The following is a 243,716-nucleotide window of genomic DNA, read 5'->3' on the forward strand; positions in this document are numbered from 1 at the left end:
CGATCTTGGATACTCGTGAAATGTTTCATCCATCACCTGACACTGCTATCACCACCCTGTGATCAATTTCAGCTGCAGGAAGTTTCTCTCTAACAATGGTATTGTGTTGCCGTAAAGAGACATCAGTCAGCCATTCAGTAAAAACTGCCTGTGCTCAAATGATGTGCAGTGATACATTTGGTCATACTTTTCACTATCCATTGCCGACCCCGTGGTGTAGGGGTAGTGTGCCTGCCTCTTACCCGGAGGCCCCGGGTTCGATTCCTGGCCAAGTCAGGTCCACTCAGCCTACGTGATTAGAAATGAGGAGCTATCTGGTGGTGAGATAGCGGCCCCAGTCTAGAAAGCCAAGAATAACGGCCGAGAGGATTCGTCGTGCTGACCACACTGCACCTCGTAATCTGCAGGCCTTCAGCTGAGCAGCGGTCGCTTGGTAGGCCAAGGTTCTTCAAGGGCTGTAGTGCCATGGAGTTTGGTTTTTTGATTTTTCACTATCCATTCTCTCACCTCTAACGCCTTGGAGCACAAGACTTCGGGTCAGGGAGGAGGACCAGTACCTTCGCCAGGCTTCCTCACCTACTATGCTGAACAGGGACCTTGTGAGGAATGGGAAGATTGGAAGGGATAGACAAGGAAGAGGAAAGGAAGCGGCCGTGGCCGTAAGTCAGGTACCATCCTGGCATTTGTCTGGAGAAGCAGTGTGAAACTACGGAAAACTACTTTTGAGGATGGCTGAGGTGGGAATCGAACCCCCCTCTACTCAGTTGATCTCCAGAGGCTGAGGCTGAGTGTACCCTGTTCCAGCCCTGGTACAACTTTTCAAATTTCATGGCAGAGTTGGGAATCAAACCTGGGCCTCCGGGGGTGGCAGCTAATCACTCTAACCACTACACCATAGAGGCAGGGCATTGATAACTTCTGATTTTTTATTTTTTTTGGTGGGTGTGATATTTCCAGATGAGTGGAATTAAATTCTTGGAGAGAGAGATATGGAAGATGGTACGTGCTTGCCAAATGAATGAAGGACTCAAGGAGGCCACGAGATGGAAGAGGCCAAGAGGTAGTGGGCTGAAAAATCGGTGTTGAAAAAGCCGTACAGGGAGCTGGTAGAATGATAGGAAACACCGGAGAAGGTCTGCCAGTGACTGGAAATGATGTGAAATAATTCAAATTTAAAATTTTACAAAAATATTGCTCATTATGATCTTTGTAACATACCAACCTACAGACCAAGGCAGTGGAGAAGGGGAAAATAAAAGGTAATACCAATATTTTAGTAATTATATTTTACATCTATCTTACTAACACTATTTCACTATCATCAATTTTATAAAAATCAATGTGACAGTTCAGGTGGAATTTTCTGCAATAATACTTAAAATATAGCAGAAAAAATTCACGAGAGCTTCTGTTGTAAGGAGGGTACCTAACGGTTCCTCAACATCTTCTGGAGGTCTAGCAACAGAGACAGAGTTAGTGGTACCATCTCGGTTAGACGTGACACTAATTTGTCCAACTTTGTCCAGTCCAGTAGAGTGCAGCCATTTCCTACAGGAAGGAAAACAAAGAATATGTGATGTAAATTTGGTAGAATTCAACCAGAGGGATGAGTTATAGAAACAGAAATATCATCACAGCAGGCAGCTACAAACTAACGCAGGTTCCACAAGTCCTGAGCACACTATCTCTCCCCCATAAGGGTAATTTGTGTATAACAGACATCCAAGAATTGCTGATTTTGTAACGCTTCTCTAAATTCTGTGGCCTCTCAGACTTTTATCTCAAGATTCCAGCACACAGCTAGTAAAATCCTAATTTTATCAAAAGAATTTGTTTGTTTCAAAGGCAAGGTTTTTTTTATTTTCTTTTTTTTTTTTTTTTTTTTTTGCTAGTGGCTTAACGTCACACTAACATAGACAAGTCTTATGGCGACGATGGGATACGAAAGGCCTAAGAGTTCGAAGGGAGCAGCTGTGGCCTTAATTAAGATACAGCCCCAGCATTTGCCTGGTGTGAAAATGGGAAACCACAGAAAACCATCTTCAGGGCTGCCGACAGTGGAATTCGAACCCACTATCTCCGAGATGCAAGCTTGCAGCCGCGCACCCCTAACCGCACGGCCAACTCGCCCGGTTTTAAAGGAAAGCTTGGTGTGTCAGATATATGTAGCAGCTACTGTAATGTACAGATAAAGAATGAAACAGTAGTTAGAAATACATAAACACAAGAAATTGCTGGATAGAAAACAGATGTAAGTTCATTTTGGGAATATCTGGACATTTGTTGGTTGCTTAACCCTAGAATATAGTTCATCTTCAAATGCCTCATTTCACAAACATTTGTAATTTTTTGTGACATTTTTAACACCTCTTCTTCTTCTCTTCCTTCTTCTCACTTAGGTTGACTGTGGAGCACCCTAATATTCTAATGGTGAGGGTTTTTTTTTTTTCCCCCACCAACAGGACTTGAACTGGCTAATAATCATGGTTTTTGACACTAAGGATTTGACACCTTAACAATCACGATCAACTGTCGGGCTACAGAGTCAGAAAGAGCTGGGTCAATGGTCACACACAGAAGCAGCTAAGGAAATCAGAATCAAGTGACCAACAGAGCTACTCTTAGCTTTCCTATGAAATTCAACGGGCCTGTAGAGCAAAGTGATGGTACACTAAAGTGTGGTCTGGTTAAAATGTACATCATAGCAGGAAAGAGTATTGTGAGGATATAAATAAGGATTAAGCAGCATAATCACTGGCAAAATATCTTTTTAAAAAAATAATAAAAAAAAAAAGCCAACATCTTGCCCCAAGAAACATCTTGCCCCAAGAAATTTTTTTTTTTTTTTTTTTGCTAGGGGCTTTACGTCGCACCGACACAGATAGGTCTTATGGCGACGATGGGATAGGAAAGGACTAGGAGTTGGAAGGAAGCGGCCATGGCCTTAAGTAAGGTACAGCCCCAGCATTTGCCTGGTGTGAAAATGGGAAACCACGGAAAACCATTTTCAGGGCTGCCGATAGTGGGATTCGAACCTACTATCTCCCGGATGCAAGCTCACAGCCGCGCGCCTCTACGCGCACGGCGTGCCCCAAGAAACAAAATGAGTGATGACAACATTGGATCACATATATCTTCGTCCCTTTATATTAAAAAAAAAATGGCTCTACGACTAAGTGTGGCTACTGTAGGAGTCTAGCCCTTATCTTGCACGCTACAGTTGGGATGGGTAACTGCTTCTCAGCCGGCAGCAAAGAAAACTGGATACGTTTGATCTCCTGGCCCCTCGCTTGCTCAGCAAGGGGTGATTTGTGACTCACCTAACAGGCAATGACTAGGACGATGAATAGAGGTAAGGTAAATACTGCATTTTATTTTTTAAAAAAGCTAAGTGTGTTGGCTACTTTATGTCTGAACTGCATGTTCTGAGGTTTATCATCATCATCATCATCATCATCATCATCATCATCATCATCATCATCATCATCATCATCATCATCATCATCATCATCATCATCCATTATTATTATTATTATTATTATTATTATTATTATTATTATTATTATTATTATTATTATTATTATTATTATTATTATTATTATTATTATTATTATCCCAGTACATATTTCATGACTTTCCTTTTAGTTTCTTTACTGAAAGTGAGCCAGTGATAGAAGTAATATTTTTAAAAAGCCTACTTTGATACCAATTTAAGTTTAGTATTTTGGGACACCTGCTACTTTTATGTATAAATAGCTGATGGTGATCATTTACAGCTATTTGAAAGTGTCAAGTTTATTTGCCAATTCTTTCTTTCTTTCCTTCTTCCTTCTAACATCTGCGACCACCACACGGGTTATACACGAAACAAAATATTCTGCAATATTGGTTTGTGCTGTGGTTCATGATCAGGTTTTAATACTTATATTTTTTTTTAAAGAATAAATTAAACGCTAACACGTTTAAATAATCAACGCAAAATATGACAACCATGCTCATGACAGCGCTCATTTGTTTTTTAACGACACACGCCCATTGTGTCCAGAGGAAAGAAACTGACTGACAACCCTCATTATCACTAGGGCGGGCCGAGTGTCAACCCTCATTATCACTATGGCATGCGAGTGACAACCCTCATTATCACTAGGACAGACGAGTGACAACCCTCATTATCACTAGGACAGGCGAGTGACAACCCTCATTATCACTAGGACAGGCGAGTGACAACCCTCATTATCACTAGGACAGGCAAGTGACAACCCTCATTATCACTATGACAGGTGAGTGACAACCCTCATTATCACTATGACAGGTGAGTGACAACCCTTATTATCACTAGGACAGGTGAGTGACAACCCTCATTATCACTAGGACAGGTGAGTGACAACCCTCATTACCACTATGGCAGGAGAGTGACAACCCTCATTATCACTATGGCAGGCGAATGACAACCCTCATTATCACTAGGACAGGCAAGTGACAACCCTCATTATCACTAGAAGGGGTCAAGTGACTACCCTCATTATCACTAGGACAGGCGAGTGACAACCCTCATTATCACTAGAAGGGGTCAAGTGACTACCCTCATTATCACTAGGACAGGCGAGTGACAACCCTCATTATCACTAGAAGGGGTCAAGTGACTATCCTCATTATCACTAGGGTGGGCCAAGACTGCCCTCATTATCACTAGGCAGGCAGACTGACAAGCCTTGTTATCACTAGGGCAGGCTGAGTTATAACCCTCATTATCACTAGGAGGGGTGGGGTGACAACCCTCATTATCACTAGGGCAGGTGAGTGACAACCCTCATTATCACTAGAAGGGGTCAAGTGACTACCCTCATTATCACTAGGGCGGGTCGAGTGACTGCCCTCATTATCACTAGGCGGGCTGACTGACAAGCCTCGTTATCACTACTATCGCAGAAAAAAGTATAGACACCCGAGTTCATACGTTAATAAAACTTTATCCTTTGTCCCATGCAGGAACAAGCTACACCAAAATTTAGGTTATTTTATTCTACGTTTAATTATGTGGACCAGAAATATTTATCGACTCAGTTAAAATTTGAACGCAGGTTGAGAAAAAGATGTGCCTGTATTTTTTCCATTTCCAACAGAGCGCTCACTTTGAAAATTCATAACTTTAAAAGTATTGATCTGATTGTTACCATACTTGAATATGTCTTAAAGCAACTCATTGTTGATCCATGTACCAAGTTTTTATTTAATCTGATATTTGTGAAAAACATTGTTGTAAATTTTGTGAAGCAACATTTTCTCATTACTGGGTGATAATTGGGCTTGTTGTGAAGCTCATGAGAATGTCAGGCTAAAATTAAAACTGCTTTTTGCATGCATGCAATTGTTGATTTTATATTGATTTATATTTAACTGAGTGGTCTTGAGAGAAGAAAGGAGCATATTGGCCGAGGCGGTGTTGTCCCGTTGGCCTATTTGCCGCGCCAACTGAACTCTGTCACTGCTCTGTATCAGCTTTGTGTCATGTAGAACTACTTCACAATGAATGTTTTGTGTTGTTGGGGTGAGAAAGTGGAATAAGTGCTAGGTGAAGAAAAGTGGTATTTCCTCCCATCACCCAGAACTTTAAATACAAGACATTTCGAAAGTTAAATGCATCCCACCATTACTACTGATACCTTGAAGCGAGAATATACTTTGAATAAGCCCTATCACCTAGCCCTGGGTGAAGATAACTTTCAATGACCTGGTCAGTAATTGAACCCAGGACCCTTGTATCTGAAAACCGAAAAATGAGAGAAAACACAGTTTTCGACCTTTACCATATTGAATTACAGGCACACAGTGAGATATCGTTGTGGAGCGAATGCTCTGCACGCTCAGCTGACCGGAGTTGTTAACGACAGCGTAATCTGTACCCTCTTACTAAAGTTCACGTAGAAATAAGACATTTTGGAGAAACAATGACTTCTTCCCTCCTTCTAAGGAAACTAAGTTTCCAAATAATTCTGTGAAGTATACTGATGCATTAATCACTACCGAAATGAAGAGGTCCCTCTCATAAGCCGGAACTTACAGCGAAATACAAGATATATTACGTAATCCTATCATTGATATATTGAGCGCTAGTCCAATAAAGGTTTTAAACGACTGACAAAACAACAAACCTCCACTTATCATACAGCAGGGAATGCCCAGTATGTTCAACCCAGCAATGTTCCTCGGGTTTCCACGGCCAAGTTCTCGCTGGCCGGCAGGCTGCTTTCATCTCACACAACCACCCAATTAAATATAAATCAATATAAAATCAACAATTGCATGCATGCAAAGAGCAGTTTTAATTTTAGCCTGACATTCTCATGAGCTTCACAACAAGCCCAGTAATGAGAAAATGTTGTTTCACGAAAATTAGAACAACTTTTATAAATATCAGATGAAATAAAAACTTGGTATACAGATCAACAATAAGTTGCTTTAAGATGTGTTAACCAGTCGAGAAAGCCAAGAAAAATGGCTGAGAGGATTCATCATGCTGACCCCACGACACCTCGTAATCTGCAGGCCTTCGGACTGAGCAGCGGTCGCTTGGTAGTACAAGGCCCTTTAAGGTCTGTAGTGCCGTAACTTCTAAAGTTATGAATTTAAGATGTATTAAAGTTTGGTAATGATCAGATCAATACTTCTAAAGTTTTGAATTTTCAAAGTGAGCGCTCTGTTGAAAATGGAAAAAATACAGCATATGTTTTGTTCAACCTGCATTAAAATTTTAACTGGATATGATAAGAATTTCTACAACACATAATTAAATGTAGAACAAACTAAGCTAAAGTTTGGTGTGGCTTGTTTCTATGTGGGACAAAGGATAAACGTTTTATTAACATATAAACTTGGGTGTCTATACTTTTTTCCATGAAAGTACGGCGGGCAGAGTGACTACCCTCATTATCACTAGGGCGGTCCGAGTGACAACCTTCATTATCACTAGAGTGGGTTGAGTTACAACTGTCATTATCACCAGGGCGGGCTGAGTGATAACCCTCAGTATCACTAGCGGGGCTGAGTGACAACTCTCAGTATTACTAGGGTGGGCCGAGTGACAATCCTCTTTATCACTAGGGCAGGTCGAGTGACAACCTTCCTTATCAGTAGGGTCAGCTGAGTGACAACCCTCATCACTAGGGTGGGCTGACCAACAACCCTCAGTATCACTATAGTGGGCTGAGTGACAACCCTCATTATCACTAGGGTGGGCTGAGTGACAACCCTCATTATCACTAGGGCAGGCCAAGTGACAACCTTCCTTTTCACTAGGATGGGCCGAGTGACAACCCTCGTTATCACTAGGGTGGGCCAAGTGACAACCCTCATTATCACTAGGGCAGGTCGAGTGACAACCTTCCTTATCACTAGGGCAGGCCAAGTGGCAACCTTCCTTTTCACTAGGATGGCCCGAGTGACAACCCTTGTTATCATTAGGGTGGGCCGAATGACAACCCTCGTTATCACTAGGGCAGGCCGAGTGACAACCTTCCTTATCACTAGGGTGGGCCGAGTGACAACCCTCGTTATCACTAGGGCAGGCCGAGTGACAACCTTCCTTATCACTAGGGTGGGCCGAGTGACAACCCTTGTTATCATTAGGGTGGGCCGAGTGACAACCCTCGTTATCACTAGGGCAGGCCGAGTGACAACCTTCCTTATCACTAGGGTGGGCCGACTGACAATCCTTGTTATCACAAGGGCGGGCCACGTTTTGGGATCAGAAGCTGCCGCCTGGAGATATGTTAGCCATCCCAACTATACTAAGATCATGCTGTGTATTTTGAAAGAAAAGCCACAGCACCAGAGAGCAACTTTCGAACATTTAACAACTGAGAAAAGTAGTGAGAGTCATTTTCTGTTAATAAACTGTCCCCAATGCTCTTTTATATGTATAGTGAGCAAACAATGAGAGCTGCTCGCGACGGATGCAATGATGGACTTCCTATCAGTGGTAGAAAGATGTTGCACTCTTCACCCTGCATGGAAAGGAGATGGAAGACCTCACTCAAGTCAAAATCACTATATAAAAAACCAAGATGATGATAACTAATGACAGGGCAAAATCAGTTAACCAAAATGCACGTGTTCCAGGAACTGTTATAGAAATGTTAAACCTTGATTCAGGGTAACTGTAACACAAAAATCAGGAGAAGAACTCGTACAGCTAAGAATGCAATTCTCCCATTTTTGGAAGGATTGCTCCATCAGTATAAAACAAAGAAAATTTAGATGTATAGTATTCCCGGTATTCATGTAAGGGGTAGAAATGTGTAATTCTCATGCTGCATATTTGAACAGAATTGTTTTGTTTGAAATGTGGTGTTGGAGGAGAATTCTTTTATACTTTGGATAGCATTCTGTACAAATAAGTCTATTCTGGAGGAGCTTAACATCAAAATCAGGCTGTCGATAACATGAAAACGATGGATTCTTAGGCTGTTTGGCCATGTAGTCCGACAGGGAGAGGACAGCTTGGATTAGATCATCATATCAGAAAATTTCCCTGGCAAAAGAGAGCATGGAATGCTTCAGTTATCTCTAACAAAAGGAGCTGCTGGGGAATCTTCCACCTGGGTGACAGCCCTATATGCAGATCAGTTGTAAAATAAAAACACAAAGGAGAAATATACAAAACAAAGTCCATGAAAAGTGAAAATCCACAGCTTGATTCCACTCATTCGACAGAGTCAGGAATGGAATGGATAAAACCCCCATCTAGCGGCGAGTTTACGAATTGTGCTGGCTGCCAAAGCCTGTCGCACTCCTCTAGGCCAATGATTAATGACTGACAGATGAAATGAAATAATATTGGACAGTGTTGCTGGAATGAAAAATGACATGGAAAACCAGAGTACCCGGAGAAAAGTCAGTCCCACCTCTGCTTTAAACTGTTCAGTTGACAATACAGGCTAAACGTGTCATATATTACTTGTAATTTGTTTTATGTTGCTCAGGCACAGATAGGTCTAATGGCGACGTAGGGAGTAGGAGAGGGTTAGGGGTGGGAAGGAAGAGACCATGGCCTTAATTAATGTGCAGCCCCAGCATCTGCCTGGTGTGAAAATGGGAAACCATAGAAAACCATCTTCAGGGCTGTCGACAGTGGGGTTTGAACCCACTGTCCCCTAAATGCAAGCTCACAGCTGCATGATACAAGTCATGTGGCCCCTTGCTTGGTTCACATGGAGTGACTGGTATTTGAACCATGGAAGCCAGCAGTGAGAGACCGGCATGATGCTGTCTGAGCTGCAGAGGCTTCAGCAAAGTCCATGGAGTTTGCAGTCCTTGGAAATGAGGAAATGATTAGAGGGAGACCTAGAAAGAAGAAATGGTTGAAAGACTCTGTACAAAAATCAGTCTGTAGTGATAAGAATTAGGAACTATGAAAACAAAGCAGCTATCCAGCAAGGAGTAAGGAAGGGCTTCAGTTTGTCTCCATTCCTTTTCAAAGCTTATATAGAACGAGCAGTAAAAGAAACCAAAGAGGAATTTGGGAAACAAAGCAACAGTTCAAGGAGAGGAAATAAAAAATCTGAGATTTGACAATCTGAGTGTGCAGAAGATCTCTAGAAAACATGGACTGGTTTTCAAAAGTGAGTGCAAGATGAAAATAAACCAGTATAAAAGAATATTACTTCAAGAAGGAATTAAGGTCATGACCTGGGTACACAGGATAAGGAATCTTCTGGAAAGAAAGAAAAGTACTGCTGCAAAATTGTCTGTAGAGCAAATCAAGATGAAGGAAATGAAGGAAATGTTAATTGTGCCAAGTAGCTGAAATAATGGGTAAAATAATATATTATTGTATTCTATAAAAAGTTTACAGGACTTAGAATCTCCTTTCAAAATACAAAGTACTTGACTAAGATCCCTACAGCTTCCCAACAACTAAAGACAAGGTATGGTAGGAATGAAAGAGTTAACAGCTTCAAATATCTCGGTGAGATTGTGCAGATGGGATCCATTGATAGGGAAGCTAACAACAGTAGACAAGATAAGATGGCCACAGCGTTTCACAAAACACACGACCTGCACAAGGAAAAGGCAATTTCAATGCAAGCTAAACATAGTGATTAAACCGGAATTTCTCTATGGAAGTGAATGCCTCTGAGTTACTGGAATGGCTGGTCTGAGAGAAGCTGAGAAGATTGAGAGAAAGATCCTTCGAATGATAATGGGCCCAAAGATCATGGCTGGACAATGCAGGTTGCAAGGATGAGAGGAGCTATGTCAGAAAACCAAACGACTGGTGGAATCCATCAAGAAGCGACGACTCGAGTTATGGCCACTTATTTACAATGGATGACAAGTGGCTGACTACGAAAATTTTTACCAAACTTGAAAGTAGATCTAACACATGTGATAAGTGGTTCAGGAAAATCAGGAAGGGTCTGAAAAAATTGGACTAAATCATGAAGACATTGTTAACAGAACCAAGTACTGACACCACATCAATAACTTCAAGGACTTTAGTGAAGAAGAACAGCAGAACAGTGGAATGGAGACAGGCTGCCAAAGAGATAATGGAACGATATTGGGCCGCAAATAATGCAAATCAGACTTCTAATAATGTAACAGTTGCTTATTGCGGTCTCTAAGGGCCATAAATGACTAAAAAAAAACAACAGTTTACAGTTTACTCACCCAGCAGATGGTACAGCATTCTTCTTAAGCTCCTCTGGACTTATCGTGTATTCGAGCAAGCCGCACGCAGTATGACTGTGGGGACATGGTTATTCCCGCAAGTGGCTGTATGCTGGGCAGGGCTTTATCATCGTCAGGGAGCACTTCAAAATGCTGCAGTACCCCCGTGAAGAACAGAAAGATGCAACTCCTGGCAAGTGCGTCCCCAAGACAGCGCCGTCGACCTGCCCATGTAAACAGAGAAGAAAGTATCTGTAGTAAATATCTGAGACTGCTGAAACACCTAGTGTCACTTCATCTTTTCTTCAGAATAAGTGTACAATGGGATGTTCATGTTCTTATAAGGTCATGTTTTTTTTTTTTTTTAGTGAGAACATTTTAACATTCATAAAATCATCCTCACTTCAGTTTTAAATGTTTTTAACTACAATATGTAATGTCAATTTTAGCAATCTACTGAAGACGATCCAATTAGAATCGAAACATGTATAGATGTGACAAATGAGAAATTTAAATTTTTAAAATCCACATTAGCCATAAGGTATTGAATAAGGAGGGTACTGTTCAACAATGAATCATTGTTATAATGATTTAAAGAATATTACTTTAGCTGGCAATACGGAAACATGAGATTTATATTTTGTGGTATTTTTCAGATTTCAGGTAAAATAAGCTCAGGAAAGAAATATGGCTTTTCCTTGACTTCCAAACCTTTCACTCAAACTGGAAATGTCTGAGTCACTCAGCACATGCCTGTCAGCATTATTAGTCATGCAAGATCTAACTTATATCACTGTCTTGACAGTCCAACTCGTTGGCTGAATGGTCAGTGTACTTGCCTTCGGTTCAGAGGGTCCTGGGTTCAATTCTCAGTCGGGTTGGGGATTTTAATCTTCATTGGTTAATTCCAATGGACCGGGGGCTGGGTGTTTGTGCTGTCCCCAACATTCCTGCAACTCACACACCACACATAACACTGTCCTCCACCACTATAACACACAGTTACCTACACATGGCAGATGCTGCCCACCCTCATCAGAGGGTCTGCCTCACAAGGGCTGCACTTGGCTAGATATAACCACATGAAATTATTATTATTATTATTATTATTACTGTCTTGATACTTATTGTATTGTAATCCAGCTGTTGAAGGTTGATTTGGATTAAAACATGGGTCTAGATCACTGTCATCATCAGAGAAATCCAATAAATCTTCTAACGAATCATTGTCAGAGTTCTTGTTGAGTTCTGCCTCCAATTCGTTACTTGTCTCATGTTTACGAGAAACACTCATTATCCACAAAGCCGATGGCTATATTACTCGAAAGAAATCAGCACTCAAAATAATTATCCACTAAAGAAGGAGATACCATAAACTGACAAGAGCGCACTAGGATACTTCCCGTCACATGTGGTTTATGTTGAAACAGCAACAACAGACTGCACAACTCAGCGATAAGGATAGCGCAGACTGGCGCTCTACATTAAATGTGTTGCACCTTAGTTGTTAGTGTTTACTTGGTGCTTTGACTCTCATACCTTAATCTGATAGTCCCAAAACATCTTAAAGACACTAAACATAGAGTCATATTAGTCATGTGTTAAAATATTTGACCTACACCTTTCATTTTATTCCATTGATGAAATATCGCCAGCTGGTCTTTTTAGCCAGTGCGACCATTGATGATATATCGTCAGTTGGTCTTTCTCGCAAGGATTGTCACTGATGATATATCATTAACTGGTCCTGGTTTTCACAAAAATGATAGTAAATTTACCTACTATCAAAATATAAAATAAACTAAAAATGACCGGGCAACTTGGCCATGCGTTTAGGGGCGCGCAGCTGTGAGCTTGCATCCGGGAGATAGTGGGTTCGAACCCCCCTGTTGGCAGCCCTGAAGATGGTTTTCCGTGGTTTTCCATTTTCACACCAGGCAAATGCTGGGGTTGTATCTTAATTAAGTCCACGGCCGCTTCTTACCCACTCCTCACCCTTCCCTATCCCATCGTCGCCATAAGATCTATCTGTGTCAGCGCGATGTAAAGCAAAAAAACAGAAAAAATTAAAAACTTATATTTTCTGACTTAAGGTATGATCTGCTGGAGAGTGTCGCAAATTTTAAATTTCAACTGAGAAAATGACCGCATGGAAGAGAGAGTCATATGTACACAAATTGACTACATTCTCTGCAATTGTGATCTGCTGAGACAGTTTGTTGAATACAAGGTCATCCCACGAGAGTCTCTGACATCTATAGGCTTTTGATCGGAGAGCTCTTGCTATGGTGTCCGTTAAACAACAGAATCAGACCAACTACAAAGAAAAAGTGGATTATCCTGCGAGATAAAGAGACAGCAGAGCCACTCATTGATGATATTGGGGAATATATCACACAAGACTTGCAGGAGAACGACAACAACACCCCAGATCAAATGTCGATGAGATTCCAGAAGTACTGTACCAGCAGGGCAAGGCATCACCTTGGAGTTTCTAATGGTAGACTGAAAATAGACAAGGAAACCTGGTGGTGGAAATATGTCCCGGAGGCACTGAAGAAGAAAAATACTACATTTAAACCATGGTGGAAAGAGAAAGACAACCAGAATGGACAAGACCTAAAGGAAGAATATAAGACCATAAAAAATCAGGCCAAGAGAGTCATAGCAATAGCTAAAGGTGAAGCGCAGCAAGGCCTCTATGACAACTTGGAGACACCAGAGGGCGTGCAGCAGATCTACAAGGTCGCTGCTCAGCGTGAAAAACAATCCAGGGATATTGTCGCCACCAAATAAATCCATGATGATCAGGAACATTACTGACTAATGATAAAGCCATTAACAACCGCTGGAAGAAGTATTTTGAAGGGTTATTAAATGAGAAGTTTCCACGAGACAGAGCAGTTTCACAGTGTCCAGGTGAGGAGCCTGTGCCTGAAGTCACCCCATCTAATATTGCAGAAGCTGTATCAAAGATGAAGAACAGAAAAGCAGTTGGCACTGATGATATTCCAGCTGAACTATGGAAAGTCCTAGGAGCCGAAGGAATGGTTGATGAAATTGTTCAACAAAATCCTCGCTGGATTTCCAGTGCCAGAACAGTTCCCTCAAAGCTTCCTTGTGCTCATCTACAAGCAAATGGGTGATGTCCGAGAATGTGAGAATTAAGAACTAGTGCGATTGGGTGGACCATTAAACCTAACACTAGTCCTTAATTTAAACTGTATCAATACGGATCTGTATGATGAAGTTTGTAAATTGTAACAATGTGAGAATTACTGAGGCATCAAACTCACTTCATACACACTCAAAATCTGGAAGTGCATCACAGGAGACTGCATCAGGGGTTTGATTAACATCCACCGGACCGGTGTGGTTTCACACCAGGTATATCAACAAGTGAGGCAATTCAGACTCTGTGTATCTTGATTGAGAAACACCATGAGCTACGTAAGACCTCCATATGGTATTCATCGATCTGGAGAAAGCCTTCGATCGCGTTTCAAGAGATATTATCTTGGCAGCACTACAACATCAAAAAGTTCCCGAGGTGTAGGTGAAGATGATCCAAGATATGTACCTACGTAGGTCCATCTACTATGGTGAAAACCATTGCAGGTGCTTCAGATAGTTTCCTTGTTGATGTTGGTGTACATCAGGGGTCACCACTGAGCCCAGTACTGTTTAATATTGTCATCGACTACCTGACGGAGCAGCTGATGACAGACATGCCGTGGACCATTCTTTACGCAGACGATATTGCTTTGGTTGGTGAGTCATGTCAGGAGGTGGAGGCAGTCTTGGAACGATAGCGAGTAACACTTGAGGCAAATGGGAAGAATAAGTCGCAAGAAGACAGAGTACATGTTCTTCAACTTTGCGCAGCCAGGGCAAATGGGCCCACACAACACTGTCCTCTTTGCTGGAGAATCACTAATGATGGATCAGTCATCACAACTGATGGTAATGTCAAGTACCACATCAGTGTTGGTAGGATGAAATGGCAGTCTCTTACTGGTGTTCTGTGTGATAAGCGGATCCAGTCAAATAAAAGGGCAAAGTGTACAAAACCACTGTCTGGCCTGCCCTCATGTACAGCTCCGAATGTTGGGCAAGGTAGAAAAAGCATGACCAGTGAATGCATGTCACAGAGATACATCATCTGGTGGCCAGGCAGACATCAATTTTTTGAAAATGAAACAAAGTCACTCATAGAGCATTCGCACTGCAGGTGGCTCCAAGTAGCCTACGCCGTGGCCTCCACGGTATGCAATAGCCATGCGTCTTGGTGGGTGTGCTATTTACCAACTGATGAGCCCAACTTAGCACACTGGGCAAAACGCTGGCAACCAGGAATGAGTTAGCTGGAAAATTTATAATGTCCAATAACGGACCAAATATATTGGTATCGGCATGATATAGGCGTTTGGGTTTATGCCGTGCCAAAAAAATATGAAATTCTTGACGTTTCACAGAAAACTATGCTCATCAGAAGAAAATCTCGAATGTCCTCGGGAAAGGCTTCTAAACAATGAGCTTCAAATTTAGACATTACCCAATAGAAGTGGAAAATGGTGCATTCATTTGTCACCAGATATCATGTCTATAAGTACGGGTCGTGAAAGCATCAATGGCAACATATATTGGTATTATAAATTTACTCATTCAGGATAAATATTTCTGGTTCCCTATGGGAATCAACATCTATATCATCTGATGGCCAGGCAGGCATAAATTTTTGGTAATGAGATAAGCACTCATAGTGCATTGGCATTGCTGGTGGCTCCAAGTAGCCTACGCAGTGGCCTTCACGGTATGCCTAGCCATGCGTCTTGGTAGATGTGCTATTTACCAACTGATAAGCCCAACTTAGCATACTGGGGCAAAACACTGGCAACCAGGAATGAGTTAGCTGGAAAATTTACATACAACTTATGAGAAAGTACCCCAGCTTGAACAGCTAAAACCGACTGGAAGTGTGCTTTAACATAAAGATATGTCTGTTCTACTACCCATCAAGGGCATTTATCTGTAAAACCCCGCATTGGTGTACAATCAATGTTTGGAAGTTATGGCATACAAAGATTGCAGAAACACAATTCGCAGCAGAAACTACCATGCAACAGGCACTTTGGACCATTATAGTAACAAGAAACAGATGTGGTGCAGTATCATCTGGCAAAAGGTTGAACATGTGCTTGCAAGAAGAACTCTTAACACATGCAGTACCGTGTTGACAAAGTCATCTTTCCCATAGTAGAAGATACTGTGTTGTCCTTTATTCAACGTCGAAGTGCTTTTTTTGCTACTGGCTTTACATCGCACTGACACAGTTAGGTCTTATGGCGATGATGGGGTAGGAAAGGCCTAGGAGTTCGAAGGAAGCGGCCGTGGCCTTATTTAAGGTACAGCCCCAGCATTTGCCTGGTGTGAAAATGGGAAACCACGAAAAAACCATCTTCAGGGCTGCCGACAGTGGGATTCGAACCCACTATCTCTCGAATGCAAGCTCACAGCCGTGCGCCTCTAACCGCACAGCCAACTCGCCCGGTGACTTCGAAGTGTAATGTGGAGTTTCAATGAAGTGATTAAAACACAGCGGAATGGAACAGTATGCACACTTAATGAGGGCAACATGTAGAAATACTACATTATTTACAATGTTCTCGCATTGCAATAGTCCAAACTCAAATGCCACAGTGATCACATTATCAAACGAAGCAGATAGTTGGTTGTAGATGACGGAGTGAAGACGGATGATGAAGTATAGATCATGTAACGTGGCCTGTGTGGTATCTATTTGCAAATGTACAAAATTAACAAGACGTCTGACATAGAGATTGTATTACCTAAAAAAAAAAATATATATATACATCCAGAGGTTGACAGTATTTGGCTGTCTTTGGTGGCAATATCTTTAATGTAATATCTTTATTTGGAAAACATTCTTCAATGACACTGTAGTCTTTGTGTCCTGACTAGGAATCGCAAAGTAATAGACCTCTCTCACCAACATGTTCAGCGAGGACCGAATTAAAGAAGCTCTTCATATGTGCTTTAGTCATTTTTCCACTTTTACTCGCTTCAACATGGATGTTCCGTGGACACATTGCTGTAAGTTTCTTTGCAACCTGCGAACCAAACATTCCATCCTTTTCCTGCAGACAAATGTAAAGCCTGTTCGCTAATTTGCCATTTCAATGAAGTGATTAAAACACAGCGGAATGGAACAGTATGCACACTTAATGAGGGCAACATGTAGACATACTACATTATTTACCTAATACATTTATTGTGTAACTATGCATAGAACTATGCACAGGCTGTACCAGACCAACTGTTGATTTTTCCCTTCTGTTTGAAAGTGTTGCAGAAAACGTTAGTTCATAAAAATTTGGCTCTGATCACTATTCCACACGCATTCCATCATTATATTCCCATCTTGAATAAACATGTTCACGTCTGCTACAAATTTTTCTGCTGTTTGTATAATAACATGCTCTTCTTCAATCTCTTTGTGAGCCATGAACATAGTGATATGTCTGTACGAAATATTATATTCGTCTTTGAAGGGCCTGACAATATGCAATGAAGCTTTAAAATTCTCTAGAGAAACTGCTCTAGCAGCCTCCAGAGCCCACACTTGAATGTGCCAGTAGTGGACCACTGATTCATTATCTCTAGCTCTGTCAAATTATGCTTTTACAGACTCTTTTAAAGCCTTCAATTTTAATGTTTTGTTTCCCTTGAACAGATCTGGGTCTTGTCTTTTGCATGTCACATAATCTAAAATTACCTTGCAGTTTGATTTCGACCTAATGCAGCTATAATGCTTCATTTCTTTCTGATAAGAATTGTAACTGCGATTATAATAATCCTCATAAATGTTGTCCAATGTTCGGTCATCAATACTCCGTATCACACTTGTTTGTACATGTTTTAGGGGTGAAGGAGTGAAATCACTGTCACGTGTAGTTCCTTCCATTGCTGGATTGTCGGTACGGTTGGAACCCTCATACTCATATGCTGTTTCTTCTACACCGTCCGCCTCACAGTCACCATTAGTCTCCAATGTGTCGGTGTGTAGTTCTGTTACAGATCTATTGTATTTCTGCATTATGATATCATATAACATGCATGCAAATTGCCCATCCTCCACTACACTTACATCTTCACTATCCAGTGTGTAGTGTCGGTGTAACTTTTTGTGCAGCAACTTCACAACATTCACAGGGTTGATTGGCTTCCACCTACTCATGTCGGACGTTTGTGTGTGCACTATACTACGACACACTGCAAGTGACTAACAGGCATTGCGTGTACAGCTCCAATGCAGCGCAGCCTGTGCACTGACTGTCAGATGGCACTGGCAACCGAACACCTACTTTTACAGATGAATGGCCTTGATAGCTAGTGATAGAGGTACAACTGTATACTTTAAGCCCACTTTCTGATGGTTTTTAGCCGTTCGAGCCAGCATACTTACCTCGTTAGTCGAGCAGGTCGTCTTCTTTCTCCCAGGTCTTCCTAGCCCAAATTTTGTAACATTTCTGTCATGCTACTCTCTTATCGGAAGTCACCCACAACAAATTGAGCTGCTTTTCTTTGGATTTTTTTCCAGTTCTTGAATCAAGTAATCCTGGTGAGGGTCCCATACACTGGAACCATACTCTAGTTGGGGTCTTACCAGAGACTTATATGCCCTCTCCTTTACATCCTTACCCTAACCCCTAAATACCTTCATAACCATGTGCAGGGATCTGTACCCTTTCTTTACAATCCCATTTGTGATTACCCCAATGAAGATCTTCCCTTATATTAACATCTAGGTACTTACAGTGATCCCCAAAAGGAACTTTCACCTCATCAATGCAGTAATTAAAACTGAGAGGACTTTTCCTATTTGTGAAACTCACAACCTGACTTTTTACAATAGCAAACACACCCTTTCTTGATCGCTACAAATCGACATCAGTGAATATATATAGATTGACATACGAAAGTATATTCATGTTTACAATATTGCAGACCTTCATTTACAGATTAACTGCTGCTAAATGTACGTCATATCAACAAAGGATTGTACCATAAGACGCCGGATTTAGTGGCCTAAATGGCTGGTCATATGATATCTCATCTATTCTTAGGTTAGATTGAGTTAGAAACATTGAACAGGGTAAAGTTTTTGTAAGATTATCTCACATTGCATTACTTTTCGCATAATTATGTGACAGCTACATACATAGCATTTGGCTCACATATGGCTACTGGATGGGCCAATTTTCGTGAAACCGAGTTCGATAGCTGCAGTCCCTTAAGTGCGGCCACTATCCAGTAATCGGGAGATAGTGGGTTCGCACTCCACTGTCGGCAGTCCTGAAGATGGTTTTCCGTGGTTTCCCATTTTCACACCAGGCAAATGCTGGGGCTGTACCTTAATTAGGGCCATGGCCGCTTCCTTCCCATTCCTAGGCCTTTCTTGTCCCATCGTCACCATAAGACTATCTGTGTCGGTGCGACGTAAAGCAAATAGAAAAAAACAAAAATTCGTGAAGAGTTTGATGATTCTATATTTCCTATAAGTGATTGAAAGTATGAATTATGTATGTGAGAATTCCAAATTTACTTCACACTGATTAATAGAGAAAAATCAAACGTAAAAAGGATACAGATGTGACAAAAAGTCATAATACCGAGGTTGTAGATCATTCCAAACTGAACGGAGATTCTGCAATCTGTTATGCGATAGGACTTCCCGAAGGTCTGCACCATCATTAAAATTGCCTCCATATTTTGATATTCTTCGGGATAAAAAGTGAAAAATTTAAAGATCTTGGTAGTTTTCTGTCCGTTACAGGCTAAAAACGTATAATTTTGTGAAATTTCCATTTTCATTTTCGTGTGGCAGATTATGCTGCAATCTGGATTTTGGTCGAGGAGGGTAAAAATTAGAACTTTCAGGACACTAAACCAAAAAAATTATGCAGATGGTCATTATTACCCCTTAAATGGATAGCTGTGTGAAAATTTTGCCAAAATAGACAACGTAGAGGCACTTAGTCATTACGATTTTATTTATATCGATAGATAAGGAATCTGCTCCACGTACAACACCGTTTGGGCTATGTCCACTGGACTTAATCTGCAAAACTGACCATTCATGATATCTCCCTTATTAATCCTCCGGGCAAAAAAAATGCACATGAAAAAAGTTTTAGAGATGGAATTCCATCATGTTTGGTTGATTTCCAGTCAGGTTGGTCTCGTACTGTATATATTGTGGAAGAGTAAAATCACCATTTCGGTCCCCTATAAACCACCAGTCCATTCCGGGAACATGAAATGTTATTGACATTTAAAACCTACCTTTGGACAGGTGGATGCTACATATAAAGTTTGGTTCGAATATCTTCAATAGTTCAATACGCTTTACACACACCCGCTCTTGAGGTAAGTCCGATGGGACTTGTACCGAAAAACGGTTCGTTAATGATATCTCCCTTATTAATCCTCGTATTGAAAGGATGCACATGAGAAAAAAGGTTTAGAAATTAATTTCCATCAAGGCAGGTATATTTCCATTAAGTTTGGTTGTGTACATTTTGTGGGAGTGCAAAATCACAGTTTTGGTTTCACATAAACCCCCAGTCAGTTCAGGTATTTAGAAACAATATTTGCCCTAAAGCCTACCCAAGGACTGGTGGATTCTAAATATGAAGTTTGGTGGAAACATATCCAGTAGATTCCAGCACTCGCGTGGAGTAATTAAGGAAGAAAATAATACAGTTAAGAAAGTTGAAATTAATAGAAAATGGATTATAACTGAGGACAGCTGGATAACGATAAATATGTAAATGCCAAGTGAATGTATTGGAAAATCAAATGCCCCTCAATAAATTATGCTGGTGTGAGTTATGGATATAAGAAAGCGGTAACATAGGAGAAATTAGGCGCAGTGATTCTTAGGTAAACAGATAAGAAGATGACTAATGGTGTTATTACTTAATCTATTCGAGGGCGGTTATAATCTCCAACGATATTCCGCCAATATCCCGCAGATAGGCCGATTTCACCTCTCTTGCCTTCTACCCAAGGAACAACCACGAATTTAAAAGCATGATGAGGAAAATGGCAATACGTTACTTCCCTGCTGGCATGTAGTCAGAGACGTTGCCATGGTAACCTATAGGTTCGTTGTCGGTCTGTCGGTCACTCAATGCAGAGCATGATACCAGCAGAAACTTGTAAATTTCTTCGTAATGTGAAGAGTAAGGTAAATTATGAACATAACTGCAACCTTACCAAAAAGTACACAAAACAACAAATGAAAACAAAACACAATACTTACCGTAAGGGCAGTAGCACAAAAATACGAAGCGTGGAGGGCAAAAACATGAAGGAAAAAAGGGCAGGATCTTATCATTAACTGTTGACAGGTTGCCAGGTCAATATTACTACGGTAACTACTAAATAACACACGAGATAAAATTTAAAATAAATAATATTTACTTAGTAAATAAAATTTGTAAATTAGAATAATGTAAGAACAGCTAAATATATATATATATATTCCATTTTCTAAAAAAAAAAAATTAAAACGCAATTAAAATAAAAGCGAGAAACAGTATTTTAGACTGAAATTTAAATTAAGATGAAATGAAGCTGACATTAACATAGGCTTCCACAAAATTAAGTTGGAAACTCATAACAAATAACATTAAACATTACCTTAATTATTTCATGGAAATTCATTTAAAATATAAAATAGAGTATTACAGTATGCGGGCCCGCGATATAAATACTGTTTAAAATTGAAATTTGCTACACTACTAACAAATAAGAGGACACACACAATAACACACGTACAATAGGCTAATAAATCAGTGGCTCCAACCGCGAATGAAATCTACATAAATTAACAAAACCAGAATAAATTATAATAAACAAAGGAGGAAAACAATCCCAACAAAATAAAAATATCAATGGAAAAGATACAATATACGTTCCCACTTAATAACAGAACACGGAAGCACACAACAGGAGTGACATTTACCGACGCCAAGCCACCATCCCATTATAATCATCAAAGCCACCAAAAGTTTAATCATCGAGTCCATCAGATAAGATAAGAAAGGGATGACCATTACGTAATAATCCACAAAGGCAAGGAACTCAAACAATGGGTAGTATGTGACAAGAAAACGTTAAGAGAATGGCATACATTAAATTAAATGTCGACCAGCAAATTTCAATTTTTCACAGAATCGACCTTACAAAAATCATAATAATAATTTTAATTATTACTCCCGTGGGTTATAGTACGAAAATACATTTACCTATTTTTAAACAGTACGCCAACAGCTTAGATAATTTATAATGGAGGGGGCTTTGGATAACGCTAAGATGCATACATGAGGTGTCATTTAATTAATGTCCCGACAATGCAAATAACGATCTCATACAAGTGGTCAGCCAGCAAACGCAAAAGCAACACAGTTGGAAGGCAAATCCAAACAATGAAGAAAATTAGAGAGGAAAATACACATAGAAAAATAATAATAATAATAATAATAATAATAATAATAATAATAATAATAATAATAATAATAATAATGATAATAAACACCACCAAGAATGAGTAGGCAAACAAGATACGAACCAGAACACAGTAAGTTTAAACAACACCCACGAACTACAGCCTCATACACGCATACCTAGCGATTCCAAGTTCCCGTAAAACTTTGTTACATACTTTTACAAATTTAAATCCTATCCGTTACAGTAAATTTTGTTACCGGACGTTTACAGTTTTTTTAATTAATAAACAGACGTTTCGAAGATGTGCTCCTTGGCTGTATGAGGTCACTTCATCAATCAATCAATACTGATCTGCATTTAGGGCAGTCGCCCAGGTGGCAGATTCCCTATCTGTTGCTTTCCTAGCCTTTTCCGAAATGATTTCAAAGAAATTGGAAATTTATTGAACATCTCCCTTGGTAAGTTATTCCAATCCCTAACTCCCCTTCCTATAAATGAATATTTGCCCCAGTTTGTCCTCTTGAATTCCAACTTTATCTTCATATTGTGATCTTTCCTACTTTTATAGACGCCATTCAAACCTATTCGTCTACTAATGTCATTCCACGCCATCTCTCCGCTGACAGCTCGGAACATACCACTTAGTCGAGCAGCTCTTCTTCTTTCTCTCAATTCTTCCCAACCCAAACATTGCAACATTTTTGTAACGCTACTCTTTTGTCGGAAATCACCCAGAACAAATCGAGCTGCTTTTCTTTGGATTTTTTCCAATTCTTGAATCAGGTAATCCTGGTTAGGGTCCCATACACTGGAACCATACTCTATTTGGGGTCTTACCAGAGACTTATATGCACTCTCCTTTACATCCTTACTACAATCCCTAAACACCCTCATAACCATGTGCGGAGATCGGTACCCTTTATTTACAATCCCATTTATGTGATTACCCCAGTGAAGATCTTTCCTTATATTAACACCTAGATACTTACAATGATCCCCAAAAGGAACTTTCACCCCATCAACGCAGTAATTAAAACTGAGAGGACTTTTCCTATTTGTGAAACTCACAACCTGACTTTTAGCCCCGTTTATCAACATACCATTACCTGCTGTCCATCTCACAATATTTTCGAGGTCACGTTGCAGTTGCTGACAATCTTGTAACTTATTTATCACTCTATAGAGAATAACATCATCCGCAAAAAGCCTTACCTCCGATTCCACTCCTTTACTCATATCATTTATATATATAAGAAAACATAAAGGTCCGATAACACTGCCCTGAGGAACTCCCCTCTCAACTATTACAGGGTCAGACAAAGCTTCACCTACTCTAACACTCTGAGATCTATTTTCTAGAAATATAGCAACCCATTTAGTCACTCTTTTGTCTAGTCCAATTGCACTCATTTTTGCCAGTAGTCTCCCATGATCCACCCTATCAAATGCTTTAGACATGTCAATCGCTATACAGTCCATTTGACCTCCAGAATCCAAGATATCTGCTATATCTTGCTGGAATCCTACAAGTTGAGCTTCAGTGGAATAACCTTTCCTAAAACCGAATTGCCTTCTATCGAACCAGTTATTAATTTCACAAACATGTCTAATATAATCAGAAAGAATGCCTTCCCAAAGCTTACATACAATGCATGTCAAACTTACTGGCCTGTAATTTTCAGCTTTATGTCTATCACCCTTTCCTTTATACACAGGAGCTACTATAGCAACTCTCCATTCATCTGGTAGAGCTCCTTCGGTCAAACAATAATCAAATAAGTACTTCAGATATGGTACTATATCCCAACCCATTGTCTTTAGTATATCCCCAGAAATCTGATCAATTCCAGCCGCTTTTCTAGTTTTCAACTTTTGTATCTTATTGTAAATGTCATTGTTATCATATGTAAATTTTATTACTTCTTTGGCCTTAGTCTCTTCCTCTATCTTGACATTATCCTTGTAACCAACAATCTTTACATACTGCTGACTGAATACTTCTGCCTTTTGAAGATCCTCACATACACACTCCCCTTGTTCATTAATTATTCCTGGAATGTCTTTCTTGGAACCTGTTTCTGCCTTAAAATACCTATACATACCCTTCCATTTTTCACTAAAATTTGTATGACTGCCAATTATGCTTGCCATCATGTTATCCTTAGCTGCCTTCTTTGCTACATTCAATTTTCTAGTAAGTTCCTTCAATTTCTCCTTACTTCCACAGCCATTTCTAACTCTATTTCTTTCCAGTCTGCACCTCCTCCTTAGTCTCTTTATTTCTCTATTATAATAAGGTGGGTCTTTACCATTCCTTACCACCCTTAAAGGTACAAACCTGTTTTCGCATTCCTCAACAATTTCTTTAAACCCATCCCAGAGTCTGTTTACATTTTTATTTACCGTTTTCCACCGGTCATAGTTACTTTTTAGAAACTGCCTCATACCTGCTTTATCAGCCATATGGTACTGCCTAACAGTCCTACTTTTAAGACCTTCCTTTCTATCACATTTATTTTTAACTACCACAAAAACAGCTTCATGATCACTAATACCATCTATTACTTCAGTTTCCCTATAGAGCTCATCTGGTTTTATCAGCACCACATCCAAAATATTTTTCCCTCTGGTTGGTTCCATCACTTTCTGAATCAGCTGTCCTTCCCATATTAACTTATTTGCCATTTGTTGGTCATGCTTCCTGTTGTTCGCATTTCCTTCCCAATTGACATCTGGCAAATTCAGATCTCCCGCTACAATCACATTTCTTTCCATGTCATTTCCCACATAGCTGACTATCCTATCAAATAATTCCGAATCCGCATCAGTGCTACCCTTTCCCGATCTATACACTCCAAATATATCAAGTTGCCTATTATCTTTAGAAATGAGCCTTACACCTAGAATTTCATGTGTCTCATCTTTAACTTTTTCGTAGCTTACAAATTCTTCTTTCACCAGAATGAAAACTCCCCCTCCCACCTTTCCTATCCTATCCCTACGATACACACTCCAGTGCCGTGAGAAAATTTCTGCATCCATTATATCATTTCTCAGCCATGATTCAACTCCTATTACAATATCTGGTAAATATATATCTATTAAATTACTTAATTCTATTCCTTTCTTTACAATACTTCTACAGTTCAACACTAACAATTTTATGTCATCTCTACTTGATTTCCAGTTCCCTGTTCCCTTATCACCGCTCCCTAGGCCATCCTGTTTCCCTGAATGTACCTCCCTATTACCCTTCCAAACAAATTTCCTAACTTATACGTACCACTGCGGTTTAAATGAAGGCCATCCGAGCGCAGATCCCTATCTCCTACCCACCCATTAGGATCTAGAAATTTCACTCCCAGTTTCCCACATACCCACTCCATAGTCTCATTTAAATCCCCAATCACCCTCCAGTCAGTATCCCTCCTACACAGTATTCCACTAATAACAATCTCCGCTTTCTTAAACTTCACCCGTGCTGCATTTACCAGATCCCACACATCTCCAACTATGTTGGTACTTATATCAGCTTGCCTTACGTTGTTGGTACCAACGTGAAACACTACCACCTTCTCCTTCCCCTCCTCCCTCTCTTCTACTTTCCTCAACATTTGCCTCAATCTAATTCCTGGATAACATTCTACCCTGGTTCCCTTTCCTCCACACACTTTCCCCACGTGTCTAACGATGGAATCCCCCATGACCAGAGCCTCAACTCTACCCACCTCATTTGATCCCCTCCCGTCCTGCTCAGCCCTATCTTTCCTGATAGCTGCAGAAGCTACTTCCTCCTCCCTTTTCTCCTTCCCATGATCCTGTTCCACCTGTCTTTTCCTATCCTCTACTCTACATTTCCCTTTCCTACCTTTTCCCTTCCTCCTACTTCCACGCATCTCAGCAACAGTTCCCTGTCCCTCATCTTCCCTCTGTTGTTCTACCTGGAGTGACTCGTACCGATTTCGCACAGACACCTGTCCTGAATTCTGATCCTGAATAGAGCCCTTGGCCTGCAATCTCCTTCCCCTTAGAACATTAGACCACCTGTCTTCTACAACTCCTCCCTTTCCTTCCCCTCCCTCTTGTACACCTACTGTAACCTGTACATTGTTTGAGGGAGTCCTATCTTCCTTCCTGTCTTCTGTGAGAATCCTAATTATCTCCCTCAAACTTTCCAACTCCTCCCTCATACGCCTCAATGCCTCACCACACCCACAATAAGTACACTCGCGCTCCTTAGCCATTCTTTACGGGGGAAAAATTTTAAATTAAAAAATAAAATAACTTATTTGCAAAAAAAAAAAAAAAATGAACAGAGGGATATATTGTCTGGGATAGTACACAACAATAAGGTAATTAATATACGACTACACTACAATACTACTTAGTCATGCTCTATTTTTTTATCCTACAACCCCTAACAGGATAAAAGCTGCTGTTAATTACTGAATATCGAAAGTAATAGCCTACACAAGAACTACACAATTCCAAACTGCAATTAAGCCTATCCTAATTTCAACAATATTTTATTAAGAGTTTCTACGGATACCTCTACTACACCAGTACTACACAAATATTTTACAATAATAAAATAAGCACACTAAATTCTAATAGGATATTACTCGTATACTACTGCACAGTACAGTACACTTTAATAATATATGCTTTACAGTACTTACTTGAGTAGAGTTAAGATATCCAACTTCCAACACATTTTGCACATCCCATCTGGTTAACGGTAAACACTCACATGAAGTTTTCTTCTTACACCAATAAAAAGAAATTAAGGCTGGAGCACACTGAGAAATATTTAAAAAGTAAAGGGCATAGCCCTAATGTTCAGTAGATTATCCCCCGGAGTCAGGCTCCATTACAAAGCCGCTCCTGTTACGCAAAGATGTCTCTTTAAAGGTTCTCCTCAACATAGCCATGCTGAAAGCTTCAACGCAACAGGCCGACTGCCTCGCTCTCCGCAGAGAAACCGGAAGCTTACAGTACCCAGCATTCAAAGTTGCACACTGCGTCTGCCTGCACGGCAGTCGATTAAACTCGAACGAATCAGATTAATCCAGCAAATACGTAATAATAGGAGAAATAGTTTGAATTGAGTGTGCATGGCAAGTTCCACAACTAGATGACAGTTTCCAACAATGAACGATAGATAACGTCTCGCTTCACAAGTACACATGCCAGAGACATATATAAATATTCATAGGCGTTTTCAAGTAGTAATTCCATTATGCCAAATAAATGTTAGTTCCCATTTTCACATCACAATAACAAAAGTTGTTTATAATGAAGAGACGTTTCACGTACAGTAAACGGAGTTTACAGAAAATCAATAGTATAAGAGAAATTGGAGGAAAACCATTTTAGAATATTTTAAAATGATATGCATATTGAAACCTTCCCCGGGATGAATATACTCGAAATATGAAGTTTGGTTGAGATCTATCCAGCCATTTTGACGTGATGGTGGAACAGACAGACAAACAGACAAACAGACAAGAAAAGTAAAAACCACCGATTTGGTCTTGAGTTGACCTAAAACGGATAAATATCTGAAAAATTGGCAAAACAAAAGAAATTACAGACAGTGGACCCCCTACAACTTTATTTATATAGATTTATTTTTGGTTGACTGTTAATTTAATTACGTATGTGATTTTGGATAAATTGTAACTACTTTTCGGAAAGTAATCTCTGATAATTCTTTAAGAAAATTCTTATATTCATTGAAAAATTATATCACTATTGCACTGATCCATTATCAGAACTTATCATTTGAACATAAGGTAATCTGGGTATTTTACTTCTTCATCAATATCTTGCGAAAGTTTTGCATATTATGTTGAACTTGGATTTTGTCAACTAACCATGTTCTTATTTGAATTTTCTTAATTAAATAATGGTACTTTAAATCGGCATATTTATCGTTTTTGTTTAACACACTTTACTTAATTTCTCTTGAAGAATTCTAAATATTATTTTAATAAAAGCAGTGTGGAAAACCACATAATCCTGGACCATTTTCATTTATTTCTCCATGGATCTATTTATGCACGCAATTCATTACTTTATGGCAAGTTATGTACTGCACCAAGGTAAGTGACTTTTATTTTTGGTAAATATTCTTGAAATTTTAATGATGTCTTCTTTTTTTCTGTTTTTTCTCTTGCCATCATCATTTCTCTTTATCCACCTGTAGCCGGGTAGGGGCAAATATGGTTCCTCTCCACAGCAGGGGACGCCCTAACCTTTTCTGAGGCACCATATCTGCTTTATCCGTACAGACTATTGTTACGATGGGCTTGCCACACCCAAAAGCATTTTATACCTACTGCCAGGTTCAAAATTAGGCCACCCCTAACATGGAGACAGAAGCCTTTCGTAGTCTCTCCTCTGGAGTACAGACACTATGGGTTTGCCCCTTCTGCCATCTCCACCATACTGAAGTCCACCTTCTCCGCCGTAGATGCCGTTGAGGTTTTCACTCATAACCCTGAGCTGGGACCCATACCAGATGTTCACCGGGTCAGTGTGCTCTGGGACTCACATAGGCAGGGGGGCCACTCCCTGGGTAGGGAGCTACCTGCTCTGTTTTTTCTCTTGTCATTTAACTTAATTTACAGTACTTTGATTATTATCCTCTACCTGTTTTAATCTTGGCATTCAACTTTTCTTTCCTTGAGTGCAGTTTTTAGAACTGTTCCTGTTGTGAATTACTTCTGTGGAATTTATTCGTATAATTTGCTGCTTTTTAGGATTATTGCTCTCTAGTTTTGATATTTATTGAGAGGGGTGGTATATTGTCCATGCACTATGAACATCATGCTTTCCAGGATATATGACCATTGTACAAATGTGATGAAAAATAGTTACGATGACTTATGCTCCAACCCTTGTTTATACATACATCTGCGTGTAAGCACGTGCATGCTCTCTACTTCCATTTGCAAGCATTCTCCTATGAAACTTCAAATAAGTAATTGACATGTTGCAGCTTACCGAGACCAAATGGCATAAACCACTCGTCAGCCCTAACCGCTCCGTTCTCATCTAGGAAACGTTCTGGTCTGAAGACATAGGGATCCTTCCAATGGTCTTCGTCCATGTGAACTGAGAATGCATTGGCCAGGATGACGGTATCCTACAAACACAAATGATAGAAGACACAAGGTGAACACCTGACACACTTAATGGAAAGGAACAAACAAATAATACAAGAACTATTTCTTTATTAACAGCAGCAGAACCAGTGTTTCTCACATGCACCTCACAGTACACGGACTCGTCCATCCTACGTGCACTGTGCAGTGAAGAATAGCATTGTCTGTGAGGAACTGGTTGAAGAGCTAGTACCTAAGATGTTCTCAAAACAGGAACAATCTGAATGTGTCTACAGCTGTACAGCATGACAGTGTTGTGAAGGTTAAAAAAAAAGAGTATAAGGATTTATATTTAAAAAACTTAAACTATACTGGATAATTCTTGGTGTCTGGTCCTGTCAATATATTCTATTCAAAATTTGTCACTATAATAATATCATCACATTATCATGCATGCACCTTTAATTAAAATTATGGAGACTATTAAAAAAAAACACCATTACAGAAACATATACCTTCCATAACATGCACATCATTGGAAACAGCAAAAAGTCACTAGGAGCCAGTTCAGATGAGTAGGGTGCATGAGAACTCACTTTAAAGTTGTTTTCATGAAGAAACTGCTGCATCACGTTCACCCGATGCGCCAGTGAAAGAGTATACCTGCAGCTATTTCAGGCTGTTTTTCATGCAATGCTACTGTAAATGGAACTTCTTCTTCAAAACATCTTCATAGGATGCACCTGTTACCGTAGTGCCCTTTGGAATGCAATGAGTAAGGAATACTCCATCACTGTCCCACAACATGGCCACCATTATTTTTTCAGCACTGGTGCTTACCTGTTTGTTTGTTTTTTTTGGCAGTGAATATGTGTGTGCTTCCTTGAGCAGACTGGAACTTTATTTCAGGATTGAAAAACGGCATTCATGTCTCATCCATAGTCACAATCAATGAAAAGATTCCCATTTATGCCATCATCACACATCAATATTGCCTGGCAACATGCCACGCGTACAGCCTTGTGGTCATCCGTCAGCATTCATGGCACCCATCTGGAGGATACTTCTTGCATTTTTAGGTCATCATGCAGGATTGTATGTGCTGATCCAATGGAGGTGATCTGTTCCACACTCATTCAGCGATCCTCAAAAACAACTTTCTCCACTTGCTCGATCACGTCGTCAGACCGGCTTGTGCAAGGCCGAGATTATCTTGGTGTGTTGTCACATGATGTTCTGCCTTCTTTGAACTGTCGCACCCACAAACACACATTAGACACATCCATGACACCCTCACCACATGTCTCATTCAACCTGCGATGAATTTCAATTGGTGTCAGACCATGCAAATTGAGAAAACAAAATGATTACACGCTGATCTCGTAATGAAAATGTCACCATTTTAAGTATAAAGAACAGTCTTCACTCTTTCTAGGGTTCTTTGTGCCGTACAGAGCTGCCATCTCTGTCACACATTGACAAAGAGAGCCGCTTATTTTAAAACAAACCACACATTCTATCTATCTGTTTCCAGTTATGAGAAAAAAATCGGAGGTGTTATAATTTGAATGCACCTCGTATATATCCTTGTTCTCTTTTTGTATTTTGAACTTTGATGGCTGAACATGTCTTCCAATGTGGACAAAACATGTACCATGATTTAATGTTATTCTGAAAGGAATAAATTTAATTTGTATTGTAAAGGTGGAATTCTCCTAAAAGTACCATAATTCTGCATGTGGCACAACCGGAGGCTAATTCATACACTCATTGGAGCTGGAAAGTGCTATATTGTCCTTCATACTCCCCGGACTTACACACCTGTCATTCTTGTTTGATACTGAAATGAAAAAGCCCCTTCTGAACTGTTCCCTAAGTTCAGCTCCATTTGAACCACGGAGAGAACAGGCCCTGCTAAAGGGATACTACAGATTCCACATCACTGGCAAAGTGTTTCGTACAAGTACAGTATCTCTTTTTCAAAGTTGTAAACTAGCATGGATTTTCTGTAGTTTCTACAGTTTTCTCACATGTACTGTGGTAACTGTACTGATTATTATGGATTTTACGAAATAGAAATGCTCTTTATAAAACTCCCGTGAACGTGAAAAAAAAAGTTTCATACTAGAGGTCTGCAAATGACACAGTCCGTTGGCTCATGCACATTCGAACCTCATACGGTCGATCGTATCTCGGTCGACTTTGAGCAGGTTGGCTTGTGGTCTGAGGTAAGGTGGCTGATGCATTTATGGACAGTATCAACGAAGTTTTGACGAACAAACTTAGAGTGAGGAAAGGAGAGTGACTGAGTATAGAATGTTCGATGCTATGCATTTTTTTAAACGAATATGCACTAAAGTAATGTAATTACAAATTTACTATAAACACTGTGAGATCAACTTGTCACGATAGTAGACACAGAACATTAAACATTCATCATTATTGTGTTGTATGTTTTAGTACAGAATGAATCAAGAGAGCGAGCTCCTTTTGTCACTAAGAAAGTTACCAGCTGATCTGAATTTTCTTTCGATTGCCACATTGGAAGTTGGAATAGACAATATTTTCTTCACTAGCAAAGTGTTTTGTTTGTCGAGCCCTTGTCCCGTTTCCCTACGGGGTTGGGTATGAGGTGAGATGAATCTGTCGTGACAGGTTTTTATGGCCAGATGCCCTTCCTGACATCAACCTCATCAGAGGAGTTAATGAGATGAAATGAATGACGTGATATATGATAGTAGGGAGAGGGTGAAATCCGGTGCCGGCACATAGCCTACTGCTGTCGAATATCACCAAGGGGTCTGCTCAAGGCTTAAAGTCCCCATCCAATGGACGAATCACCATCAACAGCGTCATATGCCCTCACTCCATATGAGCACTTCGGAGAGGTTTGGAATTTAATCTAGGCTTTTGGCTCGCAATCTAGTGATTAGAAATTGTATACCACCACCTCCCCTACCCTGCCGGCCAACATTCTGATGGTGAAATTTTTTTCGACCAACGGGAATCGAACCGGCTAACCTCAGTGTCAGACTGTTTAGACTTCAGCGCCTTAAAGATCATGGCCACCAGGCGGGCTATTTTCTTCACGAGCAAAGTAATTCTTGGATATTCTGTGTTGTTATTTCTTTGCTATGCAAGGGGATCATCATCAAAACACGATCTTTTAATAAATAAATCGTTGTAGTAAGAATATCGGCAACATTTATTTGTCCATAGCTTGCTCCAACTTGTTTTTGATACAGATCTAAGAACCTATTTCCCAAAATAACCATAAAGGGATGCAGATCTGTTGCACACATTTTGACGCACTTCTGTGTAATGTTTTGTTTGATAACATGTGGTACTGAATTTGATGGATATACTGTATTCGTCCAAACTTTACACATGTGTGCTTTCATATGTGAGGTAGTAGATGCAAACGTTAATAAGCAAGCACAACATTTACATGCCACATATCCTATATGTTGACCATTCGCAGTTATTACAGCTAAGAATTATTTCCACAGCGACATAAGGTGATTGAATTGAACGACATAATGTATCAAACTTTTGGAAATAACGGTTCTTTTCAGAACCACTCAACAATAGACATTGGCCCTTCAGTCCATATTTTCCAACTAAATATTGAAGGCTTGAGTCGTGCCAAGTGTGAATATCTTAGAAAACAGCTGTTTAACCTCGACATTGATATCATCAACATTCAGGAACGCACACAACAGATGAACAGGACTTTGATAGACTTTGATAGTCGAAGCTATTCACCATCAGCAGTATGGAATTGCCACCTATGCCAAATCCAGTCTTACAGGAGTTCGGGTTGTTGAGTCAAGTGTAAAGAATCTCATTTTCTCTATAGTAATACAAGTTAATAACGTAACAGTTGTTAACGTGTATAAGCCTCCTAGGATCAGATGGCCTCCTTGCATTTTGCCAACCTTCAGCCATCCCTGCATTTACACTGGAGATTTTAACAGCCATCATACTAACTGGCGATATGACACAGTTGATGAAGATGGTGAGGCATTAACTCAGTGGGCTGAAATATCCGATCTGCACCTAGTTTTTGATGCGAAAGACAAGGGCACTTTCAATTCTGCTCGCTGGAGAAGAGACTACAACCCCAAACTAACATTTATGTCCAAGGATTGCTTTGATCAACCTCTCAGTATTACATGTACAATATTGTCGACTTTCCCAAACAGCCAGCATCGACCAGTCCTGTTGGAAGCAGGTATGAAGATACCCCTGGTGACCTCAGTACCTTTACCCAGGTGGAATTTTAATCGTGCAAACTGGGATAAATTCTCTAAAGATCTTGATCAGAAGCTGTGTGATACAAATCTAGAACCAACTGCTAGTAATTATGATGACTTCGTCAGCTTAGTCATTTCAGCTGCCAAACTGACATTCCGAGAGGTTTCAGAAAATATTATGTGCCTGGTTGGAATCCAGAAAGTGAGGCCCTGTATGAAGAATATCAAACAACAGGCAGCCATGAAGTAGGTTCACAGCTTCTACGGTCAATAGACAAGAACAGGAGAGAAAAGTGGGAAAGTACAAAATCGAGCAGAAAAGCTTGGAGACTTACCAGAAAACATTATTCTAAAAAGCAGTGCACTAACTTGAGCCCAGATGCCATTGCAAATAGAATGGTTGAAGTCACCCGAGCCAAGAGAGATAAATACCATACGAAAACTGTGAAACGTAAGCTTACTGAGCTCAAACATGGAACAGAGAAGAATGAGGAACTGTCTAGACCATTCTCTATTCAAGAAGTTGAAGCTGCTATCAAAATGCTGAAAACCGGTAAGGCTGCTGGTCCTGATAATATCTTCAACAAATTCCTTCAAAATATGGGTCCACATAGCATAAAGTGGATCACTTCTCTTTTTACTTACATCCTTCAGACTAACAACCTGCCAAAGCAGTTCAAAGGGTCAAAAGTGGATCATCCTTCTTAAACCTGGAAAGTCAGAGCAGAGACCTGAAAACTACTGCCCAATAGCACTTCTAAACTCTTGGAACAAGTCCTCCTTACTAGGATAGCAGCACTAATTGACACTGTAATTCCCCCAGAGCAAGCTGGTTTCAGAAGAAACCGTAGCTGCACTGATCAAGTTTTGTCTCTTACCACTCACATTGAGGCAGGCTTCCAAAAGAAGTTAAAATCAACAGCTGTCTTTATTGATCTGACAACTCCATATAATACTGTCTGGCGACATGGACTAATTCTTAAAGTGCTGGAAGTAATTCCCTGCTTGGAAATTGCAAACCATTTCCAACATTCTCTGTGAGAGAGAGTTTGTAGTATTCCTAGGTGATTCTAAAAGTCGCAAAAGAAAATTAAATAACGGTCTGCCACAGGGATCAGTATTGGCCCCAGTTCTCTTCAACCTCTACATCCAAGACTTACCACCAACCACAGCTACTAAGTTCATCTATGCAGACGACATTGCACTGGTAGCTCAAAGCAGAAATTTTGAGGATGGAGAAGGCATTCTTTCAGCAAACTTGGTCAAAATGACAACATTCTTCAAGTCCTGGTGTTTGATCCCAAGTGCTTCTAAGACCGAGGTTTCATGTTTTCATCTCAGCAACCGACTCGCAAACTATGAGCCATCTGTCTTATTCCTTGGTGAAAAACTAAAGTACAATCCATTCCCAAAATATCTAAGAGTCACACTGGACACAACTCTGAGCTACAAAGAACATCTCACCAAGCTCTCTCACAAAATCGCTACAAGGAATAACATCCTGCACAAGCTTTGTGGTAGTTACTGGGGAGCCTCGGCTGGCTGCTTACGATTAACGGGTATCAGTCTTGTCTACTCTGCAGCGGAATACTGTGCCCCGGTATGGCTGGAAAGTGCACATGTGCATAAAGTGGATACTAAGCTGAATGATACCATGCGATGCATAACTGGTACTATAAAGTCAACACCTCGCCACTGGTTACCCGTACTTAGTCATATCCCACCACCCCACCTGAGGAGAAAGGAAGCTCTGCTGAGACAAGCAAAGAAGATCTGGTCATTTCCCGCATTACCAGTTCACCAGAAATTTTGTTACTTATCGCCACGATGACTTCGATCTAGGAGACCAGCAAGTATACTCGTCGGCCGACTCTTGAGGGATAATTTTAATCTAAACGAGAGCTGGCGGGATGAGTGGTCAATTTCAACATGTGGAACAATTGCTCATGACCTAAATCCAACCCAGAAAATGAAGGGATTCGACCTCCCAAGAAAACTATGGTGTCGCCTCAACAGACCGAGAACTAGGCATGGACGCTGCAATTTCTTACACCATAAGTGGGGTTGGATGGATTCTCTAATGTGTGAATGCGGTGAGGAGGAGCAGACTATGGACCATGTCATCCTGCGCTGCCCTCTTCATGCCTACTCCAGAAGCCCCAGCGACCTGTTTCATCTTTCAGAAAGTGCTGTAGAGTGGCTGAAACACTTGGACCTGGACTTATAAATTTGTACTTATAATCACCATACGATTAAATAAATAAATAATCTTTTCTTAATTTAGTAATCTATATTGCTTCCTCTCAGGATTACAAATGTCGTAGTGACTGTGAATATGCATCAATCAGACTGAATCTGGTGCGTTCGCTCAGACCGTCGAGTGCCAAACTCACTTTGTTCGACCGACCGTAAACATTTTTTAACAGCGAGTGTAACACCTTTGATGAATGTAACTTTAAAGTGTATGAGCCAGTTTCTGTTCTATTATTTGTGATGTAGTAATGAATTGCCTGCATTGATTATTACTTCTGTTGCGTGTCGTGTAGTACAAGCAAGTAAGAACGACATAAACTAAAATAACAAGAAGTTGTGTAAATGTAAGAAGAATGAACAGTGGAGTGATCGTGGACAAAAACGAACTGCAGTGATTTAGTGTTACTGAAAGCAGTACACAGAAGAATTTTCATGCCATGTACTATCAAAAATTTCACAGAAACATGTGTTCTGTGGAAAATGCAAGTGTAATTTTTCTGTTAACCATGGAGAATGTGATGACTGCCCAAGCTGTGGAAATCTGAAAAAAATTAAGACATGAGTATGGATTCTTCGAAGGACAATGCAAGACACTCTAGTCTTTTTACGACAAAAAGTGACAGCAAGAGTGAAATCATAATAATGCTATTTGCTTAATGTACCACTAACTACTACTATTGTTTTTGGAGATGCCAAGGTGCCTGAATTTGGTCCCTCAGGAGTTCTTTTACGTGCCAGTATAACTACCAACACGAGCACCTTCAAATACCACCGGACTGAACCAGGATCGAACCTGCCAAGTTGGGGTCAGAAGGCCAGTGCCTCAACCGGCTGAGCCATTCAGCCCGGTCCAGTAAGTGAGTTATACAGATTGAATGTTATTTCACACATTTTTTGGTTGAACACAACGTTCTCTTATCTGCAGTTGGCATCTCTGCTTTTATATCGGTTGTAATTAATAGTTGCCAGTAATAAAGAAAGACAATGACAGAGACAAGGATAAATATGAAATAATGCAGAAAGAAAAATAAACTGACCTTAGGAATATTGTAGCTCCCCAGAGTGGTGTCTTTCAGCACTCGTCGTGGACCAATCAGGGGCACTATTGTACATAACCTCTGCGTCTCCATCAGGACTGCTTCTACATACGGCATGCTGTTGTTCAACAAAACGAACACTTCTATTAGTTCAAACATTACAGAATTCATCCCCCCCACCAAAAATGTATTCTTACCGAGGGAGTTAGCCATGCAATTAGGGGCGCGCAGCTGTGAGCTTACGTCCGGGAGATAGTGGGCTCGAACCCCACTGTCGGCAACCCTGATTGCCTGGTGTGAAAACCATCTCCGGGGCTGCTGATGGTGTGATACCTGTACTGTGTATTTTATTTATATGATAAGTCAGTGAGTTGTTTGTGCAGTTGTATGTAGCATGCACAGATGGCATCATTTATGCAGTTAATTTATTCAATCTCATCTATCAAACATAGAGCATTGTAAGTGGACGAAAGTATATTGAGGCCGCTTGAAGTATGGCATCACTATTTCACCTAGGTACCACCAGATGCTCTAGCAGATGTGCTAGCCACCGAAGCGAGTTCATATGGGTCGTCATCCGACTAGACGAATCCCCCAAGCTAGGGCTGAGTATCAACAGATCGCAGCGTGGTTACTGCTCTACCAAATACAACACCCTGCCCAGTACCTAAGTCGTCTACAGATGATTCCGAGGCCTGAGATCGATCGACCGCTAGGAGCAGGCGGATGGAAGGGATAAATCCTGACACGACCGCCCAAGTTGCTCCATTCGGCAAAGTCACAGGGCCTGTACGGCGCACCCCACTGACGATACGCGTCTAGTAAAATCACATTGTTTGGAGCCTTTCGACTTATGGGACTCCGGAGAGATATTGTTGCCAACATTGGCTAGAAGGGATTCGGCCTCAGAGGCATTCAGGCTTAATCCCACGGATGGTACCTTCGCACTATCGGTTGCTCAACTGAGTGCATGAACCAAATGTCTGAACCTGTGGTTCCTCTCATACTGAGCAGGATTACTATCGCAACGACCAGTCATCAGTAGGGTAAAACTAACCTGTCTCACAACGGTCTAAACCCAGCTCACGTTCCCTATTATTAGGTGAACAATCCAATTCTTGGCGAATTCTGCTTCACAATGATAGGAAGAGCCGACATCGAAGGATCAAACAGCAATGTCACTATGAATGCTTGGCTGCCACAAGCCAGTTATCCCTGTGGTAACTTTTCTGACACCTCTTGCTGGAAACTCTCCAAGCCAAAGGATCGATATGCCGTACTTTGCAGTTCCTATGCATACTGAACATCGGGATCAAGCCAGCTTCTTTCTAGCTCGTAGAGTTATACACAAACATAACCTAACTTGCGTCAGTAGGGACAAACAATTTTCTTAATGTTGATTCTTCTAGTATTGCACATGAAAAATGACATTAAATTCAGCAGCATATTGCTGTAAACAATTTTTACCCTTTTGTAATTAAATACTGAATTATAACTTACTGTTCTGGTGGCAGGCTAAGGTGTAACAGAGGGCCTCAAGCCTTAACTTCATCACAAATACACAAATAAAATCATTATCAATCAATCAATCAATCAATCAATCAATCAATCAATCAATCAATCAATCAATCAATCAATCAATCAATCAATCAATCAATCAATCAATCAATCAATCAATCAATCAATCAATCAATCAATCAATCAATCAATCAATTCATTTACTTAGTGTTTTATGATCTGAAAAAGGCCTTTGATTCTGACCTAAGACCTGCTATATGGGTGGTGTTGGAACACTTTATTTGCCCTGGTTCAAGCACTCCACGATGGAATGTCCGGTCAGTTTCTCCATCAGAAATATATCACTATTTTTTCTCTATCATACATGGATTGAAGCAAGACTTACAAAATCCTTACACAATGTGCAGCAATTCAACTCAAGTAATTTTTCAATGAATTTCTCGATGAACAAACCTATGTCCACTACCGACATCAATGTACTTTTTGGGTCTTTTAACAACAATACATGCACCTCGGCAGAAATGGAACTGATTTTCATTCCAGAGGGCACAGGTATGCATAATACAAGCAACCAATTTGTCTCTTGTTCTTACTTTTTCTCTGTAAAACTGAGTGAGCTGTGAGCTAATTATGGTCACCAGTGAAGATGGTTCTCCATGGTTTCCTATTTTCTCACCAGGCAGATGCTGACACTTTATATTAATTAAGGGTACAGCTGCTTCCTTTCCCGTCCTAACGTCACAAAAAACCTTTTATGTGTCAGTGCAATGTTAAACCACTAGCTAGAAAAATCTCAATAAAAATAACTTTTTAGGCACCCCAAGAGACAAAAACCTAACTTTTTCCAAAGGACATAGCTCAGCCTATAGTATTGTAAGCCGTAGTATTTAGCCCTGAAAATACTTAATTTGTGTGTAAATTTGTATATGATGATGCTGGATTCAGAATGTTAAACTAGTAATATTTTCTTTCCATGCAATTACTTGTTCTATTCTTGTAGTAGTAGTAGTAGTAGTAGTAGTAGTAGTAGTAGTAGTAGTAGTAGTAGTAGTTGGGTAATTCTGTTTTAACATTATATTACACTACTGTAAGTGACCACAGCCACTGGGATATTTCCCAATTGTGATGCATTCAACTGTATTCCTACAAACAAGGTCTGTCAAAAAGGTCTGATGATTTTTGAAATTAAAAAGGAGATGTACTTAAATGTATGTTGATATTTATTCATTCACTGAAAAGAAACATTGTTGTCATTTAATAATGACCAGGAATTGTCTTGGGACAAAAATTGTGAAAATAACACCCTCCAAATGATGTCCATTGTTTCTCACACACTCCTTGAGCCTGTTTCTGAAGTTCCCCATAGCGCACCGTACCATACCTTCCAGCATTGCCAAAATTTCATGACGAATTGCTTTAGGTAGCCCACAAAGAAATAATCACACACCCTGAGATCGGGTGAACGAGCAGGCCATGGAACATCACTAGGGCGGCAAATGACACATCCAGGGATCATACGGCTTAAAACTGCCTTTGAAATCCTGGATGTTTTGGTGTCGCACCAGCTTTCTGGAACCAAAGTTGACCTATATCAATACAGTGTCTGTGTAGTTCTGGTGCCAGGAAGTTGTTTAACATTGCAATGTAGCGATCCAAATTCACTGAAACAGCGTGATCGTCCTCATTGAAAATATATGGTCCAATTATCCCAAAGCTGCTCACACCACACCACACTGTGAAGGGAACTCTCGTGCAGGATTCATGTATGACAAGTATCGAAAGTTCTGTTTATGAGCTGGAAATGTACCTCATGTCATCACTCACCATTTCCAGCATGTTCACTGAGAAAGCTCTTCGATCCTAGCAATCACGAACCATCAGTTTGTAGGGGTTGAACTTCAAATCTTTATGCCCGATTCTCCTCGCTGACCAATCAGAAAGAGGCAGAGGATGGGGTGACGAACGTTCAAGGCTGTTCTGAAATGCTTGCCTCACTGCCTGGATGTTCTCAGGTGTATGGGCCTTGGCTTTCCTGTCGATTTCCGTTTGGATACCAATATAAATGGTCCGTTATTGGACATTATAAATTTTCCAGCTAACTCATTCCTGGTTGCCAGCGTTTCGCCCTCATGTGCTAGGCTGGGCTCATCAGTTGGTACCTAGCACACCTACCAAGACGCTGGCTAGTGCATACCGTAGAGGCCACTGCGTAGGCTAATTACTCATTCGGAACAAATATTTCAGATTCCCTATGGGAATCAACATCTATATCATCTTCTGTTTGGATGCCGATGCAGTTGTTCTGAAATTCTTAGTTCACAGTAACACTGAGTGTGGCTGGGAACTCGGCCATGTTGACCTGCATTGAAATGTTGCCAGAATCTTCGCTGTGTAACAGTTGCACAGTCACCTGTCTTAAAAACTGTATCCACAGCAAATGCCTGATGCATAGTGTTCTACAGTTCCGGAGTTCATCCCTTTCTCTCCTGTCTGCGTGCGCCTTTCATAACCAAAGCTACAGCCAGTATAAAAATGTCAGATCTTTTTGCCGGACCCTGTACATCGATGCAAGTCAGGAATGACATTATGGAAAATATGAAATCCCTCTCCTCATTATTAACATGTGAAAGTGGCTGGCTGTTCAACAGGACAAAACTGCTTTATACTCGTAGGTGGATATTGTGTAAGAATTTTCAACTGAAAAAATCCTATCTTATATCTCCAACCTAACTTAAAATGATTCAGTGTGTTTTAATGTCATCAGTCTGTGGGCCATGATGACAGGTGGTTTGTGATATTAATTTATTTATGTGCACCATCTTTGGTTAGGAAATTATGGTAGATACTCTTTGCTCAGAGGTGAATGTCATTGCTGAGTGTACCTTTCTGCGTTCCGTGTGATGACTGCATGTTGTAATGAGGTAGGGAGAGTTCATACCCTACCCCTATTCATTAAAGCTTAATGTCCCAGTTCAAAGGTCGAATCACCAGCAACAACACAGTGTAAATTCACTCAGAGAGGTTTCGAATTGAATCCAGAATTTTGGCATGCACACCACCTCCTATCCTTTCATCCAACATTTCCATAGCGAAAATTTTTACATCAATGAACCTTGAACAGTTAACCTCGGTGTCAGAACGTAAAGACTCAGTGCCTTAACATGGGTCTGAACGGAGGCTACTACCCCCTGTTGACCGGATAGTTCTAGCCTGCAAGAACAAATTTACACTGCTGCATTCAAACTCATATAACACAAAAACTATTTTAGATATCGACCTCAAACTTTTAAATTATGAACTGGATTATCTTTTAAGAAGCCGCTGACTGTATCTATACCTACTACATACTACAAGTGCTTTCTATACTTGACTTGTGTGCATCTGAGTCTCTGCTGTATTCAAACACACGAGATTGTTATCCACAATTTGACATAGAAGGACCAAAAGCACTGTCAGAATCACTCACATAATTAGAAATATCTAATTCACTGTTTCTAGTTACATCTGATATATCTGGTATATCTGATAACCAGTCTGCATGTAATTCATTACAAATATCCATATCTGCTAGCAACTGCATGCGCCGCGCCATGTTGACAGTTGCACTGAAGCTCCAAGGAATAGCTCTACATTTCCGATATTATTTTTTTAATGAAGATTTAAAGAGAAGATGATGGAGCAATAGTTGCCTTACACTATTTTTTCTATGACTACACTGTTTAAAACTTATAATTTCACCACCAGATTGTAGCAGCGATCAAGGAAACATGAGGTCCATAAAACCGAGAATTCCCGTAGGCCGTCATGTACGGTCAGCCGAGAAACGAGAATTCTCGGGCTCGTCACCAATGTGTTAATAATAATGGCCACCAGGTAATAATAATTTCGTGTGGCTATTTCTAGCCGAGTGCAGCCCTTGTAAGGCAGACCCTCTGATGAGAGTGGGCAGCATCTGCCATGTGTAGTTAACTGTGTGTTATTGTGGTGGAGGATAGTGTTATGTGTGGTGTGTGAGTTGCAGGGATGTTGGGAACAGCAGAAACACTCCCCGAGCCAATGGAATTAATCAATGAAGGTTAAAATCCTCATCCTGGCCAGGAATCGAACCTTGGGCCCTCTGGACCAAAGGCCAGCACGCTAACAATTTAGCTATGGAGTTGAACGGCCACCAGGTGAAAACCCTAGAAACACCTAGGATGAACTTAAGAAAGCTTCTTTCTCCATACTATTACAAAAAGGTAATTACAGTGAAAGTAGAACTAACTTGGTCCTGTCACTGAGGGTAGCCCGACGCTCAGTTCCCACAACGGAACAGATCTCTTCTCTTACTTTCTTCTGAATATCAGGATGGAGCAGAACAAGCAGGAAGGCAAAATCCAGCGTGTTGCTCGTAGTCTGAGAACCCGCGATGAAGAAATCCAGGCACACCACTATTAACTGGTCCACTGGAACACACAGATCAATGAAGAGAGGAAACATTTGAAACATATTTTATTCCTAACTGAACTGAGTACCTTCAGATGCCCACGTAAGAAAGCAATCGATCAATCACTATTGATTTGCATTTAGGGCAGTCGCCCAGGTGGCAGATTCTCTATCTGATGTTTTAAAGGACTACTGATGGCAGTAGAGGAAAATGGGAGATCGCTGTGCTCTTTGTTTTAAGCGGCAGGATTTGCAAGGAGATAGCAAGCGTTGATCTTCATGGATGACAATGGGGAAGTGGAACGAATAGATCTGTTTGGAAAAGTGTTTAATGTTGAAGCCATGAATTTCATGATCGAAACACAGGAGCAGATCTTAAATATGAAAGATGAGATACCCGAGCCATCCACTGGAGATGTAAGAAGAGCTGTAAAATCTCTTAAAAAAAAAAAAAAAAAACATAATCCCACAGGAAGTAGTGATATAAATGCAGAATTGCTGAGATATGGAGATGAAACAGTTTTGGAAGTCCCGAAACAATTGATTTCTAACATCTAGGCAATTGAAGAAATCCCAGTAGAATGGAAGAAGGCAGTCACATGTTCAATCATTAAGAAAGGTGACATTTTACAGGTGGACAACTACCGTAGTAACTCAAGCTAAAAGATCTTTACTTCTCTGACGTTGAGCCGCCTGAATCCATTCCTTGGAGAGATCATGGCTCCGTATCAATGTGGCCACTTGACAACTTTATGCTGAGACAAATGATATGTCCACATTTTATCCTTTGATTTTCAGTAGGCATATGCCAGCACTGTCGAAGATAATGCAGGAGTTGGACATCCGACCAAAATACGTTAAACTCATCGAAGCTTGCTACAAGAACTCCAGCTGTCACGTGATTTGCAAACCAACTGTCAGTGCTTTTCTCAGTTCGAAGTGGATTGCAGCAAGGTGACCCTCTGTCACCAACCCTATTTGATGTAGCTGTAGAGAAGGTGAGATATGAAGAGGTCGTACAAGTGAGATGGTGATTGTCGGGACTGACACGATCCTAGCATTTGCAGATGACATAGCAGATATGGGTGGAACCTTGGCTCAGGTGACTGTTGATATATCCCAGTTTATGCAAGAAGCAGGGAAGGTAGGAATATTACTCAGTCAAAAAAAAAAAAAAGACAAAGTATATGGTTGTCTCATGTCAACATGATGACATCAGTATCGACAGACACACCTAGGTTCCATACTGTCAGGCAGAAAAGAGGTGGCAAAGGATAATGAATGATACTCATATCTGTTTTAGTTTAAATCAGCTGCTCTCAATTTATGAACTTCCTTATATGAATCTGTATTGACATTAACTCAATTGCAATTGAGAGAATTTTCCACCTTTCAACATAGTTTTGTTATTGTTTTCCTATATCTAGGGCCAACAATAGGACAATAACAGGACTAAACTAATTAGGATAAGTTTTACCTCTTGTTTGAGACATCTTCAGTTATAAAAACAGTATATATCTCATATGCTTTCAACCAGTCAGCTGTTTGGTACAAGCAATCAGCCAACAGCCAAGATCTAAAGGGTCCAGCACGGAAGTCAGTATTTAATAATTTGACAACCCCACACAGTAACAGCATGGTTTCTTCACAGTATAACTAAATCTATTCTTCATTTCTCTTCTAGACTCTTTAATACAAAGTTAACATCACATTGGCCAACAGACAATACATACCTCAGTTGCAGTTGAGAGGAGATTTCCCAGCTAAGAGTTCCTTTTACTATTAACATCAAACACCAGTAAACAATTCAAAGAAGATTTTAACTAAATTAAGATGAAAATGCCATCACAATATACAGTAATATTGTAACAAGTTGTTGGGCGAGTCCGAGTTCGACAATTGAGAACAGGTAAGGAGAGCAAGAATACAGTAATAATGAAACAGTTATTATAGCAGGTATACACAGTGGAATATCAAATCATAAACCCAGAGAGTTCCAGAAATGTAGAGAGTGGCAATGATAAATGTTGCTAAAGGAAGTGATAGTTTCAATAATAACTGTTACTTTTACTCCAATAAATATACTGTATACATTTCTGACCAGCAGGAGATAACAACTAACAATTGCAGGAATAATTTCCAATGTGAGTTTAAGATCAGTTACACAAAAATGTTAGGCCAAGATGATTAGGTGATTACATTACAAAAAAAAAAGGTTGGTGAAGATAACTTGAGAAAAGCAGTTGAGCTAGGCCATACACATACATACATCCGTGTCAGAAATTTTAAAAACACTAATGTGCCATGGGAATATATATTTAGACAATAAATAAGTGCAATATAAATTTAGGCAATAAAATAAGCTAATTTAACATGATCAACAATCAAATTCACTGAAAATTCTCACACAAATGATGGAGTAGAGGCTAAAGTTATTAAATTCTTATAGAAAGTATCATACGGATCTAAACACTCTGAATAATACAAAATCTTTTAGCAAGATATAGGATAGGGTGGGGAATGGAAGAAGTTAGGAAACCAAGAGATACGACCAGAAAATTTGGTTGTTAGATGCACGAAGCAGTGAGTCCAAAACACACGAGGATTTCCATAATACATTAAAGGTTAAAACAGTTTGGATGCACTGAATGACAATATTAGCCCCACAGTAGTTGAAAACTCTGCAGCATGTGTTCCCCTACGTTTGTCATTCAAATGATGTAGTCGTTTCAAGATCGCCGCATTATTTGTTACGTTATGAATAACAAATTTTGATCTGCTGACGTTCAGTTTGCAATAGGTGCAGGTGGATAGAATACTGTAGATTGAATATTGGCATATATTATACTGTTGCAAATGCGTTAACAATATTATTAATACTGGTAGTAAAATATTTTAAGTGGTAATTATATTCCATTGCATGTAAACATGTATTATATACGATGTTCTTACATTAATTATACTCGTAGCTCATTTATTACGGAACAGTACATCCGGCTCCATGGCTAAATGGTTAGTGTGCTGGCCTTTGGTCACAGGGGTCCCGGGTTCGATTCCCGGCAGGTTCGGGAATTTTCACCTTAATTGGCTAATTTCGCTGGCGCTGGAACTGGGTGTATGTGTCGTCATCATCATTTCATCCACATCACAACGCGCAGGTCGCCTAAAGACGTCAAATTAAAGGACCTGCATCTGGTGAGCCGAACTTGTCCTCAGACACTCTCAGCACTAAAAGTCATACGCCATTTCAATTTTTTCTGAAGAGTACGAACTGATTGAAACTGGTTATATGCTGTACCGGGCTGAGTAGTTCAGACGGTAGAGCGCTGGCCTTCTGAGCTCAAGCTTGCGGTTTCAATTCCGACTTTGCTCGAAGATTCTCAGCCTACCAACTTACCTGTGTTGATAATATTTATTTGAGATTTTGATTCAATACTATACAATAAAACTTTCACGAGAGGAACAATATTACACATGTATTACAATTAAATAGACGTACGGCGTGATTATATAATTAAAATCATTTAGTATTTGACTACAAACTAAAAAAAAACTACCTGACACTAAATAGACTGCCAGACTAATGAATGCACGCGTACACTTCCTCACAGCACATACAAAGTCTCCACTACAGTACTCGCTGTGGCGCTATACAAATCGGTTAACCGCGTGAACGACTTTGTTGCGTATTTCCGCTAATAATTTCGTTATTAATTAAAGCAAATAATTATCTGATAAGACAACAGGGCTTGTACAGATTGCTTGTTTTAATAATTCCTATAATACCTTGTTTCATCCAGCTAAAATGGAATACAAATGCAAAGTTTTCTCCACAAAGTAGGGGGGCGACTGTCCCCTCTCGCCCCCCTAATCGCCGCTACTGTACCGGCACATGAAAGAACTCCTGTGGGACAAAATGTCGGCACCTTAACCTCACAGAAAACCACAGAAGTGGTTATGGGAGTACAATAATAATAATAATAATAATAATAATAATAATAATAATAATAATAATAATAATAATAATAATAATAATAATAATAATAATAATCCTTCCATCAATTTACCCTCCAGGGTTGGGTGTTCCCTCGGACGCAGAGAGGGATCCCACCTATACCGCCTCAAGGACAGTGTCCTGGAGCGTCAGACTTTGGGTTTTGTTTTATGTCGCACCGACACAGATAAGTCTTATGGCGAGATGGGATAGGGAAGGTTTGGGAGTGGAACGAAGCGGCCGTGGCCTTCAGTTAGGTACCATCCCGGCATTTTCCTGGAGGAGAAGTGGGAAACCACGGAAAACCATCTTCAAGGCTGCCGACAGTGGGATTCGATCCCACTATCTTCCGGATGAATGTGGGTTCGAACCCCACTGTCGGCAGCTCTGAAGATGGTTTTACGTCGTTTTCCATTTTCACGCCTAGAAATAACTCTCCTTAGCCGTTCCTGTCACATCCTCGTCATAAGACGGCATGACGTAAAGCAAATTTTTACAAAAGTAATCGACAAATGAAACACGAACGATAAATGAGAATGTATATATTTCCTATATTCTCCTTCGTCATACTTATAAAGCAGTATTTACTATGTCGCTAGCACATCCGTTGCGCACCACGGATGGAACGGCAAGCGAGGCACACATTCAGTACTGTTGCTCCGTCCTCCGCTCGCCCTCCGCTCGCGTGCCGAAGCACCGATTGGTTTCCCAGCAACAGTTTACTACCGGAGAATACCGGAGGGCCTCTGTGGTGTAGTGGTTAGCGTGATTAGCTGCCACCCCCGGAGGTCCGGGTTCGATTCCCGGCTCTGCCACGAAAATTTGAAAAGTGGTACGAGGGCTGGAACGGGGTCCACTCAGCCTCGGGAGGTCAACTGAGTAGAGGTGGGCTTGATTCCCACCTCAGCCATCCTCGAAGTGGTTTTCCGTGGTTTCCCACTTCTCCTCCAGGCGAATGCCGGGATGGTACCTAACTTAAGGCCACGGCCGCTTCCTTCCCTCTTCCTTGTCTATCCCTTCCAATCTTCCCATCCCCAGCATAGCAGGTGAGGCCGCCTGGGCGAGGTACTGGTCATTCTCCCCAGTTGTATCCCCCGACCAAGAGTCTGAAGCTCCAGGACACTGCCCTTGAGGCGGTAGAGGTGGGATCCCTCGCTGAGTCCGAGGGAAAAGCCGAACCTGGAGGGTAAACAGATGACGATGACGATGTTGAATACTGGAGGGAGCGCTCATTCGCACTACCGATTGCAATCATAGGAGCAACTGCTCCGTTCCCAGCTCTATTCGCAACAGTGTAAGGACTTCAAACTTACGTCCATGAATGTAGGCGCCCTATAAAAATCGTTACCTACATAAACAAAAATTGATCTATATCACCGATATTCCATACAATACTCCTTAACAAAGAACGTATAGTCATTCAGAATAATTAATGCATCCTCTCATTTATCAAGAAAATGCAATTATATCGACATATAATACATACCCCATATACCTGTAGGTATAAACCCTGTAGATACAACAAACAATATATCTAAACAGGTTCAGTTGTTTCTCAGAAAAGTGCAGGCCCTACCTGTGCAGAACTTACACAGTACATACACTTCGTTCATTATTATTATTATTGTTACCGTATTTTGGTGGTAGGTAGAGGTGAAAGAAGGTGCGGGTGTGAACGGGTCTCAAACTACGAAATTAAAGTTAATGTAAAATTTAACAAGGTTATATTCTCTTTCCAAAGTTCAGAAATAACACGAAAGACAGGTACAGAGTAGCAAGGCAATAAAAGTACAATTACAATATTTACAGGATTTGGGCTTCGAGCCCCAACCTCATAATTCTTGAGCCATTAGCCCAGTTTTACCCCAAACATAAGTTTCAACAGAGGGGCGGAAAACCCCATTCATGCCTAGGAGCACTTGCTCCAAATTACACAGTAAGGCCTCCTTGAGGCGCGCAGAAAACAAAATTTTCAAGAAAGAGCAACTTGCTCTCAAATTTTAGGCCTGTCAAAGGCCACACCTAATTCCACCTTCAAGCTGTCCTCTAAGGACATATACACAGGGGTAAAATACCCAACCTACTGAGGTCTATTAAATGAGAAAAAGGTTAATTACATGACCTCTAAAATAACAACTTGAGAGGAGGCAATCTGCACTCCTAATGCATTTGTTTTAAAAACTAATCTGGCTCTAGGCCACTAATGCAAGGGCTAATCCCATACTACTGAGGTGACTTTAGAAAAGGACAATTTACTTTACATTAAGGAAGAATCGGTTGTGAGAAATAAGTTCACCTCAAAACAAGATGAGTGGGAGCTCGAGAGGGTTAAGCACTCTCTATCCCAATATGTAGCTTTAAAAGATAATAGATGCTAAGAGTAGTTACATTTAGGAAAAGGTTACATGGTAGAAACGCTTCGGACCCGCCCCGAGAGTTAAACTGCTGAGCTAGCAAGAAAAGAAGTTATTAAAAGGCCATTACCTTGGTGTAGAACTGCTCCCCGAAGAAAGAGGCGCTTCCCGCCCCCTGCTATGTACTTTACACACTGAAAGATGGTACTGAAGTGGCGCAGAGACCCTAAAATCAGCAGTTTATATACTCTCGCGGAAAGTTCGAGGCGTTTCAGGTAAGAAAACACCCGCCCACAATCACTTTATTGGCTAGGGTACAGCAACATATCCCCTTTGGAGAAGATACACCTGATTGGTTAGAAATTAATTTCAAAAATTCGGGATTGGCTAAATACAAAACAAGGGGAAAGAAAGGGGTATACAGCCAACTTAAACAATAACAGAAAGAAATTTAACAAGAAACAAACTTTTGAAATAAAAATTTTCTCCAAAAAAAAAAACAGTTCTTTCACTTCGCACTAGGGTGCACTATTGTTGATCTTCAGTAGTGTCCTCTAGAAGAGAAAGTTCACACTTCTTACAATAGGGAAACAAAAATAAGTCGAAAACGACCCAGTTCAGAAACTACAACATTTCCCAGTAGTGACATCTTCAGAGAAACTTAAAAATTAATTCCGTAGATAAAGTTCAGACTTCCTCCAGCAGAGGAGTTTCAATTGGCGCAAATTTTAAATTAGCGGCGTGGAGGTGTACCGCCTGGTACAGACCTCCCCCCCCAAAAGTTCCTCCAAGGGGTAACACAGAAGAACATAACCTTTTGTTTGAAAACCAGGTCCAAGTTATGATGTTGATATGGAGATTAATTGCAGAAGCATTTATCAAAATTGTAGAAATTTGATTTGATCCATTTTCAAAATACTTGTAGTAACTGTTGAAGTAATGTCTTTATGTAGGAATTGAATTCAGAAGAAAACTTTTAATACTTGAAAGTGAAGAAAAATTTTCAAAGTCCACCAAATATTGCTGTTGAATTCCCAAGTGTAGTAATTGCTGATAGTAAATGTCCAAGTAGTTGATTAAATATTTCGATGTTGATTAAGTTGGATGGCCAGACCGGCCGTTGCAGTTCGCGTCCAAAGGTGGCCGCTCGGACCCCTCAAGTACCCTGAGATACCGCTCGCCCGCACTATGAGGGGAGCAGTGGACTTGAAGCACGCCGCGCCCGCGGTGAACATATACAGGCTGTGGGCAAGTAGCAGGTCGTGCGCCGCACATCAGCCTTGGTCGGGAGGAGGGCTCCGGCTCGCCGTACACTGGTCGACCTCGCTGGAGGAGAGGGGGCCCTTCCTCTATTCCAGTAGCGGTACGGCGCCGCACGGCGGCGGGGGCACTGAAACATTAAAGCTAGGCGGCAGAATTTTGTTGGACCATCATCTTTTTTGAGGGCACAGGCTTTGTGGAGAGGTTGAGGGGCCAGCGGCGTGCAGATATCCATGGCATTTTATATAAGCAAGCCACTGTGTATAGTGGAGCAGGGGACGGGAGTGTGGTAATGGCCGTGGCAAGGACAGGATGGCAGTTCAACATATCGGGGGAGGTTTACAAAAATAATTACGCATAAGGGAAACAGATTGCAAGGGCAGAAGGCCTAAAAGAGAAACCTCTCAGAGAAAGAGAAAGAAAAAAAATATAACCTTCCGATTTCTTTCAAAATAATATGAAGCAAGTTAACACAGAAATTACACCGGTTTCACCTGTGACAGGTGAACCCTAAATATCCTCTCGGTGGCTGGATTACTTAATAACAACGTAACCGGCGTAAGGAAATCGAGAATGATACACGGCCCATGAAATCTGGGGGCAAGCTTGCCCGCGGGAACAAAGTTCTTGACCATCACCTGGTCACCTACCTTCAAATTGGTGGGTCTCCGTCCACGATCATATCTTTCCCTAACCTTTTCATGAGACACCTTAAGATTGGCTTTAGCTTTCCTCCAAAGATCTTTGATATTATCCGGATCTATTGTCTCAGGTAGAATGTCACTCAGAGACCAGAGGTTAGAGAGCGGTGTGTTGGGAACAAACTTGAACATCAAAGAGGCTGGAGTAAATTTATGTGATTCATGAACCGCCGAATTCAAAGCAAAAGCTAACCAATGCAGGGACGTGTCCCACCTGGAATGATCTTCATGATGATAGGCAATAAGCGCGGACCTGAGATTACGGTTAACCCGTTCAGCCAGAGATGGTTGAGGATAATAAGCAGAAGTAGTTACATGAGAGATGGACAAGTCAAAACAGAATTTACGAAAAAGATTTGATGTGAACGCCTTAGCATTATCAGACACAATATATTGGCACGGACCAAAAGAAGCAAAAATAGAATTTAGGCAAGTAATGGTGGACTGAGCGGTAGCCAGCTTAGTCGGAGATAACCAGGAAAATCTTGTAAAACCATCTACGCATACAAAGATGAACTTGTTAGCATTTCCCTTCGACTGGGGGAAGGGTCCTACATAATCAATATACAGGCGTTCCATGGGGCGCGACGCTTGATGGGAAGACAAAAGGCCTACCTTGGTGGACATGGTGGGTTTACTAAGCAAACAAGATTTACAAGCTTTTACTAGTTCACGGATTTCACCGTCCATACCCTTCCAAATGAACCTTTCACGAATCTTCTCACGAGTTTTAAAGATGCCTAGATGCCCTCCTAATGGGGTCTCATGATAATACTTGAAGATCATAGGTACAAGAACAGCTGGAACGACAACTTTCATCATCTTATCGTGCCTCGATGGGCAACATAAAACACCATTCCTCAGAGCATAAGGGACGACATGTTCCCCAGAAGAAAGGGTTTCCATTATCGGAGCCAGCGTCGGATCTTCACGTTGGTATTTCTCGATATCCCTAAAGAGCATGGGAGCATCTGTTAAGATGGCATTAACATCAGATAGTATGGACTCGGGAGGTGATGAACTGTCGACCGGTTCATGGGTCTCGACGTCGTTGGAAAACATACGGCTGAGTCCATCAGCGACAACATTTTCGGTACCTCGGATATGCCTAACATCAAATTGGAAGGCAGAAATACGGATGGCCCAACGGGCTATACGACCAGAACGACGCGGCCTACCTAAGACCCAGCTTAAGGCTTGATTATCTGTCTCCAGGTCGAATTTGACATGTTCCAGATAGAGTCGGAACTTTTCTAAGGCAAATAAGACTGCCAAACCTTCGAGCTCATAGATGGAATACTTGGCTTCTTGAGCCGACAAGGTCCTAGATGCATAGGCGATGGGTCGCCTCCCTAGTTCAGTCTCTTGAAGAAGGACTGCAGCTACTGCTGACGACGACGCGTCGGTTTGGACGATGAATTTCTTTGAGAAATCAGGCATAGCAAGGACAGGGGCATTACAGAGAGCTAATTTAAGATCTTCAAAAGCGGCTTGTTGAGAAGGTCCCCACTCGAATTTGATGCCTTTCCTACGAAGAAGGTTTAAGGGCGCCGCTCTATTAGCGAAGTTAGGAATAAACTTCCTGAAGAAATTCACCATACCAATGAACCTGGCGATACCTTTAATGTCCTTGGGATGTTTAAAATCACGGATGGCCTGTGTTCGAGAATGATCGACGGCAACATCATCAGGTGACACAATATGCCTTAGGAATGACATAGAGGGCTTAGCAAAGGCAACCTTGGACAACTTGACAGTTAACCCCGCCTTACGAAGGCGATTGAGAACTTCTCGCAGATGATCTAGATGTTCTTCAAAGGTCTCCGAAAATACGACGACGTCATCCAAGTAGTGATACAAGTACTCAAATTTGATGTCGGAGAAGACCCTATCTAGCAGCCTAGTGAGTACAGCTGCTCCCGTGGGGAGCCCGAAAGGCACGCGGTTGTATTCATACAAATTCCAATCCGTGGCAAACGCTGTAATATGTATAGACTCTTCGGCGAGGGGAATTTGATTGTAAGCCTGATTCAAATCCAAGATGGTGAAGAACTTGGCCTTACGGAACCATGAAAAACAAGAATGAAGGTCGGGAAGGGGCACAGATTGTAACACCACCTTCCGATTGAGAGCCCTAATCAATGACAGGCCTGAAGCCCCCTTGGGGTTTCGGGACTAGAAAAATAGGCAAAGAATACGCCGACTTAGAGGGCCTAATAATACCATCCTTCAACATCTGATCGATGATTTCTTTCAGAGCCTTCATTTTTGGTGGAGAGAGCCTATAAGGTGGAAAACGGACAGGAATCGAATCCGTGACCTCAATTTTGTATTCGATAAGGTCAGTAACACCAAGAGTATCAGAGAACACCTCTGGAAACGACTGACACAACTTACGAATACTATCAGCCTGCTCCTCAGGTAGATGTCTAAGGTCTAACAACATCTCATCCTGGGTAGGCGAAATAGATGAACATGATGCAGAATTACATTTTAACAAGGGGATTTTACAATTGGAAGCAAATTTGAATGTGCACGACTTACTCTGAAGATCGAGCACAAGACCAGTGTGGGAAATGAAGTGGGCTCCCAATATGATGGGGCAAGACAAGTGCTTGGCCACAAACAATTTGATTTTCCATGTAAATTTAAAAATACGAATTTTGACCTGTAAAGAACCTAGAATTTCTAATGGAGATGAATTAGCCGAAACATATTGAACAGGAGATGAGCCATAGTCAGGTAGTTTACAAACAGATTTCAATTTTGAATACCATTGGTCCGAAATAATTGAACAAACACTGCCTGAATCTAATAGAGCTGTTATAGGATCGTTATTTAACTCAATCTTAAGAAAAGGAACAGGTGCGGGGGAATCCGCCGCGATCCTAAGACACTCTTTGGGGCATTCAAAAGATGGATTTTCAGATTGAACGTTCCCTGAATTTTCGATCTGTTTACCAGGGGCTGAGCCTCGGAAAGATGGATTAGTCGACTCAGCCGAAAACACTAGTCATTTTTTATTATTGGCATTGGTGGAATTTGCACCAGAAGTTGAGCAGGAGGGGGTGCTATTTGAATTTGGGCAATTTTTGGCGATATGTGAGAAAGCCCCACATTTAAAACAGCCTTGTGATGAGCCAGCTCCACTATTTGCCCTACTAGATTTGATCAATGGACACTTGTTCCGAAGATGGTCAGGCGACCCGCAAGCGTAACATTTACGGGATGTGACTGATCGGCGAGGTGGAGGCCGAGTATTACTAAAAGAAGGCGGGGGTTCTTTCGCGACACGCAAGGAATCGGCGTATCTAACTCCTTCCGCTGAGACGGCCAATGCTTCAAGTTCAGAGAAGGTTTGCGGGCACGCCGTGAAACACAAATATGACCTATAGGATGGTGAAATTCCTTCCACAATAGCCTGTACAATCTGATCTTCAGGAAAATGAAGAGCAAACACCCTAGTATAAAACTTAATGTCTTGTATGAAATCAGCCAGATTTTCATCCAATCTCTGTACTCGATAATAGTACTTCTGAATCAGAGATGACCTCGCGCGGGCAGGAATAAAATTTGCAAGTAAGTGTGCATGAAAATCTTCAATAGATGACTGTTCAGCTATGGCTCTTACTATTTTGTCAGAGAGAATACCAATTGCATACGGATAGATGATTTGCAAAATTTGACATGGAGAAAGAGAAAAACCAGGGCATTATCCCGAAATTCAACTAAAAACCTTAAGAAGGAAATAACTTCACTGGTGGTGTTGACAGAAAACTTCGAGATACCTCTGAGCAACATTGCCAATGGATGAGGCAAACTGCTGAACCCAGGTGACATAGTCGGTAAAGGTTTAAGTGGCAAAGAAGTTAATTCAGAACGTACATTATTCAATGAGTTACGGCGTTCAGACTCGTTGTCCAATGGGGCAGAGATAGTTTGAGCAGCAACGGTTATCCTATTGACTTCTCCCTTAGGAGGCTCTTCCTCGCTACCTGCATTCATCGTGGTGGGTTGATCGATTTTGGGAGGAACTTCCCCAGTTAACAATTGGGTAACCTTACTGGATAATTCAGAAATATTTTCAAGCAACATACTTGCTTCCTTCCTCTGAACGTCATTCAACTTCAGAGACAACAGATCGTTAACTCTATTTGAAAAATGATATAGCCTGGCTACCACACGCTTAATTTGATTAGGAGAAGGATCATTTTCATCAAAAAAACTAACTACCGATGCTAGCCCAGTAGTATTCTCGGTGATCGTGGAAAGAGAAACGTCAATTTCTTTCTCTCCCAAAGTGGGGATGGAAATGGGCAAATCAAGGGACTCTCTAAGCTTGTTTGTGTCTACCGCAACCGTGCCTCCAGATTGCACATTTCTAATAGTTAATTCATAGATTAACTCCTCCTTGCGCAAATAGTTAAGATGGAGAACATCGCGAGGGCCGGGCATGATGACAGAACAATTTGGAAAAAATCAGAAAATTCCAGCAACTGAGAAAATTGTTAGAGTTCGGAACAAAACAATATTTAGCCGTCAAAAGGGGCTAAATTGAGACCCATTCAACCACGCTCTGCTACCACTTAACCGTATTTTGGTGGTAGGTAGAGGTGAAAGAAGGTGCGGGTGTGAACGGGTCTCAAACTACGAAATTAAAGTTAATGTAAAATTTAATAAGGTTATATTCTCTTTCCAAAGTTCAGAAATAACACGAAAGACAGGTACAGAGTAGCAAGGCAATAAAAGTACAATTACAATATTTACAGGATTTGGGCTTCGAGCCCCAACCTCATAATTCTTGAGCCATTAGCCCAGTTTTACCCCAAACATAAGTTTCAACAGAGGGGCGGAAAACCCCATTCATGCCTAGGAGCACTTGCTCCAAATTACACAGTAAGGCCTCCTTGAGGCGCGCAGAAAACAAAATTTTCAAGAAAGAGCAACTTGCTCTCAAATTTTAGGCCTGTCAAAGGCCACACCTAATTCCACCTTCAAGCTGTCCTCTAAGGACATATACACAGGGGTAAAATACCCAACCTACTGAGGTCTATTAAATGAGAAGAAGGTTAATTACATGACCTCTAAAATAACTTGAGAGGAGGCAATCTGCACTCCTAATGCATTTGTTTTAAAAACTAATCTGGCTCTAGGCCACTAATGCAAGGGCTAATCCCATACTACTGAGGTGACTTTAGAAAAGAACAATTTACTTTACATTAAGGAAGAATCGGTTGTGAGAAATAAGTTCACCTCAAAACAAAATGAGTGGGAGCTCGAGAGGGTTAAGCACTCTCTATCCCAATATGTAGCTTTAAAAGATAATAGATGCTAAGAGTAGTTACATTTAGGAAAAGGTTACATGGTAGAAACGCTTCGGACCCGCCCCGAGAGTTAAACTGCTGAGCTAGCAAGAAAAGATTAAAAGGCCATTACCTTGGTGTAGAACTGCTCCCCGAAGAAAGAGGCGCTTCCCGCCCCCTGCTATGTACTTTACACACTGAAAGATGGTACTGAAGTGGCGCAGAGACCCTAAAATCAGCAGTTTATATACTCTCGCGGAAAGTTCGAGGCGTTTCAGGTAAGAAAACACCCGCCCACAATCACTTTATTGGCTAGGGTACAGCAACATATCCCCTTTGGAGAAGATACACCTGATTGGTTAGAAATTAATTTCAAAAATTCGGGATTGGCTAAATACAAAACAAGGGGAAAGAAAGGGGTATACAGCCAACTTAAACAATAACAGAAAGAAATTTAACAAGAAACAAACTTTTGAAATAAAAATTTTCTCCAAAAAAAAACAGTTCTTTCACTTCGCACTAGGGTGCACTATTGTTGATCTTCAGTAGTGTCCTCTAGAAGAGAAAGTTCACACTTCTTACAATAGGGAAACAAAAATGTGTCGAAAACGACCCAGTTAAGAAACTACAACATTTCCCAGTAGTGACATCTTCAGAGAAACTTAAATAATTCCGTAGATAAAGTTCAGACTTCCTCCAGCAGAGGAGTTTCAATTGGCGCAAATTTTAAATTAGCGGCGTGGAGGTGTACCGCCCGGTACAATTATTATTATTATTATTATTATTATTATTATTATTATTATCATCATCATTATTATGAAAATATTCCCATTGTATTGGCACTAGAATACAGTAGTTTCAAGTTAAATTTGAATTCGCTTTTAATTTCTGGACATATGTAAAAAACGCGAAAGACGTGCAGAAGTAAAGAATAATTATTTACGAGTGGACGGAAGAGTTCAAGCGGTTCAAGTCTGTAAGTACTGCGCTGTGAAGCATGGCACAAACAACCGGTCTCATGGTGTAGGTGACAACGCGTCCGCCTGTCACCCGGCGACCCCGGGTTCGATTCCTGGCCGGTTGAGAGTTTTTTATTTAAATTATTAATATCCCTGGTCTGGGGACTGGGTGTTTGTGTCATCGTTAACGTTCCTTTCATCACATTCAACACTTTACACTACCGCCATTTACATAATACACGCAGGTTTCCTCACATAAGGTGCAAGTAGAGGCAAAAGATCTTCAAAGGTCGACGCCCCGAACATATAGCATTAAAAAAGTTAAAGAAGGAGTGTAGTTTCGCGCAATAATAGCGACAAGTCATAAATTCATATGAGAATGCTCGTTCATTCCTCCCGTATGAAGTTCACACTACGCGCTTGTCATTCAATGTCTTTTTTTTTTTTTTTTTGCTAGTTGTTTTACGTCGCACCGACACAGATAGGTCTTATGGCCCCAGCATTTGCCTGGTGTGAAAGTGGGAAACCACGGGAAACCATTTTCAGGGCTGCCGACAGTGGGGGGTCGAACCTACTATCTCCCGAATCCTGGACACTGGCCGCACTTAAGCGACTGCAGCTATCGAGTTCGATCATTCAATGTTTGTACGTAAGAATGCTATCTGTATTGCCCCCATTTTTCCCGAGCTAAGCCCAGCCATCGAGCGAGGAATCCCAAGGTGGACCGTTCGATCGTTGGCTATCACTTTCTAGAGGCATTTAAGGGTTGTTAAGGATTGATGACCAAGCAGGATAAAAAGAAATATTAAAACAACACTCTGACATTTATTCACATAAGCAGACAAACAAATGAAATATTCTTGCTAGTTCCTTTTTAATTTTAACAGAGAACTTTCATAATATTGGATTTCTTCCTCTATTTAGAGCGACACGTGTTCATATCTCCAGCCTTACTGTGCTGTAATGAAACCAAAGAAGTAATTAGGCCACTTGCCTTTTCAAACCAAACATTTGACTGAAAGAATTAAATAAATTAACATATGTTCAAAGCTTTACCAATTTAAAGTAGTCTCAACACGTGGTTTTTAAGATGTATTCAACTGAATTCGTCATTTACAGTATCTAATATTGGTCAATGACACCAACATGAACTTCAGTAGCAAATGAAAATTGTTTCCAAAATTCTCAAAATTAATTAATTATTATTCTAATTATTATTATTATTGTTATTTTCTTATCATTCAATTAACCTGTTTCATTGTCACACGATCGTGTTCTCATTAATTCTCCACTGCATCATTTACCTAATGATCATCATTAGCATTTCAGAGTAATTATTTTTAATTAATTATTAATGACTTCTTTTCACAATGTTTCAAAGCAATCATGCGGCTAACGAATTTCTACCTCTGATCTTTGCATTTCATTTCTGTTCAAATTAATCTTAAAGTATTTCAGATATTTAGAAATGTACATTACCAACGTGTGAGCTAGTTAAATAAATTTTATTTACAAATCGAGTGCCTTCATAAAGTAACGAGATGATCTTTCCTTTTAAATCTCGCTAATTAAGAAAATAAATTCCTTCCTAGTCTTCCTTGACTTGACTTAATTAAACTTTCCCTTAAGGGCATAAAAATTATTTCTTAAGGCGACACGCAACGATGCGTCACAGCAAGTGCATGACCAGATCAAAATTAAATGAAATCAACATGGCACAAGAGAAATATACACATTTACACACACACACATTCACACTAGGGAAACACGTTTTTATGTACACTATTTACATCGAATCCTGATTTGGCAAATTTATCCATGATTTTTATTGGTGGTCGGGACGCGTAATGTCCAGCAGAAATAATCCGTGTACTGAAATTCTCCTTCATTTATGGTGGCTAGTGATCGAAGTCATGGGTATCACTTGATAGAAACACATTTTACATATCAACGCAAGTTCATCTAATTCATGAAATTATAATGGAAGATTCTAGTAAAATCCATAAGCACTACCATCATGTGGGCTACAGGTTGAATTTACCGCGAGCGTGAGCCTTACTCGTCTTATTTTTACTTCCTACTTGTGAAATTCACTCCCAACACGTGCTCCAATAATTATAATCTATCTTGCGCTCCAAATACACAAGAATAAATCAATATTTCCACTAATTCATCAATTGCTCAATTATACAACAAATATCCCTCAGGATTGGCCATATTCCAGACCCTTCACGAACAGAGCACATTCCATCTCACATTTAGGAACTCTACAGTAGTTTTATGGCTCACGAGCATTTACTTCTGTTTTACCCGATCGTTAGTCAATATTATTATTATTTAAGTGATTATTACATCTACTGATCCTCATGGAATATCGTAAAATTAGATGACTTCATCATAAAAACAACAAGTGATCTTAAAAGACACTAGGTTCGACCCTATTCACTCAAAATGTACACGCAAATTCTCCGTCCGGTAACTTTCAATACTACAAGGAAAGTAGATTTATCGTGTGGTCAGTGATTATTAAACATGAAACTCCTTAAGCATGGGAAATCATTCAAAGACAACCTACATGTCCACTCTAATAGATTCCAAAATTTCATTCACACGTGCCTAGTCTACCACGACACCTTAAGAAGTAGGAAAATGAAATATTTCTAACTACAGCAATCTAATAGATCTACGACTTAAGAAGAAAGACCTCTAGTTGTACAAAAGGTAAGACAGATAAATAAAATTAAAAAGGTACTCAGGTACGGGAGAAATGAACAAGCATTTTCACAGGAATTTATAACTTGTCACTATTATCGTGAGAAACTAGGTCCCTCAGTTTATACCGGTACCCTTATTATTGGTCGATAATACAGATAGCATTCTTACGTACAAACATTGAATGATCGAACTCGATAGCTGCAGTCGCTTAAGTGCGGCCAGTGTCCAGTATTCGGGAGATAGTAGGTTCGAACCCCACTGTCGGCAGCCCTGAAAATGGTTTCCCGTGGTTTCCCATTTTCACACCAGGCAAATGCTGGGGCTGTACCTTAATTAAGGCTACGACCACTTCCTTCCCACTCCTAGCCCTTCCCTGTCCCATCGTCGCCATAAGACCTGTGTCGGTGCGACGTAAAACAACTAGCAAAAAAAAAAAAAAAAAAAAAAAAAGACATTGAATGACAAGCGCGTAGTGTGAACTTCATACGGGAGGAATGAACGAGCTATCTCATATGAATTTATAACTTGTCGCTATTATTGCGCGAAACTACACTCCTTCTTTAACCTTTTTTAATGCTATATGTTCGGGGCGTCGACCTTTGAAGATCTTTTGCCTCTACTTGCACCATATGTGAGGAAACCTGCGTGTATTATGTAAATGGCGGTAGTGTAAAGTGTTGAATGTGATGAAAGGAACATTAAGGATGACACAAACACCCAGACCCCAGACCAGTGATATTAATAATTTAAATAAAAAACTCTGAACCGACCAGGAATCGAACCCGGGGCCGCCGGGTGACAGGCGGACGCGTTGCCACCTACACCGTGAGACCGGTGTTTACGAGTTGTTTGTGCCATGTTTTACAGAGCAGCACTTACAGACTTGAACCGCTTGAACTCCTCCGTCCACTCGTAAATAATCATCCTTTACTTCTGCACGTCTTTCGCGTTTTTTACATATGTCCAGAAATTAAAAGCGAATTCAAATTTAACTTGAAACTACTGTATTCTAGTGCCAATACAATGGGAATATTTCCATAATAATGATAATAATAATAATAATAATAATGAACGAAATGCATGTACTGTGTAAGTTCTGCACAGGTAGGGCCTGCACTTTTCTGAGAAACAACTGAACCTGTACATTGTTTGTTGTATCTACAGGGTTTATACCTACAGGTATATGGGGTATGTATTATATGTCGATATAATTGCATTTTCTTGATAACAAATGAGAGGATGCATTAATTATTCTGAATGACTATACGTTCTTTGTTAAGGGGTATTGTATGGAATATCGGTGATATAGATCAATTTTTGTTTATGTAGGTAACGATTTTTATAGGGCGCCTACATTCATGGACGTAAGTTTGATATTACAGCCCACTAAGTCCTTACACTCGGAGCTACTGTTGCGAATAGGACTAGGGGAAAGTTTTCATTCCCCTCCCCGAAGGGGAGGGGCGGGCCACCTAGAAGGTAACGCCTTCTCTCTGGCCAGGAGATTTGGCGGGTTTGGAGGATTGATTAGGTTTGTGGGCGGTGCGAATAGAGCTGGGAACGGAGCAGTTCCTCCTATGATTGCAATCGGTAGTGCGAGTGAGCGCTCCCTCCGGTATTCTCCGGTAGTAAACTGTTGCTGGGAAACCAATCGGTGCTTCGGCACGCGAGCGGTGGGCGAGCGGAGGACGGAGCAACAGTACTGAATGTGTGCCTCGCTTGCCGTTCCATCCGTGGTGCGCAACAGATGTGCTAGCAACATAGTAAATACTGCTTTATAAGTATGACGAAGGAGAATATAGGAAATATATACATTCTCGTTTATCGTTCGTGTTTCATTTGTCGATTACTTTTGTAAAAATTTGCTTTACGTCATGCCGTCTTATGACGACGATGTGATAGGAACGGCTAAGGAGAGTAATTTCTAGGCGTGAACATGGAAAACGACGTAAAACCATCTTCAGAGCTGCCAACAGTGGGGTTCGAACCCACTTTCATCCGGAAGATAGTGGGATCGAATCCCACTGTCGGCAGCCTTGAAGATGGTTTTCCGTGGTTTCCCACTTCTCCTCCAGGAAAATGCCGGGATGGTACCTAACTGAAGGCCACGGCCGCTTCCTTCCCACTCCCAAACCTTCCCTATCCCATCGTCGCCACAAGACATCTGTGTCGGTGCGACATAAAACAAAACCCAAAGTCATACGCTCCAGGACACTGTCCTTGAGGGGGTATAGGTGGGATCCCTCTCTGCGTCCGAGGGAACACCCAACCCTGGAGGGTAAATTGATGGAAGGATGATGATGATGATGATGATGATGATGAGCCATGGAGCCGGATGTACTGTTCCGTAATAAATGAGCTACGAGTATAATTAATGTAAGAACATCGTATATAATACATGTTTACATGCAATGGAATATAATTACCACTTAAACTATTTTACTACCAGTATTAATAATATTGTTAACGCATTTGCAACGGTATAATATATGCCATTATTATTATTATTATTATTATTATTATTATTATTATTATTATTGTACTCCCATAACCACTTCTGTGGTTTTCTGTGACGTTAAGGTGCCGACATTTTTTCCCACAGGAGTTCTTTCATGTGCCGGTACAGTAGCGGCGATTAGGGGGGGGGCGAGAGGGGACAGTCGCCCCCCTACTTTGTGGAGAAAACTGCATTTGTATTCCATTTTAGCTGGATGAAACAAGGAATTATAGGAATTATTAAAACAAGCAATTTGTACAAGCCCTGTTGTCTTATCAGCTAATTATTTGCTTTAATTAATAACGAAATTATTAGCGGAAATACGCAACAAAGTCCTTCACGCGGTTAACCGATTTGTATAGCGCCACAGCGAGTACTGTAGTGGAGACTTTGTATGTGCTGTGAGGAAGGGTACGCGTGCATTCGTTAGTCTGGCAGTCTATTTAGTGCCAGTTAGTTTTTTTTTTAGTTTGTAGTCAAATACTAAATGATTTTAATTATATAATCACGCCGTACGTCTATTTAATTGTAATACATGTGTAATATTGTTCCTCTAGTGAAAGTTTTATTGTATAGTATTGAATCAAAATCTCAAATAAATATTATCAACACAGGTACGTTGGTAGGCTGAGAATCTTTACCTCTCTGTCGAAATTCCATTTAGTAGCTTTTTTTTTCCAGTTTTAATGTATAACGTATATACCCCCCCCCCCCGCTATATCCCACAAACTGGGGTACTTTGTTGTCTTTACATTTTTTGCCCCCCTACTTCTAATTCCCAATCGCCGCTACTGCCGGTATACCTGACCACCTTCAGGTACCGCCGAGCAAAGTCGGAACTGAAACCGCAAGCTTGAGCTCAGAAGGCCAGCGCTCTACAGTCTGAACTACTCAGCCCGGTACAGCATATAACCAGTTTCAATCAGTTCGTACTCTTCAGTAAAAATTGAAATGGCATATGGCTTTTAGTGCTGAGAGTGTCTGAGGACAAGTTCGGCTCACCAGATGCAGGTGCGCGTTGTGATGTGGATGAAATGATGATGAAGACGACACATACACCCAGTTCCAGCGCCAGCGAAATTAGCCAATTAAGGTCAAAATTCCCGAACCTGCCGGGAATCGAACCTGGGACCCCTGTGACCAAAGGCCAGTACGCTAACCATTTAGCCATGGAGCCGTATGTACTGTTCCGTAATAAATGAGCTACGAGTATAATTAATGTAAGAACATCGTATATAATACATGTTTACATGCAATGGAATATAATTACCACTTAAACTATTTTACTACCAGTATTAATAATATTGTTAACGCATTTGCAACGGTATAATATATGCCAATATTCAATCTACACCTATTGCAAACTGAACGTCAGCAGATCAAAATCTGTTATTCATAACGTAACAAATAATGCGGCGATCTTGAAACGACTACATCATTTGAATGACAAATGTAGGGGAACACATGCATCTGTGGAATTAGTACTGAAATCTAAATTGTAATTCCTCCTAAGATCACCGTTGCAACATTGCCCACATCAAAGCATTTGAATTTTCCGCCAGAGAATTCAATCGGAGGACTACCGGAGGTCTCCGGAGGAGCGCTGTAATCGTATTATCCGATTCAATCAACAGGAGGTCCGCCTCCTCTTCACAGCGCTAGTCTGTTCTATTTGTGTTGCGCTATATTTTCTACCGATATTTGTAATAAGAAAGAAGCAATAATGCCATGACAGTCCTCCCAAGCATGGCAGTATTTTACTAGCAGTCCAGGTAGAAAATCCGCTACTTCTAAAATTTGCAATCAAATCTATTGTACAGGTGGAGGAACGTCAAATTTATGGAATCACATAAAACGGGCATATCGTAAGGACATGGTACAAATACAGTTGCACATCGTGAAAGTAATTCCATTCCTACGTATGGATGAGACAGTGCAGGAAAAAATATGTTGCATAGGAGTTTGGCTACTTTTGTATGGGAAGACAAACAGTCACTGAGGGTTGTAGAGGATAGAGCTGTAGCTTAGATAATTTCCAACAGAGCAAAAAAGAACGAGGCCACCATAACTCAATTGGTAGAGCTACCAACGCGAACTCGGGAGGTTGTGGGTTCGGATCCCACTGGTGGCCGGTTGGCCACTTTTTTTCTGTACTTAACATCTCTTCGACACGCACTAGATGTATGCAACATGACCTAATAGGTTGAAAGTCGATTTCGATTACAATACGGTCGTGAAATTTCAATATTCATTGACCCTTAAGTGAACTTGCTCCTGCTTACCTTAGCGTACCTGCTACATCTGTGCCCACATTGGAGGTGTTTTGCATTTGCTGGACAAATTCGTTCGGACCGAAGGTCGTCGCTTTCTGCAAAACGAGCTGAAACTCTGATATTTCTGAATGGAAATTCCTCCTATATAACACCTGTTCCATGCAATACAGAACACTAAGGGTCTGTCTGTGTACAACGTGTGTCTTGATTTTAATGCTTGTCACAAGATGAAGAATTGAGTTCATTTGTATACTTTACTTATTTACATTACTAATGTTATCTTAACTACAGATTTTTCATTTAACTCTTTACCACATAGTTATAAGTTAAATGAAATGTTTGACATTATATGAGTTTAGGCACATTTCAAAGCACTAGATTTCGTTTCGTCAATTATCACATTATGGAATACGGTACGTTTATCCATATGCATTTATATTTATTGTATTTATTCATTTGTATGTTTATTTCTTTACTTTTGTCTACTTGATATGCCTCATATTAAGCACAGGGTTGTAATTACACTGTTTGTTACGTTATATGTTAAATTTATATTACATTATAAAAATTGTGCAAATAACCAATAAAAGATAGTACGGAGCATTGTACCACTGATAATAATTGATAATCTTCTTTATAAATGTAAACTGTAGCTTAGAAGGTCAATATCAATTTTAAATTTACCGCTATAAAGTTGTACTCGGTTCTGTACTCGGTTTAACCGAGTAATGACGTCACAGCACTTGCTCCGAACCGAACCGCTCCGTCCCCACCACTAATAGGTATATCAAAATAAGAGATAGACCTAAATATTGCATTTAAAAAGTACTGAAAAATGTTGATAATTTTGGAAATATTTATATTTCTTTATATTATTATATATATTTTGAAATAGTTGAATATTGTCTTGAATTATTATGTACAATGAATAATTATTGAGTATAAAATTACAATGAAATATTTAGCATTTATTGTAATATAATACTGATTTACACATAAACACATAAACAAACAACTGTGAGGCAATGGAAGCATTTGATTTTGATGATTAAACGTGATTTACAGGCAATGTAACTTTTATTCAGTATCTTTATGAATTCATAAATGTGAACAAAATAAACTTTAACAGTCCTAGATGTCCCCTTGGAATGAACGCTTGGCTCCACAGCGTCTGACTGCATCAATTTTGTCTTCTCTTTTTAAACACCAACTGTAGTCGGCCATTATTGGTCCATCCCACCTCCCCTGGTGCCTTCTTTCTGCCTCCTTGATTTCCTGATGGAACATCTCTCCCATCTCTTCATTAACAGCCCCAAGATTTTCCGGAAATTGATCGAGATGAGAATGAAGGAAGTGCAGTTTCGGACTCATTCTGCACAACTCTTTCATATCACCCAACATCGTTTTCACTATTATTTCGTATTGTTCATCCTTTACATTTCCTAGGAACTTCATTATGACGTCTCTTGTTGAATTCCATGCATCAAGTTCCACGACATTCATCGTCTGTTCAAAGTTTGTGTCTTTCAGAAACTTTCTAATTTGTGGTCCATTAAAACTGCCTTCCTTGACTTTCGCATCAGATAAATGTGGAAATTTGCTTGCAATGTACTTGAAACAGGGGCTACGTTTGTCCAAGGCCTTAACGAACTGCTTCATGATTCCCAGGTTGATGTAGCAGTGGCAAAATATTTTTTATGGGCAAACTAATGAGGCATTTGTAACATTTGTAACAATTTTCACACCAGGTGTCAGAACTTGTCTATTGGGCCAGGAAGGTGTAGACCAGTGTTTGTCCCTAGCTTAACTGTCCCATTCATATAAATAACAAGGGAATTTAGTGCAGCCTGCTTGTTGTCCTAATACAATACCACACAACTTCAAGTCACTACACACATCCCACCGGTGCTCATGATATTTGATTTTATCTAAAACAGTTTGCATTGTGATATACTGTAATTTTCTTTTAGTGAAACCGAATGTGCTACAGGAATCGAAGCTAGAATGTTTCCGTTATGAAGTAGTACAGCCTTTAAGCTCCTGTTGTAGGAATCCACAAACAGCCGATTCGCTGTTATCACAAAGCAGCACTGTGCCGCAATGACACATTTTCAGACAGTAAATGGCAAATAACACAAAGACTAGATGTGATACAATAGAACCAACGACATTTTTGAAATCAGGAGAGTTTATTTAGTTAAAATCATGTATCAAATGCTTTGCCGCAAAAATCATGCTGGGTAGTGTAATTTATGTTTGTTCATTAGGAATGTAGCTTTAAGGGAAAAATTCGTAATTTCATCATAGGCAGTGATCTATTGTTTAATTTGTTTTGAAGTGAATGTCTGGAAAGAAAATAATTTGAAGTAAATAATTGAGAAAAGAAGAGAAGCTAGAAGATCGAGATAAATATGTATAGCTGTATGAGACTCGCCCCTATGTTCTTCGTAAGTTGCACGTACTTGGTATGGATACCAACACCAGACTGATTGTTGAGAGGGGGCAGGGGTATAGCTTATGATGGTAGGGCAGGGATTGGAGGAGAGATGTGTGAGGAGGGGCGGGTGGAGGGCGGGTAGGTAGATTTGAAATGATTAGTGAACTTAACGTGTCTTTTTTCCGTTTGTACTTTTTGTATATAGGAATGATTGTATCGAACAGAATATTAGATTTTTCATTAATTTCATTAATATTATGCTTAGGGTTAAAATACTGTTCTAAATGAATGTACCTAACAGTTCTCCAATATGTTGAGCATGGTGCCCTTCTTATCCACTTTTAATAGGCTTGGATCTTGATCAATTGATGTAAAATTATGTTTTAAGTCTGTCGTGCATTGTGCCATGGCAGAGAAACGATTGTATCTTGAAGCATTGACATGTTCCGTGGATCTTATTGAAAAATTACATCCTGTTTGTCCTGTATATGTACTTTCGAGCTATTGCATTGCAGTTTGTAGACACCTGATTGAGAACACTTAATAGTTTGATTGATGGTATGTGCATTAAAGAAATTGGAAAAAATGTTACCGGTATTATTTGTTTCAAAGCCTATTTGTTGGTTATGTCTCTTGAAAATATTAGTAATTTGGTATGTGTTTATATTATTGAACGTGAAGGAGGAATATGTTCTTTTTGTCTACTGATTCTCTGTTTAAAGTAGAAATTTGACATTTTTTCGTTGTGTTGACGATTTATTGATAAATTGTGCATTACCATATAACCGTTTGATTTAGCTATTGATTGTATAACATTTAGTTCATTTTGAAGGTCTCTTTTAGATAAGGGGATGTTGAATGCTCTATTTACCATACTATAGTATGCTGCTTTTTTTATGAGATTGGGGATGGAGAGAATCATTTTGGATAGTACTGACTGTTTGAGTTGGTTTTCTAAAGATACAATACGATAGTCGGTTGGGATGTCTAGTAATACTTAAATCTAAATAATTTAGATTCTGTTGGGATTCAGATTCCAGTGTAAAATTAATATGCGGACGTAGGGCGTTTAAACTGGATAGGTTATTGGCCGCTTTTCCAAGTTCTTGATTTAATATAGCCAGAACATCGTCCACATAGCGAGCCCAGTAGCAGATATTATTGATTAAGATCTTTGTGTATTCTAAATTATCTAAGTAAATTTCTGCCAATATCCCTGAGACTGGCGATCCCATGGCCAAACCATTCTGTTGGTAAATGGCATTATTAAAACTGAAGTACCGGTAGTTGTTATTTAGAACCATTTTCAGAATGGACACACATTTTTTAGTTTTCGACTATTTCTATCGTGTTCTTAATGGATTTGTTGGCTATAAACCTGTAATTATTCTTTAAAAGCTGTTGTGTATACTTTGAGGTTTTATAAAAAGGGCACGGTCTGTAATTAATGATAGGTCTCATGGGGACGTCACTTTTTAAGAAGAAAGTTAGACCTTTAAGCAATTGTTGTAAGTTTTTCTTTTGAATTCTAGTTGTAGAATCTTTTTTGATAATGGTGAAAGTTTTGTCGAAAAAATGTGTTTGTTTTATTAATGTACGGTATTCCTCTCTACTCATGACGACGATTACGTTACCTTTAACGGCTTTCATTACAATCACGTTGTTTTCTTTAATTTTCTTTTTAAGTTTGAGAATTGGTATTGTGTAGTTTAATAATATTTTTTAATTTCTTCCTAACTTCCAACTTAAACCTCATCTTGTTGATCTCTAGGAAGTTTGGTAATTGCTAATTCTGATTCTGTTACCGTTGCAATGACGTCGTTAAGGTGGGACGCACTTGGTCAGTTGTGTTTTGAGTTCCTACTCAACATTTTGTATTCTTTTCCATTCAGTGTTACGTCGGTTAAGTTAATGATAGGTGGGTGGAAATAGGGATGTACTGAAACACTACCGATAGATGTCTCACGAGCAGTACCCGGTATGCGCTTGTCGATCGTCATTTGTTAGTATGTGTTTATAATGGAAGTTACCTAGTTAAATGATGAAGTTAAAGATTTAATGTATCCTTACGACAGCAAAGACAACAAGAAAATTGTGATGCCTGATTATTGCTGTGTCCCAATGTCCCAAAATCAAGGTCAACCGTATTCATACCATCAATTTACTAAGCAGGATCCATTCCGCAAAAAGTAGTTGCATGCGATTCGTAGACAGGACCTATGAAATAGAAATATGACTCCTAAAATCAAGGCCTGCTCGAAACATTTTACAGTTGAAGATTATGTCATTACTAAATCTAGTAAGTAAGCTAATTAACAGTCCGGACCCGCGGTGTAGGGGCAACGCGTACGCGTGTCACCCGGCGGCTCCGGGTTCGATTTCCGGCCGGGTCAGGGTTTTTAATTGTAATGATTAATATTCCTGGCCTGGGGACTGGGTGTTTGTGACCTCCTTAAATTTCCATGCCTCACACACAACATTCCACGCTACCGCTATTCCAATTACACGCAGGTTCATAACAATATGGTGCCAGTAGGGACAAAGGATCCGCATGGGTCGACGCCCCGAACAAATAGCATTAAAAAAAGAAAAACTAATTACTACTAATTAGTACTAATTCTGAAAAGTTAGTATGACCTATTTCAATAATTTCAGCCTAAAGACGAAGACTTAAGGAGAACGCTGTACCTTCGATATTTTCATGGTGTGGCACTGATACCTTGGAAATAACTCCGAGAGCAAGAAGATACAGAAGTATGAAAACAGCCATAACCTCGTGTGCGGTACGGTACCCTGAATCACACAGTGACCTATAATTTGACACTGGAGCACCATCAATTTCAGACTTCCTGTACACGAAATAATTCATTAATTCCAAATTTGAAATCTTTATATTTGTCTTATGGTCCGAAACAAGATGCTGAAACTCGTGCGCTGCACGGAAATGAAGTTCAGTCGTACTGGATGTAGCCCCAGGCACTGCTGTCACACCTATGTCGTGCCTTATGTACGCCTCTAACCCGCAAAGAAAAGAAAAATTCCGTATTAAGAATGTTTTCAAAATGCTAATTGTACTTAAAGAATTCAATCTTAACAAAAGCGCTAAAAGAAGGAGTTGATGCATTTAATCCTTACCTTTCAACCAACTCTTGCTTTTCCCGGATATTTTTCCGCCTCTTTTCTTCAATTCTGCTTCCAAATCCTCAGTCGTCATTGCACCTATACCATTTCCCGTCTTGTTAAAAACATTAGCAGAATATGGCAACTCCATTTTCATGCATTTAAAGCAAAAGTTTCGTTTCAATAATCACAAATGTAGGAATACTCCATTTAAGTCTCATGTAAAACAATCGAGCAGCGGAAAGCGCATACCGGGTATTACCATTACGCTGCCTAGCGGACAAGTTTTGCGTGATACATCCCTATTATGTATGGTGTCGGTGTCCGAATGTTGCACTTTGACACTACGTTTACGATTGTGGGCTGTATTTTTAGTCTTTGCAATTTATTATCTAAAACATGTTTATGTTTCAGAATAGTTTCTAGTTTCTGGTTGACTATTGTGTGAAAGAAATCCCATTGGGGTCTGGAAAGGTTTTTAGCTATTTCTAAGCGAGTCGCACATAGCTTTTCGTTAAGGTACATTTTCATTTTGTATAAACATTTTATTTCGTTGTTGATCCATATTTTAATGGTTTTAAATTGAATTGTATTTATCTGGTCCGTAGATCTATGTTTTTAGCGTAAATTTCAGAAAATTGGAAGTTAGATTATTGGTTATGCATTGTTTGAGAAAGTTGAGAAAGTTGATATTTTTTCCAATTCTCGCGATCTTAGTTTTTAGGCCTAAATATAAATACGCCTTTTTTTCTTGCCTGGTTGACTTTCAAATAATAAGTTATGGACTTCATTATGGTCCGTATTGACATTTGGTCAGTATCAAAGGGTAGGAATGGTCCACCTATTCAATACCATTAGAATGTACAGTATATTACCTTATAAAACTGGGACTAGTTTCGACCCCATACCAAATTACTAATATTCTCAAGAAACATAACCAACAAATAGCCTTTAAAACAAATAATAACAATGTTTCCAATTTTTAATACACGTAGTATCAATCAGACTAATAAGTTTTCTCAATCAGGCGTCTACAAACTGCAATGTAATAACTGTGAAAATACATATACATGACAAACAGGACGTAATGTTTCAATAAGATACATGAAACATGTCAAAGTTTCAAGATACAATCGTTTCTCTGCCATGGCACAACACATGACAGACTTAAACATAATTTTACCTCAATTGACCAAGATCTAAGCATATTAAAAGCGGTTAAGAAGGGCACCATGCTCAACATATTGGAGAACTGTTAGGTACATTCAATTATAACGGTATTTTAACCCTAGGCATAATATTAATGAAATAAATGAAAAATCTAATATTCTGTTTGACATAATCATTCATATTGCGCCATCCCCGCGTCCAGGTCAAGCCGCATAAGATCCAGACTAGCTCAATGTGACATCAATTTCCAATTGGGTTCAAAATTTCGGGTCATAGGTTCGGTATCGAGAGCGGAGCATCGGGTGATACTGTCGGATAAACACAACCCACGTAATGGAGGTCTCATATATACGCGATCCGGATCGTTTCCGCAGTGTTTCATGTAATTCTAAACCAACATTCACTTAAAACTATGGTACTTATCCTAAAAATGTCACTGAAAGAATATATAAGTTTTATAATACTAATTTATTAAATAAAAGAAAATCTTGAAAAAATGATTGAACTATCTTGATATCAATTAAAGAAAAATATAATCAACTAACTTTGTATTTCATCTATCATTTGCCAAATATTTTTAAAATAGAGGCCTCCAAATAAATTGAACAAGAAACATGTTCACAATATTTACAAGTCTCGATTGGGAGCTAGAAAATGTCTCCTACGCAAATTATTTACATGTGAATTAATTATAAACAAAATAAAAATCACGTTTCCCTCTTTCATAAATCATTACATAATCTGATTTTTAAAATTTTCACTTGATTTACACATGTATGATCTAATCGACTCACAGCGAGTTAATTTTAGTTGCCAGTAGCTGTTCATATTCCATTATCAGCACTATTGTTTGTCAGAAGAAAGTATTTTTTCCATCATTTCAAAGTTCTAAAAATAATCGAAATGTCATTACTAATATTTACTCAAGTTGTTCATTAAAAATAAATATTAATTTCAAGAATTAATTTAAGTGCCAACACACTAATTATATATGATCTGTCATCGGGCTATTATTCACATCTGACAACTATTCAATGAAATTCTTCTAGATGGTAAGTAATCTAGCTTGTACGAAGACTCTATCAGTCACCATCAACTTTTTAATTACAGAAAATATTACCAGTGATTTCATTCAATGTATATAAATAAACTCCTTAACTTTTCTTGCTTGAATGAAAATATTTGCGGTTAGAATTTCGTATAGATTTAGGCTACATGGATTTATTTTTTATGACCTGTAGGTAGTTGTTTACATAGGCATGCCGTATAGATCGTAACTGGTACTATACACGGCTTGTTGAAGAAATATCACACCTTAGAGAACCACATATAACTCTCCTCTCTCTTAAAATTGCGTCAACTGAACTAATATCGTTGCTAAAATCATCTATCTCTTCATTCTCGATGAAACAATAATCATCCCCAATATTACTCTTAATAATATCCTACCATTCTTCACATATAAATCATCTATCTCATATTTAACATCTCATTTCTCACTCTATTCTTTACATTAAGCATAATAATTCACCTAAACTTGATGCATGTTACTATCTCACCATTAACCATTCACCTAATAATTCCATTCCGTTCTCAATTTTCTTCAAATTCCATCAATTATCTTTGTATGTCTTCCTATGATGTTACCACAGTCTAATATAAACAGTCGCGAAGCTCTAATAAGAGGAAGGTTCATCCACTTGATAGCTGGAGCGACACTAGCACCTCTAGCGGCGAGATAGAGGCAACTTGCTAGCAAACAACAGGGCACGTATTACCACTACAGTCTAAAATGGCCATAACTTCTGAACCATTCATGCAAATAATGTCCTCACAAGGTTATTGTAATCAGTGGCGTATGCTCGGATCAAGCCGTGGGCTACCACTAGGCTTAGGTTACCCCTTTCCGATTGTTGGTTTAGTGAACTTCAAGCCTTAAGAGTTTAGAGCTGCAGCCAAAAGCCAACAAGGAACCCTGCTGTGTTCTGAAGGATGCTTCACAAGCTACTGCCCTGGCCTCTGTTACTGCCAAGCCTAAAGTTTAGCAAATTAAAGTCCGCCTTTTTGGCTGAATGAATAGAATGCTTGCCTTTGGCCCGATGGCCCCGGATCAATTTTCAGAATCAACCCCCTCGTACTGTTAATTCACCTGGCTAGGGGACTGGGTGTTTATGACGTCTTCGCCATTCGTTTTATCGTCATTAGGTCACCACCAAGCCTATACAGATGCCATGCACCATTATTATTATTATTATTATTATTATTATTATTATTATTATTATTATTATTATATTATTATTATTATTATTATTATTATTAAATACAAATGTTGAATTTTACAGTGGTTGTACCCATCGTTCACTGGTTAATTAGCTTCCTCGGAAGATCAGTGGTTGTGTCCGACTCATGATCACGGGTTCGATTCCAACCAACAAAAGAGAACCTGAAATATTGCATTCCATTTTAGCAGATCTACCTATAAAAAGAAAACTACATTGCCCGTACAACAGCAGCCCTGCAGTGTCTTCCTACAAGGATGTAGAAGTAAACGGAAGTGGGATACCAGTACTCTGTTATCTATAAGGTGAGAAAGTATATACGATGAGTAACGCATGGTTGATAGCAGTGGCGATCTGACGGACCGAAGCCTACACACCTAACTCTCCCGGTTTTCGATCCTATCCGATATACAGCAGGCAGTGAGTAGAGGGAAGATGCACGAGAGCCTGGACTGCGATATCAGTCTCCGATGCCTACAACTCTCAGAAATACGTGCGACGGTTTTTCTTACTGCTTTCAAGTTTTGAAAATGGAACAATGTGTCAGATGCTTACATTATAATGTGCTTTAGACTTCTATCATTCTCAGCTGAGGTTTGGGCTTCACCGATAGCCTTGGTAGCCCTCAGCATACGCCACTGTGTAGTACACATTTAACATCCGTGTATATAGTTACTCTCTTATAAGAATTGTACTTGGAGTAAATAAGAGCCTGTCTAATCGCAAATAATTCCACAGAAAATATGGAGAAATTGTTTGGTAAATGAAACGTTTGAACTGTATTGAAATTGGAAATAAGGAATGCCGTTCCGACGCCTTGCCCGGAATTGGATCCGTCAGTATAAATGCTTGTCTCAATATCAGAGAAAGAAATATTTAATCTTTTTCACTCAGATGGGCGACAAAAAGAATTTTGTACTGATGGCAAAAATTCGTTACAGAGGATGGTATGATATTGGGTTAGAAAAGTAGATAATTATAAGGAAAGGAATACATGGGAAGTTCAGGCGAACATAAAATCGTATCGCTCCGTGTGCTCAACATTTTGTATGCTTGATACACAGACATGTAGATATAGACTGGCAATAAGCAACAGGATTCTGAAGCCGGAAGCGTGGAACCGCGGCCATCTTACGTCGCTACACTATCCCGATGCATTAATGTAAAATAGTGGCCGAAACGGGAATATTGGACAGAAAATAATTACAATAATTAAAAGCACATCAAAATAATAACAACACTGATTAATTAGACCTATTATGTCCTTCAACACTGGTATATCAATTTACAAATGCTTAAAAATAGCCAACCTGTTTCGGATCGATCTATGGTCGAATCTGTTTCCATTTAACTCTCTTACAGCACGATTCACACGTATTTTCAGGTTTGTTTGTTTGTCCAACCCATGTCCCTTTTCTATGCAGGGCCAGGTATGAAGTGAGATGAACCTGTCGTGGCGAGTTTTTATGACCGGATGCCCTTCCTGACGTCAACGTCATCAGAGGAGTTAATGAGGCGAAATTAATGGCGTGCTATATGGTAGTAGGAAGGGAGAGGGTGAAATCCGATGCCGGCACATAGCCTACTCCTCTCAAATAGCACCAAGAAATCTGCTCAAGGCTAAACGTCTCCATCCGATGGACGAATCACCATCAACAGCGTCATATGCCCTCACTCCATATGAGCACTGCGGAGAGGTTTGGAATTTAATTCAGGCTTCTGGCACACAATCTATTGATTAGAAATGGTATACCACCACCTCCCCTACCTTGCGGGCTAACATTCTGATGGTGGATTCTTTTTTTCGACCAATGGGACTCGAACCGGCTAACCACGGTGTCAGACTGTTTAGACTTGAAACCCACCAGGCAGGCTCTCACACATATTTTCAGGCACAGTAACGAAATTACCCTAATAAGGTGATAAACGTGCGTGTCCTTTGAGTTTAGATCTAAAGCACGTTAGCTTAAACTAGAAAAAAAGTTTCATACAACTGAGCTGTGACTTCATTAGGTGTGTTCCCTTTCATGACTGAGCTTAAGCGATTACATGTGTGTTCTCTCTGAAATACATCTCAGTAAGTTTGCACACATGAACATCTTTCGTAGGAACATGCAGATTACCTCCATTCTTCAAAGAAATGAATGGATAAGAATTGTCGAATAATAATGTTTTGATGTTCAGTTTACGTCACGCTAACTGCTTTTTAGCTTTTCGGAGGCGCCGAGGCGCCGGAATTCTGTCCCGCAGTTCTTTTACGTGCCAGTAAATCTACCGACACGAGGCTGACGTACCTGAATACTTTCAAATACCACCGGAATGTGCCAGGATCGAACCTGCCAAGTTGGGGTCAGAAGGCCAGCGCTACAACCTGAATCACTCAGCCAATCTAAGGATTTTCTTTTTGTACAATAGTTTCATTGCAAGAATCACAATGCAGATAATTGACTAACATCTTTACCATAAATCCGGAGATATATTCAATAATATTCTGTGATCATAAACCTAACATCTATTTCGATCGATGCAAGCTTACCAATCATTCCACTCTAATTTTAACAGTAATTTTGATATCCTTATAATATATCTTTAAAGAACAGAAGAGATCGAGAGCACTACTATTAAATTACTAACACCACAAAAAACTTAAATTTTTTTTGATTTGTTGTACCCAACTGCGGAGCGCGTTTGAACTTATTTTGCACAATGTTTCTTCTTCTTATCTTCCCAATATCTCTTCATTTTTTCACTGTGTTCCTTTCTGCGTGTTTCTGTCCAGCCTGTATTTTTTGCTTGTTGGTTTCTCTGCAAATTTATGTTTGTTTACTAAGCTTTTAAATTTAATTCTATCTTGAATGGTTTCGTCCTCAATACCCATTTCTTGTAGATCTTCATGAATTTCTGCTAAACAATTGTTGCGGATTTTCAGGGTTAGAGCTAGATTTAGAATTTTCTTTGTCAGCCCGTTGTTATCCATTCTGTGTAGGTGTCCGTAGAATTTTAGTCGTCTCATTATTATTATTATTATTATTATTATTATTATTATTATTATTATTATTATTATTATTATTGGGCCCTAACCGCATTTCATCACAAAGGGCTATCGTCAACAAATATACACCGGAAGTGAATTAAGCATCTTTAATAGTGAATTTAATTGCATTAATAAGAAGGCAATAGATGTACATGAGCACATGTAAGCCACTTACCGGTGTATTGAAACTCCTATTCCTTCCTTATTCTTTCTTCGTAAATAGGAAAAGCCACAACCAAACACTACGCGGGTATTCACCATTCTGCCACACAGTAGTTTGCCGAAGCATTCGTGTGAAATGTGCATAAAAACAACATAAAACAAAACTGCACGTAAAACAGTAACATGCATGTTTACAGTGGCTCTGTAGTGAGGTATGATGGCGGCGACTGCAAGTTCCCGGCTTCACTTGCACCAATGCTACAAGATAGGGCGCTGTCAGTCTATTTACTATATATCTGTGGCTTAATATATGGCAGGAGTTCGTTCACCGGTTCACCTGAGCGAAGAAAGTTGACTAACGCTGCTCGAAAATGGTCTGTTGCCATGGGAACGATAACAGCGATGCCACATTTAAGGATACTACCTCGCGTAGGTTGACTTGCTCTCGGTCACTTTTGTGATATTATTCGGAGTACTACTACTACTACTCTGTTAGTTGTTGGTTGTTACTGCTTTATGTATTTAGTTTTTGTTTTTTGAAACAATCCATTCTTCCACATAGAATGAAAATAAAACTTAATCAAACTCTCATTTTTCCAATAATTTATTACTGTGATGTCGTATTAACCGATGCAACTATCGATGATCATTGAATCTAAACGCCAAATACAAATTACAAAGTGGCATGAATGGTGAAGCTGTGGTTAAAATACTAATGGAATAAAATAAAAATTGTTGCACAAGAACTTTCAGGCAGCATAGATAATAATTTCATAAAATATTGAATACCTCAGAAAGGTTTTCAACATTTTGCAAGTACAGTTAACTCTAGATTTAACGCACTATGAGGATTTAAGGGTTGTCTGTAGAATTGTAAATCTTAAGGAATTGCAGTGAAAATATTAATATACTTTATTGAGAACAACTTTATACAGTATACATAACACTTTACGGTGGAGTCAGTTAACTAAAGGCATGACGTTCCCGTTGCTTTCTACTTGTATACTGTTTCTTGATAAAAATTGCTGAAAAAGTTCATAAGAAGCAATCGGATGGGCTTGTGTCGTCTAATCCCGATAGTTTTGGATGAGCTGAAACTGCTTCTTCATCATCTTCTTCTTGTTTGTCATAGTCAGTTTTCCAATTGCCTCGTAGTACATCTTCAACAGTCTCCTTCTGCCTTAGCATGGAGCACCTCGTTGATGTGTAGCCATTGTTCAATGCCATTCTCAATGTTCACCAGCTTGATTCAAAGCTCCATGAAAGTTACAGGTTTCAAAAGTTCTTAATCGTTCTAGTTAATTTCAATTCATTATTATTATTTTTTAAATATGTTCTTGATCTGCGTTTATTTGTCGAAATATGTCCGTTAAATCCCAAGTCCATTGAATCTAGAGTTAATTGCATTCTCTGATAGCACTAAGTGATAACATTTTGGTACTGATGAGACGAATTGTTTCTAACCTTCACATTTCAATCACAGCTAACATTAATTCTCTACATACCCGTGAAAGATTTCTTCAACTCTCCTTCCTCTTCATCATGCATTTGATGAAGGTAGGCATCAATGAAGTCCCTTATGTTACGGCAACTATGTGTCTGCTCGTGTTTCTCTATAATTTCCTGGAAGAGGACAAATATTACTTTCTTAATGCAGCACTAACGGATGTAGGTTTCTGGTGGTAGTGGGATAGGGAAGGTTCCTTTCATAAGGTGCCGCATGTCAGTCCAGTGCTGCATGGGTAGTGTCTTGTGAGACTGACTGATATTGATAAGGAGAGATGTCTCCGGTGGTGTGGTGGTGATTATTATTTCAAGAGGAAGTACAATTATGTAGCCATCCTCTATATAACACTAATCAGAGAGAAAACTGGAAGGGATCCGACGAAAAATGAAGACATCGACTAAAGAAAGATAAGGGCCACGAAGGGTGTGAAAATGAAAGACTCCCTAGGCCTCGGGAACCTACTACCGTCGGGGTCGGAAAAGAACGAGAGTTGACCAACGGAGGTCGGACAGGATAGATGAAAGTGGGGAGCCTGATACAAGTAAGCGGAAGCAACGTCAGGACTCAGCTAAGGGCCCCGTGGTCCCCACCCCCACACTCCTAAGTTGAGAGCCCGTGGGGCCCCTTTAGTCGTCTCTTACGACATGAAAGGGAAACCTTGGGTGTTATTTTACCGCCCCCACCCACATTTCTGCCTGTACCAATCACATATATTAAAATATAGGATATCTTATCCTGCTCACAGAGAAAATCTTAGTTCCCGTCATTGAGACTGGACTTCACCGGGCGAGTTGGCCGTGCGGTTAGGGGCGCGCAGCTGTGAACTGGCATCCGGGAAGTATGGGTTCGAATCCCACTGTTGGCAGCCCTGAAGACGCTTTCCCGTGGTTTCCCCATTTTCACACCAGGAAAATGCTGGGACTGTACCTTAATTAAGGCCACGGCCGCTTCCGTCCCATTCCCAGGCCTTTCCTATCCCATCGTCGCCATAAGACCTAACTGTGTCGGTGCGACGTAAAGCAAATTCTAAAAAAGAGACTGTACTTGCTAATTGTAAAGCTGAGAAGTGCAAGCAATACAAAATCTCAATGAGAACTGGGTAATGTAGGAAGCATAGTACGAATAAAGGTGGCTACTAGTATCACTACTTAGACAGTTCCTCCAGGTGACCGTCTGTCAATACAGGATGTATCAAAACTATACCAACAAAAAATTCATGGATGCTCTTCGTGTTATGTTAAGAATGACGGTGCAATCGGATTGACGCAGAACTTTTTTTCTTTTCGAGAAAATGAGGTTTCTTTGTTGCTTTCGGGCGCGCGATTCAAACTGATAAATTTACTATGCCAGAGCACAAGCCGCTGCTGTGCTTCAGGGAATAGAAGGGAAGGATGGAGTAGTGGGGTGTATGATGGGGACAGAGTTAATGCTCCGTGCGTATGCACAAGTTTGTCCTTGTCTCTTACAGGCAATATCCACAGTTCGTTTATTAAACAGCCGTAAATGCACACACAGTACAAGAACACATTGTAATTAAGACACACGTGTCAGTCAAGGAATATACCACATGGTTTCCCCTCTCGCCTGCTGGCCACAGTAACGACCTTTAATATTTAATATGCTCAAAGATGCAACGCTGCTGCTCCATGATTTGTGTATTCCTTCACTCATAACATTGTAAATGGAATGAAATACTACTTCGACGCACAGTTCTCAAAGGTGACCATTGGTATTCATGATGTGTAGTGTGTCGCGAACGACCTAGATAACTGCCTGTATTATTGGTACAAGTTCATTTTATCTTTCTACGAGGTTCGCATAGTAGTCAATTTCTGCAAAACAAACTGTATATTTCCTCCAGGGGCTGAGAAGTGACTACGTGAAACGAACGAGAAACGTGTGCATTTGCACCTAGCATTCCCTCTGTCTCGTACTTCCCACTTCCCCACCTTTCCTTCCTCTCACGCACAGCAACGGCAGCGGCTGGCTCTCCTGCATAGCAATTGTCAATTTGAATCGCGCGCCCCGAAGTAATAAAGTGACCACATTTTCTTCGCCAATCCGACTGCATCATCGTTCTTAACACGAAGAGCATCCCTGATTTTTTTGTTGGTATAGTTTTGATACAACCTGTATATGGCAGATATCAAGTGCTTGTGCAATAATAATGTCCGGAAATTCTAGGTAGAAGGGTCTAACCCACGCCTGGCCAAATAAGCGGTTCTGCCTTGCGCACCGAGCGCAGCAGCACAGTCTCCTTGTCAGTCTGTCTCTTCCTTAAGAGGTTTCAAGACTGACACTGATTTAGTTATCACAATGTTTCCCATTACTTCCACCTTGAGCTGATAGATCTGCAGTGCATCACCCAACACATTTCTGCAATCCCAAACGGTGTACGATTTTATAAAATACTTCCTCAGCAGCAACATCGTCGACTGCAGGAGTCAGTACGCCTTTCATGTTATAAAGAAAGATTAAGGATAATTATAAATTTCAAAATTATGGGGGCATGGCTGACAGAAGTGGCTTAGCTGCTGGATTTTCATCTGGATGGCTGAGACTCGAAACCCGGTTGAAATCGGGTAGGAATTTTGACCTGAAAAGTCTCATGGTGTCAGGAAGGGCATCTGGCCTTACACCTCAGCCCAAACCCAAAACTGGGATATGTTGAATAACGTTTTATAATTTTCAAAATTCTGTGAAATATGGTTAATTAAAAATCCATTTTTAAACGATCCTGTGTTTAAAAACCAAATATATTTGTTGCTTTTAAAACAGATGGAAATTCTGAGAATTACATTCAGCAGTGAATATTAGCATAAAAAGTTTTCAGTTACTGTCTTTGCATTCATATTTATTTTTCGCCACACCCTGACGCGCGAGTTGGCCGTGCGGTTACAGGCGCGCGGCTGTGAGCTTGCATCCGGGAGAAAGTGGATTCGAATCCCACTGTCGGCAGCCCTGAAGATGGTTTTCCGCGGGAGTGTCCACTTTCACACCAGGCAAATGCTGGGACTGTACCTTACCTAACGCCTCGGCCGCTTCCTTCCAACTCCTAGGCCTTTCCTATCCCATCATCGCCATAAGACCTACCTGTGTCGGTGCGAAGTAAAGCCACTAGCAAAATAAAACCACCCTGACGCCCAATAAATTAACATAGGAAGAGTCAAAATTACTTTCGTTACCTGAGGACTCTCAATAACATCACTCTTGAATCCACAATACTCTAAATCACATTCTTCATCATTCACCATCCCAAAAGAAGAGCAAAATTGATTGATGAAATGTAAGTGAAAAATGTTCGTAATTTCCTGTCAGCTGGCGCATTGCCACGTAACAGTGGTTGGCACCTTCACAGTGTGATAGGAATTTGTCTGATCATTGAAAAAATTAAAAGTTAAGTTATATGCTATCTTGTAGAAACTAGGTGTACAAAACGGTCAAATTTTGAATTTTAAGTGTATTTACTGCATACTGTCAGATTGCTCAAATATTCTTCTGGGGATATTAATTTAGTCAACACTGATAGATGAAACAGGGACTTACCTTGAAGAAGTCTTCTAGTGCTGTGTTGATCTCCGTAATCAAGCTGTACCCAGAGAAGTCAGGAGCTACAAACCGTAACCACGGCATCTGACTCAGCTTTCCTCCGCTCATGTCAAAAACCTGCTTTCTCTTGTCCATCAAATATAATAACTTGTTTATATAAGAACAGGACTGGGTAAGTCGATTTCCAGCAACGAACATCCACAAGACATTGAGAACACTTTTGGCAAATTCTGGACCCAGGCGCACCCTCTCCTCTTGATCTAACGTCAGTACGAGTTCCGACAGCTCGGTCTGAATCGCTTGTTCCATACTTTCTTTCCCGTAACCCACCTTACGGAGATGTCGCACGGCAAAAGATCGTTGCTCGTGCCACAACTTCCCGTCTGTACAGGTGATACCTACGATAAAAACAAAGTGAGACTAGAATTGTGAAGAAAGTCAAGAAGACCCCTTTCCAGACTCTACTCGGCTGAAAGCTACCAATATAAGTAATAGTGACATTTAGCATTTTGAAGATAAACATAGATTTTGATTTAATTCTGGTAGATATGTAACTTGTCTTGAAAATACTAATGTGAAATAAAAATTGCATTTTTATTTAGCTAATAGTAGAATGAAAAAAGAAACCACTTTTCCCTTTGCGAATATTTGATCAAAAATATGTTTCCCGGCCATGCTTACCCATCAATGGCTGCTAATTTCATATGCCAACCAGCCACAAGACATAGCCTGCACGGTTGCTAGGTAACACTATCTGACCACCCATACATACCTTACATCACTGCCTGCACGTCTGCTACGATTACAATTCCGTCTCACATTTTGTTGCTTCACGTTACAAAAATTTTCTGATGACCCCCAGTCATAAGACAAATTTATGCCCAAAATGTAATGAAATTTTTAAAAAAATATAGCGATACAAGCTGAAGCATAACGTGGGAAAAAGAAGACATTTATATCGATGCAAAATCAAATACAAAAGAAAATATCGTCGCTGCCGGGACGAAACCTCCTATGTGAAGTAATTTTAGCTTAGAACCTTGGCTGGTAAGGTTCTGTCATCTAAGGTGCAATATCGTGTGCATATTGTCAAGGCATTCTCGCTCTTCACAATGTATGTGCTGCAGGTCAGTATATCTCCAAAACATATTATCACATAGTAGGTTTTGTCCCGGCAACGACGATATACTACAAAATTAAATTAACTTTAGACATGTTCATGAATCAGTGACAATGTTGAAGGAAATCATGGAACGTTATTCTGTTATTCACTTACAATGAAATATATTTTCAGCATCTCACACTGTTGGTAGGACACCACCACCTGCTTGGTTGAACTCTAGGGTATTTGAGCTTAACAATCAATACTATTTGCAGACAGTACAAAGGTGTACAAATTGCTCAATTTAAGTTTCCAGAAACAAAATTAAAAAACAAACATGAATAAAGTTTTATTTAAAAGACATCGGCTTGGCATTTATATCACATTTTAGTATTGATTTTTGCAATTTGAGTATATGTTGTATTTTATGCCCTTTTCAAAACACATGAAAAAGTGGTTCGCAAGTCAAGAAAAAAGAAAATACAGATGTACAAGCCTTTATAAGTATTTCGCGTAACTAATATTTCTAATACAAATATAATTGGTTCGTTATTGGACATTATAAAATTTTCAGCTAACTCATTTCTGGTCGCCAGCGTTCGTCCCCGTGTGCTAGGTTGGGCTCGTCAGTTGGTACCTAGCACCTCTATGCACTGGCCTCCAGAGTATGCACTAGCCATGCGTCTTGGTAGGTGTTTCGCCCAGCGTTTCGCCCCCGTGTGCTAGGTTGGTCTCGTCAGGTGATACCTAGCACACCTACCAAGACGCATGGCTAGTGCATACTCTGGAGGCCAGTGCGTAGACGTGCTAGGTACCAACTGACGAGCCCAAACTAGCACACGGAGACGAAACGCTGGCCACCAGAAATGAGTTAGCTGGAAAATTTATAATGTCCAATAACGGACCATTTATATTGGTATTATAAATTTACTCATTCGGGACAAATATTTCAGATTCCCTATGGCAGGGATGGCGAACCTATGACACGCGTGTCACTAGGTGACACGCGGACACGATTTCGGTGGCACGCCACATGAACATAATATTTTATATATACGTCTCGTACTACAGACAGTGCATATCTTACAGTGTTTCACGTGTAAGAAATAAATATCGAAAATCTAAATACTAGTTCCATTCGGACGTGCAATATGGCAACACTGCTACACTGATAGGTCCGAAAGTCAAGTGAGATAGTGTCGTTTTCTGGTGGTGTTGTATACGGACATCGTAAATATGTTTTCGGTGCCGAAAAAAACAGAAACTTAACAAAGGTGGTGACCGTATTTTTCAAGAACTCTGGTCAAGGGAATTCGGACTGTTAAAAAGATGTGTTGCCTGTGTTCGAAAACAGTTGTATCCCCCATATTTAATGTAAAGCGCAATTTGGAGACTGGTCATTCAAATGTTTGTTCCATTTCAAATGAAGAAAGAAGAGAGTTCGTTTCACAAAATGTCGAACATTACACAAACAAACTAGTTCTTTAGTGTCATCTTTCCGGCCCAGGAAGAATATCAGTGCGGCTGTATCACTGCATAGTACAGCATGCATGGGAAACAGATTTCTGACGGTGAGTTGTTGAAAGAAAGTTTCTTATTGTCGTCCGACACATCATTTGAAAACTTCCCTAACAAACAACTAATAATTAAGAAGATTAAAGGAATCCCAGCCAGCTGAACTGCTTTCAAGAGTAGAATAATAAAAATGAGTGAAGAAGTTTCGGAGCAGTTGAAAGCTAATTTGGATAACTCCCACATATATGCATTATGTTTTGATGAAAGCATGAATGTGACCTTACAAACAAGGATAGCTGTTTTTTTTTTAGATTTCCTTATGGAAATGTGATGAGGGAGAAATTAATTTAATTGTTGAGCGTACAAACTACAACATGGGAAGATAATGAAGCTAATGGAGGAAGTATTTACAAGATATATTGCACCCGTTGTGCAAATATTTATAATAAATAAATAAATAAATACATAAATAAATAAATAAATAAATAAATAAATAAATAAATAAATAAATAAATAAATGAATAAATAAATAAATAAATAAATAAATAAATAAATAAATAAATAAATAAATAAATAAATAAATAAATAAATGACTCAATAAATGAATAAATAAATAACTTAATATGAAACATAATCGGGAAATTGAAAGGAAGTTGCGAGGGGGCTTGTAGGTTCTAGACATCCCGTAATGGAAGTGGCACAGTCAACGGATGAGAATAATAAACCAGAGTTAAAATGGCACGCTAGTTGGAAAAGGTTCGCCATCCCTGCCCTATGGGAATCAACATCTATATCATCTGATGGCCAAGCAGGCATCAATCTTTGTTAGTGAGACAAAGTCTCTCATAGTGCATTGGCACTGCCGGTGGCTTCAAGTAGCCTACGCAGTGGCCTCCACAGTATGCACTAGCCATGCGTCTTGGTAGGTGTGATAGGTACCAACTGACGAGCCCAACCTAGCACACGGGTGCGAAACGCTGTCAACCAGAAATGAGTTAGCTGGAAAATTTATAATGTCCAATAACGGACCATTTTATTGGTATTATAAATTTACTCATCTACGTCATAATATTTCTATTTCCAAAAATCATCCACAGCAACAGCTTTTATACACTTGATAAGCCGAAACAATAACATTCAAAATGCTGCAAGAAACTATGCTAAAGTAACAATGAACATTGGTGTACGAGCAGCATAGGAAATAACCTGTTTATATCCTAGTAGTGCGTAAAGCCTATCTTGGACACTTAAAATTGTAGCGGTACAGAGGTGAAAGAAGGTGCGGGGGTGAACAGGTCTCAAAATCCGAAATTATAGTTAAGATAAAATTTAACAAGGTTATATTTTCTTTTCAAGATTAAGAAATAACAAATACAACAGGTACTCAGTAGCCGAAACACAAATCGATAATGTACAATTACAGAGTTACAGAATTTGGGCTCCGAGAGCCAGACACACAATTCTTGAGCTAAAAGCCCAACCTTACGATATACAGAATTCAACAAAGGGGCAGAAGACCCCAATCATGCCCAGGAGCACTTGCTCCCAATTACACAGTAAAGCCTCCTCGAGGCGCGCAGAAAACAAAATTTAAGAAAGAGCGACTCGCTCTTAAGTTCAAGCCTATCAAAGGCCACACCAAACTCCACATTCAAGTTGACCTCCAAACACAAATAACACAGGGGTAAAAATACCCAACCTACTGAGGCCTATTCGGTAAAGAAACAGGTCAATTACATGGCCTCTAAAATACCAAGTTGAGAGGAGGCGTTCTTGCACTCCTAATACACTTTATATAAAACCTACTTGGCACTAGGCCGTTACTGCAAGGGCTAATCCCATACTAAAGAGGTGACTTATAGAAGGAGACAATTTACATTATGTTAAGGAAGAAACGGTTGTGAAAATAAGTTCACCTCAATGCAATATGAGTGGGAGCTCGGGAGGGTTAAGCACTCTCTATCCCAATATGTAGTTTAAAAAGATAGAATTGATACCAAGTGTCTTTACATTTTAGAGGAAAGTTACATGGTAAAAAGGCTTCGGACCTGCCCCGAGAGTTAAACTGCTGAGCTAGCAAGAAAAGAAGTTATTAAACGGCCATTACCTGGTGGTTGAACTGCTGCCCGAAGAAAGAGGCGCTTCCCGCCCACTGCTACGTACTTTACACACTGATAGATGTTACTGAAGTGGCGCGGAGACCAGAAAATCAGCAGTTTATATTCCCTCGTGGAAAGTTCGAGGCGTTTCAGGAAAGAAAACACCCGCCCACAATCATTTTATTGGCTAACAACTAAAACCCCTACACTCTATGAAGAAGAAACACATTATTGGTGGAAAATTAATTACAGAAATTCCTTATTGGTCGAATTCAAAACTGGCGGAAAGAAAGGGTTAATATAGCCAACTTAAACAATAACTGAAAGAAATTTAACAAAGAACAAACTTATGAATTCAAAATTTCTCCCAAAACACAGTTCTTTCACTTCGCACTAGGGTGCATGATTGTAGTCCTTCAGTAGTGCCATCTGGAAGAGAATGTCCACACTTCTTACTACAGGCAAAACAACAATACATCGAAAACGACCCAGTTCAGAAACTTCAAAATTTACAAGTAGTGACATCTTCTGAAAAACTTGAGAATTAACACAGTAGATAAAGTTCAGACTTCCTCCAGTAGAGGATTTTCAACTGGCGCAGAGTTTGAATTAGCGGCGTGGAGGTGTACCACCCGGTACAGACCTCCCCCGCTAAAAGTTACTCCAAGGGGTAACACAGAAGAACATAACCTTTTGTTTCAAAAAAGGTCCAAGTTATGATGTTGATATAGAAAATTGCGGAAGTATTTACCAACAAGTTTTCTTAAAATGATTGGATCCAGTTTCAAAATTTTTTGGTTACTATTGATGTAATGTCTTTGTGCTTGTAGAAGTTGAATTCAGAAGGAAAAACTTTTAATTCTTGAAAGTCGAGAAAAAATTTTCTAAGTCCACAGATATTGTCGTTGAATTCAAAAATAGTAGTAATGTTGATATTAAATGTCCATGTAGCTGATTAAGTACATCAGTTGCCGATGACTTTGACGGCCAGACCAGCCGCCGCTGCTTGAGTCCAGAGGAGGCCGCTCGGACCCCTCAAGTACCCTCAGATACCGCTCGCCCGCACTATGAGAGGAGTAGTGGAGTTGAAGCACGCCGAGCCCGCAGCGAACATACAGGTCGCGGGCGAGTTTCAGGTTGTGCGTCGCACATCAGCCTTGGCCGGGAGGAGGACTCCGGCTCGCCGTACACTGGTTGGCCTCACTGGAGAAGGGCGGGCCCTTACCCTACCTCAGTGGCGGTACGGCGCCGCGCTGCTGCGGGAGCACTGAAACATTAAAGCTCGGCGGCAGAATTTTGTTGGACCAGAATGATTTTAGGGTACATTCATTGTGGAGGAACTGAGGGGCCAGCGGCGTAGAAATATTTATTTCAATTAAAAGCCACTGTGTGTTGTTGAGCAGGAGACGGGAGCGTGGTAATGGCCATGGCAAGGGCAGGATGGCAGTTTAACTGGTCGGCGGAGGTTTACAAAAATGCTTACCTACAGGGAAACAGATTCCAAGGGCAGAAGGCCTTAAAAGTGAAACCCCTCAAACAAAAATATAACCTTCATATTTCTTTCAAAATTATATGAAGCAAGTTAGCACAGAAATTACACCAGTTTCACCTGTGACAGGTGAACCCTAAATATCCTCTCGGTGGCTGGATTGCTTAGCAATAAAGTAACGGGTATAAGGAAATCGAGAATAGTACACGGCCCATGAAATCTGGGGGCAAGCTTGCCCGCGGGAACGAAATTCTTGACCATCACCTGGTCGCCTACCTTCAAATTGGTGGGTCTCCGTCCACGATCATATCTTTCCCTAACCTTTTCATGAGACACTTTAAGATTGGCTTTAGCCTTCTTCCAAAGATCTTTAATATTATCTGGATCTATTGTCTCAGGTAGAATGTCACTCAGAGACCAGAGGTTAGAGAGCGGCGTGTTGGGAACAAACTTGAACATCAACGAAGCTGGAGTAAATTTATGTGATTCATGAACAGCCGAGTTCAAAGCAAAAGCTAACCAATGCAGGGACGTGTCCCACCTAGAATGATCTTCATGATGATAGGCAATAAGCGCGGACCTCAGGTTACGATTAACCCGTTCAGCCAGAGATGACTGAGGATAATAAGCAGAAGTTGTCACATGAGATAGGACAGATCAAAACAAAATTTACGAAATAAATTAGATGTGAAAGCCTTAGCATTGTCAGACACAATATATTGACACGGACCAAAAGAAGCAAAGATTGAATTTAGACAAGTAATGGTGCACTGAGCGGTAGCCAGCTTAGTCGGAAATAACCAGGAAAATCTTGTAAAACCATCTACACATACAAAGATGGACTTGTTGACATTTCCCTTTGACTGGGGGAAGGATCCTGCATAATCAGTATACAGGCGTTCCATTGGGCGCGACGCTTGATGAGAAGACAAAAGGCCTACCTTGGTAGACATGGTGGGTTTACTAAGCAAGCAGGATTTACAGGCCTTTACTAGTTCACGGATTTCACCGTCCATACCCTTCCAGATGAACCTTTCACGAATCTTCTCACGAGTTTTAAAGATGCCTAGATGCCCCCCTAATGGGGTCTCATGATAGTACTTGAAGATCATAGGTACAAGAACAGCTGGAACGACAACTTTCATCATCTTATCATGCCTCGAAGGGCAACATAAAACTCCATTCCTCAGTACATAAGGGACGATGTGTTCCCCAGAAGAAAGGGTTTCCATTGTCGGAGCCAGCGACGGATCTTCACGTTGGTATTTCTCAATGTCCCTAAAGAGCATGGGAGCATCTGTTAAGATGGCATTAACCTCAGATAGTATGGACTCGGGAGGTGATGAACTATCGACCGGTTCATGGGTCTCGACGTCGTTGGAAAACATACGGCTGAGTCCGTCTGCAACAACATTTTCAGTACCTCTGATATGCCTAACGTCAAATTGGAAGGCAGAAACTCGGATGGCCCAACGGGCTATACGACCAGTACGACGCGGCCTACCTAAGACCCAGCTTAAGGCTTGATTATCCGTCTCCAGGTCGAATTTGACATGTTCCAGATAGACACGGAACTTTTCTAAGGCAAATAAGACTGCCAAACCTTCGAGCTCATAGATGGAATACTTGGCTTCTTGAGTCGATAGAGTCCTAGAGGCATAGGTGATGGGTCGCCTCCCTAGTTCAGTCTCTTGAAGAAGGACTGCAGCTACCGCCGACGACGACGCGTCGGTTTGGACGATGAATTTTTTGGAGAAATCGGGCATAGCCAGAACAGGGGCATTACATAGAGCTAATTTAAGATCTTCAAAAGCGGCTTGTTGAGAAGGTCCCCACTCAAATTTGATGCCTTTCCTACGGAGAAGGTTCAAGGGCGCCGCTCTATTAGCGAAGTTAGGGATAAACTTCCTGAAGAAATTCACCATACCAATGAACCTGGCGATCCCTTTGATGTCCTTGGGAGGTTTAAAATCACGGATGGCCTGTGTTCTAGAATGATCGACCGCAACACCATCGGGCGAGACAATATGCCCTAGGAATGACATTGAAGGTTTAGCGAAGGCGACCTTGGACAACTTCACAGTTAACCCAGCCTTACGAAGGCGATTGAGAACTTCCTTTAGATGATCTAGAGGCTCTTCAAAAGTCTCCGAAAATACGACGACATCATCAAGATAGTGATACAAGTACTCGAATTTGATGTCGGAGAAGACCCTATCTAGCAGTCTAGTGAGTACAGCTGCTCCCGTAGGGAGCCCGAAAGGCACGCGGTTGTATTCATACAAATTCCAATCCGTGGCAAAAGCTGTAAGGTGTTTAGACTCTTCAGCTAGGGGAATTTGATTATAGGCCTGATTCAAATCCAAGATGGTGAAGAATTTAGCTTTACAAAACCATGAAAAACAAGAATGAAGGTCAGGAAGGGGCATAGATTGTAACACCACCTTCCGATTGAGAGCCCTATAGTCAATGACCAGCCTGAAGCCACCTTGGGGTTTCGGAACTAGAAAAATAGGTGAAGAATACGCTGACTTAGAGGGCCGAATAATACCATCCTTTAACATTTGATCAATGATTTCTTTCAGAGCCTTCATTTTAGGTGGAGATAGCCTATATGGTGGAAAACGGACAGGAATGGATCCGTGACCTCAATTTTGTATTCAATAAGGTCAGTAACACCAAGAGTATCAGAGAACACCTCTGGAAACGACTGACACAACTTACGAATACTATCAGCCTGCTCCTCAGGTAGATGTCTAAGGTCTAACAACATCTCATCCTGGGTAGGCGAAATAGATGAACATGATGCAGAATTACACTTTAACAGGGGGATTTTACAATTGGAAGCAAATTTGAATGTGCACGACTTACTCTGAAGGTCGAGCACTAGACCGGTATGAGAAATGAAGTCAGCTCCCAATATTATGGGGCAAGACAAGTGCTTGGCCACAAAAATTGAACTTTCCAAGTAAATTTAGAAATACGAATTTTGGCTTTTAAGGAACCTAAAATTTATAATGGAGAAGAATTAGCCGAAACATATTGAACAGAAGATGAGCAATAGTCAGGAAGTTTACAAATAGGTTTCAATTTCGAATACCATTGAGCCGAAATAATTGAACAAACACTGCCTGAATCTAAAAGAGCTGTTACAGGTTCATTATTTAACTCAATTTTGAGAAAAGGTACGGTTGCGGGGGAGTCCGCCGCAATCCTAAGACATTCTTTGGGGCATTCAAAAGATATGTTTGAAGACTGAATTTTCTCTGAATTTTCGACCTGTTTACCAGGGGCTGAGCCTCGGGAAGATGGATTAGTCGACTCAGCCGAAGCCACTAGTCACTTTTGATTGTTGTTAGAAGTTGCACCCGAAGTTGAGCAAGAGGGGCTGCTGTTGGTATTAGGGCAGTTCTTAGCAATATGGGAGAACGCGCCGCATTTAAAACAGCCTTGAGATGACCCTGCTCCATTCCTTGTCCCTCTAGACTTGATGGATGGGCACTTGTTCCGAAGATGGTCAGGCGACCCGCAAGCATAACATTTACGGGGCGTGACTGGTCGGCGAGGTGGAGGCCGAGGATTACTAAAAGAAGGAGGGGGTTCTTTCGCAACACGCAAGGAATCGGCGTATCTAACTCCTTCAGCCGATACAGCCATAGTTTCTAGCTCAGCGAAAGTTTGCGGACGCGACGCAAAACACAAGTAGATCGGTAAGGTGGTGAAATACCTTCTACAATAGCCTGTACAATCTGATCTTCAGGAAAATGAAGAGCAAACACCCTGGTATAGAACTTAATGTCTTGTATGAAATCTGCCAAGTTTTCATCCAACCGCTGTACACGATAATAGTACTTCTGAATAAGTGAGGACCTTGCCCTAGCCGGAATGAAGTTAGCTAGTAAGTGGGCGTGGAAGTCTTCAATAGATGATTGTTCGGCAATGGCTCTAACTATTTTGTCTGAGAGAACACCAATTGCATAGGGATAGATGATTTGCAAAATTTGACAAGCAGAAAGAGAAAAAACGAGGGCATGATCCTGAAACTCAACTAAAAACCTTAAGAATGAAATTACGTCACTTGTAGAGTTAACCGAAAACTTAGAAATACCTGTAAGCAACATAGCTAATGGATGGGGTAAACTGCTGAAACCAGGAGACGTAGTAGGAAGGGGCCTAAGTGGCGGAGAAGCAGATTCAGAAGGAGCATTATTTAGCACAAAGGGTGGAATGGACTTGCGACGATCTGCCACTGATTCTGATGGGGCAGATGTTCGTTGTGTGGTCGCCTCAGTGTCCTTTCCTTCCTCTTTAGAGGAATCCTCCACATTTACTATATTTACGATCATAGGCTGGTCGATTTTGGAAGTTGCAGATCCAGATAACAACTGACTAACCTTACTAGACATTTGGGACAAGTTTTCGGCAAGGGCGCTAGCTTCCTTGCCCTGAACGTCATTTAACTTCAGAGACAATAGATCACATACCCTATTATAAAAGTGGTACAACCTAGCCTGTACTCTTTTGAGTTGATTAGGAGATGGATCACTTACTTCAGAAAACTAACTACAGATGCTAGCTCAGTAGTATTGTCATTGATCGTGGAGAGAGCATCGTCAATCTCTTTTTCTCCCAAAGTCGGGATGGTAATAGGTAAATCAAGGGAATCTTTTAGCTTATTGGAGTCGACTGCAACCGTGCTTCCAGATTGAACGTTTCTGAGAGATAATTCATAAATTAATTCCTCTTTACGCAAATAGAAAGGATGAAGAACCTCGCGAGGGCCGGACATGATGATAGAACAATTTTGAAAAAGGAAAAATCAAAAAATTCCAGCAACTGAGAAAATTGTTAGAGTTCGAAAGCAAAGCAATGTTTAGCCGTCAAAAGGGGCTAAATTGAGACCCATTCAACCACGCTCTACTACCACTTGTTACCGTGGTTTGGTGGATCAGCAGAGGTGAAAGGAGGTGCGGGGGTGAACAGGTCTCAAAATCCGAAATTAAAGTTAAGATAAAATTTAACAAGGTTATATTTTCTTTTCAAGATTAAGAAATAACAAATAGAACAGGTACTCAGTAGCCGAAACACAAATCGATAATGTACAATTACAGAGTTACAGAATTTGGGCTCCGAGAGCCAGACACACAATTCTTGAGCTATAAGCCCAACCTTACGATATACAGAGTTCAACAAAGGGGCAGAAGACCCCAATCATGCCCAGGAGCACTTGCTCCCAATTACACAGTAAAGCCTCCTCGAGGCGCGCAGAAAACAAAATTTAAGAAAGAGCGACTCGCTCTTAAGTTCAAGCCTATCAAAGGCCACACCAAACTCCACATTCAAGTTGACCTCCAAACACAAATAACACAGGGGTAAAAATACCCAACCTACTGAGGCCTATTCGGTAAAGAAACAGGTCAATTACATGGCCTCTAAAATACCAACTTGAGAGGAGGCGTTCTTGCACTCCTAATACACTTTATATAAAACCTACTTGGCACTAGGCCGTTACTGCAAGGGCTAATCCCATACTAAAGAGGTGACTTATAGAAGGAGACAATTTACATTATGTTAAGGAAGAAACGGTTGTGAAAATAAGTTCACCTCAATGCAATATGAGTGGGAGCTCGGGAGGGTTAAGCACTCTCTATCCCAATATGTAGTTTAAAAAGATAGAATTGATACCAAGTGTCTTTACATTTTAGAGGAAAGTTACATGGTAAAAAGGCTTCGGACCTGCCCCGAGAGTTAAACTGCCGAGCTAGCAAGAAAAGAAGTTATTAAACGGCCATTACCTGGTGGTTGAACTGCTGCCCGAAGAAAGAGGCGCTTCCCGCCCCCTGCTACGTACTTTACACACTGATAGATGTTACTGAAGTGGCGCGGAGACCAGAAAATCAGCAGTTTATATTCCCTCGTGGAAAGTTCGAGGCGTTTCAGGAAAGAAAACACCCGCCCACAATCATTTTATTGGCTAACAACTAAAACCCCTACACTCTATGAAGAAGAAACACATTATTGGTGGAAAATTAATTACAGAAATTCCTTATTGGTCGAATTCAAAACTGGCGGAAAGAAAGGGTTAATATAGCCAACTTAAACATCGAAAACGACCCAGTTCAGAAACTTCAAAATTTACAAGTAGTGACATCTTCTGAAAAACTTGAGAATTAACACAGTAGATAAAGTTCAGACTTCCTCCAGTAGAGGAGTTTCAACTGGCGTAAAGTTTGAATTAGCGGCGTGGAGGTGTACCACCCGGTACAATATTCATTAATTTTTAGGTTTTGTGTCATATTCTTTTATATAAATTAAATGTTCGGCTGGTGACACTTGCAATCTGAATAAGCTTTGCATGAACAAATTTGTCCGCTGGAAACATAAATGGATTCCTTAAATACCAGCGTGGTACGTTCAAGGTCGTTATGAGATCGAACATATGACTTCCAGAAACAAAATATAATCAATGTAACATGGAGATACAGTGTTATTCAATTGTTTTACGATTTTGTATCAACCAATAGGAATGAAGGATTTTTGAAATTTTTGTATTGTGCACCATAGAATGGAAAATGCTCAGCAGATTGTTAACCCCAAACATTTATTATAGGGGCGTTCCTTAGGTCAAGTGGTGTGGACCAGGGGCATATAGAATACTTAGTCACTGATATACATTCTGATACTTATTCTCATGTTGTTACTGACGACTTACTTCGTCTTTCGGACTCTGACACTGTATATCGTCTGTGAAATGTCACGTCGTGATGGGCTGCGACTTTCTCTTATTCGTATCCTGGTGGATAAAATTTTTTGCGTAAAACAAATGTAATGACATTGCCTCATCATGTATATTTAAGGCAGTTTTTATCGAAAATAGGCCCCAGCAGTCCAAGCATAGGTCCTACACAGGTAGCTGTTTTGAGAGAAAAAAGCAAACTTTTTAAAGAAAATGAAAAGATTGTGTCAGTTATGCTTGACGAGGTTCATATAAACTCAAAAATCTCATATAAAGCTGGTAAATTAGTATGAATGGCTGAAAATAGTTCAGAGTATGATGCCTTCATCATTGCATTCTGGTAATAAAGATGTAATTGGTCTTTTTCCGGTGAAGAATATGAACTCTGAATCCAGGGGCGTATTCTCCTTGAATGCAAGGCATTCATTGCATGCGTTATGATAACACAAAGAACTGTCTGATGTACGATTTTAGGTTGTTTCAAGTCAAATATTAACGATTTCATCTCTCAGAAGTTCAAAAGGTCCGCGCAACTGTACTGGTTCCGTTGCTTGACTACGAGTGGTGCTGGAGTAGTCTCGCCGTCTACACCACTCTAGGAAGAAAGAGACAGCGAATGGAGGAGTTAAGGATGTAAGGCATTCAATCTTAAAATTGCATTCGGTGGCAGACGTAGTTCTGAAACCCTCCGCACGATGCCGCTGCAATTGAAACTTGATCAGAATTTGTCACCCCATACCCGTTCTACCCTCTGCCATCTGTTAGCAACTTGGAGAAAGTCGGCATCTTTACAGCGAACGGGACCCACAGATTACCCCCCAGCGAGAACCCAACGTGACGAAACTGACCAATGCCACTGGGGTGACTTACCTCCAGTGCTTGAGTTGTGGCTAACTAGTGAGTTAATTCATAGTGGAGTCTAGCTTAAGCCAGTGAGGAGGACGGACGGGTCGTGTGGCGTGCGCCTGCTGAGTGGAGTGGATTAAGAGTGAGGAAGCGGTAAGGTCAAGCGGTCGGCAAGGAGATAGATACGATGAATTGGGTAGACGTAGAGGTTATGAGGAAAGTAGTAAGAGAAGTAATACAGGAGGTAGGTCCGTTTGAACAATTAAAGAAAATGCTTCAAGAACAAGGCCAGGAGCAAGAAAAGACGAGACAGTGGATCCAGGATTATATGAAGAATACGAAGGCGATGATAGAAGGCAGCGAGAAAGAACTGGTGTCACTAAGAGAGAAAATAAAAAATATGGATGAAGAGATGGTAAACCTGAAGAAAGAAATCGAATTCTGCAGACAGGAGCGCAAGAAGAAATCCATATTTATTTATGGGGTGGAGGAAGACAAGGCAGAATCTAAAGTGGACATTATTTACAAAGTGGTAGATGTTATACAAAAAAAAATGAAAATAAATTTCAGTGAGGTAGATATAGACAATGTGGAGAGAGTTGGCAAGGTGGGAGGGCACAGGCCCATAAAAGTGTCGCTGCTATCTTCATTGATGGCAGACATAGTGATAAGGAACGCTGGTAATCTACAGTGTGAGAACATTAGAATTAAGAGAGATTTCGGAAGAGAAGAGAGTAGAAATTTTAAAATTCTTAAGAAACATCTTGTGAAAGCAAAAATTCAGGGATTGAAAGCGTATATTAGTGGTCAGATACTCGTGGTGAGCGACAGGAATTGGACACGTAAGTGGACAATATCGAAACTGAAATTAATGGATGAGAGTTTGAGGCAAGAAGAAACTAGCAGGGCTGACAGTTCGAGGCAAGAAGAAACTACCAGGGCTGATGTACATACTGTAAATGAAGGAACACTGAGTAGATGGGGTTCCTGGGAAGAGATCATGAAAAGAGCTGAAGAAAAAGTAAATGCAAGAAGGATGGAAGTAGTCAGGAATTTAATGGACGAATTAGTGTCGGAAGTCTGCGCGAGGGAAGAAAAAGAACCACAGGGGAAGACAAGCGGACAGAATCGGAGCGAGAATAATGGTTTGATGGAGGAAGCAGAAGTAAGAAGTGCCGTGATCAAAGGGAGAAGCTTGAGTTTGAAGGACCTATGGGACAAAAAAGGAAAAATGGAAGGAATAATTACGAGAAGTAAAAAGTCAAGTAACAGTAGTAAGTAACATAGTTTGCCTATGATGGAGGACAGAAGCGTAGTTATGGTGGTGTTTGTATGTGTGTATTTACTCAAGTAATGGTGCCTGTATGTGTAGTATAATTGTAATTGAAGTGATGGTGTCTTTAGGTAGAAGATGGATAGACCAAGTGTATGGTATTTATTCAAGTGATGGCATGACGGAGATCGTATTGGTGAGTGATTTACTAGTTAATGATAAGAGGTATATATGTAAGGATATGTGGTATGGAATTGAAGAGAATGATTGTGGAGTGCGATGGATGGATGATAAGAGAGGTAGTGAAGCTTAGAGGGTATTTATTCAAGTGAAGAATGATAAGAGGTAGATATGTATTGATGTTTAGAAGTTGGATCAGAGTTTAGATGGATGGATGATAAGAGAGGTAGCGAAGTTTAGATGGTACTTACTCAAGTAATGATGTCTATATGTGTAGTGTAATTGTTACGAGTTTGGAGATATAAGATGGATGGATTGTTGAGTTCGAAGGGCATTGTAATGGTTAAAGTAAAGAAGTGATGGTATCTGCATGTGTATGGTATGATGGATGAATGATAAGAGAGGTAGCGAGGTGATAAGGTGTTTTTAAGTGTACTGTAATTGTATGGTACTTATTCAAGTAATGAGACTTGAGATATAAGATGGATAGATTGTTGAATTCGATGGATGGATGAGAAGAGGGGTAGCGAAGTCTAGATGGTATTTATTCAAGTAAAGATGTCTTAATGTGTATTATAATTGTAAAGTGAATGAGGACTGGAATTGAAGTGTTAAGTATGACGATGATGGATGAATGTTAAGAGAGGTAGCGAAGTTTAAACGGTATTGGTAAGTGATTTATTAGTTAATGGTAAATCGGCAAGCAAAGTTGGTTTTAGATGATTATTTAATTAGATTAAGCATGGTTGAATAAGATAAGCAGGAATAGATAGGTAGTGCAGTGATAACGTTGCAACATGAGTAGAATACGTATTAGCAGAATGTGAGTGCAACGGAAGTATGGAATCAGCAACCACGAGGGAGTCAAGTAGAGGAAATGTAGTAGGAATGGAATGTGCTAAGGTTAGCGTGTATGGGGTCTGTGACATTCATAATACCGCTGAAGCATGGAATCAGCAACCCTGAGAGAGACAAGTAGAGGAAATGTAGGAGGAATGGAATGTGCAAAGGTTTGTGTGTATGTTCAGCAGGGGCATGGTGGCGAATGGATGATAAGAAAGATCGCGAAGTTTAGTGGGTATTTATTCTAGTAAAGGTGTCTTTATGATAAGAGGTAGATATGTTATGATATGTGGCATGGAAATGAAGTGAATGATTGTTGAGTTCGATGGATGGATATTAAAGGAGATAGCGAAGTTTAGAGGGTATTTTTTCAAGTGAAGGTGTATTTATGGATATTAGGAAGATAGCGAAGTTTAGAGGGTATTTATTCAAGTGAAGGTGTATTTATGTGTATTGAGACAGTATTGGTTTTGATTCATTAGTTAATGATAAGAGGTACTAGGATAGAATTAGTATAGATTTAATGTTGTAATTAGTTATAGGCTTAATTCAGATGTAGGGGGTGCCCTAGCATGCGAGCTGGTCATCCGTCCATGTTAGAGGCAGCTTAGGATAGATTAGTATAGATTTAGAACTAGTATAGATTTAATGTTGTAATTAGTTATAGGCTTAATTTAGACGTAGGGGGTGCCCTAGCATGTGAGCTGGTCATCCGTCCATGTTAGAGGCAGCTTAAGATAGATTAGTATAGATTTAATGTTGTAATTAGTTATAGGCTTAATTTAGAGATAGGGGGTGCCCTAGCATGTGAGCCGGTCATCCGTCCATGTTAGAGGCAGCTTAACAGATTTAGCTAGGGGTGGAACCTTGCATGGTTGTCCGGTATTCCGCCTGTGTAGGGTCCACCAAGTTAGTAGTATGTAATTTGGCTTAGGCTGGACATTGTTATTTTTCTTTATAACGGATCAAATGGGTATTATTACTGTAGATCTAAAGAAAAATAATAAATCTAAATCTAAAAAATCTAATCTAATTCATAGTGTTTTCGGTGTTTTATTATATTTTGCGCACATGTGGTATTAACGATGGATGAGTCTAAAACGGATATAATTGTAAATCAGTTTGAAAAGCCGTTTACTGGCCGTTCGTTTGATGAAAAGATTCAAATAGTTAAAGCCGGGAGACCTCTACCTTCCCTCGTAAATTTCTTCTTAATCTGCTTACCCTCCAGGGTTGGCTTTTCCCTCGGACTCAGCGAGGGATCCCTCCTCTACCGCCTCAAGGGCAATGTACTGGAGCTTCAGACTCTGGGTCGGGGGATACAACTGGGGAGGTTGACCAGTACCAGCATTTGCCTGGAGGAGAAGTGGGAAACTACGGAAAACCACTTCGAGGATGGCTGAGGTGGGAATCGAACCCACCTCTACTCAGTTGACCTCCCGAGGCTGAGTGGACCCCGTTCAGCCCTCGTACCACTTTTCAAATTTCGTGGCAGAGCCGGGAATCGAACCCGGGCCCCAGGGGGTGGCAGCTAATCACACTAACCACTACACCACAGAGGCGGACCCTCGTAAATTTAAAATCAGAAAACAAGAATTGTGTACGCACGTTCAATCCAGAAACTTACAGTAAAACTGTTTGGCTCGAGTTCACCTACATGTAATTAGGGTGAGTAGAATTGAAATTTACTTAATACATTGTGTTAACTGCATGGTTACTAGTTGCATGCCTCAGTGGAGATTCCAGGATACGCCACTGTCTGAAACACTGCATGATCTCACACTTAAGGTTTTAGAAGTCATGGTTGAATTAGGTTTTGATGTTGTCTGCTTGATTGCTGATAACCATCACACCAACAGGAAAATGTTTGAGCTTTTATGTGGTAGTAATAACTTGAACCCTGTATTCAAAATCCAGCAGATCTATGTAAGTCCCTGTTTCTTCTTTTTGACAGTGTACATATTCTCAAGCGCATTAGAAATAATTGGTTGAGCAGATCAGATGAAACCTTCATTATACCAAACGTTGATGAGACATTTGCTGTTTTAAGTGAAATGGTGAACGTTGATGTTAGTTCAGAGTCAGTCTGTAAATTTACAACTACTGCGGCCAAATTTTCAGACCTCAGGGAGTTGTTTCACTCAGAGAAGAGATTGTTGTTAAAAATGGCTCCAAATTTATCTAGAAAGGCTCTGTATCCAACACCAATACAGAGACAAAATGTATCGTTAGCAGTAAAAATCTTTGATCCTAAGAATATTGCTGCTTTGGAATTGCTTAAAAGTCAAGGTGTGGATGTTTCTGATGGCACAATTCAGTTTCTAAAATTAATTCAAAAGTGGTGGTCAATCTGTAATGTACAGCATCCCATGAAAGGTAAATATACCAGGAATGAAGAGGCTAGTCCAATTATTGGGCCTGATGACAAGAACCTTTCATTCCTTACATGTTTAAAAACATACATAGACATATAGCACATGCCACAAACAGAAGGAAGACTAACAAGTGAAATGCGTACTGCTTTGACACACACTCTTACCACAGTGGTAGAACTGTGTAAATATATTTTCATGACGTACCACTGGTCTTATGTGCTTACTGCCAAATTGCAGACAGACAGTTTAGAGGGAAGATTTGGTGCCCACAGAAGATTGAGTGGTTGCACTTATAATGTTTCTGTGGAACAAATTCTTGAGTCTGAAAGAAAGCTCAAAGTATTAGCAGTATTGAAGATGAGGTCTGCAAAACTTGGTGAATTTTCTTTGAAAGACTTTGCCCGTAATGTCCATAACAATAGCCATGATGGAATTACTGATAATTTAGATGCATTCGAGTCTGCATTAGAAGTAGTTCACATCACGGTTCCCCTTGAAACACTGCGGATTTTAGTGTGCATTGCTAGCTACACCAGTTTGCAAGTGATTGAAATATTGAGTAAAAAGTGTGATGACTGCATTAAAATGTTGCAGGGTGAAAATGAATTACTTGTGGATAGTGACAGGGAAGTGATGATGTATTTTAATCTAGTGAACAGGGGTGATTTGAAGTGCCCATCGTCTATGGTCATGTCCTTGTGTTGTAACATTTTCAGACTTTCCCAGGCATTAATTAGTGACAGTTACGAACCAGAATTTCTTAAGTTACACAATCAAAGAGAGGCACTGGTAGTGTTAGGATTTCAGTTAATTGCGAGTTGTGTGTGCAACCTTGATAATGAGTGTCAGTGTGGCATGAAGTCGAAAACAATGATTAAAAAGTGTATTCATGTGATAGCAAATGTTTTCATCAATAATTATGGTAAAGGCCTTGAGGAAAGAAGTGTCTCAAAAGAACTGGCAAAGAAACTTCAATCTAAAAACTTCAAGAGAAGTAATTGTGATGCTGCAAATGCAGAACCAAGTCAAAAAGCTAAGCGACGCAAAGTGTTGAAACTTAGCAGTAAATGATCCTCTTCAGAAGATAACGTGTCAGTTTAATTTGTTAAGAAGGAAGCCCTATTTTCCAGTATTGACTCGTTCACACTTGTTACATTAGCGCTTAATGAATCCCACAGGATGTAATCTCAGACTTAAACGTCTGGAATGTGGGTTAGGATATTCTTATCTACAGTAGGTTCTGTGAACTTACGTACCGTCCTCGCCACTCAAGACGATCCTTGAATTGATTATCATTTATCACTAAAAATAACATCTTACAAGGACTCTCTAATTAAAAATGTTCTGGTATAATAGGCAGACCATTAAATGCTTATTAAGAAACCTTGCGTAGTTTTTAAAAAAATAATTGTAATATGAGAAATACTAATGATAGCAACTACAATGAATAGTATTACTATGAACACACTAGAGGTAAAACACCTGAAGGAGGAGTGCAGCATGTCATTGACCTAACCAGGTTGGGGCAGTGATGTAATAAAGGGCAGAGGACTTGTAGCTGTTGGGATTCGAGCCATTGAAGGAGTAACAGTTTTGCAAACGCCTCACAGTGTACGGTGGAGTTGGAGAAGGCACGACTTTATTAACGTAAGTTCCAAATTTCAAATTCATAGGTGTTTGGACAATGTAAACAAATATTTAAAAATATTGAATGTGACTTGATAGAATCTGATGTTCTTTTAAGAATGAAGCATGTCATTTTAAATTGTTTTTTACAGGTATCCTATGGTGTAATAATAATAATAATAATAATAATAATAATAATAATAATAATAATAATAATCGTATGGCCTCAGCTACCGTATGCAGACATTTCAATTTGACGCCATCTGGCTGTCTGCTCGTCAATTTCGACGTTCCGTTTTACTCTAGGCCCACTAGATGGCAGACCGAGTAAACCGAAACTCTCTTGGGCGTCTATGGCTGAGATTTAATGAATTTTGTCACCAGAGATCTTTTACATGCCGACATCGTACGACATGGAGTGTCTAATGGACTTTTTCCGCCCTTCAAAAATCCGACTACCTCTGCCGGGTTTGAACCTGCTATCCTTTGATCCGGAGGCCGACACTCTACCAACTGATCCACAGAGGCAGCTATCTTATGGTGTAATATTTAGCCTATATTTAACTTGTGTGTTCGACAGATTGAAAAGCTTTTTTAAATGTGTCAGTTAAGTTTGTCTCTAATCTCGATTAGTGTCATTGAAAATAACCTGATGTTCTTATAAATACACCTTTAATTGCATATTTCGATGTAGCTGGTGAATGTGTATTTGTAGAGCATATTATTTTACTGTCCTGGGTAATTTGTATGTTTCATGTAATACGCATTGCTGGCAAGACCTAGTGTTCTCAGTGCACAAATGTCTTCTGGTATGGGCTAGAACAATTTTGTTACTTTCATTAACCTGTCTCAGTCTCATCCTTGGCTTTGACAACATGAAAGTGATATAGATGTTGATTCCCATAGGGAACATGATGGCCTGGCAGGCATCAATTTTTGAAAATGAGACAAAGTCTCTCATAGTGCATTGGCACTGTCGGTGGCTCCAGTAGCCTACGCAGTGATCACCACGGTATGCACTAGCCATGCGTCTTGGTAGGTGTGCTATTTACCAACTGTTGAGCCCAACTAAGCATACTGAGGTGAAACGTTGGCAACCAGGAATGAGTTAGCTGGAAAATTGATAATGTCCAATAATGGACCAACAATATTGGTATTAACATGAAACTGACCGAGGTATGAGTCTCTGTGATGGACGGTGTGAAAATATTGTTCGTAGGGTCAGTCGGTGCGTTCATTTTAGTGGGCTTGGCAGACTGATGTATAATAGCAACTTCTGGCTCAGCGAGGAAAGCAACGGGGAACTACTTCACTTCTCATTTCCCTAATATGCCTCTTCAGTGACACCTAGGCCACCTCTGATAGCTGTTGGTGGAACTGTTGAGGATCAAAGCAGCCTCCAGGCTGATCCCTTAACATACGTGTTGTGTATTGATGTGATTTACCAACAAATGTTGCTTTAATTCTGTCATTTTCAAGTGTACTGGATGTAGGGTTATGTTAGTGAGTCGTGTGCGTATTTAAAGTAGACTTGGTTGCTGAATTTCTTATTTTCTGAGTACGGTACACTATTTCAGTGCTATGAGATTTTTTCTTGTAATGTGTTGCGTGTGCACTGTTGTGTTTTACCAACATATATTTATTAAATGTTGTCAATTCCAAGTGTTACAGGGTTATGTTACTGAGTCATGTGATATTTAAAGTTGGCCTGGTTGTTAAATATCTTATTTACTAAGCACAGTGTGTCATGTTGTGCGTGGTTACGGTACTTACATTGTAGGGTTATGTAAGTTGGTATATTATTTTAAACCGTTTCGTGTTCTCTGACTATGGAAACATGATTTATATTTCATGTACTAATTCTTCTTTTCGATTATTATGAACGTTATCGGCGTTAATTGTATTAGTTAGGAATTAATACCCAGCTGCAGACAGTGAGCCCAATGTTTCCACCATGTTGGATTCAGCATTAAGGTCTGATAGGTTGAGTTGGTCTTGGAAGAACATTTTATTTGCGGCGGCGGCGGGAAGTAGCAGGCTGTGTTGGCTTGGAGCATGGCCGGTGGGTGACGAGCTTCCTTGAGCATTTCCTTCATTTAGCATTGGTTGTCTTCCCATTTTTTGGACTACATTCTGCACATTATTTTGTAGCGTGGACCAAGGCATACCATAGAAATCAAATGCTTTCCTATAAGACAACTTGCCACTTTTAATATCACGTACGGCTTCTTCTAATAATTTTGGTTCGTAATTTCCCCTCGAAGCAGCTTCTTTCTGCCTCTGATAATTTCTAGGCATTGTCCGAAACCACCCAAACTGCTTTAAGCGAAATGTGCGTAAAACACTATTTTTCCCTAAATCACACCAAAATTCCACAGCAATCGTTTATAAACACTTCAGTCAGTTGATCTCACTAAGACAATCGAAAGTATCCACTTAATGATAATGCATGAACTTTCAACATTGCCATTGCACATGGGAAATTTTCCAAAGTATGAAGTCGATTCGTAATAAAAAGGGCAGAACGTGGGAAACATAACCTCAAGGTCAAACTAAAACGCGCGCGGAAGTGCAAAGCACCGGCGGCTCGTCGCTATACGACTAAATACGGCAAATCAACCATACTGTCCGAAACCACCTCCATGTCCGAAATTACCCCGTTTGACGGTATTATTATTATTATTATTATTATTATTATTATTATTATTATTATTATTATCTCGACAGGTTTTATGTAAAACTTGTTTTGGTATACAATAAAAAATACAACGCGAAACGTAATTGAAAATTTGAAAAGTGTATGTTTCGATAAATGTTCAGCGGATTCTAATCCATTCATTAAATCCATCATCTTTGTACAAATAACTGGAGACAAAGACAATGTCTACCACTCAACCAAGGATGCCACTCAACCAGCTACAATGAACTTGCAAAGGTCTTCATTTGTTAAATCTTGCTCTCGATACATAAAAGCTTCAAAACAGTAAATAAAACGTAATTCAGTCTTAAGCTAGTAGATTATATTAATGTTCCAACATGCATCAGAATAACAATCTCACCTCGCTGAATGAGAGGTATTTTATCGAGAAGAACCAAGCACGCAAATTTCCACATGGCATGAAACATATCTCTACAATGTATGTATGTTGGGTATTCAGCTCGAAGGCTGGTTTGATCCTCTACAGCTTCGCCAACAGCTGTCATAGATGATCTAGACGTCACTGAAGAGCCATACCAGGGAAATGAGGAGTGAGTTTCCCGTTGCTTTCATCACTGGTCCAGAAGTTGCTATTGCATATCAGTCTGCCTAGCCCTCCGAAATGCATGCACCAACCGACCCCATAAGCGATATTTCCACAGCACTCATAACAGGGACTGGCTGCATAAGGAATGGCATTACTAGCATCGCTCATACCGTCACTTTCGTGTTGTCAAAGCCAAGGATGAGACTGAGACAGGTCAATGAAAGTAACAAATTTATTCTAGCCCATAATAGACGAGACAGCGAACTGTAAACACTATATCCCGCCAGCAAAGGCATGGGATTACCTTACAACAAATTCCGTTAGATACCACTTCCCATGCTTAATGAATGGTAAGAGTATTATTTCGTGCTTATAGATGGAAGTAACGCCAGTCCATACGCCAGAATGGCGAAGATGATGCATTCACTTCAATTAAAGAAGGTATTTATTCATTAAACAATTCAAATATGATGAACATCATGGTATTGTTCTCGTGACCTATATCCGGTGGCAGTTTCGTCCTTTCGAATGTGCTCATATTCACAACATCACTATGGAAGTTGGCACAAGTCAACGATGGACATTGTTCGAAGTCATATGGTGCCAAGACAATATACTGTTATAATTTTGGACATGTTCTGCGAAACATTGAAATGTGCGTCCTAAAAAAAAAAAAATGTAGTTATAACATTTAAGTAAAAGGTAATACGCATGAACCGTGCTATAGGTCTTTTCTGCTCTGATGGCGGGCGGCCTACATGCTGTGAGGGGAAGCGGGGTGCGGGCAGTTTGTCACTGCTCAATCAGGCAAAAGATCACCTGGCGGTGGCGCTGAGAACTACTCAGTCTCCCGGGGAGTTTGCCGTGCTCACTTTGCTCTCCGAACTGCTGTGTTGCCGAGTAGCCTTGCAGTGTGCATGTGGGCATTACTAAGACGAGTTTATTTTAGGATAATTCATGTTTTATGAGTAATTCTTGCCCCATCCTTTACTGCATTCCTCGATTAGCGTGTTCGTGGCATGCGATGTGACGTTAGTTTGTTTCTGTTTGCATTGCTCTATGATGTTGTTGTATGTATGTAATAACTGCACTCTTACAATGGCGAAGAGGGAGGAGATAAGGAGCCAGTGTAGAAAAATGATCAGCAATGTTCATGAATATTTTCAAAAGGAAGCAGAAAATGATATCCCTTTAGTGAGTGTGTATAAAGTGCAGCAGAGAGTGTCGGAAGCTTGTCAAGTTAGTACGCGAACCGTTCAGTGTATAGTAAAGGAAGGTAAAGACATTACCTACCCAGTCATCTGATTCCATCTCATTTCAATCACTGCGCAAACGAATCAAAAGAAACTGTATAACAAAGGCAAGCGACGGATTCCAGTTACGGTATTACGTAAAGGTGAATACCCGACACTGAACAAATGTGCAACTCTGTACTTTTGAACGAATTATTTTTCGGTCTGTTGTCGATGCACTTTTTATGTGTATTATTAATTAACTCGTATCGTACTACATCAAAGATATAATAAAATATTAAAAATAAATAAATAAAAAATAATAAAATCATCCACAGGCCATACGCGAACTATAACATACGAAGCTCTGTATTTCAAAGCTATGTGGATTTCAACACAACTTGAATACGCGCGCGGGCGCTCCTGGCAACGTTGTAATAGTGGCTTCTGTCTCTTTCCCTTAACGGCCTCTCACGTCGTGCTGGATTGGTCGGCCCCATGCTCCCCGCTTCCCCTGACAGCATGTTGGTCGCTCGCCATCAGAGCAGAAAAGACCTATAGCCAGTGTGCCGCTGTTGCCCTGGTATGATTCTACGACAGAATGTATTAATTAATTAAAATGGTTTTTGGGCTGAAGCAGTGAACTGTGTGTTTGAAATTGGAGCCTCGTGCATGCACTGTGGTGTCAATTCTCCCAATAGCTTCGCATCTTGCGTGATCCGCACGAGATCTCTCCTTGCGCTCTGTCAGTGTTGCCAGATTGAGGAAAATTTCCCATGGACGAGAGAAAATTCTACGAAGTTAGGATATTATGGGGAAAAGGGAAAATGTAAATACCTGAAAAAGTAGGATATTTTAATGTCGCCAAATCTTACTTATCAAAATATTTTATGAAGGTATTTCAAATAATAAAAATGTATTTTAAATAATATAAAATGTATAGTGTATAATTTATTTACATGTATATACGAAATGAACTAGTTTCTTTATGATGGCGTCCGACGCGTTGGCTGAATGGTCAGCGAACTGGCCTTCGGTTCAGAGGGTCCAGGGTTCGATTCCCGGCCGGGTCAGGGATTTTAACCTTCATTGGTTAATTCCCCTGGCCCACGGATTGGCTGTTTGTGCTGTCCCCAACCTCCCTGCGATTCACACACCACACATAACACTATCCTCCACCACAATAACACGCAGCTACCTACACATGGCAGATGCCACCCATCTTCATCGGAGGGTCTGCCTTAAAAGGGCTGCACTCTGCTAGAAATAGCCACACGAAATTACTTAATAATTAATTTATGATGGTGAAACTAACTTATTATAAGAATATTTAATGAAACACAATAAGTTTGCGTGACAATGTCGACCGTGCCTCACGTGTTACACGCCGTAATTATTATATTATCACATGTTACATGAATACCTTTCGCGCGTTCGGCGTGACTGTAGAGAGTTCGTTACCAGTATTTGTGATTGTGGTGTTCATTTATCACCGAACCAGTACAAAAACAGGGTGCATTTTTTCCCATAGTGTGATAATGAGTGAAGGAATAAATACCCCTAAAAAGAAACGTAAGGTCAGTGATTTGTTATCTTCAGATGAAGTGAGGGTGTTACGTCAGACTTTGCTGTCGGCACTATCGGCCATTTGCCGGCAGTTCCATCTGCTGGACACGTATGAAAAACAAAAACAGTGGAATGTAGTAATGACCGCTACGTTTTGTAAAGTATGAAGTGAAGGTATGAAGTGATATAAGCTGTATAAGAAGAGTGTTTTTACATTAAATTCAGTGCAGACCAACTGTAAGACTTTTATTTACTTTATTTACTTTATTAGTTAATTCCAACGAGCCAAAGGCTCATATACAGGAATTGTACAATACAATTGGTTTGGTGTCTAAAATTAATATAATACATATACATTGGCTGCAAATAAATAAATAAATAAATAAATAAATAAATAAATAAATAAATAAATAAATAAATAAATAAATAAATAAATAAATACATTTGTTATCGTGAACGTTACTCTAAATATTAGAATAGCTCTTTTATGTTACAATTACACAAAGTCTTCTCAAAAACGTCGTCTTCTTACTTAGGTACTGATTCCATAGCCCTTTCTTTAATTTCACTTTGAAAGATGACAGACTGGAAACTGATTTTAAATCTCTTGGAAGATGATTATATGATTGAATGGCTGAGAAATTAAAACTACAGTTGCCATACTTATATGAGTGTATTTGAAAGACAGCCATGCCTCCTGCTTGTCGTGTGTTATAATTATGAAGTCTGAATTCAGAGTGTGGTTACTATCGTGCAGGACACTGTTTAGTCTAATTTTGTGTATTAATATTGATAATCTAAATGCAGTGCACATAGATAAGGGCATAATTTCACTATTAGCGAATAGAACTCGAGTAGGTGTGTCAAAGGGAAGATTATAGATATTTTTGATTGCTCTATTTTGTATCACCATAAACTCATGAAGGTCTGTCTTTCTGCAGCGAGACCAATTTACGTTTAGGTAGTGTAAGTAATTGTGAATGAGTGAGTAATATGCTATGAGCAGAACTTTTCTACGGGCTATATATCTTAATCGTCTCAATAGCCCAGATACTGGAGCTACATTTTTCGCAATGTAATCAACATGAATGCGAAAACAGGTTTGTACCTTTAAGGGAGGTAAGGAATGGTAAAGACCCACCTTAATATAATAGAGAAATAAAGAGACTAAGAAGGAGGTGCAGACTGGAAAGAAATAGAGTTAGAAATGGTTGTGGAAGTAAGGAGAAATTGAAGGAACTTACTAGAAAATTGAATCTAGCAAAGAAGGCAGCTAAGGATAACATGATGGCAAGCATAATTGGCAGTCATACAAATTTTAGTGAAAAATGGAAGGGTATGTGTAGGTGTTTTAAGGCAGAAACAGGTTCCAAGAAGGACATTCCAGGAATAATTAATGAACAAGGGGAATGTGTTTGTGAGGATCTTCAAAAGGCAAAAGTATTCAGTCAGTAGTGTGTAAAGATTGTTGTTTACAAGGATAATGTCCAGATAGACGAGGAGACTAAGGCTAAAGAAGTATTAAAATTTACATATGATAACAATGACATTTACAATAAGATACAAAAGTTGAAAACTAGAAAAGCGGTTGGAATTGATAAGATTTCTGGGGATATACTACAGACAATGGGTTGGGATGTAGTACCATATCTGAAGTACTTATTTGATTATTGTTTGGTCGGAGGAGCTATACCAGATGAATGGAGAGTTGCTATAGTAGCCCCTGTGTATAAAGGAAAGGGTGATAGACATAAAGCTGAAAATTACAGACCAATAAGTTTGACATGCACTATATGTAAGCTTTGGGAAGGCATTCTTTCTGATTATATTAGACATGTTTGTGAAATTAATAACTGGTTCGATAGAAGGCAGTTCGGTTTTGGGAAAGGTTATTCCACTGAAGCTCAACTTGGAGGATTCCAGCAAGATATAGCAGATATCTTGGATTCAGGAGGCCAAATGGACTGTATCGCGATTGGCCTGTCTAAAGTATTTGATAGGATGGATCATGGGAGACTACTGGAAAAAATGAGTGCAATTGGACTAGACAAAAGAGTGAATGAATGGGTTGCTATATTTCTAGAAAATAGATCTCAGGGAATTAGAGTAGGTGAAGCTTTATCTGACCCTGTAATAATTAAGTGGGGAATTCCTCAAGGCAGTATTACCGAACCTGTATGTTTTCTTATATATATAAATGATATGAGTAAAGGAGTGGAATCAGAGGTAAGGCTTTTTGCGGATGAGATTATTCTCTATAGAGTAATAAATAAGTTACAAGATTGTGAGCAACTGCAACGTGACCTCGAAGATGTTGTGAGATGGACAGGAGGCGATGGTATGTTGATAAATGGGGTTAAAAGTCAACTTGTGAGTTTCGCAAATAGGAAAAGTCCTCTCAGTTTTAATTACTGCGTTGATGGGGAGAAAGTTCCTTTTGGGGATCATTGCAAGTATCTATGTGTTAATATAAGGAAATATCTTCATTGGGGTAATCTCATAAATGGGATTATAAATAAAGGGTACAGATCTCTGCACATGGTTATGAGGGTGTTTAGGGGTTGTAGTAAGGATGTAAAGGAGAGGGCATATAAGTCTCTGGTAAGAGAGTATGGTTCCAGTGTATAGGACCCTCACCAGGATTACCTGATTCAAGAACAGGAAAACATTCAAAGAAAAGCAGCTCGATTTGTTCTGGGTGATTTCCGACAAAAGAGTACAGTAGCGTTACAAAAATGTTGCAAATTTTGGGCTGGGAAGAAGTGAGAGAGAGAAGGAGAGCTGCTCGACTAAGTGGTATGTTCCGAGCTGTCAGCGGAGAGATGGCGTGGAATGACATTAGTAGACGAATAAGTTTTAGTGCCGTTTATAAAAGTAGGAAAGATCACAATATGAAGATAAAATTGGAATTCAAAAGGACAAACTGGGGCAAATATTCATTTATAGGAAGGGGAGTTAGGGATTGGAATAACTTACCAAGGGAGATGTTCAATAAATTTCCAATTTCTTTGAAATCATTTAGGAAAAGTCTGGGAAAACAGGATAGGGAATCTGCCACCTGGGCGACTGCCCTAAATGCAGATCGGTATTGATTGATTGATTGATATTATTAGACCTAAATATTTAAAGTGATCGACCTCAGCTATTTCTGTGTTATTAATACATATATTTGAATGATTAAATATTTTTATACTCGGCTTAGTTATTATCATAATATGATATATTATATAATATATTATATTTAGTTTTATTGACGTTCATAATTAATTTATGGATACTGAGCCACTTCTTTATTGTGATTATGTCTTCTTGCATGTTATTGATTACCGAATCCACTTTATCACCAGTGTAGAATACATCTGTATCATCAGCGTAATGCATAAGTTTACTTTTAAATTTAGAATATTTATATCGTTTATGTATATCAAAAACAATGTAGGGCCAAAGATAAATTCTTGTGGAACCCCACAATTCACCTCTTTTTCCGTGCTTTGGTAACCATTGACGGAAACAAATTGCTTTTTTCCACTAAGGTAGCTGCGGACCCACTCTCATACAACACCGCGGGTTCCAGCTTCTTCTAATTTAGACAACAGAATTTCGTGATTTACCGTATCGAAAGCTTTAGCGAGATCAATAAATAATCCGGCCGCTATCTGGTTACTGTCAACGCTTTCCTGAAGCATCGACACAAGATCAGTAACTGCGAGTTCTGTACTGGAATTCTCCCTGAAACCCATACTGGGCTTGATAAAAGAATCTGTTCTTTTGAAGAAAAGCCGTTAATCTTATCTTCATAATGTTTTCCAATCTTTTGGAAATGATGGGCAGTATGGATATAGGTTACTTGTGTTCTCTCCTTTGAAAATCGGGACGATTAGCAATTTTAGAGTCTGCGGAACGACCGCAGTTGCCATGGATTCATTAATTAACGTAACAAGCTTAGTTATTAGCTGTTCATCAAACATTTTGACCATAGTAGCTCTAATCCCATCTACTCCACATTTTTTACTTTTTAAATTCTTAATTATACATTCGACTTCCATGTTATCTGTTGGATATAAAAAGCGATTCAAGCTGGTGGTTATTATTCAGATCAGTGAAATCAGGTGTGGTTATATGAGATGCAAGATTATCGGCTATGCATGTAAAATAGTCATTGAATTCATTAGCGATTTCTTGTTTATCATTAAATACTATGTTCCCCATTGGCAGAGATTTGCAAGTTTGTGAGCTGTGCTTTTTTGTTATATATAATTTCATTCAAAATTTCCTACGTTTTCTTGGGATTTTTATCATGCGGGTTTAATATTTCCGAATAATAATTTGTCTTAAGTTTTCTTTTTAGGAATGTTACTGAACTTCTACATTTAATGTATTCTTCTCTCAAGGGACTATTATCTTTATGTTGCCCAATCTTAAGTTTAGAGTGAAGAGTGTTACGTTGCTTAACGTGTTTTATCAATTCAAATGTTATCCAGGCTGTTGCAACATCTATTTTGAATGCGTTTTTCTGCTTTATGGTATGGCGATTCCTTAAAATATGTTCCTGCGTGTAATGGTATTACACAACATTTAGTGGCGACCGTGACAGGACATTTACGAATTGAAGAAGGAAAAATCACCATACCCACGTAGAATATGGAACGCGAAAGCCTCTATAAATTACTGAAGCAAAGGAGAGCGACGAGTACTTCGTTTACGAAAATTGCTAAACAGGTTAGTGATTTGACTGAAAAGGAAAATGTTAATATTAGGGAACGTCAATCATTATCTACCTTGTTAGAAAGTAAGATAGCGATTTTTAACGAACTGGATTCCAGAATGCTTGATTTGTTACGAGACGATGACGAGGCTGATATTGACAAGGACTTAGAAGGGGCTGATGAGTATCAGAAAACGTATCTGGACCTTGAGCCGCACCTCATTACCTCCATATCTTGCTTTCGTATTTTACAAATATTACATTCTTTGGGATATCATATGTCAGTCTGTCAGTCTGTTATGGCTGCTTAGTATTCTCTATGCCAGACTTGACCTGTAGTTTGTCTCGATTAGACAGATGACACCTCATGTAATGGAGGAATGCCAAAGCATTTCTTTCTAGCTTACCTTTGATTCAAGCTATCTCTGGTCGTCTGACTGCAGTAAGTTTTGAGAAAAGCTGGACACGTTGATCTGCGAGGTGGCTTTCATCTCGTACAGATGGTACTATAAACGATTTAAACATTATCTTAAATTGTTCTCAAAGTTTAGAGTCGTGAATATGACTACTTCAATCTCGAGTACTCTACTTATCCTTTCTGTGGGTGATGTTTGTTCCAGTCATTCTCGGCTCGCCATAGTTATGCTAGTTTATTTACGGAGTGATCCGTTGTTTAGTGTATTATACTTTTATAATTTTTCTGCAGACTTATTTCACTGTACTTCCTTTCTTTTCATGTCTGCTTATGTGTACTCGTTCCTGCAAAGAGCGGAAGGTGGCACCGATCCGATTATACGCGTGTGTAATGGGTTTGCTTGTTGTTTTGGTTGGAGACCGTTTATTCCTCTGTATCTTCGACGTTTGAGCTTATGTTCTGCATTGTGATTTAACGCTGATGCTGTACGATTCATGTTCGCTTAGATGTACGATATCAGTACGTGTTATGCGGCGTGTAAGTTATTTACGTTATGTGTTTAGAGTGAATGAGCCAGGCCTCTTTGCGGCAACCCAGGTTTCTGATCTGTGCTCTCAGGTCAAGCTCACGAGCCGTTTATTGAATCATGTCATGCTGTTACGATTCTTGTCGTAACGTGTCTTGCTATTATACTTTTACATCCTCTGCTTCGTGTGTTTGGTCTCTGAGTGTGTGTTTAAGTGTGGAATGATTATCAGACCTGTGTTACTTTTCGGCATTTTGTTGATATTTGTTTTGGTCCTTATTCTTATTTTATCTTGCCATTGTTTTCGGTTTCCTCAGCCGATTAATATGTTTATTTCGGGTCTTTGCTCTCATTTTACTAACTTGTTGACTCATATTTATTTATTTCTGTAACTATGGCAACCCCTTCCTTACCTTCTTGAATTCCATATTTGTTTACTTTTCTGCCGGTTTTGGTTCACTGGCGCCTTTGATGTATGGGGATGTAATCGCTATGGGGATTGTCGGAAGCCATATTTTATTAAATCTGGACGTTATCGGAGGAGCTGTTAGATTTTATTGTGTGAAAGCTGTTAGTTTCACCTCGAGATAGTCATTGGTCCTTTTTTGGGAAAGAAATACTTTGGATCACGTTTTGATTCTGTTGTCACTGTCTGGTAAAAATGTATCGCAGAACACGACATCTCTGTTGTGACGCTGCAAAGTACAAAGGAAGCAAACGTGCTGCTCCCAAAGAATTTATCAACAGTGAAGAAAATGCAACTCAGGAAGTCACGTTGGACGTAATAACTCGCCCTGACCAGTCCTGAGTTTCACTGTTCTGACGACACCATCCTTACCTGGTATAAATTCAACTATGTATTTCAATGGCCGGTCTATATGCTTGAGATTATCACACCCAATCAACACAACATTCCCCACAGCTACAGTACGGGTGCCCTCTTTTTCACGATGTAACATCAACTGCCCGAAATATTCACTTCAAACTGTTTTCTTCAAATCCCTTTTCAAAGCATGTCGGTACCTAAACCTCCCTTTGAGGCTCTTTGTGTCTAATGTATCGAGATCAGGAACACCAATCTACCTTATATCTTGCAGAAATAAAGAGGGAAGAGAGGCACTAGTTCAGAACATTCTTCCACGAGATAAGTCAAAGGTCGAGAATTCATCAAACTCCCACAATCACATAATGTAGTCATCATCTCTTCGTAAGTAAGACATGACTTATCCAACAGCCTTTTCAATAAATCTTTGAGGAGACGTATCAAGCGCTCTCACCATCCACCCCGCCAAGGTCCACTGGGGCATTAAAACGCCGTTCAATGCGCCAAGCAGTGCTGTACTTAGATATATCCTCCCAGTTCAGAGATCGAAGCAAATTAGAAGCCCCGGTGATCTTCCCATTGTCACGGTAGATAACAGAACATCTTCCTCTGCGAGCCACAAATGGACGTAGTGCTTGCAAGAATGTTTTCTGTCGAGACTGGTGATACCAATTCCAGATGGATAGCTCTAAACACCGTCCAAGCAAAGTGGCACACCCATATTTCATTCCATCTTGTAGATATGAAGGCCAGATTAAATCCAGTCCAACGATCTGGAACACGGCAGCATCCCGTACTTGAATGTATGGAAGTGGAGGTGAAATAACTATCAGATGTTTTTACTGTGTCTATTGCATACGGCGGACTTGGACAAAACCGACCTTATAGCTTTCCGACCGTTTAAAATCCAGTAGCGTTCCCTGAGGTTATTTAGCAGTATTTGCAATCCTACGTGTACTTGTATCGTGTGTTCCGGCATGATTAACCTCTTCACTACCTCGTGTTGTGAAGGAGGTACTGCAGGCTGACGTCAGTCTTCACGGTCATGTCTGTAGGTGATCTTTATTTTCAGCCTAATTATTACTTCATCGTCTTGAAACACTCTGAGGGTTCGCAGTCTATCGTCCTTCAACCCAGAAAAGGAGTCCTCTTGAATAAACCGAACAACTCATCTCTCTGCAGTGGCATACTCTTCCACAGTTAAATCCCTTCTCTGACGCATATCTGTACGTAAACGTCTATTACGTACAAACTTTATAAACTACCCCAATATGCTGACAATTCTTACAAAATTAGAAAAGCATTTGAAATACCAGTCCTCTTGATTCTCCGAAACCAAACAGTTAACTTTCAAAACAGCTAATTCTCTAACCTTTTCCATGCTTATCTCATCTTCCTTTGGATAATCATTGCGAGCAAACAACTTTCCTGGTGATTCCTTCAACCATGCAGGTCCTTTCCACCATCTGGAAGCAACTAATTGTTTAGTTTTACAGCCCCTGGAAAGTAAATCTGCAGGGTTACGTTCCCCTGGAACAACGTCCAAGAATCAGAGTAAATGGTGTTCCTAATTTCATCAATTCGATTTCTGACAAAGACCTTATATTTGTCTCCCCTGGTAAACCACGCAATTACTGTAGTAGAATCGATCCAGAATAAGGTCTTCACATTTTCCCATCCTAATCCGTCCAGAACTGACTTTGCAAGCCTTGATCTTATCGTTGCAGCCGTAAGCTCTGAACGAGGTATAGAAATCTTCTTTATAGTAGAGACTCGTCTCTTGGCCCCCAACAGATGAATTTGAACATTGTCGCTTATCTCTACCCTGAGGAAAACTACTTCTGCTTATGCCTTTTGACTGGCATCACAAAAGTTGTGTAAACTGCATTCTTGTATATTCATAGATTTCTCTACCCATGGGGGATTCCAATTTCTTCTAATTGAGGGAGTTCTTTATACACTGGTTGGGAAAGGGGCGTTTATGCGTGCTAATCGTTCGAAAAATAATCTCCGTGCGGAAGAATAAAGAGGACATTGGGAAAGTAGGTGGTTAATGTCATCATCTCGATCTCCACATATGCAGTGCGGTAGGGTGGTGACATGAAAGCGATATTTATATTGTGGTCTAAGGGCATGATTAAAGCGTAACCGGATTATGTTGGTAATGTGTCGTCTAGTGTATGAACCTTGTGTGTACCAAGACTTAGTAGGTATGTGAGGCTGAAGTTGATAATACAATTTTCCTTTATGCCGGGCAGAGTTACACCATTCCCGTTGCGAAGCATGGTTGGCTGAGTCCTTGAGAAGGTTATAGTAGTCCGTGGGGGATGACTACATTATTAGGGTCTGTCTGAAGATGGGCCGCGTATTTTCCTGAAGAATCCGGTTGTTCATTACCTATGATTGCGGAATGTCCAGGGGTCTATACTAAATCTAAGGAAACTCCAGATTGTTCAAGTTGATAAATAAGATGTTTGACATTGTACAGGTACCAATTAAATGATTATTTACATTAGTGATTGTAACACGCTTAATGCACCGGTATATATGGTTGCCATCGGAAAGGAGTGGTTTTTAATATAAATTAACGCTGGACGGATTGCGGATAATTCAGTGGAGTAGCTAGAGAAAGTATGTAGTAAATAATAATGCTCGGTAACAAAGGTGTTGGAAACAAAGAGTGCAGCTCCTACTCCCTGTTTAGGTTTGGATCCATCAGTGTAAAAGTCAATACCGCAATCTGTAAGAGGTACTTGAGTTTTTTATACCTGTGTGTAATATTTTTCTACGAGTGAGAAATACCTTGAAAATTATCCGCAGTGGGTATTATAATGTGAGGTTTATAACAAAGGCTATCTTAGGAAAAGTAATACATAGGCAAATTAGGGGTTCTTAATAAGGAAGTGTGGTAGATATGTAATTCCTTGTATGTAAATATTGTGCTGGCGCTCGCGCATTTCTAGGAGGTCTTGTATTGTAATATTTATTCAAGAGTTGTAGTTTTGGAATGAGTGGGGAATTCAAAATGGCGATTTTAAGGAGGTATTTTGGCTATCATTTGACGTCGAAAAAAAGTGGATGTTCACACGATCCTACAAGTAATGCGTTAGGAGGTGTAGATCGAAGGGCTCCTAAGCAGATACGTATAACTTGATATTGTAAAGTATCAAGGTGTCGTAAAGTGGAAATGAGTGTAGTATCAATTATAGTTGCACTATAATCAAAGTATGCCCTTATGGTCGCGCGATATAAGGAAAGAACTGTTATAGGTACTGATCCTCAATTACGTCGTGTGACTGTTTTCAATATTTTGATATACCTGTTAGCGTAAATTATTTATATGGATCTTCCAATTAATATTACGATCAATGGTAATGCCTAGGTATGATGGGTGGTGAAAGGGATTTCATATCCGTCAAACGTGATAGGGGAGCGGTCATAAGAGCGTTACAGTGTAGAAAGCATCGCCGCAATTTTCGTAATGGAAAGTTTTAGACCATTTAGGTTGAGCCAGGTGAAGAGTTTACTCATGACGCTAGATAAATGGTTTTTACACGCATCTATACTCTGATGAGAGAAATATAAAACAAAATCATCCGCATATACTAATAATCTAGCAGATTATAAGATAAGTTGTTCAAGGTCACTTATATAAAGGGCAAAAAGTAGCCTACTTAGTATATCTCCTTGAGGGAGCCCATGTGATGATTGGCGACTGGGAATGTGGTGTGTAGGTGGTTTAATTGTCAGTTTTCGATAGGTATATAATTGTTTCATAAGATATATGAATTTGAGAGGGAAACCTTTTAATGCAAGTTTTTCCCAAAGAAGGTGGAGGGGAACAGAGTCAGAAGCTCATTTAATGTCCAAACATATTGCAATAGTACTGTGTTTTCGATGTCTGGCTAATAGGATGTCAAGAACAAGAGTATTTATTGGGCCTTGTGAGCTTTTCTCTTTCAGAAATGCATATTGGCTTTTAGGAAGCAGATTATAATGTTCTAAAGCCGAAAATAAGCGTTGGAGTATAATTTTTGTCTTACGGATACAAGACGCCAAATAATGCCACAATAACTGGTTTTAAGATAAGTAATAACAAGAATTCATTCCATGAGGGGGGGTGTATGAGTAGTTAATAAGATAGTATTACAGAAGGTGAGTGAAACCTGTTTAGCTCGATCGGGCAAAAGCGCAGCATATTGTACGTAATATAATCCGGGCCAGGTGAAGAATTAAAGGCATCAGTGAGGATCATGTCTAATTCCCGTAAATTAATAGGTTGGAGTAAAGTTGTAAATTGAGGGTACGATGAAGGTTCAGTGAAGATGGAGGGTGTGACTGTGTAATCAGGATTTAAAAAGTAAGGAATGGGGATAAAATTGAGCTGGGAATTGGTTTTGGTATTGAATGTTGTGATGCACGTGTAAGGGCAGGGATTGCATTCCACAGTTGAGTGGATGGGATATGGGTAGAAAGGAAAGCTTTTCTGCGTTTAGATTGACAACTTGTTTTGAATACGCAATATGTCGTTTAAATTTAAAATAACTGGAAGGTGTTGAATCGTTTCGATATGTTCGAAACAGCGTGCGGCGCGTCTGTATCAGCTAATGACACTCTCTGTCCCACTAATTGGAAGGGGCGAGTGGTAGAGTGTGTTACCAATTTGTAAGCGTGAAACGTATTTATATAATCGTTCAGAATTGTTATTAATGTTGAATGCGTTAATGGATGATCATTTAATTGGTTGGGGTGGGTAAAGAGATAGATGTTGTATATTTGAGGATCAAAGTTACGGAGTGTTCGGATATTGCCCACGCGTGCTGGTGCACAAGTGCCTATACCATACGTGATAAAAATAGGAAAATGGTCACTAGTAAAGGTTTGGGATAAAGTGTTACATGTGATGATGGGAGCCAGAAAGCTACGACATAGCATGAGATCAACCGCACTTGGAGGGGAGCCGTGAGGAGATAGTCGTGTGGGGTAACCACCATTTAAAATAATATCATGTTGTTGAGAGGCTGTGAGGAGACGAGTGCCCTTAGAGGTATCTATAATACTTCCCCACATCGTATGAGGGCTGTTGAGGTCCCCGAGAAAAATAACACGTGACAAATGATCGAATTGGGTATCAAATTGAGGCCACTGTGCTTCGGAAATAAAAATATCAGGAGGGCAGTAGATATTAATAAAATGTAAGTTCTTGTACGTTATTCCTAGAGCAAAAGTATTGGGGATGATACAAGAGATTGGCAGTATGCGATAAGGAAGGGTATGATGGATGAGATCGCTACACCTCTACAACCTTGACCATCCTGTCGTTCAATGTGATATACTCTACCGGGAACACCGCTACGACAGAAGTCCGAAGTATGTTTGTTAAACTTCGCGCGAGATGGAAGGCAGGCAGCCCGCCGAACGCAGTGACGTACCCAGCGAGTGACGTGGCCGCCGTAAGCCAGCTATCCGCTACCATATATGGTAATGATCCAGCTCGTCCTCAAAAGTACATTTTGAGCTAATTTATCGCTATTTTGACATTGCCAACATAAAAGCCTTTACAATGGACATCATATTTTAAGATTTCAAGAAAATCCGCCGAGTATTATAGAAGTTATAAGGGTAGATAGTACCCAAGTTCTAGACACTTCCATGCGAACGTATATAAAAGGAGGCCCACCCGACCTACGAATTCAGTGTCTGTCACTCCGCCGTCTCTGTGACACGGGTGACAAGAGAAGTGTTGTGCGTGTCGAACTTCTAGTCGACAGTCTGCGAAATCCAAGTTCGGTATTTTCTCCAAGTGTTGTATCAAGACTTTGTCATATTCTTGAAGTGCCTGAATGGGACTTTACTTTGAGAGCATCGTATTGGAACTTAGTCATATTGACACATTGGGACTTTGTTTTTTTCGTGTGTCGTGATTGGACTTTGATATTTTCTTAAAGTGCCATATAAGAACTTTGTTTTTTTCTGAAGCATCTATTTGGAACTTAGTTATTTTCGCCAAGTGTCGCGATAAGACTTTATTATTTTCTTAAGGTGACGTACTGGAACACTGTAATCGGAACTTTATTTTCTTCGAGTGTCGTGTTGGGACTTTAATATTTCGACACGTTGGAACTTTATTTTCTTCGAGTGTCGTGTTGGGACTTTAACATTTCGACACCACGGAACTTTATTTTCTTCGAGTGTCGTGTTGGGACTTTAACATTTCGGCACATTGGAACTTTGTTATTTCTACACATTGGAACTTTGTTTGTTTTTGAAGTGCCACATAAGGACTTACTTATTCGACGACGATTGAATTTCACGTGTGTTGTGTATCGCATTGAACTTACGTTTCGAACTCATTCGAACTTATATTTTTGAATCAATTTCTGGAACATTGAACTTAGGGGACATTCAACATTACGTTTAATTGCGAAATATGCAATGCTTTTCAAGTGCTGCACAGGGACTTATGTTTTGATTCTTAAAGACTGTGACAATTCGGAATACGCATATCGCATTTCCCGAAAGCCTAGAACTTTCCAGTATTTTGAGTGATCCATAATTTATGAAGTCAAACTTTTTATTTCAAATATTATTTTCTTTAATGGCTATTCACTTCGCTTATTAATGCAACAGGACAGTTTCCGAGTGCTACTTATTCAGTTCATTGCCAATATGTTTTAAATCTTCAGAATTATTCATTTAGGACTGCAGTGACAGTAATCCTCTAGAACATTCTGACTTATAGTGAGCTTGCATTATGAACTTGCATTTCTACCAGTACTTGTTCTTCGAGTGATTATTCCAGAACGTTTTGATTTAATATCTAGAGTGCAGTAACCATAATTAAAGGGTCATATCTGTTCAGACAGTGCCCTGAATGTGTGGAGTGCCGTGCACGAAATTCAGGTGTGAATTACGTCTCGAATCGAACCCAGGAACGTGTGCCAATCTTCGAGACATTCCAGAACGTCGGGACATTCCAGAACGTCGAGACTTCCAGAACGTCGAGGCATTTCCAGAACCTCCAGACATTCCAGAACTCCTCATCCGAGCAGGTGTGGTCCCTGCCCAGTCGATGTCCAGAACCATTCCAGGACTTGGAGGTACCAACCAGCCACGACACTTCCACGCTGCTGTACGAAGGTGATATGAACTTTCTTTTGATGATCAATAAACTCAATTTATCAAAATAATCTCTCAAATTGATGACTATACCTCTTTCTGTACCAGCTCCAATGATAAAGCCACTCCCTAGGTTAAGAATCGTGCTCGTTCATTTAATATCAAGCGCCTTAAAGATATGAACACATTTTTACGGGTACAGAGAGGAGGTAGTATACGTGGCACCCAACGTGGGGCCAGATTTCATTGGAGCTTAACATGAAAGACTTACATACAGCTCAAACTATGGTGACTAAATTAAATCAGAATAGGAGTGTTTTCAAATTTCAGTGGACACTAACTTAACTGAAGTATAAGTGCATAATTATAAGTGATTTGGTAGTGGTGATTTGCAAAGACTTGGTTTAATTAATTTGTGTTGAAACATTGGCACTAGGACTGAAGACTTTGAACTTTTGACTGAATGCAAGTTTCGAAAATCTTTAAGAAAATTTTTTTTGAAGTGTGTCAATCATTATTTCTGTACTTGGTACTAGCGTTATATATTTTAATAAAATGGAGGAGATTATGGCAGCGATTGAAGCCCTTAGGCTCAGTATGAAAGTAGCAAATGAAAACTTAGAACGTAGGATCGTCGAGACCAAAGAACAACTAAATGAATCTAGTTCTAATCTTGAACAGTCATTGAGAGAACAATTAAATGCGTCTAGTTCTAATCTCGAACATCGTCTTAATGTGTCTAGTTCTAATCTTGAACGTCAACTTAATGAATCCAGTTCCAACCTTGAACGTCAATTTAGGGAATCCGTAGTTCAAATTAATGCTGAAGTAGATAAGAAGTTTGTAGAAGCAAATGCCACCCTAGAACAAAGACTTACTCAGGCTGGTGCTCGCATTGAACAAAAATTTAAAGAGTCCAACGCTAGGGTAGATGAAAAATTTTCCGAAATCAATGACCAATTGAAAAGTAACATGGAGGTCATGAAAGAAGAAATTAAAACCCAAGTTGTAGCTCTTCTTAAAGATGACTTCAAAGCCATTCTCCCCACTTCCCAGGCAATTGCTAAAGAGATGGAAGGCTTAAAAACTCAGTTACAGGAATCACATTCACAATTATCTTTAGCCCAGGTTAAAATAGCCTCTATTCAGGAGAACCTTAGAGATACGCTTAAAAATGACATTCAAAGAGTAAACAATGAAGTCAGTCTTATAAAGAGTAAACAGGGAGAGTTTGATAAAAAATTTACATCTCAATTAGATACTACACACACTCAAGTTACGCGTATATGTCGAGACGTATCCGAATTAAAAAAGGATCTCCAAGATGAAGTTAAGGTAGTAGAAGATACTATTAAACAACAGGTGAAGGATGTTAAAACAGAACTACAAGGACAGATAGAAACCCTTGGTAGTAAAGTCTCTAATTTAGAACTGAAGGATACTCCCTTATTTTCTTCTAGTCTATTAAAAACTAATGAAAACGCAAACATTACCACTATCATCCGAATGACCGATGAAAAATCTGCTAAATTCTCTGGGAAGGAGGAATACACCGCTAGGGAATTTTTACTCAACACTAAAGAATATTTTCAAGAAAATAAAATCAGTCCTGATCGACAGCTTCGTGTCGTTTCCAAGTTACTAGAGGGACGCGCTCTATCATGGTATTCCGCTTTTAAATCTTGCTTTAACACTTATTCTGAATTCAAGGAAGCTCTATTGAAGCGTTTTTGGAATTCAGAGACGCAACATTTAATTAAGTTGCAGTTGTATTCTAAGAAGTACAATACTTCTATAAACACATCCCGTTACTCAGATTATTTCATCGAGCAACTTAAGAAGATGCAATTTTTGGATCCACCATTGCCTGAGCAAGAGCTGATCCAGGCGATCACGTTGCAATTTCCAGCCCAAGTTCAGGAGATTTTGGTAGCTGCTAACATACAATCTTTAGAACAAATGGATGGGATACTTCGTAGATTGGACACAGCCCACGCTCAATGTTTACCGAAAGGGAGTAAGACTAAAGAAATGACTACCAGTCCTGTCGCCATTGTGACACAAGGACGTCCAGATCCGGAAGTACCAGAGGAACGGCCTACATCACGAAACACACCTACCCGATATCGAGGGTATAAAGGACGGCCGGACCGAGGGAAAGTGCCATACCAAAATAGATTAACATGGAAAAAGCCAACAGAGGCCCAACAAGTAGAGGATAGGGTTTCTTATCGAGATGAATTGAATAGACGATGGCGAGATACTCAAGAGTACTTGAAAGAACAGCGAAAGGGCGAGAATCAAGAAGGAGCCGCCTCGCTAGAGTATCAGCAAGCCGCTGGTAAGAAAAACGAAACGCCTGCCCCGAACCCTAACACGACGGGTGCAAAAAAAAAACTCCAATGTTTTCTTAAGAAGATTGCCTGAAAATGGAAGGAGGGAAGAGCCGCTCTGCGTAACTCAGGTACATTATTGGCACGTAGGGACTCGGAACTACTCCATGAAAACATGACACCGTCTAGGCCAAGAATCCAACGTAGACTGCCAGTAATCACCATTAGGGTTGGCAATATTAAAGTTATGTCATTGGTAGATTCAGGAGCTCAAGCCTCACTTATTTCAGCCAGACTATTAGAAGCCATAAAGGAGAGACGTGATGTACTTGCGATGCCTGTTTCCCAACTTAGGAACAAAGGGATTGTTCCAGATAAGTGCATTAAATGTAAACTACAGGCGTTTATGGAATTCGTCGTGGGACATGTTCAATTTGAGCATGTTTTTCTAGTAATCTCTCAGATGAAATTCAATGTTATCCTTGGATCGGATTTTCTCATCAAATATGGAAGAGTGATTGATTACACAGCAAATGTCATTACATTTTATAACGTTGACCCTGCAGAATTACAGCTGATCGAAGGAGACGACGGTCGGATACAAGGGATAGATACCCCGCAAGAAGAATTCGATGGTGGAAATAGCGATGCTGCACCAGTCGGAGATGAAGAGGGTGATCCCGAAGAAGTGGGACCCGTCGAAGATGTACCCCTGATAGATGAGATGTACGACGACGGTCCAGACTATGTCAGCTCCGTAATCAGTGTGATTGAAGACCCAGTGGCCAACAAAGACGTTGCGGATTCAGTCAAGGAAATCTTCGAAACTTATCCAGACGTGTTCAATGATAAACCCGGAGAGATCCGAGATTTTAAATATCATTTAGATGTCAAGGATACTTCCACTTATAAAAAACGTCCCTATTCCATAGTATGGAGATGCAGAGCATAAGCAAGAACACACATCATGGAACCGCCGAGGGAATATATAACGCTTCTAGCCTAAAAACATACTTCGAGAGAGAAGCCTAAAGAAAATCCTTGTCGAATTTTCTTTGCCCTTGTACCGGGAATACCGCTAAGACAGAAGTCCGAAGTATGTTTGTTGAACTTCGCGCGAGATGGAAGGTAGGCAGCCCGCCGAACGTAGTGACGTACCCAGCGAGTGACGTGGCCGCCGTAAGCCAGCTATCCGCTACCATATATGGTAATGATCCAGCTCGTCCTCAAAAGTACATTTTGAGCTAATTTATCGCTATTTTGACATTGCCAACTTAAAAGCCTTTACAATGGACATCATATTTTAAGATTTCAAGAAAATCCGCCGAGTATTATAGAAGTTATAAGGGTAGATAGTACCCAAGTTCTAGACACTTCCATGCGAACGTGTATAAAAGGAGGCCCACCCGACCTACGAATTCAGTGTCTGTCACTCCGCCGTCTCTGTGACACGGGTGACAAGAGAAGTGTTGTGCGTGTCGAACTTCTAGTCGACAGTCTGCGAAATCCAAGTTCGGTATTTTCTCTAAGTGTTGTATCAAGACTTTGTCATATTCTTGAAGTGCCTGAACGGGACTTTACTTTGAGAGCATCGTATTGGAACTTAGTCATATTGACACATTGGGACTTTGTTTTTTTCGTGTGTCGTGATTGGACTTTGATATTTTCTTAAAGTGCCATATAAGAACTTTGTTTTTTTTTCTGAAGCATCTCATTGGAACTTAGTTATTTTCGCCAAGTGTCGCGATAAGACTTTATTATTTTCTTAAGGTGACGTACTGGAACACTGTAATCGGAACTTTATTTTCTTCGAGTGTCGTATTGGGACTTTAATATTTCGACACGTTGGAACTTTATTTTCTTCGAGTGTCGTGTTGGGACTTTAACATTTCGACACCACGGAACTTTATTTTCTTCGAGTGTCGTGTTGGGACTTTAACATTTCGGCACATTGGAACTTTGTTATTTCTACACATTGGAACTTTGTTTTTTTTTTGAAGTGCCACATAAGGACTTTCTTATTCGACGACGATTGAATTTCACGTGTGTTGTGTATCGCATTGAACTTACGTTTCGAACTCATTCGAACTTATATTTTTGAATCAATTTCTGGAACATTGAACTTAGGGGACATTCAACATTACGTTTAATTGCGAAATATGCAATGCTTTTCAAGTGCTGCACAGGGACTTATGTTTTGATTCTTAAAGACTGTGACAATTCGGAATACGCATATCGCATTTCCCGAAAGCCTAGAACTTTCCAGTATTTTGAGTGATCCATAATTTATGAAGTCAAACTTTTTATTTCGAATATTATTTTCTTTAATGGCTATTCACTTAGCTTATTAATGCAACAGGACAGTTTCCGAGTACTACTTATTCAGTTCATTGCCAATATGTTTTAAATCTTCAGAATTATTCATTTAGGACTGCAGTGACAGTAATCCTCTAGAACATTCTGACTTATAGTGAGCTTGCATTATGAACTTGCATTTCTACCAGTACTTGTTCTTCGAGTGATTATTCCAGAACGTTTTGATTTAATATCTAGAGTGCAGTAACCATAATTAAAGGGTCATATCTGTTCAGACAGTGCCCTGAATGTGTGGAGTGCCGTGCACGAAATTCAGGTGTGAATTACGTCTCGAATCGAACCCAGGAACGTGTGCCAATCTTCGAGACATTCCAGAACGTCGGGACATTCCAGAACGTCGAGACATCCAGAACGTCGAGACATTTCCAGAACCTCCAGACATTCCAGAACTCCTCATCCGAGCAGGTGTGGTCCCTGCCCAGTCGATGTCCAGAACCATCCCAGGACTTGGAGGTACCAACCAGCCACGACATTTCCACGCTGCTGTACGAAGGTGATATGAACTTGCTTTTGATGATCAATAAACTCAATTTATCAAAATTATCTCTCATATTGATGACTATACCTCTCTCTGTACCGGCTCCAATGATAAAGCCACTCCCTAGGTTAAGAATCGTGCTCGTTCATTTAATATCAAGCGCCTTAAAGATATGAACACATTTTTACGGGTACAATACTAAGATACGAAAATTGACATGGAGCGAAAACCAGGTTTCTTGTATTGCGAGAATTTGCGCCCGGGGCGGTCTCTTGGATAATCAATTGCAATTCATACTTTTTATGAAGGACGCTCCTAGCGTTCCACTGTATGATGTTGAGCATATAAATTAATGATATGGGATATACAGTCACGAAGTTGGTAAATTACGGAGGATATCTGGGGGTGATCCCCTAATCTTTGTAAAAGAAGCATCAGCGTTTGCTGTATTTGGTTTTGTAAAAAAAAGTCTTTGTGACGCTGGACGGGGTGCTCCGACTGGGGCAAAGGAACTCAAGGGGGCATGTCACATGCCGTGGACGTAGAGGGTGAGGACTGGGAAGGTGGTGATGGGGTAAATGGGGTCACTACTGGTTGTGATGGTGGTACGTTCTGCTCTCGAAGGAGATTCAGGTAACCTGCTCTGTCATACCCCTGGGGGGGGGGGGAGTGGGTCTAAGATTTTGAAGTACGACTTGCGTAAACTTACGTTTACGAGGATTTTCATGAGGGGGTGAAGGGGGATCGTGCGAAAGCGGGGGGAAATGTTGTGAATACCGAATAGGATTATAGGTTGGAGGAGAAAGCTTAGATATGGCCTCGAGAAATGGGATATTTTCGGTACTCATTATCTTCTTGATTTATTGTTGATATTTTTGTTCGGGACATTCAGAGTAGCCGGATGAATGGGTCCTTTACAGTGTGCACATTGACGAAAGTTTTCGGAACACTGATTGGTTGCATGCTGTAAAGCACATCTATATACCTGCACTTTACAATTTCTCTCAGTGTGCTCATAGTGGTGGTGGTGGTGATTATTGTTTTAAGAGGAAGTACAACTAGGCAACCATCCTCTATATAACACTAATCAGAGAGAAAAATGGAAGGGACCCGACACTTCGAAAAATGAAGATATCGGCCAAAGGAAGACAAGGGCCACGAAGGGCGTGAAAGTGAAAGACTCCCTAGCCCTCGCAAACCTAATAGCGTCGGGGTCGGAAAAGAACAAGAGCTGACCAAGAGAGGCCGGATAGGATAGATGAAAGTAAGGAGCCTGGCACAAGTAAGTGTAAGCAATGCCAGGACTCAGCTGAAGGCCCCATGGTCGCCAACCCACGCTCCAAAGTTCAGAGCCCCTGGGGACCCTTTTAGTCGCCTCTTACGACAGGCAGGGGATGCCGTGGGTTTTATTCTACCGCCCCCCCCACAGGGGGACAGTGTGCCCATACCGCTGGAATTTCTTACATATTATGGTAGCAAATATAAATGGTTGAACGTCCAAGTGTACTTGAAATAATGAAACTTCCTGGGGTAAGTTCTGGGTGCGAAACACAACTTTTACGGATCCTGTGGGAATGTATTCAATATTATAATTTTGAACCAATTTCCTATTAAGCCGCTGTACGGATTTGACCGGAGCTATCGATTTCAAGGTTTTGAGAATTTCAACATCCTTCAAAGAATTATGAACACCACGAATAATGCCAACACGAAGAACATTTGAAGTAGGGACATATGCCTTAACTTTAAGAGTAGTAAGTAGGGGGTTACGTAAAAGAACATTTGCTTGGACCGCGTAGTTAAATGTGACCTGCAAACGATTACGCCCCTTGCGTGATATGGGCTTGACTTAAATATCTCTATCATAAAACATTCATCCTAAAGCCATAGGGTGCAACTGACCAATGTTTTTGTCCTTGTTGGATTCAACAAATACAACAAATGGACCACAATGTGAGGCTGGATAATATTCTTGATCAAAAATGGATGGGATCTGTTGTCTATCACCTTCTCTCTGATTAGTGAGAGGTTGCACATGTTCCTTTTAATGGATGATTGAGCTTGTTCGGGTTCTCCCTGATTAAGTGGAGCTTGCACGTGGTTAGAAGTCACAGAGGGAGGATCCACGATAGCATCGCCTCCATATTCACTATTGCTTCATGACTCACTAGTTGGGGTAACTTTACAGGCGGTTTTAACCCTCCACCGAAGGCCGCCGTCACTCACACTTAGCACAATCAATATGTATGTTACAACACACGCACCGGTTATCACGACGTCGAACACACACACTTCCGAATTCGTACTGGACCAACCGACTTGTAGCGCTGTTCAAAACAGGATGTAAATATCTATTTTTTTTTTTTTTGCTAGTTGCTTTACGTCGCACCGACACAGATAGGTCTTATGGCGACGAATTACCTATTATTCGTGTTTTATTTGGGAGAATACCTTTTCGCGAATATTTCCAAGATGGCTGCTAACAATGTGATGTTTGTTTACATCTGTCACTCCAGACAAGATTGTTTACGTCTGCCACTGCATTCTGTATTTCGTATTATTTTTTGCTATTTGCTTTACGTCGCATCGACACAGATATGTCTTATGGCGACGATGGGATAGGAAAGGCCTAGGAATTGGAAGGAAGCGGCCGTGGCCTTAATTAAGATACAGCCCCGGCATATGCCTGGTGTGAATATGGGAAACCACGGAAAACCATCTTCAGGGCTGCCGGCAGTGGGGCTCGAACCCACTATCTCCCGATTACTGGATACTGGCCGACCTTAAGCGACTGCAGCTATCGAGCTCCGTGTATTTCGTATTAAGCCTGCACATGTTTTAAAAGGAAACTAATATATATGGTCTCTAGATAGTGCATATGTTATAATCGGTGGCTTACGTGTAGCTCACGAGGAGTGCTGTAAATACCTAGGTGGTAATATAGGAAAGATCTTCACTGATGAATCACATCAATAAATGTTTAGACTGATGCATTCACGACCCGTAATTGTAGACATGTCATTTGTCGTGTCAGAAAACACGGCGAAATTTTCTCCGCGTCTTCAGAAGACTTCTCTAGTAAGGAAAGAAGTCTCTTGTTCGTGAACAGACGAGATTTTATCAATATAATATTGTCAATCAATCAATCAATCAATCAATCAATCAATCAATCAATCAATCAATCAATCAATCAATCAATCAATCAATCAATCAATCAATCAATCAATCAATCAATCAATCAATCAATCAATCAATCAATCAATCAATCAATCAATCAATCAATCAATCAATCAATCAATCAATCAATCAATCAATCAATCAATCAATCAATCAATCAATCAATCAATCAATCAATCAATCAATCAATCAATCACCAGTGATCTACATTTACGACAGTCGATCAGGTGGCAGATTCCCTATCTGTTGAATAGTAGTCTTTTCTTAAATAATTGCAAAGAATTTGGACATTTATTGAACATTTCTTTGGTAAATTATTCCAATCCCCAATTCCCCTTCATATAAACTAGTATTTGCACCAATTTGTCCACTTGAATTTCAACTTTATCTTCATATTATGTTCTTCCCTACTTTTAAAAACACCGCTCAAACTTATTCGTCTACTAATATCATTCCACGCCATCTCTCCACTGACAGCTCGGAACATACCACTCCGAAGCCTTCCCAGCCCAAACTTTGCAACATTTTCGCTACTATTTTGTCAGAAATCACCCAGAACAAATCGAGCTGCTTTCTTTGGATTTTTCTAGTTCTCGAATCAAGTAATCCTGGTGAGGGTCCCATAATCTGGAGCCATATTCTAGTTGGGGACTTACCAGAATCTTATGTTCCCCCTCTTTTACATAGTTACTCTCATAACCATTTGCAGAAATCTGTAGCATTATTTTTTACTATTCTATTTATGTGATAACCCCCAATGAAGATCTTTCCTTATATTAACAGCTTGGTACTTACAGTGGTCCCCACAAGGAAATTTCACTCCATCAACGCAGTAATTAAAATGAGAGGATTTTTCCTATTGGTGAATCTCACAACCTGACTTTTAATGCAGTTTATCATCATACCATTGCCTGCTGACCATCTCACAACATTAATTGTTTAAGTATAAGACAGGGACAGCTGTCCCTAACTTTGCTAGTATTAATAAATTCTCTATATATGTATTCATTTACTGTTGGCACCACCGTTAAATCCACTCCTCTGCTCTGTTGAGGCATATTAAGCCTCCATAACAACGTGGTACGTATGCATATAAGAATGTTATAAAATACATATTAGGGTATCGCTATGAATGCCTAAAATTAAAATCTCTACCAATTCAGGTGGCAGAATGGCAATCTGCATGAGCAGTGGAGCTCTGCAGGAATGGTCGTTATTATTCAACACCAATCACCCTCATGCTAGTTTTTATGCCCCGCAGGGAACTTCACTTGTCCCATATAGAATCCGGCTAACTGCTTTATACTTGAGGTATGCGAATTGCTCGGACCACGTCTGTAGTGCAGCGAATCAAACATCCACCATTGATATGATAGCAGAATATCCGAGGAGAGTGTGCTGTACTCTAAGGGTCGGTTTAAACTCTGCATTTCACTATTCATTCTGTTTCATCAAGGAGGGTTAATTTTAACTCTAGGTTAAGGCCGAAGTTAAGTTAACCCCTCCTTTCAGCTGGGTTAAACTGTTAACTCGAGGTTGAAAGCAAAATGACTGCTGTAAATCATGCGTTTGATGCAGAGTTGCTTTAGTATTAAATGGTGTTCCTAACAGAAATAGCCCTATAATAAGAAGGAACGTCTTTCAAAATCTATCAGAGGAACAATTGATGAAGACTGTCAAAAAACGGTATTCATTAAAGTCATCGATGAAATTCGCGAGAGTTTAGAATACACAACTGATCGAAACAGGCCTCTCTCTCCCATACTATGGCTGCACATGGGTTACATAACATCACGACAACAGATGGATTAAGATCGTATTTGAAAGAAAACGGAATAGCTGGAAAAATTACATGTGAGGAACTGAAAAGCATGGAAACAATAAAACGTTCAAAATTGGAGTAGCCTTCGAAAATCTATGGCCAAAACGGGTTGTGGTAAGGCGTTTTCGTTTCAGCAGGCAACGACAGGGAGGAGTACAATTACGAAGTGAGAGGGATGACTAAATTAAACAAGGAAACCATGATACTGCTGTGGAACATAGAAGGTGTACGCAATGTTAGGAGAGTGATTCCAGACAATGCATTCCGAGAGGATGTAGTCATATTAACAGAACATGCTTACTGGACAATCCTAGTGTGAAAGGATACTATGGTCATCATGTCATGGCTTTTCAGGGACCCACAAAATTTATACATAAAACCCAAAATATATTTGGTATTAGAACAAAAATTCTCTGCGCGTACTTTCCTCCAGAATCGTCTTCATTTGAAATAATAGAATCCTTGAGCAATGCCTTATATAAAATTGGAAACGAAGCCACAATACTGGCAGGAGACCTTAACTGCCGAATTGATGTACAAAACAACAATACGCAGGCAGTGATAACATTTTTAGAACAAGAAGGTCTACTACTACATAACGATCATAAAATCCCAACATACGTCTGCCACAATGGTACAAGTGCAATAGACCTTGTCTTTTCAAACAATCAGGTCAGAATCCTAAGTCAACATATTTTGAAATCTTCTATGTTAACGGGCATCAGGAAGCACATACCAGTTCTAACTTATCTGACAATTAACAGAAAAACACTTCAATCTCGAAAGAGTAATCAAGTCAGAATGAATAGAACACTCAATGTAGAAACACTCAGGCAATCAGCATACACCGCAAACCAGTATGTTCCCCAAGAACTAAGTAGCCTAACGGACAACTCGATAATGCATCCCAGATTATAGTAGACAAAATAAAAACAACAGCTGAACCAGCAGAAAAATATCATCGTAAGTCAAAACCTTGGTTCGATGCTCAATGCTGTGCGGAGAGGAAATACGTATTAGACTGTTTACATAAAACAAGATCTAGTAACAAGAATCCGGAACAACTTGAAAGATATAAAAATGCTCGTCACAAATACAAAGAAACTCTGAAGGAAAAAATAAAGAAACAATTTAGACAAGAAACACACTCAATTGGCAGAAGAAGCAGAGGCAAACCCTTTTGTAGCATTAAGACCAAGACAACAACATTTTAGCAACAACATCGAGATAGAAAGATGGGAGAAACATTTCACGTCAATTCTTAATTGCAGAAACCTCGATGCAAATATAAAGGCAGTTGCAACGTATGATTCGAATTACCAACCTATCACTGAGCAAGAAGTTGCAGAGTTAATAATAGAGTCCAAGAAAAAAAGCCACCGGCCCCGACGATATAGTAAATGAGCGTTTAAAAGATTCACTGGAACAGATGAACATGCTATGGACAAAATTGTTCAACAAATGTTTAGAAAAAGGAGATATACCACAGTGCTGGAGGTATTCCAAAATCAAAATTCTCTACAAAGGGAAAGGAAACACTGAAGATCCAAATTCTTATAGAGGTATCGCCCTGGAGAACAATGGTCTTAAAGTATTCACTAAAATTCTTTGCACTAGACTAACAGAGCTGGTTGACAATTCTATCCCAGATTCTTAATTTGGATTTAGAAGAGGTAGGTCAACTCTTCATGCAATAAAGAATTTGTTGAATGACATCGATGATACTTTAAGGAAGGAAAAAGGTAAGTTCTTCGCAGCATTTATAGATTTTAACAAGGCTTTCGACTTTCTGGACAGAGAAATACTCATCACGAAGTTAGATCACCTGATAAGATGGGAAAACTACCTCACCGTAATAATGAGAAATATTCTGTCTGGCACAAGAGTGATAATAGATGATGGCGTTGCTACATCCAGTACCATAAAGCAAATGAATGGTGCACTTCAGGGGGACCCCATGAGTCCCGTATTATTCAGTATCGCAGCATCTGATGTGACAAGAATCACCCGTGGGATGGATAAAGACGTCGTGATGTACATGTATGCCGATGACATTGTCATAGGAGGGCCAACCCTACAAAACTTCCAAGATACACTCAATAGACTCTCGGAATGGGCATTTGAAAATAAATTCTCAATCAATACTAAGAAAACTGTTCAACTGACATTCCGGAAAGGAGGAAAGAATGCTTTAAAAGATCAACTGTACCTAGAAGGAAACAAATTAGCAATTGTGAACCAATTCAAATACCTGAGCGTTTGTCTCCAGACGACTCGGACCACCTTTTCTATGCATGTTAAAGAAAAAGTAACAGCAGCGATTAGAGACATGAAAGACATTCCAAACCCGAAAAAAATGTCTATGATCACTGACCATAGCAATGGAACTTTTCAAGCGAAAATAATTCCAATCTTGACATACGGAATAGACATGATATGGGACCATTTAAAAGTGCGTGATTTGGAAACCCTAGAAAAAGTGAAGGCTTTATTTCACAAGAGAACACTTGGTGTTTCACAATTCACTCGATCGAGACTTGTATATGTCCTAACGAAAGAAGACTATCTAATTCAAGGAATCAGAAATACTATGCTACAACCATCAACGATTGCCCTCCAAAATGCATTAAGAAAGCGAGAACAAAGACGAATTTACATTTGGTGTGAGTTTTATGCCACTGACGCCATGACGGATAAGGCGTGGACGCAGTGTAACTACGAGTTAAGACATGTGATGACCAGGTATGCTTGTCATGGTTTCCATCATGAAGTCTGCACTAATAAGAGATTCCATGATCCTTGTGACTCATGTGTATGCGAACTGTGTGGTGAAAATTGTCACAGATATCACTTGCAGTTTTTCAAAAAGAGAAAAATTCATTGTGTACCTATGCTAAACACTGATGCACATTGTGCGCAATTCTTTTAATAATAACAATTTCACGGTATCTACTTCCTTCTAGTTGTTGATGAAGAATCCAGGTGGGTAGAAATCAAAGTACTTCGAGAAGCTCCGACATCTGCTAAGACAATTGACCTATTAAGAGAATTGTTTTAGTTTCATGGATTCCCAATAGCGATATTCTCTGATAACGCCACAATACTTGTAAGTGATCTCTTCAAATCCTTCTATAGAGAACACGGTATATTCCAAAAATTCACAGGACCTGGACATCCAGTAAGTAACGAATTGGCAGAACTAAACGTCCACTAAAAGCCATGTCGAATGAGCTCTTGACTATATCCAGAAAAGTGCAGTAGATCCTTCTAAAATATCGTCCCTCCCCTCTAGATTGTGGAAAAATTGCCAGCTGAATTTTCTAACTAGATGTTATTCAACCAAACATGAAAGAAGTCAAGAGGAAACTCATGGAGCTCGCAATCTAAGCGTGGGATACAAAGTCCAAGTGAATTTGTATGAAGGGAATAAAATGTCATGGAAATATGGAGAAGTCATTGGAAAGATTGGCCATTTACACTACAAGATTAAGCTAGACGATGGTTATAGCCTCAAAACTTAGGACAGAGGTTCCCAAGTAAACGGAAACATTCACTGATCAGAAACTGGCCCAAGTCAACAAGAGGAATATCCGGAATATAAACAACCTTTCACCTTCACTGACCGGATGAATGAACCTATCTCTGGAGATATCAAGGACTTGAAGCAGAAAAAGATGTGCAAAATCGAGGACTTGAGGCAGAAGAAAACGGACCTCCTCCCCTAATTCTAGCCCGCCGAACAGATAGGCAACGCCGGCCACCTCAGTACCTTTACGACTATGTTACTTAAATGATTACCAAATTCTCGTCTTCAAAATAAGCGTGCGAGAATGTTATATCCCAAAAGGATACGCGCATGTCGACTACAGTATTTATATCGAGACTGTTTTTATTCTTAGTTGTTCATCTGTTGAGGTTGATTATTTTATTATTATTATTGATATATACAGTCGTATCAGCACACACGTTTTTAAAACATAACTGGTTTTCGGACACTAAGGTCCATCATCAGTGTTAATATTTAAATTTAATTTCACATAAGTGTGTCGTCAAAATGAGTTAAAAATGAGTTTAAATTTGTAGCCCTGTTGACATCAACTGTAAAATGAGAAAAAAGAAACCAAGTGTTAAAATTATGAAATCAATACATGTAAACTTACAATGTTGTTGTAAAAATTATGGACATACCATGTTAAGGCTGGCTTTCCTTCGTGCTCAGGCTGGTGGTCGAGTACTAACAAGCGTTCAGCTTTAACTACGGAACCGCACTGCAAGCACATGATGTTACGTCACCTCAAGGTTACGTAGTGAGCACCTGATGTTTACGTCAACTCAAGATTGTAAACAAGATGTTGCTTGCGGCTGTTTCATTTAAAATTTTATCTGGTTCCCTAGTCTGCGCTAAAAATATCTCAATGTTTTCACGTGTATTTAATTCAAATCCATAATTACCTTTGAAAATTAACTTCATGTCCTTTTCGATCCCTAAAAAGCTATGGTTATTGTTATAAATGTGTTCCGCAAAAGCTGAATACTTGTTGTACTTTATTGCCTTAAAATGTTCTTGATATCTTTGATTTAAGGTTCGCCCGGTTCTACCTATATAAAACTTTTTACAGTCGTTACAAGTGAGCCTGTATACTCCCGAATTAGTATATATATCTTTTTTATTGACACTGTGTGCATTATATATATGTTCTGATATTTTATTTCTGGTTCGGAAAGCTGTTTTTAGTTGAAATTTCTTAAATATATTCGCGATTTTAAAAACTTGACTTCCAAAATATGTAAATGTCACAAATTTATTATGTTCATGGATTTTCTTTCTTTTCTCATGGTTTTTCTTTTTTTTCTCCATTTTCTTTCTTACGTATAATATTGTCTATCATTTCTGGGTTGTAACCATTTGCTTTAGCAATTTGTTTTATTATTCTAATTTCTTTCAGTTTGTTTTCATTACTCAAGGGAAGTTTTAGTAATCTACTAATGTAGCTGTTGTAAGCTGATTGTTTGTGGGTTCCTGGGTGGTTGGAATCTTTATTGATGGTAGTGATGGCCTGTGTGGGTTTCCTAAAAATATCGAAATCTATCCTATTGTTGGTTTTTGTTAATGTGAGGTCCAAGAAATTTAACTTTTTATCGATTTCTTTTTCCATAGTGAATTTAATGTTGCTGTCAAGCAAATTCAAACAACCCAGAAATGTTTCGGGAGTAATGAGGTTCCCATTTAAAAATACCACCGTGTCGTCAACAAAACGGACCCATAATTTTATTTCTTTCTGATATGTGTTCAAAATGGTTTTCTCAAGATTATTTAAATAAATATTGGCTAAGAAACCTGATAGTGGGCTGCCCATTGGTAAACCTGTGTTTTGCTGGTAGTACTTCCCGTTGAATGTAAAGTAATTATTTTCTAATATTAGAGTTAATAAGTTTATCGTTTCATTAATTTCTATGTGACTTAGTCTATCTTGATTCTTTAAGTTTTCTTCTATTAAGTTTATGGTCTCTTTAATAGGAATGTTGGAATACATGTTGGTCACGTCATATGATACCATTACAGTTTCTTCGTTTATTTCTGTTGATTGTATTTTGGAAATAGCTTCCAGAGAATTCGATATTGAATTACTATTTTCTAGTGTAATGTGGTTTTGTAAGTGTTTAAGTAAATATTTTGATAATTGAAATGTGGGACTGTTACGACAATTAATTATAGGTCTAACAGGGTAATTTTCTTTGTGAATTTTTGGGAGAGACTTTAAAGTTGGGCATCTTGGGTTCATCAGGACTAATTTTTGTTTCTCTTTTTCATTTATTATGAACTGTGTGTCCTTTAGAGTTTCTTTTATTTTTGTGTTTAAGTTCTTGGTGGGGTCCTTCTTTATTTCCTTTATGCCATTTGTTTCTATGAAATCAATTGTTTTTTGAATGTAGTCGTCTTTATTTATGATAACTGTGACGTTACCCTTATCTGCTTTAGTTACAATCAAGTTATTATTTTTTATTTTAGTTTTTAGATTAGTTATTACTTTTTGTTGTGTACTACTTTCTTTATTTTCTGTAATAGGTTTGTTTTTGATGTTTTCAATTTGATTTGCTACTAAGTGTCTTACAGTTTCTTTTTTATTGTCAGGGACTTTTTGGATAGCTGATTCAGTTTCTGTTATTAGTTGTTTTAATGCGGCATTGTTAATGTTTTGTTTAAAACTGTGTTTGTAACCTAGTTTTAATAGGTTGGTTTCATTTTGGGTTAAAGGTGTGTCCGAAATGTTGACAACAGGTTCACAAAATTCGTGTTCAGTTAAATTATTGGAATCATCACGTGTATATTTGTTCTTAAGTTTATTTAATTTATTCTGAATTGTTTTTCGTTTTTTCTCAAGTCTAATTCTTATGTATTCGTGAATGTGTGTTGCGAGACATGTCCATTCCAGTTTATTGAATGTGTTCATAAGTTGAAGTTGAAGTTGAAACGCTTCTTCATTTAACTGGTCCTTCTTTGCATGTAGACTCTTGATTTCACTTTTTAACCATGTTGTCCGTGCTATTTTGACAGCTCGTTGGCAAGATATTGATGTGTTATTGCTTTTCAGATTAACAAAATTCGGTGTTAAGTTTTGCTTTAAGCATTCGTGATTGAACTTAATGTCCTCATTGATGGTTAAAATTTTCAATTTTATGTTCCTAAATTTAAAGGCTTTGGATGTTTCTCGACCTATGAATGACGAATTATAATCATTATAAAATATCAAAGCCATTTTGACAGTGCTGATATAATTATTTTATTATTATTATTGATATATACAGTCGTATCAGCACACACGTTTTTAAAACATAACTGGTTTTCGGACACTAAGGTCCATCATCAGTGTTAATATTTAAATTTAATTTCACATAAGTGTGTCGTCAAAATGAGTTAAAAATGAGTTTAAATTTGTAGCCCTGTTGACATCAACTGTAAAATGAGAAAAAAGAAACCAAGTGTTAAAATTATGAAATCAATACATGTAAACTTACAATGTTGTTGTAAAAATTATGGACATACCATGTTAAGGCTGGCTTTCCTTCGTGCTCAGGCTGTTGGTCGAGTACTAACAAGCGTTCAGCTTTAACTACGGAACCGCACTGCAAGCACATGATGTTACGTCACCTCAAGGTTACGTAGTGAGCACCTGATGTTTACGTCAACTCAAGATTGTAAACAAGATGTTGCTTGCGGCTGTTTCATTTAAAATTTTATCTGGTTCCCTAGTCTGCGCTAAAAATATCTCAATGTTTTCACGTGTATTTAATTCAAATCCATAATTACCTTTGAAAATTAACTTCATGTCCTTTTCGATCCCTAAAACCAGTTATGTTTTAAAAACGTGTGTGCTGATACGACTGTATATATCAATAATAATAATAAAATAATTATATCAGCACTGTCAAAATGGCTTTGATATTTTATAATGATTATAATTCGTCATTCATAGGTCGAGAAACATCCAAAGCCTTTAAATTTAGGAACATAAAATTGAAAATTTTAACCATCAATGAGGACATTAAGTTCAATCACGAATGCTTAAAGCAAAACTTAACACCGAATTTTGTTAATCAGAAAAGCAATAACACATCAATATCTTGCCAACGAGCTGTCAAAATAGCACGGACAACATGGTTAAAAAGTGAAATCAAGAGTCTACATGCAAAGAAGGACCAGTTAAATGAAGAAGCGTTTCAACTTCAACTTCAACTTATGAACACATTCAATAAACTGGAATGGACATGTCTCGCAACACACATTCACGAATACATAAGAATTAGACTTGAGAAAAAACGAAAAACAATTCAGAATAAATTAAATAAACTTAAGAACAAATATACACGTGATGATTCCAATAATTTAACTGAACACGAATTTTGTGAACCTGTTGTCAACATTTCGGACACACCTTTAACCCAAAATGAAACCAACCTATTAAAACTAGGTTACAAACACAGTTTTAAACAAAACATTAACAATGCCGCATTAAAACAACTAATAACAGAAACTGAATCAGCTATCCAAAAAGTCCCTGACAATAAAAAAGAAACTGTAAGACACTTAGTAGCAAATCAAATTGAAAACATCAAAAACAAACCTATTACAGAAAATAAAGAAAGTAGTACACAACAAAAAGTAATAACTAATCTAAAAACTAAAATAAAAAATAATAACTTGATTGTAACTAAAGCAGATAAGGGTAACGTCACAGTTATCATAAATAAAGACGACTACATTCAAAAAACAATTGATTTCATAGAAACAAATGGCATAAAGGAAATAAAGAAGGACCCCACCAAGAACTTAAACACAAAAATAAAAGAAACTCTAAAGGACACACAGTTCATAATAAATGAAAAAGAGAAACAAAAATTAGTCCTGATGAACCCAAGATGCCCAACTTTAAAGTCTCTCCCAAAAATTCACAAAGAAAATTACCCTGTTAGACCTATAATTAATTGTCGTAACAGTCCCACATTTCAATTATCAAAATATTTACTTAAACACTTACAAAACCACATTACACTAGAAAATAGTAATTCAATATCGAATTCTCTGGAAGCTATTTCCAAAATACAATCAACAGAAATAAACGAAGAAACTGTAATGGTATCATATGACGTGACCAACATGTATTCCAACATTCCTATTAAAGAGACCATAAACTTAATAGAAGAAAACTTAAAGAATCAAGATAGACTAAGTCACATAGAAATTAATGAAACGATAAACTTATTAACTCTAATATTAGAAAATAATTACTTTACATTCAACGGGAAGTACTACCAGCAAAACACAGGTTTACCAATGGGCAGCCCACTATCAGGTTTCTTAGCCAATATTTATTTAAATAATCTTGAGAAAACCATTTTGAACACATATCAGAAAGAAATAAAATTATGGGTCCGTTTTGTTGACGACACGGTGGTATTTTTAAATGGGAACCTCATTACTCCCGAAACATTTCTGGGTTGTTTGAATTTGCTTGACAGCAACATTAAATTCACTATGGAAAAAGAAATCGATAAAAAGTTAAATTTCTTGGACCTCACATTAACAAAAACCAACAATAGGATAGATTTCGATATTTTTAGGAAACCCACACAGGCCATCACTACCATCAATAAAGATTCCAACCACCCAGGAACCCACAAACAATCAGCTTACAACAGCTACATTAGTAGATTACTAAAACTTCCCTTGAGTAATGAAAACAAACTGAAAGAAATTAGAATAATAAAACAAATTGCTAAAGCAAATGGTTACAACCCAGAAATGATAGACAATATTATACGTAAGAAAGAAAATGGAGAAAAAAGAAAAACCATGAGAAAAGAAAGAAAATCCATGAACATAATAAATTTGTGACATTTACATATTTTGGAAGTCAAGTTTTTAAAATCGCGAATATATTTAAGAAATTTCAACTAAAAACAGCTTTCCGAACCAGAAATAAAATATCAGAACATATATATAATGCACACAGTGTCAATAAAAAAGATATATATACTAATTCGGGAGTATACAGGCTCACTTGTAACGACTGTAAAAAGTTTTATATAGGTAGAACCGGGCGAACCTTAAATCAAAGATATCAAGAACATTTTAAGGCAATAAAGTACAACAAGTATTCAGCTTTTGCGGAACACATTTATAACAATAACCATAGCTTTTTAGGGATCGAAAAGGACATGAAGTTAATTTTCAAAGGTAATTATGGATTTGAATTAAATACACGTGAAAACATTGAGATATTTTTAGCGCAGACTAGGGAACCAGATAAAATTTTAAATGAAACAGCCGCAAGCAACATCTTGTTTACAATCTTGAGTTGACGTAAACATCAGGTGCTCACTACGTAACCTTGAGGTGACGTAACATCATGTGCTTGCAGTGCGGTTCCGTAGTTAAAGCTGAACGCTTGTTAGTACTCGACCAACAGCCTGAGCACGAAGGAAAGCCAGCCTTAACATGGTATGTCCATAATTTTTACAACAACATTGTAAGTTTACATGTATTGATTTCATAATTTTAACACTTGGTTTCTTTTTTCTCATTTTACAGTTGATGTCAACAGGGCTACAAATTTAAACTCATTTTTAACTCATTTTGACGACACACTTATGTGAAATTAAATTTAAATATTAACACTGATGATGGACCTTAGTGTCCGAAAACCAGTTATGTTTTAAAAACGTGTGTGCTGATACGACTGTATATATCAATAATAATAATAAAATAATTATATCAGCACTGTCAAAATGGCTTTGATATTTTATAATGATTATAAGAGGTTGATTATTCCGACGTATCATGTGACGACTTCAATACAATTATTTTTAAGCAATGCGTGCGTGCTTAATTATCTATTTAATTCTTGTATGGTCATAAAAGTATCAAATTTAGTATGCTATAATAAAAACTTCCCTGATCAAAAAACTGTCAAGATGCCCTTCATGGAGTGTTGATAACCACTCTCGTAAATAAGTTGACCAATAGAAATGAGAAGTGAGCAAATGGTATTGCAGAGGAAAGAGCCAATCTTCCCAAAATGATCTGTCACTGCATTCCTTTTCTTGTTCTTACCCCCCTGTCACCTGCCTGCTCCTTTCCGTAACTTAAACACATAGATCTAGATGTGGATAAAAAGAACATGGCAAAGGAAACTTAGTTTGAGAAAATTCAATATGAAAAGGTATACCTTGTCTTCTGCCCATGGTACGCAGTTTAAAAAAGAAAGACACAGGTCGGCCTTCAAATTCTTCTCGTGTGAGCACTTCACGAATAAGCTCAATGGACGAAACAACAACAGTCAGGTCCTGTCCAAGCTTGAGACCGAGAATATTAGTGCGATATATTTTGTCCAGATAGCCGAAGGCACTGTGTTGGAATCCATGTTCTTTTAACAGAGCCTTCACGTAAAACACGTTCCCCACAATAGGCAGCCAGGCGGGGCCTGTGAACAGAAATAAAATATTGGACAATGGTTCAAATTCGTTTAAATATGCTCTTAATATATTACGTTTAATGAGCTGTCTTGAAAGAAAATCAATGGAAATCAGAGAGAATGGGGCTCGTAGAATGAATATGTAAACAGAACGCCGAGATGTTCTAGTACAATTGCATACCATCACACCGTCTAGAGTCGACCACTTCTGGCATACCTTCGACGCCACTTCACGGAGGAACTGAACCAATTCCGAATGGAAATAGTGTATGATAGCTCATAACTTGTGAAGTGTTTCGTGTTACTTTCATATTCTTAACTCCTGTGGTGGACGATAAAAATTCATACGAGCGGGTTGACTCAACCTGGCGAACCCGGTGGTCCACCAATGCTTTGAAGTACATGTAAATGACGTTTTCCTCGCACGCGCCTTGGTTTTGGCCACCTTATCTGATTCGTTGTCTTTTTATCACTGTGTTTTAACGGTATCTGAGATGGAGATGAGACCCTATTTACTCATGATTTTACAAAATACATTTTCTACCATTAACTGCCTGACATAAAATTGCTGAGTCGAAAATAATCGTACCAAAGAAGTTACCCTACGATCCTTAAGAACAAAGTTACATGACGGTCGAAAATGTTCGGATTTCTTAATTTGCTTCACAATGTATATCTCAATGTAAATACCAAGTCATGAAGTGTGTGTCGCTGAACAGAGAACTGTACTTCCGAAATAACGATGTTATTGAGGTAGAGCTAAGGAAAATAGACCAAAAGTTAAATTACCAAGTGTTCTGAATTATCACTATGTTAATAATATTATGGGCTTCTATATCTCACTAACTAATTTTAAGATTTTCGGAGACGCCGAGGTGCCGGAATTTAGTACCGCAGGAGATCTTTTACGTGCCAGTTAATCTACTGAAACGAGCCAGACGTATCTGAGCACCTTTAAATACCACCGTACTGAGCCAGGATCGAACCTGCCCAGTTGGGTTCCGTCATTAATACGTTTGATATCATTACCACCCACTTTACATTCGTTCAGGTTTAATAATTGCACATCAGAAGCATTTCATCCCTAAAGTGCAGGGGTTCGCTCTGTAGCTTGGAATTGGCTTATAAATGAACCTTCTGGGAGAATACAACATGCTGCTTTAAATAATTGTGTAAGTTTGCAAATTATGTAACCTAGGTGTTCCACAATGGTCTATTTAAAGACCAACATTGTACGTCATACCTCAATGACATAGCTATTTGTAATTTAAAAGGCTACATTACATTCTACGCAAGAAACACGTGCATATTTTTCACAGGCAAAAATGTAAACTCGATCACAGAAGACATGCAAAAACATACAAGCAATTTCAAAATAGGTTTCGAAAAAAAGGAATGAATTTATGTTGTGTAAGTGATCATTGTTTTACATGGGTATGTATTTGTAGGTCATAGATCACCGGGTGGTTACAATTAAACTTTTTTCTACCTAACCGTCTCTATATAAGACTATAGTTAAAATCAAAACATCTGTTATTTCTTTCAGTGTCCAAGATTACCGTCGAACTACCAGTCGTGAAAAAGTGAAGAGTAGTGTGCGAATAGACCACAATACACCACATCATGCCGGATAAAGAACAAGGACCACCACCATGACCAAGAAGTTTCGCAAGCATCAATTAAATTACCACCCATTTGGCCAGTAGCGGCGATTGGGAATTACAAGCGCGGGGGCAAAAAATATACAGACAACAAACAATACCTGGGTTTGTGGGACATAGTGGGACATCAAAACTGAAGAAACAAGCTACAAAATGGCAAGCTCTTTGCTGCTCTCGGGGCGAATTTCGAAAGAGAGGTAAAGGTTGACAGTTTACCAATTTAAGTGCAGTAATAATATTTTTAAGATTCTGATTCAACACTACACAATAAAACTTCCACGAAAGGTACAATTACAATTAAATAGAAGTGCGGCGTGATTATACAGTTAAGATAATTTAGTATGTGACTAAGGAGCCTCCGTGGCTCAGGCGGGAGCGCGTCGGCCTCTCAACGCTGGGTTCCGTGGATCAAATCCCGGTCACTCCATGTGAGATTTGTGCTGGACAAAGCGGAGGCGGGACAGGTTTTTCTCCGGGTACTCTGGTTTTCTCTGTCATCTTTCCTTCCAGCAACACTCTCCAATATCAATTCATTTCATTAATCATTCATCAATCATTGCCTCAGAGGAGTGCGTCAGGCTTCGGCAGCCGGCACAATTCCCATCCTTGCCGCTAAATGGGGACTTCATTCATTCCATTTCTGACCTGGTCGGATGACTGGAAACAGGCTGTGGATTTTCAGTATTTGACTACACACTAAGAAACTAACAGACTCTAAAGAAACTAACAGACTCTATAGGCCTACCCCTGCTACCCTTCCTCACAGCACGTGCAAAGCCTCCACTACTTGCTGTGGCGCAATACAAATCGGGTAGCCGGGACCAACGACATTTTGTGCGTACTTCCGCCAATAATTTTGTTAATAATTAAAGAAAATAAAGGAAAGAATTAGGTGGCAAGACAGTAGGGCTTGTACAAATTGCTTTTTTTAAATAATTCCCATAACTCCTAGTTTCAGCCGACTAAAATGCGAATAAAAATGTAATATTTATTGAAAAAGTGGGGGCAACTGGCCCCCTTCGCCCCCTAATCGCCGCTCGCAGTTCGCTACTGCCAGTATGTTAGCAGAATTAACGAAATTCAACCACCTCACTTGAAGCCGATGTTACCGACATTATTTCAAACAGTGGCGTATAGTGAGGGCTACCAAGGCTATCAGTGAAGCCCAAACCTCAAATGCGAACGATGGAAATCTAAAACACATTATAATGTAAGCATCACCGGGCGAGTTGGCCGTGCGCGTAGAGGCGCGCGGCTGTGAGCTTGCATCCGGGAGATAGTAGGTTCGAATCCCACTATCGGCAGCCCTGAAAATGGTTTTCCGTGGTTTCCCATTTTCACACCAGGCAAATGCTGGGGCTGTACCTTAATTAAGGCCACGGCCGCTTCCTTCCAACTCCTAGGCCTTTCCTATCCCATCGTCGCCATAAGACCTATCTGTGTCGGCGCGACGTAAAGCCCACAGCAAAAAAAAAAAAAAAAAAATGTAAGCATCTGACATATTGTTCCATTTGCAAACCTTGATAGCAATGAGAAAAAACGTCGCACGTATTTCTGAGAACACGGCTTCGCTGACTGATAATTAGATTTTAAGGCAAATGCCTACTTCGTTCCTTACTAAATAACATGATTTTTTAAAAATATGTTGACGTTTCATGATAAATACCTTACATTAACAGAGTTTTATAGTGCCCTAAAATGCCTATTTGGACCTTTAGAGCCTATTTTACTATTTTATTGTCTAAAAATGCCTATTTTCTACATTTACAATAAAATTCAACTTCTATAATTTTTACAATCACACAATGGAAATCCTGGAACGAGCAGAACAGGAGAGGGTGGGTTTTTCACAGAAATGTGCTCTTCCCAGACAACTGTCACCAAAGGAATGCTGAGTGAAGGGTGGAGGTGGAGGATTAGCTCAGAAGAACAACGAGCACGGACGTACTGTGTCGAGTGACGGGGTGAGGGGGGGCGAGAGATTATCTAGGAAGAACAAGGAGCAGGTAGTAAGAAGGGACATTCTGTGTCAAGTCTCCAGTGAAAGAACATTTGTTTAAGTGAATATAGTTCATCATGCCTAAAACAAAATCATCTAAGAGTGCACTTATACAACAATGGCTTGTACAATTTCCAGGGATGACTTTTGATGGCAAGATTATTTTCTGCCAGTACTGCAATAAACAGGTATGTGCATATATCGTAAATTTCATATTAATCTAAAACTAAGGTTTTGATATTGGCTCCTCTAATTAATTGTAAAGACCTAGTCCAGACGACCTGGGTTCGATTTCTAGTACCGGCAGTAATTTAGAAATCTATGAGGTCTGGAACGGTGTTGACCCAGCATCGTGAGGACAATTGAGAAGCTACAGTGGGCAGGGGTCACGGAGGCAAGGCAATACGGCTGAGGGATGTATCGTGCTGACCACACTCCACTCATTATCTGCAGGCCATGAGCTGGGCAGCAACCGTTATTGAAAGCCAAGGCCCTTCGGGGACTGTAGTGTTCTTGTTCTTAATTAACTTTAGAGTAATAATGGCTTAATTTAAATAGTACAAAATTACAAATTTTATTCAATAGCTCACCTTTTCTATTCCTCATCTTAGTCTCTAATTGACATCACTTTATTGTGTTTTAGATTTCACATGAGGAAAAATGCCACCTTCAGCAGCATGCAGATACTGCCAGTCACAAAGCGAAAGCAGCCATGAAAAGTAACATTAGACAGACTCTGCTCACACAAACTATATCTCCTACAACCCATAATGGTTTCTATGCTGATATGTGTAGAGCCCTAGTTGCAGCAAATATCCCCTGGAATGCTGTGCATAATCCGGTTTTCAGAGATTTTTTAGAGAAATACACCAAGCAGCACATCCCATCAGCATCTACATTAAAGAAGAACTACTTAGATATTTGTTACAATGAGGTCATTTTGTCAATCAGGGAGGATATTGGGGAGTCTTGCATATGGTTGTGTGTGGACGAAACCACCGACTCTGTGGGCAGGTACATTGCTAACCTTATAGTAGGAAAACTGGAACCCAATCAGGCATCTACCGCTCACCTTCTTTGCTCTAAACAGCTTGAGAAAGTCAATAGTCAAAGCATTGTATACTTCATCAACAAGGGGTTGCAATTGTTGTATCCCGGGAGTGTTGATGATTCTAAAGTCCTTATCCTTGTCTCCGATGCTGCTTCCTACATGATTGCCACTGCACCTCTCCTCAAAACTTTCTATCCTTTTTTAATTCATGTTACTTGCATGGCCCATGCCTTGCATAGACTCGCAGAAACAGTTAGGGCCGAGTTTCCTGCAGTAAATACTCTCATTTCAACAATGAAGAAAGTGTTCTGTAAGGCTCCATCAAGAATAGCCATCTTTCGAGAGAAACTCCCCTCTATTCCCCTTCCACCACAGCCAATCATCACCCGTTGGGGTTCCTGGATGGAAGCTGCCCTGTATTATGCAGAACATCTTGAGGAAATCAAGACTGTGATAGACAATTTGCCTTTAACGGACAACTCTGCATGTGTGTCGTCTGTCAAAGAGCTGTTAAATGACTGTTCCAGTATTCAGAGAGACATTGCGTATATTCAGGCAAATTTTTCATTTCTTCCAGTCACCATTACAAAAATGGAGGAAAAAGGAAACAGTCTCAAACAGCAATTTTCTGTAATTGAGGAAGCTGAGAATAACATACAAAGTGCTAGGGGCAAGGTAGGGGACAAAATAAGAGACAAGTGGTCTAGTGTACTGCAGAAGAACTCAGGTTATTCAGTGCTGAAAAGGGTACATCAGGTAATGGATGGGGAAAAGGTAGACTTACCAAGTGAAATTGAATTGAAAAATGTAGATAAATTTTCCTATGCCCCTCTAACATCAGTGAGTGTGAAGCGCACTTTTTCTGCTTTCAAAATGATTTTAACAGACAAAAGACACAGCCTGACTGTTGAAAATTTGGAGAAGATTATTGTTATGTACTGTAAAGCAAACTACGAATGAAAGTACTGTAGGAATGTTCCTCACAAATAATAAACACATACTCCATTCGCGTTTATGCCGTTATTGGATGCCTACAGTGCTGTAATTGTGTAAAGTGATTTTAGTATTAAGGTTTTAGATCAGTACTGATAATGGTATATCATATAATCCATAACTTTTTTTGTCACATTACTTTTTATATTGTTTTTGATAAATGTCTTTTTTTATTTTTTTATTTTCTTTAATTATGTCTTAATTTTGCAGTTATTTCGGTTAAGAATAGGGATACCACGTTTGTTAAAGTAAAAAAGTATCACGTTACAGTTTAAGTGTATATTGTAATATTTTAAACTCTATTTCCTGCCTATCCACACATTTTTAAAACATATTTTAAGTGCCTGTTTTCTCTTTTAAAAGCCTATTTACTTGTTTTAAAAGCCTATTTTAGGCGCCAGGTCTACTGATAATGCAGCCCATACTCTCGACCCTTCTCCTCGACTCAACCGCACGCGGCTTGCTGCTGTATGTCTGGTAGGCGCGGAGACCGGGGAGGATAGGTATGCTAGGCTTCAGTCCGTCAGATCGCCACTACTATCAACCATGCGCTACTCATCGTATATACTTCCTCACCTCATCCTTCTGACTTAATTATATAGATAACAGAGTGCTGGTATTTCACTCCCGTTTACTTCTACATCCTTGTAGGAAGTCACTGCAAGGCTGCTGTTATAGGAGTAATGAAGTCTTATTTTTATAGGTATATCTGCTAAAATGAAATGCAGTCTTTCAGGTTTAGTGTTCTCTTTTGTTGGTTGGAATCGAACCCATGATCATGGGACGGATGCCACCACTGATATCCTGAGGAAGCCAAGTAACCAGTGAACGCTGGGTACGACCGCTGTAAAATTCAACATTTTTATTTACTACTACTACTACTACTACTACTACTACTACTACTACTACTACTACTACTACTAATAATAATAATAATAATAATAATAATAATAATAATGGTGCATTACATCTGTATGGGCTTAGTGGTGACCTAATGAATGGCGAAGACGTCATAAACACCCAGTTCCCAAGCCATGAAAACTAACAGTATGAAGGGTTTGATTCCGAAAATTGAACCGGGGCCATCGGACCAAAGGCAAGCATTCTATCCATTTAGCCACAAATTCGGACTTCAGTTTGCTAAACCTTAGGTTACCATCTCCACTCATCAGGTGTTGAGTATTGGCAGTGGCAGGGGCCAGGGCAGTAGCTTGTGAGGCTGCCTTGACAACACAGGAGGCTTCACCGTTGGCTATTGACTGCAGCTCAAAACGCAGGCTTGACGTTCACTAAACCAACTATCGAAAACGGGTAACTTAAGTCTAGTGGTAGCCCACGTTTAGATCCCAGCATACGTCACTGCTTTCAAACACATCATTTTTGGACCTCAATACATGATTAATAGCCGAATATGAAGCATCAGGAAGCCGAAAAGTGACAAAACTCTCGACAGAGCTAGAACTGGGAGACAAAAATCCAAGCCAGCTATTAAGAGAAATGCGCGCTTTCGATGGGACACAGGTAAAAGAAGACTCCTTACATAATTGTTTTTACAACGACTTCACATTTTTAAAGATCGATATTGGCATCCTGTAGTGTAATTTGTAATTTTCCCCTTACTGCGGCGTGTACAACTGGGGCTGCATTTGTCTTCTTGATTTTAAATCATGCGCTATAATATTTAAAAGTTTGTCTCGGTTTCACATATTTAATAATAATGTTATTGGCTTCACGTCCCACTAACTACTTTTACGGGTTTTGGAGACGCCAAGGTGCCGAAATTTAGTCCCGCAGAACCAGTAAAGCTACCGACACGAGGCTGATGTATTTGAACACCTTCAAATACCACCGGACTGAGCCATGATCGAACTTGTCAAGTTGGGGTCATTCGGACAGTGCCTCAACCGTCTGAGGCATTCAGCCCGGCTTTTTCATATTTTAAAATATAATTTGTCTTTCTGAAGCTGACTGAATATTTTCACCATGGGCTTCTCCCAATATTGAATGATTTCAATGAGGTTGCGTGCTTCCAATTTATTGTTTACCATTGTTGTAATTTTAAATTACTGATCTCTCTGTGGTTTCAAAACCAAAATACCATGGTACTACAGCCCTGGCGGGCCTTGCTCTACCAAGCGACCGCTGCTCAGCCCGAAGGCCTGCAGAGGTGACGCATGGATCAGTGCGGCGAATCCCCTTGGTTTCCTAAAGTGGGGTAGTTTCAAGTTAGTTAGTGTATTTTTAAGGTACACACTACCTTAATCACATGTTGGAATTGAAAAATCCTGCGAAAGCAAATAAGAGCCCATTTTAAATTTATTTATTGCCTTTTGGTTGCCTTCTTTATAACGGTCGGCTTTCTTTTGTTCCCTGTCAGCGCTGTGTCCACTACCTTATCGACCACCATCTGCTATTGTTCGCCTTTCTTTGGCAACGTTGTGGGTGGATCTGGGAAGGAGGATGCGATCAATGTTTGATGATTGGCATTCTAATGGATGTTATGTGGACGATTTATGGATTATTTGTCGGTTGCCTCAGATAATTATTCTAGACATCATTTTAAAGTGCTTCTTCTCGGTGCTTTTTAACTTTTCAGTATTTTAGTAAGGTGCTCAAATAATTCGAAAAATTGATGCAACTATTTGTGCTTCGCTAGGGCTTGGAAGTTCTACTGCATTCTCCAATCTGTAATTATGTAGCATAAATTCTACGAACTGTATAATATTTAAATTAAAATAGGAATGTCTCCTTAATTATTTCTCCGGAAGCGTTTTATGTTATTGTTTTCCTACTTTATTTATAATAATGATTGTTCGAAACCCGTTCCTATCACTATGTCAGATTGTGTAATTGTAATTGCATTCCTTAATTGATTAAATTATTATACCTTATATGGGTTTTCACTTATTGCCATTCGAGAACGTATGTCCCCTTGTCTCTTGCAGCTTCACTTCACTTGTGGCTGGCTTGTGCGGGGTGGCTTTTCTTGAGGTAAGTTGTATTGTGTGACGATTCTTGTACGTGATATATTTCTTCACTTAAATATTGATTCCAATGTATTTTTTATTCCTTGGGCTTTGTTTTGTCCCCTAAACCTCTAAACTACTGTAATGTTTCCATTCTTTCCCTGACGCCGGGGGGCTCTTAGACGGTGACGCCGTCTCTCAGGTCGGGATATTTGTGGTGATGGTCAGAGAGTTGGCGGCCGTGGCCTATGCTAGGAGCTCTCCTGTCATTCGTCTTAGTGGAGGAGAATGGAAAACTACAGAAAAACATTCTTAGGACAGCCTACGGTGAGGCGCAGCCCCACTCCGTCTCTCGAATGCAGAGGCCGAATTCTACTCTACAACGGCCGACTATAAATCCTCTCATTACCAATAAGGGGTAGTGTACCTCTTGGTAAGGAGTGGTACACTTTCAAAGTTCCAGCTGTGCCGTTTTCTCATGGTGAAGATCATCAAGAACCATGATTGAAATAGTAAGAACGCAGGCGCGAGTAATCGAGCACGGCTAAGTTCTTCAAACATGGTGCCGAACTAGTCTAACGCAGTTATATGTGACAGAATCAATATATATGCTACAATTGAGAAACCATTACAGTGATGGATTACTGCAACATTATAATAATCTAATTATGTGTATATTAGTTATTTAGTAGCCTATTAATGTGTGTATTCTATATGTTGTAACTAACTTATTATATCAGACGAAACCAAAGGAAAATAGGTACGGTAATGAATGTCGTAGATGAGTAAAGCATCTAAGTCGTGATAATACGATGGTGGCGTCATGTATGCCGTAATTATCGAAAGTGTACTCTTTGAAGATATATTAGAAAGTACATTTAGTAAAAGGTTCTTTAATCTATCCTTATGGTTATGCTGAAAAACAGAAATTCAAGTAATTATTGTTATTGTTAACTGCAAAAACTTTTGAGATCTCAGATTTCAGATTAAAACCAAGCAGAAGGATTAAGGACAACTGATAGCAATAAATCGTCGTATACGAAGGTAATAACATACGAAAAGATTGTTTCAGGCTCATTCCGTGAGAGGATCGTTTATTTTGATTTGTAACCTGGTCCAGATTAACGGGATGGAATGCTAAAATGAAAAAGTGAGCTCCAATCGTCGCAAATCTCGTGGACATGAAGAGGAGACGAAAAGCCATGTGCCACCTGGACTCTGGCTTCCAAGTCAGTAACTTATAAATTCCAAGCATGTAAAATAATGTTCTTCTCGTACCGGTATATTTTAATTTTATTTTAGTAGATGTAAGATCTGATAAACATTAAATTTAGTTGTCCTGAACTAGTCTGAGCGATAAGGGAAGCAAACAAATAATATATTATTGCGAGTGACATTCATAATTATGATATTGCGGTGTTTATTCATCCGTGTTTGGTCTTCTAAATTTTGCCATTTCAATTAGCGAGTGTGTGATTATTTCATGGTGATATTTCGACCTTAGTAGTCTGAATAGTGGATAATGTCACTGAATTATTAGTGAAATGTACGGTGATATCCGTGTATGGTGTAAATCGATTTTATTACTTATGTAGGCTTAATTTGGGACGTGGTAATGACATAGGAGGTGTTGTCAATACGCTTGATGGTACGCGTTGTTTCATATGGATTCTAAGGGATTGGTTCTTAACATATCAGTCTAATATTACTCAGGTTATGGTTAGGCATGTTATAATTACGTCGTGTGTTTCGTGTTGTATGGTCTTCAAAACATATTTTATTGGTTAGTCATATGTGAAGTGTTGAATTTATAATTGGTGCTTTTCATATACATAGATATGTGTTGGTCTTCGTTTGAACGATATTTGAACGCGGGAATGTGTCGATGAATGCTGGTATCGATAGAAATGACGGTTACTTTCTGTCGGTAGTGATGTGTTCTTCGAGATATATTAATACAATACAATACAATAGATTTATTTTGTCTGGCAAGATTAAGGCCATTAGGCCCTCTCTTCCATCTAACCAGAAAAGACAGTTTTTACATGTGCAAAATTGAAATAAGTACGCTTACAATTGAAATATCTTGCAACTACTAAACAATACAATATTATGATTAAAAAAGGAAAAAAATAGGAGAATGATGAAGATGATGATGATGATGATTATTATTTACACAATTATGACATGATTAGCTAATTTCTATTATCCTTAGTAATAACAGTGGGATTATATAAAGTCTCTAGTTTGAGGGAGGTTAAATCTACAATATCTCCATAGCATTACTTAGTAGGTAGCGGTGACAAAGTTGCCTAAAACTAGCAGGCGAAGCTCCTCTGACAGAGACGGGCAGTGCATTCCATTGTCGTGCCGAAGAAATAACAAATGAGTTTGTGTATCGTGTGGTGCGGTGAGGTGGAATAGATAAGAGTGTATCAGATTTTGACCGTGTTCCAAAACTGTGATTGGATGAGAGGTGATGAAATTGACTGTACAAGTAGGGAGGTGAGCATGAGGAGAGTATTCGACGAAGAAGGCATAAAGCATGAAGATTACGGCGCTGTTTGAGTTTTAGCCAACCGAGTTCATCGTAGGCAGGTGTAACATGGTCAAAGTAACGTAGGTCACATATATAGCGAACACAGGCGTTTTGCGCGCGTTGTAGGTTGTCGTTAAGAGTAGTAGTCAGGTCGTTGTACACGGCGTCACAGTAGTCGAAGTGAGGCAATACCAGAGTGCAAATAAGGCGTTCTTTTAATATTCGAGAAAATATGTTGCGGAATCTTCTAAGTGAGTTGAGTGTCGCAAATACTTTCCTGGAGATGCTGGTAACCTGCTGCTTCCAAGAAAGATGTTCGTCTATCATAACGCCGAGATCTTTGACAGATTCACTGAAATTAATGGGTGAATTTTGTAGGTAAAGTTTTGGTAAAGTGAATTTGCTTATAGTTTTTGTACAAAGCCGAGGATGTGAAATTATTATAGCTTGAGATTTTACGTTATTTAATCTAAGTCCATGCATGTCAGTCCAGTTACAGATTTCTTGTAAGTCTCTATTGAAATTTTTAATTTCGTCGGTTAGTCTTTCCGGTTCACAGTGCAAGTATAATTGTATATCGTCAGCGTACATGTGGTGTCTGCAGCTGTTTACCGACGACGTAATATCATTTATATAGACAGAAAATAGAAGCGGTCCTAGGACAGACCCCTGTGGAACACCAACCTCTACGGATCGCCAGGATGAATATTCATTGTTGTTGTTTCTTACACACTGCAGACGACCACGGAGGTATGAATTCATCCACTGAAGACTGTTTGTCGAGAACTGGAGTTTAAATAGTTTGGAAAGTAGTATGTCTATGTCAACAGAGTCGAAAGCTTTAGAGAAATCAAGAAGAGCTAGTATGGTAACTTGTCTTTTGTCCATCGCATTGCGAATGTCGTCTGTAACCTTAAGTAGTGCAGTAGTAGTGCTGTGGTTACGTCGAAAACCAGACTGGTGTTCGTCAAGAATATCGTGTATTTGCAAGTAGTTGGAGACTTGTTGGTGTACAATGAATTCTAGGGCTTTTGAAAGGACCGATAATATGCTCACAGGTCTATAGTCAGTTACGTCTTCAGGCGGTGATTTTTTAGCGAGCGGGACGACAACGGCAGATTTCCATAAGGAGGGATACGTGCCAGTCATTAGTGAGTGGTTAAATATGTGAGTTATAGTAGGTAAAATTATGTCAATTATTGTCTTAATAAGTTCTATTTCTATGTTGTCTATCCCTTTGGACTTCGATTTTATTCTAAATATGGCTTGTTTAACTTGCGAGGGTGTCACATGTGAAAAGTAGAATTTTTCTCTGTCAGGTGCAGGGGAGTTGTAATTGCTGTATAGTGTTCTATGTTTCCTTTCTCTGTCAATGGTATGTCCGGGAGTGGTAAAATATGTATTGAGGGAGTCGAGGGATACGTCAATAGGATGGTCGTCTCTTTGTTTACCTATTCCCATGTGTCTTAGTTCTTTCCAAGCTATAGCAGGTCTAGTATTTTTATTTAGCAGGGTATGTGCATGTCTAATTCTAGCGTTGCGTACTGACTGCGATGTTTTATTTCGTAGCCGTTTAAATGCGTCCAAATTGTCTTGTGTCGGTTGTCGCTTAAACTTTCTATGTGCGGCATCTCGTCTTGCCATTAACTCCTTTAGCTCTAAGTTTAGCCACGGTGCTGGGGCTCGCGTTACCCGTACTGTTTTCGGCGGGGCGTGTCGATCATAGAGCGCTGTCAGATATTCGTTAAATATGTTTACTTTAACGTCAATGTCGTCAACTGTTAGTATATGGTGCCATGGAACATCTAGTGCGTCTTCAGTGAACATACTGTAGTCAATTTTAGAGAGATCTCTGAATGTAATAGTCCTTGGTTTTGTCTTTCGGGTCTTTAAGGAGTAGGATATGTATATTAGGTCATGAGCTGAAATTCCTGGTACAGATGTCTGTCCGTGTTGTAGTACTTTGTCTGTATTCTTGACAATCATTAAGTCGATTGTCGTGTGTGACGTGGCGGTGTGGTGAGTAGGGAGTGTTTGCAAAATGCTCATATCGCAAGATGTAGTCATGTTTAAAAGCTGCCGACATTCGGCATTGTTGTTTCCGGTGTCTGTGTTAAAGTCGCCCATGACAATTACATGTTCATATTGCGGGAGTACGCGTAACAAAGCATTTTCTACGTCCTCCAAATGCCCAATCGCAGGTGGCTTGTACACCACACAGACAGCACATTTCTGATGGGCTACGATTATTTCCAAGAGCAGGAACTCCGGTCTTCTATTGTATTCGCTATCTGAACATGCAATTATCGTAGGCTTTAAACTGGTTTTGACTATCGCTGCTACACCTCCTCCCCTCTTTCCAGCTCTGTCGTTCCGAAGTAAACAGTAGCCAGGTATGTTGAAAGTCTTCGAAGGGATCAGATCATGAAGCCAGGTTTCAGTGAGAAGGCAAACATCAAATACGTCCGGGACAAGTTCTTGAAGTTCGTGGAAATGGGCAGACAATGAATGTACATTTAGATGGGCTATATGGAGACCTTTCGGGAAAGAGGAAACTTTAGCTAGTAGCAGGTCTCTAGTTGAGTGAGAAGGAAGGGGGGTAATTCCAGGAGGGGTCAGTGGACAGTTGTCACAAGGTCGTGTTCTGTTTGTGGAGAGTGGAGGGGTGAGTGAGGCCTTGAACGGGATTGTGGCTGGGAAGGAATGTCCGGTACTGTCAGAGGAGAGTAACCCATTAGTGCTCGTTGCCACCTTATGAAAAAGTAATAATTATGCGAATGAGATAATCTAACTAAAGTGAGCTAATCTAATTACCTTATGAAAAATTAATAATTATGTGAATGAAATAATCTAAGTACAGTGAGCTAATCTAATTAAATTACACTAAGGTGGTATTTAAATAAAATGAAATATAGTAAATAGAGATCAGAACAGTCAAGTGAATTGTCCGTTTAGTTGCTATCTCTATCCTCCGGTAAGTCACACAGCCGGTTAATGCGCACTTTGCCCCCATCGGGTTTCTTAATGATGATATCGCCGTCTGCAGTCCAACAGTTCGCTACATGGAAACGGTGAATGGCAGCCTTCAGTATGGAGAGTCTAACGGACGTGAGATCTTCGCGGATGGTAACATGAGTGCCTTTTAGTCTCCTTTTGTTACGGAATACTTCTTGTCGTGTACGATAGGAAGTAAACTTGACAATGATAGGCCGAGTTTTCCCTACTGATTTAGGCCCAACACGGTGACTTCTATCAATATCATTGATGTTTATATTCACGCCTATATCTCTGAAGACGTTTACAGCAAGTTCGTCAGTATTTTCTTGTGAGCTCTCCTGTACTCCAAAGATTCTAAGGTTATTTCTCCTACTATATTGTTCGAGAGAGTCGCTTCTAGCTTCGAATTCTGACCTAAGTGCCTGGATTTCCTTGTCCCGACACTCAAATTTCTTCTTTAAATCCGCTACAAGTTCGGCATTGAACTGGAGAGATTTCTCTAGTTCCTTAACTACAAGTGTGGTCACTCGCTCCGATATCGCCTCTATAATTCTGTCCAGAAACTTACCCGAGCTGAGAGTCTCATTCAGGATCCTCGTGACGGTCTCTTCCACGAGGTTGGCACTACCGTTCGCTTCCTTGCTGTTGCGCTTGTTACTCCTGGTCATCTTGTTTTACAATGGAATATTTTAATGAACTGATAAAAATATGACCACAACAGGGAGACACTTTCACTTTAAACACTTTCAAACTATGTTTGCACACTTTAACACAACGTTTGATATATGTTACTAGGAAATAACACCTGCTAATTCACTTTGACTGAGGAGCTGATCTCACGCACGTCCGTCAGCCATCAAGGTAGATGAGAGGTCGGCTATATATATATATATATATATAATATTTGAATATGAATATGTCCATTCAGTAATGAAACGTGGTTTGCGAGAGATGTTCTTGAATTTAAGACATGTTTTAGTTAATCCTGAATAGTTAATATTCCTCATTCGAATCTCTGTTTTACAAGACACTTATTTTGACACGTATATGCTGTAACGGTTCAAATCCCGTTACAAATGTTCCTCTGTATTATTATTATTATTATTATTATTATTAATATTTTATCTGTAATAGTATTATTTTATTATTATTATTATTATTATTGTTATTATTATTATTATTATTATTATTATTATTATTATTTGATTCATTTCTATAACCTGATTTTGCTATGTATTAATTAATTATCGCTTGCTTCATTGTATTTAATTTATGTATGTATGTATGTATGTATGTATGTATGTATGTATGTATGTTAGCATTAAAATTATGTAGAGTGAGAGTTGCTGCCTAATATCAGATATGGATATATTTTGTGAAACTTTTAAGCATTGCACCATATGGCGTAATACCGTTACAGTAATTGTCGAGTCATCGCTCTGTCATTTATGCGTTTAGAAGTATGATATAATTTAGGGAGTTCCTAATTTGCCTGAGGCTATTTCAACACAAATTGTAACACTTTGGAACAGGGTTTGAGTGACATCATGGCCTGATTTAACTATGTCGTGGGTGTTATACCATGTGACAACTATGTCTATATAAAGAGCTGTATCCTATAGCAGCTAGTCAATTGGAAGGAGTCGGATGGCGAACAGTGAGATAGTCAGTCGTATGGAGAGTGAGGCCACAGTTGGTCAGTGAGTCAGTGAGATGAAAAGAAACAGTCACATGGATACGTAATCTTCAGTGACCAAATGGGTTAAATTTTCGGAGTGAGTTTCGTGTATCTGTTCGGCCGAGTTCTTGTGTCAGTTCGGTGACAGCAGAATATTGAGTTGTTGTAATGTAGACTAACAGTTATCAGTGAATTAATAGTAAAGCTGATTGTGAAGTGTGATTACATTTTCAAGGCAGCATATCTCGTCTGTGAAACTAAAAGGATACTTCACCAAACTAAGTTTGAGATACCTAGAGCTGATACCAATTTAAAGGAATACGTCGTAATTAACACTCAAAGTGTTCAAGGTTCTGCTAAGTGAAACAGTGAGGGATAAATATCTTGTATAACTTTTAAATGTCGGGTCAAGAGGATTTCAAATTGAATGCCTAGAGTTTCTTTCAGTTGTAACGTCAGAGATTTATATTATCATTTAAAATTATCGCAGCAAGTCTCACCCGTTAAATTCAACATTTAAATAATATATTTTGTTTAGTATTAAATACAATTAATTGTTTTATTTTAATGGTAGATCAGATAATCTCAAACTTAAGTTGGTAAACCAAACGACAATGTCCTTTATCCAGAACCTATATGTTCTGCTGTCGAAGTAAGCTTATTACCTCACACCCTAGGGATAATCAAGATTCTCATTCTATTATCGTTACATTTATTTGTAGCTGGCACCCATCAACAATTGTATGTGTAAGTCATCAGGGAAGAACTAAGTGCGACTACATAGTCCGACGATTGAGAATTGTATTTCATGAATATTTAAATATTACGATCACAGGAACAGAACCAACTTTTGGGTGGTTAGGCCGTGTGCGCTTGCAGAGTTTCACCCAGACGTGTCATTTGGGCTCATCAGTTGGACTGGCACGCCCCTCCAAAACTCTGCTTAGCAGTGGCAGATCAACTGCGTGCTCCCGCCATGTTAGCAAATAGGGATTGATAACCTGCTAGAGGAGAAGTAAATTCTCCGTTCTCAAAAATATGTACTCCCCATGGATATACAATTTCCAAAATGGCTTTCACGGCCGCAGATCTTACGATCACAGGAATAGAACCTGCTTTTGGGTGGAGCAGAGAAAAACCCAACTCAGTGCACCACTAACAGGTCGGGGATTTTATTCTTTACTAGGTAATTCTAATAAGACGTGGCCCGTGGGTTCCATTCCCTGTTATGTGTAGCATGCATTTCTTCGGTTCTGAACACAAAGTTTTATGTCATAATCATTAGCACGGTAACCTTTTCGTTTTAGGACGAGGCAGTTATCAGTTTTCCGCGTACTTGTAGTAAGAATAATACAAATGTTAAGCAGTTTAGGTTGTAGATCATTCAATGCAGTTGTTTATTGAAGAATAACCACAGATATACACAACACGAATAGATTACATTACTGTAAAATACATTGTAAACAGTCATTGATCATGAACAATAGAGGTTACACATCGTCGCGAGTATGAAGTTAGAAGAGATAAACCATTTACCAATAGAGATTAATTGGCTACATCTAACAAAGTAGAAGCGTTCTTGCAGATAACAATCAATGAGGGTGTTGCTGCTGTCAAAAATGCACCGATTTCAGCTAACTCCTTCTGGGAGGAGGAGGTCGCGGTAAGGTAGAGGAGGAGGAGCCCTTTAGCCCATTATCCCTTTAGCTACTTAGCATTCGGAGGAGGAGGGTGTGGTAGGAAGAGGGGGAGCCCTTTAGCCCATTAGCCCATTAGCCCTAGGAGGAGGAGGAGCACGATTATTTTTTTCGGTTCAGCATTTTACAATCATCTTTCATAGTAGCACTCTCCTGCATAAGCTACATGCTTGTAACCCATACCTACAGATTGAAATAATATGTTTCCGAACTGAAATTTCAAGTTACATGTTTATCCGATAATTTGTTCGACTGCTAGTGGCTTAAATGTAACCAATGGGTTTCTTATAGCACTAGGCGTTCTGTTCAATTTTACTTTTCGCATAAGCTACATGCTTGTAACCAATGCCAACAGATTGAAACAATATGTTTCCGAACCAATCTTTAATGTTTACGCGACAACTTGTTCGACTGATAGGGGCTTAAATGTAACCAATGTATTTCTTATAGCACTAGGCGTTCTGTTTAATTTTACTTTTCGCATAAGCTACATGCTTGTAACCCATGCCAACAGATTGAAACAATATGTTTCCGAACCGATATTTCATGTTACATGTTTATGCGATAACTTGTTCGACTGCTAGGGACTTAAATGTAAGCAGTGTATTTCTTATAGCACTGGGCGTTCTGTTTAAATTCACTTTCCGTGTTTGTGATAAGAGAACAGGGTTTGAATCTACGTTTTTCTATTGTAACTAAATCAGAGTTCGAAATCTATACAGATTTTTTTCTGTTGCTTGTGTCGAATCCCGCAAAATTTATCTCCTTAGGACAAAGGTATCCTCTGCTATGTAGTAATCATTTTATCTGCGGTGATTAAGAAGAAGTATGTCGGATGGAGATATACAACATTTGCAATTCTATGTATGCGCGCTGATTGCATAAGAGTGCGATTGGCTTCTAGGAAATCTTGGAGACAGTTTTGTGACTCCATTGAAAGTCAACATGAAGCGGCAAGGCTTCATAAAATTCTAACCTTGGATGGAAGGGCAAGGCTGGGCTCACTGGAGTCACCTTCGGGCGGATACACATCCACAGAGAGGGAGACCCTAAACCTACTGCTTGATGCCCACTTTCCAGGTTCAGCAGTCACAAATAGTGAAGTAGAATCGAGCGGATCCTTCAGACCCGATAGAAGTGGCTGGAAGGAAGCCGCAGAGATTGTTACCCACAGAAGGGTGAAGTGGGCATTAGAATCTTTTGCCCCTTACAAAAGCCCAGGAATGGATGGGATCTTCCCGGCGCTTCTTCAGGAAGCGGGTGAGGTCCTTATACCATACCTGGTCAGAATTTTTAGAGCTTGTCTCACTATGGGGTACGTGTACTCCTTGTGGCGTCAGGCGAAGGTAGTATATATACCTAAACCCGGAAGGTCTTCATATACTAGACCTAAGGATTATAGACCCATCAGTCTAACGTCTTTTCTTCTTAAGACCTTGGAAAGACTAGTGGATAGACATATCAGGGAGAAAGTTTTAAGAGACTGTCCCCTGCATCCTCATCAGCATGCATATCAACCAGGGAAGTCGGTTGAGACGGCACTACACCAGCTAGTTTCTAGGCTGGAGAGTGCCTTGGATCAGCAGCAACTTGCTATGGTTGTATTCCTAGATATAGAAGGGGCCTTTAACTACACATCTTTGGGCTCCATAGAACTTAGTCTAGAGAGAAGAGGAGTGAGCAGGATGCTCATAAAATGGATTATGGCCTCGCTGCAGGGCCGTCAAGTTCTGTTTACCCTCAACGCAGTTATGTTGAGAGCTAATATAGACAGGGGGTGTCCACAGGGAGGAGTATTATCACCAACATTATGGTGTCTGGTAGTGGATGAACTACTTACCAGGTTAAATGTTGGAGGAATTTACGCCCAAGGCTATGCAGATGACATTAGCCTGATGGCGGTTGGAAATTTCCCCAGTACGGTCTCAGAGCTCGTACAGAGCTCCCTACGTAGGGTGGAAAGATGGTGCCACGACACGGACTTGTCGGTTAATAGCGACAAGACGGAGCTCGTGGTATTTACCAGGAGGAAGAGGCTAGACGGACTGTCAGAGCCTTTCCTATTTGGGAAAAAATTAGTTAAGACAACCTCAGTTAAGTACCTAGGGGTAATCCTTGAGGCAAGACTGAGCTGGAAGAAACACATAGACCATAAGGTGGATAAGGCTCGCAAGATTATGTGGGCCTGTCGCAGGGCCGTTGGAAAGACTTGGGGCCTAGGACCTAAGGTGGTCCAGTGGCTCTATATTTCTATTGTACGGCCCACGATCACCTATGCATCTTTAGTCTGGTGGCCAGGCTCGGAGAGTAAAACTGTGACCACCAAGTTAAACAGTGTCCAAAGACTTGCGTGTCTAGGAATAACAGGGGCACTGGATACTACACCATTATGTGCAATGGAGGCCATCCTAGGTCTTCCCCCCTTACATCTATATGTTAAGGAAATAGCGGGAATGAGTGCCTACCGCCTTTGGTCACTCGGAGGATGGTCCTTCAAGAATCCGAATAGAGGTCATGCCTCTATTCTCACAAGGCTTCACCAGACTTGCCCTATGACAATGATGATTGGGGACCTGATGAAGCCTAGCTTTAATTTGAACTATAAATTCACAGTGGTGATACCCACAAGGGAGGAGTGGGCCGCGGATGCTGGGGCCCGTCTTAGGTCTGGGGGCTGTACATGGTACACAGATGGCTCGCGGACAGAGACGGGCACAGGCGCCGGGGTCTGGGGGCCTAAGACAAGGCTCTCCCTACCTATGGGTAAATACGCTACTGTTTTCCAGGCCGAAGTATATGCAATACTGGCCTGTGCTGTATATATATGGAAAATGCCTGGACACAGAAGATGTATCACTATTTGCAGCGATAGCCAGGCAGCGTTAAAAGCACTATGTGCAGTTAAAACAACATCAAAAATGGTATGGGAATGCCAAAGGATGTTAGATCAGCTGTGTGAATTTAGCTCAGTTACCCTATTATGGGTCCCTGGGCACACAGGTATCAGTGGAAATGAAGAAGCTGACAAACTAGCGAAACAAGGCTCAAAAGGTCCTCTTATAGGACCAGAGCCCTTCCTGGGAATGTCACTCCGAAGCGTGAAACTGGTAATATCCCAGTGGACAAACCAGTCTCACTTAGACATTTGGAAGAGGTTAACTATAGCAAGGCAGGCACGTGAACTTATCAAAGGGCCTAGCCAAAGTTATAAAAAGGTCCTGATAAATTTGAATAGGACCAGAATCCGAATGGTAGTTGGACTGTTGACAGGCCACAATACCTTACAGAGACACCTACACATCATGAAAATCAGTCAGGATCCGATGTGTAGAAGATGCGGTAGGGAGGAGGAGACCTCCGCGCATGTGTTATGTCAGTGTGAGGCTCTTGCAAGCACTAAACATCGATACCTTGGCTCACATTTCGTGAGCCTGGAAGACATCAGGAATGCCAACATCCGGACACTGGTATCCTTTATAGGAGCACTAGGTCTGGACTAGGCAAACCCGTTTAAGGGACACAAAGGGTCTTCACAGACCTACGTGTGGAGCCCTGCGAAGGCAGGGTTCACCCATTCTTTATCTATCTATCTATCTAAGAGTGCGATTGTATCAACAAAGAGATTCATCTTGTAATGTTTTGCGTTATAAGTTTTTCTGTTCTGAACACTGATAGCCAACATGTTTCGTCTTGTTCTACAATCAATTCTAGTCTGTGCTAATTGTAATTTGTCTTGACGAAGCACAGTAGCGATAAAAGTTTTCTGTTTAATAGTCAGCATGTTTTCTCTTGTCGGATAAAGATATACAACATGTCAATTCTATATTTTTACAATTCCATTCTGTAACTAGATTGAACCTGTTTTGTCTTGTCGGATATAGCATTTGCTTATCCTACAATATTTTTGCATGCTGAAAAAAGTATTACATTTTCCTTACCGCCTCCTCCTCCTACCGCTTTCTCCTCAATCGAAAAACTTATGCGACAAGGATAACGCTACATAACGTAAGTATATTTGTTTGTAATGTAACGTTTAATTGAGGAAAACATCTGTCTGTAAGAGGAGGGATAGAGCTAACCTCAGTAACTGTAAGGATGAGTCCTTTTGGCAGGAGGAGGAGCAGCCCATTTGCCCTTCTGCTAGGAGGATGATCCCTTTTGTCAGGAAGGGTAGCCATTTTGCCCTACAGATGAGGAGGTGATCATTTTGCCCATTTGCCCTTTTGCTAGGAGGAGGTGAACTTTTGCCAGGAGGAGGAGGAGGAGGAAGCATTAACAGCATACGTATAGCCGCCATCTTGTACCGTAGCCTCTAAGCTAGCTTTCTTCATAAGAGCCTGTGTATAGCTGCCATCTTGCGCAGTAGAATATATGCTTAAACATGTTTGATAGAGACATAAAGCTATGCCTTGACAGAGGAGGAGGATGAGGAGGAGGAGGTCATAACAATCTATGTATTAACGCCATCTTGTACAGTAGCCTCTAAGCTTGCTTTCTTCATAAGCACGTGCCTAAGGTGGAATCCATGAGGATTTAGTCCCGTCATGATGGCAGCACGATGCTCTCTTGTTTAAGCTTGTGGCGTGGCTAAGTCCCGTTAAGATCAATTTAAATTCCGCGCTATAAAGTTTACTTCCGTCAAGATAGCAGTAAGCCATGTGCATGTAGTTAAAGGTAGTGGCTAACAGCTGTCAAAAAGCACGTGAAATGTTTCAAATTGCCCGCCACTACATGGCTACGGTTGCAGGCATGTGGATTTAGGGCCTACAAGCACTCAAGTTTTGTTGTTTAAAAATGGTCGCTGACAGCTGTCAAAAAAGCACATGGAATTTCAAATTGCCCGCCACCACGTGCCTAAGGTAGTAGTCGTGAGGTTTAGTGCCGTCAAGATGGCAGCACGTTGGTCTGTTAATTAAAGATGGCTGCTGTCAGCTTGTCATCTGTCAAAAAGCATGTGGCTTTGTTTACAAACAAGAGCACGTGGAATTTCAAATTGCTCGCCATCACATGTCAAAGGTAGTAGCCGTGAGGTTTAGTGTTGTGAAGATGGCAGCACGGTGCTCTGTTGATTAAGTATGGCTGCTGTAAGCTTGTCAGCTGTCAAAAAGCGTGTGGCTTTGTTTACAAACAAGAACACGTGGAATTTCAAATTGCCCGCCACCACATGCCAAAGGTAGTAGCCGTGAGGTTTAGTGCTGTAAAGATGACAGGACGATGCCCTGAGCCTATGTATAGCAGCCATCTTGCGCAAGCGCCCATAGCAGTCATCATTCTCCATAAGAAGCCGTGTAGAGCCACCATCTTGCGCAAGCGTCAATAGGGCGTCTCATAAGAGCCTATGAATAACAGCCATCTTGTGAAATTAGATGGCCGCCATCTTGCGCAAGCGCCCTTAAGCCGTCTCATAAAGAGCCGTATATAGCCCCATCTTATAGAATTAGATAGCTGCCATCTTGCGCAAGCGTCCCTAGGGAGTCTCAAAAGAACCTATGTATAGCAGCCATCTTGTGCAATTACATAGCCGCCATCTTGCGTAAGCGCCCTTAAGCCGTCTCATAAGGAGCTGTGTATAGCCCCCATCTTGTAGAATTAGATAGCCGCCATCTTTCGCAAGCGTCCCTAGGGAGTCTCATAAGAGCCTATGTATAGCAGCCATCTTGTGCAATTCAAAAGCTGCAATCTTGCGCAAGCGCCCTTAAGGTGTCTCATAAGGAGCTGTGTATAGCCGCCATCTTATGCAATTGGCGAAAGGAAGGGCATCCGGCCGTAAAACTGAGGTTAGGCTCCTCCATGCGGTTAGGTGTGCTCTCTTTTGCTGATCTCCATTGCCCTACTATTCAAAATAACGTCTCGAGGATATCCATTGCCCTACCACTCAAGATAGGGTCGGGAAGGCATCCGGCCGTAAAACTGAAGTTAGGCCCCTCCAAGATAGCGGTATGGGGTTAGGCTTGCTGTCCTGCGCGTAAAAAGTGAGGTTATACCTTTCTAAGATGGCGGATATGAGGTTAAGCATGCAATCTTAGCCAGCGCAGTCAGTGAGGTGGAGGCCTCACCCGAGAGCCGGAGGTGGAAGTGGCGGCCGAGCCATCCACTTATACTACTCTCTTTCCCTCTAATTTTCTCCCTCTTGTAAAAGGGACCAGAGTTATCGTGTTGGGGTTGACTGATAGTTGTTCTTCCCGACACCAGTTCTCCACAAGGTTGAGTGATCTTTGCACGAGGTCCCGCATAACACACATCACCTTACCTCGTACCACAATCACTAGGTTATCTGCATATCCTTGTGTATAGAAACACTGTTCGTTGAGCAGAAATATGATTTTGTTCACCACGAGGATCCACAGCAGAGGCGAAAGAACGCTTCCCTGAGCTGAGCCTCGGGTGGCCCTAACCATCAGCGTTTCTGCAAACAGAGTTGCTTTTATCTTCCTTCAGTCTAACATCAATTTAATCCATTTGACGACGGTTCTACTTACCTTTCTCTTTTCCAATGCTCATAGAGTCATAGGGGATATTGCTGAAGGCTTCTTCTATATCTAGAAATTCTATATCTAGAAATGCCGCCAGTGCAATTTCTTTATATTCCAGGCTTCCCTCTAGTTTACAAACCTACTAGTGGAGTGCTACTTCAGTGGATCTGCCAGGTCTATATGCAAACTAATTTTCATGTAACGTTGAGTTCAGTTGCACCGTTCTTCTGATATAGTTATCCAGAATTTTCTCCATTGCTTTCAGCATGAAGGAGGTTAAACATAATGGTCTGTGTGTTTTGACTTGGGCATAGTTTGCCCTTCCAGGTTTAGGTATGAAAACTGCTTTAGCTTCAGACCGTGATTTCGGCACGTACCCTAGTAGAGGAGCACGGTGCGTCCCACGGCGGGCCAATCAGAGGCCACGGAGTAGGTCACGTGATGCTGACGTCAGCAGCGAGGGAAAATTGAATTTTGGCGGGAGATTTGAATTTTGGCGGGAGATTTGAATTTTGGCGCGAAATTTGAATTTGTAAATAAAGCCACATGCTTTTTTGACAGCTGTCATCCGCCATCTTTAAACAACAACGCATCGCTAACCGCAGTGCTGCCATCTCGACGGGGCTAAACGTTACTGTTGCCACCTCTTGGCACGTTAGCGGGCAATTCTAAATCCACGTGCCTTTTGACAGCTGTCAAGCTGTCATCCGCCATCTTTAAAGAACAACGCATCGCTAACCTCAGTGCTGGCATCTTGACCGGGCAAAATCCTCATGGATGCCACCTTATGCACGTGGGAGCGCGAAATTTGAAATTACATGGCTCTTATCTTAGGCCAACCTAAGTAAATTGTTATGCTTTATTGACTTCGGGGGAGAATAGGGGGCGGGTTTAAAGAGGTAGTCCTCTTTCCCCTACCTTCCCTTACCAAAAATAAGGGCCGGGTGAGTGAGAGATGTGCTCTCTCTCTCTCTCTCTCTCTCTCTCTCTCTCTCTCTCTCTCTCTCCCTAGAGGTCCAATGCCGTAGCGATGTCTCTTCTACAAAAAATATTGCCCTGGGGCCAGGGCACGGCCGCCTCTTCGAGGCAAGCAAGGATACATCGTCTTACACTCGTATTTATACCTACGTTAAGTGGGTGGAAGAGAATGCTTAGATCAACATGCGCGCGAGAACCTCCTGCTATCATCTGCTGATCGATCTGCGCACATATGCGATCGTTGCATGCTCTGTCGGTGATGGTAGGCTTTATGAAATTCCATGTGCTGTTGTTTGTAAACAAAGCCACGTGTTTTTTGATAACCTAAAATCAACAGAGCATCGTGCTGTCATCTTTATGACACTAAATCTCACGGCTATCACCTTTGGCACGTGGTGGCGGGCAATTTGAAAAATTACACCTGCTCTTCAAAGCCACGTGCTTTTTGACAGCTGTCAGCGACCATCTTTACACAACAGACGATCGCAAACTTCAGTGCTGGCGAGGGCTAAATCCATATGTCTGCAATGGCGGGCAATTTGAAAAATTCCACGTGCTTTTTGACAGTTGTCAGCCACCATCTTTAGCTACATGCACATGGCTTACTGCTATCTTGACGGAAGTAAAATTTATAGCGCGAAATTTAAACTGATCTTAACGGGACTTAGCCATGCAGCAAGCAAGCAAGCTGCCATTCTCAACTTACTACGATTATAGTTATAAAGCAAGCTGCTTTTCTCAACATACTATTATCTTAGTTTTTAAACCAAGATGCTGTTAGAGATGCCGGTCATGGATGATTGTACAAGATGGCGCTATACATAGGCACTTATGAGACGGCCTAGGGGTGATTGCGCAAGATGGCCGCTTATGAAGAAAGCTAGCTTAGGGGCTACTGCACAAGATGGGGCTATACAATAGGATGTTATGAAGAAAGCTAGCTTAGAGGCTACTGCACAAGATGGGGGCTATACATAGGCTGTTATGACATCCTCCTCCTCTTCTGTCAAGGCATAGCTTTATATCTCTATCGAACAAGCTTAAACGTGCATTACTTGCGTACACGCTCTAGCGGTAGAAAATAAAAAAATATGTTTACAATAATTTTAAGCATCGCTATTCTTAGTTTAGCTATCTCGACAGATTCTAACCTTATTGTTACAATGTTAAATACCTGCAACACGTGTTCAGATCACTAAAGAAGAGATTGAAACATAACAAGATTAGAATCGAACACTGTACTCGATGTTGTTAGCTACAACATGTGTTCAGAACACTGATTGACGTGTTTAGATCACTAAATAAGTGATAAAATATAACAAGACTAGAATGGAACACGATACTCGGTGTCGTTACTTACATGTGTTGAGAACATGTTTACTGGTTAGCAGGGGATATCTTTGTTCTAAGAAGATGGAATCGAACAGAAAAATATAAGGGATTAAATCATTAAAAGACTACAATCGAACACTGCACTCGATGTCCTAAACAACAACATATGTTCAGAACACTGATTGATGTGTTTAGATCACAAAAGTGATGAAAACATAAGACTAGAATGGAACACGATACTTGGTGTCGTTATTTACTACATGACAGTACAGCCTAAGCCACTGACGAACGCAGACGTGTAGAGTGGAGAGTCCCTGGAATGGGAGAAGAGAGTGCAGGTGACGAGTGCAGGAAGGTACTGAAGAGTTTACCGACAATGATTGGTGTGTAAGAATACAGGGGATTATAGGAGGATGGCAGGGAAGAAAGTAGAAAGAAGTGAAATCAGGTGGGTGTAAAATGGAAATGGAAATTAAAGGAGAATTAATGCTATCAGCGGCGGTGACTATAATATTGCTATGAATTGGGGGGTCGATCTGAACCCAGGTCGGACATTTAGTGGAAATATGAGCTGGGAAGACATGGAAGCAGTCAGAAGTGTTGTAAAAGAAGTGGTTGTAGAAGTCTGCCCCTTTGAGCAACTCAAAAATATGATTCAAGAACAAACGAGGGAGTTTGAAAAATGAAGTATGGTTCCGAGAAAGGGCAGACGACACAACATCACAAGTGAGGAAAAACGCCAAAGAAGTTGTAGTATTAAGGGAGAAAATAGGACGATTAGAAGAGGAGACGCTGAAACTGAAAGCAGAAGTGGAAGCCAACACTTTAAATCGCAGGAAGAAATGCCTATTTATTTATGGATAAGATGAGAGAGGATAAAGTGCTTACAACCTATAAATTAGTGGACTTCATTCAGGGGAAAATGAAAGTTAATTTTAGTGCAGTGGACATAGACGATGTGCAGGGAGTGGGAAGAATTAGAGGCAACAGGCCTATCAAAGTACAACTGTTATCTACGCCGATGGCTGATATTGTGGTTGGCAATGCGGGTAACGTGCAGAGGGAAAAATATGGATCAAGAGGGACGTGGGAACGGAGGCGATCAGGAACGAAAAAATACTTAGAAAACACATGATACGAGCTAGAAATCAGGGGCTGAGAGCAACTATCAGAGGACAAGAACTAGTGGTTTCAAACAGCAACTGGAGTAGAATCTGGTCTGTGAATAGATTGATGAACCTAGAAATGAAGATAAAACAAGACGAAGAAACAGAGAGAAGTGTAGCGATTAGTGGGGAAAAGAGGCAAGTGAAAGATAGTGATATGAGAGAAAGAGGGGAAGGTAGTAATGTTAATACCAAAAGAAACAATGTGCGGTGCGAAAAGAGACAGGGAGAGGTGACAAGTGAAAATGCGATCATAAACACCGATAAGGAAGGAGCAGAGGATAATGGGGCGAGAGAAGGCAGGCCTAGGGTCACAGACAGAGTCAAAGGAAGTCTGCAGAGTGCAAACAGTGAAGAAATGGCGGCTCAGTTGGAAAGGGAATGCTCGGAGGCAACCTGGAAGAGAGTAGAGCAGGGCTGGAACGAAGGGTGGAGTAGAAGTTTAAGAAGTAGAAGCCTGAGAGACATGTGGAAAGCAGGAGGAAATGATGAGGGTACTGCTACAAGAAATAAACTCTAATAATAAAGTTAGCAAGAAGTAAGAGAATTGTTAAAGAAGGCAGAGTGACAACAAAAGGAATGAACGTGGTATCGTTGTGAAATGGGCTAGGGTAATTTTATGTTATTTGTATGCGAATCTGTGTTTGGTATGATATAGCAATAAGAGGCGGATGGGTGGTACAAGGAAATTTGTTAAAGTAATTTCTGTGTCGTTTGTTGGATTTAGGAGTGAAGTATGGTAATTTTATGGGAATGTGTTTGGTATGAATAGGAAATTGATGGAAATGGTGCGAAGGTTGAGAAAGGTGAATATTTGTTGTACTGATGATGAAAGCTTGAAGGTAATTTGATAAGGAAATTTGGTAAAGTAATTAGTGTGTTATTTATTGGATTTAGAAGTGAAGTAAGGCAATTTTATGTGAATATGTGTCTGGTATGAATAGTGAATTGATGGAAATGGTGGTGAAGGGTGAGAAAGGTGAAGATTTGGTGTATTGATGATGAAAGTTTGAAGGTAATTTGATAAGGAAATTTGGTAAAGTAATTAGTGTGTTGTTTAATGGATTCAGGAGTGAAGTATGGGAGGTATAAGAAAATTTGGCAAAGTAATTAGTGTGTTGTTTATTGGATTTAGGAATGAAGTATGGCAATTGTAGATGAATATGTGTTTGGTGTGAATAGTGAATTGATGAATATGGTGGTATAAGGTTGAGATAAGTGAATATTTGGTGTATTGACGATGAAAGCTTGGAAATCTAAATAGTGCAATGGTTGTGAGATAATAGAGGTAGTGCAATACAGCAGATTGAGTAAGTGTAAGATTGTCATTATTTGGTATCTAGTAAGGAAATCTGGAGTGATTCGGAGTGTTAAGTGTAAGTGAATGATTGTGGAGTTGGAGGGAGTTTTGGTAGATAATGAAGTATAAGTTGCAATTGGTATATAGTAAGATAATCTGGAAACGATCTGGAATAGGGATAAGGTGATATAAGGTTTAGGAAAGCGAAACATTGGTGTAATGGTAGATGCATATGTATGGTGCTATTTGTAAGTCTGAAGGTAATGTGGAAAAGTAATTAGTGGGTTATTTGATAGTGTGTTTGTTTATTGGAAGTAGAGCTGGCAGAGTATAACTATAAATAGTGGAATGGTTGTGAGGTAATAGAGGTAGTACAGTACAACAGATTGAGTAAGTTAAGAATGTCATTAAGGAATTTAAATGATAGAGGTCTACCCTATGTAAACAGAAAAGTAATCGCACTCAGCAGTAAATGCGACCTTGTCTGGGTTTGCTAGGAGTGGAAGTGTGCTGCCAGACTAGCTGACTCAGGCAGACAATCTGGGACATGGTTAATGTGGCGTAACCCCAGTGGGTACGCAACATTGTGAAATCAATTGGTATTAGCATCTGTCGTTCATTGTCATTTAATTTTGCTCCTATCAGTGGCGCATTTCACATCATTTTAGTTTGTATTTAATTTTGCCATAATATTCTAACAATTTAATTTTGCCTGTTGTTAATATGAGTGCCGTTACTGCCGTAATACAATGGCCATCGGATCTCCGGGAAAGAGTGTGCATGGCCATTTATCAACATTTGTGGTTTATATCATTTTAGTTTAAATCTGGCTTTTGGTTGTACAATGTTATTTTTCTCACTTATCAGGTCAAAAGTGTATTGTTTACTGTAGATCTCGAGAAAAATAATAAACATGATTACTATTACTTACAACATGTGTTGAGAACATGTTTACTGATTAGTAGCGGATACCTTTATTCTAAGAAGATAGATTCGAACAGAAAAATTGCCTACTGCAATGCTAACAAGACTAGAATTCTGAACAGCTTGCGCAAGATGGCGGCTATACATACGCTCTTTTAATCTCCTCCTCCTCCGCCGCCGCATCCTCTTCGCGCTCTGTTAAGGCATAGCTTTATGTCTCTATCGAACATACATTACTATTACAACGCGATCTTATGCATAAGGCAGTGCACATACTGCGTCGCTAACTCGCTCGGTAAACGATAATTTAAAAACTATGAATTCAACAAAAGTACAACTTCAATGATTTGCGTAGTGTGACTTCTATCATTTGCCTAGTGCGAAAATAAAAACTACGGAAAAACCATACTGAGTAGCCAACTCGCTAGGTGAACGATAATTTACAAATTATGAATACAACAAAAGTACAACTTCAATGATTTGCCTAGTGCGACATCTTCTTTCATTTGCCTAGTGCGAAAAGAAAAAACTACGGAAAAACATCCTGCGTAGCCAAGTCGCTCGGTAAACGATAATTTACAAATTATGAATACAACAAAAGTAACTTCAATGAGAAGCCTAGTGCGACATCATATATCATTTGCCTGGTGCGAAAATGAAAAACTACGAGAAAAACCATACTGCGTAGCCAACTCGCTCGGTAAACGATAATTTACAAATTATGAATACAACAAAAGTACAACTTCAATGATTTGCCTATACTCGAGTAAGATACACACATGATGGATACTGCGATTCAAAATCCCGGTGACTTAATGTCCTGTTACTTGATAGACCTTAGGAAGGGCATCCTGCCGTAAAACAGATTCTTATGTTTGTTTCTGATACTTGAAAGACTTAGTTTCTAGTAATTAGCCTACATCTTTGCGTTGTCGCCAGTAAGGCTATGTGGCGGTTAAACAGTATCTTTGATTCTCGCTAAAAGCTCAGCGCACACTATGTCTGTTAATGCCTCTTACTCGAAAGCGCCGAGTACACAACTAGCTCAGGGCCTCGTGGTCGTCAACACATCCCCTCGTGTTATTCTACCGCCGTTACCCATGAAAGTGAGGAGTCTACGTAGGACACAGCTCAGGGGCCCGAGTGTTGCTAACTTACACTCTCTTAGTCCCCTGAGGGAAACCCCTCTCTTACAGCAGACAGGGTAAACCGTGGGTGTTATTCTCCCGCCCTTACCGATGAAAATGAGGAGTCTAGCTAGAACGCAGCTCTGGGGCCCAAGGGTTGCTAACTTACGCTCTCAAGTCAAGAGTCGGACTTCCTCTCTTAGTCACCGCAGACAGGGGATACCGTGGGTGTTATTCTTCCGCCCCTGCATGAAATTCCAAACCTCACTGCAGTGCTTGAAAGCATATGACGCTGTTGGTAGTGATTTATCCGTCGGATGGAAGCTTTAAGCCTTGAGCAGACCACTTGACATTTTTACACCAGATAAATTCTAGAAGGCTATACTGAGCGAATTGTAATCCTAATCGCTAATGATTCTGGCTTAGGAACACTGTGTTTTAATTCTGGGTCGGGAAATCGGTGTTTTGTTAAATACGACAGCCTCTTGAAGATAGATTTACTAGCACATAAAAATTTATGTTTGGACAAGGCCCTTGTTCAGCATAGTCTCCCTAGTTGTATCCCCCGACCTAATGCCTTACGCTCCAGGACACTGCCCTTGAGGCGGTAGATGTGGGATCCCTCGCTAAGTCCGAGAGAAAAACTAACCCTAGAGGGTAAGCAGATTAAAAAAGAAAGAAATGGTAGGAAGCTATACGGAGTGAATTGGCTACGCGGCGTAGCTATAGTGTAATTCTAATCACTAAAGATTCTGGCTTAGGAACATTGTTTTAATTCTGGCTCGGGAACTTGGTATTTTGTTAAATATGTCAGCCTCTTGTAGACAGATTTACTAGCACATAAAGGAACTCGCGTAGGAAAAAATTCGGACACCTCAGCATCTTGAAAACTGCGTAAGTAGTTAGTAGGACGTAAAGCCAATGATTCTGGCTCAGGACCTTAAGTTTGTTTCTGTTCGATAGTTTGTGTCAGGAAGGGCATCCGGGTGTCTTGTCGAAGATATACAGCGTTACCTTGTAAAGGTACTTGTTCGGCATAGCAAGTAAAGCCGCCTAGGCGAGGTGCTAGTTTTTTCTTAGTTTTATCCCCCGACGAAATGTTAGAACACTGCTCTTGAGGCAGTATCTGCGTGTGTTACAGAGTCAGTCAGAGCTACGGTAAGGAATGTACGCGTCGACAGAAATTGTACACTCTTCCGGCTGTAGTAACTTTCAGCAAGCAGCGAGAACACTGTGTATGATTAAACAGAAGGCACACAGTTTACACACCTAAGTAGCTTAATTAACAGTGCAGGTAATTCGCTTTGTGCATTTAGCTCGTGTAAAACTACGGAAATGCATCTCGGAGAAGATAAAACCCAGTGCCGGCACATAGCCTAATCCTGCCGTGTGGGTAAGGGCGGTAGAATAACACCTACGGTTCACCTCAAGCAGCGAACCTCGGGCCCCTATGCTATGTCCTAGCATTGCTTCTAGCATTGCTTCTAGTTACATGTAGCAGACTCTTCACTTTCATCTAAACTATCTGACTTCACCATGCCAGCTTTTGTTCCTTTCAATCGCTCAGTAACTTTAAGTAACGTCATAACGATTTTTTTGCCTGACCCTTGTGCCGTTTCGCTACGGTGTCGGGTCTGGTGCCGGCACATAGCCTACTCCTGTCGAATCGCACTAAGGGTTCTGCTTAACGCCTCCAACCGACGGATAAATCACAATCAACAGCGTCATATGCTTTCAAGCACTGCAGAGAGGTTTGAAATTTCATACAGGTTTTTCGCACACAATTAGAAATTGTATACTACCACTACCACATCTACCCTGTCGGCTAACATTCTGATAATATATTTTTTCGACCAACGGGACTCGAACCGGCTAAACTTCCCTGTAGGTAAGGCCGGTAGAAAAACACCCACGATATCACCTGTCTGCTGCAAGAGAGGGGTTTACCTCAGCAGACTACGAGAGTGTAAGTTAGCAACCCTCGGGCCCCAGAGCTGTGTCCTAGCTAGACTCCTCATTTTCATCGGCAAGGGTGGTAGAATAACACCCACGGTATCCCCTGTCTGTTGTAAGAGAGGGGTTTACCTCAGGGGACTACGAGAGCGTAAGTTAGCAAGCCTCGGACCCCTGAGCTATGTCCTGGCATTGCTAATAACCTATCCGACTACCCCTTGGTCAAGGGCGGTAGAATAACACCCACGGTATCCCCTGTCTGTTGTAAGAAAGGGGTTTACCTCAGCGGAATATGAGAGTGTAAGTTAGCAACCCTCGGGCCCCAGACCTGTGTACTAGCTAGACTCCTCATTTTCATCGGTAAGGGCGGTAGAATAACACCCGTCACATGCCTGATGTAAGAGAGGGGTTTACCTCAGGGGACTACGAGAGTGTAAGTTAGCAACCCTCGGGCCCCAGAGCTGTGTCCTAGCTAGACTCCTCATTTTCATCGGCAAGGGCGCAAGAATAACACCCACGGTGTCACATGCCTGCTGTAAAAGAGGGGTTTTCCTCAGGGGTCTACGAGAGTGTAAGTTAACAACCTTCGGGTCTCTGAACTGTGTCCTAGCTAGACTCCGCACTTTCATCGGTAAGGGCGGTAGAATAACACGAGGGGATGCGTTGACGACCACGAGGCCCTGAGCTAGTTGTGTACTCGGCGCTTTCGAGTAAGAGGCATTAACAGACATAGTGTGCGCTGAGCTTTTAGCGAGAATCAAAGATACCGTTTAACCGCCACATAGCCTTACTGGCGACAACGCAAAGATGTAGGCTAATTACTAGAAACTAAGTCTTTCAAGTAACAGAAACAAACATAAGAATCTGTTTTACGGCGAGATGCCCTTCCTAAGGTCTATCAAGTAACAGGAGATTAAGTCACCGGGATTTTGTATCGCAGTATCCATCATGTGTGCATCTTACTGGAGTATGGGCGAACATCGTGATGTGTTGACATGGCACCTCCGTTCACGTAGCAAAAACTCACACTACTGTTCTCACTTGGAGCAGACTAAATGCAAAAAGTTATGATTTAATATTTCTCCTTCCCCTCTTTTACATATAAGTATCATAGGTAATTAATATATGTGTGTGTGTGTGTGTGTGTGTAGAGCAATGTGTAAGTGCTATCTCGCAACATTCTTGTCCGTGTGTTTCGAAAAAAAGAGTGATGTGTATGCGTATATCAGTGTTCTGCTCGATAACCTGTGTTGTGATGTATTTGCAATCACTGAGCGTGTTAGCCGTGCGGTATGTACACTATCTGTTTTCCGTGGATTCTGATTTTCGCATTAGGCAAATCATTGAAGTTTTACTTTTGTTGTATTCATATTTTGTAAATTATCGTTTACCGAGAGGGTTGGCTACGCAGTATGTTTGTCGGTAGGTAGTTTTTAATTTTCGCACTGGGCGAATGATAGAAGATGTCGCACTAGGCAAATCATTGAAGTTGTACTTTTTGTATTCATAATTTGTAAATTATCATTTACCGAGTGAATTGGCTACGCAGTATGGTTTTCCGCAGTTTTTGATTTTCGCACTAGGCAAATGATAGAAGATGTCGCACTAGGCAAATCATTGAAGTTGTACTTTGTTGTATTCATAATTTGTAAATTATCGTTTGCCGAGCGAGTTGGCTACGCAGTATGGTTTTCCTCGTAGTTTTCATTTTCGCACTAGGCAAATAATATAAGATGTCGCACTAGGCATCTCATTGAAGTTGTACTTTTCTGTATTCATAATTTGTAAATTATCGTTTACCGAGCGAGTTGGCTTCACATTATGGTTTTCCGTTGTTTTTTATTTTCGAACTAGGCAAATGATAGAAGATGTCGTACTAGGCAAATCATTGAAGTTGTACATTTTGTATTCATAATTTGTAAATTATCATTTCCCGAGCGAACTGGCTACGCAGTATAGTTTTCCGTAGTTTTTGATTTTCGCACTAGGCAAATGATAGAAGATGTCGCACTAGGCAAATCATTGAAGTTGTACTATTGCTGTATTCATTATTTGTGCGTTTACCGAGTGGTCTACGCAGTATGGTTTTCCCCGTAGTTTTTGATTTTCGCACCAGGCAAATCATTGAAGTTGTACCGTACTTTTGTTGTATTCATAATTTGTAAATTATCGCTACCGAGCAAGTTAGCTACGCAGTATGTGTTTCAGCAGTTTTCGATGTTCACACAAGGCAAATCATTGAAGTTATACGTTTACTATATTCATATTATCGTTTACCGAGCTAGCTTCGCAGTATGTGCACTGCCTTATGCATAAGATCGCGTTGTTATAGTAATGTATATTCGATAGAGACATAAAGCTATGCCTTAACAGTGCGCGCAGAGGATGCAGCGGCGGAGGAGGTTAATACAGCGTATGTCTAGCCGCCATCCTGCGCAAGCAGTTCAGAATTCTAGTCTTGTTAGCATTGCAGTAGGCAATTTTTTCTGTTCGAATCCATCTTCTTAGAACAAAGGTATCCCCTAACCAGTAAACATGTTCTACACACATGCTGTAAGTAACGGCACCGAGAATTGTGTTCCATTCTAGTCTTGTTATGTTTTAATCACATATTTAGTGATCTAAACCCATCAATCAGTGTTCTGAACTCATGTTGTAGTTAACGATATGCTGTACAGTGTTCGATTCTAGTCTTGTTATGTTTCAATCTCTTCTTTAGTGATCTGAACACGTGCTGTAGGTATTTAATATTGTAGCAATAAGGTTAGAATCTGTCGAGATAGCTAAACTAAGAATAGCGATGCTTAAAAATCCCTTAAACATATTTTTTTTATTTTCTACCGCTAGAGCGTGTACGCAAGTAATGCATGTTTAAGCTTGTTCGATAGAGATATAAAGCTATGCCTTGACAGAAGAGGAGGAGGATGTCATAACAGCCTACTGTATAGCCCCCATCTTGTGCAGTAGCCTCTAAGCTAGCTTTCTCCATAAGAGCCTGTGTAAAGCCGCCATCTTGCACAATAGCCCCGACGCCGTCTCATGAGAGCCCATGTATAATCGCCATCTTGTGCAATCATCCATGGTCGGCATTTCTAACAGCATCTTGGTTTAAATACTAAGAAAATAGTATGTTGAGAAGGGCAGCTTGCTTTATAACTATGATTGTAGTAAGTTGAGAAGGGCAGCTTGCTTGCTTGCGGTGTGGCTAAGTCCCGTTAAGATCAATTTAAATTCCGCGCTATTAAGTTTTACTTCCGTCAAGATAGCAGTAAGCCATGTGCATGTAGTTAAAGATGGCGGCAGACAGCTGTCAAAAAGCACGTGGAATATTTCAAATTGTCCACCATTACATGCGTAAGTTTGCAGGCATATGGATTTAATCCCTGCCAACACAGAAGTCTGCGATCGTCTGTTGTTTAGAGATGGTCGCTGACAGCTGTCAAAAAGCAAGTGGAGTTTTTCAAATAGCCCGCCACCACGTGCCTAAGTTGGTAGCCGTGATATTTAGTGTCGTAAAGATGGCAGCATGATGCTCGGTTGATTAAAGGTGACAGCTATCACCTTGCCAGCTCTCAAAAAGCACGTGGAATTTCGAATTGCCCGCCACCACGTGCCTAAGGTAGTAGCCGTGAGGTTTAGAGCCGTAAAGATGGCAGCACGGTGCTCTGTTGACTAACGGTGGCATCTGTCAGTTTGTCAGCTGTCATAAAGCACCTGGCGTTGTTTACAAACAAGAGCACGTGGAATTTCAAATTTTCCGCCACCACCGACAGAGCGTGCAACGATCGATGTGCATGCAGATCGATCAGCAGTAGATAGTAGGAGGTGCTCGCGCACATATTGATCTAAGCATTCTCTTATCTACTTAACGTACTGTAGGTATAAATACGAGCGTAAGACAATGTGTCCTTGTTCGCCTCGTAAGAGGCGGCCGTGCCCTGGCCCCAGGCCTCTGGCCTCTAGGGAGAGAGAGAGAGCACATCTCTCTCACCCGTCCGTTATTTTTGGTACGGAGAGGTAGGGAAAAGGGGACTACCTCTTTAAATCCACCCGGATTCTGCCCCGAAGTCCATAAAGCATAACCATTTACTTAGGTTAGTCTAACATAAGAGCCGTGGAATTTCAAATTTCGCGCGCCCAGGAGTGTAAGGTGGCATCCATGAGGATTTTGCAACGTCAAGATGCCAGCACGGAGGTTAGCGATGCGTTGTTCTTTAAAGACGGCGGATGACAGCATGACAGCTGTCAAAAAGTACGTGGGTTTAAAACTGCTCGCCACCACGTGCCAAAAGGTGGTTTAGTGAGGTTTAGCTCCGTCAGGATGGCAGCCTTGAGGTTAGAGATGCGTTGTTTAAAGATGGCGGATGACAGCTGTCAAAAAAGCACGCGGATTTATTTACAAATTCAAATTTCGCGCCAAAATTCAAATCTCCCGCCAAAATTCAAATTTCCCGCGCAGCTGCCATGAGCATCACTTGACCCGCTCCGCGACCTGTGATTGGCCCGCCGTGGGACGCCTCTAGTTATTCTACTTACCGTAAAGCAGAGTAGCTCTGAAGAGACCGTCAGGGCATTTGACGATAATCTCCCGTCCTTCCTATAGGAGGATCGGAAGTATCTCATCTGGGCCCGGAGCCTTTGTAGGTGAAACGTGCCGATTGCCCATTTTACATGGTTGTGCTCTGTAATTCTGTTAGTACAATTCCAGTCAGCTCTTCGAGTTCAGGTCTCTGTTCCAACTGGTTCTTCTTCTGTCAGTAGGGGAGCTGTAACCTTCCCACGGAGGGCCAATTAGATGCCGTGACTGCTGACGTCATAGCGCAGAAAATTTAAATTTTGGCGGGAAATTTGCTTTTTTCGCGAGATTTGACTTTGTAAACAATGCCGTCTTTAATCAACAGAGCATCGTGCTGTCTTCTTTACGGCACTAAAACTTACGGGCGGGCAATTTGAAATTCCACGTGTTCTTGTTTGAAAAACAAAGCCACGTGCTTTTTGACAGCTGTCATCCGCCATCCTGCATCGATAACGTCAGTGCTGCTACCTTGTAGTGGCGGGCAATTTGAAAAACTCCACGTTCTTTTTTGACAGCTGTCATCCGCCGTCTTGCATCACTAACCTCAGTGCTGCCATCTTAACGGCACTAAACCTCAACAACAACGCATCAATAACCTCAGTGCCGCTATCTTGACGGGGCTAAACCTCAGTGCTGCCATCTTTAAGGCACTAAACCTCACGGGTGGGAAATTTGGATCTTAGCGCGAAATTTGAATTTCAACGTACTCTTTTGACAGCCATGTGCTTTTTTGACAGCTGTTATCCGCCATCTTGCATTGCTAATCTAAGTGCTGCTATCTTGACGACACTAAACCTCATAGTTGCCACCTTAGGCACGTGGTGGTGGGCAATTTGAAAAATTCCACGTGGTCTTGTTTTTAAACAAAGCCACGTGCTTCTTTGACAGCTGCCATCCACCATCTTACATCACTCTGTCAGCGGCCATCTGTAATCAACAGAGCATCGTGCTGCCATCTTTACGGCACTAAACCTTACGGGCGGGCAATTTGAAATTCCACGTGCTCTTGTTTAAAAACAAAGCCACGTGCTATTTGACAGCAGACATCTTTGACCAACAGAGCACCGTGCTACCATCTTTACGGCACTAAGCCTCATCTTTAGGAACGTAGTAGTAGGCAATTTGAAATATTCCACGTGTTTTTGACAGCAATTATCTGCAGTCTTCAAACAACAACGCATCGTGCTGCTACCTTTACAGCACTAAACCTCATCCTTAGCCAGGTAGTAGCGGACATTTTGAAAAATTCCACATGCTCATTGACAGCTGTCAGCCGCTATCTTTAACTATATGCACATGTCTTATTGCTATCTTGATGGAAGTAAACTTTATGGGGCGGGACTTAGCCACGCCGCAAGCAAGCAAGCTGTCCTGCTCAACTTACTACGATCATAGTTATAAAGCAGGTTGCCCTTCTCAACATACTTACCGAGATGCTATTTTCAACATATCCCCCTCCTCCTCATCCTCCTCCTTCTCCTCCTCTTCTTCTGTCAAGGCATAGGCCTATCGAACAAGTTTAAATATGCATCGTGAAAGCAAGAGTGTGCACGTGCTGCAGCGATGACGTTATTATAGTTGTGCATGTTTAGACTAGTTCGTTTTCTCAAGCCTTTAGAGTATATGTAAGGAATGCAATAAGTACAACATTTTGAATGCAATCAAATATTTATTTACAATGTGCTACAACAGTGTTAGTTTGGTTGCTGACAAGGTTGGTATGCTTCTTAACAACGTTTTGCGAAGAGGAAGCATGCTTCCGAAATGCCTCCTGCAACATTCAAATTAAACAAAACATTTAGAAATATATTATACTAAGCATATTTTGCTTTACAAAGAAGATAATACACTTCTTACCTTGTTGTAATTCCTTTTCTGAACCATCGTCATGAGGTACTGGAAAAGTTCATACATACTGCGTATCCTCGGATTTGGTCCATCCCAATCATCACCACCATTTTCCCCTCGATGCTTGTAATGACGCTGACAGGTTCTGCATAAAGCTACATCGATTGACATCTTACTGTGTAGAGGAAGGATGTCCCAAAAATCATGAACGTAAGGGGCAGCGTAGGTAGATGAAAATCCTCGCGGTAAGTATAGAATAAGATGTTTTACCATCGAGGTTCTATGTTTATAGAACATCTTAATAGCCTCACTTACTCGTGTAAGATATATAAGATGTTGCGTATGAGCATACAAACAGCATGCACATTTACAGTTTTGTTTGTTATTCTGTTCCATAGCGTACGATGTCGAAGCACATACTAATGCTGATAATAAAGGGCAATCCGTATTTATAGTCTGGTAACAATATTCGTTAGCGGATAGTAACATCACTCATATGAATAATAAGAAAATAGGCTGCTCTGTTAGCAGGAATATTTTCAGATGTTTCAAATTTAAACGAATATCAACGAATGTCTCTCGCAAAAATTGTAAATTGCAGGTGATATAGTGCTTGATGTGATAAAGACGTTATTACATTCGTGCTGAATTTCAACGTGCTTGAAGTGATAAAGACGTTATTACATTCGTGCTGAAGTTCAACGTCTGCAGCTAACTACAGTAAACTATCAGTGTTCTACTACTAAGTTGTCATAATGGCTCCTAAGAAGCTTCCCCAAGCCAGCCCGCCGCATGGCGCCAGCATACAAGCCGTAGACGTAGCCGAACAGTTACAGCCCCTAATGTTGCAGCTCCAGGAACTAAGAGCGGAATACAAGGAAAGTGTCAAACTATTACAAGATCAGCTTCAGGCTAAGGACAGGGAACTTGTGAAAATCAAAAGTGACTTTAAAAACAAGCAAGATGAACTGGAGCAATACCAGCGGTGGCAAAGTATCCGTATTTTCGGCATTCCGGAAAAGGCAGGAGAAGATCCCGATGCCATCGCAATAAGCATCGCAAGAGATCTTGGTGTCGACCTTGACCTTCGGGAGATTGACAGGAGCCATCGCATTGGAAGACGACTGGGTGCGAAGCCACGACCTCTGATAGTGAAATTCGTTTCCTACCGTAAGCGGAGTGAAATCTTCCACAAGAAAAGAGGCCTTACGGAAACGATGGTCACAATACGAGAGGATCTGACTGCAATAAGACTCGCAGTCCTTAAGGAGGCAATTTCGAGGTTCGGTGTACGCCAGGTATGGAGCATTGATGGAGTAATCAATATAAAAATAGGATCAAATAAGTTTAAAGTATGCACTATGGAACAGTTAAATGAACTAAAGTGATATGCGGGAAAAATGATCACAAGATTTTGTTACTTTCTATTGTACTTTAATTTTAGAGTTATCCTTGTAGTATATCATAATTTTTAACTTTAACTCTCTATTAGAACGTAATTAGTAATATAGTTTACTTTAGCTTGCCGTAGTGGTAGATTGGTGTTAGTAGTAGTAGACTGGGTTCAGTGCCTTATTTTTGTCGTGTTTATTTCCACTTACATTATTGACACATTGCCATTATCGTATTGATCGCTGTAAATTGTTATTTCCATTTCCATTCCCATTATTGTCATAATCATCTCCAACATAACGGAGAACAACGTAACTTACAGCCCCCCTGATAACGAACTTGAGACAAACGAACAAGCTCCCCTCTTCCTTGCAAACATCCTCAAAACCTTTCACTTACTCCACCCTCCCCCAATGTCGCTGGAACCAGCTGCGCAGACAACAAACACCTATTGTCATCTGAGCTTTCTTGCCATTCCCAGTCAACAAGGGACATCATTAACCACCAGCTTTCTCCGTACAGTAATGCTTTAAAGATTTGCTATATAAACGCACAAAGCCTCCTTGCGGAGGCGCGAATGGACGAAATAAATGCCCTATTTATGCCTCCCATTTCCCACGCAATTTTAATCTCTGAATCTTGGTTAAAACCACATCACGCAATAGAAAGACTGCAGTTGGCGGGTTATACATTTCTTAGATCCGACAGATTAAATAAGCCCTCCGGGGGTACCGCTGCGTATGTTATGACCAGCTTACGCCCTAAAATAATCTATAGGTCTCCAGGTCCGTACGAGCGAAAACCTGAGTTCATGTTCCTGGAAATAACCGTGAGTGAAGTAAAATGTCTTCTGGGTGTAGTATCTAAGCCACCGAAAGCGGGTTTTTATGCGATCTAGATAATCAAATACAAGATTTAGTCACTGATTACTCAAATATAATTATAATAGGCGACTTCAACATAAACCTTCCTGAACCTAACTCTCCTCAGACAACCCAACTTTTAACTTCATTTAAAGCTTGCAATTTATCGTTTCTCACTCTCAACGCTACACATCATACACCTTAATTGATCTCATTGCCACTAACCAACCTCGAAAATAATTTCATATAGAGATCTACGAAGAATTGATAAGATTAAACTTTTACAAGACGCAGTTGCAGTGCCATGGCATGACATATTTAAACTTAAAGACATAAATGACAAAGTGACTCTCTTCAATCAACATATGACTGAACTGTACGACAGACACGCCCCTGGAAAGAAGGCTCGAGTTACGCGGAAGCCAGCTCCCTGGCTCTCAGATGAGATTAGAGCACTAATGGCTGAACGCGATGCTGCTTATAGACGAGTTAAGAAACATTGCACTCCTGACAATCAACTGAACTATAAGAGACTGAGAAACGCTACGACCCAACAGATTAGAAATGCGAAACTACGACACGCTCACAGTTTAATTCAACAAAATGTTTCAACAGCTGTGTTGTGGAAATCCATAAAGAGCTTTGGAATTACCAAAGGACGAGACGATGACGAAATAAATACACCCTTGGAAAAACTGAACGATCATTTTTCATCTAACTGCACATTAAATGCAGCCCTGAAACAGGAAGTTCTTGACGGAAATTATGCAAAGACGCGAACAGATAGAGAAAACTTCTACTTCCGTCCAGCATCCCACTCACAAGTCAGGTTTGCTATAAATCGGATAACATCAACGGCAAAAGGAAATGACAGTATAGGAATAGAGATGATAAAAATTATTCTGGATGTGATATTACCTGCACTAATTAACATATTTAACTCTTCCCTTGTAGACAGCATATTTCCCGAAATATGGAAAGCGGGCATTATACGTCCTCTAAAAAAAGTAGCTTCCCCTTCTGAACCATCCGACTACAGAGCCATCTGCATACTTTCTGCTTTATCCAAAGCGCTAGAGTTCATCGCTCATAGACAAATAACAGACTACATGACGACTTACAACTTATTTGACCCACTACAATCTGGTTTTCGTCAAGCACACAGTACTACAACGGCACTACTGAAGGTCACAGAAGACATCCGAGAAGCCATGGACAACAAGGAAGTGACAGTTTTAATACTCCTAGATTTGAGCAAAGATTTTGACTCTGTTGACATTGACATTTTGCTCTCGAAATTGTATTCCCTCCATTTCTCGGACAGCGCCTCCTTTGGTTGCATTCCTACCTGCATGGCCGTCGGCAGTGTGTTACAGATAGAATAAACAAATCAACTTGGCGGTCTGTGCAGTGTGGTGTGCCCCAAGGGTCAGTGTTAGGACCCCTTCTTTTTTCTATTTACATTAATGATGTCTCCCAAAATCTAACGCAGTGCAAATACCATATTTATGCTGATGATGTACAAATGTACCTCCATACATCTCCAAATCTAATACTTTCGGCCATAGACAAAATCAATCAGGATCTAACATAGTTTTCGTCTTGGTCTTTGAGATGTGGGCTTAGGTTAAACCCAGCAAAAACGCAAGCCATCATCCTTGGATACCCAAAACTACTCGCGAAGGTCAATGGACCAGAGATTGTAATACTAACATACCATTCATGTCATCATTAAAAGTCCCAGGCATTACTTTCGATGATGACATGTCATGGAAAACGCATATAACGAACATCACCCAGGAAACATTCTCTGCATTGCACATGCTGCGCGGGTATAAATAATTATTTCCTGAAAAACTCAAAAAATGCTGGTAGAAAGTCTGGTTTTCCCTCATTTCGACTATTGTGACGCGATTTATAGTGACGCTCGAGGCAAGTTATTGAGCAGATTACAACGTGGTCAAAATGCTTGTGTGAGATATGTCTGTAACTTACGGTACTATGACTACGTAACTCCTTCATATAACTATCTATCTTGGCCCCGACAAGAAATCCGTCGCACTGTGCATTCCCTATGCCTTCTCCATAAAATTCTTAATTCTTCACAACCATGTTACCGTACTTCATATTTCAAATACTTATCCTCTTATCACAGTCTTAACACCAGATCCACTAATAATTCCATCATTGCTTTACCTACCCATAGAACTGCCATCTATGATAAATCATTCACAGTAATTGCCTGCCGTGAGTGGAACCACCTTCCCGAAAATATCAGGGGGTTAACCGCTATTCACACTTTCAAGGAAGCACTTTGGAGACATTTTATGCACCAGTAAGGACCATTTGTAAACTTGGTGCTGCTACTTACAACCGTTCTATTTTTATGGATGTCCTGGTAGGGAGTCTAAAATTCTTATCCGATTTGTCTTTAAAATCAAATTTTATGTATTGCCTTTTTTTTACATGTAGGATATTAGTTTTAAGAATTTATCCCTCTTATATCTGATTTATTTCACCTTAATTTAATTTTAATTTATTAATTTAATCTTAATGTATTTCATCTTAATGTACTCTCACCATTCTTGCATTATTATTAATTTAATTTGTATTAGATCTAGTTATTGTAAGTAATACAATGCAATATATGTATATTTCAGTTCCTGGTTAGATGGAAGAGAAGGCCTGAAGGCCTTAATATTGCCAGGTAAAATAAAACATTACTAAACTAAACTAAACTAAACTAAACTAAACTAAACAGGAGATTCTTTTATAGATTCTTTATAGTAAGAGCAGTCTATAAGTACAATCGGTGCTTTATTTTTAAATTCTTGAGGCGAAAATAGCGGACGATCTTCTTTCTGGTAATACGATTATTGGAATTTACAAAACATGCTACAGAGCATCCCAAATTTATTTTTCTCAAAGTTAATGTCTATGTTTTCGCAGGGATACGTAATTCCGTTGAGATATAGTCAAACATGTCTTAATTTACAGTGATCAAACAGTGAGCTATCTTTTTCGTGATTGCATTTGCGATTGGTTTGAAATCCAATAATAATATACAAGGGCTTCTCAGTAAAACGTGATGTTTTAACAGCCCAGCTATGCTTGTTTGTAGGTGGTAACACAAGATATCCATGCAGTTCCCAACTTCGAAAACGTATAGGTAATGGTGTATAATTTTCTACAATATTGAGCAATCGAAGTTTTCACGATCAGATAATGTTACATGTGAAATCCTCCACAATATACGATGAAGTGAAATTTTTGATTCCACTGGTGTTTCTACTGCTTTAAGAGAATTGTAATCACTTCGATCACGGATCAGAATAAGCTCTTGTTTTGCGTTGATTATAAAACGTGTAAAGTCTTCTGCGTAGCCAAAAATATGTTTCAGTGATAACATACCCGTAAAAGTTCCATCCTCATTAATCATCCAGTTGCTAGTAGTTTTGGACACCATCCGGCCATCCGCAAAAGATTACTTTCTTCATCACGAAAAGAAGGGTAGAGTTTCATTGCACTTGTAATACCAACATTCTTCGTTCTATCCATTCCAACATTATTTACTTCACATCGCGCTTCAGAAATGAGAAAAGCTAGAGCATGGTTGTTTAGTTGCAATGTGCTCGGTCCACTTCCATCTGACTTATCTAGTCGTCCTTCAATATAGAGATAACTTTCGTGTTGTAAGGTGTATACATCTTGCTGATTAATAATAAAGTGGATTTCATCATTGTTATTTAATCCAAACGTAAAAGGTTGATAGGAATAAAGCTCACTTCGCACTACGACTTCACGAGTTTCTACTGTATTCATAATGTCTTGCATTTCCTCCATTCTGTTGTTGTAGCGTATAAACTAAATCTTGGAGTATCTGCTTATGGTTATCTGTTAACCCGATGAGTCTTCGCACAGATGTAGTATGTCTTCGGAATGTACACCGTGTTTTATAGATATTTTTCATACTAGTTTGAGATGAGGTTCGTAAGCTACGTATGCGTGCGGATCTAAATGAATAACCTGATTATGTTTGATTACAAGCCTAAGAGTAATGTTACTAATGTGTTTTACAGACAGAGGATGATAAAGAACTACTGCCGGTTTCTCGCGAATAGTATATTCACGTTCCTCTGTAATAATAAACTCGTGCAGGACGTGCGAAGAATGTAGATTACTATTCAAGTCTGTAATAATATTACAAGTAATGCTCACATGAAAATCATCGAAGAGTGTTATTGGTTGATCAGTCTCGTAGGAGCTCCCTGTATGAAAATCCAAGCAATGGTCCAATCGAATCAGGTTGAGATTTGAGGTCAATCATAAATGATGATTCAATAACACATTTATGTGTAATGTACTTACAGTCATTGAGAACTTGTAATTATGATTACTAAAACTCACTTCTCCAAATTGATCAATTATTGTACTTTCAATATATTCATGAATATCGTCTACTGAATAACTGCCTGAAGGTAGCGTTAGCACATACTCATCGTAATAGAACTTGTTTACACCATCACGCACATTATAGATTTAATTGTAGCTTTCAAACGATACAAGTAGCGTAGCTATGTAGCTGAAAACCAAGTTCGATCGGCGGATTAAAATGGACGGTTGTTTCAGGTCCTTCTCCACGTACAGCAAACGTCACTCACTGTTAGTCATCACGCGCACACTAATGCTCTTTCTCTACTGACTAGGTTTGATATAAGAATATACGATATAAACGTCCGCACATGTGTGTATTAAATTTTTGCGCACGGTTTTTATTGTAAACAATATCTGCACTGCTTCCGAAATAACGTATGAGCTCAAAGGGATGAGGCAAGACTCCACAGCTATCAAAATAACACACTTTAGATTTACGTTTTACATAAGCAACGTAATGAGTTCTAGGTCCGCGACTGTTGTCTAAGTTAATTACAGCATTTTCACGTTCATGTGGGCAGGCTGGTAGTTGTTCGCGCATATACAAACCTCGAAAATAATGAATTCCTAGTTGTTTAGCAAATGTAAAACTTCTTCATGCGTCAGAGCTCGATGTGGCAGTGCATTCAGTAGACGTTTTTTGGAGAAATGTAGATGCCGAGCCCTTATTTGTATGGTGCTAGCTTCATGTGTACACCTTTGCCTCGTAATTCAATAGCCTCCATCGTCTTGTTATGACGTTCACTCTCTTTCAACTGTTGATTCGCTTCTTCTACAGCCTTAACCGTACTTGCTACAGCACTAGCACCGCCCAGCAATGACCCTAAAGCTGCTAGTCCAGCAAACATCGCAGGAAGAAATCCTCCTCGTTTTAGTACAGGAATAATTCGTGCACGTGCACGTTACTAAACATCGCTCTGCACTTTGGAGAAATTCTCGCTCTTGCTGCGCGCAGTGCCTTAGTAATAGCTACACGAGGATTGCATTTCCCTCGAATAGCCTTTTGTGCAGCCTTTATAACATCTTTCCATCCAACTGTTTTTGCTTTCTTCTTCTTCGTGTCGTTTAGATATCGTTGTTTTACCATGCTGTACACGACTTTAATCGTCAAGAGCAAATCATAAACTAACCGTTACCTCTTGTTTCGTCTAATATATATATTACTATTGCCTACTTTATGATTCAGTTATCATGAAGATTATAAAGCAGCAAGACACACTACCTGTTAGCGACATTGTGCCACATCTCTTACCTTGTTCTAGTACAGCTATAAGAAAACGTCATGGAACGTTGTTTCCTTTTACTGGTCGATGTATTATATCAGGTCCATCGGGATGCGGAAAAACAAACCTTTTACTTACACTTATTACTTCTTTAAATGGTATACGCTTCGAGAATATTTACGTATTCGCAAAGCCACTCTATCAACCACTATATACTACTCTGCAAACTGTAATGCACGATCTGGTTAAAGATGAAATGAAATATTTTGAATAATTCACATGAGCAAGTACCATCACCGGACGATGTGATTCCTAATTTTCTTAGAATCTTTGACGATGTCGCAAAGAACAGCAAAGCGTTATTCGTGCATTCTTTAGTATGGGACGACAAAAATATGTTGATTGCATCTATTTATGCTAAACCTATTCTCGTGTGCCTAAGCAGTTGATACGCGACAACGCAAATGTTATTGTGCTTTTTCGGCAAGATGAGCGCAACATGCGACATGTGTATGAAGATCATGTTAACAATGATATGACATTCAATGACTTTAAACGTATGTGTTCTACATGTTGGTCATCACATCGTTACAGCTTTTTAGTTATTGATAAAGAAAGTGATGTTCAGCATGGACGATATCGCATGGGTTTCGAACATTTTATATGCATTAACACAGAATTACAGTGACTACTTGATCGAAAACCATCATCATGTTAACATCTAGCAAGGATATAACAAAACATATCATCCAAGCTGGAAACAATATTCGACGGTAATTTAAAGAGCTTAAACGTATTCAAGCAGACACAGATTTATTTTTAAAAACACAGCTAAGTACACAACTCAAAGAAATTTTTAATTCTACTTCATTGCCGCAGTCTACTTCAAGTTTTGCTTCTATGCAAATATCATATGATAAAGAGACGCATAAAGAAGAGAAGTATAAGCAAGAGAACCAGGATGAGGAATAGAAGAATCAAGATGTAGATCAAGAAGAGGAGGAGGATAAGGAAGAAGAACTTAACGATACATCACCATCTAAGCGGGTTGAGTTTTTAACTACATATGTTGTTGCTGAAACACCTACTATATTGACACAAGATCTACCATCTTTGTCTGAGGTTATGATCACGCTAGAGTATCGCAATCAGTTCAGAACTTTTATTCAAGATACTTATGAATCTATCTTTGCACCTTATATTGAAAAACTCTTCACAGGACAAAATGACACTACCTACGGTATTCGCTACGAACACGACTGTTTCTGGATAGGAAATTCAAATGTTAAGATTAATAACAACAAACGTATTGTAACAGGTGTTACCTATAAACCTACGAAAGGGCTCTTAGAACTTCTTTTCTCACGAATACCTGACAAGGATATAATTTTACAAGATGATCTTAAAAAATATTAAGAAATACATTTTGCTACTGACGTAATACGACGTAATTACAAGAGAACAGAAGTTGTAAATGCAAATAAGAGTTACAAGTATCGTGAGTTTATTTCTAAGGTGTTTCTGACTGCACGTAGTCTTGATGTTATCTACAAGCCTTTGTTGCCGTATGTGGACGTAAGGTACTTGAATGACCCAAACTTACCCGTTGAACGATTACAACTTCTAACAACATTGCAATCTACATTTAATTCCATATTTCCCCAGTATGGCGAACATCCTTTCCCTCGGTACCCTGTCACATCCTTTCACTAGATCTACGAAAGAAAAACACAACTGTCTATTTCTCTCGTAACATTCTTCAGTTACCTGGCGCATACTGAAAATCTTATCCTGACAGCCCGCCCCTCTGTGGTCCGCAACCACACTGGTTTCCATCCAACTTCCTCTCAACCACAGACTGCACCCTCCCTTCCAAGATGCCAGTGAACACTTTGCCTGGTATACTAATCAATGAGATACTTTGATAGATGTTGCAATCCTCCCTGTTCCCTTCCTTATAGATAGGTGCAATTACTGATTTTGTCCTATCTAAAGGTATCGAAGATCTAGTTACGTATTTACTTCGCGATCTCAGAGGACAGCCTATTGAAGGAGGATTCTACATGGAAGAACTGCAGAAAACATAATATCCTGATCACTATTTAGTTGAACGTGTTATTCGACGTCGTGGGAATAAATTGTATGTTAAATGCCTTGGTTTTAACAACAGCTTTAATTCATGGATGAATAAAGAGAATGTACTTTAAATCTTGTGTGTGTTTTTTAATTGTCGATTCTCTACCTCTCCTTTCTTCTAACTTGATGTTATTACCAGGGCATGCTGTGTGATTAATATTAAACAACACCTGTAATATGTGTCGACAATTCATATTTATTTTAGAATATATACATTTTTATCTGTTTTCTCCATTCTTTATTTACTGTCTTTGCTACTGAGTTGTCCTTTTATTGCACCGACAACAACAAGTGCTGCTATCTTCTCAGCAACTGAAGCACTAGGTGACGGCACACGCAGCATAGCTTTACGAAGCAGACTTTAATCAGCTACACGTCTTAGTTTAGGATTGTTTTGTCGATGAGCAAGACAAGCAGGCAGCATCTAACTACGTGCCAAGCGAACGTCAAGACGTGTTCTAGGGCCGCAGGGAAGTTGAAGCTCTAAGGGAAGAAGATCAATCACTTTATTGATTAGCCCACGTCCAGCATGCTTCCTCATCTTTTTCCCAACAGGTTTCTCCACCTTTTTCTTGTTTATACTTTTCGCAGCCATGATAAGTGTTTATAAGCGATGCCAACTCGTTAGTTTTAGGTCCGTGATACAGTTTAATCAGTTGACATGGACGACATTGTCTCACATAAGCTCTCCTACCTAAACTCACTTGTTCATGATGTAAACTACATGTTTGGCGCTCTGACAAAACAGGATCTTGAACCCACTCACGAGGCACCTTATCCCAAATCTTCTTTACAGCATTCGCAGCTACATTAACCAAAAATGCCTTTGGTAATGCATGTAACTCTTCTTCAGTAAAAGAGTTTTTAGTTTTTTGCATGCATAAATCTTTACGATTGCCTTTTCAATTGCGTTACACTTAGTATCTGTTAGAAATGACATGATGTCTTTACTCTACAAATGTTTCTTTTACACTAACGTTATTTCGACACTGCAGTTTACATATGTTGTTTACCTCCCGGCACGCACGGCAGCACAACCAATCAATGAGCATGCACATAAATTGTAAAGACTGTTTACTTGTTTCTCTACTATGCTCCTTCGGAAGGGGTTTAAATGATGGACATCCTAATTCATGCATGTCGATATTTTCACACTATGATGCTAGATACTCACGCAACCATTCTTTGTTTTCACAACCCTTTAAAAAACAAGATCTGCTCTTGACAAATGTGCGTTCATCATTAAAGATAGAAAACCTAAATTATTTTCGATCCATTGAGTCTGCATTTTATCTTAATCTGTTTCCAAACATTAAGAGAAAGGTTGACTAAATACTAAACCAACACTTTTTGGAGCCCACAACACACTGCAATCTAACACAGCTACCTCTTTAAACATAAATTTGTTGCCGTTTACTTCGAAGCCTTGGACATCAACTATTAATGTTCTCGTCATGCTTGCGCTCTAGTATCACTGTATATCGAAGACTAAAGCTTTCAGTCAACGAACAAGGTTAAACATGCACAACTATGATGACGTCATCGCTGCAGCACGTGCTCACTGTTGCCTTCGCGATCCATGTTTAAACTTGTTCGATAAAGCTATACCTTAACAGAGGAGGAGGAGGAGGAGGAGGAGGCTATAACAGCCTATGTATAACCGCTATCTTTTGCAGTAGCCTCTAAAAGGAGGAGGTAATGTATACCCGCTATCTTGTGCAGTAGCCTCTAAACTAGCTTTCTTCATAAGAGCAGCCGCCATCTTGTGCGGTAGCCTCTAAGCTAGCTTTCTTCATAAGAGCATGTGAATAGCCGCCATCTTGTGCAGTAATCCTGCTTTAGCAGTCCCCTAGGGAGTCTCATAAGAGTCTAAGTATAGCGGTATCTTGCGCAAGCGCCCCTAGGCCGTCCCATAAGGAGCTGTGTATAGCGCCATCTTGCGCAAGCGTTCCTAGGGCGTCTCATATGAGCCTATGTATAGCGGCCATCTTGCGCACGCGCCCCTAGGCCGTCTCATCTTGCGCAAGCGCCCTTAAGCCGTCTCACAAGAGCCCATGTATAGCCGCCATCTTGTGCAACTGGCGTCGGGAAGGGCATCTTGAAGTAAAACTCCCTCGAAGATGGCGGAAGTGAAGTTATGCTTGCTCTCTTAAGCGTCGGGGAGGACACCTAGCCCCTCCGTAATGTTAGGATTGCACTCTTATGCAAAATCCCCAAATCGACATTGCTCACCTACTATACTAGGGTTCAATAATCTTGCATTGGATCCTGTCTTACTACACTAATAGACCTCGGGTGCTGACTCTGCAAAAAAGTGTTGACTCATTTCCTACTGCCCGCCTCAGTAGAAAGCAGGAGGTGCACACGCACATGATGATCTAATCATTCTCTAGGTATAAATATGAGTGTAAGACAATACACCCTTGCATGTCTCGTAAGAGGCAGCAGTGCCCTGAACAACAGGGCAATCTTTTTTGTTAGAGGAGACATCGCTACGTCGGTAGACCTCCACGGAGATAGTACTCCCCCCGAAGTCAATATAGCATAACCATTTACTTAGGTTAGCCAAAGATAAGAGCACGCAGAATTTTTCAAATTGCCTGCTACTACATACCTTAGGTGGCAACTATGAGGTTTAGTGCCGTTAAGATGTCAGCACTGAGGTCAGCGATGCAAGATGGCGGATCACAGCTGTTAAAAACTCGTGGAATTTTTCAAATTGCCCAGCACTACGAGATAGCAGCACTGAGGTTAGCGATGCAAGATGGCGGATGACACTTGCCAAAAACATGTGGCTTTGTTTTCAAACAAGAGCACGTGGAATCTTTAATTGCCCGCCCGTAAGGTTTAGTGCCGTAAAGATGACAGCACAATGTTCTGTTGATTAAAGATGGCCGCTGACAGAGCGATGCAAGATGGCGGATAACAGCTGTCAAAAAGCACGTGGCTTTGTTCACAAGGAATTTTTCAAATTGCCCGCTACCACGTGCCTAAGGTGGCAACTATGAGGTTTTGTGCCGTCAAGATAGCAGCTCTAAGGTTAGCGATACAGGATGGCGGATAAAAGGTGTCAAAAAGCATGTGGCTGTCAAAATAGCACTTTGAAATTCTAATTTCGCGCCCGTGAGGTTTAGTGCAGTAAAGATGGCAGCACTGATGTTCAGCCCCGCCAAGATAGCGGTAATGAGTTAGCGATGCAAGATGGCGGATGACAGCTGTCAAAAGCACGTGGCATTGTTTTCAAATTCAAATCTCGCGCCAAAATTCAAATTTCTCGCCCAAATCCAAAATTCGCGCGCTATGACGTCAGCAGTCGCCCGCTCCGCGGCCTCTGATTCGCCCGCCGTGGGAACGCCACAGCTCCCCTACTTCTGTCATCTCCTCTGCCTCAGGAAAGTGACACGCCATTAGCATCTCCAGCGTGTCCTTCCCCGCCTGGTTTCTCCAGTGTTCCCACCTGATTTATATGGGTTGTTTTAAGAATCTTCTCGAGCCTTGCTGTTTCAGTGTGTGGATAGATGTTAAGTACAGAACAAAAATTGCCAACCGGACACCAGTGGGATCCGAACCCACAACCTCCAGAAACTTGATGAGTGAACTGTGTATGTTAATAGAAGAGGTCAATGATATACTTGATCTCCATAATGTACACGCTGGTGGTGGTGATTATTTTAAAAGGAAGTACAACTAGGCAACCATCCTCTATTAACTTTAGTCCGAGGGAAAAAATGGAAGAGATCCAACACTTCGAAAAATGAAGACAAATTCCACGAAGAGCGTGACAATGAAAGACTCGCTAGGCCTCAACACCTGATACCGTCGGGGTCGAAAAAGAAATAAAGTTGACCGAGGGAGGTCGAATAGAATAGATTAAAGTGAGGAGCCTGGCACAAGTAAGTGGAAGGAATGCCAGAACTCAGCTAACGGCCCCGTGGTCGCCAACCCCCGCTCCCAAGTTAGTAGCTCCTGGGGCCCTTTTAGTCACCTTTTACGACAGGCAGCGGATACTGTGGGTGTTATTATACCGCCCTTCTTGTTCCGTATCTGTCTTTGACCGATATCTTCATTTTTCGAAGTAGCGGTCCCCTTTCCATTTTCTCTCCGATTGGTGTTAACAGATGGTTGCCCTCTTAAAACAATAATCACCGCACCACTCTTAGCTGCAGCCCCTTTCTACTTGCGGACACTTTACAGGCATGTCCTCTTCTTGATTTGAACACTTTCATATATACTAGATGGCTTGGCAGTCTCCGTTTCAGACGAGGAGGAAATCACCACCACTTATCTCAAAATCACTGAACTTGAGAGAGTACAATTCAGTTCCGAATGTCGAAATGGGCAACATACAACCAAGCTTTACACTAATGGTGCGCCATATAACACAAACACTCATACTCTAGGGCTTCATCGGAACAAAGTGATCGACTCCTGACATCACAACAACTCAGTTCCAGCAACCCCTGACAAAACGTCGGTTAGAAATTGTATGACCGAGTTTGATGGCTGCAGTCGCTTAAGTGCGGGCAGTATCCAGTATTCGAGAGATAGTGCGTTCGAACCCCACTGTCGGCAGCCCTGAAGATGGTTTTCCGTAGTTTCCCATTTTCACAGCAGGCAAATACTGGGGCTGTACCTTAATTAAGACTACGGCTGCTTTCTTCCCACTCCTAGGCCTTTCCTGTCCATCGTCGCTATAAGACATATCTGTGTCGGTGCGACGTAAAACAACTTGTAAAAAAAAAGAGAAATTGTATGAACCCATTGGATTACTTTTACCGGTTTCAACAATCGGAAAGGTACTATAGTCGAAACCGTTTATTGCGACATCGTTTTTAACGACGTATTGGGCATAACGGCGGAATCTAACGGCCCCGTCTAAATATATTCAACACTCTATTAAAAATAGCTTATGGCATATCGGATAAAACGTATTTTGATCACATTTTCGGAAAATTATATCGCTTATAACATCCAGTGTGTATTTTTGTTTCATAATTACTTGGGGATTACTGACAACAATGCTAAGCGTATTATTACAGATTGCAAATCAGTCTGTCTGTTAAATAGTCAAGACAAAAGGAAAATTGTTTAATATTGAAGTAAAATCACACATAAGGCGTTTACAAAATGGAGAAAAAAATGTGAGCTTCGCGAAGGAATTGTGTGTATCACACTGAATGATCTCTACAAATTTGAAGGTCAGAGAGAAAATAGTCTCTTTTTGAAGAACATTATTCAAATTTCAAGCGTGTCAGAATATCCAATTCAGTAGAGACAATACGCGACACTCGGCGAGATATCGAGGGACAGCTATTAGAGCTCTCTCTAGCGGAGTGACCTGAGAACTACTGATTTTGTCATAAGAGCACGTGTATTTGTGTTTGAAGTTTTTGGTGATTCATGGGTTTTCAGTGAGTTGACATAATTAAATAGTAGCGTGTGTCATTCCTTGATATCTCCTCTCAACATGAGGTGAAATGTATAATGTGCTGTGTTTGGCTGCAGTAACTATGAAGTAGAGAAGAATGCGCGGTCATGACACGAAAATGTAAGTAATATTGTGTCTGCATACATATTCTTCCAGTGACAAACAGATTTTTATAGTCCTTCATAATCTTCTGACCTGCTCGACCCATAATTTAAATGGCTTAAAATATAATATGCATATTTTATTGTATAGTGCAGCAGTTAACCTTCAATACCGATGTGTTGTTGTAGGTGTGATCTGTGGGTTTGATTTAATTCAGGAAAATACATATGCATATGAGTGTGGCTGCTTGTGTTCCAAGTTAACCGCATTTGGAATGCCGTAATGCGTTGTCAAGCACTGGAGAAAATATGGGTGATTTAAGAAATGTACATATTTTGTTGAAACAATATGATGATGCAAATTTGCTTTACCCTAATGTAATGACACTATGGCAAGTATTGTTTATAGGGAAAGTTTGATTGAATGATTTTGTGGCTAAATTTATAATATCCTTTCTGTTAGTAGGCTTTAAGTTAAAAGGAAAATTGTCCGGCTCTTAAATGAAAATTTATTGAATCATGTGTGTAAGGAATGTGCCGATATTTTTGTTGACAAGTGTTTTAATATGATGATACAACGCTTTTAAGTCAGATGGAAAGAAATGTGATTATAGCGGGAGATCTGAATTTGCCAGATGTCAATGGGGAAGGAAATGCGAACGACAGGAAGCATGACCAACAAATGGCAAATAAGTTAATATGGGAAGGACAGCTGATTCAGAAAGTGATGGAACCAAACAGAGGGAAAAATATCCTGGATGTCATGCTGATAAAACCAGATGAGCTCTATAGGAAAACTGAAGCAATAGATGGTATTAGTGATCATGAAGCTGTTTTCGTCGTAGTTCAAAATAAATGTGATAGAAAGGAAGGTCTTAAAAGTAGGACTGTTAGGCAGTACCATATGTCTGATGAAGCAGGCATGAGGCAGTTTCTAAAAAGTAACTATGATCGGTGGAAAACGGTAAATAAAAATGTAAACAGACTCTGGATGGGTTTAAAGAAATTGTTGAGGAATGCGAAAACAGGTTTGTACCTTTAAGGCTAGTAAGGAATGGTAAAGACCCACCTTATTATAATAGAGAAATAAAGAGACTAAGAAGGAGGTGCAGACTGGAAAGAAATATAGAAATGGCTGTGGAAGTAAGGAGAAATTGAAGGAACTTACTAGAAAATTGAATCTAGCAAAGAAGGCAGCTAAGGATAACATGATGGCAAGCATAATTGGCAATCATACAAATTTTAGCGAAAAATGGAAGCGTATGTATAGGTATTTTAAGGCAGAAACAGGTTCCAAGAAGGACATTCCAGGAATAATTAATGAACAAGGGGAGTGTGTATGTGTGGATCTTCAAAAGGCAGAAGTATTCAGTCAGCAGTATGTAAAGATTGATGGTTACAAGGATGATGTCGAGATAGAGGAGGAGACTAAGGCCAAAGAAGTAATAAAATTTACATATGATAACAATGACATTTACAATAAGATACAAAAGATGAAAACTAGAAAAGCGGCTGGAATTGATCAGATTTCTGGGAATATACTAAAGACAATGGGTTGGGATATAGTACCATATCTGAAGTACTTATTTGATTATTGTTTGGTCGGAGGAGCTATACCAGATGAATGGAGAGTTGCTATAGTAGCCCCTGTGTATAAAGGAAAGGGCGATAGACATAAAGCTGAAAATTACAGACCAATAAGTTTGACATGCACTATATGTAAGCTTTGGGAAGACATTCTTTCCGATTATATTAGACATGTTTGTGAAATTAATAACTGGTTCGATAGAAGGCAGTTCGGTTTTGGGAAAGGTTATTCCACTGAAGCTCAACTTGGAGGATTCCAGCAAGATATAGCAGATATCTTGGATTCAGGAGGCCAAATGGACTGTATCGCGATTGACCTGTCTAAAGCATTTGATAGGATGGATCATGGGAGACTACTGGAAAAAATGAGTGCAATTGGACTAGACAAAAGAGTGACTGAATGGGTTGCTATATTTCTAGAAAATAGGTCTCAGAGAATTAGAGTAGGTGAAGCTTTATCTGATCCTGTAATAATTAAGAGGGGAATTCCTCAAGGCAGTATTATCGGACCTTTATGTTTTCTTATATATATATATAAATGATATGAGTAAAGGAGTGGAATCGGAGGTAAGGCTTTTTGCGGATGATGTTATTCTCTATAGAGTGATAAATAAGTTACAAGATTGTGAGCAACTGCAACGTGACCTCGAAAATGTTGTGAGATGGACAGCAGGCAATGGTATGTTGATAAACGGGGTTAAAAGTCAGGTTGTGAGTTTCACAAATAGAAAAAGTCCTCTCAGATTTAATTACTGCGTTGATGGGGTGAAAGATCCTTTTGGGGATCATTGTAAGTATCTAGGTGTTAATATAAGGAAAGATCTTCATTGGGGTAATCACATAAGTGGGATTGTAAATAAAGGGTACAGATCTCTGCACATGGTTATATGGGTGTTTAGGGGTTCCAGTAAGGATGTAAAGGAGAGGGCATATAAGTCTCTGGTAAGACCTCAGCTAGAGTATGGTTCCAGTGTATGGGACCCTCACCAGGATTACAGGATTACCTGATTCAAGAACTGGAAAAAATCCAAAGAAAAGCAGCTCTATTTGTTCTGGGTGATTTCCGACAAAAGAGTAGCGTTACAAAAATGTTGCAAAGTTTGGGTTGGGAAGAATTGAGAGTAAGAAGAAGAGCTGCTCGACTAAGTGGTATGTTCCAAGCTGTCAGCGGAGAGATGGCGTGGAATGACATTAGTAGACGAATAAGTTTGAATGCGTTTATAAAAGTAGGAAAGATCACAATATGAAGATAAAGTTGGAATTCAAGAGGACAAACTGGGGCAAATATTAATTTATAGGAAGGGGAGTTAGGGATTGGAATAACTTACCAAGGGAGATGTTCAATAAATTTCCAATTTCTTTGAAATCATTTAGGAAAAGGCTAGGAAAGCAACAGATAGGGAATCTGCCACCTGGGCGACTGCCCTAAATGCAGATCAGTACTGATTGATTGATTGGTTGATTGATTGATTGATTGATTGATTGATTGATTGATTGATTGATTGAAATCTAGCCGTGAATGTTCAGGCAGGAATTCTTGAGCTAAAAAAGCAATGCATAAATGAAAGATCAAGCTTTTTCACAACAGTCCATTTCACATCTTGATTATTTGTCTAATTTCAGTCTTTAAATAGTAACTTGTTAAATAATTCTTCATTCATTTATCCAGAATTGCTTTAGCAACGTTGAAGTTAATATCTTAGTAACACTTTGTGATGTTTGGGACGTATTCTGAACGAACAAATTATTGGTTAAAGTATTTCAACATCATTCATATTTATAACTTGCAGTAAATTTTCCAATAGCCGTTGTGAGGTGACCAGAGTCAGCCGGCTAATTTCAGCCCAGTTCCAGGGAGAGTACGTCATCTAGGTTACGAGAGATCCTACCCTCTCCACCTCATGAAAAGACAGTTGATACATTATAAACGCCAACTTTTCGAACTTGGAGACCTGATGCTTTATTTCAGCGGGAAAGTTCAGCCTATGTGAATGAACGTAATGAAGCAACGTGATGAATTCACAGCAATACATCGGAGAAGGGATGAGACCTCGAATCTTACTGGACCATGTGATATGGCTGATGGAAGGAGACTTTTGAACCTATATACGTCGTTGACAAGAGCTGGAGAGGACATTCACATTCTGATTCTTATTCTCACTCTGAGATACTGAGCCACTCTTGGAAGACACTGTTACTACGATTCTACGTCTGTACATCGGAGAAGATTTTAACTTAGTTCACTTCGCATCTGAGTATATTCCACTCAAACGTTACTCTCATTGGGACTTGTTATCTCAATGACGAGAGGTAGTCAACGGGAGACCAGTTTTGACTAGTGTAGGGGAGGAGAGCTTTTATTATGAGTTTAGTTACGCTACTGTTCGTAATACGGAAGAATACAAGTGTATTCTCTCCATGAACATAACCCATGGTGGTTTTGCGTTTAAAATTAGGACTCATTACTACTTTATGTAAGGAGTACAGTAGGAAGTGTTAAAGACAGGAAATGTAGAAGTAGGACTGGAATCCATCAACGGATGAGGCAGCCGGTACGAGATATCCACCCATCATCAGCTTCAAGACAACAGAGTATACATATGGTGAGCTTATGGCATAAGTTACTGCAAGTCTTCGCGCAACAGTTCATTTTCTTAGAGTTAATTTCATTCAATTTTTCTTTTGCTTCCGTAAGTTCAGATTTCGTTAATACGCCGCTACGTCACGTTTTTCATCCTAATAAATAGCTGTTTTAATTTGTATTTCATGAAAGTATTATTAATGATACTTAAATTCCAAGTTAGTGTACTTAATGATTTGTGTTCCGTTCACCTAACCCCTGGGAGTTTTTTGAGTCTCATTACGTATTATTATTATTATTATTATTATTAGTTATCAACTTTCGTTTTCAAGCCATAAGCTTGTGGACTGACGCCCATGGGATATTGTTTATGGTGAAACAATGACATATCATTTATTTATTTTAATATTAAAGTGACCCGCCACGTTATAATTTTGTCTAACATCTGTTGGGCGAAGTGGGTACGTCGCAACTTTCTTTCTAGACGTAATTTATTTATCCATTTTTGTATATACATTTCAATTGATATTTGAATTTAGCGTGAATTTTCAGGTCAAGCCGCTAGGAGCGCCACTTGCGACTTGTCTCCCATTTTGACAAGGCTAAATCCGGAAGGGTCGCGTATTTTCTCTACTGTATTTGGAATATCTGAGCACAAAGATATTGGATAATCGTTAATTAGATAGTTTATGCAGCAAAGAACAAATAATGAATCAATCACTACTGATCTGCACTTAGGGCATTGTTATTAGATTGCGCTCTTTGCTGAAGGATGAAATAACTTCCTCATTCCGGACGCGGCTTCTCTGCTAGCACATGCTGCACATTCCGCAGCTGATAAAGCAAGGTGTCGTATTTTTTAGTAATAACTCATGAATGAATCAATGGATTGTTATTATACAACTTTCTATTTATCTACTGCAGAGAGATGGCTGCGTATATACTCACGGAGTCTGAATAATTTCTGATGTCAACATCGCGAGTATTAGTGATAATCGGATGTGTATCTCGCTAGTAATATTACGTGCGCAAGCACAGCAGATCGCGAGCGCAATAATATAAAGAATATCAGTAGTTAGTCTTCTCTCGTCACTACAAGAAGCTTTGTGATTCTTGTGCTATAGAAGTTGTGCCATACAGAAGAATTCGAATGAAAAGGCGAAATTTTGGTGTTGATAAATATTTTATAAAACAAGAATGATAATATTTTCCTTTCTTTTTTGTTTCTTTTATATGCATAAAGCGTGTATATGCCAAAGACAATGTTTAAGTTACTTTGAAGACTCTGATGTAGAATAATTTTGAGTGAAACTTGGATCAAATGTTCACGTAAATATATGTCATAGAACAAGAACAACATTGTTTTCTTTTCCGAATTAATTCATATTCATAAAGAAAATTTTCACTGTAATACTTACATTGTGAATAAATACGTTTCATTGATTAAAGGCAACGAAAATTCCTGTTTTACTTAAATTACTAACAATTTGGACCAAATTTTAATTTTAAACCCGCATACAATGTACAATTCTTAAATGAAATGAAGTCCGAAGGTCACCCTTTAATAAGCCCTTGACGTAAAATTAATTAAAAAATAAAATTAGTTTATAACTGTAAAGCCCTTCTTGGAAAATAGTTTATTGTCTCTCCTAAAAAATATCTTTTTCGCACAAAGCAAGTTTTGCAAAAACGGTCCTCAATCACTTGGATGGATTCGCTGTGACCCAAGTCCCTGGAAAACATTTCTGTGCAATTGTCACTGAAATACAACAACACACTTCACCTTCACAGCGGCACCACTGCCCAGTATCTGAAACTTCATATCCAGAGGATTGAAAGCGGACGAAATTGCCACGCCGACACTTGGGGGCGAGGACCTATTTGGCTTTGTACATCTCCAGATTGCTGGGCTGTTCATGTGCCCATAAAAAGCATCACACTACCTGATGCACAAAACACAGGTTTGCAGATTCTAACGGTCATCACTTATGAGCCAATCATCCAAATCTCGAAATTCAGCTCATATTATACACTTCTACGTGTAATGGGATGGATTCTGCGATTTGTTAACAACGTCAAAGCTTCACAAAACATGTACGGTGAGTTAATGCCCTCCGAATTAGGAAATAGTCGCAACCGTCTGGTATACTGTTTGTCAGAGCAAGAAGGCTTCCCAAAGGAATATGAAGCACTATGTAATTGTTTACCACTTTCAAGGACTTCCAAGATTGGGCGCTTATTCGCCTCGGACGAAGGTTCCAATTCGTAGAACTCTCCACCACCCGTTGTAAGTCACTGAAAATCACCATTTCACGCAACTACACATACAGCAGTCCACATCCGACTACTTCTCCTGGGAGTAAAAATTGTCTCACTGAACTTTGCAATAACTTATGTATCCTTCGAACCAGACAAGCATAAAAGGTCTTACCGTGCAAAATCAAGTGAACGCCGGTTAAAGAACTTGAAGCCCCATTACCAAATGATCGTGTTCAGCCGTTTTTCTGGTCCGCTTTATGTCACTCAGCAAATCATACATACTTTAATTAACTTGTGCAACGACACGAGTATTGCATCTGGAACTACACTGACTTAGCAAATGTCATGGGATAGTCACCTAATAGCCTCCTCTGGCCCTGCGAACTGCAGTGAGACGCCGTGGAAGTGATTCGACAAGTCCCTGGTAGTCTTCTGGACGCAACTGACACCAAATCGTTTGCAGAGCGGCCGTCAATGCTGGTCTGTTCGTGGGTGCAGGATCCATGGCACGGAGCCTGCGTTCCAGGACATCCCAGATATGCTCGATAGGGTCCATATCGGGGCTCCTGGGTGGCCATGGCATCGTTGGACCTCCGCTGCATGTTCCTGGAACTATTCCCGGGCGTCCTGGGAGCGATGTGAAAGCGCGTTACGACCTTGAAACACCGCAGAACCGTCTGGACACTGGAAGGCCAAAAACGGGTGGAGATGGTCTCCGAGCAGCTCAACATACCGCGTACCATTCAAAGTCTCTTCCAGAACAACTAGGGGGCCCATTCCATACCAGGAAAATGCACCCCACACCATAAGAGACACATCAGCGCCCTGGACCACACCTTCGAGGCAGGCGGGATCCATCGCTTCATGTGGTCTGCGCCATACACGGTGCCTCCCATCGGCATGGTGCAGTTGAAATCGTGATTCGTCCGACCATTTCACATTACGCCATTGTTCCAGTGTCCATCCCTGGTGACTGGCGACAAATGCGCGTCGTTGTGCCCGATGACGTTGGGTTAACAGTGGCACCCGTGTGCGGCGCCGGCTCCCTTACCCCATAGAACCGATGTTCCTACTGATTGTCCACTGGGAGACGTGTCTAACACGGCCTGTGTTGAATTGAGCCGTGATTTGTTGCACGGTTGCCCGTCTGTCACTATTGACAATCCGTCTCAGTTGTCGCCAGTCACGGTCATCGAGGGTGGCTGGACGGCTGGTCGTTCGTCTGTTGTGGACGGTGACACCCGCATTCAACCATTCACGATACACCCTGGACACGGTTGATCGTGTGAAGCCGAATTCCCGCACCATATCCGAAATCGCACTTCTCATCCGTCGGGCACCGACCACCATACCCCGTTCGAACGGTGTCAGCTCACGACGACGCTCCATGTTACGCCTGTCACATGCACAGCCACTGCTCACAAGGCCTCCTATACAACTACCGCTGGCACAGGGGGCGTGTGGTGCGCAGACGACACATCTGCGCATCAGTGCTCCGCTATCCCATGACATTTGCTCAGTCGGTGTATTTCGGATTATTAATATTAATATTATTATTTTAAAAAATCCGCCGGGTTTGAGAAGAACAACAATCTATGACCTGGTCTGACGCCCTCTAGGCTGTCTGCGAGAGCTATGACTGAGTTTTAACTAATTTTTCCGTTTACTTGAGTTGAATGGACTTTTTCTCCAATCCTTCTGCGGATCAGCACGCAGCAAGCTGTTGGTTAGCCAACGCTCCTGAACTTCAATTTAGAGCGAGACGCCTCGCCTCAGACAATCACAGGCAATTGAGCGGCCCAACAAGAACGACACACTTGGTGAAAGTGATTTGCAGATGAGAACTCTTGTGACGTACCCACTTTGCCCACAGATGTATGACAAATTTATAACGTGGCGGGTCACTTTAATATTAAAATAAATAAATGATATGTCATGGTTTCTCCAGAAACAGTATCCCAAGGGCGCCAGTCTTCAAGCTTATGGCTTGAAAACAAAAGTAGATAATTAATAATAATAATAAATAAAAAATACGTAATGAGACTCAAAAAACTCCCAGGGGTGGGGTGAACGGAACACAAAATCATTAAGTACACTAACTTGGAATTTAAGGATCATTAATAATCATTTCATAAAATATAAATTAAAACAGCTATTTATTAAGATGAAAAACGTGACGTAACGGCGTATTAACGAAATCTGAACTTACGGAAGCAAAAGAAAAAGTGAATGAAATTAACTCTAAGAAAATGAACTGTTGCGCGAAGACTTGCAGTAACTTATGCCATAAGCTCACCAAATGTAGACTCTGTTGTCTTGAAGCTGAAGATGGGTGGATCTCTCGTACAGGCTGCCTCATCTGTTGTTGAATTCCAGTCCTACATCCACATTTCCTGTCCTTAGCACTTCCTACTGTACTCCTTACATAAAGTCGTAATGAGTCCTAATTTTAAGTGCAAAACCACCATGGGTTATGTTCATGGAGAGAATACACTTGTATTCTTCCTTATTACGGAAAAGTAGCGTAGCTAAACTCATAATAAAAGCTCTGCTCCCCTATACCAGTCAGAACCGGTCTCCCGTTGACTACCTCTCGTCATTGAGATAACAAGTCCCAATGAGAGTAACTTTTGAGTAGAATATACTCAGATGCGAAGTGAACTAAGTTAAAATCTTCTCCGATGTGTAGACATAGAATGAATAAGTATATAAATGAGAAAGTCCGGCTGTCCGAATGAATGTCCTTTCCAGCCCTTGTCGGTGGTATTTATCGGTTCACAAGTCTCCTTCCATCAGCCATATCACATGGTCCAGTAAGATTCGATGTCTCATCCCTTCTCCCTTGTATAGCTGTGCATCCATCACGTTGCTTCATTACGTTCATTCACATAGGCTGAACTTTCCCGCTGAAATAAAGCGTCTCGAAGCTGAGTTTGAAAAGTGGGTGTTAATAATGTATCAACTGTCTTTTCATGAGGTGGAGAGGGTAAGGTCTCTCGTAACCTCGATGACGTACTTTTCCTGGAACTGGGCTGAAATTAGCCTGCTGACTCTGGTCACCTCACAACGGCTATTGGAAAGTTTACTGCAAGTTATAAATATGCGTGATGTTGAAATACTTTACCCAATAATTTGTTCCTTCAGAATACGTTATAGCCGCGATACAAAGAAATGAAATGATGATTGAAATGGATGATAAAAGCCCTATATATATACATATTAATTTAAAATGACCTATCAGTGATTAAATATATACATATTATCAATTAAATATATAGTTCAATAATTAAAACATTCAGTGATGTCCCAAACATCACATTCGCCTCTCTGAGCCTGAAACAAGTAGTACTTCGTTGAGGGCTCACACCCACACATTGCCACTTACGTTACACTTGTTCCCAAAACAACTGCACATTCATTCATTACTGTATACAACACAACACTATTTTACAAAATTACAACTTGATGATTCTACCTACAACTTAATAACAGATAATATATAACACTTCAAAATTTCCATTAAAACACAATATTACAACTTAGCGAGGTTCTGATGTCTCACTTTCTCAAATGTTCGTCATCTCTTGCTGATTTTATGAATCCAGTGTATGCAACACTTGACAATTCAATTTAGCTCTGTACAAAATTTACACAAACAAAATGCATCGTATTACTCTTTCAAGTGTTTATACGTTCTTGCTGTATGACTATCACTTCACACACGCTAACACATTCACGTGGTTTTAGCCTAGGGTAAAATTATTGCAAGTCTTTATGAAGACATAATATAGTCTACGGTGAATTTACAAATTTTAAACTGCAATATTAATGATCCTCGTTATATAAAATCAAATACTAGATTACCCATACATGGCGTCACGTAAAGAGAACAGACGTAGCCTTGGTAATGAACTCGTGTTAATCGTATACACACATCGTGTAGCAAGCAAAACAAAACTTGGGAAACTCCACCTACCAGAGAGCAGTCACTCCACGCTGCGACAGGTGTATATTATGTAAGAGATAAGCGTGGCCAGGCTCACTGACCTATATTCCAGCACTATGGAAAATCCACAGGACTCGTAATATATTTACGTAAACTCCGAATGTTGAATGAACCCAATAAAATGCAATCACCGTCAGATAATTTATAAGCACAAGGTCCTAGTTTCTTATGTATACGATAAGGTCCTTGATATAAAACTCCAGCCATATCATCAATAAAAACCGTGGCGAAATCCCCTGCCACATCACCTAATGCAATATTTAATGCTCTAAATAAGGCTGCAGAACTAGTCTTCGTACCGCAGGGAACGCGCTGAAACTGATACAAGCTGTACTTATGACTAAATGCTGTCAGAGGCCTGTCCTCTACTCTCAAAGGAATCTGCCAAAAACTACTTCTTAAATCAACAGATGAAAACCATTTTTTACCCTCAAAGCCCTGAATTAACTCTTCAATAGTCTGTGATTTTAACTGGTCAGTACAAATACGTCTATTCATATCTCTCCCATCAATGCAAAGTCTAACGCTCCCATCACTCTTAGGCACAACGATTAAAGAATTTACATACTGGCTATTAGACACTTCAATTATCCCATCAGCTAACATAGCTTGTATCTGATCGTCAACTGCCTTGGCATATTTGTGTGGGATAGCATACCGTGGCCCGCTGAAAGGACTGTCATCCAGCAATGAAAAAGAATGTTCATAAACATGTGTTTTACCGGGTTTCTTAGAAAAAATCTCAGCGTGTTCACATAACACTGCCAACAATTCGTCCCTCTGGACTTCCTCTAATTTACTGTTACTCGCAGCTTCAAATAATGCATCCTTCTGATCCTCTTTCAACCACAACTGGCATAAATTAAACCCCTCACTGGGTTTCTCCTCATATCTAGAAACCTCAATAACACTCCACATAGCACAAACATTCGTTTTCCTCTGAATTTCATTTTTCAGTTCGAGTTTGACATACTTATTATCCCACTTCAGATTTACCGTTGCATCATCGTAATCTAGCTGAGCCGATTTTAAAGTCAGCCAGTCACATCCCAAGATGAGATCAAATACAAGGTGAGGAATAACCAAACATACCTGTACTGAAATAAAACCCTCTATACAAATCGGCACCGCAACCTGCTTGCATATTTGTTTCGACTTCTTACCAACAGCTGTAATAATGAATGTAGACTTAACAGGCATCTCTTCCATCATAATACCCTGTTTAACTAAAGAGTCATACCATTCTGAACTAATACATGATTTCTGACTTCCAGTATCAATTAACGCGTGAACATACGCCCCCCAAACTTCTAATTGAACCACAGGATTAATCACTTCATCACCCGAATCTAAATAATTATTATCTGTTTCACACATAAGGTCTTCCTTAACATCTAGGTCATATGGCAATAGTTTCATAACACAATTCCTAACTACTTCCTGGTAAGGCTGGAATTCTGACCCATCATTACAGCCTGCATTTAGTTTAAAGGTTGCGATCGTGTACCTACACTTGGCTCGTCAGTACCTTGTCCTCTGACTTGTTGGGCATTTCCCGTTCTATTTTCAGATGCGCCACCCCTACCGTTATGCCTTGGCTGAAACTGATTACGATTCTCGTAGTTTGGCTGTCTCCTGTTGTCCCTTGGTTCACTATGAGGAACAAAATTATGTGCGTTTCCTGTTCTATGCCCAATGTTTCCTAGTGCATCAAAACTCCCTAATAATTGCTCCATTTCCTGAATAGTTTTAATACTTGCATACACGCTGCTTCGCGTACCCTGTCTGGAAAATGTCGTAACAGTAATCTGACTACATCTGAATCGGCCGTGATTCCGTCTAAATTCTGGCAAATCATAACATGTGACAAAAAATACTCAGTCATAGAGACACATTCATTATGTTTGAATTTCCCGAATACTACCCTTTCTCTTTCACGGCTTTGAACGTTTTCGTTCCAGTATTTGTCTGTGAACTTCGTCTTAAATTCCTCCAGACTTTTCATGTTACTTTTATAGACTGAAAACCAGGAACGCGTCTCTCCCACAAAAGCATGATCAATAATGTCGATCGCCTCTTCCCAGTCCATAAACCCTTCCTCAATCCGTTTCTCAAACCGTTTTTCTACTGTTTTCAGAAATTCTAGTGGGTTAGTTTGTTTCCCATTGAACTTCGGTAATTCGATTTCCTTACTGCAAATCCCTCCACGACTTTGCCTCTCAGTGTTACCTTGCCTTTCTCTTACTTCTCGTCGTATGCGTGCTTCTGCCATCGCTATGCGGTTATCTACATCTTTATCTCTTCTTTCAATTTCATTCACTACAGTGTTCTGTTTTTCTTTCAATGTCTTAATTTCCACTGCATTGCCTTCTACCATCGCAAACTTTTCTCTTTGTTCCCTAGTGTTGTTTTCTATTATACACTTAACCGTATCGATCTTGTTTTGTACCTGATCTTTAAATTCTTTTATTTCTTCCTTTTGGATCTCAACTTTATTATTAATACTTGTCACCTGTGTCTCTAACTCCTTTCTAGTGTTGTTGCTTTCTTTTTCCATTAATCCCAACAACTCACTCCTCTGCTCTACAAATTTCTTTTCTACCTCTTGTTTGTTTTGCTTAGTTGTCTCTTTCTGTTCCTCTATCTGCTTGTTAAATCTTTCATTTTGCTTAAATAATTCTTGTAACTGTTTGCTATGTTCGTCCATCCTTTTATTAGCTTCGAATTTGTGTTCATTCAATGCCTTACTCAATTCTCGTTTAGTTTGTTCTACTTCATTTTTAATTTCTGATTTAGTTTGTTCTACATCTGTTTTAATTTGTTCCAATTCATTTTTATTTCAGATTTACTGTCCTCTATCTTACTCAACATTAACTGCATCATTTCAAGTAACTGATTATTATTACCCTCACTGTTAGGACTAACCTCCGCCTCGCCCCCCATCGTACTATCGTCTGAATCTAACGTAACTTCGTCATTCCTACTCTTATTCCCTTCGCTATCTTCGCTCCTAATATCAGTTTCCTCCTCTACACATTTATCTAACTCTTCCTTAGAATTACTTAAAGTACTACCCTTCAGCACGTGTCCACTACGCAGCGTCATGTCTTTCTCCTCTTGCTCAGCCATGTTACCCCCAAAATCAAACACACAAGAAAATATACTGTGGATACACAACAGTTACCCCCAAACTACTGATTTTATCCTTCTATACCAGTACTTAATGATTTACGAGCCCCTCAGTTGTGGCGACAATATGTGACGTACCCACTTTGCCCACAGATGTATGACAAATTTATAACGTGGCGGGTCACTTTAATATTAAAATAAATAAATGATATGTCATGGTTTCTCCAGAAACAGTATCCCAAGGGCGCCAGTCTTCAAGCTTATGGCTTGAAAACAAAAGTAGATAATTAATAATAATAATAATAAATAAAAAATACGTAATGAGACTCAAAAAACTCCCAGGGGTGGGGTGAACGGAACACAAATCATTAAGTACACTAACTTGGAATTTAAGGATCATTAATAATCATTTCATAAAATATAAATTAAAACAGCTATTTATTAAGATGAAAAACGTGACGTAACGGCGTATTAACGAAATCTGAACTTACGGAAGCAAAAGAAAAAGTGAATGAAATTAACTCTAAGAAAGTGAACTGTTGCGCGAAGACTTGCAGTAACTTATGCCATAAGCTCACCAAATGTAGACTCTGTTGTCTTGAAGCTGAAGATGGGTGGATCTCTCGTACAGGCTGCCTCATCTGTTGTTGAATTCCAGTCCTACATCCACATTTCCTGTCCTCAGCACTTCCTACTGTACTCCTTACATAAAGTCGTAATGAGTCCTAATTTTAAGTGCAAAACCACCATGGGTTATGTTCATGGAGAGAATACACTTGTATTCTTCCTTATTACGGAAAAGTAGCGTAGCTAAACTCATAATAAAAGCTCTGCTCCCCTATACCAGTCAGAACCGGTCTCCCGTTGACTACCTCTCGTCATTGAGATAACAAGTCCCAATGAGAGTAACTTTTGAGTAGAATATACTCAGATGCGAAGTGAACTAAGTTAAAATCTTCTCCGATGTGTAGACGTAGAATGAATAAGTATATAAATGAGAAAGTCCGGCTGTCCGAATGAATGTCCTCTCCAGCCCTTGTCGGTGGTATTTATCGGTTCACAAGTCTCCTTCCATCAGCCATATCACATGGTCCAGTAAGATTCGATGTCTCATCCCTTCTCCCTTGTATAGCTGTGCATTCATCACGTTGCTTCATTACGTTCATTCACATAGGCTGAACTTTCCCGCTGAAATAAAGCGTCTCGAAGCTGAGTTTGAAAAGTGGGTGTTAATAATGTATCAACTGTCTTTTCATGAGGTGGAGAGGGTAAGGTCTCTCGTAACCTCGATGACGTACTTTTCCTGGAACTGGGCTGAAATTAGCCTGCTGACTCTGGTCACCTCACAACGACTATTGGAAAGTTTACTGCAAGTTATAAATATGCGTGATGTTGAAATACTTTACCCAATAATTTGTTCGTTCAGGATACGTTATAGCCGCGATACAAAGAAATGAAATGATGATTGAAATGGATGATAAAAGCCCTATATATATATATACATATTAATTTAAAATGACCTATCAGTGATTAAATATATACATATTATCAATTAAATATATAGTTCAATAATTAAAACATTCAGTGATGTCCCAAACATCACACTCTTACCCACGGTCCCGTTCGCCGCTTAAACTGTCTGTTGCTATGTGAAGCTCAGTCAAACTTCTTTTCCAGATGGCATCCATTACCTTTCTCATCTCATTAGGCATTGTTCTTCCTGAGCTTCCATGCTCCAATGTATATATATTGTCTTAAGATCGTACTCCCAATCCTTCGATGTAGCTTCTTGAGTTCTCACGTCAAGCTCTTTATTTCTCAAGTTCAGTGTTTCTAATGGCCTGGCCCTCCTGGATTGCGCTTTCTTGTTGTATTCGTGTAAGCTAATTTCATTTTATGTATTTATTTGTGTATTTCTTTCTTTATTTATATATATTGATTTTTCTTTCTTTACACGTATACATTACAAGAAACTTAGACGTTATTGTTCTCCATCAAGCGAGTTAGCCGTGCGCAAAGAGACCGTGCGGTTAGGGACGTGCAGCTGTGAGGTAGTGGGTTCGAACCCACATCTTTCTTTCTTTCTTTCTTTCTTTCTTTCTTTCAAGTCCGCCTGATGGCTATGATCGTCAAGGCCTATATAGTCCGACACCATGGTTAATCGGTCCAAGTCCTGTTTGTCGAAAAGATGTTCCCCATCAGAATGTTGGCCGGTAGAGCAGGAGAGATGGTGATATACAATTGCTCATCACTAAATTGCGAGCTAAAAGCCTGGGTTCAATTTCAAACCTCTCCGCAGTGCTAATATGGAGTGAGGGCATATAACGCTCTTGATGGTGATTCGTCCGTCGGATGGGGGACGTAAAGCCTTCAGGAGACCCCTTGTTGCTATTCGGCTGGGGCAGGCTATATGCCGGCACCGGGTTTAATCCTCTCCCTTCCTACTATCATACATTACGTCATTAATTCCATCTCATGAATTCCTCTGATGAGGTCGGCGCCAGGAAGGGATCCAATCTTAAAACTCTACGAAGATTCATTTTACGACCCCGTGGAGAAACGGGACAAAGATTGGACATAATGAAGCGCGTCTACGAGTCGACAACGTCTGAGTGACCTGCTTTTCTGAGAGGAATCAGAAAAATCTAACTCTGATTAAATATAATTGGTTAGTTTGCTGTAGTAAAAGCAAGAACACTCACTATTAATTTCAATTTCTTCAATGAAAATGGTTATGATAAGCAGATGTGAAAGATAAGCTAAAGACATTTGTACTTAAATCGCATGTCTTGTCCGGGCGGGTGTTGTTGAGAAAAACAAAACTGAAATAGCAAACGAGGAGGCTTTAATTTCTAATCACCATAAGGGGCACACTCGATGTTCCTTACGCGGTCTTGAGTTTGACTGTGCCGAATATGTTTACGGTATATTGAATAGTTTGGGGAAGGAACATCACAGCTAATAAAATATGTATGTTCAGTCCTCAGCCCTAAGGCTAGTTGGATCCTCAACAGCTCCGCCATCAGCTGTAATAGATGGCCTTGGCATCACTGAAGAGGCATGCTAGGGAAATGAGGAGTGAGGTAGTTCCCCGTTGCTTTCCTAACCAAGCCAGAAGTTGCCAAGCCCACTGAAATGCATGCACCAAACGACCCTATGAGTAACATTTTCACTCCATTCATAACAGGGACTGGCTGCATAAGGAATGGCATTACTAGCCTCGCTCATACCTCAGTCACTTTCATATTGATGATAATGATGATGCTTGTTGTTTAAAGGGGCCTAACATCGAGGTCATCGGCCCCTAATGGTACGAAATGAAATAACAAAAAATTCAAATTCATCCACTGACCAAAATAAAATAAAAAATGTCATGAAGAATGAATGGATGGACATGAACCCTACGAAAAACAAAAACAAACAAACAAAAACAGTGGATCAGACTCAAAAAGAAGGTAGTTAATTAGAGTATTACTAACCAAGGGACCATTTATTAAGCACAATGATGCTTGATGTCTGAAGGGGTGCTAAATTCAAGTCTAAGGCCCCATAGAATGGTACATGTCGCGAGTAAAGTAGAACCATGGTATTTGTCTTTTTGGGGTACTGATCAAAAGTACGAAGACTCACGGTGGTCCACACAAGATGGTACTACTCACAAGTATTGCAATTCGTACAGGGAACGCAGACCTATGGTGTTGCTCACACAATGGCGCCACTCATAGCCAACGCAAACCGGTAAAGTTCCTCACCTAGGTTACTAGTCACGGACGCCGGTATTCCCGTGGTGTTCCTCACATAGTGGGTACCAATCACAGGCAACGCTGACCCACGGTGCCACTCATATAGCGGTACAACTCACAGGCTACGCCCAGACCCGCGGTGTTGCTCACATGGGTACAACGCACGGGTACTGGAATCCACCAGGCCAGGCTTTTTACTGCAACTTATCACAAACCTATTTCGTACCAATTTAGTGATACTACTCGCAAGTACATACAACCCATGGTATTCCCCGCATGATGGTACGAATCAAGAGTAGTTTCGTGGTTCTAATTCAATCAATCCTTGGTCGCCCCTTGTAGTCGCCTCTTACGACAGGCAGGGGATACCGCGGGTGTATTCTACATGTGCGTCCCCCACCCGCAGGGGGTCACTTTCATATTGTCAAAGCCAAGGATAAGGGTGAGACTGGTCAATGAAAGTAACAAAATTGCTCTAGCCTATACCAGAAGACTTAGTGCACTGTAAACACTAGGTCCCGCTAGCAAAGGCACAGTGTAATGATGTAATATTTAATTTATTTAAAATAGGAAAAAGCCAATAATGATGAGTAATATATAATTTAGCCTAAAACCCGATTTAAGATTGGGGTGGGGGGGGGAGAGGGGGAGAGAAAAGACGCAAAAAGATAAAGTTATCACAGCATGCGGTCGGCTGTCTTAGCCAACTTCGTAGGCAAGAAACGGGTGCTGGCAGATGGTGAATCACCCGCTCCAAGTCCGGTAACTTATCACTGTAAGTAAATAACTCCCTTCACATGTTATTGGTCACTTATCACTGTAAGTAAATAACTCCCTTCACACGTATACATTACAAGAATCCTAGACGTTATTGTTCTCCACCGAGCGAATTGGCCTTGCGATTAAGGGCGCACACCTGTGAGCTTGCATTCGGGAGACAGAGGGTTCGAACTCCACTGTCGGTAGCCCTGAATATGGTTTCCCATTTCCACACCAGGCAAATAATGGGGCTGTACCTTAAATAAGGCCACAACCGCTATCTGTGTCGGTGCGACGTGAAGCAACTACAACAACATATTTTCTCCAATTTTCAATCAATCATTGTCTTTGATTCAATAATCTCTCAGTAAATAATGAAAATAATAAAACTTTACGTCTCACTAACCACTTTTTCGGTTTTCGGAGATGCCGAGGTGCCGGAATTTAGTCCCGCAGGAGTTCTTTTACGTGCCAGTAAATCTATCGACAAGAGGCTGACGCATTTGAGCACCTTCAAATACCACCGGACCGAGCCAGGATCGAAATTGCCTAGTTGGGGTCAGAAGGCCAGTGCCTCAACCCTCTGAGCAACTCAGCTCGGCTATAATAATAATAATAATAATAATCTACCATTTTTCCCACTTCCGTGCGGTCGCGGGTGCGAACTGTGTCCCACATGTGGATTTGTCCCTATTTTATGGCCGGATGCCCTTCCTGACGCCAACATGGAGGGATGTAATCACTGTTGAGTGTTTATCTTGTCGTTGGTAGCGTAGTGTACTGTCTGGATATGAAGAGGGAAGTGTTGGCATAAACACAAAACAGAAGAATTAATCAGGCAGAGTTAAAATCCCCGACCCGGCCGGAACTGAATTCGGGACATTCTGAACCGAAGGCCTCACCGCCCGACCATTGTCCTGTTGCTGTACGGTGTCGGGTATGAGGTGAGATGAATCTTCATAGCGACATTTTACGACCGGATGCCCTTCCTGACGTCAAACATTTCAGAGGAGTTAATGAGATGAAATGAATTGAAAAGGGTGAAAACGGTGCCGGCACATAGCCTAGCCCTGTCGAATAGCAGCAAGGGGTCTGCTGAAGGCTTTATGTCTCCCATCCGACGGACGAATTACCATCAGCAGCGTGTTATACCCTTACTCCATATGAGCACTGCGGAGAGGTTTGGAATTGAATCCAGCTGTAGAATCCAGGCTTTTGGCAAGCAATCTAGTGTTAAATTGCATACCACCCAGTGGCGGCGCGTGACTTTCGTCACTGGGGGTTCAACAGAAGGAAAAATCCCCCCTTCAATATCTCCTCTCCCCCCTGTCACCTGTGCCATGACTAAGTTCAAAGAATGGGCATAACGGTGAACATAATGTGCATGCCTAAAGGCCGGTCTCCACTGATTAACATTTAACAACATGTTAAAAGTTAAAAGTGTTGAATGTTAACTGGTGACACCATCAACATGTTAAACTTGACTTTCTTTGTTTATATATAGGTAGTTCATCATATCAATTTGCGGTAATATATTTAGGTGGTGTCTAGTATTTTCAAACAAGGAAAATGGACTCAGATAAAGAGGATTTGGCCTTTGTTATTACCACCGTTGCTTCTTGTTATGATTTAGAAATGTAGTTATTAGATACATTTTCTCCCCTCATCCTGCTCATTGCTTCAAAAGCAAACCTCCTTGAAGTATAAACTTCGTCCGCTCCCGCCCCCTGACTTTTTCTGATTTTTTTTTTGCAATACTCCACTGTACTGGGAGCGGAGGGACGCTAGTTTTTTTTTATGCACTCGCAGGAATAATTATAGATAATTTAGAGTTCCTGGAAACTGTCGGCTTTGTTCGCTTTATCTCTGTATTTCTTTGATGAGACATCCCACAAACAAGGCCTTTCTACTATGTCATTAATTAAGTCCAAAATAATCTTGCTCCACTCCATTTCTGACTATAAATTTTAGTATAGTGCAGAGAGAACGACACACGTGCGCGTACCGGTACTGTATTTGTAGCTTATAACAAAGAGAATGAGTGTTGCGGAGTGCTGTAACTATAATCCTGCTTCACGAGAAGCACGTCGTTTGCGTCGTCTGGCTATATGTTGACATGGAAACGGCAAGGAAGTTGCCGAAGCTGTGCCAACATCTCACGAACAACGAATTGACTTGACATGTTTTCCACTTGGAGCGGAAAACACGCCAACATGTTAAAAGTGTTAACCTCAACATTCTGAGTTAATATGCAAAGTCAATTGGAAGACACAATCACAATATACATGTCAATATAACATGTTGGTGTTAAATGTTAATCAGTGGAGACCGGCCTTAAAATCTTCCCTGATGAGAACTTGCACCCTGAATGGTGACCACTCATTACATTTGCTCCATCGTAACCTTGTGAAATCAACTTATCTGGACTATCCACAACTTCTCTCAAAGAAAATTTTAAACACTTTGCTTTGTCTTAGCATCATGACTAGAGGGTGAGAGGAAACCCCAGAATCTTTCAACTGGCTTACCATTGGGAAGAACGATAACAAATTGTGCTGTAGTTGATATATCGGCGTTCTCATCTGCGATTACCGAAATGAAGTGCGCTGTGGTGATTTATTTTTTTCTTTTCTCACGACAGATTTCATACATGAACGAAAGTGAATCATTCTGAAGTCTTTCTAGGTGCCTTTGAAAACAGTAGCTTTGGACAGATGGTCTCTTAATGCAACGTCAATTTCAGTTCATGCCCGCGCAGTGCCATCTCAAACGCGCCACAGAACTTTACACAGCACGTAACGATTTTTTCGTACTTGATCGTTGTCTCTTTCTACAGACTGCCTGAAAGCACAGTCAAATTACTGACGGTTATCGTGTCTTCTCAGGAGATCGAATTGTAACTGGGCAAGCATATGAGATTTATAACTTTTGTGTTTCTTTACTTTTTTGAGACAAATGTCCTAAATGTACCACTCCGACTTTGGTCTAAGTCCCTTCGCCTTCATCACTCATGTTTTATATAAAAGGAAAACAAATCAACATGTTATTACTTTCGCACCCACAGAACCACTCAATTCTTTTATATATAGCCTATATATCCATTCTGAATTTATGCACGATTTCATTACTTTTACTTTTAGGATGTCCGGCTCCATGGCTAAATGGTTAGCGTGCTGGCCGTTGGTCACAGGGGTCCCTGGTTCGATTCCCGGCAGGGTCGGGAATTTTAACCATGATTGGTTAACTTCCCTGGCACCCGGACTGGGTATATGTGTAGTCTTCATCATCATTTCATCCTCATTATGACGCACAGGTCGCCTACGGGAATCAAATCAAAAGACCTGCACCCGGTCTCCCCGGAGACCACACCCCATTATTATTATTATTATTATTATTATTATTATTATTATTATTATTATTATTATTATTATACTTTTAGGATGCCCAGTTATATCAAGATCAGGCATTAGACGTCCGGCATCCTTAATTTTAAGTTTACGCTCAAGAGAGAGAGAAGAAAAGTTTGTCTTCTTAAGTATCATATTACTGTTCAAACTCGTTATGTTGCTTCTTACCTTTCCCTAGAACAAAGATTATGGACGCAACTACAGTTCACAAAAATACACACATGGACAAAATATTGTAACTTCTTTATATGTACTAAAAATTAAGTTTCTGAACGGCACAACAGTGCAGAAAAACACTCACACGCTTGCACAGCGTACAGTAATATTACGAATTGATAACTGTTGCAAAAATTTGTAAACACTAGCATCAGACTTGAAACACAAGTAAACTTTAGGGATGTATGTTCGCACTGTTCACAATGTTGGTAACATAATTTTAAGAACTTCTATGGCTAGGCAATTAGCGTTTTCATTGGTATTACATTCCCGCTACTCTTTGCCTCGGTGATTTTTAAGTTAATTTTCTCTCCAAAAAGTAATTATTCCAAAGAAGACAAATGAATAGATGTTTGGTAAGTATTGATGTTCAGTATTTGGGAAAAGGCATCAATTAGAATTTAGCAGTTTAATGTGACTGCTGGTAGTAATGATGCTCTTCAACACTAGCGTTAATTATGTACACTACTTTCTGCTACGTAGATGAATTCCTGTAAGGGCAACAGATGGCAGACACATACTTACCCCAACACCCCCGACAACACGACTTGAGAGAGTGGCATATTGCGCTTGCGTAAACCACGGATATCTGTTTCTGCGATATCCTGGTCTTGCCTACGTTCAGGCCGATGTCCTCCCGCACCTCGCTACTCCCTTCACCCAGGTACGGACGGAGAGATCGCCTTCCAAGGGGGTTCATTTCAGACAAGTATCCAGCCACGGAACGTGCGCAGTTCACATGAACTGAAAGCCAGTAGGCCTACGAGTATATTACGGATAGATGGGCTAAGCAAGAGCTTCGAGATTGACAAGGGGGGTTATGAATGTTAAGTAGTTGAGTACAATTTGATATAAACTGAAGGTTCATTGCTCCATTGCGCTATACCAGAAATCGCCACTGATACTACCACCTCTCCTACCCTGTCGGGTTCGAACCGGCTAACCACGGTGTCAGACCATATTGCCTTCATGTCTTTATTATCATGGCCACCAGGCGGTCTAATAACAATAATCATATCGAATCACTTGGAACACATAACAAAAAATTATCATCTCGGAAAACAAAACTAAGACATTATAACACAGCAATAAAACCTGAAACATTATACGCATCGGAAACCTTAATCATTGGCGGTAGATCACTCATAAAATAATATAGAAAAGCAAGAAAGAAAAATTGTCGGCCCAATCTGCACAGAGTGAAGTTTATTGTCATAATGAAGATATCTCAGACACTGTCAGGAAAATGAGGTTGAAAGGTCACATTCTCAGAATGAACAATGACAAACTGACCTAAAGAATTCTAAATCTTGCCCTCACACTGAAAGTCAGGACCAACTGGATAAATGAAATAGAATCAGATCTTCAGGAAATCAACATCAACCAGGAAACTATGAAGAACCGATCTGCTTTTAGAACACTAAATTAATAATCATTGTTTCGCGGAGTCAAAAGCTAAAACTAATAAAACCTGGCCAGAAGAACTTAAGAAGAATTTCAGTGAGAGGATGAAGAGATTTTGGGGAGAGAGGAAAGCAAAATCATCAGCTAAGTAAGTTCAAGCGTGCTCCTCAGTTGGGCATAACTGTGTGAAAAAAAAAATGTACTCGACTGCCCTGCGTCAGGATCCTGTGAACCTTCCTCGCTGATCATTTACACAAGGAGTCGGATATGGAAATGAAGAGCCTGGAATCCCTTTAAGTTAATTAGGTGCAACATTTACACGTATGGTTCTTTCCTCAACATTTAGTTGGTTTCGTTTAATTCGCAAAGGCAAAACTGCTGGGATGAGCAACTCAGATGGTCGATCGTGGCCCAGTCCGCTGTTACTTGCAAGTTTATTTATTTTAGCGTATGGCTTTACAGGTACAATACATACGTACATGATTCTGGAAAGCAAATTATATCTTTATGTCCAGGTTGTTTGCGTAACTGATTGTCTCTGAAAACGCACTGATGTCGCCACCATACTCTCTTTTTGGTCACTCGGTGATAATAAACTTGAACATTCTTGAAAGTGCTCAAATACACCAGCATGTTAGTACTAACAGAACTCTAGTGGGACAAAATTTTGGCACCTCAGTCTAATTGTGGAAGTAATTAGAGGGACGTAAAACCGATAGGTAACGTTAATATTTTACCTCCGTCTCGGGAATAGAGTCACAGTGGAATGGCAATGACTCTTGTTTGATTCTCATCGGAATATTAGAAGAATTCAGGTAATCGGCCCCACATGGGTAAGAAAACGGGAAAACTACTTGATCGATACATAACGCAAAATTTCAATAATCGTACGACTACTATGTGAAAAAATGGGAGTGGGGGAACCACGCTAAGGTTAGCTGTTGTCAGCATCAGGATCGTATATCGAGTGTATGTTAGGTGCAGATCCACAGTCCTATCCTGACACCCTGCCCACGAATGCGGGACGATCCAGATCAACGTTAAAATCGAACCTCAACACAACAACCACTGCAACAACGAAAATACTGCATCCTTTAGTGCAAGTAAAGCTAACCGACACTCTTATTATGTTACGATATAGAAACACATCCTAACTGGGATAGCGGGTTCGAACTCCACTGCCGGCAGCCTTGAAGTTGGTGTCCGTGGTTTCCCGTTTTCACACAAAACAAATGCTGGGGTTGTGCCTTAATTAAGGCCGTGGTCGCTTCCTTCCCGCTCCTAGCCCTTTCCTATCTCGTCGTCATTAAACGACGTAAAGCACATTGTAAAACAGACATCCTAACTGAACTTTGACAAGCGAATAAAAATTCACGAGAAGGAATAACGTCGAAATAGTGGAGATACACTAAAAAAGTAGCAGTTGAGGCCAATCAAATATACTTACAATTATTGTTTGGGTTTTACTCAGATGTGGATATAATCGAAAATTCTCTGAAAGAAACGTCGGATCATCCTACTGCAAGACTAAATTGGAGAATGATCTAGCTTAATGATTGAGTAATCGGATGAAAAAGGTTGTATATACATTCTTTAGCTCCTAGCCACAAAATAATAACGTGAGTGAAGTATCCGAACATTTCACAATTCAAAACATTCCTCAATTAGTCGGTATTTAATTCACCATTCAATATATTATTAAAAATAAACCATACATAATATCAGGATAGATAATATAAATTTTCCAAATGCAAGAGATACTGTGACTCACCTGGGGGATATTTATTCGGTCGGAGCGATTGCTGAAGAAGATACAAAGCTGCGATAAAAAACAAAGCTATACATAGAACCACCACAACAGCCATCTCTCCTTCCTTAAACACAACTGAAATGAAATGAAGGGACAGGCAATCTGTAGGGGGCCAGGGCGCATGTAGCTAGCTTGCGTTCGTCCTGCAGTCTAGTGAAGGAAAATTAAACTAAAATGATTTGCCGGTCATTTTCGTTGCCATCTCAGTCCATAATCGGAACAGAACGGTGTGTGCGCCCCTGGAACTGCATGTAATTATTATCCCTAACTACCAACATTGATTAAAAGGTAGAAGTACTTACTATTGCCTATTTAATTCTTAAACACCAAGAGCAGTTTTGTTTTTTCATCTGAGGGGAGTATTGGAACAGACAACCCGAGCACTCAAGTAGGCCTACAGTCAGTGGCGCCGGAGTTTGAAAATTAGAGGGAGTGCTCTAACTCAAGTCCAAAAAGGGGGTAGAAAGCTCCGAAATCGTGTCTCTAAAATCTTAAGGTTAAAAACCCCCATATTAGTGTAGTTTCCTCTTAGAATAATACTAAACTGAGTTTAAACAAGTAAACTGCCTCAAATTTGGCGCTTATTGTCAATATAATAATAGAAGAGAAACTGAACATCTTAAGCCATTAGAAAAGAAAAAAAAAAAAAAAAAGTAAAAATCTTTGCGGAATTCGTAATTCTCACTCATAGAGGGAGTGTTCCTAAGAACATTCGATCGTTTGATGAAAATGTTTGTCACAGTTTCCAGATTCATTTTTTGTTCTTGATTATGGACATGCATGGTTCGACTCACTGGCTGCATGGTCAGAAAACACACTACACTATCAACCATTACAGAAACATGCAATAGTGATTACATCCCTCCATATAGGGCTGCGTCAGGAAGGGCATCCGGCCGTAAAACAGGACCAAATCCACATGTGCTACACAGTTCGTACCCGTGACCCCACAGGTGTGAGAAAAACGGTAGAAAAAGATGAGTTATAGACATGCATGATTGCGTTGTCGTTCAATTTCCCTTGCATCGTGGCACTCTGCAAGCAGGCTGGAAAAACAACGTTCTGATGTACATGTAAAAATAGTTAAAGTGATATTTAGCAACTTACATCTGGAATCAATTAGCCTTTCTGAAGTTTTGGACGAATCAGATCTCTTTCTTAGTTTACCCTCCAGGGTTGGCTATTCCCTCGGAATCAGCGAGGGATCCCACTTCTACCACCTCAAGGGCAGTCATGGAGCTTGAGACTTTGGGTCGGGGGATAAAACAGGGGAGGAGGGCCAATACCTCACCCGTTATGCTAAATAGGGGCCTTGTGAAGGTATGGGAAGACTGGAAGGGATAGACAAGAAAGCGGCCATGGCCTTAACTTGGGTACCACCCCGGCATTTGCCGGGAGGAGAAGTGGGAAACCACTTCGAGGATGGCTGAGAAGGGAATCGAACCCCTCTACTCAGTTGACCTCCTGAGGCTGAATGGATCCCGTTCCAGCCCTCATACCACTTTTCAAATTTCGTGGCAGAGCCGGGAATCGAACCCGGGCCTCCGGGAGTGGCAGCTAATCACACTAACCACTACACCACAGAGGCGGACACAAATCAGATCTAATAAATAAAATATAATGCCCATATAGCCTACCTCACTTACGATTGAGAATAAAGTAAACAAAAGATTCCTCAGCCTCGCCGTTAGTGAAGTACAGGATAAAAGTACCTTCGTACTGCCAGGGTTAAGAACTACGACGAAAAATTAAGATTCGCACTTTTTTTCTTTCTTTCATTTTCTCCTGTTATCTGTTTTTTTTTTTTTTTTTTTTTTTCTTTCCCTGCTTGTGGAGGTGCTGGAGCACCGTAACACCCCCAGAATTGACACAATAGCCTATGGTAAGTATTTCCATATTATATGATTGTTGCGAACTGCTTGTTCTAAATCCATAATCGGTACTCAGTGTCTTATGTTCTGTCTTGAGCAGCAGGCAACAGAACAGTGTGGGCACTGTGGCATTCTCAATGAAGAAAGAATAAAACCGTGCATTTGGGCTAACTGCCTTTGGTTGTGGTACCATACACAACCATTAACCCGACGCAAGGGAGATAGGGCCACCTTCCCTATTCTCCACTTGAGTAACTCCTGCCTGGCGCATCCACGTTGCGGGGGTGGGCATCCTCTACTCCAGTAGGCCGGTGTAAAATGATGGCTAAGTTCAGGTGGGGACCCAGTTCCACGGGGTATAACGTGGAACCGTTGCCCAGGGTTACGGGTGAAGACCTTAACGGCGGATCCAGCAGAGAAGGAGACCTTCGGAATGGTGGAAAAGGCGGATGAGGCAACCCATCCTCACTGGGGTTAATTAGTTGAGGATGTAAGACGGGGTAGACGGGACTCCTTAGTTGTGGTGAAGGAGTAGGATGCTCCAAAATCAATGTCCCCAGCCAGTGGATAGGGTTGAGCGTGGGGTTAATGGCCTCACCTTGTAAAAAAAGCATTGTTCAGAAGACTTCTACGAGAAAACCGGATGGAAATCGAAGACGACAAAAGCTTAGGAAAAGAACACGAGTAAGGAAAGCGGATATAAACATGGCGACATGGTATGTAAGAACAATGTTGAAACCGGGAAAAATGCAAGGAATTGTAAATGAAACAAAAAGATTTGGATACGACTTAGTAGCGATTCAGGAAATAAGATGGAAAGGGCAAGGATGTATTGAAAAGAAAGATTATAACCTCTATTACAGTGGGCCGGAAGAAAGAACAGGACAGTTCTGTGCGGGATTTATAGTACATGGGAAATTGAAGAAGAGTGTAATAGGATTTGAACCGATCTCAGATAGAATATGTAAGCTTCGGATTAAGGGGAAGTTTAGGAACATAACTGTTATATCAGCACATGCACCAATTGAAGATGCGGATGAGGAAAGGAAGGAACAATTTTATGATGAGTTAGTACAAACCGTTGAAGAGGGACCAAGATATGACATGACTATTATTTTAGGAGATTTTAATGCCAAAGTGGGAAAGGAAGAGTGTATGAGACCAATAGCCAGGAAATATACACTACATGAGGAATCAAATGAGAATGGTTTTTACTTGGGACAGTTTGCAACTAAGAGTGGTCTTATAATTAAAAGCACCTGTTTTGATCATAAGAAAATACATTAAGGAACGTGGAAGATGCCAGGAAACAATGTGGTAAATCAAATAGATCATGTACTAGTGACAATGAGGCATGCAGCATCGATTATTGACGTAAGGACATGCAGAGGGCCAAACTGTGATTTTGATCATTATTTAGTAAAAGCAATAGTGAGGCAAAAATTGGCAATAGGACAGAGGAGACAACCTACGGAAAGAAAGAAATGGAATTTGGAAAAACTACAACAACCAGAAGGAAAACAAGAATTCCAGTCAAAAATGAATAATACTTTACAGACGATTGGACAAGTTTCTGGAATAGAGGAAAGGTGGGCAAAAGGTCAAAAGTGCATACAAAATGCAGCACAAGAAACACTGGGTATAGCCAAAAAGAAAAGAAATATTTGGTTCGATATGGAGTGTGAGGAAGCGATTGGAAAGAAGATGCAGCAAGAGCAAAAATGTTACAGAGAGATACAAGGTCAAATAGGGAAAATTACGAGAAATGCAGACGTGAAGCTAATAACATCTGTAAGAAGAAGAAAAGAGAGGTGATTAAGAAGAAACTAGAGAGTATAGAGACACAAAGGTTACAGAAGAGGACAAAGGAATTCTATAATGAAATTAATTATTTCAGGAAAGGGTATAAGCCAAGATTGAATGGCTGTAAGAAGGTAAGCTATTGCAGAATGAAGAGGAAATAAGTGAAAGATGGACCGAATATTTCCGAGAGCTCCGTAACAAGGAAAGAGAAGATGTGGAAGAAAGTGAACGGCATATGGAGCAGAATGGACCAGAACAATGGATAAATGCCCCCACATTGAAAGATGTAGAAAATGCTGTTGCAAAAGTAAATAACCATAAAGCAGCAGGAGAAGACGGAATAACAAGTGAACTGATTAAAAATAGTAGCAAAGAAATGCTAGGAGAGATACATGAACTGATTATTAAGATTTGGGAGGAAGAACGGATACCTGATGAGTGGAATACAGGAATAATTTTCCCAATATATAAGAAGGGAAATAAATATGAATGCACTAATTATAGGGGAATCACACTACTGAATATCATCTATAGAGTATTTTCAAATATCCTATTACAATATCTGACTCCATATGCTGAAGAAAGATTGGATGAAGTACAGTGTGGCTTCAGGCAAAATAGGAGCACAGTAGATCAAATATTCGTGGTACGTCAAACGATGGAAAAATGCTATGAGCATAATATAGATCTACAAATGTTGTTTGTAGATTTTAGACAAGCATTTGACAGTATATACAAGGATAAGCTATATGAATACATGGAGACAATAGGAATACCACAGAAACTGATTAGGATGTTCAGAATCACTTTAGGAGAAGTAAGGGCAAAGGTGATGGTGGATGGAAGAATTGGAAATGAGTTTGCTATTAATACAGGAGTCAGACAAGGTGATGCACTCTCAGCTACTTTGTTTAATCTGGCAATTAACCAAGTCCTTGAAAAAATGATGGATACAGGAAATATTGTATATAAATCTAAACAAATTTGTGCATATGCAGATGACGTAGTGTTAATGGCCAGGAATGATAGATATTTGAAGGAAATGTTTCTTGAAATGGAGGAAGCAGGAAAACGGATGGGATTGGAGGTGAATGACAGTAAATCTAAGTATATGCATGTGACTGTTATAGAGGGCAGAAGAAGTCAAGATAATCTGACAATAAACGGCCATAATTTTGAGAATGTACGAAGTTTTGAGTATTTGGGAACCATGTTGACAAATAATAATAGAATAAGTGAGGAGATACATCGTAGAATAATAGCTGGAAACAGGGCCTATTATGCTAATCTTACATTATTTAAATCTCATCTATTGTCTAAACCTACAAAATTCAAAATATATAAGACCCTTATTAGACCTGTAGTGACATATGGCTCAGAAGCCTGGAACCTTTTAGTTGATGACGCAAATAAGTTAAAGATATTTGAAAGAAAGATTATTAGACGAATATATGGCCCAATTCATGACCAGAATGGTTGGAGGATAAGGACGAATGCTGAAATACAAAACATACTAGACCAGGAGGATATAGTTAGATTTATTAAGGCACAGAGACTGCGATGGCTTGGCCATGTGGAAAGAATGGAGGAAGATCGAATGCCAAGAAAAGTAGTTAAATCCCGAGTAGACAAAAGACGGCGACAAGGAAGGCCCCGTAATAGATGGAGTGATGAAGTTGAAGCTGACTTGAGGGCAATGAACATCCGCCCATGGAGACCAGCCGCTCAGGATCGAAGTAGATCGCGGACTATCGTAGAAGAGGCCAAGGCTCACACAGGGCTGTAGCGCCGGATAAGTAAGTAAGTAAGTATTTGCGCTAACTTCGGTGAATAGAGGATGATAAGTTACCTACCAGAGGTAAGCGAAGTAAGTGTCGTAGAAGCAAAATAGGCTCCAGCATTAAACTGCAAATAAGGAATCATGGAATTGCTTAGTTCATGCATGCATTCTTTTAACAGACTCGACGAAACGTTGAAAGACGTAATACACAGTTCAAAAGAATTAGGGGAACATGTTTTTGAACGTATGTCATGCTCCACGAGACAATACCTCACACCCAGGTATATTACCAACTAAACCTTTATTCTTTACCGTTGAAGTATACAAAAGAACATTGATGGATTCACGTTAATTTTCAGAATACAAACGGAAATATCCAAATAGGGGCGAAAACAAAGTGATAACAGTCCCCCAGGGTGGATTTTTATCACAATTGTAAAGCTTCAGTATGGTATATGTTCTCAATGAGCATTTATCACAGCTTGGCACCTACGTGGCATGCTCCGTATAAGTTGACGGAGGTCACATTGTGGTATCAGGTCCCATTCTTCAATGAGAGCCTGTTCGGGGTCTTGAAGACTATGGTGGAACAGACTTCTGTCAAGCCTATCCCACACATGCTCAATGGGATTAAGGTCGGGACTCACTGCTGGTCATTCCACCTGTTGAATGTCCAGTTCTTGCAAGACAGGTCTGGCGATGCGCCCTACATGAGCCCTGGCATTGTTGTGCACGAGTACAAATTCAGGGCCAACGCCGTTTGCAGCAACCAACACATGCTGTAGCAGTACCTGCTCGATGTACCCCGCAGCGGTATGATTACCACGGACGACAAGATCCGTACGGCCATCAATACTGATGCCACCCCACACATCACAGAACCTTGTCTGAATCGGTTGCCTTCCTGGACAACATTTGGCATGTACTGCTCACAACGGCATCTCCATACACGTTGACGTCCATCACGCTGTGTCAGGGAAATCTAGACTTGTCTGTGAACAACACAGGTCTCCATCGGCGAAGTTGCCAGCTGACGTGGGTATGGGCAAACAGAAGGCGGGCTGTACGATGTTGCTGCGTTAAATGGGGCATGCGAACAGGACGTCTGGGTCGTAAGGACACTTCTCTTAACCTGTTCCTTACTGTCTGATCAGACACCGTGACTCCAGTGACCCTCCTGAGGTCTTGTTGCAGTTCTCTGGCAGTTGCTGAACGACGCCGCAATGCACAGATTGTCAGGTATCGGTCATCCTATGGGGTTGTCATGCGTCCACGACCTTGTCCAACCCTCCTTGTGAAATGGCCTGTCTCAATGTAGTGATTCCACAAGCGGTGAATAACTGACGAAGAGACAATGAGATCCACTTGAACCTCGTTAATGTGAGCACTGATGATAGAATTATTACCAACAACATTTAGCCTCTGTGAAATTATCAATGGGATTCGAGAGATATAATTGGAATACAATTCTGTTAAAGGCATGTGTCATAAATAAATTAAACAGACAAATACCAATAAAATGTTAAATAGTACAAAACAAATCCACACTCCTTAGAACAGGAGTTCTCAAACTTGTCTGGTTCGCTGCACACTCTTTTGCCTTGTGGAATACTAGGGAAGTGTTTGATGATAGAATTATCAGTAACAACATGCGACTATCATCTCTCAGGTTCATTAACACAACAGTGGTCGCGCCTCATAGCGTTACGTGAATGGTCGCACGTTCTACTATTGTAGAACACAGGTTATTTTTTTTTTTACACTTGTTAAAATAACTTTATCAATTATTTTGGACTTGGGTGTGTAAAATATACGATATAAAACCCATGTTATGATTTAAAATCTTTTATTTTTCAAACACATATAATTAAACAAAATTACACGATAAGTGTTTTTGTAAGCGTCATATCCGCATTATTTTTACTTAATACAACTGAAAAGTGTCCAAAGATATCCAAAATTTTAAAAAATGAACCTTTCTTTGCAATACTACTTTAAGGAACAATGATTTGCTACAGAAAGTGTCTCTTCGTAGCAGTCATCACACGCGACTTTCTGGTGGACCGGGCACACCCATCTCTGGCATGTTTCACAAGTCTTCCTCGTTGATTTATTGCGACAACTGCCGCAGAGAAAACATTTTCCTACTATACCAACTTGCACTCTTGGCGCTGGAGCTTCTTCAGGGATATGAAGCAAAAGTTTTCCTCTTCATCGTATCTCTTTTGGCAAGGTTTCCATGGCGACGCGGCATCCTATTGCTGGTTCCATCAGTACAAATGCCAAATCCTTCAGAAATTGTCTAAGACTGATATTTGCATCATTCTTGATGGCTTTTGTAAATTCTCTACCAATGTAAAACTCATGCATAAACATAGATGTTGCATATGTATGTGTTGCTCTGAAAGCAGGCTGTATCGGCACGGGTTCTTCATCCTCCTCCTCTTCTACTATTGGTCCCGGTGTGTCCTCAGCATCACTGTCTTCTTCAGTTTCTCCTACAAAATCCTCCTCTAGTTCGTCTTCATCCCCAACACCGAACACACTTTATCACTTTCTACCTCCTCCAACCCCATTTGCACTTGCTCCCTGTCATGTTTCAACATTTTCAATTGTATATAACCACTCAATTGTAAAAAAGGACATGGAGAGAAAAAATACACGTTTGAATTACGAAACATAAATGGTTCGTGAGTGGTCGCGCGATCTACAATAGTAGAACACTACATTGTTGTTCAGCTCAAGCTGAGTACGTGACAGCTAGACGCACAAAACTGCACTGGGGTAAGTGGAAGGATGTGGGAGGAAGGTGCATTGACCCTCTAGGCCACAGGTGTTGCCATCCGCTCAGGGCTGGAAAAGATATTGACCTGTTCTACAACAGTAGAACGCGCGACCACTGCAGTGTTAAGAGAACAAACATACAACAGGAGTTCTTGAACTTATATGGTTCACTCTTTTGCCATGTGGAATATTGTGACATATCTGGCCTGCTTTGGAAGGATTTCAAATGCTAGGGAGCAGTCCTGATAGATCACCAACACTAGAGGAAAGCATATAAACCACAGGAACACTCGAGAAACATGTCGATCACTATCTAAACAGCTTCAGTTTTCAACGTCATATATGCACTGGCTAACATTAAAATAAGCAGTGGAAGAGATTTCTTTCTGTAGATTAAATACTGCAGGTGTGTTTAACAGCAATTCTTCCATATATGTATGAAAGTAAACTACCCCACAACAATAATGTAATTACTGACAGAACATACTTAATTTTTCAGTTTCTATTTCATCTTTGCTGTTCACTAAGGTTAATAAATAATATTACTAAAATATTTAATACACAAGCCTGTTTTTGTGTTCATTCATCACAGCCGAGGAATTTTGGGGCACATCCTTGAGGAACAGAAGACTAAATTCATCAAGAAATACACTCAGTTTTCTCAAGGAAACTAACGAGGAGTGATAGATAATTTCATCAGTCGATGCCAGAAATTTTTGTGAACTGAAGGCTAGTGTGACACGGTTGAACAACAATAACTCTGGTACCGAAGTTGTAGTTTGGTGAAGCGCCGACACGTTATAGTCCAGCCTCCGCCGTGCACACAGGGAATTCATAATCAGTTCATCTTATGAAAGAGAAAGGATACCATTTATATAAGAATTATGTCTGTACATTGCTGCTCAGAATTAAAAAAGAATGGTACTTCTGTATGTATGTATGTATGTACGTGCATCACGAGAAAATAACTGAAGAGAATTTAATGAAAATTGGTATGCAAAGTCAGGGAATTAGGCACTACAATCTAGAAATTTCCAATCAGCACATCTTATACATTTTTACCATAATGGCTATAACAACATATTCATGAATTTCGATTTTTGTTGCCATGTGCAACCACCATGTGAACAGAATTTAATGAAAATCGGTATTTAAAGTCAGGAAATAAGGCACTACAGTCTAGACTATAAATAATTTTATTCACACTGGGTGAAATGATAGTTTAGGGGAAGGCATTTAAAAAAAAATACCAATGTTATTGGTCTTATCGAAAAGTACTACATAACAAAAGAGAATGCACTTTCTGATCATTTATGTCTTGTACAATTTTACCGACCAACTATGATACTAGAATTCATGAATTTGGACTTTTGTTGTTGAGTCCATATCAACGCCGAGCACTGCTAACGGAAATATTGTTCAATCGTGTTAACTGGCGGTGGTTTTTTTCCAAAATTATCTTAAGGTGCAAAACCTAATTGGTCCATATTGACAAGGAAAATTGTGAGGATGGTCATACAAAATGAGAAAAAATTGTAAAGGAATTGAAGAATAAGACAAGAGGGAGTCATGAAAGGATGGATTCTCAAATGCTCTAATATCACAGAGTTGGAAGAAAACTAAATGTGAAGGTCTACAACAGGGCCTCTCAGGGTGCATGCGCGTGGTGCATGCACTGTGCACGGTGCAAAAGACGACTTCGCTTGGTTGACCAGAGTGCAGACCCCCCACTCCTCTCTCCCTACACCTGTCTCCCCGTTCGGCCTGTCTCCGCGTTCCTCACCTTCACTGCTGTTTCTCCCCCACTGCGAAATGTTTACGTGTGGTGAGCGGAGACGCACAGTTGTATGGGACAAGGTTACCAGTGTTATTAAAAAAATTAAAAAAGTGAATTAGAAATACACATACATGTTTGAGAGGAATGAAAACATAATTTTAAAAAAATGCAGAACCCGTAACCAAAATGAAAATGCTACAGTACTGGAACAAAACTCATTTGTGGATATAGAATGCTCTTCTTCAAGCTGTTTCAACTTCCTTAATTCTTTCTCTCTGACGTCTCCTATGATTTCACAATAATTTTCCGAATGTAGTCTGTTGTAGTGTCTTTCAATAGATGATTTTCTTACGCACGTAATTATCGTCCCACAGATTAAGCATTTGGCGTTATCGTCACGACAAACAAACAAACAAACAAAAAAATACGAAAGTTCCCAGTTCGATTGAAATGGACTTTCGGAAGTCTTTGCTTTCTTCGAAACAGGTTGCTCCATTATTATGTTGTTGTCGTGCGCTTGTCTATTTCACTGATAAACACGTCGTCTACCACCAAACGCTTCGTCGCTCTCAGCACACTACATCATCCGAGTCAAGCCGAGTTGAGGCGAAGCGTACCGATGCACAGTGCACAGAGCCTATGCACCTCGCCCTGCACGCGTGAGAGTTTGGGCGTTTGAGAGGCCCTGGTCTACAATATCGAAAGCTTATAAAACTGATCAACAATAAAATTACATTGACCATGTTGTGATGCAATTTGTCTCCTCTGGTGCCACTCGTCTTCGATAGATGGGACTACTGTTGCGTCCTGAGTAACACAGCATGCCTAAATACTGGCGGAAAGTAGCTTGGGAGTTACAATTTGCTTTATGTCGCACCGACACAGACAGGTCTTATTGTAACGATGGTACGGGAATAGGCTAGCAGTGGGAAGGAAGCGGTAGTGGCCTTAATTAACTTGGGAGTTAGACGACTTTGCACATGCTATATGAGTGTCCCGTCAATGACAGGTACTACAGCTAGTTTTAAGATAAATACAGACTACAAAATACAATATTTTCACTACTAAATTCAGAAAAAGCAAATTACCTTTCTTCATAGAAATGTGACTTCTGATAAGAAATTTAAGATGTACTGCTGAAGGTGATTGCTTGATTCATCAAACTGACTTGTGAGGTAACCTTATGAATGGCTGAGTGAATCGTCAAATATTATTGTACTTAGGTTATAAATTATGTAATGGTTTAATTTAGTGTTCCTTTTCAGGCTTTGCTGGTTAAATCCAGTGTTTACAGAGCACTGTGTTTTCTGCTATGAGCTGTCTCTGTCTCAACATTGGCTTTGAAAGTGATTGAGGTGTGAACAATGCAGCCACTCTCTCTTATGAATGGTGTGAAATGTAGGTTAGTGTGTGCATTTCTGTGGGCTTGACAGACTGATGTAATAGCACCTTCTAGCTCAATGCAGAAAGCAATAGGAAACTACCACACTCCTCATTTCCCTAGTACTCCTGTTCACTGACAGCCAGGTCATCTATGACAGAACTGCTGAGTACTCAATGTGCGTACATGTAGTACTTTAATCAAACAGCGCTTAAAAGACTTAGATATTTATGGACATAATTGTCACCTGGGGTCCTGAAAAGGGCAGTTTTATCATTCATATTCTTCAACGCGTCTGTTGTGAAAGGATCAGTCGCCTGATAATTTCTAATCATTCTCTGACATTGCCCAGGGTACGCCCGATTGCTGTTTTTGCCTTTAATACGTATCATTGCAATCTACGGGGAGGCTCCTTTTGTGTACCCCTGGGCTACTTGAAGGTCACTTAATTGTTTGAGTGGTAGTGTTGGAAGATGTGGGTGGTATTTAGGAAAATAAAACTTTGTGACTGCGGGCTGTATAACTGTAAAATATGCCCTGTCCAATGTACACTTCAAGACCTTGTTCAAGCGAAAAAAGAATGGATCGTCGGCGTTCAGGCAGAAGTGACTAAGTCCATTTTTTACGAATTTGAGTTAAATGCACTACTGGGGTAAAGAAAACACGTTCTTCACAATGGCGTGGTAGTTATTTTGATAAAATGAACCATTTTGGGGCACCGGTACCCTACCCTCTTATCTTAAGTCCATTTTGGAAGATTGATGTCCAGGCATAAGTGACTAAGTGGACTTAATCACTTCTGTGTGTTTATATTCTTGTCATTCTGGTGAATAATGTGAACCTCACATTATTATTTTTTCCTTCGTTCTCAAACTTCCTTTACTGTACGTTTACTCGTTTAATTGCGTTATCTTATAACAACATAAATTCATGCATTGACGCATAGGTGGGTTTACCACATTGCATTATCCCGCGTTACCTTCATGCATTGTGCCTTTCTTCTTTCCCGCGTAACGTGACAGACTGTCAGTGATTATCAAGTGCTCTGTAAGGCAGTATCTACAAAGATGATGTTCTGCAGAATATGCAATTTGACATTTGAAAGCAGAAGTCATCTGATGGTACATCATTGTGCAGAACACATGTATAACATAGCTATTACACCTGTAACAACTGACACAGGAAATGACACAATGAATATAACGGTAAGTTAGAAACTCATTATTTTAAATATTTTGTTTTATATTTTACTTCAGAAGGATCGCTGATATCAGTGTAAAATTTTATAATTACAGACTTCATGCCAATTTTCGACATCAACTATTTCGGGGCATAAAGGATTTCAAAATGAAACACCTCCAGAGGAAAAATCCTATACAAGCCTTCAAAATATTTTACCAAATGAAATTCATGAAAATGTTCTCTATCATAATCCAAGGGTAAGAAAAGTGTAACTATTATGTTTTCATGCTTGCTAAAGGATAATCTGTATGCACGGTTATTCAGTCGTTATTTTTAAACAAAATAATGTAGTCACATTAATGTATGCTTATTTGATTTCTATTATGCGTACAATTGCAGGATGTGCAGACAGTGAACAATACCGACAACGGAATTACTAATAATAATTCTAATCTGGATGAAGTGAATAAGTACCTCACAGAGACAGTTCAGTAAGTTTTGAGGTAAGTGTATGTGACTCTTCTTTTTAACAAGAAAGTTTTTTTAAGCCACAGAGAACATTGCAACCTTCAACTACATTCTTGGAATGTGTTCTGTCATTGACGCTATGATCAGATGTTTACTGCAAAGCTAATATTGTGTTGATGAATACTAAACACCTATAACTAATTTTAGGCACTTTTGGAGGAAACACAGATACGGAGTAGTGCTGATGACGTTTCAAAATAGTAGCTCTGGTGCCGACAGAGGCCAGAAAGACACAACGGAGTTCTGAAATTGTGAAGTAAGTTTCCATTTTTACCTAATTTTACTAAGATATTTACAGTAAGAGCCATAAGCATAAATCCAACAGTAGATTTATAAAACTATCCTCTCTGTACAGAATGATGATTACTTTGAAGACGAACAAAAGGATGACTCTGACAATGACCCAGACTGGATGCCACCAAGTGCGGATGTTTCTGTATCTGATAACGAAAACAGTCCACAATCGTCCTTAATAGAAGTTCCTTCCACTCCTTCCACTGAAGCTATGAATGTTACAGGTAAATTCGAACTCATGTTTCCTATATTAACTGCAACACCAAATATTTCTCTCTAATCAATCGTTTTCTTCCAGACATTGAAGAAAGTACTGAAAAAAAGAAGCAGATGGCATGCAACCGATCCTACCAAACGGAAGTGAAGTGTAACTAAGAAATTCAGGAAAAGCATACACTACCGCAAGAGGAGAATATAATGCAAGGAAGCCAAAACCAGTCCAGTGTAAGTGCTCTTTTAAGTGCAGCAGTATCTTTTTTCAAGATGATAGAGAGAACATTTGTGCTGAATATTGGAAACTGGAAGACTACAAACAACAGAAGGACTATCTACTGAAACAAAGTAAAGCTTTTGCACCTCAGCAACGCAGATCAAGGAAGGATTCTGGAAGAGAAAGAAAAAATGCAAAGAAGTTTTTCTTCATTAAAAATAATGAAGAAACGTGGGTCTGTAAGAGTTTCTTCTTGAAAACTCTCTGCTCAAGTAGTGGGCCATTAAACAAAGCTTACAAAAAAGTTTCAGATTCGGGTGTGTTTTCTGGGTGTGATATGCGAGGGTGACATTCTCCAGCCAATAAGCTCAGTGTATGACAAATTAAGGTAATCAGGGACCACATTGAAAGTTTCCCACTAACAGAGTCACATTATACGAGAAAGTCATCGACAAGAAAATACTTGGATAGTTCACTTTCTATATCAACAATGTTTTCCCTGTATGAAGAGTGGTGCAAAGAAAGGAACGAGGTACCAGCAAGCAAGACATCTTATAAAATAATTTTCTGTTAAGAAGTACAATTATTCTTTCTTCAGACCAAGGAAAGACCAGTGCAACTTATGTGTCAGGTATCAGACATCATCTGGCGAGGAAAGAGCAAAGCTATAACCAGAATATAATGAGCACAAGGAAAGAGAAAACAATGCTAACAATGCCAACAGCAGTAAGGAAACCGTCAAGCAGAGAGCAATAAGGGAAACATCTTTTGTTACAGCTACATTCGACCTCCAAAGCATTCTGCAGATTCCAAGCAGAGATGTGTCACCCATGTACTACCGCCGCAAGTTATGTGCTTACAATTTTACAATTTACGAAGGTGTACCCCCGAATAATGCGTTCTGCTACACATGGCATGAAATGAGTGGAAGGCGTGGGAGTGTAGAAATAGGGACTTGTCTTTATTTATACCTGACTAGTTTACCGGAAATGGTTAAAGAAGTATCTCTTTTCTTCGACACTTGTAGTGGGCAAAACAGAAACCAAAATGTTGTTGCCCTCTTGCTCTATGTAACACAGACTACCGGTATAGAAGTCATTGAGCAGAAATTTCTCGAGTCTGGCCACTCCATGATGGAATGCGACAGTATGCACAGCGCGATTGAACATCAGAAAAAAATTGCATCTGTCTACACTATGAATGATTGGTTGAATATTTTCAAGCTAGCTCGTTCGTCAAGGAAGAGAAAAACTGCTTCTCCTTACGAAGTTAGACACTTGAAGTTCAATGATTTTATAGATCTGAATGCTCTTTCTAAAAGTCTTCTCCGTAATAAGACCAAAGATACTGAAGGAAGGTGAATTAGTTGGTTAAAAGTGAAATGCTTCTGCTTTGAAAAGTGCACGCCTAAAATAGTGAAATACAGCTATAAATATTTGGGAGAATACACAGAACTGAATGTTCTAGGCCGACACAAAAAAGGTGAGCTTCCTTCTCTGAAAAAGGCATACAAATCAAATCTACCAATATCTCAACAGAAATATAAAGACTTGATTGGACTATGCAACAAAGGAGTGATCCCTGAAGAATTTCATGCATGGTATCATTCACTACCTCACTCATTAGCAGTCAAAGATCGCAATCCGGGCCCTAGCATCGAGAGTGACAGCAATGATGATGATGATGATGATGATGATGATGATGATGATGATGTTTAACCTTTTTCAGTGGTAAAATTTTCATGAATAGGTTATTTACCTCTTTCATAAAATTCAAGAACTTTCTGGTTGTTCAACATTATCAAGTGGAATAAAAGTCCTTAAATTTGATGTTAGTATGAGTATAATGTTAACATGTAGTACTAAACAGCAAAATAAAGGTTATGACATGACTCAAATTAAATGGATTATTGTGAACATTGCATTCTCCTGTACCTCCCCACACCATAAAAGAACCTCAGTATGAACAGAAATTTACCACAATAAGACCTGACAAAAATAACCAAGTCCAAGATATGGGACTTAGTTACTTTTGCCGGATGCAAACCGCGTGACATTTTTAAACCCTCGCCAGGGAGACGTTACTAAGTCCATTTAGGACCCTTTTTACAGACTGGTAATGATGAAGTATGAAATGAATACTTGGACACGTACATGTAACATAGTAGAAGACACTGCAAATAGAACTAGTCCAAAAGGTGCGATAGCCTTGCAGTAATATGGGATCATATATCACTGATTTCTTAAAACCCATTTACCTCAAAACTATGTTTCTGGACTTAGTAACTTCTGCCAGAACGCCGACGGGATTGCTGTCGCTGATTATTGGATGGACTCAGTGTAAATATATATCTGTAAAGTGTCATGTATTTTGTGTAATTGTAGTGAATTACTCCCAACAGACAATAGCTGAGGAGAGACTAGGCTCTCCCCTCACACCGCATGATCAGTGATCCATTGCATAAATTGCTTGGTATATGTTGAGAAGGGAAGAAATCCTCTTTCAGGTTTTAACCTACTCACTGGCAAGAAAGTCACACCACAGTACAGCAGAACAGAGTCCACAAGCTCTTAATCAACTCTCAACACTTTTAGATATCACATTTTAATTTTATATTATTAACAATAAAAGAAGGACTCATTTAAATTTACAATAGGGTGCAGGAACTTTAATGCAATAGTCATGAAACTTACAATTTGTTTGAAAACAAAATTTACTCCTGTAATCTCTCAGAAGGCAACTTTCATTCAATACAGTTCATTGTGAAGAAAAAGAAAACAAGAGTTTCTGGTGACAACATAGAAGAGGCAGAAAAGATGGACAGAAAATTTCAAGTACCTCAGAAGTATTACAGAAGTGGCAAGTGTTATAACTCTGATCTCTCTGCTGAGCTTCAGTTCGGTTGGTGTGTCTTGCTCACTTCGGGCAATCTCCTGCTTGTACTCACTCAAACGTCAGACTACACTTCAGTATTTGCCTCCATCACTCATCCAACATTTTGCTCAAACACCATTCAATTTTGTTATCTTCCTTCTTCTTTTTCTACATTTATCTCTATCAATTTAAAGCAGATACACAACATTAATAATACCAACACCAAATATCATATTCAATGTTCCATATAGATGCTCATATAATTACAATCACTCTGTCTGACAATAAGGTCCATCGTGTAAACTGTGTCCTTGGGGAAGACTGGAAGTCAGGCCAACATTCAAGATCTGATGGAAGAACAAGACCAGGAGCTGACCACCAACGAACTGATGGATCCACATCACGAGAACACCAGAGATTAATGGAGGAAATCTCATCTGAGGAGGAGGGAAAGACAAAGGAATCTCTCACTTCAAATGAGAGTTAGGAGATTTGTAAAAGCTGGGGAACAGTGCAAAATTTCGTAGAAAAATACCACTTCAATAAGGCTGTAGCAGTCCGAATGATGAATGTGATTAACGTGCGAGAGGTCGCGCCCGCAGCAGTTTGCCGCACTTTTAAAATATTTGTTAATAATTTCATTGCTAGCCGCTGTAGGGCTTAGGGCGCTCGTTTCATCCCTCCCCTCCCTCTCTCCACCTGACGTTGATTATCGTAGCTTAAGTTTTCTTTCACTTTCACATCTGCCACAGCAAATTGCCTTTGTGCGACCCCTCGCGTAGTGCATTCTTACATGACTGAATTTCCAAGGAAGTTTCTTAAGTAAAGTTCATGAGGTTTACGGTGGCTTTCAGTGAAGTGTGGTGCTGTGACCAAATCATTCACTGTAATGTACAAATGCAAACGATGAGTCAATTTGCTCATACGTGACCTCTCGCGCTCTTAAAAACTCTTGTAATTTTACCAGATTTTGCAAGAAATTCATTAATTTTTTATAGTGAGAAAGTACTTAACTGGGTAAATATGTTAGTACTAGTTGAAAGGCATTTAAAGAGGGTACATAGCAGCTCATTAAACTATTATGCGTGAGCAATTTGCTTTCGCGCGACCTCTCGCATTCTGAAACAGGTTAAAGATAGGAACTTCATTAATGTTTCCGTATTGAATTGAGATTAACGATAAGATATCTATTAGGTTCAACCTTTCCAATACTAATTACGCACGTGTTTATGTTACAAATACCTTTTATTCAACTTTGGGATCGGTTTCGACACATGTCATCATCAGCCATAAAAAGATCACAATATATAAGCAAGGACACAATCTGTAACCGACTATTCACACCATGTGTCATAACAGAAGAGTAACGGCTTAATAATTAAATCTGGCGCAGTGACACATTGAAGTAAACAAAGTCTCTCATTATTCAAGGAATAAAAGAAGGTTCTTCGATATGTAGTCTTTGTGCATCTGTTCAATAGAAGGCTCCGACAGGCTTCCAAAGTCAAGAGTCATTTAAAACCCACACACGTGATATGCGTCAACCAGAGTGTCGAGAACATATTTGGGTCACTTGTAATTTATACCTGATAAAAATTTAATACTGATGAATATGAAATCAGTCAGTGATAAAAGACATTAGTCTTGTGGGAAGGAGATATAAAATGTGGTAGGTCTGGAGGGGAGGAAGATGGGGGAAGAAAAAGATCTTGTTAGGGGATTAGTAGGTTTAAGGTGGGTCTAGTGAACAATGTGGTGGGGGTTTGTAACATGATAGGGTACTGTGTATCGTAGTAAATACTGACCTCCTATTCGGAAGATTAAAATACTTAAATACTTTAATTAAAAAGTCAAATAGAATATTAGTTTTTTATAAGAAAATTAATTAATAATTACATAAACATTCTGAGAAAAAACTAATATTCTATTTGATTTTTTAATTAAAGTATTTAAGTATTTTAATCTTCCGAATAGGTCAATATTTACTATGATACACAGTACCCTATCATGTTATAAACCCCCACCACATTGTTCACAAGACCCACCTTAAACCTACTAATCCCCTAACAAGATCTTTTTCTTCCCCCATCTTCCTCCCCTCCAGACCTACCACATTTTATATCTCCTTCCCACAAGACTAATGTCTTTTACCACTGACTGATTTCATATTCATCAGTATTAAATTTTTATCAGGTATAAATTACAAGTGACTCAAATATGTTCTCGACACTCTGGTTGACGCATATCACGTGTGTGTGTTTTAAATGACTCTTTACTTTGGAAGCCAAACGGAGCCTTCTATTGAACGGATGCACAAAGACTACATATCGAAGAACCTTCTTTTATTCCTTGAATAATGAGAGACTTTATGTTTACTTCAATGTATCACTGTGCCAGATTTAATTATTAAGCCGTTACTCTTCTGTTATGACAAGGTGTGAAGAGTCAGTTACAGATTGTGTTCTTGCTTATATATTGTGATCTTTTTATGGCTGATGATGACATTATATATGTCGAAACCGGTCCCAAAGTTGAATAAAAGGTATTTGTAACATAACCATGTACGTAATTAGTATTGGAAAGGTTGAACCTAATAGATATCTTATCGTTCTGAAACGGGCGCGACCTCTCGCGTGTTAACAAATGTCAGCGCAATGTCCCATTTCAGAAAAATCCTCCAAAAGATCCCAAAGCAACAGTCATTGGAAGGTTCCTTGTTAAAGTTGCACAAACAGAGAAAGGTTCCTGTAGGTCAACAGGTACCAGTGATTCCACTTGTTACAAAGTCAGGAGGCTGGGAAAACACTAGTAAAAAGGGAGATCCTATACAGAACAAAAGAAGGAAGTAGGAGAGAGAGGATGAAAAGATACTGGTAAAGAGTGAAGGTAGAGAAAGCTAAAAATACTGCAAAGATTGTCAAACATGGTCACAGACTGCTGAAACGAAAAACAAAATATAATAATAGTAGCAGTAATAACAATATTAAAGCTAAAAGTACAATTCAAAGTAGCCGCTGACATCACTATAGCACGACGTTACGGAAAGTTACAAACTAGGCAGCTTACGCCAATGACACCTTGCACTCTTTGTTAGACTTCACTAAGTTCTAACTTTTAAAATTTAAACAAACACGTTTATACATTTCTAAACAATTTACAAATATGATTTAATTGAATCTGATGTTCTTTCAAGAATGAAACTTGTCTTTCTTTGTTTAACAGTGTATGTTATATTGTTATAGGTGTTTAATTATAACACAGACAGACAGATAAGCTTTAAAGTTACATTAACTGAGCGAAAACTGAAAAGTACGGCTTCTTTCTGAACACATTGAAGACCGGCCCCAGAGATCTCCGTTTTTACGTACTGACTTAGTTTTCAACTTGCTGCGCTGTCTGTTAGCTAGAGTTTGAACTGCTTGCCACCATGTAGTGGGATCACTGATGTTAGTGCCGATATTTTTTTTCCGCTTCTACGATCACTGTAACCAAGAAAACAACCTATATACACGGGTATCTTACACGCGTGCTTGTAGATAATTGTAAAGATCCCAAGCCAATGTGCCTTGTGTGACGAAAAACATATGCAGACTCATTATCTGATGTGCCACAAGAGTGAAAAGCCCTGAGAATTCTCGAGGTTTCTCAGATGACAGCAGGTGACAGGCTATGAGAATTCTCTCACTTTTATGCACCTCGTATTTCCATAATTATTATGGATATAATTGCGGGGGCAAGATTATGAGTTCCAAATGGATTAAACTATCACTGCACCTTTCTTTCCTTAAACCTTCATGTATTTAATGAAATAACATCAGATATGTAGAGCTATTCCCTGGAGCTCCAGAGCGGATGTCAACATGGCGTGGCGCATTCAGTTGCTGATTAACGGCTAACACTAAACAGGGAGTAACCGTAAGGAGAAATCCTTGCATACTTGAATACAATAAATACATGTACGGCACAAGCGGGAAATTCCTACTACACTGTACTTAGAAAGATAAATAAATCGAGTCACAAACGATACTGCTTTGAGAGGTATCACACTGTACAGACTACTAAGCGACCTAGTGAATACCTGCTCCAAGTTTGAGGTCGATATCTTCATTACTTCTCAAATTACAGTAGTTTGAGTGCAGCAGTGTAAAAAAAAAATTCTTGGAGGCACATACTATCTGGTCAACATGGGGTAGCAGCCTCTGTTTGGGGCCCTATCGTCAATGTGTTAACAAATAAATTTGTGTACAGGTCAACAGAGGCTTTCTCGAAGCATTCAAACTC

General features: G+C 40.0%; 1 protein-coding gene across 2 annotated transcripts; it reads right to left on the minus strand.

Moving 5' to 3' along the window:
- Window positions 1-1,267: 1,267 nt before the first annotated feature.
- Window positions 1,268-222,794, minus strand: LOC136874717 (probable cytochrome P450 305a1). 2 transcript variants are annotated; one of them, XM_067148370.2, is made up of 9 exons: window positions 222,693-222,794; window positions 142,750-143,004; window positions 82,119-82,519; window positions 78,571-78,688; window positions 42,647-42,827; window positions 36,865-36,982; window positions 29,218-29,359; window positions 10,672-10,895; window positions 1,268-1,548 (listed from the first exon to the last, which is right to left on the minus strand). In XM_067148370.2, the coding sequence occupies exons 1-8, from the start codon at window positions 222,784-222,786 to the stop codon at window positions 10,696-10,698; spliced, it is 1,509 nt and encodes a 502-aa protein (XP_067004471.1). In that variant the 5' UTR covers window positions 222,787-222,794; the 3' UTR covers window positions 1,268-1,548; window positions 10,672-10,695. The 2 variants fall into 2 exon arrangements, with proteins under 2 accessions (XP_067004471.1, XP_067004472.1); XM_067148371.2 differs by lacking the exon at window positions 142,750-143,004 and having other exon boundaries at window positions 222,693-222,790.
- Between the last annotated feature and the right edge of the window lie 20,922 nt (window positions 222,795-243,716).

The sequence above is a fragment of the Anabrus simplex genome, chromosome 5 (assembly GCF_040414725.1).
Source record: "Anabrus simplex isolate iqAnaSimp1 chromosome 5, ASM4041472v1, whole genome shotgun sequence".
Lineage (NCBI taxonomy): Eukaryota > Metazoa > Arthropoda > Insecta > Orthoptera > Tettigoniidae > Anabrus > Anabrus simplex.

Bases quoted from the DNA above. Each gene is read 5' to 3' on its own strand.
- LOC136874717 (XM_067148370.2), bottom strand. From the start codon at position 222,786: ATGGCTGTTGTGGTGGTTCTATGTATAGCTTTGTTTTTTATCGCAGCT. The intron at 143,005-222,692 runs GTGAGTCACAGT...TTCTGTTCACAG, and splicing joins ACCGAATAAATATCCCCCAG to GCCCCGCCTGGCTGCCTATT. The intron at 10,896-29,217 runs GTAAGCTGCAAC...TTACATGGGCAG, and splicing joins GTTTATGCCATTTGGTCTCG to GTCGACGGCGCTGTCTTGGG.